Source organism: Monodon monoceros, unplaced genomic scaffold (assembly GCF_005190385.1).
Source record: "Monodon monoceros isolate NGI ecotype Baffin Bay Population unplaced genomic scaffold, NGI_Narwhal_1 Super_Scaffold_6, whole genome shotgun sequence".
Taxonomy (NCBI): domain Eukaryota; kingdom Metazoa; phylum Chordata; class Mammalia; order Artiodactyla; family Monodontidae; genus Monodon; species Monodon monoceros.
This window is the reverse complement of record NW_021703783.1, coordinates 72,837,439-73,089,768: the sequence shown is the minus strand read 5'-3', so window position 1 is coordinate 73,089,768 and position 252,330 is coordinate 72,837,439. Positions and strand designations below refer to the sequence as shown.

At 39.5% G+C, this 252,330-nt stretch overlaps 1 long non-coding RNA gene and 1 pseudogene across 1 annotated transcript; one reads left to right on the top strand and one right to left on the bottom strand.

Moving 5' to 3' along the window:
• Positions 1 to 8,847: 8,847 nt before the first annotated feature.
• Positions 8,848 to 220,103, top strand: LOC114885873. The gene is made up of 3 exons (XR_003791204.1): positions 8,848 to 8,910; positions 41,760 to 41,815; positions 219,976 to 220,103. It is a non-coding gene; the product is annotated as an uncharacterized LOC114885873 (long non-coding RNA).
• Positions 220,104 to 237,197: 17,094 nt separating this feature from the next.
• Positions 237,198 to 237,728, bottom strand: LOC114886188 (annotated as a pseudogene).
• Between the last annotated feature and the right edge of the window lie 14,602 nt (positions 237,729 to 252,330).

Genomic DNA, 252,330 nt, shown 5'->3' with positions numbered 1-252,330 from the left:
GGGGGGGGGGGGGGGGGGGGGGGGGGAGGGAGGGAGAGGGAGGGAGGGAGAGAGGGAGAGAGAGAGGGAGAGAGAGACAGATCAGAGAGAGGGAGAGAGAGAGGTAGGGAGAGGGAGAGAGAGAGAGAGATCGGAGATCTAAATTTACCATTTTAAATGGTCTGGGACTTTTGTCAGTTTGAAATGTGCTTATTCCCAGTGATTGTTTTCATCTGTGCCTTATCTTATTATTAATGGAATATTATAGTCAACCAGTCAGCTGATGAACTAGTCTGAGGATGAATTTTGTAGCTTGTGTTTCTTTTTGTCTCGTTTCCATCCTTCAAGAATTAAGGTACTTTATTTAACAAGCTGCTTTAAGGAATTAATGGTATTATAAAACACACTGTACTTTAAGATTATCAGGCATTTTTTCACTACAGGTGGGAACCAAGCCTTGGAAAGATATATGACACATGAAGGATGATTGGGGCAATGGAAAGATCTAGGTCCTGAAATAACTCCCCTGATTGGGTCCCCTCACCCCTCCTCCCAGCAATTACTTGGCCCTCAGGATTGAGGCTTAGCTAGCCAGAATCCAGAAGTGAGAAAATAAGGTTCTTCCCAGGCCTATTCAGACCCATCTAGATATTAATTTCCACTTTGGAGTTCTTTTGTAATGATGCGTGTGTGGTGTATGAATTCCTCAGGGTTTTGAGTTTTCTGTGAATAAGGAACCCTGAGATCATCTCTTACAAATAGGTGAGCTGTGGCACAGTAATCCAGCTGCTGCTTGTCTTTGGGGTGTAGTATGCTTAGCTAATCCTTTTGACTATAATTTTAACCGGGTGGCTCTTGTTAAATCTTTGAGCAAAAGATGTAATCTTTAGGCGAAGGGCACATGAAGAAAATACTCCAGCAATTCTTGACACTCCCCAGGTCTCAAAGCAAGAACTTTTTTTTTTTTTTAAACAAGATTTATAAGCTACCCAGACAGATCTCCACTTGAAGGCTGAGGTTGGAACCTAACCAGGATAGTAGAAACACTGCTTTTATTGAGCTGGGCATTGTTCAAGTTGTAATGCAGGATGAAGGAGAAGTAATGGATATCATGCCTTAAAGACACGTCTAATTGCTAGGAGATCATTCAGTCAGCGACCCAGTAGCTCTGCCCCAATGGTTTGTGGGAAGATGTTCTTAAATTCTGGAGAGAAGCAAGACTTATAAGGGGGAAGGATTGTGTTTAGCTGAGTCTCCTTAAATTCTTTTTAAAGCCCTAGGATGACTTGTTAGGGTGTGTACATGACAGAATAAATGCAAGTGTTTCTGAGACTCTAAGACTTTGTAAATAAGGGGATTTTAGGTAGATTTAAAAGAATTTGAGGAAGCAGAAATGGTAGGAGTTGGATAAAGAGTCTCACAGGGTGAAAGTAAGTTGAAGATTCTGTCTTCCCCTGTTTGAATAACATTCACTGGTTTGAAATTATAATTGTGAGAACTTTGGAGAAAACTTTAGACTCAAGAGCGAGGTGTCTTTTAATATTCAACATAGCAAGTTATGTCTATGAGGAGATGAGTAATTTTTGGATGATATTTTGAGTTTTAGAACACCGTATTTGGTAACCCTATTATAAACTTTTGGGTATGTACTGCACTCCATAAAATAGCTAAAACAGTTTGCATTTGTTTTTTAGTGGCCAGAGCCATTATATGCTGTAGCACTTGGATTTGATCCATGATGCTTCATAGTCTAACGGCAGTCTCTAGAGCCCAGAGCCCTGGGACTGATTCCAACCAAACAGTAGGTCAGCACTGGAAAAGAAAGAAGTTGTTGCCCAGATTGCCACAAATGGAAATGAGAGAAGAGAAATGCTTATCAGGGTAAATAAACTCAAAGCCTTATTATTAGGAAGGGGGTGACGAGTGAGCAGAAGGAGAAATAGGCACAGGGCTGACATTTACTGAGGACTCACTCAATGTCTCACACATTATTAGATGCTTTTATGTATCAGTTCACCTAGTCCTCACTAAATCCTAAAAGTTTTATTATGTTCATTATTACAGAGAAGGAAACTGAAGAGAGAGGTTAAGAAAATTGCCCAAGGTCACACAGCAAGCATAATGGTGATATTTGTTAACTCTTAATTATACCTACCTGCCATAGGTAGGTATAATTTAGGTGGGTTGTTATTAGTGTCTGCTGTAGATCTATAACTGTTTAGATCAATGTACAATGGCCAGGGGTGGTCAAATCATTCTGTTTTCTGAAGCTTCAAAAAGTCAAGGTAGAAAATTCATGGAACCTTGATAATCAGAATTAATCACACACCTTTGGCTTTATTCAGTCATTCAACAAATATTTGTTGAAATAGTATACACTGCAGCAGAAAAGAAGAGAGATGCAATTCTTATACTCTGGAAACAGTAGACAAGTAAAGAGGTAAACACATTCACATCCATGAAGGGACTAGTTCAGTGAGTGGAAACATAATGTTATCCTGATATGCCAGGTTGCCACTGGAATGAGATGAACAAGTAACCTGATATTCTGGTTATTTACACAGACTTTATCAGAAGTGGATCTGGCTTCATTGCATGGCAAATCCCCAGATGAGGATGCCCTCATCCATGGACTGTTTCATCCACGGATGAGCTGCTATAAGATTGTTCTCCTCATCCTACTTTGTATATACCACTCAGCCTGTTGCTCCTTTAATTTTTTTTCCTAGTCTTTTCCTCTGGGGGACTTGCTTGATTTCACTGATACTAAAAGGGGAGTAGTAGAGCACTTCAATAGGGTTGTACCATCTCCATTTGGAGTGGGAGTAGTTTTTCAAGATAGGGAATGGATTTTTCTTGTTTTAAAGGTCACACTGTTTTGATTTAGCATGCCCATGAAAATATATAGATTAATTAAACATTTGCAAATTAATATAATAAAATTTACTTAAAAATCTATCAAACAATACTGAATATTTTTAAAGGTATATACATATGCAGAAAAACATCTAGAAGGAGACACACCAGACCCTGGGGAGAAACTTGGGATTGCAGCTGGTGGCCAAAAGGGATTTTGTCTGATTCATGCTATTATAATATTTTACCTGGAGAATGTATTTGCATATTATTTTTATAATAAAAAGTAATAATGTGAAAAGAGTTAACTTGAATGGAGAGCAGCTAGGAAGCTGTTGTAATAGTCCAGAAAAGATATGATTATGATCTGAAATAAAAGATAGTATTGCCTAGTGATTGAGAATGAGAGCTCTGATTCTAGACTGCTTGGGCTTGAATATGCTCTCATACTTACCAGCTACATGCCCACTGGGTAGATTACCTAACCTATTTGTGTCATGGCAATTTCATCTGTAAATGAATATGCAAAAAATAGCACCTACTCATAGGGTTGTGATAATTAAGTGACTTAGTACTAGTACATGAAAAGTGCTTAGAACAATGGTTAGTAAGTCCTCTGTAAATACTAGCTATTATTTTAGGGGGGATAGACAGGATTGGGTTGGGAGAAATGGGAAGAGTGATGAATAGCTGAAGATGCTAGTACCTTGGATACCAAATTGATGCTGAATATCTTGTCAGGTCTTATGAATCATCATGCTTTCATGACCATCACTTCCCACTGGTTGCCTTGAGGTCACAGGGGTATAGAACATCATAATGACTCTCTACTAATTCTATGGCAGATACTGGAAGCTGCTTTTCTAATCATGAGTTGCAATCTGGAATAGGATGATTACATCACTTAGCCTCTTGTCTAGTTCTCTAATTAGTAAGTTGGTAACCATATCACTTATCTTTAATGCTTATTTTTTGAAGTAATAAGGTGATGGTACACATTTCAACAGATATACAATGCCTCTTCTCCACTTTTCCCTGCTTATCCTATTGCATTTTCAGTCTCTGATAAATCTGCTTCCCTGGATAATGTTGTGGGAAAACAGGACAGGTCAAAGGAAAAACATTACCTCTCAAGGTCCATTTGTGTGAAAACACAAAAGATAAATATCACTCAGGGGTTAGTGGGGGGCTACTGACACTCTGGCCCGCTGCCTGCCTCTCTGAATTATTTTAAGGATCCAGTGAAGAAAAGTATGCTTTGAGAAAATATAAAAGACTGTACACATTAGTATTTCATCTACTGACTTTCTATTTGTCATTTTTTTCTATTCCACTTGAAAACACTGTAGAGAGAATTCTAGATGGCTGCATTCTGAAAAACCAGCTTTCACTGAGTTAATATTTCTCTTTAGTTTTGTCTACCTGACTCACCTTTGAGTTTGCTAACAATTAATTGTTTAAACCTTGGCATTTTATTCCCTTCAGTTTTTAGGACTCTGGTAGGATAATTGCTGAATCTTTGGAAAAGGACCAATATTTAGTTTAGATGTTATTCTCCCTTCTCTACCCAATGTATATCTACATGTTTTTTCTCTCATTATGACCCTAAATGAAGCTTTGATGACATCAAGGCCTTTTCATCTGTGCTCAGGAAACTCTTTGAGCCTTTCTTGGAGGTCTTAATTTGGCTTGTAGTTGCCTTAATTTGGGTCATGATCTAGTCCATTTTCTAGTCTCTTAGATAGGTCTAAAATAACATAATTCCACTGCTTTTTCTATGCTGGCCCATATTCCAGGTCATAATGCTTTTCTGCTCCCTACCGTAAGAAAAAAAGTTCTTCTGTTAGCTATTGTTTTTTTTCTTACTATTATTTGTAAACCAGGAGTATTAGTTTACCTATTTCTGGTTTTTTCCTTATACTGGATTTTTCTCATTTCTATATCAGAAAATATCTTAATATGTTATTATGAATTTGAAATTTTATTCTCAAATGAGAAGATACTTACATTTTGTGAGCTTCTAAAATGTGCTTTTTAAAAATAACACTTTATGGAGGTATAATTGGTATACAATAAACTGTACACATTTCACATGCACAATTTGAAACCACCTGTTGAGTACTAAACTCAATTTATTTTCCACAGAAGCTCAGATTTAGGTACCAGCCTATCTTTCTCCCTGTCTTCAAAGCTAAGCTTGTAAAGGGCACTGTCTTGACTCGCTTTGCTGAATTACTCATCTTCCAGTAAAGGCCATTCTCAGCCCCTCTCAGTCAGGCTTCTTTTCTCGTTCCTCAGGTGAAATTGCTGTAGCAAGACTCACTGCCAAATCCAGAGGCCATTTTGTAGTCTTTTCTTACTTGGATTCTTTGTGACATTTGCCATCATTGACCATTCTCTACCATCTTGAGAGTGTCAACTTTCTTAGCATCCACAAGATGCACTGTTCTGGTCCCCCTCCTACCACTGACATGGGCCCTTCTCATCCTTCTTCCTCTGCCTGGCCCTGGTGGCAGAGCTGTGGCTCTGCCCTTTGTTGCTCATCTTCTCAATGTCTGCTCTCTCCCGGAGTGAGCGCATACACTCAACTCGTTAGTCATACTGAACAGCTGTTGACAAGTTACAAATGAATGATTTCAGCTTAGACTTCTTTTCCGACATCAGATCCATACACATAAACTGTCTATTGGACATTTCTACCTGCATATACCATAGGCATACAAGTTTAGTATTTTTAAAACTCACTTCATTATCATTTTTTCAAAACCCTTCTCTTCCTTCTCTGTTCCTTAGCCTAAGACATAGGCCTTCTCTGTGGGGAGCTTACAGTGTTGCTGGGGAAACAAAATAGGAGTGTGTGAAGTAATCACAAACGAGCTTGTGTTTATGCTAGTTTGGTGTCATGAAGCAGCAAAGGACTCAGTGGTACTGTACAGCTGTTAGGGAAGAGAACCCTAGAGACCAAATTCCTGGTGATGGGGAAGAGCGATGGATGCAAGAGTATTCAGAAAAGCAAGAATGTCAAAATGAGGCCAGAGATGTCAAGAAAGCCTTCACAGAGCCCTTGCAACTTCATTCCTTCATTTGTTCAACAGCTGCCTGTTGAGAATTTTCCATGTGTTGTAAACTCTTAGGTCCTGGAGAAGCATCAGTGGAGAAGAGGCAAGATTCTTGCTCTCATGGAGCTTATGTTCTACCAGGAAGAATCAGACAATGAATATGTAAAACATTAATAAAAATATAACTTTAGATAGAGATAAGGACTCCTAGGAAGTTAACAGAGTGTAATAAACTAGAAAATGATAGAAGGGTGGGGGGTATTCCATTCGAACTTATGATGAGGGAAGCCTTTCAGAGATGTGATGTTTGAGCTGTTTGTTGAATGAGTAAATGAATCTTACTTCCTTCCTCAGCTCTGACGAGAAAAAGGTTTAAAAACCAAATTGAATGATTAAAAGGAACCCACAGAGTGGGTTTCAGGTGCTGAGTTTTTTAGAATCTTTCCAACAAATCTGGAGCAAATGTTTCTCTGTTTCACTTTCTTTTCTTTGACATTTGAGATAAGATGCAGACTTACTGGACTTTTCTCTCTTACCCAAATACTGTGTTTGTGATGCTGAGAAAACAGAAAAATTCTGAGTGAGGAGACCCTTCTCTGTAGTGTCTGCAGTGGAAAATCCTTAGCAATGAACAAACCTTGGTATTGTTTATCTTTATCTTTATTTATCTTTATGGTATCCCTAGATTCTACAGTTTCTCCAACATATGAAGAAAAAATAGAACTGTTTTATTTATAAGTGGCGTCCTGAATGTTTATTCAGGGAATTGAATTCAGGAAGCTGGTTTCTGGGAAAACAGCAATAATTAAGACAAATTCACATAAAGGTCTTATCTTCTAGTAGAAGGAAACAGACAATAAATAAATAAACAAATAAAAATAAAATGCCAGATAGTGATAAATGCTATTAATAAAATAATGAGGAGGAGGAAAAGGGGTTAAAAAGTAATGGAGAAAGAGCAGTTTTAGGAGGTATCTCCTGGGAGGTGATATTTGAGTGGAGGCCTGAGAGGTGAGAAGGCACCAGCCATGTGAGGGAGAAGCAAACCAGGAGGGGCAGCAAATGAGGCAGCTAAGAGTCTGGTTTATTCAGCAGAGGCATAATTTTTCATGTCCATACTTTGCTCTTTATACCACACCACTTTCACAAACATGACATTTAGACCAGAAAGGGAAGTCCATTTGGCCTATAGACTTCTTACATTAAGGGAATTTTTTTTTTCTAAAGTTGTCTCATCATCTTGAATAAACTGATGTCCTCAAAAAGTGCATATTCAATTCTCTCGTTGGAGGCAAGATTCATAAAGACTTGATGTTCCACATATTTAGTTTTGCTATGGAAGCTGCAGGGGGATAAGACAACAAAATACAAAACTGGTCCTTTATGGTCTCATTGACTTTAAATTCGAAGTGAACAAAATGTAAGAGCATGACAGTGTACTTAGCGTTGGTAGAGGGGAGGAAGGAGAAGGTTGCATTTCCTAAGCTCATGTCTCTGCTCCACCATTAGAAAGCCCACAACACCCCTTGGGGGCTATAAGTTTTCACATGGAATAAGGAAAAAGAACTAAGACTCGCTACCACTGAAGAGAAGCCAGAGGCCATTGGTTTTTGTTTTTCATTGTTTTTGGTTTCTGTTTGAAGATGCTTGCTCTTGGAGCACACATAATGCTGACCTGAGAAATTTCTGCTTGAGGTTTTCAAATGACCCAGATGAGCTGGTTGATGAGACAGAAATCTTTTCTTTAAAAGGCATTTTAGGAGGAAGATAGGATTTGAAGCGAGAGCCTGGGGGTTGAGTCCTGTCACCATTATACTTGCTATGTGGCTTTCAGTGAGTCACAGAGCGCATCTTCCAGGACAGTGAGGACCAGACAATGAGTCTGGTGTTTGGTAATTGTAAAGCATGTTAAAAATATTGCTTATTGGCTATTATTGTTCTCATTATCATTGTTTTTATTCTCCTGGTAGATTTCTACTTCCAGTGACTCATTTTTCCCCAACACACTTAACAATTTGAGCTTTTTTTGTACCATCGTTGTTTTGAAGGAGTATGTCCTGATTAATTCAATACACAAATATTTAAATTTGGAAAAAAAAGAAGATTAAATATTAGAAGGAGTTAACAAGACAGGTGAAAAAGCCAGAAAGAGAGTGTAAGTCAAAAGTTAAAGGAATATAACAGAGGGTATGAATTCTGTCAGGGAGAACCAGGGAGAAGACTCCATGGAGAAGTGGTAGCATAGAGAAAACTCAGTTACTTGCACAGAGGTAAAACAGACGGAACAAGGCCCTGGCCTAGAAGTGGGCTGACAGCCTGTATAGGGGCAGGCAAGGGATAGGGTGGGCAGGACGTCCAGATCCGCACGTACAATCTGTGTCTGATAAGCGTGGCAGCAGCCAGCATGTGATTTCCCAGTACAGCCGTCAACATCACAGGGCCAAGAGCAGGAAGGAAGGGCAAGTCCCTACAGGCCCAGTGACAGGGGCACAGGAGTGGGTGATAATAACAGCTCCTGGCAGCCAGGCAGCAGCTGATCAGGGCCACAAAATCTGGCACGAGTAGCAGGGTCCCTGAAAGCTTTCCCAGCATCACTGCCTCACACCCACACCCACACCCATGCTCGCACACATATACATGCCCCACTCTTCCTTTTATTAAAAGTTATAACTATTTATCAAGCATAGCCCCTAGAGCCTGGTTTCAGTCATGGTTCCACCATCTATTGACTGTGTGACCTTGGGCAGATTTCTCAAACCCTCTTATAACATGGGTCTACTCACAGTAGGGCTCCCCAGCACTGGGGTGCTGGGAGGAGTCAGTGAGATCACGTGTAGATAGTGCCACAGAGCCTGGCACCTAATAAATGCTCAAAAAATAGGATGCATGAAAATGAAACCAGTGCTGGTGCCAAAACTGGGCCCACACATGAGATTCAAATAGTTCCCACAATAAAGATGTACTTGAACCTGGAGCAGTGACCAATCTTAGCTAATGCTGCATCTCAGAGCGTGAGGTAAGTTACCTTTATATCTGGTCTACCTGTCTCAGGATGGGTCTATGGACTGGCACAGGGTTGCACTCCAGGTGAGGGTCAGGGAGAGAGATGCAGGGTTTGCAAACCTGGCAGGTACATAGTACACTGCCAGGCAGAGGTGTGAGCATTCTAGAACAGAGGGAGGGTGCAGCAGGGGCAAAAGCACATAGGCAGGCCAGGAAGCCAGAAAACGAGGGCTGAGAGGTGAGTGCATCACAAGGAGGTGAAATCAGTGATCCAACCAAGAGGTCCGGGTGTAAAATTCCAGAGCGGTGGAGGTTGGCTGAAAAGATAAGCGAGCTTGAATGAGAACCCTTCAGGAGTGGGGAGACTTGAGTTAATTGTTGGTTTAGGAATAGATGGTGAAAGTGAGGGAGAAATTAAATGAGCGAGAGAGAGCATGATTGGTGGGTCAAGTGTCTGTAAGGAAGAGAGGGATCAGTGGTTCGGTGGAGTTACCTTTGGAATGGAGGAGGCTTTCCTCTCCAGAAAAGGAGAGGTAAAGATGTAGAGAAACAGCGAGATAGGGAAGAGAGAGGTTGAGGGAGACTTTATGTGGTGGCCTCGGTCTCAGAGAAGAATGAGACAAAGCCATCTGGTGGGGAGGGTTGGGGGCCGTGAGGCAGAGGCTTAAGGAAAAGGTGTCAAATAGTAGGGGAACTTGGTAGGAAGATGACTGGAGATGAATCACTCCACCGTTGATTTCGGCATATCTGGAATGCACCTACCCAGGCTCCCTCAAATGGAAACTGAAAGTCGCCTATACCCACGACCTCAAATAGCAAAACCAAGCTCATCCTCCCTAGCTCCATCAAGCGCCTGCACCTACTGCCCCCGCTTCCTACCACAAACTCTCCCCTCCACACCTACTTGCCTCTGCAGACCCTGCTCTCAAAGGCCACCCAGGCGACCCGGAGGCACTGGTGCCTTTTCTCAGTTCTCATTCTTACTGCCATCCCTAGAGAATAAATATCCTCTTTTCTTCTTCGTTTCCCTTCCCTTCCTCTCTCTCCCTTTTTCTGATGTCCTAGATGTTTTTGTTTAGACCAGTGTTTTTCAAATGTGCCTACAAATTGCCTGGGGAGTTTTGGTAAAATGCATATCATAATTGGAAGTCCTGAGAATCTACATTTGTAACAAACTCCCAGGTGATGTTGATGTTGAGGGTCCTTGTGCCGATTCCACACTGTTACGGAAGAATCCCTTGTACTCCTTCCCCATGGAATTCCCACCTCTGTTCCACCCATGCTTCTCCTGAGGGTTTGTGCTGCTTTCTGCTGCAGTTGCTGCTTTTGAGAATTGATGGACCTTGTAGTCAATGCATAGCCAGCTCTCCACCCATGCCTCCACATCAACCAATTCTGATACTGCTGGGAAGGAGGGAGAAATCAGTTCGTTTTACACAGGAGGTCACATATTTTAATTTTCTTTATCATCCGAACTGTGGCTTGCTGGAGGGACATTTCTGGCCCTCTGTGGGCCTCTTTCATCCAAGTGTCTCTCTGCCCACTCAGTCCTCCAGCCTGTGCTCCCCTCTGTGGTACATGCTTCCATGACAAAAAGGGCATAAAGGAACTGGGTTCTCATAATGGGATTCCAAGGCCTTTAACACTTAAGCAGTAGGGACATGTTTGAACAGAGGGGTCTTCCCAGGCCCTTGAACCCACTGCATGCAGCCAGTTATTCCCTACACCTGTCCCTAAATGGCACCCTGACCAGAGGAGGCCATCTCATTGAATGACTTATAACTTTGGGATCTACTTGTCATAGCAGCCTCACGTTAGCACGATAAAACTTCTGAATGTGGCTCTTTCTCAGACCACTTATAGCCTCCCACCATGAACCGCTGATCAGAGCTGAATGTGATGTATTCTGTAGGGCGGTTTACCAATAGACTATCATAGATTGAGACAGAGAGGCCTTCAGAATTCCCTTCTTTAAAGATTCCTTGCCAATCATCTCAGTCCTCCAATGTCCACCTTAGTTTTTATTCTGGCCACTTTAGTAACCTTTTGCCTTCATACAAAACACATGCATCTTTGTGCATCAATATCACGCCTTATGTGATGGGGGAGGCTGTCACTCAGCCATTTAAAAGGATGTGTCTTTAAAAAGGACATGTTCAGGGTGTGGCCAAAAGCTTGTGTGAAACTGTAAGTGGAGAGGATTTCACGGGGTGTTTGAGCAAGGCTGTCTGGGGGAATTATAAGAGTCCGGAGCAATAAGTATCATGTAGGCTGTTTCAGAAATTAACTGTATGTGAAAATAGACATCATCTGACTTGCTTAAGTGTAAGGACAGGGAGCATATGGGCCCAAATTTGGCTTCAGGTTCCCTGTGAAGTTAATGGGCGTGGCAAGTGCTAATCTAATTGTGGCAATTGGATCAGTATATTTCGCACAGTCAGGATTTTGTAATGAGATGCAGTGGTTATTTATGTTCTGTACTCTTCCCCACAGACTGCAAAAATACCCTTTGCTCAACTCTGTCTAATCATTGCACATGTCAGCAGTCAAAGCTAATGACAGGGGGCTTCCCTGGTGGCGCAGTGGTTGAGGGTCCGCCTGCCCATGCAGGGGACACAGGTTCGTGCCCCGGTCCGGGAGGATCCCACATGCCGTGGAGCGGCTGGGCCCGTGGGCCATGGCCGCTGAGCCTGCGCGTCCGGAGCCTGTGCTCCGCAACGGGAGAGGCCACAGCGGTGAGGGGCCCGCGTACCGCAAAAAAACCCCAAAAAAACAGCTTATGACAGAAGGTAAGTTTATGGGGCAGTAACCCTGCCAGTTGGTATAAAAGAGCTATTCCCCGAAAAAAGGTTTAAGCAATCCCGTGAACTTCAGTCTGACTAAGAGGGCCTCAGTGGCTTGGTGACCCCCAAATAATGATCTTTTGGTTAGGCTGGTAGTCAGTGTAGGAGTGGGTTAGGTGGGAAGGCTGCAGCTGATTGTTGTTTAATGTATAGAATGAGTCTCATGTTATCTCTTTCAAGGTCAAGTGTAAACCCCTAAGTCTGGTGTCTCTGTCCACCAAAACACTCACTGGTCACTTCCTAAATCAACGTCTATTTAATAAACGCTTAGCAAATACCTACTAAATTCTAGATGCTGGGTTAGACCTTGGAGAGTCAAAGATAAAAAGATGTGGGACCTCGCTTTAGGAGTTCTCTATCTAATTTTGAAACCTGGCTACTCAGTGGACTTATCACTGTAGCTTTTAAAACACTGATGCCTGAATCTCTCCCCAGATATGTTAAATGAGAATCTCTGGGACTGGGCTCCCAAAGCTGTGTATTTAACAAGTTCTCAAGACAATTTATTTTTTTTCAAGACAATTTCTTATGCAGCCATCTCTGCAAGAGTCTACAGATCTGAGTTTGGGGACCGCTTACCTATATTGCTTATTTGATATACAGCAATGTTCTTATATATGTTTTATTGTTTTGTATGTCAAGTTCATACAACCCGATTTAAAATTACTTGAAGAACTATGAGTTCTTACATTCTCAAAGTCAAGCATAGTATTGTGTTCAGGCCTTTAATAAATCAGCATTTTTTTTTTTTTTTAAAGAAGATGTTGGGGGTAGGAGTTTAGTAATTTATTTATTTATTTTTGCTGTGTTGGGTCTTCGTTTCTGTGCGAGGGCTTTCTCTAGTTGTGGCAAGCGGGGACCACTCTTCATCGCGGTGCGCGGGCCTCTGACTATCGCAGCCTCTCCTGTTGCGGAGCACAGGCTCCAGATGTGCAGGCTCAGTAGTTGTGGCTCACGGGCCTAGTTGCTCCGCGGCATATGGGATCCTCCCAGACCAGGGCTTGAACCGTGTCCCCTGCATTAGCAGGCAGATTCTCAACCTCCTGCGCCACCAGGGAAGCCCCTAAATCAGCATTTTTTAATCCTGAATGCATTCTAGAATTTTTTGGAGAGTTTTAAAAAAATACTGATACCAGGTCTTCACTCCATACCCATTAAGTTAGAAACTCTAGACATTGATTCCTGGGTATTGACATTTAAAAAATTTCCAGAGACGTAGAGAACAAATATATGGATACCAAGGGAGAAAGGGATAGGGTGGGAGGAATTGGGAGACTGGGATTGACACATAAGCATTATTGATACTATGTACAAAATAGACAACTGGTGGGAACATACTCTATAGCACAGGGAACCCTACCTAATGCACTGTGGTAACCTAAATGGGAGGGAAGTCCAAAAGGGAGGGGATATCTGTATGTGTATGGCTGATTCATTTTGTTGTGCAGTGGAGGCTAACACAACATTGTAAAACAACCATACTCCAATAAAACTTAATTTAAAAAAATTTCTCCAATTGATTCTAATACAAATCCAGAGTAGAGACCCATTGGAATAAATGTTTTCTGTTGATGACAATGAATATGCAGAATTGTTATCTTCCTGGAACCAGCATGTACCTTTTGATAATTCCTTCCATTTGTGTGTTTATCTTCAGTGTTCAAAGTGCTTTCATCTGTCCACATAAATCTTGTAAACACCTGGAAGAGGCCTCAGAGATGGTCAATGCCAGAGGTCAGCAGACGTTTCCTGTAAAGGACTAGATAGTAAATATTATACTTTAGGCTTTGTGAGCCTTGTGTCACAACTACTCTGCCCTAGAATGAAAGCAGCCATAGGCAATATGTAAATGAACAGGCGTGGGTGTGTTCCAATAAACTTCAGTTACAAAACAGGTTGGAGCTGGATTTGGCCCTCAGGCTGCTATTTGCTAGCCCCTGGTCTACACCAACACTCTAATTTTACGGATGAGGAAATTGAGGTCAAACGGTGATGTGATTTGACTCAGATCTTATGGCTAGAAAAAGGCAAAAATAAGCTTGAAGTTCAGGTATTTAGCCTTAAAAAACAAACAAACCCAAACGATGCCCCACAGTCCGTGAATAGTGTTTTTAAAAATTAAAGCATCGAAAAGAGAGTTTTCTCATCTTTACCTTCTGTGTATGACTGGATTTACTGTGTGACGGTGGCCATGTACATGTTTATTACTCTACCCCGACTGCGAGCTTGTAGAGACTAGAGCCTAAACTTGTTCAATGTTGTGTCCCCAGGGCCCTGGGGCAAAGTAGGGCCCAGTACCTGTTGGTGAATTGAATATATCAAAGCCGTGCATTTGGAGCTCAGTCTCATGTATTTATTTTCAAGACAACCTGATCCTGGCTGGCTCATTGACTTCCTTAACTAACTTTCATTAATATCTAGCTTATTCAGCTGTGCTTGTGCTCTTTGTAACTTCAAATAACATTTATATAATGACAGAAAAAGACTTGGGGTTGTCACAGTGGGTAAAGCAAAGGTCAGAAGTCTAATTACTTTAAAAAAGTTCACCTTCACGTTTTGCCAAAAAACAGTAAGGAATCAATGTGAGCGCTATTCTTCCTGATATAGGAAGAATAGTGCTTCACTATTCCTCCTCTTCACTTTTTTCCTCTGTCCAGGCATGCAGGACAGTATACATGTGATACATTTCTCTCATATGTTACATCCAGAACTGCCCTCCCACCCCCACTGCCCTCAACCACTGTGCAGACTCTCCGGTTTGACCTTGGGAGGTACTGTTTACAGTTGGATGAACCTGGGACTCCCCCTTCTTGATTCAAGCTCAGCAAATGGACAAGAAAAACCTGCAGAACCTGTTCAGCAATTTCAGACTATAAACAAGCAATCCAAAGGGAATGGGGGTAGATATTACTTTAGGACCGCAATTACTGTCTTCTCTCCCAAGGTTGTCAACACACGAGGCTGAGCAGTGGTCTGAGAAAGTTGCTCACTTCGCAGGCAGGTTTGCTGGTTGGCATGCAAGTAACGCCATCCTGGGTACTTGCTTAATGCAGGTGCAATGGGCTATTATCTTATGTCCTTTACTTTATCAAAACATATGTTTTTCATACACATATACACACACCTTCACACACACACACACACAGAGTTGCTAATGTCTCAGTATAGAAAAAGAGTAAGACCTAACGTTATGGTCTTACAAGGGCAAAAAAACTTTTAGAAGATAATTCATACTGGGGAAGAGTGGGTCAAATGCTTGGGAAATAAATGAGGACAATTTAGCCATCAAATACAAGGTGTGGCTCTAATGTCATATAATTTTCATAGCCACTGTACAGAACCACATTATTTGACTTTTAAATTTTGTACCATGATAATTTGAGAGATACAAAGAAAAATAGACGACATGGTTCCTGACATCTACTAGTTGACAGTCATTTGAGGAGAAAGGACAGTGTACGTACATGTCATTGAATGAGTGAATGAATGATGTACACATTTAAAAAAAATGATAAAGACTCCCGACACCTTTGAATGAAATAGATGACACATTTTACATGAATTCAGAAGGGAGGATTTTCTGTGTGTAATGGAATGGCTAGGAGATGGTGGTATTTGAGTTGTCTTGAAGGACGGATTTGCATAGTAAAGGGGAGGGTGAAGGCCATGCCAAGCTGGAGGCTAAATCAACTGAGGCATAAGTGCAGGGTGCCATCTGTTTGAGGTAGTGCATTTTCCCGAGGCGTGGTGGTGCCTTGGTTGTGGGGTAAGGTGGAAGTGGCTGTGGGAAACTGAATGATGTGGTGAAGTCTGTGGGCTTGGGTTCAAATCCCAGCTCTGCCATTCTTCATCTATAACTTGGGAAAAGTAGTTTAATCTTCCTGAACCTCAGGTTTTTCTTCTGTAAAATGACTAATAAAAGTGTCCATCTCATGGGTTATTTTGCAGATTAAATGAGATTATCCATGTTAAACTCTGTGCAATGCTTGGCACAAAATAAGCACCCAATCAATAATAGCTATTAAATTATGGCAGAACCTGAAGGTCAAAGGGAATAATAATTTCCCAGACAAGTTAGTACTCATCCTTTTTAGGCATCTGCTTGTGACCTAAAAATCTCTTCTCAGACTACCACTTCTTTCCATTCTTGCCTGTGATTCAAGCAAGGCTGTTCCCATTGTGGAGAGCTGCTCCAGGAACTCATGGTAGGACACTCTGAGACTAAACATTAGACTAAACATCGTGAGTCAGGACTTCGGAGCTCTAATGTGAGTGCTATGACTGACACATTCTCTGTGCCTTTGATTATCAAGACTTTACATCTATAAGATGGCCTTTGGTACTGATATAGGGAGTGAATCAACATTACCCCACTACCATCTTGCACTCCCTGAAAGGTATAAAATTCTAAGTGAGAATAGTATTTCCCTTTGTGCACTTTATTGCATGTGTGCTAAGCTGCAACTAAGAATTATAAAAGAAAAAAAAGTAATAAATTACGTTGGGAGTATTCAAAAGAACCCACAAGATATCCCCTTAAAAAGATGGTTTATAAATGAGGAAACTGAAGTCCAAATGGTGGATCTAACATACTCAAGGTCACACAGAGCAGGAGATCTCCTGATGCAAGTTGGAGGGCTCCTTGTCCCCACTTGCTAATTATACTAATCCTACTTGCTAATTTATAGAAGTATTGGCTCCTTTATTTTCCCAATAATTAGGACCTTCAGTTAGGACTGAGAGTAACTGTCATTATTGGGTCCAGAAAGAATTATGCCAAGTAAAGATTATGCATGGAACATTTGTTATGCAAAGTGCTGCCTTCATAAGTAGAGAGACCCCACGGACAGTGTTCCCTCCCTGAACTGCCAATGTGTCTAAATTGCCAGAGCATCTTCCACCAGCCTACATACACGGGCTGCTCCTTTGATGGGCCTGTCATGGCTGTTTGACGGCCATGAAATACCATTTAGGAGATGGGTTAATGTCTTTTTGTTGTTGATCCTTAACCTTCATGGAGTCTGAGCCTCTGAGGGGTTTCCTTTCATGCCATGTGCCCAGAAAAGTTTTCTCAGCCTGAGTCTGTCCATCGCTGGTTGCTAGGGCCAGGGTGTGCTGACTACCGCTGTGTTTCCCAGCAGTGCCAGCGGGATCTTTTTCTTCATCTCTGTGCCTCCAAAACAATTCTTCCGGAGTAGCTTTATGTGTGCTCCTGCATGGGGCTGAACAGTTAATGGCTTGGGGTTATATGCATCCTGCCCTTGCCCCTTGTGTCTGAGCCATTGGGATCTGACTTCCAGGGCAATTGCAGTTTGGCTGCACCCCAGGGCATCCTCTTGAGAGTTGGCTACTCTGTCCTGTGCTGTTTGGAGAGCCTAGAAAAGTCCCTTGGGAAGCTTATCGGATGGTCTGATGAGAATAGCGGGAGCTTGTTTCCCAGAGTCAAATTGCCGTTTTCAGTATCATCTTTCCTATTGGGTTTCTCTTATAAGAAAGAAATATAAGATAAATATACTCTTTTCCAAAGAAGTATGGACTTTGATCATGATGGTTCCAAGGAGCCTCACTGTGTAGATACCTCTCCTCCCACACTCATGTGGCAGCTTCTCTGTTTGCTTTGAACCTGGGTGAGACCAGGTGGTTTTATAACCCCCCACTATTCCCTCCCATCCTTTCCTTCTCACTCTCTGCTGTCCCTTGACGTTTCTGATTCTCAGAGGATGGCCAGGCAGTGCTCCCCAGAATGGGTTGAGCCAGGTAAGCTTCTGAAGGTTATCTGAACATCTAAAGACCCCCAGCAATCACAGTCACCACATCGTGGTAAACAATGTCCAAGAGAGACTGACCAGGCCTGAGGCCTGGGAAGACTTGATACAATAATAACCATTAGCAAGTGTTGAGCATTTGCTGTTTATCAGACCAGAGGTCAGCAGTTTACAAGAGTTGTATTATTTGATGTTCACAACATTCCAAGAAATTATATCTTCTATTATTCCCATTTTACAGATGAGAATATTGAGGCTCTAAAAGGCTAAATGAGTTGCCTGAAACCACATAGTTAGTGGCAGAGTCAAAATTGGCTTTCCAGGGCTGTTGGACCCCGGAGGCTATAACCTTAACCACTATGTTACATTGATTTAGTTCTGGTGTGTGGAGACTATTGCCAGTTTGAAGAATAAGCTATGTCTAGATATAAATAAAGCACAAATAGTCCTTTCAAACTCCAAAGGACAAGAGGTTATCCTCGTGACTTTGCTAGGAAACATAAGACAGGTTGTGGAGTGTTTTGGGTAATTCTAGGTATTTGAACACCTGTTCAGCTATTCCGGGATTCAGTGGTGGGGGTGAGGGGAACATGGGAAGAGTGAGGTCATTATTGTAAAAACCATTTCCTGAGAGTGCGACTTCAGGAAATGCTGGAGCATTAAAAATACCACTTGTGTGGGAGCAGTGGTAGAAGCATGACTCATATTCGGCAATTGTGTCCATAGGTCACAAAGGATTTGGGGAACACAGGGGATATTCATACAAGATTGTGTTTGTGGGTGGTTCATTATGAAATTTTTAGTAGGTTGAGTGGCATGGTCAAATTTCGAGAAGAGTGACATTTAAGATTCTCCATGAAAATAGTGTGACTTGACTCATCCATTTATACATTGATTCACAAACATCAGTTGTCCACCTACTCCATGCAAGGCCTTGTGCTGGATGCTTTGAGGGCAATGCAAGAGGAATCAGCACGGGCCTTGCTCTTTAGCGCAGTGCTTATGAATTGGTAGCAGTGAAGCAAGCTGCTTTCTTTAATTCTTTCTTTCTTTGCCCCTCGAAGCTTTGATGAAAGGAAGCTAGTCCTTAAAGGAAAGCATTTTGCATTATTTTCCAGCACAAATAGTTTCCAAAAACCAGGTCTGGTAACTCCCAGGCCTTTCAGTCAGGATGCTGTGATTATGAGGAGTGAAGAATCAGGAACTGGGTTGGCACGGTTTACATACCTTTGGTCACTATACAATGAGGCAGGGTAGAGAGGATAGGAATTGTTCATTGTTTATGCGAAGTGTGCCCAGAGGAGATTTCTTTGCTTTAATAGTTTAAAATTATATTTTATATAAAATTTGAGACATACTAGAGTACAGTAATGATGACCCATGAAACTACCTCCCAACCTAAGTATCAGAATAGTATCAATAACTTGCATCTCCCTGTGTGTTCCTCCTGTAGCCTAATGCCCTCCCTCTCTTCTCCCCTCCCAGAGGTAGCCAGTACCTTGAGCTTGCATTTACCTGACAGAGTATGGACATTTCAAATCTGTCAATCTGTATGTGATGCTGTATATGAAGGAACACTGGCAAATTCACAAAGAAATAGCTTAGTGACCAGGGCTTATTTTGCCACTGCTGGTAGATCTGCGACTGTATTTGCTTCCATACAGGGGCTCAACCTGCACACAGATGCAGTTCCTCCTGAAGGGGCTGCAGAGCACAGGACTGTAAGGATGGGCCAGAAGCCTGGTAGGTCTGGCTTCATCTCTCACCTCAGTTGGCATGAACCAGCTGTATGACCTCAGCCTAATAATGTAACCTCTTTGAGCCTCAGTTTCCTCATCTTAAAAATGGAGATGAAGTGAGAAGTACCTGCATTTCAGTGTGGTGATAAGAATTAAATGAATCAACGCACAGAAACTGCTTGTCACGTGGTTAGTACTCAATTACAGGTAGTCAGAGTTGCAATTCAGCTCAAAGGAAAAACTAAATAACTCCTTGAAATACTATACAGTGTCCTAGTTATTGTTAAGGAAATACACAGAATCGAAATTTGGTCATTTATATTATTTCTCCTTTTGCTTTTTATTTTTTCCCTTTCTATAGTCCTTCTCTCACTCTTTACCATTGGATCTTAACATGTTTGCCAATGTTTTATATAGATCATCAAGAGAAAAGTAACTCAAACAGTTAAGTATTTTAGTCAAGATGTGATATGATAGAATTCTAGTTTAAAAGTGTGATGCTTATAGTGAGCAAAACTAATGCAAACTAAATGTAACCATAAGAACTAATTTAATCATTTCTCTGGGTTGGTGGTATTGGATTAGCAAAATTTTGGTGGTTTAATGAATTCAATTAGTTTTTTCAATTATGTTAATCTTTAAAATTTATAGGTACCAGTACATAAAAGTAAAACAATTTTTTTGAAGTTTTTTTAATTTTTTCCCTAGTAAGCAAAGCCTTTCTTACTCTTAGAAAAACTTTGGCTTTGAATAACATATATGAAATATATCAATATAAACATATATGTGTGTGCATATATACATATGTATATATATGTGTGTATGTCTATGTGTATTCACTAAGTTTTCAAGTTCCTTTTGCTGGATTTGACAAAGAAAGTGGTGTTCAACTGTGAATTGTTACCTATGAATTAGCTGGGAAACAAATCTTAGGAATTTTTTGGAATTAACTGAGCTCATTCATTCAACAAAATATTCAGCAAATATTTATTGCATAGGTGTTATGAAACAAGTGTACTTTTAGGGACTAGAGATAAGTCATAAATGCCAGGAGATGTGAAACCAAAGATGCCATTTTTTTTCCTGTGTGGTAGTTTTCAAGTTGAATTTTAATCACAAAATCAGTGCATTTAAGAACTATCCATTTGAATACCCATTTATAATAGAAACAATAGAAATTTAGGAACAGAATGATAGAGCTCCTTAATAGATAAATATATGGAATGTAAAGAATAGATGGGATTGAAATGTATCCTGTCTACGTTAAGTGCCAGTGCACTTTACATACGATATCTCAGCTATTCCTATGACTATGAGAGATAAGTGTTCATATCCTCATCTTATTGATGAAGAAGCTGTGGTTCCAGGAGACTGTGGGATTCGTTCTGCATTCTCAGCTAGGAAGAGACACCATCAGTATAAAGCAACCTTCAAGTCTTATGCCAAAGTCTGCTTTCTCCTATTAGAAACTTTCCTTTTCAAATCGGTAAGAAGAACAAATATGACCATTCTCATATGTGTTAAATATTGTTTTGGAGTTCTAGCCAGTGCAAGAAGATACAAAAAATCAGTAGAATTAGTATTTGAAAACAAAATTAAAATGTCATTTTTGGATATTGTGATTGTATACTTTTAAAAACTAAAGTGAAAAGTCTAAAAAAAGACTATAGGGCTTCCCTGGTGGCGCAGTGGTTGAGAGTCCGCCTGCCGATGCAGGGGACACGGGTTCGTGCCCCGGTCTGGGAAGATCCCACATGCCGCGGAGCGGCTGGGCCCGTGAGCCATGGCCGCTGAGCCTGCGCGTCCAGAGCCTGTGCTCCACAACGGGAGAGGCCACAGCAGTGAGAGGCCCGCGAACCGCAAAAAAAAAAAAAAAAAAGACTATAGGCATCAATAAAGCAGAAAGATGAATGCAAAATAAATATATACGAATCACTGAGTCCTTTATCTCAGCTCATAGTAATGACATAACATCTAAATTATTTAAGAATAAGTATTTTTAAAAGAGAGTTACGTGTCTTATTTAATGTAGACAGAACTTTACTGAATAATATTAGCAAAGACCAATGGAAAGGTGTACAATTATCCTTAAAAGTAATGATAGAGAAAGACTTCTGTTTTATTCAGTCAGTTTATAGGTTGGACATAATCCAACTCAAAAATCTCAACAGAATTTTTGAACTTAACGATGACTATAATTTGTTTCTGCAAAAATAGATAGCATGTTTTGAGCACTTACTATATGGCAGACATTATTCTAAATGTTTTACATAGAATAAATACCTCACTTACACAAAACAGATAGGTGTATTTATTATCCCCATTTTACAAATAAGGAAACTGAGGCCAAGGGAAGTTAAGTAACTTGCCCAAGTTCACTTGATGGTTAGTAAATTGCTGAGCCAGGGTTCTAAATGTCCAGGGCCCACATACGAAACGCTGCCATGCTCAACTAAGAACATTAACTAGTATTTTACAAAGTGGAATGTTAAAGTGGAGCTAGTCTTCCCCAAATAAGCATGTAGATAAATGGAATAGTATAGTCCAGAAATATGTGTACTGTATAGAAGGATATAATAAATAATGAGACATCTCAAACGAACAGCAAAAGAATTATTTAATACACATTATTTAGGATTTGTAACTAGCATTTTTTTGAAAAAAAAATCAATTTAATATTCCCAATTTCATGCCTCATGATAAAAATGAACTTTGAATGGCTAACATGATTGGTAACAGAAAACATAGCAGAAAATATAAGTTATTGCCTGTCAGAGGTCTGGAGAAACTATTATTATTATTATTATTTTTATACTGTGAAGTAACAGAAGAAATCACAAAGGGAAAGATTGACAGACTTGGCTACATAAAGACTTGTAAACACATGTACAACAACAAGAACAAAATAACTTAGGTCACCAGACGGGAAAGGATCACATCAGACATGACAAACAGAGGCCACCATCTGTGGTAAAAATCCTCAAAGGAGAAGTGAAAGCAGTGGACCGGTTCTTCTCCACGTGCTGGGCTGCAGGAGCAGAGAAGACCCACGTCTAAGGTGGGAGCAGGGCTGGTGTCGTGGGGATGCACCTGGGGTGTCCTCATTGCACGTGGCCTGTGCACAGGGAGAAGGGGGCTGATCTGATGTCTGGCAAGGCTCTGGGAGCTGGAGAATCGGAGTGGTCCTCGGGTAGGGCAAGATGTGGTCACCTAGGAATTTTGACTCAAGGAGGGTCCTTTACTACAGAGGGAGAAAGAAAGGAAAAACTGAGAGAATATAACCTGGATGTGGAACGAATCTCTGTCTTGGGAGAGCCATCCTAGAAAATCTACCTCAGTGACAAGGAGAGAAATGGCTTCCATGGGCAGAGAAGATGGTGGAACAGTGTTTCCCATTGTTTTTCCATTGCAAAATGGAAGGTCTGCAAGCAGGAGAAACAGGACGCCATGGTAGGTGGATATGTCTTAGCTGTATGTAAATTCTTCGTTTATTTTTGGCTGCGTTGGGTTTTTGTTGCTGCACGCGGGCTTTCTCTAGTTGTGGCGAGTGGGGGCTACTCTTCGTTGTGGTGTGAGGACTTCTCATTGTGGTAGCTTCTCTTGTTGCAGAGTACGGGCTCTAGGCACGTGGGCTTCAGTAGTTGTGGCATGCGGGCTCAGTAGTTGTGGCTTGGGGGCTCTAGAGCGCAGGCTCAGTAGCTGTGGTGCACTGACTTAGTTGCTCCACGGCATGTGGGATCTTCCCAGACCAGGGCTCGAACCTGTGTCCCCTGCATTGGCAGGTGGATTCTTAACCACTGAGCCACCAGGAAAGCCCAGCTGTACATAAATTCTTTATGTGGTGATGAAAGGGCAGTGATTTCTAAGGACAATCCCGGGCCTTAGGAGGCCACGTGGGAACTTGGAGGGAAATAGAAGCTTCAAGGCATCTCATGAGCCTTCACATGAAGAACTCATGTAATACATTGGAAAAAAGACATGAATAAGCAATTCACACAGTGTCAATGACAACCAGCAAAGAAACAGAACGGTGATCACCTTCACGAGCATCCAAGCACATGAAGCTGAAACAACACTTCAAGAAAATGACTTTATGTCTAATAAACCAGCCTTCTTCCACTAAATCTAAGCTCAATGCTGGCAGGGAGTTTTGGGTTTCGTTCACTGCTCTCCTGTATCCAGAAGAGTGATTGGTCATAGTAGACACTCAACAAATATTTGTTAAATGTAAAAGACAACACTTAACTGTCCTGTTTGTGGCAAAAGCTTGATAATTCAATCATTGCCGATGGCATGCTAAATTGGTTCAGTATTTTGGGAAAACAAGAAAACAAGGCAGTGTATCACCATGCATATGCAAATGTTTAAATCTTTTTAATCCATCAGTGTACTCTTGGGAATTTATTCTAAGAAAATAATTGAACATCAAAAAAAAGCTATATGTATGAACTTCTATAATACTAGAAAAAGTCAAAAGCAGAAAACAAGGTTAATAAGCTACATATATCATATAAATAAAATATTATTTATCCATTTAAAATAATTAAGAAGACCATAGAGATGTAGAGAAGGATTCCATAATGGTAAGTGAATAAAGCAGAATACAGAGGGGCCTTCCTGCAGCTTCCAATGCCCTTTATTGAAACACATCTTCCTGCTCCTCTGAATCTTGCTGCTGTAGGTGCAGATTCTATACACACCCGATAAAGCTTCCGGTGTCACCACGATGCTGCCGTGCCCAGCGAGGGTGACTGCTGCTGTTGTGACACTAGATGTGCTTCCACCTTAATGTCACATCTCCTACAGTGGTCCCCAAATTGTACAACCTTGTCTTCTCAATGGGGTCAGAAAACATTGAATGGTAAGGATGTTAATGCTGACCTTTGTCCTTATGCTGTGTTCCAAATCATCACACTCCTCCCAACACTGTTTGACCAAAAGTATGTGTCCAATTCTAACTGTTTAAGTTAGATTTTCTTCGAAGGCCTTGCAGTTTCTCATACAAATCAACCCCAGTGGGTCTGACTCTACGCAAGCCCATGCTTGCCTGAATCCTACAGTGACAAGAACTACTTAGGCGTAAATTAGGACCACTGATGTGAAAGGAATTTTTTGTTAAGTGGTGAGATGTGATATGTGCTTTTATTTGAACAACGTTTTTATATTTTATACTTACAAATATTTTAATGTAAAATATAATGTAATATATAAAATATATTATAAAATATACAAAAATGAAAACTCAATTACTGATATCTGTAAATTTCTTGACAGTTCTTGAGTTACCACTTTGTGCATTATTCTTGTATTTTTTTACTTAAAAAATTACTAATATAAGGCATGTTTGAAACCACTGGAAGATTTATAAAGAAAAAGTTGATATTCTTCCCTTATTCCATGCAATCCATTTTTCCTCATCTGAAAAACAGATGTTAGTTGTTTGCTGTATGGGTCTCCTCACATTTCTCTTTTTCTTCCTGCTTATACAAATAAACCTAAATTCATGTCCTCATATATGGAGAGGCTGTGTTTGTGTTGATGGAATCACCCTATACACAAATTTGAAACTTGTTTTTTTCACTTACTCATCTGGACATCTCTTCTGGTCAACTAATATAGATCCCACCAATTATATTTATAGTAGCACAATATTCTGTAGTATAAATGACTCCTAGTTAATTCAATTATTTCCTTGTTTTTGGACAATCCACCTATTTTTTGTGATTACTGTATTTTATTTTATTTTATTTTTTTTTGCCATGCCACACAGCTTGTAGGATCTTAGTTCCCTGACCAGGGATTAAACCCCGGCCCTTGGCAGTGAAAGTGTGGAGTCCTAACCACTGGATCACCAGGGACTTCCCTACTGTATTTTAAAATGTTACAATAAATATACTTACATATACATACACATATTATAAATAAATATATGATTATGAATACATATACATTTCCATACACACAAATAAAATTTTGGCACTTTTATTTCTTCCAGATATGATATTGACGTTGCTCCATCATGTGTTTTACATTTTAATGTATGTTGCTATGTTTCCTGAAAGGAGATGGCAGTTTACAACCCCATCGACCATGTACTGAGTAGGCACATTCATTTCCCTACCTCTCCACTGAAGTTGAACATATGTTAATTTTTTGCCGATTTTATGGGTGAGAAGTGGAATCTCATCAATATTTTAATTAGAATTTCCCCAACAATTTGTTAGATTGTGTATATTTTCATAAGTTTATTGTCCTTTGAATTTCACTTTTTGGTAACACTGTTTATATACTTGCCCATTTTTCCATTGGGATGTTAAGCATTTTGCTTATCATCTGTAGGAGCTTTTTATCATATGCATTACAGTCTGTGACATAGGGGAGGAAAAGCTTTTTCCTCTATCCATCTTAGGTTCATTGGCTGAGGCCCTGTAAATTAAACTGACAAAAGACAGGTTAATAAGAGAAAAACAGCTGTTTGTTAACATGCTCATTGTGCATACACATAGGAGTACTCAGTGATGAGTGACTCAAAGGGGTGGTAAGAACTCGGTGTTATGCAGCATCTTAACAAAAGAACAATAAATTTTGACAGAAGTGACGAGACGAAGGAAAGGGACCTTGAGTTTCTAGGGTGGCAAATTGTGGGAAGGTAAATATGCGGGAGAACTAATGGAAGATAAGAGCTAGTTAGTAAAGTTTGTTATATAGGTTTCTCTGGTGTTGTCTCTGCGCTGGTAAATTTCTAGAGTGTCTCCAATTAATTTCTGTTGTTCCTGGTAGAGGGAGGTGGTGGGGGGAGGAGGGGGAACACCTTTACCAATATATGTCTTGCTTTTAGGCAAATAGGGGGAGGGCAGAGAGTTTTTCTTGTATTTGCTTTTTCTCAATTGTCTTTAGCTCCTAATAATCCTTATGCCAAAGAGGCATACTTTGGGTGGCATATTTTGCTACCCATCAATAGTTTAACTTTTAACTTTATCTAATGGTGTCTTTTGTCATAAAAAAAAGTTTACATGTATGTAGTTAAGGACATCTATCTTTTCCTTTATGATGTCTGGGTGTCCTATTTTGCTTTTAGGAAGACCTTCCTTCCCTAGATTATACAAATTTTTCAGTATTTTCTAAATTTTCTATTTTTTTGTTTTATTGTTTACTTTTAAACTGTTTTCTAGAGATCCAGCCTTAATTTTATTCTTACCTTTCTCACTGTTCTTAGATGATCTCATTTACTCCCGTGGTGTTAACCCCTGACAATACACTGATGTCTTCTAAATCCGTATTTTAATCAAATTCCATAACTCCTACCACATCTCCAGAGCAAGCCTCATATATTGAGCACCTCACACACACCGAACTGAACTTACGATTGTTCTCCCTGTTCTCCACAGACTTTCTTTATTCCTACCTCTCTAGTCATGGATGCACCACCATCACCAGTAGCCTAGGTCCAGAAACCTGAAAGGGATCCTGCAGTCCTCCTTTTCACTTAACCCAAATGTTCAACAAACCTTCATCTCTTATTATTTCTTTCATGTTAATTTCTCTTGAATCTGTCCACTTCTTTCTGCTCTCATTTCAACTTCCTGTACAATTGCAACAGCCTCCCAGCTGCTTTCCTTAATAAGTGTTTCCCCCATTCAATTTAACTTTAAAATTGTCTTTACAATTATCCTTCTGAAATGCAAATCAGACTAGACCTATATCTAAAATCCTTCAATCCCCTTCTAAGAAAAGTCTGAATTTCTAGGCATGGCCTTAAAAGCACTAATGAAAACAAACTTCTTGAGAGCAAGTCCACATCTTGTCTATTTTGATTTTTGGTATAATAAAATACATATGTATGAAAAAACAAATTTCTGGGACAAAATCTATCAGATGCATGTATTCTGTTAGTGTCAGAAGCTAGATTTAATTTTATATGTCTCCTTTGTAATTATTTGAGTAGTTTTCTAATGAATCATAAATAAGGACCAATATTATACTGGATGCCATAAAAAAGGAGGCTCAAATTGAGGAATGAGAATAAAATCTTTTGAACAGATACTCAGAAGTGAATTTGTCATGCTGATTTTATATCTTGAAGGCTTTGATACATCTTCCAAATTGCTTTTGAAATATATTGTTCATGTTTAAAACACCTCCAGCTGCTGGTTAAAATCTTTGAGTCTGAAGTATCATGGTGTCTGCAACTAACTTTCAAATGGTTCAGCAAAAAATTATACATATCATATATACATATATATACACACATATGTGTATGTACATAACTGCACAGATATACATATGCATATACAGAGAGAAAAAGCAAATTTGGCAAATGTTAACAATTAGTGAATATAGGTGAGGGGTACATGGGTATTCATTGTACTATACTTTTACATTTTCTGAAGGTTTGAAAATTAGCAAAAGAAAATATTAGGAAAAAGAGCTGCAACAGCAGTGTTTGAGAGCATGCATTTTAAAACAATCTCAACAGCCGTAATATTAAAATAATTTTGAAAAAAATCTTTCATTATTCAAAAAGTTGTATAAATTTTAGTTTTTTACTTCTTTAGTTATAAAGATGAATGTTTTTCATATGTGTATAAGAACTTTAATTTCTGCTTTTATGAATGTTTTTTGTCCATGTTTCTATAGGGGGTTTATTTCTTAAGAGCCTTTTATATATGATATTAAGTGTTTCAATACTTTTTAATATATAAACAGATAATTCTGAAACATATGTCATTATATGAGAATTTCATGTATTATAAAGAAAGTACCACAAACCAATGGAAAAGGGAAAAATTGGAAAAGTTGGCAAACTCTCACTCACATACACATATGTGAGATTTTTACCATATCTCACACTAGTATAAATACCAAAATTAATGCTATATGATTAACAAGTTGATTACAAAAAAGTGTGAAATGTTAAAAAAAAGTTAAAATGAATACAGATAATTATTGGTTGACCTTGGGATTGAAAAGAACTTTCCAGGCTTCCCTCATGGCACAGTGGTTAAGAATCTGCCTGCCAGTGCAGGGGACACAGCTTTGAGCCCTGGTCTGGGAAGATCTCACATGCCATGGAGCAACTAAGCCTGTGCGCCACAGCTAGTGAGCCTGTGCTCGAGTCCATGAGCCACAGCTACTGAGCCCACATGCCACAACCACTGAAGCCTGGGCACCTAGAGCCCGTGCTCCGCAACAAGAGAAGCCACTGCAATGAGAAGCCCATGCACCGCAACGAAGAGTAGCCCCTGCTCGCCGCAACGAGAAAAAGCGTACACGCAGCAACGAGGACCCAATGCGGACAAAAACAAATAAATTAAATTTAAAAGAAAAGAAGAACTTTCCATAAAAATGATGGAGGAAAGAACAAACAAAAAAACTGGCAATATATTTGATTACATACAAACCTAAAAAAAAAAAATACATAGACAAACCCCAAATAATTGAAATCCTTAATATAAAGAGAACTTGAAATCAATAAAAACAATAATGTCACAATACAGAAAAACAAAAAAAACACAAAACCTGAGTAAGAAAATTCAAGTCATGAAAGAAGAAATCTAAATGCCTTTAAAATATAGGAGCAGATATTTTAAAGCAGAGAATGCAAGGCACTGGTTCAGTTGGTTTATAGCAGTTTGTATGAGTGGGATTCAGCTTCAGCTGATGATGATCCAGAAAACTGGCAATAATGTTTTTGTAAATGTTAATGTAATACTTCTGTTAGCAAGAGCACAGCAGGCAAGAGGGCAGATCATCCAGCCATATTTGGCATTGGTCAGGCCCTCATTAGAGTAATGCAATCAATATGGGGTTCCACCCTTTAAAATGCATGTGGAGAAACTAGAGAGGGTCTTCTAAGAGGCACCACCGAAATGATTACAGAGAAAGTCAAGCCAGTGGGGGAAGATTAAGGGGATTGTATTTATTTAGTCTAGAGAGGAAAAAGCTAAATGGTGAATACATAGTTATTTTCAATTATATAAGTATGTGAAAAAAATGATTATCCTGAGGGAAAGCTAGATTATTCTATCTGTATGATAGACAATAAACTAAGAGGAATATGGTTAAATTGCACCAAGAGACTGTAATTAACTTTAGGCCTGGCAAAACTTCAGGGCAGACTAACAAACTAAGGAACCCCTGCTTTTGTATATCTTTCTGAGCAATTTAGACAACTGCCCATCTTGTGGCTTAGTTATAGAATAGCAGGTGGCTGGGTCCTTGATTAGAATTATAGGTTTATAGAATTTTAGAACTGAAAAATAGCTTCAGTAAAGTTTCTCATTTGTATGTTTTGTAGATTTCTGTTGCCACCCACTCACCAATAACATATACAAAGGAAAGCATAGGATATGGAGCCTTGAAAGTTAGAGTTTTATTGTGGTTGAATGACTGGAGCTTTTTAGAGAATCTACTGAGATAAAGTGAACAGATTTTAGTTATCAGTAGGAAAAAGCAAACTGTAAATTAGGGTGGGGTGGTACTGTGATTCTTAAGCTTTTTCCAGGTTACAGGTAAAAACTAGTATTTATCCCAAGAAAAATGCATGTAGTTACATGCACCCATCCCTGGCACCCAGTTCCCCAAATGTAGTGGCCAAGGTAGAGGTAGTGTGATATAGTGGTTAAGAGCACAGCAATTGGACTTCTTATATCTAGATTCACATCCTACCTTTTCCACTTACTAGCCTTACAATCTTAAGAATGTTAGTTAATTTCTCCATGTCTGTTTCCTCATTTCTAAAATAGGGATAACTTATGTCCTGGAATTTTTTGGTAAACATCAATTAAGTAACAAAAGTAAATTTAAAAATATTTTTTAAGTAAATGGCCTGACACAACAGATGCTATAGAGAAGTTGTGATTGGTAATAAAATTGATTCAATAGGTAATGATTGATGTTAAAAAGTGAAAAAGAATAAAAAGCATTCATTGCACTTAGTAATCATTAGTATTACTTTCAGTAATTTTTTTTCTGTTATATGTATGTGTGTGTAAGATTGTTGTGGAGCACTTGTGTACAGGTAGTGATAGATATATGATATTTATTATTGTAGGTCATGGTCAAAAAGCTTGTAGTCATTATAGGTTATTACTTTCATTGTTTTTAATTTTATCCCTTTTTAAAAATCTTTTAGTGTTTTCTATAGGACTGCAATAGGTATCCCCACCTCACCTCATGTTATTTTATTATTATTTTTTAAAAATTAATTTATTTATTTTTGGCTGTGTCGGGTCTTCGTTTCTGTGCGAGGGCTTTCTCCAGTTGCGGCGAGCGGGGGCCACTCTTCATCACGGTGTGCAGTTCTGTCACTGCCACGGCCTCTCCCATTGCGGAGCACAGGCTCCATACGCACAGGCTCAGTAGTTGTGGCTCACGGGCTTAGTTGCTCCGCGGCATGTGGGATCCTCCCAGACCAGGGCTTGAACCCGTGTCCCCTGCATTGGCAGGCAGATTCCCAACCACTGCACCACTAGGGAAGCCCACCTCATGTTATTTTGAAGTAACATGACACCACCTCATATATAAGGCAACAACCCTACAACAATATACTTCTATCCACCTTCTCCAGCCTTGGTGCCATGATCCTCATACATTTTACTTCTACACGTTACCAACCCTACAACATATTGCTATCTTTTTTGCTTTAAATGGTCAACTTTCCATCAAATAAGTTGAGAAAAAGAAAAAAAAGACTTCCACATTTATTATCTTTGGTGTGCTTACTATTTCCTGTAGAGCTGAGCCTCCATGCTCCACTGTCCTCCCTCAACCTAAAGAACCTCCTTTAGCATCCTCTATAGTGTGGACCTTCTGGCAATAATCTCTTCCAACCTTTACAATCTGAAAACATCTCCATCCTCATTCCCACGATTAAAGGACATCTTTGCTGGTTATAAAGCTGCAGACTGACAGTCCCCCTTCCTCAGCCCCTTAAAGATGTTGTTCCATTGCCATCTGGACTACTTTGCTTTTGCTGTAAAGCAAATAGCCCCATCTTTGTTTCTCTGTATGCATTGTCTCCTCTTAACCCATCACGTATGATTTTCGCTTTATCCTTGGTTTTCAGTAATTAGACCATAATATACCCCAGTGTTGTTTGGCTTGTGTTCTTTCTGCTTGAAATTCACTGAGTTTCTTGGATTCTGGAGTGGATACTGTATTTCTAATCAAATTTGAATGTTGTTCAGTCATTGGCCCTCCAAATATTTTTCTCTCTGTCCTCTCCTGAGACTTCAGTTGCATGTCTATTAGATGATTTGATTTGATCTCTTAGGTCACTGATGCACTCTGTTCTTTTTTCCTTTCAATCATTTTTTTTCTCTGAGATTCAGACTGGAAAATCTCTACTGACCTGTCTTTAATTCCACTGATGATTTTTTCTGAAATGTACAATCCTTTTGTGCTAGTTTGGATCCTCTGAGAAGCAAATGAATCATCGGATTAGATTTCCAAAAGATATGTTGGGAAAATATCTGTGAAGGATAAAAGAAAAAGATAAAAGAACCTTCAGATTGTAAGTAAAGTTTGATGCCTGTGAAGGAGATGAAAAGGTTAGGGAAGGAGGATTGTATAGGAAATTTAGACTTTTACACAGAAGTAAAAACGTTTTGCCAGGCTTATGGGAATTTCTTAATCCAAAGTAACCCACTGGAGAATTCCTACAACTCATAGGACTGGACCTTTATTAATAGCCCTGTGATGCTCAGCCATTGGCTGGGAGCAGCCCATAGGAGGCTTGGCTTTGATGTGACTGCCACTATAGAGCCAGTAGCTGGGCTATTAGCCAGTTTTACTCCATATGGCAGGAGATCTAAACAGTGCACGTTTATGATTAACCTACTGCTATTAGGCACATTTAATTATTTTTAATTTTAGATATTCTGTTTTAGTGCTATAATTTTCCTTTTGGCTCATTTTAGTGTTTCTGTTTCTTTCCTTAAAACCCCTATCCATTCATTGCATTTATCTTTTCTTTAGTAGATTTATAATAGTTAAAAATTAGTTTAAAAATCTTTGCTAATTCCAATAGTTAGGTCATTTGTTGGTCTGACTCTGGGCTATGTTTGTCTCTTAAATAGTGTCACATTTACCTGTTTTATTGCCTGTCTCATAATTTCTTACTGTTTTCTGGATATTGTGTATAAAAGAACAGTGGAGACTGAAGTACATTATTTTTTTTGTTGTTTTATTATCCAGAGAGTGTAAGTTCCTTCTTCTGTCTTTTGATTAGGGTGAGGGACTGGTAGTTCATCTCTCTCCTACAGGGGTGTTGAGGAGGAACTGGATCACAGCTTTAAGTATATTATAATTATATCGTATTCACCTGTGATTAATCACACTCCCAACTTCCTTCACAGACTTTCTGACCTTGTCAGTATCTGAGCCAGGAGGAGGTTAGGCTGTAGTTTCATCTTTGAATCAAAATCTGCAGGATCTGGGAGAGAGAGAGCAAGAGAGAGAGTGTGAGAGTTAGTTCAAGCCAAAATGGCTGACATAATCTCTGCTGGTTTCTGAATATTTAAAATACAAAAAAACAGACAAAAAGAAATCATTTTTTTGGACCTTTTTTCCTTTCCATTTCTACCTTGTATGCCTCAATTTGCTGGATTTAAGCACTGCTGCAGTTTATGAGAGAGAAGGAGCAAGAAAGGGAAGAACAGTTAATGGAAGACAAGAGAAGGAAAAAAGAGGATAGAAAGAAGCCACTCAGAAGATGGGTTTTATCAATTAAGTCTGTCTTTACATCGCCAAGCAAATAGAATAAGTAACTGCCTTGGCTTGGATACCTGACATCTTAATAACTTGAGCTTTTGTTTTTCCTCTTTTTGATTGGGGTTCTGTTTTACCTTGTTGATTCATTGTTGTGATTCTTTTATATTTTTATTTTTCCTAATAAATCTTTTATTTTTCTAATTTTATTTTATACTTTGCTATTCTCTTTCCTTTTGGCCCTTTTTTTTCTGTTGTGGTTTTCTTTTACCTTGTTGCAGTTGTTTCAATTATAGTTTTATTTTTACTAATATATTTATTATCTTTCTAATTTTATTTTGTTTTTTATTCTTTGATATTGTACTGCTCCTTTTTTTCTTTCTTTCTTCCTTTTTTTTTTTTTTTTCCCACACCACGGAGCTTGTGGGATCTTGGTTCCCAGGACAGAGGTCCAAGTCCAAACCACTGAACTAACAGACAACCTCAGACTCCAAGGAATATCAATGGGAGTGAGGCCTCCTGGAGGTCCTCATCTCAGCACCAAGACCCAGCTCTATCCAACAGCCTGCAAACTCCAGTGCTGGACGTCTCAGGCTAAACAACCGGTAAGACAGAAATACAGCACCACCCACCAAAAAAACCAAAAAAAAAAAAAAAAATGAAATGACAGAAAAATATGTTACAGATAAATGAGCAGTGTAAAAACCTACAAGAACAAATAAATGAAGATGAAATAGGCAACCTACCTGAAAAAGAATTCAGAGTAATAATAGTAAAGATGATCCAAAATCTCGGAAATAGAATGGAGAAAATACAAGAAACATTTAACAAGGATCTAGAAGAACTAAAGAGCAAGCAAACAGTGATGAACAACACAATTACTGAAATTAAAAACACTCTAGAAGTAATCAATAACAGAATAACTGAGGCAGAATAACGGATAAGTGAATTGGAAGATAAAATGGTGGAAATAACTGCCAGGGAGCAGAATAAAGAAAAAAGAATGGAAAGAATTGAGGACAGTCTGACAGACCTCTAGGACAACATTAAACACACAAATACTCAAATTATAGGGCTCCCAGAAGAAGAAAAGAAAAACAAGGGTCTGAGAAAATATTTGAAGAGATTATAGTCGAAAACTTCCCTAACATGGAAAAGGAAATAGTCACCCAAGTCCAGGAAGCATAGAGAGTCCCATACAGGAAAAACCCAAAGAGAAACAGGCCAAGACACATATTAATCAAACTATCAAAACTTAAATACAAAGAAAAAATATTAAAAGCAGCAAGGGAAAAGCAAAAAATAACATACAAGGGAATCCCCATAAGATAAACACCTGATTTTTCAGCAATAACTCTGCAAGCCAGAAGGGAGTGGAAGGACATATTTAAAGTGATGAAAGGGAAAAAACTACAACCAAGATTACTCTACCCAGCAAGGATCTTATTCAGATTTGATGGGGAAATTAAAACCTTTACACATATGCAAAAGTTAAGAGCATTCAGCACCACCAAACCAGCTTTACAACAAATGCTAAAGGAATTTCTCTAGGCAGGAAATGCAAGAGAAGGAAAAGACCTACAAACCCAAAACAAAAATTAAGAAAACAGTAATAGGAACATACATATTGATAACTACCTTAAATGTAAATGGATTAAATGCTCCAACCAAAAGACATAGACTGGCTGATTGGATCCAAAAACAAGACCCATACATATGCTGTCTACAATAGACCCACTGCAGACCTAGGGACACACACAGACTGAAAGTGCAGGTATGGAAAAAGATATTCCATGCAAATGGAAATGAAAAGAAAGGTGGAGTAGCAATTCTTATATCAGACAAAATAGACTTTAAAATAAAGACTATTGCAAGAGACAAAGAAGAGCACTACATAATGATCAAGGGATCAATCCAAGAAGAAGATATAAAAAGTGTAAATATTTATGCACCCAACATAGGAGCACCTCAGTACATAAGGAAAATGCTAACAGCCATAAAAGGGGAAATCGAAAGTAACACAATCATAGTAGGGGACTTTAACATCCCAATTTCACCAATGTACAGGTCATACAAAATGAAAATAAATAAGGAAACACAAGCTTTAAATGACACATTAAACAAGGTGGACTTAAATGATATTTATAGGACATTCCATCCAAAAACACTTCCTTCTCAAGTGCTCGTAGAATGTTCTCCAGGAGACCATATCTTGGGTCACAAATCCAGCCTTGGTAAATTTAAGAAAATTGAAATTGTATCAAGTATCTTTTTCAACCACAGTGCTATGAGACTAGATATCAATTACAGGAAAAAAAATGTAAAAAAATACAAACACATAGATACTAAACAATATGCTACTAAATAACCAAGAGAACACTGAAGAAATCAAAGAGGAAATCAAAAAATACCTAGAAACAAATGACAAAACACGACTACCCAAAACCTATGGGATACAGCAAAAGCAGTTTTAAGAGGGAACTTTATAGCAATACAATCCTACCTCAAGAAACAAGAAAAATCTCAAATAAACAACCTAACCTTACACCTAAAGCAATTAGAGAAAGAAGAACAAAAAAACACCACAGTTAGCAGAAGGAAAGAAATACTAAAGATCAGGTCAGAAATAAATGAAAAAGAAATGAAGGAAAAGATAACAAAGATCAATAAAAAAAGCTGGTTCTTAGAGAAGATAAACAAAATTGATAAACCATTAGCCAGACTCATCAAGAAAAAAAGGGAGAAGACTCAAATCAATAGAATTAGAAATGAAAAAGGAGAAGTAATACACAGGATCAGGAGAGGTTACTACAAGCAACTATATGTCAATAAAATGGACAACCTGGAAGAAATGGACACATTCTTAGAAAAGCACAATCTTCCGAGACCGAACCAGGAAGAAGTAGAAAATATAAACGCACTACTCACAAGCACTAAAGTTGAAACTGTGATTAGAAATGTTCCAACAAACAAAAGCCCAGGACCAGATGGCTTCACAGGTGAATTCTATCACACATTTAGAGAAGAGCTAACACCTATCCTTCTCCAACTCTTCCAAAATATAGCAGAGGGAGAAACACTCCCAAACTCATTCTACAAGGCCACCATCACCCTGACACCAAAAGTAGACAAAGATGTGACAATAAAAGGAAAACTACAGGCCAATATCTCTGATGAACATAGATGCAAAAATACTCAACAAAATACTAGCAAACAGAATCCAAGAACACATTAAAAGGATCATACCCTATGGTCAAGTGGGATTTATCCCAGGAATGCAAGGATTCTTCAATATATGCAAATCAATGTGGTACATCATATTAACAAACTGAAGGATAAAAACCATATGATCATCTCAGTAGATTCAGAAAAAGCTTTCAACAAAATTCAGCACCCATTTATGATAAAAACTCTGCAGAGAGTAGGCATAGAGGGAACCTACCTCAACATAATAAAGGCCATATATGACAAGCCCACAGTCAATATCATTCTCAGTGGTGAAAAACTGAAACCATTTTCTCTAAGATCAGGAACAAGACGGGGTTGCCCACTCTCACCACTGTTTTTCAACATAGTTTTGGAAGTTTTAGCAATCAGAGAAGAAAATGAAATAAAAGGAATCCAAATCAGAAAAGAAGTAAAACTGTGACTGTTTGCAGATGACATGATACTATACATAGAGAATCCTAAAGATGCTACCAGAAAACTACTAGAGCTCATCAATGAATTTGGTAAAGTAGCAGGATACAAAATTAATGCACAGAAATCTCTGGCATTCCTATACACTAATGATGAAAAATCTGAAAGTGAAATTAAGAAAACACTCCCATTTACCATCACAACAAAAAGAATAAAATACCTAGGAATAAACCTACCTAAGGAGACAAAAGACCTGTATGCAGAAAATTATAAGACACTGATGAAAGAAATTAAAGATTATACAGATAGATGGAGAGATATACCATGTTCTTGGATGGGAAGAATCAACATTGTGAAAATGACTCTACTACCCAAAGCAATCTACAGATTTAATGCAATCCCTATCAAACTACCACTGGCATTTTTCACAGAACTGGAACAAAAAATTTCACAATTTGTATGGAAACACAAAAGATCCCGAACAGCCAAAGCAATCTTGAGAAAGAAAAACGGAGCTGGAGGAATCAGGCTCCCAGACTTCAGACTATACTACAAAGCTACAGTAATCAAGACAGTATGACTGGCACAAAAACAGAAATATAGATCAATGGAACAAGATTGAAAGCCCAGGGATAAACCCACGCACATATGGTCACCTTATCTTTGATAAAGGAGGCAAGAATATACAGTGGAGAAAAGACACCCCTTTCAATAAGTGGTGCTGGGAAAACTGGACAGCTACATGTAAAAGAATGAAATTAGAACACTTCCTAACACCCTACACAAAAATAAACTCTAAATGGATTAAAGACCTAAATGTAAGGCCAGGCAGGCACTATAAAACACTTAGAGGAAAACATAGGCAGAACACTCTATGACATAAATCACAGCAAGATACTTTTTGACCCACCTTCTATAGAGATGGAAATAAAAGCAAAAGTAAACAAATGGGTCCTAATGAAATTAAAAGCTTTTGCACAGCAAAGGAAACCATAAACAAGACGAAAAGACAACCTTCAGAATGGGAGAAAATATTTGCATACGAAGAAACTGGCAAACGATTCATCTCCAAAATATACAAGCAGCTCATGAAGCTCAATACCAAAAAAACAAACAACCCAATCCAAAAATGGGCAGAAGACCTAAATAGACATTTCTCCAAAGAAGATATACAGATTGCCAACAAACACATGAAAAGATGCTCAACATCACTAATCATTAGAGAAATGCAAATCAAAACTAACATTAGGTATCACATCACACTGGTCAGAATGGCCATCATAAAAAAATCTATAAACAAAAATGCTGGAGGGGGTGTGGAGAAAAGGGAACCCCCTTGCACTATTGGCGGGAATGTAAACTGATACAGCCACTATGGAGAACAGTATGGAGGGTCCTTAAAAAACTAAAAATAGAACTACCATATGACCCAGCAATCCCACTACTTGGCATATACCCTGAGAAAACCATGATTCAAAAAGAGTCATGTACCACAATGTTCATTGCAGCTCTATTTACAATAGCCAGGACATGGAGGCAACCTAAGTGTCCATTGACAGATGAATGGATAGAGAAGATGTGGCACATATATACAGTGGAATATTACTCAGCTATAAAAAGAAATGAACTTGAGTTATTTGTAGTGAGGTGGATGGACCTACAGTCTGTCATACAGATTGAAGTAAGTCAGAAAAAACAAATACTGTATGCTAACACATATATATGGAATGTAAAAAAAAAATCGTTCTGATGAACATAGTTGCAGGGCAGGAATAAAGACGCAGATGTAGAGAATGGACTTGAGGACATGGGGAGGGGGAGGGGGAATGGTAAGCTGGGACGAAGTGAGAGAGTGGCATGGACATATATACACTACCAAGTGCAAAATAGATAGCTAGTGGGAAAGAGCCACATAGCACATAGAGATCAGTCGGTGCTCTGTGACCACCTAGAGGGGTGGGATAGGGAGGGTGGGAGAGAGGCTCAAGAGGGAGGGTATATGGGGATATACGGGTGCATATAGCTGATTCACTTTGATATACAGCAGACACGAACACAACACTGTAAAGCAATTATACTCCAATAAAGATGGTAAAGAAAAAAAATAATCTGGAGGATCACTAGAAATTGAGCATCATGGGAATGTGAGAGACTATGTAATTATGTGTTTTTCCCTCCCATTTCCTTCTCAGTATAATCTGGGGGTTATGTCAAGGAGATCTCTCAGGCTGAGCAATTCGTTTTTCATTTAGGGCTCTGTCAGGCTCTAGTCTTCCCTGCTATGCTTCACTGTTTAATAACATTTGTCTGATTTCTCTTTCACTCAAAACATCCCAAGCTACAACAAGCTGGCTCCTCCATCCTTCCATACGCAGAGCAGGTATTCACTCCCAGGTGTGGGAACTTACATACCCTCTGTTCATCTAAGAAGGGATGTGACATACTCTCTGTAATTCATTTCATTAAGGCTTCCTTGCACCTGCCACTCTTTGCAAATCTCACAGAAACGTATGATTTTATTTTGTCTAAATATTTCTTACTATTACCATAGGTGTAAAGGTCTCTTGTGTCTGTGTAAGATTACCTGGAAACAGAACTCTGTTACAGTTTATTGATAAGTGATGGATGAAGATTTACAGCTCACTTATCTGTAGTTGAGCTTGAAGCTATTTAGTGTTGATATTATTTATTAAAATTTTGTACTCAGGCAAAATGAAGAGGCTGAAGTCAAGAGGTTTGCTTGTTTCAAAACATTTCCCTTTGGTATGATGCTTCCTGTTGCTCCTTCCCACTAGTAACTGGTGATGAAGGGGAAGATCATTCTCTCAGTGCTGTCTGAGTAACCTTTAAACTTACATATTTTTTGCTTGGCTATTATTATCCCTCCCCAGAATGCACTCTTCCTCTTTTTCTACCACAGTGAACTCCTCCAAAACCCAATTCATGCATATTCTCCTTTGAGAATCCTTTCCAAAATGTTTAAAGCTTTTTCTTAAACTTTGTCTGCAAAGGACCAGAAAATACTAGATTTTTTAGGACAGTCTCTGTCATCACTATTCAACTCAGCTAGTGTAGCAAGAAAGCTGCAGGTTACAAGGCCTTATTGGTCATTCTTGCTTTCTTGGAGGTTCCAAGGTCACTACACTACAGATAAGATGTAAATGAATGAGCATGGCTATGTTCCCCTAAAATTTAATTTAACAAAACAGCCAGATTGTAGTTTGCTGACACTTCTCTTAAAGAATTAGTAGGCCTACATAATTGGGCTTGTCAAATCGTAAGGTGGTTGATTATTCATTTGGACTACTTTGAACACAGTTAACATAGGATGTACTTTGTTACCAGCATGTATGTTGGGCACACAATAATTATTTGCAGTATAAATGAAAGAAAAGAAGAAATGGAGGAAAATATGAGATGACCGTGGAAATGGAGAGACAGAAGCAAGTGAAAAAACAACTGTCTTTGATAAACAGTGCTAGTCGCTGTAACAGATAAGCCCCCAGTTCTAAACTTAGAACTTAAACCTCAGTTCTAAGTTTCTTACCACAACAAAGATTTATTTCTTCCTTACATCATAGGTCAGTGTGCAATGGCAGGGTCAGGTGGAGTAGGCCTTGTTCTACACAGTCATTCAGGGGCATGGGCGCAAGTCCTTCCATCTAAAGGCTCCACAACCTGCCCTAGGTCCTCAGAGTCCTCTCCATTCAGCCAGGAAAAGAGAGCAAGAGTCATGCGTAGAAGGTTCTAATGGCCCAGGACTGGAAATGGCACCCATCACTTTTGCACATGCTTTGTTATCAAGATCTCAGGCATAGGTTCCACCCTATGGTGAAAAAAAGAGGCTGAAAAATATATTCTAACTCTGCGCCTAGTGAGAAGAGGGGGTTATGGCACTAGCGGTAAGCAATCTAGTTTGGGTTACACTGAAAGAAGGCAGTGAGAGGATAAAACAGTTTAGATGAGAAAGCAATCAAAAGACACTTCCCAGAGGGAGGGAGCAGCATTTCCAACAATAGCATACAGGTTAATTTTCTCAATAGACACTTGCAGCCCTTGTAAGTGCTGTCATTTGCAAATATATAAACTGTCTGAGATAAATAAAATTGTGTGTCTGGGAAAAAACATACACAAAACTATGATTGGCCACACTTCAAGATACAGTGAAACAATGTGGCAGATGTGTGGGAAGGCACCTGCCCTCTGTCTGGGGGAGGTTACAGGCATTAAGTTTGGTTATTGTAAAGCCCAAGGTACAATTATCAATCTCTGAAAACAATTTTATACTAATTGAATCTTAATTACGTTGAGTCTCTTTCTCAGTAGCTGCAATTATGTCCTTTAGAGTAATCCCACGGGACATTTCTCAGAGTTATTCAGAGTGTTTTCTTATCAGAGTTGGGAAATAGTGATAGAAATGGGAAGGTAGAGATCTTGTATATAAAGAATGAAAGAAAGATATTGATCATGTATAGTGTGTGGTTATTATAAGATTATTCTCATTATTTTAGTTTATTTATTGCAGTTGAATTGCTTATGGAGTTGAAATACCAGTAATTATATCTGCCTAGGGGAGATTAATCCATGAGAACTTTTTTTAAATGAAGGGATTACAGGGACGCTGTTTTCCCTGTGATGCAAAAAAGAATTGTGGGTCCCTTCCAAAATTCTACTTCCTTTAAAAATCTGGTTTTAAAGTGGGCTTTCCAGGAGAGTAGATAATTTGGAGTTGCTGCAAATTACTTCCTGGGCCTGAATTTCTGTTGTCCATGTAGTGGTTTGCAGACAAATGAAAAATATCTGGAATTAGATTCAGGCTCTTGAGCTGAGGCAGCTTGGAGAAAGCCGCTAAGGGGGCTGGAAGGAAGCCTCTGCCCTTTCATTTACAAAAGGATGAGGCTTCTTCACTGAAGCCTTGGTTCCTTAAATAGGCCCTGCACTCCGTCCATGACAGCTCACGAAGTATCTAGCACTGGTCTCCCTCACAGTCTCCAGCAAGGTCGCCAGCTTTTCACAATTGCTGTCATAACTGTGGCTCCCTTGGCAGGATGTTCAATCCTTCTCACTGCCATAGAGCATGGATATATTTAGCTCAGTAACCATGCTTAGAAGTTGGGCAGAATGGGTTGCATTGACTTCTGATTTCTGTCCTGTCTTTTCTCTTAGGATATGAGTTGTCTTGGTTGACACTGAAGAATGAATAGAATGAAGGTGCAGTGGGGGTGAGTGAAGGCTATAAATTTGTTTTCATGATTGTTAAATTCTCATTTTATATATTCAAGGAATTGGCATGTGTGTTGAAAAATGTAAAATTTACTGTTACAAAAAATTAAAATGACATATTTCTGTGTACTATCAACCAATGATTGTGCTAACCAAAGAAAGGAAACATCACCATTAAATAGGTGGTTGAGATTTGATTTCACTTTGGAAAGTGGAAATCCATGAAAAGAATTCTAAGGGAAGTGTGAGCTATATTAATGGGGCACTTGGAAACACAGTAAGCTCTCAGTAGATGATAGTTATTAATAATAATTTTAGTTAATATCAACTGAGTGCTCATCAGGTTTCAAGAACTGTTCTAATAACTCTATAATATAGGCAGTATTATACCCATTTTATAGATGAGAAAACTGAGGCACAGATAATTTATAGATCTTGTCTAGGTTCACAAAGGAAGCTCAGAGTCAGAATTCAATCCCAGCTAGCTTAACTCCAGAGCGTCTTCTGATAACCTTTCCTACATTCTATTGCCCAGCAACCTGGCATATGGGTCTACTTTCCTATGCCCCTTTTCTTTTTTCTAGGTTTTCAGTGTGGAGTTCTAAGAGAAAGAGGGAACCGTCCTTTCTTAGGTGTTGCTCACAGCTTTTCCATTCCCATTCAGACAGCAGCCCTAGCTCCAGGTGGAAAGGGCAACCTACTCATTGAGGAGATTCTGATGTCTGTAACCCATGCTGAGCCAGGGTATCTGAAGGAGGTAAAGAGGATGTAGGCTAATGGAGAAAGGGGGAATTAAAGGCCTTCTCTCCTCTCCAAATGCCCCAAAAGTCTCTAGCGCAGATTAGTTGGAATTGCTGTCTTGGAGCAGGTTGAAGAAACTTTTTTACTAAGAATAATTAAACCACAAATAACCTTCCCCCATCCCCAGCCACACATATTCACGCACACATATATGCAGAGTACACATTTGAATTTTTATATTTCAAGCATTAATCAACTAAGATCTGTTGGCATTGTGGCTGCATTGAGCAGATGAAAATCATTACAGCTTAAATGTTTCTGCTCTTTCTACACAAAGAATAAAAGAAGTAATAGTCTAAGATGTGTAACAGAACATTTTTCAGCTTTGGCTTCAAACCACCTTATAGAAAAAACTTAGAGGTACATTTGTACAAGCATAAACTATATGACGTTGGTTATTCAAATGAAAAAGACTGATTTTTAAGAAGTGTGCCAGAGTGTGTTCATACTGATGAAAGCAATCTCTTCCTGTAGTAAAGATTGGAAGGCCATGTGCTTATCCCGATGTTCTTGCCATGGCTAATCAAATTTTCTTTAAATATTTTAAAGAACCTGATTAATATTCTTTCCAAATGATCTTGGTTGGTAACAGATGGTTGCCCTTTGAAGACAAATTTCATTTTTTTAATTTCATTTTTTTTAATAGTAGGAAATAATCAGGAGCTGAGTCTGTAGAAAAACATCAATGGTTAAAAAAAAGGCAATAGGCTTTTGGTGAAACACAGGGTATGACTATAATAATAAAATTAAATTTAATTGTGTAAATTCATTGCTATGAAGGCAGTTTCCAAAAAAGTAAGTACTACATCAAGAAAATTGCATAGATGTGAAGCAGTGTTGAGTTTGTGGTCTCTTGATCTAACAGGTGGCTACTTGATCTAACAGTAATTCTTTGTGTGTTTGAATTCTCTTGAGTGTTTATAAGACTCAGTTTCAAATTTTATAGTGACATGATATGTATATTTAAGCAGTAGCTCTTAATTTATATTCAGATTTAATAATAGGGAAAATTACATTTTAACATTGTCTGATAAGAAGAAAAGTCAAATTAGGTCAGCACTCCTGGTTTAGAGATAATTTTGCAATAAAACCACGTCTTTCTTTTGTGTACCTTACGATAATCCTTTAAGGAGTACACAGGATGGGTAAGAGTAATGCAAAGTTAGCCCAAGCAGAAAATAATTTATGGAGTTCTCTTGGTAGCTTGATATGTGAGTAGCAAGTTCTTTTTCCTATAGCACAGGGGGAAAAATGAGCATACTTTAAGCTTTTCTAATAAAACTTTGTTTTTGTTATTGCTACTAGATTTAAAATTTCCAAGAGATATCCTACAGTTTTGAATTTTAATTCTAGTTTAAAAATTCACATTTCGGGCTTCCCTGGTGGCACAGTTGTTGAGTCTACCTGCCGATGCAGGGGAGATGGGTTCGTGCCCTGGTCTGGGAAGATCCCACATGCCGCGGAGCGGGAAATGAGAATACACTGGGAAATGAGAATACACTTTGGCATACTTAAAGGAAAGTATCAAAACCCCTCAAATTTCAAGCGGTTTTTAGAGGGCTTTTCAAGCTTTAGAGGTTTAGGGTTAAGCAAGTTCTTTTATTAATGTTTTAGAATTATGAACTCTTAGAAATAAATGTATATTTAATCTTTTTCTTTCAATAGGGATATAGCTATCATTCTGTATGTCTATGCCTATTTATTTATTTATTTATTTTTATTTTATTGGAGTATAGCTGATTTACAAAATTGTGTTAGTTTCAGGTGTAAAGCAAAGTGATTCAGTTATATGTATACATATATTCATTCTTTTTAAGATTCTTTTCTCATATAGGTTATCACAGAATACTGAGTAGAGTTCCCTGTGCTATACTGTAGGTCCTTGTTGGTTGTCTATCTTACATATAGTAGTGTATGTATGTTCATCCCAAGCTCCTGATTTACCCACCTCCCCCCACATTTCCCCTTTGGTAACCATTAGTTTGTTTTCGATATCTGTAAGTCTCTTTCTGTTTTGTAAATACGTTCATTTGTATCATTTTTTAAAAATTATATTCCACATATAAGTGATATCATATGATATTTGTCTTTCTCTGTCTGACTTACTTCACTGAGTATGATACTAGGTCCATCCATGTTGCTGCAAATGGTAATATTTCATTCTTTTTTTTTTAACATCTTTATTGGAGTATAATTGCTTTACAATGGTGTGTTAGTTTCTGCCTTATAACAAAGTGAATCAGCTATATTCATTCTTTTTTATGGCTGAGTAATATTCCATTATATATATGTACCACATCTTCTTTATCCATTCCTGTGTTGATGGACATTTAGGTTGCTTCCATGTCCTGGCTATTGTAAATAGTGCTGCAATGAACATTAGGGTGCATGTGTCTTTTCAGATTATGGTTTTCTCTGGATATATGCCCAGGAGTGGAATTGCAGGATCATATGGTAGTTCTACTTCTAGTTTTTTAAGGAATCTCCATACTGTTTCCCATAGTGGTTGAACCAATTTACATTACCACCAACAGTGTCGGAGGGTTCCCTTTTCTCCAACTCTCTTCAGCATTTATTGTTTGTAGGCTTTTTGATGATGGCCATTCTGACCAGTGTGAGGTGATACCTCATTGTAGTTTTGATTTGCATTTCTCTAATAATTAGTGATGTTGAGCATCTTTTCATGTGCTTTTTGGCCATCTGTATATCTTCTTTGGATGTCTACATCTATTTATATCTATCATCTTTGCATCTTCCAAAGATGGCCATGAGTTGATTTGAGGAAAGGACAAGGAAGAAAGACAGAGAAGAGAAAAGGAGGAGGAATGGGAAGAAGAGGAGAGGAGGAGGAGGAAGGAACGTTAAGCAAGAACTTAGCCAATTTTTATAAACTAATTTTGTCTTGAAAACGTTTCTTTTTATTTCTCTATGAGATATTACTATTAAAAATGATATCATGATGAGCTCTGACTCCTATTTTTCTAGTGTAAATCAGCAGATTTATTTATTTGTTTCATCAATTTTCCTTCCCAAGAAAGGAAATCCTCATCTAGTTGTCATGAATCTATTGTTAGTGTTCCTCTCTATGTAAAGTGGAGTCCTCCTGGACTTTCAGTAGAAAGCTACAAGGCAAGCTGGCTTCCACAGCCTTCAAATCAGTGAATTCAGAAGTTAGTCCATTGGCTCCAATGGTTGAGAATTCCACTTTTTCTCTCACGACTGCATTTGTACCTTCCTAAAGCCGTGCATTTGGATAAAAATGGTAGATGATCCATCCAAATAAGAATGATCATTCTTTCATTAGGTGTAGAGCTCTAAATTTGAGTTGAATTATATATAGTTTTTGTGAAGGAAAGTGTATCAGTCATCTTTTACTGGGTAATACTGCAGTAACAAACAACCCTCAAATTTTAGTGTCTTACAGGAATAAAGCTAATGTGTTGGTCATGTTACATGTTGGCTGGAGGTCGGTCGTGGCTCTGTTCCTTATACTCACCACCTTGAAATCCAGGTTGATAGAGCCTCATTTGAGGACATGATGGGCTTTGTGTCAGAGGGAAAAAAGAGAGAGGTGGTGGAACCTCACAACAGCTCTCAAAGCTTCTGCATATGTCACTTCCACTGCTGTGTCATTTGTCAAAGGAAATCACATAACTGAGTCTTACAGGAATGTAAAATCCTCCCACATGGAGACACAGTGACTATTTTGAAAAACAATAAAATCTACCAGAGAGAGTATGAGACACAACTGTTTAAAGTCTTTTTCTCCATATGATCCAGCAATCCCACTCCTGGGCATATATCCAGAGAAAACTCTAATTTGAAAACATACATGCACCCCAGTGTTCATTGCAGCACTATTTACAATAGCCAGGACATGGAAACAACCTAAATGTCCATCAACAGATGAATGGATAAAGAAGATGTGGTGTAGATATACAGTGGAATATTACTCAGCCATAAAAAGAATAAAATAATGCCGTTTGCAGCAACATGTATGGACCTAGAGATTATATACTAAATGAAGTAAGTCAGAGAGAGAAAGACAAATATTATATATCACTTATATGGGGAATCTAAAAAATGATACAAATGAACTTATTTACAAAACAGAAACAGACTCACAGGCATAGAAAACAAACTTACGGTTATCAAAGGGGAAAGTGGGGTAGGGGCAGAGGGGAAGGTCCTACTGTCTAGCACAGGGAACTATTTTCAACATCTTGTAATAAACTATAATGGAAAGGAATCTGAAAAGAATATATATACATATACATACATATATATGTATATAACTGAATCACTTTTCTGTACACCAGAAACTAACACATTGTAAATCAACTATACTTCAATTAAAAAAATATATATATATATAGTAAAATAATGTCTTGTTCTCTGCTGGGGAACTAAAATGCCAGCCTAATCTTTGCCTTTCAGCCTTTCTCATAACTTATAGCTTTATCCTTGTGACAGCAACACAGAAAAGCTGGGGAGCAAGATTTGTGGGGAAAATCTTTCGTTGGCACTCAGGCAATCAAATATATTTCAATTAAAGAAGTGTCATAAAGAGGCCTTCAAACTATACCCAAAGGACCATCTCCCCCAGGAAGCCTTCCTGGATTAATCCAATAGTCTCTTACTTACCAGTTCCTTGTATGATAGTCCTCTTCCATGAGCCCTTCTCTTTGTGGTAAATATAAAATAATGATAGACACATGTTTTACTGCTTGTTTCTCCTATTGGATTAGACGTCATCTAAGAGAAGAGGTTGCTATGCCACACAGTAAAGTCATTGCCTAACTGTGAAGTTCCTTAAAATTATACTATTTACTGACTTGGTTATTCTATTCACTTCTCAGAATGAGAAAATAATTTGGTTTCAAGACCTTTATCACTTAGCTTTTTCTTTCTCAAGATATAGAGTAAAACATAGGCAACATTCTTCATTCATTCGTTCATCCATCCTCATTCATCTAATATTCAACAAATGTTGAATTCCCGTTACAGTCCGTGTGCTAAGCCAGGTGCTGAGTTGTGGCACCAGGTGCTCACAGTTTCTTCCCTCATGGACCTTACCTTTTAGTCGGAGTGACCCATACAAATCAAATAATCACACATAGTTATAAACCATGATGCTCACTAAGAGGAAAGCTTACAGGGTACCCTAAGAACATATAGGAGACCTGACTTACTTTATGTCTCTGTGAAGGCATCTCTGAAGAAATGACAGCTGAGCTGAGATCTGAAGGAAGAATAGCAGTTAACTATATAAAGAATGAAGCCTAGAGACTGTCATACAGAGTGAAGTGGGTCAGAGAGACAAAAGCAAATACTGTATGCTAACACATATATGTGGAATTAAAAAAAAAAAAGGTCATGAGGAATCTAGGGGCAGGACAGGAATAAAGATGCAGACCTACTAGAGAATGGTCTTGAGGATACGGGGAGGGGGAAGGGTAAGCTGGGACAAAGTGAGAGTGGCATGGACATATATATACTACCAAACGTAAAGTTGGAGGGAGTACAAAAAAACAAAGCAGCAAACAATGTGAGAATCAGGTAGGGAAGGTTTATTCAGGGCGTGTACGCCATGTTAAGGGGTTTAGGTCTTTATCCACTGAAAGGTCTTTAAGAGGGAGTGACGTGAAAAAATTAGAATTTTTAGATGTCACTATGGTTGTCATGTAGAATGGATTGGAGAGTGGCAAACGGATGGCAGGATATCACCATAAAGTCTTTTGCAGTAGTAGAGATAAGAATGTCTGCTCAGTGCAAAACTGGCATCTAAAAGTTGGATGACACACTGCTGATATTCTGAATCTCTTAGTTCTAGCATTGAAATTTAAAAACTCGATCTAGCAGGAAAAAAATCTAAGTTGGCTCATGGTTCATGATTTACATTACTATTCAAAATATAACTCAAGCCAAATAATCTCAACTACACCAAGAGTATAGATCTATGACCCTCTAATAATTTCAGTGATGGGCTTCAGGGAATCCATGAAGCTCCTGAAATTCCGTGAAAATTGTGTGTGTTTATTATGCTTATATGTTATTCTAGGGAGAGAGTCCATACATTTTATAAGATTCATGACCCCCCAAGCAGTTAAAAACCACTGTTTTACATTATCACTTGACCAACCCATAGTTACTCTATCACCAGAATGCAGGCCTGGGTCACATGTCTTGAATTAATGAAAAATGGTTAGCTGACTATGAAAGGTTTGAGCTCTTTTTTAGTGCAGAGTGGTTGCTTTGAAGTGGCTGCCCAGCTAGAGACTATTTCTTAGTTCCCTGGCATCATTGGAAGGGGTAGGGGGATGTGTCTACTTCTCACCAATAGAATGTATGTAGACATTTTGATTGTCATTTGTGCCTAAAGTTGAGTGTGTATCTGATAGGCCTTTTCCATAATTGTCTCACCTTCTCTGGTGACCTTGGAGACCACGTTTTGAAACTGGCAGCATAACAGGATGAAAGAATACTTGATAACTAAGTCACGGAGGCAGCCAGGAGAGCTGTCCAGCTATGAACACCTGCATTGGATTTTGGTGATTAAGAAGTAAATTTTATTATCTTAAGCAATTGAGATTTAGGGTTATTTGTTACAGCAGTTAATTTACCCTGGCATACAAAAACAACATCTCATGTAGGAAGATATGGAAAAATGGGTATGTTGGCTGGGAAAAAGTCCTTTTTGGATTTCTTCCTGGAACCAAGAAAGAATGCTGCCTTGCAGCCCGTAGTGTCATTTTGCAATGTGTAAGTTACTCTGAGCTCAAATTTCTTACAAATCCAATCCTTGATTGCATGAGAGGATGATTACCATAGATAGTTAATGTAGATGGCTTTTCACTACATGAGACGCAGAGACAACTGTTTTCGAAAAAAGATTTTTTTGCTTACAGTTCCCAAGAAGAAGAGACGTACCAAGACATGCAAGACCACATGTAGAAGCACCACTGTTGGTCAGGAGGCAGAAGGAGTGAGGGGAAGGCATGGCAACAACTTTTATTTTGGTTTTCTTGGGAAAGAATGGGCAAGCTGGGTAAGCAGCTGAGCAGGTTTAGGAGGGAATAGTTTGAATAATTTTGGCAGGCTCTGGGCTATGGGAGTGATCTCTAGTTGTCCAGTACCCGGCTTTGGGGTGACTGAGGGCAGCCAGATAGTGTCCCAGACTGCAGGTGTCTGATAAAAGGAGGTGGGTGGAAGTCCATAGGATGGACTTAGAGTGGGTTGTTTGCATATAAAAGGTATGTTTACAAGCATACTTTGTATGGTTTAGGATGGATTGGACTTAGGATGGGTTGGTTTGCATATAAAAGGTATGCTTACAAGCAAATTGTTTAATATCTCTAGGAATTAGCTAATCTTGGGATGGGCAGTTCCTCCTCAGTTCACAAGGCCCCCAGATGTCAAATTATCATGAAATATAGAAAATTAAAAAATCATGATTAATACATAATGTACCAGACATATTTTTTAAAATGTTACCAGGTCTATGTAAATCAAATTAACTTAATAATTACAGGGACACAGATTTACTAGCATTCGGTAGACATGGTTAGTATCTCATTATTCCACACCATGGAAGTCATTTTGACCACTGCACATTTCTACCAAAATTATTCACTTAAATATATAATCCAGTTGTTCAAAATTAAAATAAAGTCATAGGTATTTAAAATTATTCAAAGTTGGTTCTTACAGAATTGTCTAAGGACTTCAGAGTTCAAATTAGAGTTTATATTGAAACGTGAACTCAAAAAGTAGGTAGAGTCTACAATGGTTCTGGAAGGGAAATGCAGTCCCCCTTAACAGATACCTCTAGTTCCCAACCTACCCCTGCCCCTGCAAGAACAATGTTCTAGGATATAGTCCAATACCTAAAACTTTTCACGGGCTCCCCATTGCTTATTACCAACATTTTCAAACTTTAGTCATTTATAGGCCACCTTCTCAAGTTTTTGGTGTATCTGTATTAATACTATCTTTTGTATTTTCTTAATTTTTACTATAGATCAGCTCACTGTGGTACTATGTATGTTTACTTCATCTTAAGCAGTTTTTGTATCCATATAATTTTGGATTTGAGGTGCTAAGTACATATTTTTCTAATTTGTATAAAAATAAATACAAAACTACTAAAAATCTTAAAAAAAATTTTTTTGAAGTATAGTTAATTTACAAAGTTGTGTTAGTTTTCAGGTATACAGCAAAGTGATTCAGTTATACACACATACGTGTTTTTTTTCAGATTTTTTCCCTTATAGGTTATTACCAAAATATTGAGTATAATTTCCTGTGCTACATGGTTTGTCCTTGTTGGTTATCTATTTTGTATGTAGTAGTATGTATATGTTATTCTCAAACTCCTATTTTATCCCTCCCCCCTACCCCTTTCCCCTTTGGTTCCCATAAGTTTGTTTACTATGTCTGTGGGTCTATTTCTGTTTTGTATATAAGTTCATTTGTATCATTTTTTTTAGATTCCACATATAACTGATATCATATGATATTTGTTTTTGTCTGGCTTAGTTCACTTAGTATGATAATCTCTAGGTCCATTCATGTTGCTGCAAATGGCATTATTTCATTCTTTTTTATGGCTGAGTAATATTCATTGTATAAGTATACCACATATTCTTTATCCATTCATCTGTTGTTGGACATTTAGGTTGCTTCCAAGTCTTGGCTATTGTAAATAGTGCTGCAATGAACATTGGGGTGAATGTATCTTTTTGAATTATGGTTTTCTCCGGATATACGCCCAGGAGCGGGATTGCAGGATCATATGGTAGCTCTATTTTTAGTTTTTTTTAAGGAACTTCCTAAAAATCTTTAAAATATTGTTTGTAAACCATGAATCAACACATTGATAACTGCCAGTGGTGCCCATGCCACCCCGTGGGAAATCCTAGCTGGGAGGATGATGTTCAGTCTCCTGAGGGTACTTCCTCATCATGGAGGCCCTGACTGCCTCTTCTCTACCATCCTCTTCAATCATCTGGACATCAGTCATGATGACTGACCTTAACTCCCTCACAATGATACGCTTTGTCTTGCTTCCATACCTGCCTGAACAGGTTCTGTGCCTTTAACACTGCCCTCCCTCACTCCAGACATGCCCTTAGCCTGCCTCTAAAAATCCCCTATAGCTGTGTGCTTCTCTCCAGGCTCTCCCTCCTACCCCAGTCCCAAACCTGTGCTTCCTCCAGTTCCCACTTCGCTGTTGCTGGTTTTTGCCTTCCTACTTGGTCCCGTTAGGATTGTGTATGGGTTTTATTTTCCACTGGGTTTAATCATGCCTTTATTCCTGAATACTGCCTTTGGGGGCTCCTTGGTTTCAAACTCCATGGGCCAGTCCTATCCCATTTCACTCCGTTTTTCATCCTCAGTTCCTAGAACCCAAATCAGAGTACACTTTTGCAGACTTCCCACCTTACCCGTGGAGAAAACAAGGGTTTTCCATGGCTATTCCCTCTGTTTGGACTGCTCTTCCTCTCTTGGTCTTCTGGTATGCTCCTAGTTAGCTCAAAAAACTCAGTTCCAGTATCACTACTTCCTGGGTGCCCTCCTTGCCCTCTGTGTTCTAGAACTTACTGTAATTATTGGTCTGGATATCTTGTCTCTCCTGCTTATTTGAGGACATATAAGTCAGGGAATATATTTTAGTTATCTTTGTTTCCCCAGCAGTTAACACAAAGCACAGTACGTAGACAGTGCTTAAATGATGTTTATTGAGTGCATGAATAAATTAATAAGCTGGAAATATTAATTAATATGTACTTTGTAATAGAGTTTTGAGATTCCTGAATATGATACAAGAATGGGAAGAGAAGTATTCCTACAATAGAATCATGTGAGGAGTGATTGTCATTGAGCTCCCCCCATCCCCCATTCCCCACTCCTACCCTGGCTCCTGGACACAGGAGACCCACGGGATAGCGAGAAGTTTTACTTACAATATGGGGCAGGAAGTGGCCTGTGACCCAGGGGTGAAATGTCACGTTCACACCTAATCCCCAGAAATCCACGAAACTAAGTCCTGTGAAGAATTTTGTTAGGGCTAAATACTAGGAAAAACAATGGATATTTACTCAGTACATTTTCCCCTCATTTAAACTAAAGAAAAAAAAAAAGTGAAAAGAGGGGGAAAAGCCAATAAGCCAGCTGGTTTAACTTCTCTTTTTACGTATTTTCCATTGCAGTCCTCTCTTAGTCATAAAGTCTTTCTTAACCAGTTTACTGCTTTTCATTTGGCTGAAATTTTTCAATTTTTTCTGCATTAAAAAAATGTAGAATGAAAGGTTGAGTAGATTGTGACTTTGTTCTCTCTGTCTCTCTCTCCTCTATCCATCCCCCTACCACTCACACACATACACACACACACACACACACACACACACTATCCAACTGTGTTTGGTTAAAACCAGTTTCTGATAACAGAAACAGGATCTCTGCTCTTTTTGAGAAACAAAGCCCATCTTTCTTGAGGTGCAGAAAATATTAGATGTTACTCCCCACGCCCCCTGCCCGCCAGTGTCACACACTCCCTTCCCCTGTCTACTGCAAGCAGGGCTTCCTAAGGAGTAAGAACAGCTGCTGCGCCACAATAGTTCCTTACAGAGCCAGTAAATAGACAAGGCCTCATTTTCTTGACCTTCTCCACCTCTGCTCCATCCTCAGAATGAGTGTTTTGAGTCTGGGCTGTGAGGGGGAAGGGAAGGAGGATAAGGGAGGCTCCTTTTTCACTTTGCCTTTCTCTGTCCTTAAAAATAAAAGAGAGACGTGTTCATTGGGAAATTTTGCTTAGTAATTTTGTTCCCAGTCTTAAAAACAACCAAAAAACTACGTTGTATGATGTGTGTGTGTGTGTGAATGCGTGCGTGTGTGCGTGTGTGTATGTGTTTCACAATTTCATCTTAAGAGGAGTTGCTTCATAAAAGAGGCCACTTTCTTTCGGAGGCTGGGCGATTTGCTCAGTGGAGGAGAAGCTCGCTGGCATTGTTCTAGCAGGTCACTGCACTTGGACAAGCCAGCCAATGAGGGGGACTTTGAACACTGGTAGCAGTTCAGCATTTCCAAGTGGGTAAAAATAATGTTAGCTCCTTCAAAGAAGCAAGTAGGAATCCATATGCTCTGTTCAGCTCTCAGACAAGGACCACCCAATAACGCCTTTCACCATGTAATAAAGGAGCATTTCTTCCTACAGGGGCATTTCTTCTTACCAGGTTGGGAGCGTTTTATCTGCACAAAGCTCCAATGTGACCCTGGCTTGGTGGCTGCGAACTGCATTCTGGAAGCGCCAGTCACCCCAATCCACTGCCATACAAGCTTCCAACAGAGCAGCCCGATGCGATGGATCCTTTCTTTTTTGAAAAAGTCAGCGCGTGAGAAATAAATCAAAGCTTCGAGGCTTGCCTGCTAGGCTGCCCCTGTGTATGGAGCTCAAAGGCGATGCTGCTTGCCCTCGCCCCCTCACTAACAAAAGACCCACTAATCCTGATTCCCTTACACAAAAGCAAAGTGTAAAACCAGCCTGGGGACTGGAAATAAAATGAATGCTGCAGGAGCAGCTGGCACATTAATGCCCCCGAAAACACTAGCTGGCACCTCACCCTGAAACCCAATCACCCTGTCTCGGTGGGGACTGGGGAGGGATTTAGTTTTGCTACAACACAATGAACTATATTTTTAACAAATAAATACAGTTTTGGCAGAGTGTAGGCATCGTTAGCCAGCAAATGATTTACACATTCACTGTAACTCTCTGTACACCTTCCATCCTCAGCCCCACCTCCCCACCCTGGAGTAAAAGCTGGGGAAATAAGTGAACGCCCACAAGTGCATAAAAAGAATGGCTGTGTCCCAACTCTACAATCAAATATTATTTCCCCTTCTGATGAGCCACTGCCTGAACAACCCTCGGTAATTTTATTTGCATTTCCTGAAGTCTTGAATCTTGCCTTATAGCTGTGGCTTTGCCTTTTCTCAAAGTAAACCCAGACCAAACTTCTGGGAAATCTAGGTACCAAATCTTCAGGGCAGGTTAGGTAAAGAGTTGTGTTTAGAGAGCTATATAGTTTTCTTTGATTGCGTTAGTGTCAATGTCTGCTGATTCTTTGGGACCAAGGATGAACAAGGTTGAGGAACACAGCCAGCTTTTTCTAGTACCTCAGCCACATCCCATGCTGGGAATCCACAGCTGCTGTGTGGAGACTCAGGGGAGATTTATTGGGAAAGAATAAGTTTTAGTTAATTCCAACAGCTCAGTGAAGTCACATGCGACTCTCACCCAAGAGTCCAGATGCTCTCTCTAAGGGAGAGAGAACTGTGAGGGAAAAGTGAGAGGAATATGCTGAAAGCAGGAAAAAAGAGTGATGGAAGGGAAAGAACATTCACTTGGGATTCAGGCTGCAAACAGGGAAAATCCCAGAGAAAGAAACTCTTCTCTTTTTCTGAATGTTGCTCCCAGCTCCCCATGGCTCAAAGCCGCTCATAATTGAGGTCTGGATTGGAGAGCTTCCCGAGGCTGCTGAGTGTGATCACACTTAATTTCAAGTAGCAAAGTCCATTTCATCCCATATTTTCACACTGACAGGGCGAACCTGAATAATAGCTGTATTGAGGCTGGTTTTTGAATGACTTGCCTGGCCGATAGGAATGTTACTTTTTCAAAACATAATGTATTTAATAGTTCAGAAACATCCTTTTGCTGATCCCAGAATCATCTCAGGAATTCTGTCAAGTGTAGCTCTTTGAAGTGCTGGTCCCAAAAGGATGATTGTCTCCCAGTGTTCCCTCCCAGGTCTAGTTCACTGTGTCTCTTCTGGGATGTTTCACCCCGGCCCAGCCTAAGCCCTGTCAAAATCTGTCTTCTTTTCAATTCCCTGATACCTTGGTTTCAGAGCCTAACTTGATTTTCTTTGTCTTCCTAGAATCTGACCAATCTTTCTCTGTGTCTCATTGGTTTTGTTTCCTCTTTCAGATCTCTGAATCGGAGTAATTTCCCAAGGTTTGATTTCTGGTTGTATCACAGGGTGCTTGTGCCCAGTGAAGCCTGACTCTCCGGGGACCCAAGATGGCAGAGTAGTTCCAGGTTTCATGTCAAGACAGAGACAGAACAACTTCCAGAGGAAAACAAGAGGCCATCTCCTCTCAGTCACTTTAGGAGCTTCCCAATGGACTTGTCCAATCTCATTGCCTAGATTTGTATCCCATGCACATTCCTAACAGAGATGGGAATGACCATTATTAGCTTAGACTAATGAGGATCCACCTTCTGGATCTGGGTACAACTTGGAGTGAAGCTCATGGCTGAGAGGAGGTAGGGTGATAAGGGAACCAAATAAGAATTCAGTTAGGAAGGTCGAAGTGGGGGATAGTGGTTGGGAACCCACTGTGTCTACTACACTGCTTTTCTTCATCTTGCCTTGGAAACTCATGGACTCCAAAGATTTTAATCGCCTCAGTGCAGAGGAATCTCATCACTGCCTTTGGCCAAGACCCCTCTTAATTTCTAATTACACATTCACGTTCGATGTTGTTACTTCTAATACAACCATGTAGTTGAAATTCAACTTCCCTTTCTTCTTACGCACTTCTCTCAAATTCTGTCCTCTTGACCTCCCAATCTCTGTTTATGGTGGCACCATTCTCCTTATCATGTAGGCATCCACTTCATTGCCTCCCTTCCCCCAGTCTATGGTAAATTAGTCACCAAGTCCTGTTGATTCTTCTTTGGAGGGATTTCTCTCATTCATCTCTTTCTTTCCATTTGCTGAAACCAGGTGTCTCTTCTTTTAGTCTCCACGTTGTAAACAGACACCACATGTCTTCGAAGCCAACATTTCAGTCATATCATCCCTTTACTAAAAAAATATTTATTCCTATTATCTAATTTAGCACAAATTCCTTAGCCTCATATTCAGATTGGCCTTCCTCAATCTGATTCCAACCTATCATTTCAGATATTTCTCCTACTACTTATGAACCCTTCACCAACCATAAAGTTCCTCTCATGGTCTTTCTAAACACATCTTGTAATTAGAAAGAGATGAGGTAAATTTGGTTCTACAGCTTGCCACTTGGTAGCTGCAAATTACCTTGCTTTTGGGAGCCTCAGATTTTTAATCTATAATATGATGTTTAGGTGAGGCATAAATAAGAATAAGAATATTCTTAGGCTGTTTACTACTTTGGCATATTTAATAGGAATGATCATCTCTGTACTCATAAGTGTATTGGTCAATGCATTAATTATCTATGGCTGCATAACAAATTACCTCAAAAACCTAATGGCTGAAAACAATATTTATCTCACAGTTTCTATAGGTCATGAACCTAGACGTGGCTTAGCTCGTGATTTGGCTCAAGATTTTTTAATGAGGTTTCACTCAAGTTGTTGGCTGGGACTGAAGTTTCATCTGAAGTCTCAGCTGGGATGGGGGATCTACTTCCAAGCTCAGTCGTGTGGTGTTGGTAGGTCTGGGTCCCACACCACATGAGCCTCTACACAGGGCTGTCTCATAACATAACAATGACTTTCTCCAGGATGACTGATCCAAGAGAGAGCATGAGAAAGTACACCCAAGATGAAAGCCACATTTTTTTATAACCTAATTTCGGAAGGACATTCTGTCAGTTCTGCTACAATCTGTTCATTAAAAGTGAACCAATAAGTCCAGCCCATACTTAAAGGGAGGAGATGATACAAGGGCATGCATACCAATGGGCAGGAATCACTGCTGGCCATCTTAGAGGGTACCTACCATAGTTAGGGACTCTTGGTTGACAGAAGGTTAACTCAAGTTACTTTAAGAAAGTAGGAAATTTATTGGAAGAATATAGAAGCATCCTATAAAATTGAAGAAAGACATGTAGAAACAAGGGTCTCAGGAACTCCATATAGTGCATCAACCATCCCTTCTCTAACATTTTCTTTACATTAGTTCTAGAACATCACAGCCTGCTTGATTTTTCTCCTACTCATTGAGATGGTTATTCTCAGATTTCTTTACTAATTTTTTTCTTTTTCCTTCTTTTTAAATGTTGAAGTGCCTCAGGGATTAGGCTTCAAACCACTTCTCTGTTCTATCTAAACCCACTCCTTAGGAAATGTCATATAACCTCATGTTTTAAATGGCATTTATATATTAAATAATTTCTTTATTAGTTAAGATAATGCTAGCTGCTATAACAAATTCTAATTAAGCCTGGTAGACATCTATTTCTAACTGACAGAAAGTCCAGAGTGGGTGTTCTTTTTTTTTTTTGCGGCTCAGCGGCCATGGCTCACGGGCCCAGCCGCTCCACGGCATGTGGGATCTTCCCGGACCGGGGCACGAACCTGTGTCCCCTGCATCGGCAGGCAGACTCTCAACCACTGCGCCACTGGGGAAGCCCCAGAGTGGGTGTTCTTGATCAGTGGATAGCACTCCTCAGAGTGGAAATTTAGGCTCCTTCCATTTTGTGGTTCTGCTCTCTTTAACTTAACACAGCTTTTAAAGTTGTCATATTTGTTTGTAAGAAGCTAGAAAAAGATGAAAGAGTATGAAGGCTCAGTCACAATAGATTTTTATGGGCCAGGCCTGGAATTGTGTCTATCATTTTCATTCATATGTATGGCTAGAATTGTCATATGATTAGATTAAATTGCAAAGGTGGTTGGAAATTTTAATCCAGATCTGAACCCAGGAAGAAAAGCAGGTTTGGGGATGAGTCTCTAATCACACTCATAATTTTTTGTCTTTTTACCTGTTGCTGGAAACTTTCTTTCTTCTTTTAACTCCTGACTCACTTATCTACTTGCCTAGTTGGCATCAACCTGGGTAACATGCTACAAACTATGTGACTAGAAAGGAAAAATAATTTATCTTTTGGAATTTCAGTTTCAAATACCCTAGAGAAGACTCTTACTGGCCCTGCTGGGTCACCTGAGTGCTGTTTCCTGTGGCCAGGAAAATGGGTTGTACTGATTGGTCTTGCCCACTCTGACTAAGAAGATGGAAAGTGAATGAATTGGAGGTAGCCATTGGAACAGTTTCTGTGAGCTGGGCAGATGCCACAATTTGTGCCTTCCTCTCAAAGTAACTGATGCTGATACAAGGCGTAGAAGTTGAGGTAAATATTGCTAAAGCATAGACTTTAACTCATCAAGTTCATCGGGCTTGTGTGACATCATATAGCAAACACTGTGACATTAATTAAATCAAATTAATTAACGAATTAATTCAGTGTTTATTAAGGCCCTGCTACATACAAGGCCCTGTGTGCGATGCATAGAGTACTCTTAGAGGCAGGGAATACAGCAGGCACTCAGAAACTACACCTAAATCACTGTCATATTCTTGTGACTCGGAGATTCTTTTCCTCTGCACAGGAAACTGTCCTGCTTGACTTCACCTTAGCACCAGGACTCAATCAGTGCCATCACTGGAATCTTTGAGGGGGTTCTGCCGGTGATTCTTAGATTCTACTACTGGGAAGAGCAACAAAACTAAGATTTCTGTCAGTGTGGGAGGTGAAACGTCATGCAGTGTTTCCTGGCTCTTTATCTGTGAAGATTGCTGAGGAGAATCTTATTTCAAACCTATTTCCTCCAAAAGAGTGATGAATAAGCTGCACTTATTTATAGTTGTTTGAAACAGTATCTCCCGTATCTCAACTTGGCCACCCCCCCCCGCCCCCGATACGGTGATCTGGGAGGTGGATGGGTTAGGGTTCTGGATCTCAAGCTGATTGCAAATTGATCCTCCCTCCCCCAGAAGCATTTCAGCTGCAGGCATTGAACTGATCAGGTGAAGCACATTCTCCTTTCCAATGATACCTTAAGGATGTGGTTCTCAAAGTGGGGTTCTCCAGAACAATAGGATCAGCGTCACCTATAAACGTGTTACAAATGCAAACTCTTGGGTCCCCCCTCAGACTTGCTGAATCAGAAGCTCTGGGATTAAGGCTCAGCCGATGGTGTTCTAACAAGTCTCTCCCTTTCCCTCCACCCCCACCAGATGACAGGATGTCAGCTGAAGTTTTAGAACCAATGATTTTAGGTGTTCTGTTCCACAGAAGTGATTTTTCTGATGATGGATAAAATGGAAACTTGACCTTTTCTTGGCTCTACATTTCTGATGATATTTTCTCCAAAAATTGCAGTGCTGGTAGTCCAGTCAATATCTTATTTATAATAGTGACTCTCTTCCTATATGAGAACGAGGAAATACATTTGAGCATTGGATGTGTGTGGTTTACATTTTGCTTGGCTTGTTCAGCCTGAGATAGATATATATATATATACACATACACCAAAGCCAAAAACAAAACTACCCTTTCTGAATAAAGGAGAGTGAGACCATTATAATCCTAGATCCTCCAGTGACCACTTAAATTTTCCAAATTACATTTGCATAGATATTCGTATGGAGAAAAAAGAAAGAAAAGGATATCATCTCAGATAATTGGAAGCTGCTAAAATCATGGAGTATGATGGGAATCACATTACTCCCAGGACTGCAGCTTTAAAACTGATCAGGGATCTGGATGAAGAATTTGTTTTTCACTGTTATTTCAGTGCATTTGTTTCCACAAGACTGATGCTGCCAGCAGAGTCCCTAAGTGATAGGACTCTAGCACTTGTTCTATTTATGACTACTTTATAACCAATAATAGAAAGCTGGTGTGTTGGCTTCTTGTACTAAAGGGCTTTAAAAAATGTCAGGTGCAAAGCTTTAACTTCACTATTCAAGCCCTGGTTAATAAACTGTGGTGTTTCAGTGATTGCCTTCAAACAATCTCCTATCTCTAGCAGCCAAGTATCAGTGGTGAGACTGATCCGTGGGTTGCTGAATTACAATGTAGGCCGAATTCAAAACTTCATCAAATCCCTCAAGTAAAAGTACTCATAAAATTTATTGAGATAGTTTACATTTTTTGTACTAAGTTTTCAAGCTATGATGTGTATTTCACACCCCTATCACAGCTCAGTTCAGATAAGCCACGTTCAAATGCTCAGGAGCCATATGTGGCTAGTGACTGCCATATTGGACAGCACAGGTGTGGGCTATAAAGCCAAGCAGGCCAATTAGCATTCCAGCAGCAAGTTGATTTGATAATTCATGTAAGGAGAGTGCAAAGGCGTCCTTACTTGAGTAAGTGAATGAGTAGGAGACTCACACTCCTAAGGTTCCTACTCTTCCTTTCCCACCAGCTCTACCTTAACCTACTCCTAAGGATTCTTCAGGTACTCTCCATGACAAGTTGGCTGGTGGAGAAGAAAATATTGAGTCTGGTTTCCAGATAACTGTACACACTATGGGTTGGTGGCAGCTGGAAGGGGACTGCAGTGGTTGCAGGGGTAGCCCTGGAGGAAAATGGCAAAGAGAAACTCACTGGGCAGACCTGCAAGTGACACATCTGATTTCCAACTTTCCCTGAAAGGAAACATGTCACTTGAGGACTGATAATTGGCAACCAGTGTTGCCAGTATACCAGTATGTGTTGCCTGCTGTATCAGCAAGAGATGACCTCAGCCTGGAGTTGACCAATCTGCAGAAGAGTTAAAGAGAAATGATGCATCATTCAGGTAGCTCTTCTCTACCTGAAGTCTGCAATTTAGGTCCTTTAGAGTCCAGTAATTCGAAGTTTTGTTGGGATGGAAGCCAACTACTTCTACATCCCAGGCTAAAGCAGTTTAGCTAGTAGCATCCTGAGCAGGAGATTGCCACACTCACGTGGTGGCCCCCAGCAAGGTGGGATTTAGGTTGCTGTCTTCTGACTTGAGACCTTTGTTTCAAATGGATTCAAGGTACCTGCCCTCCTTTTGAGGATTTGGGGATGACAGAGCACAGAGGCTAGGTGAAAGAACGTCTCTGGACTTAAAAACTATGTCTAGATACAATATTTGACTGTGGCTACCTGCACAGAAACTTAGCAACAGCAAATGGATAGGAAGTCTACTAAGCTTTTAAGAGAACTGTACAGCCAAAGAAACCCTGAGCCTATCTGACATAGCTTGTGCCAGTAAAACTCCTTAAGTAAACTTCCAGACCCCTAAACCCAGGCCACCTGGAAGTGGGCTGCTGAAGCTAGGTAACCTCAAGTGTTATAGGCTGAATGTTCATGCCCCCTCAAAGCTAATATGTTGAAGCCCTAACATCCAGTATGATGTTATTTGGAGGTGGGGCCTTTGGGAGGTGACTAGGTTTTTTTTAATTTAAAAAAAATTTTTTTTAATGATTTATTTTGGTCACACCATGCGGCATGCGGCATCCTAGTTCCCCGACCAGGGATCAAACCTGTGCCCCCTGCAGTGGAAGAGTGGAGTCCAAACCGCTGGACCATCAGGGAAGTCTGGGAGATGACTGGGTTTAGATGAGGGTAAGGTCCCCATAACAGGATAGTGTCCTTATAAGAAGAGGAAGCTCCCCCTTGTCCCCTAGCCCTCTTGCCCCCCACCACCACCCTGTGAGAACACAGCTGGAAGGGAGCCATCTGTAAGCCAGGAAGAGCCCTCACCAGAAACTGACCATGCTGGCATCTTGATCTTGGACTTCCCAGCCTCCAGAAATGTGAGAAGTAAATGTTGTTTAAACTACCCAGTCTATGATATTTTGTAATGGCACCCCAAGCTAAGACACCAAGGAAAGAAATAGCCTACAATGTCTACCTCAGCTGTAGTTGCGATAGATAATGGACAAAGAAAAACTTTCTGGAGTAACCAGTGTTGGAGTCTTAGGGGACAATGCATAAAAGGAACACCCTCAGGGATTAGAACCATGGGCTGTCAGCTGGGTCAACACTCAACCTCCCATTGCCACGGTCCTGTCACGGGTGTGCTGTTTCTGCCCTGCAGAATTTGCTCATTGCTGGGGAACTGTAACAGCTCTGTATCCCCTTTTTGTTCTTCCCCCAGAGTTCTTTATTGCAGTTTCCCTATTCCCTCCACTACCATTTTATATTTGGTTTAATGGGAGTAATAACTTATCTTTTAGTTTTGTAGCAGCCACATCTGAACCCAACAGAGAGGAAAGTACACAGAGATTCTAGGCTTTGAGCAAGGTGTAGTAAACAGATGAAACTTGTTCCATGCATGGGAATGAGTACCTAGATATGTTTGGGTAGCTTAGAGGTTGGAGTCCACTGCTTGCTTCCCAATAGCCATTCCTCTCTTCCTCCTTAGTATTGAAACCCTGGGCCATGGCCAAGCTCAGTGGTATAGGATAGGAATAAACCCTGTAGAAACTAAAGTGTTCGTAATAGTTATTCACGTATTATTGAGATCATAATTAATTCATTTTCCTTTTCAGTGAAGTAATAGCTATGAAATTGTTCAAGGGAAAATTGTGGTAGTTGTAGAATGGGCTTTTTAATTAATCAGCTGTCACCAAATTTAGTGGAAAACCCAGTGAGGTTTCTAAATGTCCAGTAGCGTCTGACCAATTGTTTGTCACATCTGTAAATGCTATTTATAACAAATATTCTTCAATTGTAAGATGTTTGGTTCCACTGAATCTCCCAGGTGGAATCTGGGTATAAATTGGGTTACTCCAGTTATCAGGATTCCAAAATGAGTCTGTTTCAGTGTTGAGATCAGAACTCAATAATTTTTTTTCGATTCTGTCATGGATCCTCAAATCATACACATTGATATATTTAGGGAACTTAGTGACTATTCTTGTCCCCATAATATTCATGTAATATTGGCATAATTCAGTAGAAAAAATATCTCTTTGTCACCCTTTAATCTCAAAAACAAAGAGATATTGAGACAGAGCAGATTGTCTTAAAGAGCTACTGTCTCCTTAGTGCAAGAATCCACTAATAGCCTTGGTTAAGCAGACTGTTGTCATGAAAATGGAGTGTGAAAACATCCACATAGTTGGCCTGCTTTCCATTTTCTTAACTTTAAACATTAGATTTTCAACATATGGACTTAAAATACCAACTTCAGCCTAAAAGTAGAATTTCTCTTTTGTTTCTTACATAGATACCCATTTAAGAAGGATGTTTTTCCAAGGAATCCCTGCCCTGAGTATAGGGCTCAGTTTTACACACATACTTTCCCACATGTGATCCTGAATAGGCTGCTGAATGATAAGGTGATAAGATGAACAAAAGCAATACCAGAAGGTTGCTTTTCTTTCTTTCTCTTTTTTAAAAAAAAGGAACAAAAGGTTTATTGTGCAGGCCTCCAAATGACAAAATAGCTTACTAAAAATGCAAGTTCGAAGCTAGTTGATGTTTCACTGCTGTTTAAAAGCTCTTTCCAAGCTTAGATTAACGCATTGATAATTGAAAACTATCTGGACATGTTATATGTTCTAGATATTAATCTGAGGCTTTCAGGAGCCCCTATACCTTCAGACCTTCACGCTAGCTAAGCTGCCTTAAATCCTTTCTGGAAGAAGGAGGGGTATAAATAAACCTATTGGTTGAATTAAATTAAATAAATACAGTTGTTCCACATTCGTTGAGACAGCTTTCAATCTAGAGAGTATTTGTTCCTGTTATCTAATCAGCCTCATTAAAGATGCAGCTGCCCAGAGCAGCTTTATGGGAGTGATATATCCTGAAATAATCCAAATGAAATGATTTCTTAGGGCAGTGGTAAAGAACTTCCAGATAACTTTACAATGTCATAAACCAAGAGCATAAGGTTCATTTTGCTGTTGCCTTTTTCTGTGTAAAAAGATGGAATTTGTTTTTTCTGGAGAGATGTTTACCATAAGATGGTTTGCTTACATTTTCATGTGAACATAAACATCTCCCAACTGCAGAATTTCAAACAGATATGAAAGGAAGGCTATGCCATTAAAACTAATGTTTGTCATCACATAAACTACCAGAATCGATGGCCATTGTGATTGGCAGCGGATTTTCTGGGACTTGTACCATTTTAGTGACTACGGAGGGTTGAGTTTGGGTACTTTGAATGCATGGCTAAACTGGGGATGTACAACTGTCCTGAACACTTAATTGTATAAGGTGTTTCTCCAGGTAGTTTGTTTAAAATGAGTTTCCAAGGCTCGTAACCACTGGGCTCAGATCTCAAATGCTTATGAGGCCTGTTGTGTTTCAGGAGTAGATGTAATCAAACTCTGGCTTGTCCTTTTTCCTACCCTGCTTTTGAAAAAAAAATTCCTTGTGCTGCTTCTTTTAGTTTGTTCCCTTGCTTTAGAATTTATATTAACCATCATCCTAGAGTATAATTTTAAATTTCAAAGAAGGATTTGGATTTGAAAGCAGTTTTTTGATTTCCCCCACATTTGGTCTGGGTGGTGATTGTATTAAATCAGGTTTTTATGGAAACGCTATCGTTAAAAACTTCTCATAGTCTCTAGGGACAGGATTTGGAAACCCGACACAGGCCTTTCTGATTAGGGATATGAGAACTCCCACTTGTTAGGAATGGTTTTGTTTTGTTTTTGATTTCTAATAACTCCCAGCTAATGGTCCTGCTTTACAGCTATTTAAAGAAATTCTAAACTAAAATTGTAAAAGAACTAGATGAAAAACATTAACAAAAAACATTAACACAACCAATACATTTGTGTCCCCACCCCCAGCAGTGCACAATCCTTCAAACCTTTCTCCTTGTGCTTCCACCCTTTGATTTGCCCTCCCTCTTCACCCTCAGGGGGCCTGGCCATTTCTCTGGGCTCTAGAATCTTGCATCTGCTTCCTTTCATTCTTTCTCCCATGATCCTCCAAGCCCTCAGTTCTGTTCTGTCCTCCCACTAATTTTTCTTGAGTTTTCCATTGCCTGATCCTCCTCTGGGCTTCTCTGCCATCCTTCTCTTCATTTCCCTTTGGCCTAAATCTCAGAGGCCTGTTTTCCTTGCCTTCCTGTTCATTCTGCTATTAGTCAGAAGGCACCTCTTAACCTTGGAGGGATTTTTGTTTTTTGGGGTTTTTTTTCCTGAAATTAGTTCAAATTTGGGCAAATCTTTTTCTGGAACTTTCAGAGCAGGAATTTCTTAGCAGAGCAAACACCAGAGCATAAGATGCTGTGTTTCAGAAGGAATTGTTTTGGGTTAAGGGTGATAACTAAACATGCCCTTCCCCACTATAAGCTATGAAAACTAGGTAAATAGATACAGGAGGTAGATGGGAGATCAAAATATTAGCTATTGCTAATAAAGCTGGACTGGAGCCCCTGACTTGCCCTGAGGTCAGAACCAAGTTCCACCTTAAATTGTCCCTTCTGGTCACTGGAAGAGCAGCCAGACAATGGAGAATGTGGAGAACTTTCACCAGGTGCCTCTTAGCAAGGAGGAGGCACAAATGAGGGTCTGCTGAGAACTCTTGTTCTGCAACCTTGGCGATGCCCCTCTAATCTTGTTCCCTCCTGGAACATTATGGCGAATGCAAGTGCACAGTGAATGCTGATGCTCGGTTCCTAATTTTATCCATTAGATCAAATCATGTGTAAGAATTAATTTAAATTAATCCATCCCTTTACCTAACAATTTTTAGAAAATACATCTTTATACAATTCAAAACATTTTTATAAAATTATGACTGAACACCTGATAACTTTTTGAGCACCAAGGACACAAAATGAATTGGACATGGACGACTTTGGCCAACAAGGTACAGGTACAGGAAAATTAATTATACATAATTATATGAAAAAAATATTGTTATCTAGGAGTCTTGTATGAAAAGTCCTCCTGGGGGAGGACTTTGTTTCATAAGTGCTTTCATAAATCACTTTTGGCAAAATAGATAGGTTTTGTAAAGCTTGAAGCTGATGGAATTTGGAGGGCCCTTTTTGAGAGAATATAAAATTATTAATTCAAAATCAGATTCAAAAGTGACGAACTAGAATGAGAATAGAAGCCACAGAAAAATTACTAAAAATTACTGCTTCATTTTGCCACCTGGTTTCCTGATCTACCTAGAATACTCTATAATTCCTAGTGACTCCCAGAACTCTTGGGGAGTGTAGAAGTGGGGCCTGAAGCTTAACTGTCACTGGGGCAAATTTCCAGAGCTTGAGAGTTGGTTGGATCATGACTTCAAATAATAGAGGAGTAACTTTGCAAAAATGGGAGGGGCACGGTAGAGCTCTGTGCACTGTGACTGCTCTCCACACCCCCACAAATCTTCAGGAAAAATTGTAAAAATCACATTAGGCCTATTGTGTTTGTGTTTCTTATGAAAATGGGTGAAAAATTACTTCTGTGTCTTGGTTGGTGTGGAATCAAAAAAGAGTTGAGAAGTGAATTGACATATCAGTTATCTACATTGCAGTATCTTAAATGCCGTGATCTTTTTCTGAACTATGTCAGCTTATAATGTATAACAGTATATAGCCCAAACCTTGCCAAAATATATTGTAAGGATGTTTGCATTTGTATCTGGTATTGGATTAATTTATGCCATATTATCTCTCAAACTGAAAATATCTAAAATCATATATTTTTTTCTGAAGCCTTCTCATGCATTTCTGGCCTCAGTTAATGGCACTTATATCCATGCCATCTATCCAAACCAAAGTTACCAAGTCTTGTCCATTGCACTAATGATATTTCACGTTTAAGTCTTATTCTCCTTTTCCCTTTCTTAACCAGTGAGTACCCTTTTAAAGAGCCCTACTGTCTGCTAAGATGATGTCATTCATTCCTAAGATGATGAAGGGTGCCTACAGTAGACAGAATAATGCACCTCCACCAAGGCATCTATATCTTAGTCCCTGCAACCTGTGAATAGGTTACCTTACATGGCAAAAGGGACTTTGTAGATGTGATTAAGGATACAGACCTTGAGATGGAGAGACTATCTTGATTTTCTGGGTGGGTCCAATGTAATCACAAGGGTCCTGATGAGAGGGAGGCATGAGGCTCATATTAAAAAGAGAAGGAAATGCGACTCTGGAAACAGAGAAAGAAGGAGAGAAGTAGGGATGAGGAAAAGGGAGATTTTGAAGATGCTACACTGCTGGCTTTGAAGATTGGAGGAAGAGGCCACCAGGCAAGGAATGTAGACAGCTTCCAAAATCTGAAAAAGGCAACAAAACAGATTTTCCCCTAGAGCCTCTAGAAGCAACACAACTTCAACAAACTTTAATTTTAGCCCAGTAAGATCCGTTTTGGACTTCTGACTTCCAGAACTATAGAATGATGAATTTGTATTGTTTTAAGCCACTGTGTTTGTGTTAATTTGTTATGGTAGTAATGAGAAACTGTTACAGTGACAATAATTCATTCTTTGCCACTGTGGTCAAAATGGTCCATTCATCAGCCTGGAGTATTGAAAAAAGCAACACTGTAAAAAAGAAAAAAAACTTAATCACTATAACCTTCACTTTTCTTTCCCTTGAGGCTTTTCTCTTTGTGTAACCCAGAATCTCAGGAATCAATCTAGAACAAAAAGCCCAGTGCTTCTTGGAAACCCCAGGTGGCAAGAGAGAGGGGGACTCTGATCTACCAGAGATGGGCTGTGGGTTTCACAATATCTCAGTGAAAACCTGTGAAGTTTGGTACACAAGTACCTATTGCTGTGATTATGGCCTTACTGGGCCAGGGCCTTGATGATTCAGGTGAGGATGATCTCAGTCTCTCCAAGGGGCAAGCTATTTACCAAACTCGGTCATATTTACATCAGGAGATGCCTCTAGCCTTAGCCACTCTGTGCCAGAACCCCAAGCCCTAACTTTGAGGTTTTATCACTAGTCTAGACATCCTTTCCCTAAGAGGGAGCCCTTTTTTGGTTCCTTTTACTGCCAAGAGACCTTAACTGAGGTTAAGGTCCGTAACCATTAATGATCCCAATCCATTAATGATATCAAAAATCCATTTAATATTCAAGGAAAATGGTTGGGATCACACCCTCTTTCCTTCTAAGGAGGTAATATGGTCCAGTGCAAAATTTCCCCTTGTGACCAGCTCTGTACATTGGGGATATTGGGAAGAGACAAGAGACATTTCCACCTTCCCTAGAGAAATAGGTGCACGTTCCCCTTATCTTACATAATTGTCCAGAAGTAGCAACAGCAAGTTACCAGGAAACCAATTTTCAATATTATGGAAGAAACAACTAGTCTGCTTCAGACTAGTCACTGAAAGAACAAAACATTATAAGAGTTTAAAAAGCTGAGTAGCATCCTCAGGAAGAGACGTATGCCACACGAAGTTCCAGTCACTTCCATAACTTGAAGTCTGGTCATCGCCACAGTCCCAAGGAGCTGTCGCCGTGCATGTGTCCTCGGGGTTTTTCTGCCTTTAGAAATAGTGAACTGGCAGAATCACCACCCCACAAATACTCCAGTTTCTTTATAGACGATGACTATCAAGAGCTGTATTTGAAATGGTCTTTTGGCAATTTGAAAACTGACTTTTAAACTGTTAGTTCATTTACTGTTACCTTCTGCTTTTTTAGAAGCATATCCAGCTGTCTGGGGTGCCTTGATTCTGTTAAACATTCCCTGTTATTCTGGTTTATTTTTATTTTACAGATATTTTAAATTTGGGCTCTAATGACGAGAGAACAAATCTATTTTTATATTTTCACCAAAATCTATCCTTTATCATAAATTTCTATCCCAGGCTTTCATCTAGGCAAAAGTAAACAAAGATACAAATAAAATCCTTAACAATTTTAAAGAAATTTATTGAAAACATTCTGTCTTCCAGGCACCAGGCCAGGTGCCAAAAATAGAAAAATGACTTAAACTTAGTTCCTTTTCTAGAGAAGCTCTCATTTTAATGGTAGAGAAAAGCATGTCACCACCATAAAGTACAGAACCATTCAATTGATATTGGAGTTCCTACTTTGTGTAAGCCTCTGTAGTTTCAAAAATAAACACAACAGACATGAAGGCTGCCCACATGTAGCTTAGAGTCTGGCGAGGAGAGCAGCCTATGAACTAATTTTCACAAGTATAACCAATGTCTCGATGGAAAACCAAAGCACTGTATGGAAATGCTTAACAGGGCCACCACTTCAAATTTGAAGGGCAGGACCAGTATTAGTTTGGAGAGAGTGGTGACAGTTGGGCGTGGGGTGCGTGAAGTGGGCAGAGGGAAGATTCCGACGTAGCAGGTAGCAAAAGGCCTTGAGGTTAGAAAGAGTATGACGTGCCTGGAAAACTAAAGGCATGTTAGGGCTGGAATAAAAAGGAGCAGGGGAGGAAGGTCGCATGGGTTATGTTTTAAAGTCTTAAGAGTAGACGAAATCTCAAGGATAAACATATGTCAACATTAACTTTTTTTTAAAACAATACAACAGTTGTGCACTTTCATATGCATTGTTTTAGGTACTTGTTAATTCAGTAAACATTAAATGCTCATTATGTGCCATCTCTCTGCTAGGCACTGAGAATGGAAAAGATGTATAGGCAGGGTCTCTCTCTATATTAAGTGGTTTGTATCATGATGGAGGCAGATACAAGATATGATAAAAACCAGAGATGAGGAAACGATCCTATGTTCATACTACGTTAAGAAGAGGTACAATTCTTACGCAGCTATTCTGAGATTTCTGGCCCAAATCACGCCTAAAAATAATAAGGGAGTGCTGAATGGCAGTAGAACTCCAATCTGGTTACACATCTGGACCTGGGCAGGTTTTACTATTGCAGGTGCCTGAGTTACTTCCTAGATCTAGTGGATTTCAACCTGTGGAGCTGAGACCCAAGAATCTAGAATCTTAAAAAGCACCCCAGTGATTGTGTGTATATTCTGCAAATAGCATCCTGGAACGACTGAGGCAGAGCATGACCTATGAGGTCACAGTAACATTTACAAAAATGTGTGCTGCAGGCTGTTATTAGACGACATTTGAAAAAAGGATTGAATGGTGTAATGGGTCAAATTGTGTCCCCACCCCTCCCAAATTCATAGGTAAGTCCTAATTCTCAGTGCCTCAGAATGTGACCTTATTTGGAGATGGTTTTATGAAGTTATAAGGTTTAAATGCAGTCATTAGTGTAGACCCTATTCCAATATCAAAAGGGGATGTTTGGGCACAGACAGATATACAGGGAGAACACGATGTGAACGTGAAGATGGCATCTATAAGCCAAGGAGGGAGGTCTGGAATATCCTTCCCTCACAGCCCTCAGAAGGAACCAACTCTGCCCACGCCTTCATCTTGGCCTCCTAGCCTCCAGAACTGTGAGACAAAAAATTTCTGTTGTTTAAACCACACAGTTTTTGGTATTTTCTTACGGCAGCTCTAGCAAACTAATATAAGCGGTTAAATAAATTTTGGAAATTCCGAGTTAAAGAAAGTTAAATCGGTCTTTCTCCTGCAGGGCCCTCAGAAGCTCAGATGCTAATCTCACATGCTAATGTGACCCAGGGCCTTCTGAGAGAGGACTGAGTCTGCATCTCATTTCAAATTTGATAACAGAGTGCTTTTCATTTGTTGCAGAGTATTTCAGGAGACTGGTGTTATGTGGTTCCGACTCAGGGAAATGTTGGGCTCTTTTCTCTTGAGGAAGTAGTCATGCTGTGGGTCTCACAACTGCAGAAAGGTCAGCCTCATGGAGCTTTGCTGCTTTCAGTAAATAAGGGTGGGGGTGAAAATTTTTGAATGCCTTCATTCAAATCCATCACACTGCCTGGAAAAAGCCAGCTCCCAGGGAAGGGATTACTGGAAATTATCAGAAACGATCTCTCTTGATCCATGAATCTTTTGATTCCTGTTATTTTACATCAGCGATGCTGGAAGCAGCCTGTGGAAAGGAAAAAAGCCAAGTACTAAGTTGTTTGCCTTCGTGGGAACAGTTCAGGGAGTGCAGCAGAAAAGTGGGCAAGGGTGACTCTATCAAATTGAACACACCACTTCACATTTGTCTTCCAAGCCCTCCATTTATTCCTATTGTTGTTCACTCATACCTTGCCAACACTGTGATCCCATCTTTGTTGAAAGGGAACATTGGGAGAGAAATGGACCATTGTTATTGTGAATGGATAAAAAAAACAAGACTGCAAAAATTTAACTTGCATTATTTTAGTTATTAAACACAGAGCAAGGGAAATGTGAACTAGGTGAGTCCAGTCTTTTTAAATTTTTGCAAAATTGAGGTACTTCAATTTCTTATTTCTCCCATGTGTTTTACATTATTTAAGGCCAGACTTACACATATGAAAGTTTTAGGCTTGATATTTGCTCTACGATCATGACAAAGGTTTGTGACTATACCCCGTGAAAAGTTGAGATCATGCAAACAAAACATTCATAAATCTTCGTTTCATATTTGTAAGCCACTATTTACAAACACTACCCACCCATCACAGTTCATTTCAGCTCCCTTTTAACACCCCCGCAGGCTGGTGATCTAAACATTCAATGTTTGCCTCCAATCTCAACACTTCCCCATAACCAGTGCTCATCAAACAAAAGCAGTACCCACTTCACACAAAAGTGCAGTTTCTTTGGCTCAGCTTCCAGAGTTGCTGACTTATTAGGGCTGGCTAAGTTGGAAAAATCTATATTTTTAATAGGCATTCCAGGTGGAGCTAATGATCAGCTCGATTTGAGAATTAAAACTACTCCCTTGGCATTTACCACATACTGCCTCATGCTGTTAGGGAGCCTTCTTCATCTGGGATCATACCTTCCTTAACTGAATTAAATTTTTAAAATTTAAAGAGTATATTTTATTGCTGGAAAATTATTTTAATACTACTTTTTCATCTCTGGAAGTGTGCTTTTTATTCTTTGTTAGAGTGGTTTTCTGTCTCCTCCAGAAGTTTTATTTTAGCAGAAGAATATTCACTTTGGTGTGTGGATTATTATTCCTCCATCTAAGTCCCCTTGGGGTGTTCATTATCTTCACTGCTGACCCCTGGTTCTAATTGCCTGGGTTAGCATGGAGGAACCTTGAGTTGCAGGAATGGAGGGAGATACATCACTACTACCTCAGCTGTCATGAGGCAGTCACTTTTACACAAAGCTGCAAGGTGGTCGATCAGCCTCAAAGTCAGAGAGTACCTGAGCCCATCTGTCCAGCTCTGTCCAAACTTCTCCAAAGCAAAGAAGACCAGCAGGTGCACTTAAGGTCATCCCTCAAGCTACCACACTGCACTTTAAGGGTTCACAGATCCCCCAGGGCCACATTCTATCCAGGAAGCTTGGTGCTCTGACTCTTGTTGCCGGTTCATCATTGCTGTTGCATGGAAATCAGCTCAGCACTAGCTCTCTCCAGCTGGACTCCCACAAATGAGAGGTCTTGCATGCATCCTCCAGACCCCCTCTATCACCCTGCCCCAAAGATGCTCTGCTTAAGATAGGTAGCTGAAAGTTGATTAGAATTAGAATGCGATGGGGAGAGGTAAGAGAGAGGATAGCACGGTGGGTGCTCGGGCCACCATTTTCCCAGAATTATTGAACTTTCCATCTGTATTATATCTTATTTCTCCAGCTAAGGGGTTTTGAATATATATTATGAAAGCTGAGATGATAATAACCTCCACATAAAACTGGCATTGAAATCACAGATACCACCATTGCACTCTTTCTGTCCCAGGTACCTGGCTGAGTGCTTTATATTGTTAATGCCAAATGAGATAATACAACTTAGCACGTTACCAGGCACAGGTGGGTGTCCATACATGCCAGTTGTTCTCCTCTGTTCTTGCTCTTAGCTGCTGACCTCAATGAGGGCAGATGCTGTCTTGCACATTTTTACAGTCCCTCCTCCCCTCCATACTTTACATCCTACCTTGCATAGAGGCACTCAACTTATTTGTTGGTTGACTAGCTGAATAGATGATATGCTTCCAAATGGCAGTTTCCTATTTTCTCTGCACTTGGTCAAATCCATTAATTTTACATGTTTCTAAAAGCCCTAGCTAAAATTCACTTCTTTTGAAGAACTGCATGTAGTCGCTCTCCTCTGATAGACTCTCACTACACATTTTATAGGTATTTATCCCCAGTTCTACCTCATATTCAAGTTATTTATGCATATGAACGTAGATCCCTTACTAGAATCCATACAGTTTTTTTGCTGCAAATCAAGAACTGTTCTGTATCTGAAATTCCTTCTTTTGAAACCCTGCCCCTAAAACCTGAGAGAATTGTCACAGGAAACCAGAGTTAGAGGAATCCTTTCTTAATTTCTTTGAGAGAAAAAGCTGTCAAATTGGGAATGGATCATGTGAAGCATGTCTACTGAGGGTGGATGTGCAGGGAAAATATGGTAGAACATCCTGGTTAAAATGTTGTGGTGACCTACCTTAGGCATCTTGTTCTGTCGCGAGTACTATTTTATTTTTTATATTTCTTGGCATTAAAATAGTAATGTAAATTTTATTTATTTTTTAAATTTATTTTTCTTAACACCTTTATTGGAGTATAATTGTTTTACAATGGTGTGTTAGTTTCCGCTTTATAACAAAGAGAATCAGCCATACATATATATATATCCCCATATCTCCTCCCCCTTGTGTCTGCCTCCCACCCTCCCTATCCCACAACTCTAGGTGGTCACAAAGCACCAAACTGATCTCCCTGTGCTATGGGGCTGCTTCCCACTAGCTATCTGTTTACATCTGGTAGTGTATATATGTCCATGCCACTCTCTCACTTGGTCCAGCTTACACTTCCCCCAACACGTGTCCACAACTACATTCTGTATGTCTGCGTCTTTATTCCTGTGCTGCCCCTAAGGTTCTCTGTGCGTACGGAGCCTGTGCTCTGCAGTGGGGGAGGCCGCAGCAGTGAGAGGCCCGCATGCCGCAAAGAAAAATAGATAAATAAAGGTGACCACATGTGTGTGGGTTTATCGCTGGGCTTTCTATCCTGTTCCACTGATCTATATTTCTATTTTTGTGCCAGTACCATACTGTCTTGATTACTGTAGCTTTGTAGTATAGTCTGAAGTCTGCAAGACTGATTCCTCCAGCTCCGTTTTTCTTTCTCAAGATTGCTTTGGCTATTTGGAGTCTTTTGTGTTTCCATTCAAATTGTGAAAATTTTTGTTCTAGTTCTGTGAAAAATGCCATTGGTAGTTTGATAGGGATTGCATTGAATCTGTAGATTGCTTTGGGTAGTATAGTCATTTTCACAATGTTGAGTCCTCCAATCCAGGAACATAGTATATCTCTCCATCTGTTTGTATCATCTTTAATTTCTTTCATCAGTGTCTTAGAGGTTTCTGCATAAGGTCTTTTGTCTCCTTAGGTACGTTTATTCCTAGGTATTTTATGCTTTTTGTTGCAGTGGTAAATGGGAGTGTTTTCTTAATTTCTCTTTCAGATTTTTCATCATTCATGTATAGGAATGCAAGAGACTTCTGTGGATTAATTTTTGTATCCTGCTACTTTACAAAATTCATTGATTAGCTCCAGTAGTTTTTTGGTAGCATCTTTAGGATTCTCTATGTATAGTATGGTGTCATCTGCAAAGAGTGACAGTTTTACTTCTTTTCCGATTTGGATTCCTTTTATTTCTTTTCCTTCTCTGATTGCTGTGGCTAAAACTTCCAAAACTATGTTGAACAATAGTGATGAGAGTGGGCAACCTTGTCTTGTTCCTGATTTTAGGGGAAATGCTTTCAGTTTTTCACCATTGAGAACAATGTTGGCTGTGGGCTTGTCATATACGGCCTTTATTATGTTGAGGTAAGTTCTCTCTATGCCTACTTTCTGGAGGGTTTTTATCATAAATGGGTGTTGAATTTTTCGAAAGCTTTCTCTGCACCTATTTAGATGATCATATGGTTTTTCTCCTTCAATTTGTTAATATGGTGTGTCACATTGATCGATTTGCATATACTGAAGAATCTTTGCATTCCTTTGATAAACCCTACTTGATCATGGTGTATGAGCCTTTTAATATGCTGTTTGCTAGTATTTTGTTGTAGATTTTTGCATCTATGTTCATCAGTGATATTGGCCTGTAGTTTTCTTTCTTTGTGACATCTTTGTCTGGTTTTGGTATAAGGGTGATGGTGGCTTCGTAATGTCAGTTGGGGAGTGTTCCTCCCTCTGCTATATTATGGAAGAGTTTGAGAAGGATAGATGTTAGCTCTTCTCTAAATGTTTGATAGAATTCCCCTGTGAAGCCATCTGGTCCTGGGCTTTTGTTTGTTGGAAGATTTTTAATTACAGTCTCAATTTCAGTGCTTGTGATTGGTCTGTTTAAATTTTCTATTTCTTCCTGGTTCAGTCTCGGAAGGTTGTGCTTTTCTAAGATTTTGTCCATTTCTTCCAGGTTGTCCATTTTATTGACATATAGTTGCTTGTAGTAATGTCTCATGATTCTTTGTATTTCTGAGGTGTCAGTTGTCACTTCTCCTTTTTCCTTTATAATTCTATTGATTTGAGTCTTCTCCCTTTTTTCTTGGTGAGCCTGGCTAATGGTTTATCAATTTTGTTTATCTTCCCAAAGAAGCAGCTTTTAGTTTTATTGATCTTTGTTATTGTTTCCTTCATTTCTTTTTCATTTAATTCTGATCTGATCTTTATGATTTCTTTCCTTCTGGTAACTTTGGGGTTTTTTGTTCTTCTTTCTCTAATTGCTTTAGGTGTAAGTTTAGGTTGTTTATTTGAGATGTTTCTTGTTTCTTGAGGTAGGCTTGTATTGCTATAAACTTCCCACTTAGAACTGCTTTTGCTGCATCACATAGGTTTTGGGTTGTCGTGTTTTCATTGTCATTTGTTTCTAGGTAGTTTTTGATTTCCTCTTTGATTTCTTCAGTGATCTCTTGATTATTTAGTAGTGTATTGTTTAGCCTCCATGTGTTTGTACTTTTTACAGATTTTTTCCTGTAATTGATATCTAGTCTCATAACGTTGTTGTTGGAAAAGATACTTGATACGATTTCAATTTTCTTAAATTTACCAAGGCTTGATTTGTGACCCAAGGTATGATCTATCCTGGAGATTGTTCCATGAGTACTTGAGAAAAATGTGTATTCTGTTGTTTTTGGATGGAATGTCCGATAAATATCAGTTAAGTCCATCTTGTTTAATGTGTCTCTTAAAGCTTGTGTTTCCTTATTTATTTTCATTTTGGATGATATGTCCATTGGTGAAAGTGGGGTGTTGAAGTCCCCTACTATTATTGTGTTACTGTCGATTTCCCCTTTTATAGCTGTTAGCATTTGCCTTATGTATTGAGGTGCTCCTATGTTGGGTACATAAATATTTACAATTGTTATATCTTCTTCCTGAAATGATCCCTTGATCATTATGTACTGTCCTTCTTTGTCTCTTGTAATATTCTTTATTTTAAAGTTTTTTTGTCTGATATGAGAATTGCTACTCCAGCTTTCTTTTGATTTCCATTTGAATGGAATATCTTTTTCCATCCCCTCACTTTCAGTCTAGGTCTGAAGTGGGTCTTTTATAGACAGCATATATACAGGTCTTGTTTCTGTATCCATTCAGCCAGTCTATGTCTTTTGGTTGGAGCATGTAATCCATTTACATTTAAGGTAGTTACCGATATGTATGTTCCCATTACCATTTTTTAAATTGTTTTGGGGTTGTTGTTGTAGGTCTTTTCCTTCTCTTGTTTTCCCTGCCTGAAGAAGTTTCTTTAGCATTTGTTGTAAAGCTGGTTTGGTGGTGCTGAATTCTCTTAGCTTTTGCTTGTCTATAAAGGTTTTAATTTCTCTGTTGAATCTGAATGAGATCCTTGCTGGGTAGAGTAATCTTGGTTGTAGGTTTTTCCCTTTCATCACTTTAAATATGTCCTGACACTGCCTTCTGGCTTGCAGTGATTCTGCTGAAGGGTAAGCTTTTAACCTTATGAGGATTCCCTTGTATGTTATTTGTTGTTTTTCCCTTGCTGCTTTTAATATTTTTTCTTTGTATTTAATTTTTGATAGATTGATTAAAATGTGCCTTGGTGTGTTTCTCCTTGGATTTATCCTAATGGGACTCTCTGTGCTTTCTGGACTTGATTGACTATTTCCTTTCCCATATTAGGGAAGTTTTCAACTATAATCTCTTCAAATATCTTCTCAGTACCTTTCTTTTTCTCTTCTTCTTCTGTGACCCGTAAATTCAAATGCTGGTGCATTTAATATTGTCCCAGAGGTCTCTGAGACTGTCCTCATTTCTTTTCATTTTTTTTTTTCTATATTCTACTGTGTGATAGTTATTTCCACTATTTTATCTTCTAGGTCACTTATCTGTTCTTTTGCCTTAGTTATTCTGCTATTGATACCTTCTAGAGAATTTTTAATTTAATTTGTTGTGTTGTTCATCATTCTTTGTTTGCTCTTTATGTCTTCTACATCCTTGTTAAACATTTCTTATATTTTCTTCATTCTGTTTCCACAATTTTGGATCATCTTCACTATCATTACTCTGAATTCTTTTTCAGGTAGACTGCCTATTTCCTCTTCATTTGTTTGGTCTGGTGGGTTTTTACCTTGCTCCTCATCTGCTGTGTGTTTCTCTGTCTTCTCATTTTGCTTAACTTACTGTGTTTGGGGTCTCCTTTTTGCAGGCTGCAGGTTCGTAGTTCCTGTTGTTTCTGGTGTCTGTTCCCAGTGGGTAAGGTTGTTACAGTGGGTGTTGTAGGCTTCCTGTTGGAGGGGACTGGTGCCTGTGTTCTGGTGGATGAGGCTGGTTCTTGTCTTTCTGGTGGGCAGGACCACGTCCAGTGGTGTGTTTTGGGGTGTCTGTGACCTTATTATGATTTTAGGCAGCCACTCTGCTAAGGGGTGGGGTTGTGTTCCTGTCTTGCTAGTTGTTTGGCATAGGTTGTCCAGCACTGTAGCTTGCTGGTCGTTGAGTGGAGCTGGCTCTTAGTGTTGAGATGGAGATCTCTGGGAGAGTTTTCACCATTTGATAATAAGTGGAGCTGGGAGATCTTTGGTGGACCACTGTCTCTGAACTCGACTCTCCCACCTCAGAGGCACAGGCCTGACACCCAGCCAGAGCACCAAGACCCTGTCAGACACATGGCTCAGAAGAAAAGGGAGAAGGAAAGAAAGAAAGAAACAAACAAACAAAATAAAATAAATTTTTTTAAATAAAAAATAAAAAACAATTTTTTTAAAAAAAAGATTAGAAAGTGATTAAAAAGGAAGGAAAGAAAGAAAGAAGAGAGCAACCAAACCAAAAACAAATCCACCAATGATAACAAGTGCTAAACACTATACTAAAAGAAAAAACCAACAAACAAAAGACAGAACCGTAGGACAAATGGTAAAAGCAAAGCTATACAGACAAAATCACACAAAGTCCACCCCCTCAATTTTGGGATGATTCGTTGTCTATTCAGGTATTCCACAGATGCAGGGTACATCAGGTTGATTGTGGAGATTTAATCCACTGCTCCTGAGGCTGCTGGGAGAGATTTCCCTTTCTCTTTTTTGTTTGCACAGCTCCTGGGGTTCAGCTTTGGATTTGGCCCCCGCTCTGTGTGTAGGTCGCCTGAGGGCGTCTGTTCTTCGCTCTTTTGGGGAGTCCAAGGTCTTCTGCCAGCGTTCAGTAGGTGTTTTGTAGGAGTTGTTCCATACGTAGATGTATTTCTGATGTATTTGTGGGGAGGAAGGTGATCTCCACGTCTTACTTCTCTGCCTTCTTGAAGGTCTCTTCTCAAGTACTTTTTTAAATAAGGTTTTTCCCATTAATACGCATATTGCTTTTCTACTCAAGTGAATTAGCATATGCATCTCAATTGACTCAGCCTTTCTTTCTAAATGATTAATGGGTATTTTAGTATAGGCACCCCACATTTTACAAAAACTTTCTTTTATAGGTTATTGTGTTTTGAAGTACGGCTTTTTATGAGTTGGAGTTAGGCCCTAATATATGACCAATAGCTACCTAGCAGTAGCTGCCAGGGCTCTGTTTAGTATAATTTAACACATTCATTCATTGTCTGGTGTGGACTCTGCCTTGTGATGGGAACTGTTAGGAGAACCAGACTTGAGTCCTGCCTCAAGTGATTAGAAAACTACAGAGATCAGGTGGTAAAAACATGGATATGGACATTTACACATCAGGGTTTGAGTCCTGAAATACCACCTATACACTCTCTGGATCTATAATGAGCTTGATGTACAGCAAGCTTTTAATACGTATTAACCATTATTATTGATAAGGAAATAGGATACTTGGAAAAATTTGCTAAAGTGCATGCTACTGGAATACAAGATCCCAGTTTGATTTATTTTTGAAAATTCCACAATGCCCAGCACAGTATCCTATCATAGGTATTGTGGGTAAACTTTACCAGAGTATGAAGTTGTCACTGGATGGTGGCTGCCCCATTGGGAAACACATTTCTCATCCATCTTGTATCTAGGCATGGCTCTGTGATTTGTTCATTCCAAAAATGTGTGAGCAGAAGGTGTTACAAACAGGGGAGCCTTCACGAGCATCTTTTTCTCTTATCTTGGATAAATGTACAGGACTCTGAGGCTTTAGAAGATGCTGGAGACATGGGATGAAGGGATTCTGGCTCTCTGAATCTAAGTCACTCTCGTTGCACTGTATCTGTCAATGATAATTAAACCTTTATTGTATTAAAATCTGGCCATTGAAATGTGAGAGTTTATTTACTACATGAGTTTGCATTGCCTTAACTAATACTGCTGTTCAACAAATTTGTTGAAGGAGTAAGTGGGCTCTATAATTAAATCATTCCTAGTACAATGCCATAAATATGGGTATATGATGAACCCATTGATCTTATTTCATCAGTCTGTCTGTGGTCTCAAATAAAAACAGTAAATAGTCAATCAGAATTTGAAGTGGGGCAATGAGATAGAGTAGCTTTGAGGCAATATAGTGGCTTTTCTTTTTTATTTAAAAAAAAAGGCATTAGACCCATGTAAAAAAAAAGAAGAAAGCAAAAGAGCCACTGAGTGAAGTGGGGGTGGGGAAGCTCTGTTCTTCTTTTCCCCAGGTATTTTATTCTTTTTGTTACAATGGTGAATGGGGTTCTTTCCTGAATTTCTCTTTCTGATCTTTCGTTGTTAGTATATAGGAATGCAAGAGATTTCTCTGCATTAATTTTGTATCCTGCAACTTTACCAAATTCATTGATTAGCTCTAGTAGTTTTCTGCTGGCGTCTTTAGGATTCTCTATGTATAGTATCATGTCATCTGCAAACAGTGACAGTTTTACTTCTTTTCCAGTTGGGATTCCTTTTAGTTCTTTTTCTTCTCTGATTGCTGTGGCTAGGACTTCCAAAACTATGTTGAATAATAGTGGTGAGAGTGGACATCCTTGTCTTGTTCCTGATCTTACAGGAAATGCGTTCAGTTTTTCACCATTGAGAATGATGTTTGCTGTGGTTTTCTCGTATATGGCCTTTATTATGTTGAGGTAAGTTCCCTCTATGCCCACTTCCTGGAGAGTTTTTATCATAAATGGGTGTTTAATTTTGTAAAAAGCTTTTTCTGCATCTACTGAGATGATCATATGGTTTTTATCCTTCAGTTTGTTAATATGGTGTATCACATTGATTGATTTGTGTATCTTGCAGAATCCTTGCATTCTTGGGATAAACCCCACTTAATCATGGAGTATGATCCTTTTAATGTGCTGTTGGATTCTGGTTGCTAGTATTTTGTTGAGGATTTTTGCATCTATATTCATCAGTGATACTGGCCTGTAATTTTCTTTTTTTGTAGTATCTTTGTCTGGTTTTGGTGTCAAGCTGATGGTGGCCTCATAGAAGGAATCTGGGAGTGTTCCTTCCTCTGCAATTTTTTGGAAGAGTTTGAGAAGGATGGGTGTTAGCTCTTCCCTAAATGTTTGATAGAATTCCCCTGTGAAGCCATCTGGTCCTGGGCTTTTGTTTGTTGGAAGATTTTTAATCACAGTTTCAATTACATTACTTGTGATTGGTCTGTTCATATTTGCTATTTCTTCCTGGTTCAGTCTTAGAAGGTTATATATTTCTAAGAATTTGTCCATTTCTTCCAGGTTTTCCATTTTATTGGCATAGAGTTGCTTGTACTAGTCTCTTAGGATGCTTTGTATTTCTGCTGTGTCCGTTGTAACTTCTCCTTTTTCATTTCTAATTTTATTGATTTGAGTCCTCTCCCTCTTTTACTTGATGAGGTTGTCTAGAGGTTTATCATTTTTGTTTTTCTTCTCAAAGAACCAGCTTTTAGTTTTATTGATCTTTGCTATTGTTTTCTTTGTTTCTATTTCATTTATTTCTGCTCTGATCTTTATGAATTCTTTCCTTCTACTAACTTTGGGTTTTGTTTGTTCTTTCTCTAGTTTCTTTAGGTGTAAGGTTATATTGTTTATTTGAGTTTTTCTTCTTTCTTGAAGTAGGTTTGCATTGCTATAAACTTCCCTCTTAGAACTGCTTTTGCTACATCCATAGGTTTTGGATCATCGTGTTTTCATTGTAATTTGTCTCTAGGTATTTTTTGATTTCCTTTTCGATTTCTTCAGTGATCTCTTGGTTATTAAGTAACGTATTGTTTAGCCTCCATGTGTTTGTGTTTTTTTACATTTATTTCTCTGTAACTGATTTCTAATCTCATAGCATTGTGGTTGGAAAAGTTGCTTGATATGATTTCAGTTTTCTTAAATTTACTGAGGCTTGATTTGTGACCCAAGATGTGATCTATCCTGGAGAATGTTCACTTGAGAAGAAAGTGTAATCTGCTGTTTTTGGATGGAATGTCCTGTATATATCAATTAACTCTGTCTGATCTATTTTGTCATTTAAAGCTTGTGTTTCCTTATTAATTTTCTGTCTGGATGATCTGTCCATTGGTGTAAGTGAGGTGTTAAAGTCCCCCACTATTATTGTGTTACTGTCGATTTCCTCTTTTAGAGCTGTTAGTAGTTGCCTTATGTATTGAGGTGTTCCTATGTTGGGTGCATATGTATTTATAATTGTTATATCGTCTTCTTTGATTGATCCCTTGACCATTATGTAGTGTCCTTCCTTGTCTCTTGTAACATTCTTTATTTTAAAGTCTATTTTATCTGATATGACTATTGCTACTCCATCGTTCTTTTGATTTCCATTTGCATGGAGTATCTTTTTCCATCCCCTCACTTTCAGTCTCTGTGTGTCCCTAGGTCTGAAGTGGGTCTCTTGTAAACAGCATATATATGGGTCTTGTTTTTGTATCCAGTCAGCGAGCCTGTGTCTTTTGGTTGGAGCATTTAATCCATTCACGTTTAAGGTAATTATTGATATTTATGTTCCTATTACCATTTTCTTAATTATTATGCGTTTGTTTTTTTAGATCCTTTTCTTCTCTTGTGTTTCCCACTTAGAGAAGTTCCTTTAACATTTGTTGTAGAGCTGGTTTGGTGGTGCTGAATTCTCTTAGCTTTTGCTTGTCTATAAAACCTTTGATTTCTCCATTGAATATGAATGAGATTCTTGCCAGGTAGAGTAATCTTGGTTGTAGGTTCTTCCCTTTCATCATTTTAAGTATATCATGCCACTCCCTCTGTATTGTAGAGTTTCTGCTGAGAAATCAGCTGTTGACCTTATGGGAGATCCCTTGTATGTCATTTGTCATTTTTCCTTTGCTGCTTTCAGTAATTTTTCTGTGTCTTTAATTTTTGTCAGTGTGATTACTATGTATCTTGGCGTGTTCCTCCTTGGGTTTATCCTGCCTGGGACTCTCTGCACTTCCTAGACTTGGGTGGCTATGTCCTTTCCCATATTAGGGAAGTTTTCAACTATAATCTCTTCAAATATTTTCTCAGGTCCTTTCTCTCTCTCTTCACCTTCTGGGACCCCTATAATGCGAATGTTGTTACATTTAATGTTGTCCCAGAGGTCTCTTAAGCTGCCTTCATTTCTTTTCATTCTTTTTTCTTTATTCTGTTCCACAGCAGTGAATTCCACCATTCTGTCCTCCAGGTCACTTATGCATTCTTCTGCCTCAGTTATTCTGCTATTGATTCCTTCTAGTGTATTTTTCATTTCAGTTATTGTATTGTTCATGTCTGTTTGTTTGTTCTTTAATTCTTCTAGGTCTTCGTTAAACATTTCTTCGATCTTTTCAATCTTTGCCTCCATTCTTTTTCCAAGGCCCTGGATCATCTTCACTATCATTATTCTGAATTCTTTTTTTGGAAAGTTGCCTGTCTCCACTTATTTAGTTATTTTTCTGGGGTTTTATCTTGTTCGTTCATCTGGTACAAAGTCCTCTGCCTTTTCATTTTGTCTGTCTTTCTGTGAATGTGGTTTTCCTTCCAAATGCTGCAGAATTGTAGTTCTTCTTGCTTCTCTGGGGAAGCTCTTACACATACATTGAGACAGTGTTTCATCTTAGTAGTCAACTAATGAATGAAATAGAGAGCATTTGTCTGTATGTTTTCTCTTCAATGTATTGCATATGTTTGTCCTTTTTTATAGAAAATATAGTCAGTAATTCCCTTTCTGAACTGAAAGAGAATTAGTACAGGCTGCTAATAGCTTTTGTGTTTAGAAGTGTAACGTCTTCCTGGGAGTTATTTTGTGGGAATTGCTTATGAATGCTGGGTTATAGATTTTTTCTTTCCTTTTCCTTTTCTTTCTTTTTTGTTTTAACTTAGAGCACTTAAACATGATATTAAAAAAAACATTTTATCTTGTCATAGAAATGTCAGCCACGTTTCAATTCACTCTAAGGCTTCCCGTAAAAGGAATGACTTTTACACATAACAATAGTGTTGTTTTTATAAGTGGTTGGTAATATCTGCAAATGTGTAAGGCATTAATTTTCCAGGAGCTCTTTTCTCCCTGGTAACACACCGAGAAATACAGCGTGTTGTTATTTGAATTCTTTCTTATGCTCTGACTCCCAGATGAATTAAAATTCAACTTTACAGTCAGTGAGTAGCCATTTATAGCTCAGGTGTGTATTTCCTAAGACTCTCTCAAAGGATATACAACTGCTATGTCTTTCTGAAAGACAATGAGCTGAATTTTAATTGGACCTTGCCCCTCCCAAGAGATCATTTTATCTCTACTCCAAGGCCGTATATTATAAAGCTTTAGTATGAATTAGAACATGGAGCCCATGTTTGGGTTTAATATTTAAAGTTGAAGTTATGGCAGCTGACACCTGCATCATTTCGGAAACTCCCAACCAAAATTTTATTTAATTTGAGTCCCTCAAAAAGTTAACACACACACACACCCATAACTTGCATGTCAAAATTCCATAAATTTTCAGATTATGAAAAAGTTTGTTTTCTCAGGAAATAAGTCTCAAATGGGACTAGTTCCAAATTTTTCTTGTCTCAACCTCATTTTGACCTTGTCAGATAGATTTTAAAAAATGAAACAGTGGAAAAGTTTATATATATACTAAAGACGTGCTGAGTCAAAACCCAGCCTGGGGGAACCTCATGTGGCACAGAATGAGTCTTTTCATTAGAGGGGTAGAGATGGAACCAAAGACCATCTGAGGCATGAGCACATCTACAGCTAGTCTCCCTCTGATCTAAGAAATAAATAAGACATCTGAAAGGAAAGCCAAAGAGTTGTGTGGCTAATCCGCCAACACTAAATTACACAACCATATGCTTCTCTGTTCTTTATAGCTTAAGAATCCATGTAATTTTCCTGAGGTAAATCAGACTGTGAAGACCAGGGTTAAAAATACTGTGAAAACATCCCAGAGCATACTGTTGAGTGGAATTCACACTATAAACTCTTGGAGAAGGGCTCTGGGTGGGGACAGTGGACATCAGTCTTCTCAATTTTTTCCTCCTGGCATGGAATCTGCACACTGGAAGTGAGCTTGGGTGGAAGCATTTAAGGCTCAGTATTCTCCACCTACTGCCCCTGGACTACAGCTTCCTCTCTGTGAGCGGGGAAAGACTTGAGGAAAGAAGACAGGTTTTCTTGTCCAAGCCTGCCTGGAATAGTGCTTCTGCAAGATAGAACTGGGGGCTGGAGATGAGAAGGGCTGGTGGCCAGTCCCTCCCCGGGTGAAACCATATCCCTGGATGGGGAGCAAGGTGGAAAGGGACCCCTGCCTTCTTGGTGGCACATGCCTGGAGAAGACCTTCCTTCACACTGAGCTGGGGAGAGGCGGTCTTTAAGAATTTGGCTTTTGGAGGTGTCAGCGCAGCCATTTCTTACTGGGTACTCTGATCTGAACTGCCAGGTCCGAGGCCTCTGCATGAAGCGCCCTGTGAACAAGTGAAACTAGATGAAGCATAAAGGAAAAGAAAAAAAAATCAAGTTGCAAACCCTCTGATAAAAACTGCCTCTGCACTTCTAGCTCCTCAGAGGTTGGTGTCTTCAGTGGAGTCTCCTATTGCAGGGGAACCTTCAAGATGGAAGAGGAGTAAGACGTAGAGATCACCTTCCTCCCCACAAATACAACAAAAATACATCTAAATGTGGAACAACTCCTACAGAACACCTACTGAATGCTGGCAGAAGACCTCAGATTTCCCAAAAGGCAAGAAAATCCCCAAGTACCTGGCTGTGTGGCTGACAGCGTCTTGGTGCTCTGGCCTGGTGTCAGTCCTGAGCCTCCAAGGTGGGAGAGCCAAGTCCAGGATGTTAGACCACCAGAAACCTCCCAGCCCCCTGTAATATCAATTGGCGAGAGCTCTCCCAGAGATCTGTGTCTTAACTCTAAGAGCCAGACCCACCCAACGGCCATCAAGCTCCAGTGCTGGATGTCCCATGCCAAACAACTAGCAAGACAGGAACACAACCCCACCCATTAGCAGAGAGGCTAACTAAAATCATAATAAGGTCACAGACACCCCAAAAAACACCACCGGACATGTTCCTGCCCACAAGAAAGACAAGATCCAGCCTCATCGACCAGAACACAGGCACTAGTCCCCTCCACCAGGAAGCCTACACAAGCCACTGAACCAACCTGACTCACAGGGGGCAGGCACCAAAAACAATGGGACTACGAACCTGCAGCCTGCAAAAAGGAGACCTGAAACAAAGTAAGTTAAACAAAATGAGAAGACAGAGAAATGTGCAGCAGATGAAGAAGCAATATAAACACCCAGCAAACCAAACAAATGAAGAGGAAATAGGCAGTCTACCTGCAAAAGAATTCAGAGTAATGATAGTAAAGATGATCCCAAATCTTGGAAACAGAATGGAGAAAATACAAGAAATGTTTAACAAGTACCTAGAAGAACTAAAGAACAAACAAACAATGATAAACAAAATTAATTTAAAATACTCTAGAAGGAATCAATAACAGAATAACTGAGGCAGAAGAACGGATAAGTGATCTGGAAGATGAAATAGTGAAAATGACTACTGCAGAGCAGAATAAAGAAAAAGAATGAAAAGAATTGAGGACAGCCTCAAGACCTCTGGGACAAAATTAAATGCACCAACATTTGAAGTATAGGGGTCCCAGAAGAAGAAGAGAAAAAGAAAGGGTCTGAGAAGATATTTGAAGAGATTATAGTTGAAAACTTACCTAACGTGGGAAAGGAAATAGTCAGTGAAGTCCAGGAAGCACAGAGAGTCCCATACAGGATAAATCCGAGGAGAAACACTCCAAGATACATATTAATCAAACTATCAAAAATTAAATACAAAGAAAAAATATTAAAAGCAGCAGAGGAGGGCTTCCCTGGTGGCGCAGTGGTTGAGAGTCCGCCTGCCGATGCAGGGGACATGGGCTCGTGCCCCGGTCTGGGAAGATCCCACATGCCGCGGAGCGGCTGGGCCCGTGAGCCATGGACGCTGAGCCTGCGCATCCGGAGCCTGTGCTCCGCAATGGGAGAGGCCACAACAGGGAGAGGCCCGCGTACCGCCAAAAAAAAAAAAAAAAAAAAAAGCAGCAGGGGAAAAGCAAAAAATAACATACAAGGCAATTCTCATAAGATTAACAGCTGATCTTTCAGCAGAAACTCTGCAAGCCAGAAGGCAGTGGCAGGATATATTTAAAGCGCTAAAAGGGAAAAATGTACAACCAAGATTACTCTACCCAGCAATGATCTCATTCAGTTTCGACAGAGAAATTAAAATCTTTATAGACAAGTGAAAGCTAAGAGAATTCAGCACCATCAAACCAACTTTACAGCAAATGCTAAAGGAACTTCTCTAGGCAGGAAACAAAAGAGAAGGAAAAGACCTACAAAAACAAACCCAAAACAATATAAGAAAGTGGTAATAGGAAAATACATATGATAATTACCTTAAATGTAAATGGATTAAATGTTCCAACCAAAAGACATAGACTGGCCGAATAGATACAAAAACAAGACCCATATATATGCTGTCTACAACAGACCCACTTCAGACCTAGGGACACATACAGACTGAAAGTGAGGGGGTGGAAAAAGATATTCCATGCAAATGGAAATCAAAAGAAAGCTGGAGTAGCAATTCTCATATCAGAATAAACAGACTTTAAAATAAAGACTATTACAAGAAACGAAGAAGGACACTACATAATGATCAAGGGATCAATCCAGGAAGAAGATATAACAATTGTAAATATGCACGCTATATAGGAACACCTCAATATGTAAGGCAAATGCTAACAGCCATAAAAGGGGGAATCGACAGTAACACAATCATAGTAGGGGACTTTAACACTCCACTTTCACCTAACACCCCACTTTTACCAAAGTGGACTTTCACCCCACAGATCAACCAAAATGAAAATAAATAAGGAAACACAAGCTTTAAATGATACACTAAACAAGATGGACTTATTGATATTAATAAGACATTCCATCCAAAAACAACAGAATACACTTTCTTCTCAAGTGCTCATGCAACATTCTCCAGGATAGATCATACCTTGGATCACAAATCAAGGGTTGGTAAATTTAAGAAAATTGAAATCGTATCAAGTATCTTTTCCAACCACAGCGCTATGATACTAGATATCAATTACAGGAAGAAATCTGTAAAAAATACAAACACACGGAGGCTAAACAATACAATACGAAATAACCAAGAGATCACTGAAGAAATCAAAGAGGAAATCAAAAAATACCTAGAAACAAATGGCAATGAAAACACAACCATCCAAAACCTATCGGATGCAGCAAAACCAGTTCTAAGAAGGACGTTTATAGCAATACAATCCTACCTCAAGAAACAAGAAAAATCTCAAAGAAACAACCTAACCTTACATCTAAAGCAATTGAGGAAAGAAGAACAAAAAAGCCAAGGGTTAGCAGAAGGAAAGAAATCATAATGATCAGATCAGAAATAAATGAACAAGAAATGAAGGAAACAATATCAAAGATCAATAAACCTAAAAGTTTGTTCTTTTAGAATATAAACAAAATTGATAAACCACTAGCCAGACTCATCAAGAAAAAAAAAGAAGAGACCCAAGTCAACAGAATTAGAAATGAAAAAGGATAAGTAACAACTGACACTGCATAAATACAAAGGATCATGAGAGATACTACAAGCAACTATACACGAATAAAATGGACAACTTGGAAGAAATGGACAAATTCTTAGAAAAGCACAACCTTCCAAGACTGCATCAGGAAGAAATGGAAAATTTAAACAGACCAATCACAAGCACTGACATTGAAACTGTGATTAAAAATCTTCCAACAAACAAAAGCCCAGGACCAAATGACTTCACAGGCAAACTCTATCAAACATTTAGAGAAGAGCTAACACCTATCCTTCTCAAACTCTTACAAAATATAGCACAGGTAGGAACACTCCCAAATTCATTCTACGAGGCCACCATCACCCTGATATCAAAACCAGACAAAGATGTCACAAAGAAAGAAAACTACAAGCCAATATCACTGATGAACACAGATGCAAAGATGCTCAACAAAATACTAGAAGACAGATCCAACAGCACATTAAAAGGGTCGTATACCATGATGAAGTGTGGTTTTTCCCAGGAATGCAAGGATTCTTCAATATATGCAAATCATTCAATGTGATACACCATATAACAAATTGAAGGATAAAAACCATATAATCATCTCAATAGATGCAGAAAAAGATTTCGACAAAATTCAACACCCATTTACGATAAAAACCCTCCATAAAGTAGGCATAGAGGGAACCTACCTCAACATAATAAAGGCCATATATGACAAATCCACAGCCAATATTGTTCTTAATGGTGAAAAACTGAAACCATTTCCTCTAAGATCATGAAGAAGACAAGGTTGCCCACTCTCACCACTATCATTCAACATAGTTTTGGAATTTTTAGCAATGGCAATCAGAGAAGAAAAAGAAATAAAAGGAATCCTAATTGGAAAAGAAGAAGTAAAACGGTCCGTGTTTGCAGATGACGTGATACTATACATAGAGAATCCTATAAATGCTACCAGAAAACTACTAAAGCTAATCAATAAATTTGGTAAAGTAGCAGGATACAAAATTAATGCACAGAAATCTCTTGCATTCCTATACTCTAATGATGACAAATCTGAAAGAGAAATTAAGGAAATACTCCCACTTACCATTGCAACAAAAAGAATAAATACCTAGGAATAGGGCTTCCCTGGTGGCACAGTGGTTGAGAGTCCGCCTGCTGATGCAGGGGACACGGGTTCGTGCCCCGGTTCAGGAAGATTCCACATGGTGCGGAGCAGCTGGGCCCGTGAACCATGGCCGCTGAGCCTGTGCGTCCGGAGCCTGTGCTCTGTAATGGGAGAGGCCACAACAGTGAGAGGCCTGTGTACTGCCAAAAAAAAAAAATACCTAGGAATAAACCTACCTAAGGAGACAAAAGACTTGTATGCAGAAAATTATGAGACACTGATGAAAGAAATTAAAGATGATACAAACAGATGGAGAGATATACCATGTTCTTGGATTGGAAGAATCAACATTTTGAAAATGACTTTACTACCCAAAGCAATCTACAGATTCAGTGCAATCCCTATCAGACTACCAGTGGCATTTGTCACAGAGGTAGAACAAAAAATTTCACAATTTGTATGGAAATACAAAAGATCCTGCATAGCCAAAGTCATCTTGAGAAAGACAAAAGGAGCTGGAGGAATCAGGCTCCCTGACTTCAGGACTATACTACAAAGCTACAGTAATCAAGACAGTATGGTACTGGCACAAAAACAGAAATATAGATCAATGGAACAGGATAGAAAGCCCAGAGATAAACCACGCACATATGGTCACCTTATCTTTGATAAAGGAGGCAAGAATATACAATGGAGAAAAGACAGCCAGTTCAGTAAGTGGTGCTGGGAAAACTGGACAGCTACATGTCAAAGAATGAAATTAGAACACTTCCTAACACTATACACAAAAATAAACTCAAAATGGTTTAAAGATGTAAATGTAAGGCCAGACACTATAAAACTCTTAGAGGAAAACATGGGCAGAACACTCTATGACATAAATCAAAGCAAGATCCTTTTTGACTCACCTCCTAGACAAATGGAAATAAAAACAAAAATAAACAAATGGGACCTAATGAAACTTAGAAGCTTTTGCACAGCAAAGGAAACCATAAACAAGATGAAAAGACAACCCTCAGAATGGGAGAAAATATTTGCAAATGAAGCAGCTGACAGAGGATTAGTCTCCAAAATACACAAGCAGCACATGCAGCTCAATATCACAAAAACAAAGAGCCCAATCCAAAAATGGGCAGAAGACCTAAGTAGACATTTCTCCAAAGAAGATATACAGATTGCCAACAAACACATGAAAGGATGCTCAACATCACTAATTATCGGAGAAATGCAAATCAAAAGTACAATGAGGTATCACCTCACACCAGTCCGAATGGCCATCATCAAGAAATCTGCAAACAGTAAATGCTGGAGAGGGTGTGGAGAAAAGAGAACCCTCTTGCACTGTTGGTGGGAATGTAAAGTGATACATCCACTATGGAGAACAGTATGGAGGTTCCTAAAAAAACTAAAAATAGAACTACCATATGACCCAGCAATCATGCTACTGCTCATATACCTGAGAAAACCATAATTCAAAAATAGACATGTATCACAATGTTCATTGCAGCACTATTTACAGTAGCCTGGACATGGAAGCAACCTCAGTGTCCACTGACAGATGAATGGATAAAGATGTGGCACATGTATATACAATGGAATATTACTCAGCCATAAAAAGGAATGTAATTGTTTGTAATGAGATGGATGGATATAGAGTCTGTTATACACAGTGAAGTAAGTCAGAAAGAGAGAAACAAATACTGTATGCTACCACATATATATGGAATCTAAAAAGAAAAAAAAAAGATTCTGATGGACTTAGGGGCAGGAGAAGAAAAAAGATGCAGATGTAGAGAATGAACTTGAGCAAACAGGGAGGGGAAGGCTAAGCTGGGATGGAGTGAGAGAGTAGTATTGCCATATATACACTGCCAAATGTAAAATAGATAGCTAGTGGGAAGCAGCCGCATAGCACAGGGAGATCAGCTCTGTGCTTTGTGACCTTCTATAGGGGTGGGATAGGGAGGATGGGAGGGAGGCACAAGAGGGAGGGGATATGGGGATATATGTATACATGTAGCTGTTTCACTTTGTTATAAAGCAGAAACTAACACACCATTTTAAAGCAATTGTACTCCAATAAAGATGTGTGATAAAAAAAACGCTTAAGGGGCAGTGTTACTGTCTGGCCTTATAACATAATAAAATGGACATTTGTGTATTACTTATAGTTAAGGTTAACTTTTTTTGTCCTGGAAATTTTAAGTGGTATATTTATTGCAGATTTGAATGTTTTAGAAATACAGATTTTTTTCCCCCTTAAATTTGTAGACATAGACTTGGTTTGGCAACCAGGTACCAATGATAAAGAGTATGTCTCTTAGTTTTCTGAGATGTGGTTTCTTTAATTATAATATTAGGAGATTGAAGTAAGTGATTTCTAGACCAGTTAGAGTTACAACATTTAATGGTTCTAAATTTCTAGTAGCTTTTTCTCTATTTATACATCTCTAGATTTCAGCATTTTTCTGCCATGAAGTAAAGGACTATTTGGATTACACACTCAGTGCTGGAATCTTAGACAGGCTTCAGTTTGTCCATTTATTTCTACTTAATTATCTTCCTCTGATTAGGACTTATTGCTTCACCTTCCTTTTCTTTATCTCTCAGTGGTATCAAATCTTCTCAGTTACTAGGCTCAAAGCCTTGAAGTTTTCCTGAATATATTCATTCTCCTTTGTCCCTAACATTAAATCAATCACACAATTCTGTTGGGTGCACCTGTGACGGATAAGACTAGTTTTACAGAACAGAATAATAGGATTGCAGAATTGGAGTGGACTCCATTTTTTGGTTCACAGATTTTACGGTATTGCTTTGATGATCTGAAGAAATACATTCACCATCTCCCCAGGAGGGGTGTGGGGAACACTATATATATATATATATATATATATATATATATATAAATAAATTTTGCATATAATTTCTAGGGATTCAACTTCATGAAGTTCACCTATGGATCTCAAATTAAGAATCCCTCAACTAGGCCAAATGTCTCCAAAAGTGGTATTTCACTCAGGAACAACCCTAGTGGATAGCTCTCCATATCTGCTTGAGTACTTCTAGTGATCAATGTGCTCAATACTTTCGGAGCTTTCTCTGCCCTTGTTTGTTATTTTATTGTTGGAAACTTCGTTTAAGGTTAAAATTTCTTTGCCTATAGCTTCCAGTTCACCCTAGGTCTTCAGTTTTTGAAGATATCTTCCATATCCATCCAGATCTTCTATTTTTCATGTTAAATATTTACCATCTCTTCAACCATGCCTTTTATTACATGACTTCCAGACTCTTCATTCTCCTGGTCATCTTTCTCTAGACACTCGTCAGTGTTTTTATTTAATTTTGTTTCCTTAAGATGAATAACATTCTTCATAGGTGATATGAATAACCAATGCAAAGTTCTTAGAAAATTTTTTTTCATTAATGGCATCCAGCTTTGACTGAGGTCTTGGCTCTGCTGTTTGCTAGCCATTTTGACCTAGTGCTGGTTACTTAATCTCCTCCATTTTCTCATCTGTAAAATGGGAATAGTTACACCATCATTATAGGTTTGTTACCTTAGCACATACGAGGTACTCAATAAATGACAGATGTTACTTTTATTGTTAATTCAGTTTAAGATTACTTGGTTAAAAAAAAAAAAGCAGAAACTAACACACCATTGTAAAGCAATTAAACCCCAATAAAGATGTTAAAAAAAAAAAAGAGAAAAAAAAAAGGGTAAAGCAAATAATAGCAATATTAGCTACCTCTTTACTGAGCATTTACTACCTACCAAGTTTTTGCCAGATGATTACATCATTTCTAATTTTCCTAATGAGTCGGTAAAACAGTTATTATCCTCGCTTTATAGTTAAATTCAGAGAGGTTAAGTAGCTAGTCTGAGATCACAGAGCTACTAATCTGATTACAAACAGTGTTTAAATTTAAGGCTGCCTAACTTTAAACTCATGGTCTTTTCACTATACCTTTGCAACTCAAAGATATCATTTGGCAGTTCTCCTTTGTTTATTTTGTATTTTTTTAAATAAATATTATTGAGCAATTAAAAAAAAAAAGATTACTTGGGATATTTTGGAGGTTACATCACATCTGATGATGGACAATAGAAATCTCCAAAATATTTTTAACAAGTACTAAGCTTGGCCTCTCTTACCCCAAAGCTATATTAATTTTTAAAACTTAAATGCAGAATTTCATAAGTAATTAGTATTGCTAAATTTTATCATATTGGGTTTAGTCCACATGCTGGGCTCCTAAGATACTACTGAATCCTGATCCTGTTATTCAATATGTTACCTGCCCTTCCCGGTTTGTGATCTCCAGTCAGGTATAGGGCCAGGGACTAAGCTCAGCAGCACACATTAGCCACTTCTCCCCAAGTGGACTTTAATTCACTGAACAACTCTATCAGGACCTTCAAGACCAGAGTTTGTCATACACCTTGCTGACAATATGATATACTATGCATTTGGGATTCCCCTGATCTAACTACAAAAAGAAGAAAAAGCAAAGAAAGAAAATGATGTTAGTGTGATATGAGGTGCACTGCGTGAACTCACCATGACTCAATTGTTTAACTGAGTTTTTTTCCAAGTCCCCTAAGTCAAAACAAAACTGTGTAAAGAAGGCAGGGAATGTACCTTATTTCTACAGAGCCTAACAGATTTTGTGGTACTTCCCTAAGCGTATGACAGATTGCTTCTTTGACTCTCAGATTGGAGTGAAGACAATTTCAAGGGCAAGTAGAGGAAGAAAGCCTGGGTCTTCAACACATGGTCTAGTTCTCTTGCAAATACGGTATCTCTCGGTTCTTCCAAAGAACCTCCAGGGACCATGGCATGGAGATCATCAGAATCTCCAAGGAAAAGTGTGGATAGCCAGCTGTGAGTCTTCTCTCCTTGCCCGACTCTCTGATCCTCCCCAAGCTCAGGAACAGGAGAAGGAAAAATAATAAACTTGGCATTCATACCTTCCAAAAGATCTGCTAAACTGAAACTCTGAGAAATCCTTCAACAATCTTTATGAATGAAAAAATTTTTTAAAGTTCCTTAGATGAATTTTCCAAACATCTTTCAGTGCTGGAAAAAAAAAAAAAAAAGGACTCAATGCTAATACCCTTCACATGAGCTCAGTCTATTTTGCTCTTGCCTCCAGCTGTTGCATGAGTTAGGGTCATATTTGGAAGGACAGCTCATTTGGCTGGGAAGGTTGTGGAAGGGAGTGTGGAAGAGGAGAGGTGCAGAGATGCCAGACAGGCGGGCGAGCCAGCAGATGCATGTGGACAGACTCAGCGAGCTCCTCTTACTGTTGGAGTGTGGCTGCCTGAAATGGAATCTAAGGATCTGGTCTCGGGAGTGCAGGAGGACCGTGGCCTCTCTGTGAACCTGACAGTGGACTCTCCTAGAAAGCACTTTTTCTCAAGGTCCCTGACTCTTAGGGGGTCCTTCACGTCAAATTTAAATTAATTGAGAGCTCTGTTAATTGAGTGCACCTTCCCATCCCTGCCATCTACAAAGAAAAGGACATTCAAAAAGTTTTCCTCTTATTAGAGCCTGTCCTGAAGTTTTAAGGTATGATAAAATGTAAGATAGGAAAAGTTTCACTTTCTCCAGAGGAAGATGCAATAGCCAATCAATATATCTCTCTTATCTTAACCTAGACTTTTACTTAAAGCAAATAACAAATGTCCAAAAACATCTGGCTCTCATTTCCTGGGTAAAATGCAGGAATGAATTAGATTCCCCCAATACATAAACTTCTCTCCACAAATTAGCACATGGAATAAGGCAATGATCCTTTCAAGTAAGTATTTAGTATATAAAAATGAATGACCCTCAGAAGAGCACATAAGCATCCTAGGACATAGCAAGGAATTAATTTAGCTCTCCCAAATTCCTCCTTTTCAGGAATACATTAAACTGTGGATGAAATTGGCACTCTGAGTCTTTATGACACATTTGAAAAGGTGGTTTTTAAGTGGTATTTATCAAATTGTATGGCCTAGGGCCACGTTCTTATGACTCAAGTTCCTAATCTGAAAAAAAAAAAAAAAATCACCGAGTTCCTATCTGGCATACTTGTGAGTAGTAAAGATACCACATATAAGCACAGTTCCAAAGGGTGCCCTTAACAAATGACAGCTGACCATTCTTCTAATTAAGAGACAGTGAGAAGCCATGACCTGGGCACTGGCCTTGTAGATGCCTGCAGTTCTGTTGCAGAGACCTACTGGGGTTCCCCATTGGCTAAACTGTCTTATAGTAAATACTGTTGGTACTTTAGTCAGAAATTCCTCTTGAGTTGATCCCATGCTGAACCTGTTATATGCTTATTTCCATTAATTTTAAGAAATATTGTTTATTTGAATTTTGGAGATCATGGAAAGCATCTATTCAAAGTGGTTTTCCTCCCAGTCCATCTGGGATTGTAAGGACTTCAGCCATTCCTGAACATCACAAAATGGTAGTGAGTGATTTTAGCTTTGGCTCAGGAAAGGCTACCAGAGTCCAGGAGACGGTTGGAAAGATGGACCCATAGGAGAATGTGTTTGTTTTCTTCAGCTGTGAATGCTTTTGGACCTTGGGGCAGTGAGTCATTACTGACCGAACCCAATTAAGAGATAGGAGCTGAATTTAAAACTGAGATATTTGAGGAAGGCCGTCTCATGTTCCTTCAGGTCACACACAGCAGCAGCAATAAAAGGTGATGATAATATAGGGAGGTAGAATAAGAGACCTAGAAAACAATATTCCTTAACTTGGGTTTTCACTTATAGACATGAGAAAAAAAAATGAAGGAAATATTTCAAATTTTATCTTCTTCCTTCAACTTCTGTATCTCCCTGTTTGAGATTATAAAAATCAGCAGATTCCATTGGGGGAATAAGTGTTTTGAAGAAGTAATCCACTGATCATTTCTTCTGACTTGACATGTTTAGCTAAACAAAATCAATACTTCTTAGAGTGGCAATGGCTTTGTAAAAAACTAACACAACTGGGTGACATGAAGCATAAGGGGATAAAAGAATCCTGTAGACAAAGTCCCTCTTTATTCCTTACCCTATCTTTGTTTAAAAATCATATGTGTATGGATATATTGGATATATTAAGTTACCAAATTTATGGAGGTCAGGGCAAAAAAGAATTCTTTTTTTTTTTTCCAATATATTTACTTGCCAACCAAGCTGCCTTAAGTGGCACACACGAAAACAAACAATCTTAGTTTTAAACCAAGCAGAAGAGATTGAAAATATAACTCTGTTAAACATCAAAAGTCCCATCCATGTTTTAAAGAAGTTGCTTATTTTAGCGTATTTAGGAAACAGTGCCCCTGCTTAACACATTTACATTACATCAGCTCACAGGCTTTATTCCCTGCTATTCAAAGAGTACAGTATTTCAACTGGAGAACTCGAAACAAACACAAACAAAGGCTTTCAAAAATGTTTAATCCCTTCAGAGAAAACATTAAGGGACAATCACTTCTTCATTTTGATTGTCACCTGGATTCAAAACTGTGCAACCAGAGATGGTTTCAGATGGACAGATGGCCCTGGCAGTTAAGAGGGACGGGGGTGGGAAAAGGAATAAATGAATACTCTGTTTTCTGTATAAGCAAATAAAAGAGAAGAGGAAACGAAAGAAATGAGCCAGCCACAGTTGAATCAGAGAGTCCCTCTAAACATACCTTGACTTTCCTATAAGAGATCTACTGTCCCGTGAGCCAGTTCAGCATCAGCCCAGATGCAGATACTCCTGCCGCTGAACCTAAGAATGCTTGCCTCTCAGAGATTAACACTGCCTGTTTGCCTGATTCACACAGGGGTTGCTGAAACTTGAAAATGCTGTGTGCAATAACCAGTAATGGAATGCTGACCCAGTCAGGGGACTTGAATCTCCCTCCTTTTATTGGAGTGAATTGCAGCATTTGGTCAAGTGAACAAGGCGTGCAAAGACCCCGCTTCCCCGCGTGCTGTGGGGAACTGAGCCTGGGGGGGGGGGGTTGAGATGACGTCGACATTGGTGGTGGGGAAAATACTTTTGAATGCTGGCTGCTGAATGCTGCTGGGCACCATAGCTTTTGTTTACTTCATCTTCCATGTGAAGATCGCAGCTGTTTTCTTTCAGTAAAAAAAGGAGTAGAAGAATGGAGCAACCTACCTCACATTTTCCCCTCCTCCAAATGTTCCTGGAGCCCAACAGCTGTCTTTGCAAAATCCTGCCACTCAGGATTGGAATGGCTGTACATAATCAAGAATGGAGTGGTGAAGCTGAGATTGTTGGCTGGCTCCAGGCGGCAGGTGGGAAGGAACTGTTCTCTTAATGGGCTCACATGGTCGGCTCCTGTGGGGATTGACTCAAAAAAAGGAAAAAAAGTATCTAAAGGAGGCGATGAAGGAAAGTTGAATACACTCATCTTGTATTTCATACTTAAAGATCTGAATGGCTGAGAAGCATGAATTTACTGGTTGTTAGAGCTGGAAGGGATTTGAAAGGTCCTCTTGTCTAGGAGTTTTCAAATTATTTTTAGCAGCAGATTTTTTTTTCCCCAAACACATCTTGGGCCAGGAGCATCATGTCATAAATGAAAATACCTACATAGAACAAGCAGGAGCATCAGTGGTGGAAAAGTGGTGAAGTATAAGGAAAGCAGCTCCAGTAACAAATGATGTCAGCGCTGGGAACACAGTAGGAGTGGTGGGGACTGTGGCAAACTGGATGCCTGGAGGAGGCAACTGCTGTTCCCTTCAAGTATATTGTCGTCTTTGCCAGGTGGGGATTCATTCATCCTTTCATTCGTTGAACAAATACTTATTACGTGCTTACTACATGCCAGGCACAGTTTTAAGCACATATAAGAAGCAGACAGCAGACAAAAAAGGGAATACATAAAAACATACATATTTGTAAGTAGTGATAAATGCCAAGAAAAGTGAAACAGGGTAGGAGATAGGGAGTAACTGGAAAAGGAGGTATTAGAGAGAACTGTCCAGGAGGGACTATTTTTGTGCTACTTGGTTTATTTTATTTTATTTGTGCTACTTGTTTTTTATTTTATTAGAGTAAGGTTGATTTACAATGTTGTGTTAGTTTCTACCGTACAGCAAAGTGAATCAGTTTTACATATACATATATTTACATATACATATATTTCGCTCTTTTTAAGATTCTTTTCCCATATAGGCCATTACAGAGTACTGAGTAGAGTTCCCTGTGCTGTACAGTAGCAGGAGGCACTATTAAGGGAGTACATGATAGCAGAGAATTAAATGATGGGAAGGAATGAACTGTGCGCAGATCTGGAGGTGGGGTGGGAGTGGGGGTGAAGTTGGGGTGATGAACATTCTAGGGAGTGGAAAAGAGAGTGTGAACATCCTGAGGCAGGCTTTGCTGTTCTCTACCACACCCACTAACTGAGCACAGTTTGGAATTCTATGCCAGTTCAATCTTTTCTGTTTACCCTGGATAGACCAGAGAGGTGGAGATGCTTGTCCAAGGCCACACAGGAATGTGCTGGGACTGGAACTGAGGTCTTGCAACTTCCACCCAGTCCAGTGCCCTTTTTCTTAAAAAATGTGTTCACTCAACATTTTCTCCCATGCCCTAAGCGTGGGGTAGTCTTAATAGACTCTACATGACCAACGATGGAATGACTAATGAACAGCAACATATAGTAGCAATTTCCAATTAGAAATTCAAGGAAAACATTTAAATTTTCAGAGTCCTGTCCCAATTCGCCTAGCCAATTTCTACCTCGGGGTATAATTCTGTGTTGTTTACAGCCTTATCATCTTTTCTGTGCTTTTTGTGAATATGATGACAGTTTAAGTCATTTACTCTTATCCAATGCATTAAATCCTACAGCAAGAGAGGAGTCTGGAATATAGAAAAAAAATCCAAGTTGCTAGTAAAGAGAACAAAAAATATCAGCTAAGTCTGACCAATTTCATTGAGGCATACTGGCTCAAATGAACCAGTTATCTCACATTTTTAGTTCATTTTCCACTCAAACGTTAGGTTAGCCAGGAGATGAAATAACAGTCTTTGATTATCTCTGGGTTCAAAGAACAGAATACAACAGATTGCTTCTGCTCAGTCAACCAAGTTCTTGCTTTCCAGTCACCCTGACATCAACTTCAGGTGGAAAAAGAATATTACATATCAGAATGGATAAAACTTGATGCCCGGGGTAGACCCCTCTTCCTCACCCTTTCCTTTCCACATGGGCTATACCCAGAACCAAGGCTAGACTTTGCCTGTTTTACATATATATATATATATATATATATATATATTTTTTTTTTAATTTTGTTGTTGTTGTTGTATGTGGGCCTCTCACTGTTGTGGCCTCTCCCGTTGCGGAGCACAGGCTCCGGACACGCAGGCTCAGCGGCCATGGCTCACGGGCCCAGCCGCTCCGTGGCATGTGGGATATTCCCGGACCGGGGCACGAACCCGTGTCCCCTGCATTGGCTGACGGACTCTCAACCACTGCGCCACCAGGGAAGCCCAATATATATATTTTTAATTCAGGTATAGTTGCTTTACAATGTTGTGCTAGCTTCTGCTGCACAGCAAAGTGAACCAGCTATATAGACTTTGCCTGTTTTGAAGGAACTTGACTTACAGACTGGCTCCAAGACAAAAATGCATATTCATCTTCTGGAACAGGGCAAAATATTCTCTGATAGTAACAACCTACAGGTCCTCTCTTCTCATTTCTTAAATACAATAAAATTTGTCTTTCGTTCACACTGTAGTTTAAAAAAAAAAACACATAAGGGTTGAAGAATCACAGAGGGAAATTTACTTAAAATAATCTTTTTCTGTGTTTAGTTTTTCTCTCTATTCGGGGGATATGAAAGGTAGAATTATGCCCCCACTCAGTGAAATCTTTTGAAATGTGATTAGACTTTCCCGAATCCTTCTAGATAACACTAAAGGAAATCGGTAGAGATCTTCCCAGGCGAAAGGAGTTTGACTAGCTAATGTATCATTCATTTTGTTTAACCAATTAGAAGGTAGTCGGTTGTTAAATATTTGCTATAATTCATCCTTGGGTGTTTCTAGACACTTCAGTGGCATATTTTATTTATGAATATCAATAACAATGGCAATGCCCAAGGAGGAAGAACAAACTATAAATTATAATTTAGGTTTCTCTTTTATTAAAAGTATAGTGGAAAATTTTCTTGAGATAGACATGGACTATGGGTTGGACATATCTCAGAAACCTGTTTGATTTTGTATCTGTGCTTTGGGCTTATTTCAATTTAATTAAATCTATGAATTATTTAATTAAGAATTTACTCTAATTTAGTGGATATTACAGTGGGGGAGGTAGGGAAATGTGGGTGCAATTCTTATGGTTGCCAATAGTCTCCACAGGTATTGGACTAACCCATAAAATAATACAAGTATCATCAACTACTACAAAATTTGTACTACAAATATTCAAAAGGCTAAAATTACTGGAAAAGAAAGAATTCATGGAAAATTAAGGTTGGACTGGGTCTGAAATCATGGGTAGGATTTAGATCTGTGGAGAGAATTGAAACAGCAGACAGACAAGCAATGACCAAGACACAAAGCAGAAGTGGGCATGCCCTCTATATGAAGGGCTATGGAGAGGATGCATGATAGATACTAATAAGGCATGTTACATCACGGAGAAACTTGAATCTCAGGGAGAGAATCTTGCCTTGTTTTGAGAGGCACTGGAGAAACGTTGCTGGAGGCTTTGAGATTACGCTGACAGTGATATACAGAAAAAATTGGAGGGAGGTAGGATCAAAATTTCAAAAATCACTTGGAAACTTATTACAACATTCCTACGTAAGTGGCCCAAAAATAGTGGTCACAAAAAGAAAAGAGATCTAAAGAAAAAGAAGATCGTAGAGTGGTGCTTGACTCCATTATACATTTATTCACATGTATGATTTGGATACGTCTCTGCTGTAGCTATAAATATCCAATACTGCCCCTGCCTTCACAGGGCATAAACTCTAGGAGACCATAACCAGGACTGAGTTTGAGACCTATGTGTGGATTTTTAGCAAAGCATTATGTCAAATGACTCTTGCAGAAAGTGAGACAGAGTCCAGAAAAATGATGAAAGCACATTAGAAGTGTTTAGGCTTCCCTTAGAGAGCTTGGTCAGCATGTAGGAAAAAGACCAAGGAATAAGATGTGCTTGGTGAGCCTTCACCTCCACCAGCCTCAGCGATGGGTTGAAGGTTTACCACTGAACCTCCAAAGCTCCATTCCGAAATCCCAGTCATCTTTTTGGTATCAAACTGGTGGGGAAAGCCCTGGAGCAGTAGTCATAAGTCTCCTGATTTGAGTTTTAACCCTGCTACTTGCTTAGTAGTATGATCTTGGGAAGTCAGTCTCATTCAACTTCTTCATGTATAAAATGAGACTAATATCACCTGCCCGGCAAACTCAGAGGGTTGTCAGGAAGATCGAAGGAGAAAATATATATTAATGCCGCTAGGGCATAATGATGATGATGAGGGAGTAGAGGAGAATGAAGAACTCTCCTTGGTAACTGTTTGCCTTGTCCTAATTATCAGGGTGTGATATTTTTATTTTATTTAAAAATTTTTTTTGTGGTACGTGGGCCTCTCACTGTTGTGGCCTCTCCCGTTGCAGAGCACAGGCTCCGGACGTGCAGGCCCAGAGGCCATGGCTCACGGGCCTAGCCGCTCCGTGGCATGTGGGATCTTCCCGGACCGGGGCATGTGGCCTGCATCGGCAGGCGGACTCTCAACCACTGCGCCACCAGGGAAGCCCAGGGTGTGATAATTTTAAAAGATACATAAGAATCTTTCTCATGCTAGGAATTTCAAGCCTTGGTCTAAAAAAAAAAGCATTAATTTAAAGAAGCAAACTGGTCTTTAGTTAAATGTTTTTGTTGGAGAATGCCTTTTTTTTTAGCTTCAAAGGAAAACTTACATGAAACTTCAATATATAATACAGAGGGGCTTCCCTGGTGGCACAGTGGTTGAGAGTCCGCCTGCCGATGCAGGGGACACGAGTTCGTGCCCCGGTCCGGGAAGATCCCACACGCCGCGGAGCGGCTGGGCCTGTGAGCCATGGCCGCTGAGCCTGCGCGTCCGGAGCCTGTGCTCCGCGACAGGAGAGACCACAACAGTGAGAGGCCCGCGTACCACAAAAAAAAAAACAAACAGAAAAAAACAATGAGACATTTTTAGTATAAAGGTTTTTAAAGTAATTTGTAATATGTACTTATTATAAAGTCAGTTATTGAGAATAATGAAACTTTTCTGATTAACACAAAATTAGAAATGAGAATTTTATACCCATGTCAACCTCTAATTTTATATTTGTTTGGTTGCACGATGTCAAGACAATTCTGATTCACATAGAGAAGTAGTTAAAAATGGTCGTAATTATATTTATCAGCTTACCTTGAATTCACTGCAGAATCTTTAAATAAACAGGAAGAACAGGAAAAGCTTTGCTCTAATATCTGAGCACAAAAAAAGCTAACTGACAGCACAAGTTAAGCATAGAGGAGGAAAACAGATTAAATTTGGTATGCATTGCATGAGTATAAGTTTCTTTTTATTGAAGTGTTTTAAATAGTGAAAAACAGCAGTGTTTGGGTCAAATATTCATGGAAACTTTGAAAGAACTCTCTGGAGCCTTAGGTGTCTACAGAACTGTGTTTGTAGCTGGTCACATGCATTGAGCACAGGGTAGTGTTCCAAACCCTATTTGTGGTTTATTTGTTAATCCTTACGACCACTGCCCGAAGCAGGTGAAGACCCTGAGACACACAAAGGTCGAGTAATTTTTCATAAAGCACACAGTTGAAAAATAGCTGAGGTAAGATTCAAATCCAGGTTGTTTAACTCCATGGTCTTAAGTCCTGGAGGAGAATGAATTCATGGTCTCACTATACAACTTAGTAGCCAGGTAATTTCAGTTTCGCATCTACCAAATACGGATCAGTTGTGAGGTTTAGTTATGACACTATCTGAAAACCTTGGCATTTAGTAGGTATTTAATAGATGTTTGCTGATGTGGAATTTACCCTATGGCTGACTCCCCTTGGCAAAGCCATCTATGTAGTGATCATTTCATACAGATACTGGCAAACTACAGCTGCAGGCAAAATCCAGCCCATAGCCTGTTCATGTAAATAAAGTTTTATTATAACACTCCTACTCATATTCTTTTATGTGTAGTCCATGTATTTGTGACAGAGACTGTATGACTCACAAAGTCTAAAATACTATCTGGTACTTTACTGGGAAAGTTTGTCACGCCTGGATCTAATATAATGACTGTATTTTTGTCAACTCCCCATAACGCAGAACCATCTAAGATAGCAATTCAGGTGTGTGTAGTTGAAGGAGAAGACAAGGATGAGGCCTCACAAATGAGCTTGCGTGAAACCAGAATTTATGAAGTTGTTTGGGGTACAGTAAGTGTTCTCCCTGCTACCACCCTAAACCTGCTCAGTCTACTGATACATTTTGCTTTGTATTAAAAAAGTTTTAGCTTGTCTTATACATCATAAAACATGGCCATGTTTATCAGGATTTTTTTTTTAAGTTGGGATTAATAAACTCAAGCTACTGATGACTCAGAAATGATTTAATACTTTAATGTTTCCAAAATTAAAGAATGATTTTTTTTTTTTAAAGGGCTTCAAATGCTTGGCTTTTTATTTATTTATTTATTTATTTATTTATTTATGGCTGTGTTGGGTCTTCATTTCTGTGCGAGGGCTTTCTCTAGTTGTGGCAAGCGGGGGCCACTCTTAATCGCGGTGTGCGGGCCTCTCACTATCGCGGCCTCTCTTGTTGCGGAGCACAGGCTCCAGACGCGCAGGCTCAGTAGTTGTGGCTCACGGGCCTAGTTGCTCCGCGGCATGTGGGATCTTCCCAGACCAGGGCTCAAACCCGTGTTCCCTGCATTAGCAGGCAGATTCTCAACCACTGCGCCACCAGGGAAGCCCTAAGAATGATTTTTTTAAAGAAAAATTTTGGACTGTTCTCCATCATGAATGAAAACCAAACAAAAGAAATAGTATTAAATTGGATGTTACTAAGTTAAATCAAGTAACTATTTCCTTTGAGTTTAAATTGTAGTGTATGGAATCTCTTTTCTGTAACTTAAGGAATAAATAATTTGAGGGAGGTAGGGAAATGATACAGGTAGTACATTTCATTCTACCAAGTTGACAGGGCCCTGTTAGTCAAAAAATTTCATCATTATATTTGTTAATAATATCACATTGATAGTTTGAAGCCTCATCCTCCATTTTGGTAACATATTTGAAAGGTATTAGTAAGTGAACATTAACAGAATGGATGCTAAGTTTTATAATTCCAGTACTTACATCCTTGGTGAACTGTTTCTGTGGGTGATACTTCTCCTACCTATAGAAATATGTGTGCATTTAGAATATAGGGTATGCTATTAAGTTGTAAGCATACAAGGCAACAACTGAAAATTTGAGTAGAAATTCCTGTCATTCATCCATTCAACAAATATATATTGAGTACCAGTGATGTACAGTACTAACCACTGGTTGTAGATGACATGGTAGCAGCCCTGGAACTAGAGAAGACAGATAAGAAGTAACACCTAATATATATATATATATATATATATATATATATATATATATTGCAAATTTTATAAGCACTACAAGAAAAATGAACAGGGTGAAGTGACAGAGGATAAAAAATGATAGGAGCCATTTCAAATGGACCGAGGTGGTTGTGGAGGGTGGACAGGAAGAATTATCGGATGTGCAAAGGCCCTGAAGCACAATGAATAAACTTGAGGGGTTCAGTGAGCTGAAAAGATGACAGCATGGTTGGAGAGAGTGGAAGGAGGTGAGGCTGGAGAATGAACAAAGGGCCTCCTGGGCCACGTCAAAAAAGAGGAACAAGTTAAGGTTTTACATTTTTTTAAATGAAAATATATAGCTTCATTTACCAAAAGAGAGACCAGTTCAAGGAAGCTTGTCTGGATGAATTTTTGATGTCTCTTTTGAACGACATCATTTCTCATGTATTTATCTTTGAAATCTCCAGCTAAGGGAAGGGTAGTGATTGTGTAATATGACACACCCTTTTGTGGATAATTATATAATGCCACTAGGGTAAAAGCATTTAGAGAGAGGAGGTAATTTTACTCTTTTCAGCCTGGAATTTTTAGTAGATAAAGATAAAACATTTCACGCTGTCTCCAATACATTGCCATCTCTGCAGAGAATCAAATTACTCTCCTTTCTCTCTTTTACAAAAGATTCACGTCTTAATTTATCACATGAAATAAAAACATTTATGTTAGACCCTGCAAATTGCATCCCTGAGAAACCACAAAAATCAAAAGAAAGTAATTAAAGCAGGATTAATCAGACATATGTTATATTTTTAACTTTCTAAAAAGCCGCACAGTTTGGCAATTTATGATGCTACAGTTGTGAACTTAATAGGGAATTACAACTTCTGAGATATTAGTGTTTAGCAGATGGTAATTATGACACTAGCACTTAGTACATAGAAGAATATGATCTCAGTAGGTATTCCAGACCACATTAAAATTTAGGGGATTCTTGATAAACTGATAGAATAATGATGATGATAATTATTAGGATGAAAGCCAGTTGTTTTGAGCAGCTGGACAGAAAAGAGAGGTCAAGAATAATGACCCTGTAGAGCCAAGAAGGGAATTTAGCACCTTCTGTGTTGTGGATTACTCTGCCTTGAAGGGCTTGGTTGTGAAACACTAGATGTAAGATGTATCCCCTTAATATCACTAACCATCAAATAGGATCAATACAGAAATGTGAAAGGTAGAGAGTTTCAAGTTCTATAGTTTCCACCCACAATTTCACTGCTAAGTGGAAAGCCTGGGTTGATTACTTAGATTAAATTGCTTTTACTGTTAAACTGGTATGGGGAGCAGATTATATGTCCTTTGTAAGTGTGCTCTGCTGGGGGAAGCTGTGTGATATCTTGGAAAGAGCAGAATTAAGAGTCACAAGACTTAATCTCGTTCACAGTAGATTAAATATGACCTTGGACAAGTCACTTAATGTCTTTAGTTGTCAGATTCCTCATCAGTAAAATGAAAACCAGAAAATATTGTCTCTTTTACCTACTTCACTAAATTTTTGAGGTAAAAAACAACAACGACAAAACACTTGGTTATCTGTGAAGCAATGTACTTTTGCATTGATCACTATATCTTGTTTTACAGTAGAGATCAGGAGGTTACTATGTAGTCACTATAGTGTGGTTAATGTTTATGCCGTGTCACACTGAGTCACCCACCAAATTTTTGGGATCCAAGGGGCAGATGCACCTTAAGAGATGCTGCACTGTGGGAGAGGTGTTGTGGATGTACTGTCTTTTTGGTTTCATATAAAAGCAACTCTAGCATTCTTCCTTTTGCTTAAGATTCTATGGTGTGATTAGAAGAATAGAATTCTTACAAGGAGAACAAGGCAGCTAGGTAGGCCTCTACCAACTGAGACTTTGTTGTACCCAACTACACACTCTCACTGGTGGTTACAAAAAACTGTAAGTACGACTAACTGCCTACTGGAAGTCTTTTTTCATGTCTCACTCAACATGACTGCAACTGAATTTGTTTATCTTCCTTCTCATAATGAATAATAACATCATCATCTCTTTCACTGCCAAACCCAGAAACCTGGGAATTGTCCTAGGTTTTCCTTCTTATTCAACTCCCACGTCTACACCCAACACCAATCCTGTAGATTCATTTTCCTTAATTTATTGTACAGCTATCCATTCCATTCTATTTGTGTTACCTCTGACTCGATTCTGGTTCTTAACGTTTTCACAGCAGAATTACTATAGTAACTTCCTAACTGGACTCCTCTGTCTAGAACCAGCTCTTATAAATCATGCTCTTCAGTGATGGCTGACTAATTTCCTAACTTAGAGATCTGACCAAATTATTCCCTTGTTAAGAATTTGTTGATGCTCCCTAGAGCTTTTAAGTAACAGTATCTTAGCACGTATGATTTTTATTCTCTAGCCCCAACTCAGTCAAGCCTGATTATCTCACCCCTCTCATTACTCTGTCTATATCATGCTTTTTCATGCTTCTGTACTTTCACACATGTTGCTAACACAGCCAAGAAAATTATCTTCCCCATTATATGCCTGCTAACTGTTATTTTTCAAACTTCAGCTCTATTGCCATCTCTTTCCAGAAGCTGTCCTGATGTCTATTCATTTAAATGTTCCTTCTCTGTGTTCTGAAAGTGCCCTGTGTATATACTGCTACAATATTCATTAGTCCTCAGCAATCCCAATCTTAAGGTTTTCCTGAGTATCCCTAGACGCTAACAGTGACTGGATCATGACCTGGTATTCAGTGCGCTCCTTTTGAATGGATAAATCAGCACAATCTATATATGGTAGCCATGCCAGAGTGAAGATGAAAGCTCTACACCTGACTAGATTGAATGAAACAAGGGAAGTCAAACTGTAAAGACATTACCTGTGAAGGCATTAGAGTGAAGACTTAAGGAAGCAAAAGGGAACAAACTGAGAAAGAGTGAGAAGCAAGGAGGCAAAAAGAAGCTTAGGATAAATCTTACAGTGTTCTAGCCAAGGGTTGACGTGTCCGTTAGGTTACAGCCACATCCTTAAAGTTACAAGATTGCAGCAGACATTATTATGTTTTGCAGTGTTTGAGAGGCAAGGAATAGACAGTCCAAAGGCAAGTAGCATGTTTGAATAACATGCAGGAAGCCAGTTTGGCTGGGACAGAGTGAGTGACGGTGCCGTGGGATGAATTGTGTCCCCTCAAATTTCATATGTTGAAGCCTTAACCTCCAGTACATGAGAATAGGACTGTGTTTGGAGATAGGACCTTTTAAGAGATGATTGGACATTAAAGTGGGCCCTAATCCTATCTGACTGGTGTCCTTGTTAAAAGAGGAAAGACCATGTGAGGACACAGTGAGAAAGTAGCCATTTTAAAGCCAAGGAGAGAGACCGCAGAAGAAACCAAACTTGTTGAAACTTTGATCTTGGACTACCAGCCTCCAGAGCTGTGAGAAAACAAACTTCTGTTGTTTAAGTCACCCATTCTGTGGTATTTTATTATGGCAGCCCTAGCAAACTAGTACCAAGGAGAAGAGTAATTGGTAAAGTCAGCAAAATAATAGGAGTTTGGGCCGAGGGAAAGGGGGAGAATTATGTTGTGGGACTTTACAGGTCATTGTAAAGACTTAAGGTTTTATTCTAGTGAAATGGAAAACCAGCAGAGGATTTGGAGCAGGTGAATATTAAGATCTGACTTTTACTTTCATGGAGATTGTGTAGGAGAGAAGGGGTAGAAAACAATCAACAGGGAGAGGACATTTGGAGATGCTTCCTCCCTTCCATTAAACAACTTAAAAAACTAAAGATACAAAGTGAGAAAACAGAAGATCCCAAAGCAACTTGCCCAAGTTGAGAGAGTAATTGTATAGTGGTCCCAGGAATAAGAATCAGGCATCCAGTGCTCTTTACTACTGTGTGCTTGAAGAGAGATACATTTGGCTTCTCGTGTAAAGAACACAAGTTTGATTGCCTAATATTTGGGGGAGGCTGGATGTATCCCTGTGAGCAGCTATTAACACTTGAATAAATTATGGTGGCCATGGAACACGCTGTGATACTTTCAGCTGCCCATCCACGTCTCTCTGACTCAAGGACACGTAACTTAAAAGACTGGCAGGAGCAAGTGGAAATTATTCATGGGCTGTAGTCACAGACTGTGTTTCCACAGATGTCCTTCATGGTAGATCATTTCATTGATAGAACAATTTTCAGGGATGATAATAGCAATGGCTGATCTCTAAACTGTTCTCTGACATGCTAGGAGGCTTGCATGCTAGGAATGGGACCTTTTGATTCTAGGTTGATAAAGAATTTGTGAGTGTGTGTTTATACTTATACATGTATACATACATACACATTATGTATACACATATATGTTGTATAAATTATATATTGTATATGCATATATACAATATATACATATGTATATACATGTAAATATACATATGTATACTATATTGTATATGTGTACCATATCATATATGTATATATAATAGAAATATCAAACTTGAAGATAATAAAATATGCTTAATAGTATAAATATGCTCAGTTAAATCTGTAGGATGTTGCATAGAGATCTGAGTTTAAATCACAATTCTGACTCTTTACTGACTATATGAACTTGGGAAAGTTATTGAACCTCAGCAAGGTTCAATTTCCTCATCTGAAAAATATAATAATCATGACTAAGTCATAGATTGTGACCAGGTTAGAAAAGATACTGGGGCATAAAGCACTTAAGACAATGCCTGAGTCTCAGTATGTGTTCAACTAGGGTAGCTTTCACTATTATTTTTCCTTTTGCTAACTTTGGCTTTAATTTCCTCTACTTTTTCTAGTTTCCTAAGGTAGAAGCTAAGACAACTGATTTATTTTTCTTCTTTTCTAATGGAAACATTTCATGCTATAAACTTCTGTTTAAGCACTGCTTTCATTGCATTCCACAGATTTTGGTATATTGTGTTGTTATTTTCATTCAGATCAAAACGTTTTTAAGATACCTTTTGTTATTTCCTCTTTGATGCATGGGTTAATTTCCAAATATTTGGAGAGTTTTTTAGATATATTTCTGTTATTGAGTTCTAGTTTAATCATCTTACGATCAGAGAACATACTTTATGATCAGAGAACATAATATTACTCCCCTTAAATTTATTGAGAGTTGTTTTATAGCTCATAATAATGTCTGTTTTATCTAACTGAATGCATCTGGGCATCTTACTTCACCTGCAAGGAGAATAGAACCTTGGAGTTTGCCCTATTTTAAGGGAAGGTATGTGTGTATGTGTGTGTGTGTGTGTGTATGCATGTGCACACTTACGTGTGTACATGCCTGTGTGTACATGAGTGTTAGGCTGATTTGGAAGAAAGTTAAGTGCCGAAAACTATCCAGCAATAGTCACCAACATATAAACAAAACCTTTGTGGAAATGCCTCACAGGAAGCCCAAACAAATTCAGAGTGTTGATGTCAGATCTTTTCTCAGTGAGCAGAGGAAGAAACATGTGGGAATATGATGTCTGATACAGAGGAAGCAGTCAGGCCCAATGGAGAAAAAGAGAAGAGAGGTGGACAGCTTTGTGAATTTATCATTAGCTAAAACTGGCCAAAGATAGAAAAGGAAACAGAAACATTTGTGTCATGCTTGATTGTGAATGCTTGTTTTATTCCCTTTTATAAAAACACATCTCTTGGTCTTCCCTGGTGGCACAGTGGTTGAGAGTCTGCCAGCCGATACAGGGGACACAGGTTCGTACCCCGGTCCGGGAGGACCCCACATGCCGCGGAGTGGCTGGGCCCGTGAGCTATGGCCACTGAGCCTGCGTGTTCGGAGCCTGTGCTCCGCAACGGGAGAGGCCACAACAGTGAGAGGCCTGCGTACCGCAAAAAAAAAAAAACACATCTCTCTTTTTTTTTTTTTTTACATATACATGTATCTATTCTTTTTCAAATTCTTTCCCCATTTAGATTGTCACTTAATACTGAGCACAGTTCCCTGTGATATACAGTAGGTCCTTGATGGTTATCCATTGTAAATATAGCAGTGTGTACATATCAATCCCAAACTCCCTGAACTCCCTAACTACCCCTCCCCTCCACCCTTCCCCCTGATAGCCATAAGTTCATTCTCTAAGTCTGTGAGTCTGTTTCTGTTTGTAAATAAGTTCATTTGTATCATTTTTTAAAAGATTCTGCATATAAGTGATATCATATGATATTTCCCTTTCTCTGTTTAAAAAAAATCACATCTCTCTTACAAGGCAACTTCGTGCTTAGGTGATCTGTATATTTGTGTTAACAAATAGCTTTTCAGTGGCAGAAATCTGAAAACATGGCATAGAGCAGATCTCTTCTAAGAGAATTCTACAGAACAAGGGACTAAGCTAAGCAACCCACTAGAATATAAGGTCTTTTAGGGAAGGGACCATGTCTGATGTATTCAATTAATCCTCAACTCCCATCACTCATGCCTGCATATGGTAGGTGTTCAGCAAATAATTATTGAATGAAAGCCTGAAGTTTGGAGGGTTAAAACGTTCAATGGACAAATGAGTGTGAAACTGCAATATCCAACACCCCTTTTTAGATTCACAATATGTATCAAACTATTAATACATTAAACAAGAAGGACTTAATTGATATTTATAGGACATTCCATCCCAAAACAGCGCACTACACTTTCTTGTAAAGTGCTCATGGACCATTCTCCAGGTTAGATCATATCTGGGGTCACAAATCAAGCATCATGTATCTTTTCCAACCACAATGCTATGAGACTAGATATCAATTACAGGAAAAAACATGTAAAAAATACAAACACATGGGGGCTAAACAATACAATATGAAATAACCAAGAGATCACTGAAGAAATAAAGAAGGAAATCAAAAAATAACTAGAGACAAATGACAATGAAAACACAATAATCCGCAACCTACGGGATGCAGCAAAAGCAGTTTTACGAGGGAAGTTTACAGCAATACAATCCTACCTCAAGAAACAAGAAACATCTCAAATAAACAACCTAACCATACACCTAAAGCAATTAGAGAAAGAAGAACAAAAAAACCCCAAAGTTAGCAGAAGGAAAGAAATCATAAAGATCAGATCAGAAATAAATGAAAAAGAAAGAAAGGAAATGATAGCAAAGATCAATAAAACTAAAAGCTGGTTCTTTGAGAAGATAAACAAAATTGATAAACCACTAGCCAGACTCATCAAGAAAAAAAGGGAGAAGACTCAAATCAATAGAATTAGAAATGAAAAAGGAGAAGTAACAACTGACACTACAGAAATACAAAGGATCATGAGAGACTACTATAAGCAACCTATGCCAATAAAATGGGCAACCTGGAAGAAATGGACAAATTCTTAGAAAAGCACAACCTTCCGAGACTGAACCAGGGAGAAGTAGAAAAAATAAACAGACCAATCACAAGCACTGACATTGAAACTGTGATTAAAAATCTTCCAACAAACAAAAGCCCAGGACCAGATGGCTTCACAGGCAAGCTCTATCAAACATTTAGAGAAGAGCTAACACTTATCCTTCTCAAACTCTTCCAAAATATAGCACAGGTAGCAATACTCCCAAACTCATTCTACGAGGCCACCATCACCCTGATACCAAAACCAGACAAAGATGCCGCAAAGAAAGAAAACTACAGGCCAATACCACTGATAAACATAGATGCAAAAATCCTCAACAAAATACTAGCAACCAGAATCCAACAGCACATTAAAAGGATCATACACCATGATGAAGTGGGGTTTATCCCAGGAATGCAAGGATTCTTCAATATACACAAATCAATCAATGTGATACACCATATTAACAAATTGAAGGATAAAAACCATATGGTCATCTCAATAGATGCAGAAAAAGCTTTTGACAAAATTCAACAAGCATTTATGATAAAAACCCTCCAGAAAGTAGGCATAGAGGGAACTTACCTCAACATAATAAAGGCCATATATGACAAACCCACAGCCAACATCGTTCTTAATGGTGCAAAACTGAAAGCACTTACTCTGAGATCAGGAACAAGACAAGGTTGCCACTCTCACCACTATTAGTCAACATAATTTTGGAAGTTTTAGCCACAGCAATAAAAGACAAAAAAGAAATGAAAGGAATCCAAATTGGAAAAGAAGTAAAACTGTCACTGTTTGCAGATGACATGATACTACTATACATAGAGAATCCTAAAGATGGTACCAGAAAACTACTAGAGCTAATCAATGAATTTGGTAAAGTAGCAGGATACAAAATTAATGCACAGAAATCTCTAGCATTCCTATACACTAATGATGAAAAATCTGAAAGAGAAATTAAGGAAACACTCCCATTTACCACTGCAACAAAAAGAATAAAATACCTAAGAATAAACCTACCTAAGGAGACAAAAGACATGTATGCAGAAAACTATAAGACACTGATGAGAGAAATCAAAGATGATACAAACAGATGGAGAGATATACCATGTTCTTGGATTGGAAGAATCAACATTGTGAAAATGACCATACTACCCAAAGCAATCTACAGATTCAATGCCATCCCTATCACACTACCAATGGCATTTTTCACAGAACTAGAACAAAAAATTTCACAATTTGTATGGAAACACAAAAGACCCTGAATAGCCAAAGCAATCTTGAGAAACAAAAACAGAGCTGGAGGAATCAGGTTCCCTGACTTCAGACTATACTACAAAACTACAGTAATCAAGACAGTATGGTGCTGGCACAAAAACAGAAATACAGATCAATGGAACAGGATAGAAAGCCCAGAGATAGACCCACACACATATGGTCACCTTATCTTTGATAAAGGAGGCAAGAATATACAATGGTGAAAAGACAGCCATTTCAATAAGTGGTGCTGGGCAAACTGGATAACTACATGTAAAGGAATGAAATTAGAACACTCCGAAACACCATACACAAAAATAAACTCAAAGTGGATTAAAGACCTAAATGTAAAGCCAGACACTATAAACTCTTAGAGGAAAACATAGGCAGAACACTCTATGTCATAAATCACAGCAAGATCCTTTTTAACCCACCTCCTAGAGAAATGGAAATAAAAACAAAAATAAAGACATGGGACCTAATGAAACTTAAAAGCTTTTGCACAGCAAAGAAACCATAAACAAGAAGAAAATACAGCCCTCAGAATGGGAGAAAATATTTGCAAACGAAGCAACTGACAAAGGATTAATCTCTGAAATATACAAGCAGCTCATGAAGCTCAGTATGGCAAAAACAAACAACCCAATCCAAAAATGGGCAGAGACCTAAATAGACATTTCTCCAAAGAAGATATACAGATTGCCGACAAATACATGAAATGATGCTCAACACCACTAATCATTAGAGAAATGCAAATCAAAATTACAATGAGGTATCACCTCACACCAGTCAGAATGGCCATCATCAAGAAATCTGCAAACAGTAAATGCTGGAGAGGGTGTGGAGAAAAGGGAACTCTCTTGCACTGTTGGTGGGAATGTAAATTGATACATCCACTATGGAGTACAGTATGGAGGTTCCTCAAAAAACTAAAAATAGAACTACCATATGACCCAGCAATCCCACTACTGGGCATATACCCAGAGAAAACCATAATTCAAAAAGACACATGCACCACAATGTTCATTGCAGTTCTATTTACAATAGCCAGGACATGGGAGCATCCAGATGAATGGATAAAGAAGATGTGGCACGTAGATACAATGGGATATTACTCAGCCGTAAAAAGCAACAAATGAAAAAGAAACGAAATTGAGTTATTTGTAGTGAGGTGGACGGACCTAGAGTCTGTCATACAGAGTGAAGTAAGTCAGAAAGAGAAAAACAAATATTGTATGCTAACACATATATGGAATCTATAAAAAAAAAATGGTTCTGAAGAACCTAGGGGCAGGACAGGAATAAAGACGCAGACATTAATAATGGACTTGAGGACACAGAGAGGGGGAAGGGTAAGCTGGGACGAAGTGAGAGAGTGTCATGGACATATATACGCTACCAAATGTAAAATAGATAGCTATTGGGAAGCCACATAGCACAGGGAGATCAGCTAGGTGCTTTGTGTCCACCTAGAGGAGTGAGATAGGGAAGGTGGGAGGGAGATGCAAGAGGGAGGAGATATGGGGATATATGTATAGCTGATTCACTTTGTTATAAAGCAGAAACTAACATACGATTGTAAAGCAATTGTACTCCAATAAAGATGTTAAAAAAACAAATAAAAACATAACAATGTGAGAACTGTCAAAATTAAATAAATAATATTGGAATGATACTGTTAAGTAACTATAAAAAAAACTATTAAAGACTATTAGAATACCTACAGCAAGATAACTTACTTATTTTTTGAGTAAACTAGCTTTTTGCCAGTATCTTTGACCATGGAACTCTTTTTTAGGGACTATCTATTAGCATTCTGCAGAAATGCTGTCACAACCCAGTATATCTTTGAGGTAGCAAAGCTGATATTAAAGATGAGAATTTGAAAAGATGACTGTGACATCACATCTCACCCTTGTTAAATTGAATCTACACCACAAAAATATTTTAAGTGTTCAAGTTAAACTGGTTTTTTGTATGAGCTGGGCTTGGTAGGTTACACATAGAAAGCAATTTTAATTTTGCTTCTGCCCCTTCAAACCTGCTATTTTCACTATTCACCCCTAACCCCCAGGTTCCACTAACCAGTACAACTCTGGGCAGTTCTCCATCAGCTTTTCTGATTACCGACAGGTAATAAATGAAAAATCTTTTTTTTCAAGGTGGTAAAAAGTCTAATGCAGTAGAAAGTGCAATCCATGTAAATGTTATCTCTGTCTTCTCTCACAGCTATCACTCAGACTGAAAATCCACAAATAGCGGGAGGGTCCAGGTGGGCTTCCTCACTTTCCCCAATCAGTATCTTCTCCCCCTTTTCTAGCTGTGATTTCTGGCCTCTCCAGCAATAGGGAGGTGGGGGAAAGCAAGGCTAAGGTGGAAAGTTGGAATAAGCTTGACCGGTGCCATTACAATCTGCCATTGCGATCCTCTGAGTGTAGTGGAATCCCAATTGACTTTTCTCTCAAGGGGCATTTTGGTGAGTTGTTTTTGAAGACATCTCCCTTTGCCTACATCACAGGGTGCCTTTCAGTAACTGTTCTGCTGGCTCTAGTTATGCCTTCTCAGGCCAGCCACTGATGACTTCTTCATTCTCTTGGCTTCTAGTGGTACATCGTCAGTAATGTGGTCATGTCACCCTTCCAGGCAGTCTCTTCCAAGATGACCCAATCTGCCTTTCTTGAGCAGATCCTTATTCGCCCCACCAAATTCTGGAAGTGCTGCTTATTCCCAATATAGCTCAGTCCTAGACACCGGAAAAGTGTAGCTCAGGCCATAGTCCCCTGTATTTTCAAGCATGAGTCAGACATCAGTCCCTATGTCTCTTAAAGACTGGAAGACATGTAGTAAGCTCTCTGAGTGGTTCCATTGATGTGCCTCTCTTTTGGTTTGTGTTAAAGAAACACTTGTATCTGGGGTGGAGGGTAGGGATGGGGACACTTACTAAATTGATGACATCCTCCAAAGAATCCTCAGTGCCAACTTCTTTGAAGTTACCCTTGGTAGGCTGGAGGTTGCCAATGTGATTACATGGGTAGAACCACTTCCGTAACCTGTTGTGGGGTCTTTTAAGCTACCACCTAGCTTTAGAATGTGGGCTCCTTGGCACCAACTCTACTGGGCCTCTTCTGAGACCTCTAGAAAAGAGGAACTTCCCATTGCACATGACTTAGTATACTCAATCCACGCTGATATCTTTTATGAGAAATATAGCAAGAGAAACCGTAGCTGAAATAAGAACTAGCCAGAGATATAACCACTGAGACTTAATTATGTTTTTTATAATGCATAAGGCCTACAAAATAAGGAAGAAAAAAATGGAAAATATTAGTTTTATGTACCAATTATTAGCTTCATATGGTGAGTTTTACAGCCATTAGAATGTGGACAGAGATTGAATTTCACTTATAAAAGGCTCACTTTTCTCTACCCCCTAGTTCATGGCCATCAGACAACAAATTAATTTCCCCTATAAATACTTATCTATGCTTAGGCTTGCACTTGTCCTTCGGTTTTTGTTGTGTTTGACCTTTACAACAATACCCTTGTTTGCCCAGAAATCTCGAGTTGTCAGCGCTGGTTCCTAATGAGCTCAAAGATATTAAGGCCACCAGCAATGATGCTAGAGTTAAGAGTCCCAGCTAAAAAAAGAAAAAGAAGTTCATAGTGAATGTCAATTCTCTGACTGATGTTCGGGGATTAACTGTGTATTTTATCAAGTTAAAATTCACACAACTTTCTGAAATTCTTCCACTTTTTTTTATAATACCCTAACACAGTGCCTCTCAATCAGGATTGCATATTAGAATCACTTGTGGAGTATTCAAAAATTCTGATACTCAGACTGCAGCCCACTCTAATTAAATCAGAATTTTTGTGTTGGGGCCCAGGTATGAGTGCAACCAAGTTTGAGAGCCACTGCTAACACCTTTTGCCTGATGTGTAGCTTCTGTCCATTCATAGCAGAGCACATAATTAAAATCCCTATGGAACTCTATCCCATCTTTAGGTAGAAGAGATGGAGAGTACATTGCCTAGGCTATGAGAAGTTTGGTTTGCCTGCTCAGTGCCTCTTTAAATGTTGATTAGGCTCCATCGTTTAAAGTCTAGTTCTTTGTAGTTACAAAACAGAAATGGACTCAGACTTAGAGAATGAACTTCTGGTTATGGGGGATGGTGGAGGGTGGAAGGGTGGAGGGAAGGGATAGTTAGGGAGTTTGGGACTGACATGTACACACTACTGTATTTAAAAAGGATAACCAACAAGGGCCTACTGTATAGCACAAATAAAGAAAAGAAAGAAAAACAAAAAAACTCCAGTTCTAATGACAAATTCTTTTTTTTACTTTATTTTTGTTAATGTCTTTATTGGAGTATAATTGCTTTATAATGGTGTGTTAGTTTCTGCTGTATAACAAAGTGAATCAGCTATATGTGTACATATATCTTCATATCCCCTCCCTCTTGCGTCTCCCTCCCACCCTCCCTATCCCACCCCTCTAGGTGGCCACAAAGCACCTAGCTGATCTCCCTGTGCTATGCGGCTGCTTCCCACTGGCTATCTGTTTTACATTTGGTAGTGTATATATGTCCATGCCACTGTCTCACTTCATCCCAGCTTACCCTTCCCACTCCCTGTGTCCTCAAGTCCGTTCTCTATGTCTGCATCTTTATTCCTGTGCTGCCCTTAAGGTTCTTCAGAATCTTTTTTTTAGATTCCATATATATGTGTTAGCATATGGTATTTGTTTTTCTCTTTCTGACTGACTTCACTCTGTACGACAGACTCTAGGTCCATCCACCTCACTAAAAATAGCTCAATTTCGTTTCTTTTTATGGCTGAGTAATATTCCATTGTATGTATGTGCCACATCTTCTTTATCCATTTGTCTGTCGATGGACACTTAGGTTGCTTCCATGTCCTGGCTATTGTAAATAGAGCTGCAGTGAACATTGTGGCACATGACTCTTTTTGAATTATGGTTTTCTCAGGGTATATGCCCAGTAGTGGGATTGCTGGGTCATATGGTAGTTCTATTTTTAGTTTTTTAAGGAAACTCCATACTGTTCTCCATAACGGCTGTAACAATTTACATTCCCATCAACAGTGCAAGAGGGTTCCCTTTTCTCTACACCCTCTCCAGCATTTCTTGTTTGTAGACTTTTTGATGATGGCCATTCTGACTGGTGTGAGGTGATAGGTCATTGTGGTTTTGATTTGCCTTTCTCTAATGATTAGTGATGTTGAGCATCCTTTCATGTGTTTGTCGGCAATCTGTATATCTTCTTTGTAGAAATGTCTATTTTAATTGTTTAGTTTCTCTTGAAAACTCAGCTATTCAAGCAACAGTGGCCTGTTTCTCCCCATGACGAGCAGCTTGTGCTGGGTCGAAGCAGATGGCTTTAGAAGGGGCCTATGCTTCCCCGTTTGCCCATAAGCCTCACTCACTGGCATTCCCTTCCTGGCCCCTATAGGCACCTATAGGAAGAGTTCTGGATGCCTGCTATTGTCCAAGTTTGGAGAAGTCTTTCAAACCTTAGCCCCTTCTGTGTTGAAACACAGGCAATTCCAACATACTCCACAGAGCCTTCTTTGCTCTAAATGGCTCACATAGTCCCTTAACCCCTGGATTGTTTAAAAGTTTATTCGGTTTCTCTTTTGCATTCTCTGCCAGCTCATTTTGCACCACCCCTCCCCCCTCCAAGAGAGTTTGTTCTGTTCTTTTGCTTTAAAAAAGGAAAACAAAGTGTGACTACACATCTATTCTCCAAAGACCATAGCTTCTCAAGGCTGAGAGCCAGATGCCTGATTTGTTTTCCATCCAGAGCTGTACATACAGAGAAAGTCAGCAGCGCAAGGCCATTCTGCTTTTGACTTTCCTAGGTCTGAATGCACAGCTAGTCAACAGTGGAGCTGAAAATAGAACCCAGGACTTTCAAATCATTGTTCTGTTTACTGGGCCGTGCTTCCTCCCATAAGTACTAGGTTAAACAACGTCCTGTTTTGCAAAAGTAGAAGTCATAATATACGTATGAGAAATTGGATGCAGAAGCAATACAGGCCTCACCCTCAGGAGAGATGACACTGTAGTATAAAGAAACATGAATTCATTTCTAGCACTGTAGCATATAGGTTGGACACACTCATAAATGTGTGTTGAATCATCATCTTTCTAATGTGTGACATTTTGAACAAGGGGCTCTCACTGAGGGCCAAGGATGTATTTGCCTGGCAACCCACAGAAAGGAAATTTAGAATCTTAGAAAGGTTATCATGAAAATGACAGGACCTGTATATAGAGATGGTCAGGGACCTGGAATCTGGGTGTAGCCTTTCAGGATAGTGTAGCAAGTGTCGTAGGGAGGGACCAGAGGTTTGGTAGCACTGATTCTCAGCTCAGGGTTTGTGCATGGCCCACAGAGAGCGGAGAAAGCAGATCTGAACAGTAGGAGGACTGCCAGTAACTGACACTTTCCCAAGCTCCAGGGAAGGGTTCAGAACTCTCTTTTGTGTCACCATTTTGCAGAGAGCTTACCTCTCTTTTAGGGAGACTGCACTGGTTTTCAGTGAGCTCTCAGAGGGCAGGAACCATGTGGTTCTCTGTGCTATTCCCCTCCCCGCCCCCCATGCCTAGCACATATAGGGAGATAGCAGAGTAGAGCCTAGAACCACTTTCTGAGTTTGAGTCCCAGCTCTACAACCTCCCACCTGCGAGACTTTGGACAAGTGAGTTTACCTTTGTGTCTCAATTTTCTCATTTGCAAAACAGACATAGTAATAATAGTTCTCACCTCAAGCAGTCATTGTGAAAACTGTCTTACTATTTGTCAGGTTCTTAGAATGGTACTTGGTACCTAATAAACATTCATTAAGTGTTAGTTATTAGAGGCCATCAATACATAATTTATGATGGATAAATAGTCTAGCTAACAATATAGTATAGTTAGAATATGCCAGGTGACTCGATAAGCACTTTGCATGGATTACCTTATTTAATTCCAAAAGCAAGCGCACAAGACAGCTACTCCTATTGCTCCATATTACAGGTGAAGCACAGAGGGATTAAGTAATTTACTCAAGGCCACACAGCTGGTGACAGGAGAAGGGTTTGAAACTATATGGTCTGATACCACATCTTTCACCACTATTCTGCCAATTAAGTATTTCCTAGGAGAAATACTAAGGTAATAGCTGCTTTATGATGTTCTTCTGGGGCTCAAATATAATTTACTAACACTTTGAAAGTAGTAAAAATATATATACATATGTGAGATGATGGTGATGACTAATAAACACACAAGAGATCTGCTCTTATTAGCCTCACTTAGCATGTCAAAAGGTGTTAAAAATAATAATTAGCTTTAGGAACCAAAGAACAAGTAAAAGCATTCATTTCAACATACTAAAATGCAATTTGATATGCGGGTGTCACATACTCCAGATAACAGCCATTGAATAAATTAACAGTCCTTGTTAAGAACTGAAGTGCCATGATCTTTCCCTTGTTTCTTTGGTAAAATATACTTAGTTATGATACATTTTACTTATTTATATGCTTTATCTCTGAATAGTTTCCCCAGCCATAAATATGAGGGTGAGTGGAAATGATGAGTGTTTTTTTGTCACAGAAATTTTTTGGAGTGTTCTGGTGTTATGGAAAGCAAACCAAACTTGAGGTTGGGAGATGAGGTTTCTGGCTCTGGGCTCATTATCAAATAATTTCCTTTAGAACCTGAAGCAAATCTCTTAGCCTTCCTGGGCCTCAGATTTCTCTGTCTGAAAACAGAGCTTTGGATGCCACTGATTATAACATTCCTAGTACCTTTAGAAATCTTTGATTTCACTCCTGGAAATTTTTATGATAGAGCATACCTTTTCCTATATCCACCCCCATATATATATATATATATATATATATATATATTTCAACATTTTTGAAATCAGATTATTTCACAATTAAAACAAACATTAAATTTAATCTTTTCCTCCTCCTTCTTCTTCCCCCAAAACATTGTCATTAAATTGACAGTGTATCTTAGAATTAAGGCAAAGAAGTAAATCCAAATATAAACAAAGAACATAACACCCACCATCACAAACAATAGCTAAAGCTGTTCTAAAGTCTTAGTTGATGTGCGAATGGACTTGTGTACTGATAATTAGAGAAAGAGCACTTAGTACATCACTACTACTTAATTTCTTTAGAGTTCAGGCCCTCTTCCAAGGAATGAATTATATTTTCTCTGTAGCAGCTACGATTCCAGGGTTCCCCCTGCCAATGTTGACAGCATCCTATCAGAGACAAATACTTGTAAAAACTAAAATGTCCCAATACGTTGACTCTGTGACCATCTGTATGTACCTGTGACTAATCTTAAGAAGTCAAGTCAGTCTCTTTGCAGCCAGCTAAGAATACTAGGGGCCTTTCTTTTCTCCAGGCATATCCAAGTGGGAGAACAGCTGTTCTTTGTTTCAGGAAAGGACAGGGCGAAGGTTAGTTCATGGGTAGAGTTTCCTGTTTGTAATGTCTGGAACCAAGGAAGGTGCCAACATTTTTGAAGCTTTTGAAGGTTTTATTAGAGGTAAGGTAGTTCGTGTTGGGGTAGAGTTGCAATGAAAATACAATTTCCTCCCCAGTTGATGTCCTTTCAGATGTGTCTAAGACTAATCGTACAATTGTCCTGCTAATGGTCCTTTGATGGCTCTCCTTTGCCTGCCAGACAAAGTCCAAACACTAGCACTCTCTAAACTCTACCCAGAATTATTTGCAATTCTATGAACTCTTTTTGCTCCATCTTGTAGAATCACTGAATTCTAAGCGTTCTAGTCTATCTTTCCTCCTCCGTGAAAGGGCATGTACTTTCACAAATACATTCACTATGATTCCAGAAGTGGAGAGTATTGTGTTCTCACTGTCCTAGGCAGTGGTGCTGGGAATGCACAAACAGGAGCTTTTTAAAATCAAAATGCCTGAGGCAGCCATCAATTAAAGGTTCCTTCACCTGCTGTCTCCTAGTCCACTGGCAGGACTTGAGGGGTAAAGGCCCTCTCCTTGGACTGAGACGCTGGAACTCTAGCCCATCCCTCCATCTTCTCCAGGATGTCCCCTGCATGGGGAGTCATCGGGTCAGTAATGCTCACCGGCCTTTTAAAAGATGATATCATTTGCAGTATAGGTGGTTTGGGTGTCTTAACTCTCCTAAACTTCAGTGTCCTCATCTATAAAATTTGTTATGATAAAGCCTCCTTCCTAAGCCTAATCCTGCATATTAAGTGGGATAACATATAAAGCACTGAGCACATACTATGACCTATGAGTTCATTATTTTTGTAATATGGGATTTGGTTTTATTTTGTATAATGTGTCATCAAAATTTTAGTTTTGAAATATTTGGTTTCCCGTGTTAAGGGGAATTCCCTCTCCCTGAATCTCCTTCTTGACTGTTGGCAGTCTGTGTTCCAGCAAGCTTCTTCTCTCTGGTATCTTATAAACATTTAGGTTCCAAAACAAAGTCTGTACTTAACTATTAGTCTAACCAATTAGTTTAGTCTGTCTGCATAATGGTGTGATGAAGATGCCTGCAGATATTGGTTCACTAAAGTCGATTTCCCTTACCAATAATCTGTGATGACTAGTTCGTCTGCAGTAGTTCCTGCAGTTCCAGCCTTCATGCCAAGCAGTGGAGCTGCTGGCCTTTCCCCCAGCCCTGTACACAATTCCCATCTGTGGAAACTAAAATCACCTGCTGGAAGAGATGCTTGCTTGTCCACATGCCAGGAGGAGCATGGAGTTGGGACATTTCTTTGGCTTGTTGGGAAATAACCTGGGCTTTAAGCTTAGCTGAACCTGGGTTCAAGTCCTGACCTTGCCATTTGCAAGCACTTCCAGGGCCAAGGAAAGCTCAACAAATGTTGGTTTCCTCCCTTGTCTCCCTTTGAGAAACAGTGCACCCTTCTTTCCAGTGGTTCATTTCTGTGATCTAGTCATATGGACATTCAGTCCAACACATCCATACCAAGAAGCACATAGTTACGAATTTTACTTTCTGTTGCCTTTGTTTCTTTTTCACAAAGCCAGGATTTCAAAAACAGCTCGTGAACAGTCTGTATTTCACGGCGATTTATTATCACACCTTTCTCCAGATGTAGATGTTCTATTACCCCTGGCTTCCTGACATGTGAAAAAATATATTCCTTCTCTCTCAGTCTGTGTCTCCTGATAACAAGTTCAGACAAGCATTTTCTAAATAATTAAAGAGAAGGTGGCTGCCACGGGCATCTATAACTGACCTATTTCAGAATTCAATTGGGCAACTCTTACCTCACTTTCCAGGGAGAGGCAGTGTGTTGTCATGAGAATATCTCTTCAGAGGTAGTCAAAACAAATGGCAGTTCCTGACCTTGGGCGTATTCCCTGGCCCTCTGTGGTCCTGCATTTGTTCCTCTTTCTGAAAGGCAGACCATGCCACATGGCATCTAAGGTCCATTCCTCCCCTAAAACACCTGAGTCTACTTCTTGCTGATTTATAAGAAAACACATTGACTTGCCTGAAGATATTAAATGGCAAATATTTAAGAAGAGAACTGGTCCTTCTCCACTTCTCTTTTATGTCTAGGTTATAAAATTATTATAATGATTACTCTTTCATTACTCACCTAATCCCATAAGACACCTCTCACTATATAAATGCACATAGCCTGTTTTCCGACAGCAATCACTCATTTTGTTGATGGGAATCAGGTCCTTTCTAAAGGCCAGTAAGAAAGGGTGCCAGCTTTCTGCTAGCAGACTTTACTTTCTTCAATGGGCAAAAGGTTTGCTGTGGCTGAGACCAATGCAGCATCACCCAGTTGTCTTCTCCTAAGGGAGAATTACCAACTACTCTTTAGGTACTCCAAAGGCTTGCAACATATGCCATGAGGTTAGAGGAGAAGAAAAGGGATATTTATTAGTAGGAAAAAATGAGATACAGTAGGTTCTCCTTGTTTTGTCTCTCTATACTGCTTGGTGTTACACTAAAGCATTTTACATAGAGATCTCATTTCTCCTCTTTTACACTCAGGACCACTCTTCAAAGCAAGTCTTATACTTCTTTTACAGCTGAAAACATGGAGCCTCAGCGTTGTTAATTAATTTCCCAAGGTCACCCAGGTCTCTGGCTATAAAACCTGTGTTTATTTCATGTCATTAGCATGGCCCCTACCAGGAACTCCTACATGTGTCTAAAATGGGTAAAGAAAAAATTGTTCTGGGATGTGGAGAAACCCTGAAATGACTCACTCCGCTCAGGCAAGCCTGCCAAAATGTTGTATTCCACATCTGCAAAGCTTCAAGCAGGGATCCTATGAACATGGAAGCAAATACTTAGGTATTTCACACCCCTATACCGAGAGAGTTTTGAATTCTTTTTCCCAATAGATTCACAAAAGTCAGACATTATTTGAGATGCAATAGTAATGGATACCATTGACTGAACTCATTATGCTCCCAGCTCTGTGCTAAACACTTTTTAAGCATCATCTCATTTACCCAGACATTGTTCCATGAGATGGTTACCACTCTCTTATATAGACACGGGCACTGAGACTTATTAAGAAGTGTCACTTACCCAAGTGACATGGACTCGGAGACTGCGAAAACAGGTACGTCGGAATCTAAAGCAGATCGCTCCTGTTGATTACTCAGCAATGCGTCAGCACTGCAGGGCAGAACAGGACTCAGGGAGCCCTGTTCTCTCTCTCCATTGGGTCTGCACTTCCATATGGTAACTTGAAAACTTGTAGGAATCACTACTGTGAATAGAGAATGTCCACAACCAGCAATAACAATTATAGGGACAATCAACACTGTAAGTTGTCACTGTACTTGCATTCATTAAAGATAGAAATTAATGGGGAAGAAGGCAGAGGGGAAAATCCCTGTCTCAAATGAGGTCATCGGAACAATAGAGCAATCTCAGTAATTATTTAGAGGGAACAGAACTGATTATTTATCAGAAATAGAACAATAAAGAGGCCATGTCCAGAAGCCGCCTCCCTTGCAGCATTTCCCGGAAAGATCACACATTGTTTAGTTTAATAGTTTCAAAAATATTAAGGAATAACAAGATCCGCTAAGCTAGATTTGACTAGAAGATAAAAGATTGCCAATAACAGAATGTATTTCAGTTGATTTCAGCATAGTGAAGCCAAAGCTAGAAAGGAATCATTAAGGAAAAGTATGTAAATTCTTTTTTTTTTAACATTTTTATTGGAGTATAATTGCTTTATAATGGTGTGTTAGTTTCTGCTGTGTGACAAAGTGAATCAGCTATATGTATACATATATTCCTATATCTCCTCCCTCTTGCGCCTCCCTCCCACCCTCCCTATCCCACCCCTCTAGGTGGTCACAAAGCACAGAGCTGATCTCCCTGTGCTATGCGGCTGCTTCCCACTAGCTATCTATTTTACGTTTGGTAGTGTATATATGTCCATGCCACTCTCTCACTTTGTCTCAGCTTACCCTTCCCCCTCCCCATATCCTCAAGTCCATTCTCTACATCTGCGTCTTTATTCCAGTCCTGGCCCTAGGTTCGTCAGAGGCACTTTTTTGTTGTTGTTAGATTCCATATATATGTGTTAGCATACGGTATTTGTTTTTCTCTTTCTGACTTACTTCACTCTGTATGACAGACTCTAGGTCCATCCACCTCACTACAAATAACTCAATTTCATTTCTTTTTATGGCTGAGTAATAGTATGTAAATTCTGACCTTGCATTTTGCAGTGACAACACTTAAGCAATCGTAGTCTAATCCAAGTTTGTCACAGGATGCTAGACTTTCATACAATGGCTTTCAGTCCTCAGCTGATAGCTGATTATGACAGCAGATCTTTTCCTGGAAACTGAATGAGTTTAAAATATATAGTGACCTGATATTAGTGGATTAGAGAGACGAGGTCAGAGATGGGAAATGAATCAGGGTTGGTAAACAACTGTGGCCACTTATGTTGCAAATGTGCAACATAAGGATGAAAGGTGGCCAGTGCACTCACGTGATTCTCTCAAAATGGCAGAAACAAGAGCTTATGTGCTTGTATCCAGTTTAGAAACATCATCATCCCCAACTTATAACTCAGGTCTGATGTTTATAGGCATTTTGGAAAGTGATGGGAAAACAAATTCATTCCTTTTTCAAACATTTATTGAGTGCCTACAAATACACCAGGCGTTGTGGAGCATGTGGCGTAGACGCAGGAGAGGGACAAAGGCACTGAAAAATAAACAGCCATGCAAAATGGTCCACATTCAGTACAAAAGGAGGCCTAGGCCAAAAGTGCAAACACATGAAACAGCCGCTGATGGCAGATGCTTGCTCCTCTCAAAGAATTATAGACCAGATACTTACACTCAGAGAAACGAAAACTTCCTAAAAATATGAATGTGCCAGCCAGCATTGTTTTTCTGACATTAATCTAGATTTAATAATGGTTTAGGCATTAAAAAAAACTCAGACTTCTTGAAAGAAAGAAATTCATCCACCTGATTCCACAATGGTAGCACTATGAGAGGACTTAAAAGAAATGTTAGTGCAAAGATATTTTCTGTTTTTAATTCACTTCTTAATCCAAGACACATACAGCATTGTTTATAGGTGTCAATTCTAGTAGAAGGCAACATCCACTAGCTCTTCTACTCACAAGAAGAAAGCAAGGCTCAGAGACATCAAATCCGGTGGCCCAAATGCAGATGTCTCAACTCTGTATTGCCTCCCTAATCTTTATTATGACTCTGAACTTAGCTACTCCTTCCTGTACCAAAGGTATGGGATTCTCAAAGAAAAGATAAATAAATGTTAAATTATAATAATAACAACTGAATCCCCGGTTGGCTGCTATCAAGGAAGGAAAGAAAGAGGACAGGAAAAAATACGCCCTGTAACTTTCTGAAAGGCAACAAGAATTTAGAGCAAGATTCCTATTTGCATTTGCAGGACAGGGCGTGAAAATATTGATTACTGTGCAGCAGGGGATTTCCTGTCTGCCTCCAATAAAGTGCATTCCACAAGCCTGATATTCTTGGAACATAGTGTTACACCTTGGAATTTCCCTAAATCTGAAAAGAGAGAGTGACTTTCAACCTTCCCTGTTCTAAATAACATATTCTAACTTCCTTAAAAAGATGGATCTATGTGGGTGTTAAGAATTTGATATCTTTACTTCCTCTAGATCCCAATTTTCTCTCCAAATTCATATCATCACCTACTTCAAAAAAAAAAAAAAAAAAAAAGACCACCACCTCTCTCTCCTGACCATCCACACAGATCAGCTGCCTCATACATGAGGTGTTTCCAACATCATTGGCAGAAACCAGTTGCATCATTAGAAGTTTGGATTGCCTTTCCTGCTAAAGTTACCAGTCCTTCAGACATATCTGAGGTAGTGTTAATATATGTCTATAAATTTTTTATCAGAAGGAGAAATCAAGAAGGAGAGTCCATGTCCCACCCCCTCCTTAAATCCAGCAGGTCTTTGTGACTGCCTTGACAGTTGAATGCCAGGGAGGAGATCTGGGTGACTTCTGAGTCGAGGATGGAGAAGTCCATGTGGCCTCTTCCAGTGTTTCCTGGGACAGTCACTCTGGGAGCTTTTCCCCCATGTAAGAAGTTCATTTACTGTGTCCATCACTTAGAAAGATCATGTGGAGATACCAAATCGAGAAAGTGGTACCCAAAAGGCTTCCCAGTCTAGATGTCAGTTGTGAGTGATGAAGCCTTGGTGATAATTCCAGTCCCGGGCACTATTACAACCTCATAAGATCCTGAGTGAGAACCACTTACCCAAGCCCAGTCAAACCCAGGATTTGTGAGCAAAATAAGTGTTACTGTTGTTTTAAGCCACTGTTTGAGATGTTTTATGCACGATAGTAGACAATTGGAACAGATTCTGAGAACTGGAAGTTGGGTGCTGCTGTAACAAAACCTAAAACGTGGGACATTGACTCTGGGACAGAGTGGTGGGCAGAAGTTGGAGGGATTTTGAAGAGACTGTGCACAGAAGCCTGATGGCCCTTGAAGAGGCTACTAGAATGTTAGCAAGGTGTCACCTGCAGTGACACGATAAATACAAAAGGTATCGAGTGGACTGGTAGATTTGGCTAAAAAGAATTTCAGCCAGAATGTTGAAAATGCCAAATGGCTTCTTTTAGTCACATATAAATATGTAGAGAGATGAGTTCAAAGTGGGAACTGTTTCGTTTTCAAGAAAACTTAAAGAAAGTATATAAAAGATCCAGTGCTTGCTACATTCAAATATAAAAGTATTTCTCATTCCCAGTTTCTCCATACAGCAGAAGATTCTCAGATTAAGAAAGGGTGTCAGACCAAAGATCAAATCCAAAAGCCAAAGAGCCTTTGTGGGTAATGTCTCATAGACCCCTTGAAACAGACAAAGTTTCTCTAAGCATCTTAAGGGCATGCCAGGCAGACTCTCTTAGTTAAACAGTGGGGCTTCTAATAATCTTAAAGTAATGGTCCCATTGCAGCTTTACAGGAATCCCAAGGTAGAGAAGGACTTACATCAAAAAGATTTGTGGGGAAGTTTTTGTCTAATGGAGTATACTCTAATAAAAATGAGGAGAAGCCCACAGAGGTTTTTGCTGTTTTTTTTTTTTTTTTTGGTTTGTTGTTTTTTTTTTTATTGAGATATAATTGACATATAACATTATTTTTATTTCAGGTATACGACATGATTCAATATTTGTGTATATTGTAAAATGATCACCTCAATAAGTCTAGTTAACATCCATCACCACACATAGTTACAATTTTAAAAAATACAGTGACAAGATTTTATTGATTAACATTTTGTCAGCATGGACTAAAAGGGGCAAAAACAGTTAGAAACAAAAAGAGATCTTTAGATTCCAGAATTTCCATGGGCAGGAGACAGGCTGATAAAACTATTCAGCTTCCAATACAGGGCACATTTTGTATAAAAGGAAAGATAATTTAAAGGGAACCAAGATAATTTAAGAGGAACCAAGACTGAAAGGGGAGACCCAGGAGAAGTGGGAAAATCCTTCCTAGGCAGTAGGACTGAGACCTGAAGAAGGAACAGGGAATGTTTGCCTGGCTAGATTTCAAAATTGCATTGAACCAATGACGATTGTGTACTTCCATTTTCCTCTGTTTTCAGCAAGAATGTCTACAGTGATTTTCCAAGGCATAGCACACCATTGTTTGTTGGGTATATAGGTGTTTGTTCACAAGTGTTCAGACTGAGAGAAACAATATACAAGAAACCTCACCCGGGCTTCCCTGGTGGCGCAGTGGTTGAGAGTCCGCCTGCCGATGCAGGGGATGCGGGTTCGTGCCCCGGTCCGGGAGGATCCCACATACCGCGGAGCGGCTGGGCCCATGAGCCATGGCTGCTGTGCCTGCGCGTCTGGAGCCTGTGCTCCGCGACGGGAGAGGCCACGGCAGTGAGAGGCCCGCATACCGCAAAAAAAAAAAAAAAGAAAGAAACCTCACCCAAGGGGTTTCATTTGTACCTAGATTTGATTTAGATGATAAGATTCTGAACCTTAATCCTAAGCCTGATGAAACACTGGAAGGGGTGAATTTATGGATTTTTTTGAATGTGGAAGCAATATAAATAATTTGTGGCCAGTAGATATACTTTGGAATTTTAAAACATGTTCACAGTTTTTTGACTTCCCATCAAGAGGTGGAGTCTAATTCCTGTCCCCTTAAATATGGACTGGACTTACTAACTCATTTCTAAAAAATAGAGTGCGATGGAACTGATGCTACATTAATTCCAAGCCTAAGGCTTCAAAGATAATACAGCTTCTTCCTGGCCCGCTCTTGGAACACTCATTCTTACAATCACCCCCCGCCCAAAACTTGTGAGAAAGCCCAGGCCAAATGGAGAGTCCTGGAAATGAACCAAGGCCCCAGGCCCTCAGCCCCAGCTGAGCTCCCAACTTGTCAGCCATATGAGTGAGCCACTTTGGAAGGAAATGCTCCAGTCCTCCATCAAGCTGAGGCCACATGGAGCAGAGACAAGTCTTCCCAGATAAGCCCTGTCCAAACTGCAGATTTACTTGCAAAATAAATGACTGTTGTTTCTTTTGAGCCGTTACGTTTACACTGGTTTGATACATATCAATAGAAATAGGAATAATTTCTCATCAGGTATATATACAGTTGAGTTAGGGGTGCCGACCCTCAGTGCAGTTGAAAATTCACATACAACTTTACAGTTGGTAAATCCTGAGTCAACCAACCACGGATTGTGTAGTACTGTAGTATTTGCTATTGAAAAAAGTCCACCTATAAGTGGACATGCACAGTTAAAACCTGTGTTGTTCAAGGAGGGTCAACTGTGTATATATATCTGGCATTTATTGAGGAACAAATATTGTCTAGACCATATTCTATATGCATTACATATGTTAATTCATTCCATTCTCATAACAACTCTATGAGGAAAATGCTTTAATATCCCCATTTAATAGATAAGGAACAGTAGATAAAGCATGAAGAAGTTGACCAAGTAGCTCGACCAAGACCATACAGCCAGAGGGCCCAAACCGTTGACCCAACTGATCCATAGTCCATAACCATTATGCTTCTCTGCTTCTTATAATAGCATTTTCTGCTTTAATTTTTCCACTTACTGTTAACACCAGGTAGCCTCTTCTCCATGACTCTAGGCTTTACCTTTAGTTGAGGGAACTTCTTGCTCCTAATAGGCAGACCACAGTTTAGATTTTGTCCCTAAATTCCAGATTTACTGAGATCAGCCAACTATGGCCCATGGGCCAGATCTGGTCCACTACCTGCTTTTGTAAATAAACATTTTATTTTTTAACACAGCCATGCTCATTCATTCATGTTTTGTCACGGTTGCTTTTGCACTACACTGCAAAGTTGAGCGGTTGTGACAGAGACTATATGGCCCACAAAGCCTAAAATTTTGCTATCTGATCCTTTACAGAAACAGTTTGCTGACTCCTAACTTAAATCTCTGAAGTTCCCTTTCTCACTGAATTCATAATATGTCATAAACAGAATACATGAGAATTTTAGACCAGTCTAGACTGAAACCCACCTCTGTTACCTATGTATGCTCTTGGGAGAGTCTCTTAACTTCTCTGAATCTTAGTTTTACAAAAATTGGAGAGAATAGTAAGACCTCTGTCTTAATTCATAAATGCTAAGATATTGATACATAAAATATTATTAATACGTTAAAAGTTTTACCAATCTTTTATTATTAGAGACAAATTTAGGGGATCGTATAATTAGAGGCAAAGGAAATAAAAGATGCTTAATATTTTATTTTCATGTTTATTCATGTTGTTTATAACTGTTAGGGCACACAAAGAAAAAAGGGTGGCAACAGCTTCTGTTAGGTATAAGACACAGGTGGAGATCAATGGTCTGTGGAAGTCCAGGTTGTAAATTTTTTTCTATAGTCCAGATTTTTTAAGAAAAATCCTATAGGAAGAGATGGCTTCACAGGAAACAGTTTTCTGACACCAATTTCTGATTAATTAAATGTCAAAATTTGAAGAAAGAACTCTGGGTTGCTTAATGAGCTAAAAATACCATATTTTTCACACTATAACTGAATATTTTTCTTCGATAATATGAGTAAATTTAGAATCCCAATGGCAGAGTGACTTGACCTGATTAAAAGTATTTTTTTTCCACATTTGCAGATAGTCCAAGCAACTGTCAGCAAGTTAGTTATTTCATCGTTCCTGCCAAAATGATGTAATATCGCGGGGGATGGGAGTTTAAAAGTTGATCTAAGTGGCTGAATTAACTGTTTCCGTTCTGAGAGGTGACAGTCACATCCTGATTTCTCAGGAGAACTATGAGAACCAGATTCTAGGAGAGCGAAGTCAGGGGCATCTACTTTGTTTGCTATTGTTGCCAGGAGACCTTTTTCTGTCCTTGGTGTGAGAGCTGCGGAGTCAGAGCTTATCTCTGCTCCCAGGTGACGCAGGTCAGCTTCGCAGGTATTGATGGTGTATCTGTCTAGGTGGGGGTGACAGCCAGGGTGTGGGAGAGGCTCTGCTCTGAGAGAGGAGTTGGGGCCTCTCACACATGAGGGGTGTAAGATGAACAGAGATGCTGCAGGGAGCCTGATGAAGCAGGTTGAGTTGGAGCTGACTGAACACCACCTTCAAACTGCTGTGCAGATTCTGGTTTTCTTCATTCAAGTTCCTTTTCTTTCCCTCTTTTCACTTGTCACACACATAAAGGGCAGTGAAATGCCAACCTGGCCCAACTGAAAAGCTTGGAGATCTGAAACTGTAAAAGAAGATAATGATTAGACACATGTGGAGATGAGTAGAGACCCTTGATAGCGTACTTTATGTTCTTGGTTAACCTTTTAACTATAAGAAAGCACTCATTTGGGGCTTCCCTGGTGGCGCAGTGGTTGAGAGTCCGCCTGCGGATGCAGGGGACACGGGTTCGTGTCCCGGTCCGGGAAGATCCCACATGCCGCGGAGCGGCTGGGCCCGTGGGCCATGGCCGCTGAGCCTGCGCGTCCGGAGCCTTTGCTCCGCAACGGGAGAGGCCACAACAGTGAGAGGCCCGCGTACCGCAAAAAAAAAAAAAAAAAAAAAAAAAGAAAGCACTCATTTAATAGACATGGGCTCCTTGAAAGAAAGGAAGAAAGAAAGGGAGGGAGAGGGAAAGAAAGAGAAAAAAATAGACATAATTTTGTCTCAGACCATTACATTTTTAGTATTGTACTGTTCCAATGCATTAGTTCATTAAAGAAATCATAGAGGGCTTCCCTGGTGGCGCAGTGGTTGAGAATCTGCCTGCTAATGCCAGGGACATGGGTTCGAGCCCTGGTCTGGGAGGATCCCACATGCCGCGGAGCAACTAGGCCCGTGAGCCACAACTACTGAGCCCGCGCGTCTGGAGCCTGTGCTCCGCAACAAGAGAGGCCACGATAGTGACAGGCCCGTGCATCACGATGAAGAGTGGCCCCCGCTTGCCACAACTAGAGAAAGCCCTTGCACAGAAACGAAGACCCAACACAGCAAAAATAAACAAACTCCTACCCCCAACATAAAACAAAAGAAAAGAAAAGAAATCATAGAACCTAAAGGTAGAAAATTCCGTAGAGGTCACTTTGTCCAAATTTGGATGCCTGCAGAACTCTTCTGTGTAACTACCGTGGTGGGTGCATTAATTCATTCCATGATGTTTTCTGAGCCTGGTCTATACCAGGCATTGATCTAGGCAGAGGCCCGAACAAAAGAGACAAACATTTTTGCCTTCATGGAGTTGGCTTACATTCCAGGACCTGTGCTCGAACATTTCTAGTGACCAAGAGCTGTCAGTTTAGAAGGGAATAAATAAGTACTTGAGATTTTTATTTATTAGTAAAATCTTATGAGCAGAGTTTTCAGAACGTTACAAATATTAACTCATTTCATGCTCTTAATAAGGCAGATGCTATTATCATCATCATCCCTCTTCTACAGATGAGCAAATTGAGGCACAAAGAGTTTAAGGAATGTCCCAAGACCATGCAGCTGGTAAGCCACAGGGCCAGGATTTGAACCCAGCTGTCTGGGTATAGAATCTGGGTTCTAAACTACTAGGCTATGCTGCCAACATTTGACTAGTTTATATTTATGACTTGCTTCTGTTTGTCCTGATGTTGGTATCCCTTACTCTAAAATGTTTAGCCCATTTATATCTTAAGACCCTTGGGACCTTCTAATGTATACTCTCATCCACTGGATACAAACAAAGACCATGCCTGACTCTTGAATTATGTGATTATATAGGATGAGACAGCACTTCCTTAAAAGGTATGGGCCCCGCTTGTCCCACCACTCTTCCTGCCACATGAAAGGGCAGTACTTGTATGTAGTAGGTGCTCAATTAATAATAACTCTTGCTGTTAATTCATAAGTTTCTGGCTCACTGATGACTAAAAGTCCCCAGTTTAGCTTCCTGCTTCTAGCGCAAGACTGTTCTCTAGGAGAGGATGCCAATTAGGCTTTATTGGACATTTTTTCAAAATTTTCCCTGAAAGCAGGTTTTAATAATGGGAGAGGGCCTCATAGGGCTGAGAGGAGAGACACTGTCATCACCAAGGATGGAAAAGGGAGAGGATGAGGAAGTTGGGAACATGGAAAAACTCATATATGTGGGGCCATCTTGAAGGCTGCCCTTCCACAAGAGCACAAGCAATTAACCAATCCTTCTCCACAACATGTAGAAATAAAAACAGCTCTACCAAGCCAGGTTTATTGCTTTGGGTCTGAAAAAACAATCATCTATGCTGTTGCATCATGGAATAGGAGGTAAGAAGGAGCTAGACAGAAGTTTGAACAGGGCTATAATACTTTTGAAATTTTTCTGAGTCAACTCATTGGTTGGTTTAATCCTTTGTTTGAAAGGAATAAAAAGAATGTCAGATGCCTTCTCCTTTCAAATGGAATAGTCTCAAAATACTTTCTAACATCAAATCCCAGTGATTTCCAGATTATCACTCATGACTCCTCTTCCTATCATTGGTGAGATTAATCTAGTGAACTTTCTTTACTAGTTTATTGGTCTCAGAGTTCTCTGCCAATGAGACTCAGCCAAGACAACTTCCTTTCTCTTACTCAGTCCTCCCACCTGCAAATTTGGTCTACAGAAAGTATAATTCCTCTTGCATCCCTTCTTCTGCTCTGTCATTCCAAACAAGAGGCTCTGCCGTATGTAGAATTACCCACCTCTTCTGCTCATGTAAATCCTACCTTAAAGTTTGTCTTCTTTTGCAGATACTTCCTGGATGCTGTTCTGAACACAAATTGTTCCCGTTCTGTTGCTCCCCACTTCAGTCCTGCATGTAGAACCATTACTTAAACTAGTAAACCAGTGCACTCAGTGAATGTTTCCATGCAGAGTTGTGGTCATAGATGTTTTAAAACCAATCTAGTTATCATAGCCAATGTGTAGGTTTCTAGAAAGCAAAACCAACAGCTACTTGAAGTGGACATTCCAAAGACTATTTGTGTGAGTTTGTGAAAGACAATGTCCTTAAAAATTTTTTCACACTACGTGGTACTTAATTTTTATTCAACAAAACCTTGAGAAAGCCATCCACATCTGCAAGAAAGGTTTTTGAAATTAATAAATTTTAGATTCCTTGACACCCATCCATGAAGCATTACCTTTTCTAAGTAAAAGTAGTTGGCAAAAATCATTTGAGACGTTTCCCATAATCTCTCAAAGAATCTGGCTCAGAATCTGAGTCCTGGGACCAAACACAGATACTGACAACCCAGGTGGGTTCCTATTTCATCCAAACAAGTTTGTTTTTCTTTTTCCTGAATGGATATTTTTAAGTGCCTGCTGGTTATTAGTCAAGGAAGAAGGGTGTTATAGGCCATTAACTTTAAAAAAAAGGACATTTCTTCTCTTGAATTTTCCCCAAATGCTTTGGAAGGATTTCTATTGCATTATTGGTTGCGTATATTCTTACCGTGATAATCCACTTTTAGTAGCTTCATTTACATTAGCTATCACCCCAGAGAGCCATAGTAACAGGCTGCTGAATTACCAGAGAGAAATTGCTCTTGAAAGTAATCATTGTGAATGAATTTTCATCACTCGGTCTCATCATTTCATGCTGTTTTGTCTCTTTCTTTTTTGCCCCTGCCGAAAGTTAAGCACAAAGAGGCCTTTTGTTATTATCTCATTTTCTTTAGAAAACTTAGTCTTATTAATCATAGCAGTTGGTTTATATAGACAACCAAAGAGTATCACGCATGCTCACAAACACACCCCCGCCGAGTTTTTGAAATGAGTTTCGTCTTCTTGTGGTGAACATTGTTTTATTTTACTTTACAGTATCTCATGTAAATTTGGTTTTCATGTAACCTAATTGGTGCAAGTTTCTGTTTTAAGTACAGGGGCTTGTTTTAAGCAGGAGAATTGTGTTGGATTTACTTCAACAAAAACGTTGAAATGTTAAACTCTTGGGGGGAAAACCTAGAATAATTAAAGAAATAATATTAATAAAAAATATTTAGCAAGTACTTAATGTCAAGCCCTACGTTAAAAGATTCTTAAAGGGTATTTTTGTTGTTGTTGTTTGCTAGTTTAATATTCTTTCATTTGCCCCCAATTTGGTGCTACAACTTTTGTTATTTTCCTCATTTTTCAGGTGAGGAAACAGGATTTCAGAGGATAAGTAACTTGCCCAAACTCACACAGTTATCAAACAGTGGATCCAGAATTATAACCCCAAAAGTCTGATTTCTTAATCTTTCTACTACATTCCCTTATATTATATGGTATCTGCTAAGGAATACTGAAGTGAATGGAAAAAGGAATTAAAATTCTAATTAGTTACTATTTATATGAGCTTATAAAGCAACAGATAATGATTGACCTAGCTGCTGAACGGCTGAAAAGATTTCTCCCAAAATATAATTTGCTGTTTAATCAAAATGAAATTAAGTTTTCACATGGTGCCTAAAAGCTGGAAGGTTTGGATTTTTTGTTTTTTGTTTTTCTTTTAAAGTATCTAAAGAATGGGCCAATAATGAGATAACCATTGGGGAAAACAGACACCAACAGCTGTTTTCTTCACCAAAATACACTTGTGTTCAGAGTCATATTCAGCTGCATGAAATCGGAGTTTTGTAGGTTGAGAAGCTGCTAGAAATTTCAGCCAGACTCTATTTTTTAAAGATAAACTTAAGTAATAAAAGTGATTACAGAGGTTACTGTTTTTAATTGGTTATCAGTACTGTTTCCAGATGTCCTTTCTACATTTAATCCTTTCAGCAGATGGCTGTTGACACCTGCTCCGTGCCCAGCTCGGTTGAGGCCCCAGGAATATAGGGGTAAACAGAACAGACAAGTGGCTTTTAGAGATTCTCCTCCACTGAGGGAAACACTAATTGAAAAACTAAAAAGAACATGTAATATAACATCAGAAAGTGGTAAATTCAGTGAAGAAAAAAATAAAACTGGATGAAGTGAGAGACCCGGTAATCGGTGAAAGCTTCTCAGATACAGTGACATTTGAAGACCTTCTCTGAGGAGGTCACAGAATCTATGCAAAAGGGTGATGGGACACTTAACAAGGTGAGGTGTGGGAGAGGCCTTTCTGCATGTTTTTAAGATTTGAATGTGAATGCATTGCATTTTTAACTCTCTGCCACTACCAGCCCCGCCCTCTAACTGTTGTTCTTTTAAAACTCCATTCAGAGTGTAAGTTAATAGTTGCTTTGCAAAGAGTTGGCCCTTTTATTCTTTTTAATGTTTGTTTTATTTTCCACATCTGGAAAAAGAAATACAATTTAACCAAATATTTGTGAATTCTTTTTCATTTTACAAATACTGTTAAAATTCCAGTGAGCTTTGATGCAACATTTGATATTTTCGCTTTCCCAAGCATTTGCTAATAATCCATTCTCTGAGAGGAGATGAGGTTTTTCTTCATGGTTTTCAGGAATAGGGTGTTTTGACAAATGTCTTGCTATTCAATACAAATAAACTTAGTTTGACTTCAGAATTAATGATAAAAATATTCTCTGGCTTGTATTTATAAACACCCACCTTAAAAACTAGTGATTTGTAAAAACAAGTAAGAGTCCCAAACTTTATCTTCACCCAGGCCTCCTTTCTCAAGCCCTCATTGAATCAGCTGCCCTTGTTTCCTTGGATTCCTGACCCTGCATTCAGTACTCTTCCCTCTAACTACATTGGGACCACGTTCTATAACATCACCTGGTTCTTGGATCCAGCTAGTTCTTAGGCCGGTTTTACTCATGGACTTCTCGATTTTCTGAGCTCATAATTTTTTGCAGTTTGATCTGGGTTTATGTCACTTACGGCTGAAGGACTCCTGATAAGACACTAAGGGAAGACCATAGGACTGGTAGGCAAGAAATCTGTCAGAGCAGAATGAAACAAAAAGATCTAGGTAGCCAATGACTTGGGACTCACATGGCTGCATATTTTGAGATAATCATAGCAGGCAACAAAAATGCCAGCTGAATCCTGGTCCTGGGGTAGGGGCTACTTGCCCTCTGGCCTCTTCTTTTTTGCATGGTGGCTCTACGGTTACAGATATCCAGGACTAAACTGTAGCGAGAGAGAATCTGCAGATGTACACATGATCTAGCCTTGGCTGGAGCAAGATAAGAGCAATTAGAATTATTAGGTTTCTTCTCATCCCAAGCAGTAAAAAGATTTCAGGACAAGCCTGGAGTTTCTTCTACTTACTACATGTGATCATCAATAAAGCATTTCATGTTTTCTGAGCTTATTTTCTTCCTTGATGAAATGGAGGAAAGTTCTACTACTTAACCCTCACAGCAGTTCTAGTGTTATCCAAACTGGGACACTTCTGAGAGTAAAAGGAATATTCATCATGATGAAGGGCTAGCCAGCCTCAATTAGGACTGTCCCAGGCAGATCAGGACCTATGGGCACCCCTTTTCTGAATCATTCCTCCTGGTTCTTTCCTGACTGGGTTTTTCACATCTACCTTCTGCCTTCAATCATCTTTTTAGAAAAAGAGATCATTCTAGATGGTTTCTCTCTTTTTTGCTGTGTATACAGCTGGCTACATCATGGTGCTATTATGAGCCAGACCCTGTTTTATATTCACCTTGTCTCATTGCATTTTCCCAGCATTCCTGTGAGGTAAGAATGATTTAGGGACGAGGAACAGTCCTAGAGCAGTTGAATACTGCCGTTTGCACTGCCAGGCAGCAGTGGGCCTGCCATACGGAGCAGGCGACCAGAAGCTAGAACCTTTGCTCCGCTCACGGTGCTTGGCTGCCTCTTTGTCTTTCAGATGTGCAGATGAGAATAGCCTGCCTCATTTTCCTTTGCATCATTTAAAATCTGGGGGTTTAATAAAAAGAAATGAAATCTTGCCATTGGCAGCAACATGAATGGACCTAGGGCGTGTTACGCTAAGTAAAACAAATCAGACAGAGAAAGAAAAATGCTGTATGATTTCACATACATGTGGAATCTAAAAAGCAAAACATACGAATATAACTAAACAGAAACAGTCATCAATACAGAGAACAAACAGGTGGTTTCCAGAGGGAAGGGGGTTGCGGGGAGGGGAGAAATAGGTGAGGGAGATGAAGAGGTATGCACTTCCACTTGCAAAATAAATGAGTCACAGGTGTGAAGTTTATAATGTGGGCGATACAGTCAATAGTTGTGTAATATCTTTGGTGAAGTATGGTAACTAGACTTATCATGGTGATCATTTTCAAATGTATAGAAATATCAAATCACTATGTCGTGTAACAGGAACTAGTGTAGTGATGTAAGTCAATTATACTTCAAAAACAAGCAAATAAAATCATAGGAAAATAGATTAGATTGGCAGTTACCAGAGGTGGGAGGTCAGGGGAGAGGGAATCGGATGAAGGTGGTCGAAATGTACAGACTTTTCAGTTATAAGTAAGTTCTAGGGAAGTAATGCACAACATGATTAATATAATTAGCACTGCTGTCTGTTATACTTGAAAATTGTTAGAGAGTAAATCCTAAGAGTTCTCATCACAAGGAAAGCATTTTTCCTATTTCTTTAATTATGTATCTGTATGAGGTGATGGATGTTTACTAAACTTATTTTGCTAATCATTTCATGATGTATGTAAGTGAAATCACTATGCTGTACGCCTTAAACTTATACAGTGCTGTATGTCAATTATATCTCAATAAAACTGGAAGAAAAATGTCTGGGAGCTTATAACTTTCAAAGATAGAGGTAATATTTTTTAAAATCAGAGATCTGCTTCAAAGTCTTTCCACTGTGGCTTCTGAAGGCTGTGCTAATAAAAAAAAAAAAAGGGAGTTCCCCTTGAAGTGTCAGTGGAGACTGGTTCTCTGGGCTCCAAATAGAAATCTTCTTCCAGGTCTCTTGAGGCCTGAGCTCTGCTGTCTGTCACAGAGCCTCCTATGAAGGTGACAATGAGAGTGAGCTCCTAGTTCCATCCTAAGCGTTCCCTGGAGGCAGTGGCATGCTAGTGTGTTTGACACCCAGACAGAAGCATTTTCTACACCCTCCTCCTCTATTCCACAGATTTATTTTCAGTAATAATCCTGTAATAATCAGTAAACATTATTCTTTTCTTGATTTGTTCTTTAGTTGCAAATGCCAATTTTAAAAAGAATGATACTTTTAATGATACTTTTAATGATACTATTGAAGCTTGGAAAAATATTTCAGGTATTAAAAATTTGTTCTTGAAAAACGAAAATATTACAACTTGCACTTCATGTTGCTTCACCGCTTGAAATTTTAAACACAAATAAAAATTCCAAGCCATCCCACAGAATGATACAACTGAAGCAACTCTAGTTCCTTGTCTTTGTCTTTACAGTTACTTTATTATTCTCATTGATTTTTTTCTTTAATTGGAGTATAGTTGCTTTACAATGTTGTGTTAGTTTCTGCTGTACAATGAAGTAAGTAAGCTATATGTATACATATATCCCCTCCCTCTTGGACCTCCCTCTCACCCCCCCCAACCCACTCATCTATGTCATTACAGAGCACCGAGCTGAACTCTCTGCTCTATACAGCAGGTTCCCATCAGTTATCTGTTTTACTGATATATGTATGTGTATATATGTCAATCCTAATCTCCCAGTTTGTCCCACCCTCCCCTTCCCTCCCTGTGTCCACATGTATGTTCTGTACATCTGTGTCTCTATTCCTGCCCTGCAAATAGGTTCATCTGTACCATTTTTCTAGATTCCACATATATGTGTTAATATACGATATTGGTTTTTCTCTTTCTGACTTACTTCACTCTGTATGACAGTCTCTAGGTCCATCCACGTCTCCACAAATGACCCAATTTCGTTCCTTTTTATGGCTGAGTAATATTCCATTGTATATATGTACCACATCTTCTTTATCCATTTTTCTGTCGCTGGACATTTAGGTTGCTTCCATGTCCTGGCTATTGTAAATAGTGCTGCAGTGAACATTGTGGTGCACGTGTCTTTTTGAATTATGGTTTTCTCAGGGTATGTGCCCAGTATTGGGATTGCTGGGTCACATGGTAGTTCTATTTTTAGTTTTTTAAGGAATCTCCATTCTGTTCTTCATAGTGGCTGTATCAGTTTACATTCCCACCAACAGTGCAAGAGAGTTCCGTTTTCTCCACACCCTCTCCAGCATTTATTGTTTGTAGATTATTTTGATGATGGCCATTCTGACTGGTGTGAGGTGATACTTCATTGTAGTTTTTTTTTTTTTTTTTTTTTTTTTTTTTTTTGTGGTACGCGGGCCTCTCACTGTTGTCGCCTCTCCAGTTGCAGAGCACAGGCTCCGGACGTGCAGGTTCAGCGGCCATGGCTCACGGGCCCAGTCGCTCCATGGCATGTGGGATCCTTCTGGACTGGGGCACGAACCCATGTCCCCTGCATCGGCCGGCAGACTCTCAACCACTGTGCCACCAGGGAAGCCCTTCATTGTAGTTTTGATTTACATTTCTCTAATAACTAGTGATGTTGAGCATCTTTTCATGTGCCTCTTGGCCATGTGTATATCTTCTTTGGAAAAACGTCTATTTAGGTCTTCTGCCCATTTTTTGATTGGGTTGTTTGTTTTTTTGATATTGAACTGAATGAGCTGTTTGTATATTTTGGAGATTAAGCCTCTGTCAGTTGCTTCATTTGCAGATATTTTCTCCCATATGAGGGTTGTCTTTTTGTCTTGTTTATGGTTTCCTTTGCTGTGCAAAAGCTTTTAAATTTAATTAGGTCCCATTTGTTTATTTTTGTTTTCATTACTCTAGGAGATGGGTCAAAAAATGTCTTGCTGTGATTTATGTCAAAGAGTGTTTTTCCTTTGTTTTCCTCTTAGAGTTTTATAGTGTCCAGTCTTACATTTAGGTCTTTAATCCATTTTGAGTTTATTTTTGTGTATGGTTTTAGGTAGTGTTCTAATTTCATTCTTTTACATGTAGTTATCCAGTTTTCCCAGCACCACTTATTGAAGAGACTGTCTTTTCTCCATTGTATATTCTTGCCTCCTTTGTAATAGATTAGGTGACCATAGGTGCATGGATTTACCTCTGGGCTTTCTATCCTGTATCATTGATCTATATTTCTGTTTTTGTGCCAGTCCCATACTGTCTCGATTACTGTAGCTTTGTAGTATAGTCTGAAGTCAGGAAGCCTGATTCCTCCAGCTCTGTTTTTCTTTCTTGAGATTGCTTTGAGGGACTTCCCTGGTGGCCCAGTGATTAAGAATCAGCCTGCCAATGCAGGGGACATGGGTTTGAGCCTTGGTCCAGGAAGATCCCACATGCCATGGAGCAACTAAGCCTGTGCGCCACAACTACTGAGCCTGCGCTCTAGAGCCTGCAAGCCACAACTACTGAAGCCCACATGCCTAGAGCCTGTGCTCTGCAACAACAGAAGCCACCACAATGAGAAGCCCACTCACAGCAACAAAGAGTAGCCCCCTGCTCGCTGCAACTAGAGAAAGCCCACATGCAGCAACCAAGAACCAACACAGCCTAGAATAAATAAAATTAAAACAAATTTTTTTAAAAAAGATTGCTTTGGCTATTCGGGGTCTTTTGTGTTTCCATACAAATCGTAAAATATTTTTGTTCTAATTCTGTGAAGAATGCCACTGGTAATTTGATAGGGATTGCATTGAATCTGTAGATTGCTTTGGGTAATATAGTCATTTTCACAATATTTATTCTTCCAAGAACATGGTACATCTCTCCATTTGTTTGTGTCATCTTTGATTTCTTTCATCAGTGTTTTACAGTTTTCTGAGTACAGGCCTCCTTAGGTAGGTTTATTCCTAGGTATTTTATTCTTTTTGTTACGATGGTAAATTGGATTGTTTCCTTAATTTCTCTTTCTCATCTTTCATTGTTAGTGTATAGGAATGCAAGAGATTTCTGTGCATCAATTTTGTATCCTGCGACTTTACCAAATTCATTGTTTAGCTCTAGTAGTTTTCTGGTGGCATCTTTAGGATTTTCGATGTTTAGTATCATGTGATCTGCAAACAGTGACAGTTTTACATCTTCTTTTCCAATTGGTATTCCTCTTATTTCTTTTTCTTCTCTGATTGCCGTGGCTAGGACTTCCAAAACTATGTTGAATAATAGTGGTGAGAGTGGACATGCTTGTCTTGCTCCTGATCTTAGGGGAAATGCTTTCAGTTTTTCACCATTGAGAATGATGTTTGCTGTGGGCTTGTCATATATGGCCTTTATTATGTTAAGGTAGGTTCCCTGTATGCCCACTTTCTGGAGAGTTTTTATCATAAACGGGTGTTGAATTTTGTCAAAAGCTTTTTCTGCACCTATTGGGATGATCATATGGTTTTTATTCTTTAATTTGTTAATATGGTAGCAGGAATACTTGGTACCACAGTACCACACAGATTAGGTTATGAAATTGCCCGAAAGATTTAACTGAGTCCATGTGAGTTGGGGGAAGACTGTATACCTGGATGTTTTCCACAATAATTTTTATGTCAGATTTTATTTTATTAAAGGATAAATTATGAAAATGTGCTAATTTGAAGCTTATCCATCTATTATACAACTCAGTGGTAATCACAACAATTACTTAAAATATAGACCAAGAAAAGATTTTTTCAGGGAGGAGTATTTCACCATTGACATTGTTTGGAATTGTGATGCATGGCAGTGATGATAGACCGGGTTATTTTTGCTTTCAGATTCTCTACAGACAGATTCTCTCTATGTGATATTGCCTAGACCAGAGCTTCCCATGGCCTTGAACTTCGATCCTTACTGCCTAGAACAAATGAAGTTCAGTGTCCAAAAGTACTTAAATAATCCCGCTCATTCCAGTTTTATGCATTAAATGTCATGTGTCATAAAGAAAGGGGTACTGGAAAAAATTTTCACAACTTTTGAGGGATCTTGAGAGCGCTTTGTTATAAAGTACTCTTGAGCCCTTGACATTCATAAACTGATGGTTATTATTATTATTCTCCCAAATAATAACCTACCCCCCATCAGCAGGAAAATTTTCCCTATTCACATGCCTCCCCCATCTTCACATTTTGATATTTAATCAAAACCCTGAATTTTGAACTAGAGTCAGTATGAATATATAACATATACAGTAACCGATTAGTAACTCCTTAATTCTTTATGTAACTGGCAGTGAAGACTTATAGATGGTCTGTCTGCTTGATGCTATAGCTACCTAAAGGTTTTGTTTTTTTTTTTTTTGCGGTACGCGGGCCCCTCACTGCTGTGGCCTCTCCCGTTGCGGAGCACAGGCTCCGGACGCGCAGGCTCAGTGGCCATGGCTCACGGGCCCAGCTGCGCCGTGGCACGTGGGATCTTCCCGGGCCGGGGCATGAACCCGTGTCCCCTGCATCGGCAGGCAGACTCTCAACCACTGTGCCACCAGGGAAGCCCTACCTAAAGGTTTTAATCAGCACTCAGAATTTGATTTTGATCACCTCATCTCAGCCTGAACTTGAACTTCAGTTAAAAGTGTTGAGGCAATAGCAACATGGATGGACTTGGAGGGCATTATGCCTAGTGAAATAAGTCAGACGGAGAAAGATAAATACTATATGGTATCGCTTATATGTGGTATCTAAAAAATACAACAAACTAGTGAATATAACATAAAAGAAGCAGACTCATGGTTATAGAGAACAAGCTAGTGGTTACCACTGGGGGGGCAACATAGGGGTGGGGAGGTGCGAGGTACAAACTATTGGGTGCAAGATAAGCTGAAGGATGTATTGTACAACATAGGCAATATAGCCAATATTTTGTAGTAACTGTAAATGGAAAGTAAACTTTAAAAATTGTACAAAAATAAAATTTATTTTTAAAAAACCTAGGAGGAAAAAAAAGTGATGAGGCAATCAGTTCTTGGATCTTGTTTCTGGGAACTAGGAAATGAGAGAGGTAGTGGGTTTTTCTTAGGAGGGAATTCTCTTCTCAGTGGCCTTGCTAACAAGTTTGCCCCCCATACAATGAGATTTCAGGGGGAACACAAAGAGCCATCTCTGTGTACATCAGAGCAGGCAAAGGAACCATGCAGAAAGAGATGATGCTCTCAGGCAGTGTTTCCAGGATGATGGCAGCACAGGAGAAAAAGTGAAATGTGCAGGTAAGAGTAGGAGAAAAATGTGCTATGTGGGAAAACAGCCATAATAATAACTATAATACTAATTTGGAAACTAGAACCAGGGTACAAAGTATACAGGTAAAGCCAACGAAGCTCCAAGAATGAGAACCATTCAACAAGAGAAAGCAGAGTCACAGGAGATGTTTCACATGACAACTCAGAACAGGATGACTGACCAAGACAGCTGAACAAGTGCGAGGTGGAGAAACAGCCCAGACCTGGGCCTTTTGGCTCCTGACTTGAGTCCACGCCTTGTGTCAGAAGAATTAGTGACCAAAGGAAACTATCTTTGGTTTAAGCATAGAAGTAGGAATATACCTTATTTTATATTTAGCTGCATATGTTTAAGATCTTAATATGTCTATAGTCAAAATCATAATGTATTAGGTTCAATCCCTTGAAATTGCCAATATGTACTCATTTTTTACCTATAAAAACTACAGTTCCACATGATTCAAGCTAATTGATATGAAGATATTCTCAAGCAAACATTTTGGTTTTGTTTTAAAGTCCATGTTGAAGACCCAAGGAGAACTTTGGCCTTTACTAAGATTCCTACCTTCTCCTGGAGTTGGGGACTTATGAATTTAGTGCCAACTGGGGAAGTGACAATTCCTCTGCCCTGGATGTGAGATGAAGTTGGAGAGAAAGAAAAGTTGCAGAATTGCACAGGCTGAGGGAGGTGGTTGTAGCTTTTGTGCATGTTTGTTCCTTTTTATTGCTTTGCTTTTTATTTCCAACTCATTTGACTTTGGGTTCAAGAATTGTTTTCCTGTTCATAAACTAGATTTTGAAATTATTATCTGGCCCATCAGTTTGCTTCTCTTAAATGAAACGTAAATTGGCTTGTTTTAAATTTCAGGTACTTTAGTTTTGATTCTACTGTTCATCTCCGTTTGACCACAGCAGTAAATTTTTTGCTGCCAAGAACAAAGAAGCCTTGCTATTTAAAATCTTTTTCTTTAAATCAATGTGCCTTTGAGTATTAAAAAGAATTCTCAGTTTTTAATAGGTTTGATTTGCTTGCTTCTGATCTTATGTTTTCTTTCTTTATTCTCTCATTCTTTCCTGTCCTGTGACCCCACATTTATGCTACCTTCATATTTCTTTTCATATTCCCTACTTCCACAAGGAACCCAAGATAAGCCACTATCTGTTCCTTTCTCAAAGGGGGGAAAGAAAAAAGGTGGCTCTGGGATCAGGCTGATTCCTGTGGGCCCCTGGCATAAATGATCATGATGCATTAGATAGTTACCCTTCATTGGCCAATCAATAATTATTGAGTGCCTAGTTTGTGCAGAATCCTGTACATACAGTAGTGTGGGTAATGATGGGAACATATTTCATGGGAGACATTGAAATATTCATAGACATGGACTTTCTTGCCATAATTGCTTTTGAAATCCATTCATAATGAACTCACATTTGGAATGAAGGAAGCCTGAGACTCTTCCAGAAGTTTGATGCAATGCGTTTTTATGAATCTAACCATTATGAAGCTTGGCATTTATCTGTATATCCATCCACTGTGTACCACTGGCAGTGCCGTGCTGTAAGGTATGCAGGTAACAGGTAGACAGTTGTTCTGGGTGTGGGGAAAGTTCCGCCTTACAGAATATTCTCTCCTCCCCTGACCTCTGTCATACTACTAAAATGCTTTCTTCCCGAGGATTACCTCAAAGGTACCTTTTTCTACGTAGTATTTTATTACCTAGGAGAGATGCTTCTTACCTACCCTCACATTAGACAGAGCAGCTGACCTGCTTCACATGGCAGGAAACAAGGCCATGAGCAGCTATGACCCAGGACTATTTGACATAATAGGAGTTGCTTGGGAAAGAGCTAAAAGAAAGGTCACCTTGAACAGCTCTAAGGAAGGAAAAAAACATCAGGTCTCTCAACAACCAAGGGTTCCGAGAAGGAGGAACAAATGCCAAAGAAGGGAACTGAAGAAACACCACCGAAGCATCTACTCTTGCTGCAATTTAGCTTTGGGCCAGCCTGAGCAGGGAAGTTGCAGCGATCAGTGGAGTAACTTGGTGGAGAGCTCGGGAAAGCTTTTATCAGCCATCTAGGTAGGGAGGTGCACATGGGGACACCAACTCATCCAGGTTTGCCTGGGACTTTCCTGGTTTTAACACTAAGCGACCCACATCCCCAGAATCCCCTCAGTCCCGACGTGCCCCTACTTCATACCCCATATACTGAGAATACCTTCATCTTTCTCACAAATGATTTTTCTAGGAATTCTGCATGAACGTCATTGTTATATGAGCTATGTCAAATAATGTGATTCAAACTCAAATCTTTTATTTCTTCCTGTATTTCTCTGAGTTTCTAGACCATCCTTGTAGGTTATACTGTCTTTTGTTTTTGTATAGCGTTAGCCTTTCCTTCTGGGAGAACATACCTCACCCTTCCCCACTCCCCATAATTGTTTTCCTTTTTAATTTTAGAAACTGATTCATTCTAGGAATATCACCTCTTAAAAGATATTGTCTGTTGCTATGTGAGCAGATTCTCTGAGGGCTCTAATAGGGGTTGTGAAGCTGAGAGATTTCAGAGGTGTCATTCTCATTAGAATCCAACAGTGGCCACCTACTTCTGTGTGGAGATAAGTGTGAAGTGTGTTGTGACTTCATAAACATCAGGTCCTTGGTCCTAGGAGATAAGCAGTTAGTGATTTTCTCACAAGAAGCCTAGAATATTCCAAGATACACGGCACTTATAAAACATGTGCTTGCCTTTGTCCTGGCAAGTCTTTGTTTAAACTGTAGTTTACAGAAAGATATTAAACCATGGTTATAATCCTATATGTTTACATGAATCTGTGGCAATATCATAAAATTTTTATAAACTTTATAACTGGAGAATATTTTTAAAAATTTTAAACCAGATTAAATAATTCACTAAAAAAACCCACCTGGGTGAAACCTAATACATTCTACTACCTGAAAATATTTGTAATAAAATTTCATCCCATGCTAATTTTTTGCTACAAGATAGTAAAGTACTAATGTCCTTAGCAAGGAAAACAATGAAAACATTCATAAATTAGGATTTTGTTCATAAAATCAGCTTTCATTAACTGGATTAACAGTGGAGAGAAAATGCATTGTTTTGTTTTAAGCTGAATTATAGTTAACACAAAAGTTGACAAAAAGTGATACAAAACTCAGTCGGTTAAAAATGCACCCAATATTTAGAAACACAATTACTACTGAATAGAGGTCATCCAAAAGTAGAAAATTAGTATAAGACATTAGTTTAGGAACATTAGACATTACATAAGCTCTTGGTAATGGACATTAGTTTAGGAACATTAGACATTATATAAACTCTTGGTAATGGGTACGTATGGCAGGGGGGTGAAAGGACTAGCCATAAGGTTTTGATTTGTCAGAATAGTCTACTGTTGTTGGTGTTTCTTAGCTGAGCACATTTTTATTCAAATATTTGAATAGTGAGGATCCTAATAACTAAAGTTTATTGATTTCTGTATGAAACAGGTAAAGTTTACTTTTTATTTTTTTAACATGTAAAATCTCATTTAAATCACCCAACAATCATATGGGGTCAGTACAGCTATAATTCCCTCACATCACATTGACATCTTGAAGTCTAGATGGCACATGCAAAGGTACATATTGTGTGGCTCACACCTTCTGAATTAGTGTCTCTGGAGGTAGGCCCAGGAAACCTTATTTTTAACAAGTTCTTAGATAATTTGTATGCCCTGAGATGAAATACACATCTAATAATTAAAGGTTTGTTATCACCGTTAATGGTATTATTCCTCTCTAGTGACTTCCCAGAATTAGGCAGTACCTTGTTCTCATTTTTAGCCAGAGCAGATACACTCATTTCCCATAATAGAACTCATATAAAACTGGAACATATGAAGTAAGCAAGTTAAACCCCTCTGTACTAATACAAGTACCTCGTAAACTTTAGTGACCATTAAGGAAACAAAGTGTTTTTGTTCATGGTCTTCTCACATTTTATATAGTTAGAGTGGCCACAATCAGAACACAGTAGGGGAGAGAGAGAGAGGGAGGGATCATTTTTGATTCACGATCTCCTCCTAGAAATGCCATTCCTGGTAACGTTTATGAAGAAGTAGACACTGAATTGCATGAGTATCTTTGTAAGAATATCATCTAGGAAGTTTATTTAAAGACAAGAAACACATGGTGCTAAAGAGAGCTCAAGAGCAGACGCAGTGGAGAGACTGGTAAATGTAAGGTCAGAGAGTTTGGGCAGAAAAACATGTTCCTTTATGTGGGTTGGAGAAGTGGAGCAAGCATTTTGAAACCAGGGTTTTGAGAAATATTTCATAGCGTGGAATAAATTTATTTTTTAAAAAACTGAAGTAAATATTTAGTGGACATTTTTTCTCCCAAACATAAATTTACTGTCCTATAAGCCTGAACTTCCAAACTTGAATTTCTGGACATACCAATGAGGGTGAAAGTACATTTTGTTCAACATGGCCTGTTAGGAATTGCCGCCTCTCCTTATATCGCCTTCTGTAGAGCAAAATCCACTGCTTACCTGCCTCTCTCCTAACTCATTCCTCCTGCCAACCTGTTTTTCCTCATTTCTTTTCTTTCTTGTTCTTTCTCCCCTCTCCCCTCCCCTCTCTCCCCCACATTTTTTTGTTTGGTTCATCTCTCTGAATCTCACCCTTTCTCCAGTCATGTGGCAATCCCCCGTCTCATCTTCCCAGCCACTCCAGCCAGCAGTAATTTCTCCTTACCAAATGTCTATGCCGAAGACTTTGGCTCATGGATATTCTAACTTGTAGTGTTGTCCAATTGTATTTTATGTCTAAGTCCAGTTCCCTCAACTAGATCCTAAATGTTTGAGACCTACAAAGAGAATGTATTTTACTTTTACATTTCCAACGGGGTACATGACCAATGTTCAATAAATATACAGCATTTTGAATCACATTGAATTTTTTCCCACTTTCCCAGTCAAACGTATTTCCTTCCTGTGCTTACCCAGCCATGCTAATTTTCACCTGTAACTCCTTTGATAGGCTGAGGGAGAAAAACGGAGTTAACAATCACAAGTTATTCATTTGGGGAAAGCAAAGTGTTAAAGAATATTATTATCTCCCACCAAAGAATAAAAAATAACTGAGAAATTGAATTTAGACTGAAAATCTGTTCACAGTTCATACAAGAAAAATGAAGACAGTTATATTTCAACTAATGTTGACAAGTTGGATGGTAATAGACATTAGTCAGCAGATAGATCCCAAATACTACCTAGAGAAGCTACAGGATAAGCAATATAAATTTCACCTCTAAGAAAGAGCCATGTGAAATGAAGAAATAACTTTAAGTTATAAAAATCCCTTTCCTAGTTAATTTGATCATTGCTTATGTTTGATATGAAGACTTTTTACATAATTGTTAGACGTTGTATACTGACTTTAGCCATATTGTGGAACATGATCTGTAGGACTTTTCCACTGATAGTCAAATAGTTCATTTTAATGACAATAAAGCGTTCCCAAAGGAGAGTAGAGTCCCACAGACAGTGATGACAGCCAAAGGGCAAGTAGTCAGCAGGCTTCAGGTGACATTACTGAGTGAGTATAAGATCTTAGTAGAAAACAGGGATTCAATAAACATTAGAAACATATGAGATGAGATTTGTTCATGATTCATTTCCCAGTGTTATGAGAAGAGGATGACCTGGGGTATAGGGAAGCTTTAATTCAAGTCCCATTTCTTTGCTTTCTGGCTGTGAGACCTTGGACACAATACTTAATGCATTTGAATGTTAATTTCCTCATCTGCAAAATATACATAAAATGTTTCAATGGGGTTTTGAAAGTTACGTGAGAAAAATCTGTAAGTGCTTGACAAAAAATTTGCAGGTGCTTTTTGAATGATGTCATTTGTACCTCAGTTTCCCCATATTACACAGGATAGGCCTGCATAGATGCTATAAAACAAAGATAATTAAAATTTACAGTGTGAGACTCAGAGATCAAGAGAGATGACTTGAGCATTAAGAATTAATCTATGAATTGAATCTGAAAAATTTTGCTTTCTATGTTTGTCTGTATCTGAAAAATTGTGCTTTCTATGTATGCTTTCAAGGCAACTAACATTAGCTATTTACTCTGTGAATAATGGCCACAATTAACACGTAGGTCTACAACACAGACCCACAATAAGGCAGGCTGAGGGCCACTAATAGCCCAGTGTGCTCATATGTGGGAAGCTTGGTGGAAAGCACAGTGGGCAGCTACCCACAGTGGGCAGCAGTGGTACAGAGTCCTCCCCAAACCAGCTACAGCAGGGCACATGCTGCTCTGGAGTCAGGATTGTCCTAGAGTTGTGGACTGGCCAGATGACACCTAGCCACAGTTCACCTTTTCTTTAGCATTTACTGCATGTAGGCATTGTGCTTTACATCTATTTTCTCATTAATCTGCTCAAGAATAGTATCTTCAACTTACAGATGAGTAAACTGAGGCACAGAGAGGTTATGTAGCTGGTGCTAAGGCACACACCTAGGAAACCACTGGTAAGAGTCCAGCTCAGGCCATCTGCATCCACAGGCTGCTCTCTTAAATCCTTCTGAAAGGAAAACACATTAGATACCTTTACATGAACACCAGGAGAGGTGTGTCCAGGATCTGGGACAGGTTGATAGATGTAGGAAAGGAAGGGCCATTTGGTCATATGGCCCTGTGTGATTTCGTCAGTCTGGTATGCTGCCTAAATGGCATGGAATCTGCTTCCAGACAGATGCTGGGTGAGAAGTCTGGCGATAAGAACGGCTGTACATGCTGTGTGTCCCAGCGACGGGGTGGGTTGTCTATTTCCAGGGCCTGGGAGCTGCTCTCCCCAGCTTGACCCAGATAAGTGCCAGATATGGGAGCACAGGTGCAAGATCAACGGGTCTGCTTCTTGGGTGGAATTTTCCTGCTTAAAAAAAAAAAAGTGCAGGAAAACAACAGCTTCCTATGACCTCATTCTGCTTAAAATTCCTGGATATGTCTCTGTTTCCCTTCTGGTTCCAGACTTTTTCTTACTTACTTTTATACTAAATTCAGCTTCTTTAAAAGGAAACAAATATCAGCTTCTTAAAGAAGTGGCATTGATTTTTTTTTCCAGAACATTTTGAACTACAGAGCCAAAGAATCTTATTTAATTGATCCCTAATTAAGTTTTTTTCCCTAGATGGTCAGTCTTTCCTGAGAAAGTGGTTCATACACTTTCTGCATTAGAATCACTGGGCATGTTCATTAAATTGGGGTTTCATTTATCAAAGCTATTTACTGAGTATGTACTCTGTGACAGGCGTTATGTTACATGCTGATTTGTGGTCCTCTCCCCACACCTTCTGAATTAGTATCTCTGGAGGTGAGTCCAGGTATCCTCATTTTTAACAAGTTTCCAGATAAAGTTTATGCCCTCAAAACTTTGAATACCACTATCCTATATTATAAACTCTTCAAATATAAGGCTTGGGGTTTTATGTAACTTTGTTTCTAGCCCCTAACAGATTGCCTGGCATGATGGTGTTGATGTGTGATTCGTTACAATTCAATGAAGAAATGAATTTCCAAATTCACTGCCTAGAGTGACATAGGAAGATCAAACCTATCATTTACTCTTGTTCATATGTTTATGATTTTTAATTTGCTGGTGCTGAACCTAGCTACCCTGACACCTGTAAGTCAAGAATCTGTTTATTTCAGAGTTCTGATTTTTATTTTGTCCTGGAGGGTGTTAATCATTGGATTGTGTGTTTCTTTACTGGGATATTCACAAAATCCCCTTTGCTTTATTATTCAAAAATCAAAGAATGTCAAATCTGAGTAGACTTTAAAAGTATGCCAACCTCTCATCAAGTACTTAAATTCTCCCCGTAGTATACTCTCTGTATTAGGCAGAACAGGGTCACTGCTTTAACAAATAACCTCAAAATTTCACTGGCTTCATCACAATGAAGTTTATTTCTCACTCATGATTTATTCCAATGCAGATATCAGAAGGAGGCTGTGTCATTCAGGGACCCAGGCTCCTTCCATCTTGTGGCTCTGTTCTCAGAAAACCAAGGTCTTCCTCCTGTTAGCCAGCAGATGGGGTAAGGGTATGAGGATCCCGTGGGGGTTGAAAGGGCAGCCCAATATGGCATGTACCACTTTCACTCACATTTCATCAGCCAGAGCTCAGCCACTGGCCCACACCTAACTGCAGAGGAGTCTGGCACATGCAGTCAAAGTGGGTGATCAGGTGCCCTCTGCCTTAGCCTCCAAGTAGTTATATGGCCTCCCTACAATTCTTCCAGTGACAGAGAACTCACTACTCTTTGAGTAGTGAGTAAAACATATCATCTTTAAACATCCCAGACAGAGTTGTTTCATTGAGTTACCATATATTTTGCTGCATTGACAAGATTACATAGTACTCAAGAGCGTGGTCTGTGGAATCAGACTGCTTGAGTTTGTATCCAGACCCCATCAACCTTGGCCAGTTATTCATTTCTCAGAGTCAGTTTTCTCGTAAATTAATTCATGTATTTCCTGGCTCGTGCCTACTATGTAACAAATTCTCAATAAATGTTAGTTGTTAATACTTGGTATATTGTTCCTTGTTCCACCTCTGTCCTCACAGGTATACATCCTTGTCCTTGGATATTTAAAGGTATCCCTGCCCCTATTCTGAGTATCTTCCAGAATCTTCAGCTGTTCCTCACATGACCTCATTTAACATTCCTTCTCCATCGTGGTCACTCTAGATTCTAATATGCTCTGATTAGGGAAGACAGCAGCAAGACTATAACCTTCTCATTTTTAGCTGCTATACATCTATTTATGTAGCCTAAGATCACGTTAGTTTTTTTAGCCACCACTTCACCCAGCTGATACATATTGATCTTATTTTCTACTAAAATTTTTAAAATTTACATAAACGTAATTGCTGAGCCAAGTCTCCTTCATTGTTGTAGCCTTTTTTGGTTTCAAGAGAAGATTCTTATATTAATAGCTATAAACTCCTAGTATATTCTATTTGATCTTTTGTTTTCAATCTAAAAGGAAGACTTACTGCAACCTTGGGGCTCTTCTGCTACCTAACAGTGGTTAATACAGTTTATTCAACACATAAGGAGAGTGAGTAAGACTCACCTGTTAGTGTACATTTCTTTTGGCCCAGAGTATCAAGAAAAGTCCACTAACACCAGGGATATTTACTAAGCTGGTGTTTAGGTCTTCCCCCCCTACTATTTTTGAAAAGTTAAAAGAAAAAAAGAAGACAAAACACCAGCTCATCTTTTCTTGGCATGGAGACTCACACCACTGTATTAATCCAAATTTCTTTGGCCTTTTCTTCTTTGTGGGCAAGAGTTTCTCTGTGTGTTGTCACGTCATGTGGGTCTGGGGAAGGATAAGAAGGAAGCAAAAGATGGGGTGGGATAAGCAGGCAGATATAGCAGATGCCACTTCAGGTAAGCTGGACCCAGCAGGCCCCTTGGTGGCCCTGATGGCTTCTTGCCAACCTGTGATTCTAAGACTCTGTGTCATAAATAAGTGGATTCCAGCTCCAGAAGTCTCAGTGTACCAACCTGGAAAATGGGAACATTCTGGTTTTTGAAATTCTTGTTCTAAGTACTTTCTCTTTGGATCAAGAATGATCTTTCTTCTTAATAGCTCCTCTGTGATCACTACTCCTGCAGTCACCCTGTTCATTACTGTGAAAGCTTGACCTTGGAGCTTAATCCATCAAGCTCCCTGGTCTTCTTTACTAAAGTCAATCTTTGGTAATGACTTATTTGAGACTGGTACCCTGGCCTTTAGCAGCAACAATAATAGTAATACAATAGCTAACATTGATTGAGCACATACTCTGTGTGAGGAACATACTATGGGGTAGGTATTATATTATTAACCACATGTTATAGAAGAGGAAATTGATACATAGACAATTTAAGTTGCCCAGGGTTACATAGCGGGAGAGCCACCAACTGTAGAATGCAAACTACCACTCACAAATGAACAAAGGCCCTGCCATTCACTCCCAGATGGCTCAGCTGCCAGACGGCCACAGTCAAGTCTCAGACCACACATAACCATGCCCTTTTGTGGACACTGTTCACTAATTTACCTGACTTTTGCTATATCATGCTTCAAAATAGTGTCTATTAACCCAGTGTTAGGTAAGAAGCTAAAATGGTACTTTGGTGTAATTTCAAAATGATCAGCATCAAGTGCTGGGCAACACTTGAATTAGTGGCACTTCAAGGAACACAAGGAGAGATTCTGTAGCATATTAATGTGATGACTTAAAAAAAAATCCTTACAGGACGGAGGCTACTACTCCCTTTTGTTCACCTGAGCTGGGGGTGGGGAAACCCCAAGAAACAGAACAATCCAGTCACCTTCTCCTGCAGCCCACATGCACAGCTGACTTCTGAGAAATGAATTTAACTTTTCAAGCCTTCAGAATCAGCTGCTAGACAACATCCGGCACCAACCTAACCGCTAATCTCAGATCTCATAGCAACAAGATCATCTGGAACCCAAAATAGTCCTGCCTAGAGCTCTTTTCACTTCTTATCACTTGCGCAAGAGCATGTGTAAGAAAGGTGTCTGTTAGCCAACAGCTGCTGATTCTCAGAGAAACAAGTGAATGTGTGGCTGCTTCCATTTAATCAGTCACCATCTATCCTGGCAGTACTAAGGCTTCTATTTTACCAGACACCTCTGTCTATGCGTATTTCTTTTTATCTAAGAGTCCACTGGACTTTTTCAGATTCACTCACACATGATATTTTCATAGGGCTTAATATTGAATGAAATCCCCTTTAATCCCAACCCTTCTCCACTTAATTTTGTTTCTTAACATTTTCCTTTTGTAGAAACACATTGGAGGCTAATCCCCAAGACCTTGAGAGAGATACACACAAGAAAGTCTGACTTTGCTAGGGGATCTTTAACCTGCCTGGAGCTTTGATATCTTCTGGTTACAGCTCCTCCTGTCTTCATCCTTTGGCCTCATTTAGAGACATTGCTGCCATAAAGTGGATTACTTCTGAATAAAGGCATAGTGTCCACCATGATAACGTTGCTTCCATGCATGACAGCTATGGGACTTGCAGCCTGAGAACACTTTGCTTGATAGTAGGTACAATGTAGTTTTGACTAAAATGCTACCTAAACAAAACTCTCTGGGCTTACCCAAGGACAATTTACGTCAGCAGGAGAAATCAATAAAGAAATACTAATGGAGAATATTGTGGGAATTTGTGGCAAGGGTGTATTGTTTTATGATGAAAAACCAGTAAAGGTTTTTTAATTGCATATTTCTTGATCACCTAAATGATTGGCTCCTGCACTAAATTTAATATAAGGAAACAACATGAAAAATCCTATTCTTCCCTAACTTCTGCCACGCCCCTCTTGAGTGGTTACATGCAGTCTCCATGTACCTTGTCATTGAAAGCAGTTGGGTAGTTATATTTATTCTCTACAATTCCCATACGTTCTTCTTTAAGGTAAAACCAACCAAGGATACATTCTCCTTTGCTCTGTAGGAGCCAAGGACTCAGAGTTGAATTTAAATTAAACCAAAAGAGATCATCAAACTCTGAAGAAAGCCTAGTATATAAGAACCTGTTTATAAAGATCAAGAAGAACTGCTATATTGCAGAGATACCAAGGGTTTGGTAGAATTCAGTTCAATTTATAGGCAGTCATTAATTATTTACTACGAATAAGCCATTTGTTTCAGTTAAGAATGATCTATCCTGCCTTTAAAGCAAATCTGGAGAAGAAGGGGAAGGAGAAGGGGAGGAGGAAGAGAAAAAGGAGGAGGGAAATGGAGAAGACGGTGGTGATGATGATGGCACCACCTGTTAAGGAATCAAAAAGTGGACTGTTTGTCCTCTCCCACCCCCAGCCCCCCAATCTCAGGTGCGGTCCCACTTTGATATTCACTAAGGCAGAGGCACATAGGACAGCAAGACCCTCCTAAGTGCCTGCTGCAGCAATATTACCAAGTGCCATCCCTCCCTGAGGTATTAGATGGGAACTAACATTTACTGGGCTCTTTGGCACTTTATGTGCCTTAGATGCATGGTTTTGTTTAATTCTCAAACAAGTTTATGAGAGGGTAATGTTATTCCCATTTGTACAGATTAAGTGCAAGAGGTTGAGAAACTTGCCCCAAATCACATAGCTAACACCAGGAGCTGGCTTTCAAATCTGCATCTTGATTGCTATGCCTAGGCTCGTCCTATCGTCTCATATGCCCTTCACCTCTGCTCTACCAAGAGATCGATCTAGTATCTCCTTTCCAACATGGTGGGCCTGGCTATCTGGCATAGCCTGCCCCAAACAAAGTTTCCTGTACTGTGTTATGTCCCCATACCTCACTGGCAAGACCCTGCCCCAGCATGTGCATTTTGCTTTTGCAGGTCACTTTTCCCAATGTGGTTATACATTTATGGTTCTTACCACCTAACATAAGACAGACCATCCCTCAGACATAAACGCTCACAGCGCACTGGATATACTGACAATCACCACACAGGTCAAACAACTCTCACTGAAAATGCAAATGCAGGGGAAAATGTGGGAAATGGTTAAAGACAGATTTCATGTGATTTAATAATATTGGCTTAAAATACATCTTTTTCATTTCTGATCATATCAGAAAATGCTATCATGAATCTTGCTATTTTGAGCTCTGAGTTTAGGGATCCTTTTTTTATGCAGTACGGGACTCTCTTCCTGGGTATGCACGGGCTCTTTGACTGAGGTAGAAGAAAACCTACCAAGTTTGTGAATTTGACATGGTATTTTTCAAAGGATAAGTGTCTGGGAGAGGGCATACCATCATAATCCATATAAAGAGAGGGAAAAAGGGTTGCATGTGAGAGGACTTAAATTTATCAAACCCTGACTCTGTGCCTTGGCTTGACATGTGGCTAACTTTATTTTCTTAATTCCTCTCAACAATGCTGGGAGGTATAAATATTCTATACACGCCACCACCACTGCCACCACCAAGACTGAAGAAACAGCACTTGGTCCAGGCTCCTACAGCTGTTGAGTGGTAGAGCTGAGATTTGAACCCATGTCTCCCTGGGCTGATTTCACTACACTGTGCAATTTCCTAATGAGCAGGGCTCTATTTGGGGTCTGTGAGAAAGTGACAAAAAGTGACAAAACATACACCCTGTACTCAAGATACTTACAATGTAGGAGACAAACAGATTTAAAAGGTCAATAACCAAATATGCTTGCAAAAAAAAAAAAAATGGCTAGGTAGGACCTCAAGAAAGGTACAGGACCTCAATGGAGCCATTGATTACAGAGACCTTGAGTGGTGAAAGAGTCCTGGTGAAGGACAGAGATTTGAATGAGGCTTAGAAAGAAAACTGAGAACTTAGAAATGGAGAGGAGGCTAGCAGCTGTCCAAAAAAGGGGATCATCCTGAGCTAAGAATATACATGCTGGATTCACGGAATAAGGTGGAAAGTGGCGGTAGTTTTTGTTGTCTCCAGAAGTGAGCATAGAGGAGGAGCTGAGAAATGGCTCTTTGGAAGGTATGTTAGTGCTTTGCTCCTAAAATGCATCTGGGAACATGTTGGAGATGTTAACAAGATTTTAACAAGATTCCGTATGTGATTCAGAGGCATATTAAAGTTTGAAAAGGGCTACCTTAGAGAAGTAGGTCTACTCTTCTTATTTTCCTTCTCGTGGATCCCAAAACAAGAGTGAAGGGGACAAAAAATTCTCTTTTCTGCCCTCTGTCCCCTTCTTTTCTTTCTCTTTCTGTAGAAGCCCAGGTGTCTGTTGGTGAACTCAAGGACTTGAATGATGCTTCCTTTCTGCTGCTTTGCCTAAAACTTAACGTCCTCTTTCTGTAACTTCTGTGCATCACTCTCTTCCTTTTCACTGGCATTCACTGATCTGTGAATGCCACACTGAAGAATGTGGAGCAAATGCATTTTGTACACAAATGTCTACAAAATGCAACAACTCAATTGCCTTCCCAGGAGGCAGCCCCGAATAACTGGCCTATCTGTAAAAGTGGTTGATCTACACATAATAGAATGTTCTGTGTTAGTGTCGCCCATTTTAAACAGTGGGTTTGAAATGGCAGTGCTTCCCTCAGCAGGACTGTTTGGAAACAGACCACAAGAAGAGAGAGGCAGTTTCAAAATGTGGGCCCTGCCTTGTGATTCACCCAATTTGTTTAATTCGGGCTTTTTATTCCTATTAACTTTTTTGATCCTCTCACTTGGGACCACAACTACCATTTGGAAAGAGTCCAGATTTAGGAGAAGCTTGGAAAAAAAGGAACATCGTGTACGTAAATTGGGGGCACTTCTAGTTTCTGGGATGACATGTAAAGAACTTGGAAGTCTTCGGTTCCATCTACACAACAAGAACAAAACTGAACAAACTGGAAGCCAACAACTCTTCTTAGATCCTTCAGAGCACTGAGGTCACAGGGCAAACCACTGTCCCCGAAACTGGACAGACAGATGGATACAGAGAATTTCAGCTTACCAGGATCAGAAGACTTTTCAGAAACCAATACCAGAGAAGGAAAACCTAAACTATAATTGACAAATTACCAGAGGCTCTGTGTAGACAAGTTTGAGAATTAAAACCTCCTGGGAGGACCACAGTTCTATGAGTTTACTTCCAGAAGCTCCATCAGGTTCCCACTGTGAGGATGAAGGTTGGCTGGGGGTGGGGGGGGGCGGGGAGGGAAATCCTCTCCTGCTTCCTGCAGGGGGAGGGCAAAAGTAGCCACCTTGAAGTACTCCCAGAGCCCTCCACTCTCCTTGAGAAAACCTGCCCTCAAGGAAAATTATTTTATCAGAGCCTGACCCACTGGAGTTTCACCAAGGGCCTAACTGACTTGGAGAAGGGAAACGTCCAACACAGAGTCAATGAAAGACTGAGACCTAATCATAGGACTTTAGAATGCTTCCCCTGCCCCCATACCTTACCATCCCATCCATAATACTGCTGAATAATAACAAGAGATTACAGTTAAAAGAACTGCAAGCCTCTGACTCTAATTAAGGACTCTGTAAGAAAACTCAAAGACAACCAGGATGACTGAAACAAAGACATGAGAGGAAATTTTAGCCTCTGACACCACAGTTAGAGCATAGAGTAAACACAGCCTAACTTCCAGCCAGATAAACATAAAACCTTACACCAAATACTTATCTACAATAAACTGGGGAAAATCTGTAACGAAGGTATTAACATAACCAGATGTAGTCTCTGCTCATGTAGCGGAATGTTCTAGATTCTCTGCTTAGAAAGGAAACAAAGGCCAGAGAGAGGCAGTCATATGGATTTGGAATTTAGGGAGGAGAGCAAATCACCTTCCTGCCTGCAGGCTCTACCCTCTTTGAACTTGACAGCTGTCATCTAGCCACAGGCGATTATTTACCTGCAGTTCTTGCCGTCAGTGAAATAACTTCAGCTGATATTTTAGAGATTACAGAACCCAGTGGGTTTATTTGTTGCAAGTCATCAAGATTTCTATGAAAGTTTTATAGTTGATTATAGTAATGAGTTAGGTAATGCTGAATATTTGTAGTGATACCATTATCTTGACAAATCTTACATGTTCCAGTGTTTCTCCAGCCTCTTTGTCCAACCTGCTTGGCAACATGTGGGTGTCATGGGAAAAAAACAAGGTCCTGAGAACTAAGGACATCTAGCTTCTTGTTCTGATTTTGCCAGACATTTGTTGTATAATCAAGGGGAAGTCACATGTCCTTTCTGGGGCACAGTTTTCCTATCTGTAAAAGAGGATAATAGTAGCTGGACTATTTCAGCCCTGAGGTCAGAATCCAATAAAGTATTAAGATGTCATATCAATGCACAGTTATTAATGTCTGTAAGCTTGTTAAGTATATATGTACATAACATAGTGGGACCAAAAAAAAATCACTAAGATTAAACATAATTCAGATGCAACTTAAAAGTCAATCCTCAGAAAGTATGGATATTTTTGTAGAAATCATGAGGTTAAGTTTCTCTTTATTTTTCTGCTTTCTGCACCTTCTCCTCACACAGTTCTCCATTCCATCTCCTTTTATAACTCTCTCCAGAGCTCTACTTACGTTTTGAAGGTGTTTGGGGAGAAACAGAGTTTTGAAATTTGCAACCATCTTTGGGGCATGCTAGTCAGCTTAAATTTGGCTGTATGTGGATTTTCTCTAACAGAAAACCAAATAAAACGCTCTTGACATGGCAAACAAACAGCCATCCTGAGGGCAATATTTTTAGGAGCTAAGTGTAAATGAATAAAAAAATCCATGGTGATTTTTTTTCCCCTGAAACATAAAAGAATCTAAAAAATAAACATCTCATCCCAAATGCAATTTGGATCTTATTGAATTGAAAACAATTGTGCAAAGTATTGGGGTCATTTGAAGACCACATCAGGCAGTTGGATCCCACATCTGCCTAAAAATATTACCGCTTATATGTAACACACAATTACTGGTTCACTGAGCAAGAATAATCATTCCAGCGATCCAGGAGAGGACAAAATTGGAAAAACACAGCATTAGTCACCTCTCCCCAGGCCTGCTCATGAAGGGAGACCTGTGAGAGGGAAGAGGATTGGTCCCAGCTGTTCATGTGTTTATGGGAGGTGGTAGATGTATCTAGGCCTGAGAGCCCCACATGAGGGCTGGGATCTGGAACTTGAGGTGGGTTCCATATGCAACTGACTGACTTGATTAAAATGAAGGAAGTGGATCAGTGCCAGGACTATTCATATCTTCAAAATAATGTAGGCTGAAATACAAGTTCAAACAGGGCTATGAACAATGAATCAAGTGTTAAAGTAATCAGTGTGCCAATGGGTTTGTCCACTACACTGACTCTTTGGGAGTCATGTTAAGAAAGTGGGTTCTGGAGTCAGATGGTAAATTCCTAAGCCTCCCCGCCTCCATGTTCTTGTCTATAAAAGAGTGATCATGATAATGATAGTACCCAACTCACTGGGTTCTTGTAAACACTAAAAGAGAAAAATCTAAGCAAAGTGAAGCACCTGGACTTGTGTCCTACCCATGGTAGTTATTGTTGCACATTCCCCTCTCTTCCTCTGTTATGTCCAACACTTCCCAGGTTCCCTTCTTCCCTCCTTGCAACCTAATCTGGCCTTAGGATGCTATCTAATAGCCTATGTTCTCAGCATATCCCAACTAAGGCCCCTTCATACCCTCCTCCAGTTCAACTTTATGAAGACTTTGTTGGACCAGCATTTTTCAACTCTAATGTGCATATGGATTCTTGGGGAATCTAGATAAAATGAAGATCCTTATTCAGTAGATTTGAGTGTATCCCTGGGACAGTCTGCCTTTCTAACAGGCTCAGTTGCTTTGGGTCTATGGGCCACACTTCGAGTAGCAAGTCACTAGGTATCCAAATTAACCAGCATTTTCTTTTTCTGGGCCACTTGAATGACTGAATTCTTCAGTCAGATACTAATTGTCTATAATCTACAAGCACTCTGATCCCCATTCAGTTATGGAATCCAGTTGTCAGATTCCTCACATGACTGCATTTCTCTGTATGCAAAATTTAAAATTAATTACATTAATTCAAACTAAGGTATTTGTGAGGAATGACACCTTAATGTGTGGCCTAGCCAGTGAGTAATTTTACATCTAAAGAAGCTTTGTCCAAGGATAAAATGTGGGACTAGTAATTTTAGATGGATATATGTAGGGGAAAAGATACTTTGTTAGCAGTCCTGAAATTACTAGACAGGTATTTACAATGTAGTGGTTGAGAAAAATGAATGGTGAACACAGGCAAATATTTTTTTCCTGTAACTATTTCCACTATTTGAGGGGAATAGTGTCCCCCCAAATTCGTGTCCACCCAGGACCTTGTTTAGAAATAGGGTCTATGCAGATGTACGTAATTAAAATGAGTCCATACTGGATTAAGGTGGGCCCTAATCCAATCATTGGATTGTGTCACTTTATAAGAAGTGACACAGAGGGGCAGACACAGAGAAGAGTCGATGATGATAAGACACACAGGGAGAACGCCATGTGACAATGGAGGCAGAGATTGGAGTTGAGCTGCCATAAGCCAAAGAATGCCAACAGTTACCAGAAGCTGAGAAAGAAGCAGGGAACAGATTCTTCCCCTGAGACCACAAGAAGGAACCAACCCTCAAACACCTGCATTTTGGACTTCTGGCCTTTTGAGTTGTGAGAGAATAAACTTCTGTCATTTAAGCCATCCCATTTGCGGTAATTTGTTACGTCAGCAGTAGGGAACAATGAATCAAGTGTTAAAGTAATCAGTGTGCCAATACAATCTATGAAGGGACAAGTTCACCCCAGGTGCCAGCTGAACCCTTGGTGTTCAGTGTTCAAAAGCCCTCTGCCCTTCTTTGTCTCTGGCAGCTGAGCTGGCAATGTAGAATTAGGTGCATATATAGGGATACTCCCAAGGTGGATGTCCTAGTCTTCTTTGCTCTCTTAGGTCACTAGTAACAGGGGCAGAAGGGGCAACCTATTTCTCTTTGGTTTGAGCACTAATACTTTTAAAGTAAAGACAATTGAGTGCTCCTAAAAGAGAATTCAACTAATCACTCAGTTTTCACATCTGGCCAAATTGTCTGAACACAAACCCCTCCATGTGGCTAAGTATATGGTGAGGCAGGTAACAAAGGAGAGCCGATGGTGGAGGAGGCACTGAGTGAAGCCTCCTGGGGATGATACCCTTGGACGCGAGCTAACGAAGGGTGATGAGAGATGTCCAGGAGGCGAGGGAGGATGCAGTGAATGAACAGGATGGACATGGTCCAATTCGTCACCTATGTAGGCACTTTAGCTTTGTGCTTCTTGTCTCTGCCTGAATACCAGCGCTTGGCTCCTAGGCTTTCACAACCTCAGACAACTTGGAAACTTTTCTTTGACCAGTAAGGAGCCTGAGATCCACATTTATCTCAAAGAAAACATACTCAATTAAGGAAAACATACTCCCTACCCATGATAATTCTATATTCAGTAACACTGGTTAAACATAGGCCTCCTGCCAAAAAGAATCTTCAGACTGTTTAAACAGAATGAGGAAAATGCCTAAAATTATTCTTTTCCCATTTCCAGCCCAGTGTATTCATATCTTCTTTATTCTACTGCATGGTTTAATGCAGAACAATGCATTCAGAAAGCACCTTTTATCTACAGACATTAAAATATCCTACTGAGGTGCTCTAAACACACTTCTAATCCACTGAGGTTGGATGAAAATTACATCACCAGGTGCGTGAGGGGTTTCCAAGGTGAATATGTGCATCTGAGGAAATTCAAGTCCCATCCTCTGTCTAGAGTGGATAGTAGCACCAGATTTCGAGTTGAAAGGACTTTCTGAGTTCAAGATCTGCCAGTTACTAGGAACCTGAGAACATTTCTTCATAGTCTCTGAGGCTCAGTTTATTATACATAAAGAATTGACTACTAAGTTTGCAGAGAAGACTTTATAGCATATTTATGTCATAATAGATCGCCTAACGAATAAATCACTCACACTCATCGCCTGAGTGCACAGATGATGAAGAAAGAGCTTCACTTTGAGCAGCTTCATCGTTTTCATCATTTATGAAACCATCCTCCTTTCTGCTGGAAGTTCCTCTTTCTCTGATTTTTTTATGTGGCCTGAACTGTATTTACAATGGCACCAGCCCACCTCACTTTTTTTTACTGAATATGGGCTGACTCACAATATACTCTATCTTTAGTCTTGATTTAGTGCTGTATCTCTAGAGTTCTCTGCCCACCTTTTCCTCTAACCATTTAGACGATCAGGAAACTTAATGAGTATTAGTTCTAGAAGCTTCTGGTGTTGCTGGGGTGTGGAGTGCAGCCTCAGCCTTCCTTGGTAATTCAGATTCACCTGCCTCAACGATCATCATGTAGAACAACGAAAAACAACAGAATATTTTGATTGTTATACACACAAAATGAGATATTATATTTAAATATCCATTTTAAAAGTCTGAAGCTCTCTAGAAATGTATTAAAAATTAAATGCTTTTTTTCATTCAGTAAGAAATTTTGGGGACTTCCCTGGTGGTGCAGTGGTTAAGAATCCACCTGTCAATGCAGGAGACACGGGTTCGAGCCCTGGTCCAGGAAGATCCCACATGCCACGGAGCAACTAAGCCCATGTGCCACAGTTACTGAGCCTGTGCTCTAGAGTCTGCGAGCCACAACTACTGAGCCCGTGCGCCTAGAGCCTGTGCTCTGCAACAAGGGAAGCCACCCCAATGAGAAGCCCGCATACCACAACAAAGAGTAGCCCTCGCTCGCTCTAACTAGAGAAAGCCCGCCCACATCAATGAAGACTCAACGCAGGCAAAATAAATAAATAAATTTTTAAAAATTAAAAAAGAAAGAAATTTTTGAGCAAGGGAACCTCGCTGGGTTCTCCTGTGTCATACTTTTCAACCGTCTAGGCTCATCTCTGGCCTTTCAGATATATAGAAGGCTGTTTCTTGAGGGTACTGAGGATGTGTATATTTATTCCTTTAACAAATATTTTCTGGGCACCTATTAAATAATCAGTACTTTCCTAAGCACTGGGTGTGGCATAGAGAGAAACAAATAAGTCAGAATCCCTGCCCTCATGAAACCTATATTCTAGCAGTGGAGACCAATGATAAGTAAACAAACTAACATAATCATTCCAAATAGATTTCATATGATGAAGAAGATGAACAAAAACAACAAGGAAAGAGCAACTTTAGATGGTCCATCAGAGATGGCGTCTCTGAAGAGGGATATTTAAGCTAATGTCAGAGGACAAGAAAGAGACCTGTATGAGTGAGTCCCAAGGCAAGAATGTTCTAGAAAGAGAGATTTGCCTGTGGCGTGAAATAACAGCTGAACAGAGAGATGTGCAGCTGCAATGAGGTGAGCTGGGGAAAGAAGCTCTTGCGGAGGTTAGAGCAGAGCCAAGGGTCAGACCCTACAGGACCCTGCAGGGGCCATGTGTCTGGGTTTCATTTCAAAGCTGATAGCAAGCCATTAAAGAAAATTAAGCACAAGTGTGATATAATTTGGTTTATATGTGAGTAAGATCACTCAGAGTTCTGTGAAGAAAATGAGCTGGAGGGGGACAAGAATAAAAACAGGGAAATGGTTAAGGAACTGTTGCAGTGCTCCAGGCAAAAGGTGCTGTTGGCCTGTGTTTTTTTTTAATATGCAAAGATTTTTATTGGGGGAGCCTCCTATGAAAGGTAATTGGGAGGGAGCCGGGAAAGGCTGAAAGAGCTATCAGAGCACCATGCAAGTCTGACCTGAGTAATGGGTAGAGGGAAGAAGGTTGGTACCATGTTGGCCTGTATTGACCTGGCAGCAGAAGAAAATGGAGAAAAACAGATACAATTGAAAAATTTTGGAGTTGAGCTGAACAGGACTCACTGAAGGATTAGATGGTGGTGGAAGTGGGGATGAAAAGAGGGAAGAATTAGGACTTGTCTATTTCTGTGTCCCAGCCCTTAGCAAAATGCCTAGCACATAGTAGATGCTCAATAAACATATTCAGGATTTGATTTTCCCCCCAGAAAAGCAAGATCTCTCAAACTGATGATAAGGGAAAGAACAGAGGAGTATAGAAAAATCAAACAATCAATCAATCAATAAAGTGAGAATCTAGAGGATGAATAAAGGAGGAAAACAGAGACAAAGATTTCCTTTCGGTGAAGCTGGATAATGACATTACTGTCAGTGAGTGGATCAAGGTTAAAATCTTCTTCTATGTCTCTTCCTCCAGGCAGCTTTCCAGTAGATGTCTAGAGACATCCCAGGGCAGCAGAGGCAGAATTGAATATTGCATGGTGAATAAAGGATGAGGCTGTATATAGAAAAGACATTTTTTAAGTTATCTTGTGATTTAGGAAATAATTTTTCATTGTTTCCTTGGTTGACTTTGAAGAGAGAGCTTAAGAATAAAGAAACGACTATGAAGCATATAGTCTGAGAATGATTGAACCAAGCAATTCTGTCTTGCTACATCGATTTGGATATCACAGAGGCATTTGTTAGCACTCTGTTTTAGCATTAATATCGGATACATGCACAGACACGTTTCTTTTCAACAAGACCACTAAAAAAACCCTAAGATAGACAACATAATCCTTGCAAAGATTTTAAATAGGAAGCACAAATATTCCCACACTTCAAATGGGCAAGGTTAGAAAAAAATAGATGAGGGTCATACATATTAAATACCAATGTAAGTGATTGCAGACATGCATACTTTAATTGGCACCCATGGTTTAATTCAGGACATTTTAGAAATTCTAACAATCTTAGAAAGGAGCTTCAGACATCTATATTTGTCCTCAGTCTTTCTTCCAAGATTCAGTTTATGGACCATTTTAAAAAATCCTGCTGTTTCCTCATATAGTGCCTTCTAAATTCCCTCTAAGTGAACTTAAAAATAAGTGCACTTGCCTTTATGCTAATGCCATTTGGAGTCTAAAATAGTGTTCACGACTTTAGCCCTGCTCTTCCTACTCTGACTGTGGTGCCTAGTCTCCTGGTTGTGACTGATGCTCTGGGAATGGGCCACATCACACACATCTCAATTCTACTCGAACAGTTATGCTCAAGGGTTCTGTTTATTCTCTGTCTCTAACTATAGCTCCTTCACCATCCTTTCAGCCAAATGTTATCTGAAATATTGATAGCTTTGAGAAAAATTATGTTTATTAAGGGGTGGCCCAGCCATTGCAGGGATAAAAGGAAATAATAATGGCTTTTAAGGGGAAAGAAAGAATACTTCTTCAGTACTGGGAAGTAGCATCAATAAACACTGACTTAGAGGCTAAAAGGTCTTTGGAAGGGTCCCTCACATTAGGTGTCTAACTTCCTGTTCTCTTTATGCTGTGGTCAGCTCTGAAACTAGGATCTTCTCCAGAGGTGCATTGAGCTCATAGATAGGCAGTGTGGGAACAGTTTTCCTCGGTGGGATACATAAAAGGCCACCCACGTTGACTTGTGGCAAGAGTTCTAAAAATGCACTGGGCATTCTTACTTCACTTGGCAACTGCCTTCTCTTCCCCAGCCTGGAGTGATAGGACCGAAGATTTTATAAAATCAGTATAATTGATGAGCAGTCAATAGCAGATATTTCATTTCTTTGTAAAGTCTTTTCTGACCCCCTCCTTCCTCCTCAGGTGGAATTGATGACTCCTTCCTTTGGATCATTTGGTACCTGTGCTTATTCCTCCACCCTCCTACACACAATACCTTATTGCACTTAATCATGTACTGTGTTGTCTCTTTTCCCCACTAGTCTCCTTGGCAGAAGGGACTGAGCTTTATTTGTATTTTTATCCCCAAAAGCAAGATGTAGGTGCTATATCTGTGTCCGACCCAGATGAGAGGATCAAGAATGATTCTCCACTGTATTACACCCTGTGAAATGCTGCTCCCTCGGGGCCCTGTAAAGTAAGGATTCACAAAGTAGAAAGAGACAAACACATCCATCTTCCCTGTTCCAGATCATCAAGAGTGTGGAAGGTTTTATGGGGCCACATATAACATACAACACTTTTATTTATCCCTCGCTGTCCTAGTGGTGAAGCAAAAAGGAGAAATGTGGGTGGTCCCAACCCCTCCATGCTGAGTTTGGGGAAATCTGCTTCTGGCTTGAGAGAACCACTGTTGAAATTCCATAAGGTCAGCCCACCTCAAGGCCCTGTGGAAGTGACTGCTCGTCTCCTAATTGCTATTATCAGCTAACACCTTATCTTAGCAGAGGTGGATGCTCTGCAGCTACAGAGGAGCTCGTGACTTTCATTTATCTTAAACGAACTTTCTTGAGTTCAGCCAGTGCCGTTGATGAATTTTAAGCAGCAAACTCAGAAACCCAGAAGTCAGTGCCGTCATTTCAAAAGAACAACCTCAGTCAATTTAACTCATTACCCCTGAATAGCCAATCCCTGAAAATACAGCATTTAAACCTTCACTTCAGAATAACTTATTGGATTACCAGGGCTACTAATATAATCATCCGATCTAATCAGCATTACAGTCTCTGGTCAGAAGCAAAGTAACCTTTTAAAAATGAATTTTCTGGTATCACTGGAGATGATGCCCAATACATGTTTGGTGAATGAATGAATGAACCAATGAGTGACATCTAAGTTCATTTTTCCCTCTTTCATTCAGTACTCGGCATAATCACTTCTCTTGACATCATGTGCTATGTACTCAGCATCACAATCTGATTTTAGGTCCAGAAGACACTAAGTGTAAAGAAGAAACTTGGCTGCTGGTATCATAAAACGTGCGTTCTAAAAGTTTTAGATGACTCCCAAAAGGCGACTTTTTGAAGTTACTATTTTTTTTTATCAACAGAAGAGTTGAAGTTTTTCAGCCCTTCAAAAGAGTAAGGGGTTGATAGGTTTATAGTACGTGTCCCATAGGAATATCAAAGTATTATACATTTGAAGAAAGTTGCAACACCAACTAATTTTTTAAATACTGTATATCTTTCTCCATAATTTCAGAAGATGACATTATGAGAAACCTCTGAATGATTCCTAAACAGATCACTTCACTCATGGTACCATCTGCATCTTTTGTCACTCATGTAATTAATTCCTCCCTCCCTCCCTCCCTCCCTCCTTTCCTTCCTTCCTTCCTCTCTTTCTCTTCCTTCCTTTTCCCCCCCTCCTTTCCTTCCTTCTTCCTTCCTTCTTATTAGTCACTAGACTTAGATGTATTCATAAACATTATCTTAATACAGTCCTCACAACAATGAAATATAAGTATTATTGTAACTATTTTTACAATTTGGGAAACTGAATCTCATAGACATTAAATAACTTGTCCTGGGTCACACAGTACAACCAGAATTCAAACCCAAGAGTGAAAGTCTCCAAGGTCCATGATCTGTCCGTTTTATCAGTTTGTTTCTGATGTCTTTTTTTAAAAGCGACTGTTGAAAAACAGTAATGTGTTTTGGGGGTTATTCAAAGTTAATTTAAAAGCTAATGAAAAAGAAGAAAAAACTTGAAAAATATAAGATAAGTCAGGAACACAGCATATTTTTATATCCCTAAGCAAGAGACAGAGAAAAACAGAATTAAACAAGGATTAAATGTTATTTCCTTCAAGACTCTTCTTGATGTATTATAAAACTTGATCATGTGTCCTTAAAAGCCATAATATAATGATCTGGATGCAATCATTTGACAACGAAATGCAATTCTTTGAGTCTATTTTGATATTCAAAGACAGCAACGATGGCCTCCAGGGACAGAGAATAAAAATGCAGGTAGAGACACATGTGAAAGGATGTCATTTACAGAGAAGTCCAAAATGTTTTACTGCTGGTTTGTCTGCTGACTCCTTATCAATTAGCCTAGGTTCCTCTAAAGATAAGAAATAGAATGTTCACGTTTCTGTTTAGGTATTTCCAGTTGAATGGATGATTGGTCAAATGATTGCATGCTCTTAGGATGGATTCCAGAATCCTTAATTAACTGGCCTACATGTGCTACGGGATCTGGTTCTTTGACCTCCCAACCGCATCTCAACCACTCCCATCTGGCTTTCCATGCTCTTCCACCACTAGCCTTCTTTATTTTTTCCACAGTACCATGTTCATGCTCCTTCTGTTTCAAGATCTTCACCTGTTCATTACATTTCCATTGCCCATCCCCTCTCTCCATTCCCTTTCTCCTCTATCTTCTAACCTCCATGTCTCAGCTTCCTCTTTTCTTAGAGAGTCCTGCCAGACAGCACTGGCCAAGTGTGTCCCCCCCACCCCATAGTGAGCCCTTGCTAGTTCCCGACACTGTTCTAAATGTTTCCCATCTGCTGTCCCTTTATCCCCACAAACCCTTGGAGGCAGGTATTGCTATAGCCCCGGGGCATAGCTGGGGAAACTGAGGCACAGAGCATTGAGACAACTAGCCCACTGTCTCAGGGCTGGTATGAGGGAGAACAAGACTGGAGCCTCCTTGTTGGATTGTCATGGAGCCTCCTTGTTGGATTCTAGAGCCCATCATTCTCTCAGCCACTTGGCTAAACTTCCTCTCTTAGGAAGCTCTGTCTGCTCACTCCTAGCATCCTTCTCCTTGAGGCACTCATCCTCATAATTGTTTTTGTGAAATTGTTTGTCTTTTGTCCATCTTTCCTAAGATAGCCTTTATGAGAGCCAGGTCTAATTCTTAGCTGCCTAGCATTTGTGCCTGGAGCATAAGAGGTAGCTAATAAATGTTTGAAGAGTAAATAAATAAATAGATGGTCAAATGGAGGAACAGATGGTTTGGCAGATGAATGACGTTATTGGCTTATGTCTTTTAAAAATGGTGCCAGTGAATCTTGGATTTTAAGCTTTACACACAAACAAAAACCCTGTCCCTGGGGTAGCAATATTATCATCTTATACAAAAAGCAGGGTATTTTGGACAGGCTACGTCTTGGTTCATCTTGATTTTATTTTTCAATGGGAAGCAGTGATGTAGGATGCCCCAGATCCAGCCAAACTTTGAAGAGGTCAACGATAAAACTGGGAGGAGGTAGAGAAGGGGTAGGATAAAATGGTGTAGTATTTCTTAGCTAAAAGAGACCATAAAGATCACCAAATTCAATTTCTTCATGTTACAGTAGCTGATGTAGTAAAGATTCTTAGGCACTAGGACCAGATTTCTTCAACCGTATCTTTACCTGTCTTCAGTGTGGGCAGCAGAATTCAGAAGTGTTCTGCCAGTGCCTTGCTGTCTGGTATGCTCTGCTGCTGTCAGATAAAGATAAGACATGGGGCATTTTAGACAAGCTATATGACTCTGATATGACCCTTTCATCCAGCTAAGGATGACACAGTGACTGATAATGACTTCACAAACATCACCTGCTTACCAAGTGTCTGAACTCAAACACAAATCAACAATCTGAAGGCATAAAGCAATTATTTCATAGAAGTGTGAGGTTTGAACACAGGTTTCTGAAGAAAAAGCATTTTCTTCAGAAAGGTAAAGATATTCCATTTGAAAATAGTAAAGGTATTCCATTCAAAAACAGTATGGCAATTTTTACTAAGGTCAAAGGCCAATTTCAAAGAAAAGACCTCTCAATATTTTTCCTCATTCGGGTGTCTGACCTGCATAGAAATACAACTCCAAACCCAAAGTTTGCCTAGAAAAATACTGCATGGAACACAGTACTTGGAGCCAGAAAACTGTCCTATTTTTAGCTGTGTCCTTGGGAAAGCCACTTGACCTCTCTGAGTCTCAGTGTTCTCATCTGCAAAGTGGGGCTAGTCCATCAACAAACACCTCTATGGTGTTTTCTTTGAGGTTTATGAATGATGGGGAGAGCTACCATTTCTCAAGTGCATACCAGTTTTGGGTACTTTACCTATATTATCTCGTTCTGTTCACAACAAAACCCTGTGACGGAGACATTGGAAATTGCAGCTTAGAAAGTTCAGCAACACGGTGAGTGGAAAAGCCAGGATTCAAACCCAAATCCACTGACCCCAAAACCTTTGCTCCTTCCACTTAGCTTCACATCCAGCCTCATGTATGGGAAAGGGCTTGGAAAATTGTGAAGGGCTAGGTATGTGATTACTATTGTTTTTGTATGTGGCCTTAACTGGATTTATGCTCTCCTCCTACATCCTTTTTTTGCCCATTGTTAGCTGGAAGAGAAATCTTTAGGGAAACTTTCTTTACCCTCTGGAGCTCCTTGGAAGAGAACTGGAGTGGAACTTGCAGGAGCTTTGCCTGCCTGCCTGTCTTGTGGCTCTGCCCAACTTCCACATTTCCTAGGGGAGCAGCGTAGTTGTAATTGGTTCTGCAGACCCCACAGGCTGGGACAGGGAGCCAAGCCCTCCGTCTCTTTCTGTCTTTCCAAGTGTTGGAATATGTTCAGGCAAAATCCCCTCATTTCTCAGCAAAATCCTACATTTTGGGGAACACTTATTCTCTTGAAGATAATCTACCTTTAAAGGTCATGAATGTTTAAAGTGTTATTTTATTTTATTTTTTCCCAGCTTTATTGAGGTATAATTGACAAAACTGTATATATTTAAAGTGCACAATGGGATGATTTAAGTATACAATGTGAAATGATTGTCACAATCAAGTTAATTAACATATCCATCACCTCATATAGGTACTTTTTCTTTCTTATTCCTTTTTATTTTTTTGGTGAGAATGCTTAAAATCTACTCTCGTAACAAATTTCAAGTATACACTACAGTATTATTAACTGTGATCACCATGCTGTACCTTAGATACTCAGAACAGAGTCATCTTACAACTGGAAGTTTGTATCCTTTGACCAACATCTTCCCATTTCCCCCACCTGCCAACTCCTAGCAACCATCATTCTACTATGTATCTATGAGTTTGACTTTTTTTTTTTTTTTTTAGATTTCACATATGAGTGATACCATATAGTATTTGTCTTCCTCTATCTGGCTTATTTCACTTAGCATAATATGCTCTAGGTTCATTCATGGTGTTGTAAATGACAGGATTTCCTTGCTTTTTATGGTTGAATAATATTCCATTGTACATATATACCACATTTTGTTTATCAATTCATCTATCAACAGACACTTAGGTTGTTTCCATGAAGTGTTGATAATTTTAAGTTCTGTTGTCTCACACTCCTTTTTCACTCCTGTGGTTGCTGGTTGGTTTGACGGTGGGGTTAGTACTCCCAGTAGCAATGGCCAGCATCATGGGGATGCTGCCAGGAGGGTCTCTGGGCTACTTTTTGCACTGCGTTGTAGTGAATTGTGACCGGAATGTCTCCAAAGCACTGACACCAAGGCTGGGCACGTACAACATCCAGAACCACTGAGGACAAAACAAAATGATGGAAAACAAGGAACATGCATTCTTTAGTGAATGTAAATTGAATTCAGAGCTGAAGACAGATAAAGAAAAAGGCTGAACAACTGAATAGCATTTTTTTCCCTCTCAAGATGGTCTTTTCCTCCTTAGATGGACACAACTTGCCATAGTATTATGTGATACTGTTACTTGGGGTGACTATAGAATTTATGGACCAAGCCAAGATACTTTTGAAAGTAACAGGAGGTGTTAAACCTATTCCCAGGGCAACAGGCATACCCCTACTACCTTGGGCAAGCCAGGATATATATGATCTGCCCAGTATTGCCCAACATATCCACTCTGGTCTTTAGGATCTGTCTTCTAGATGTGCTTCTAGATGAGATACGCTGTGTCCTGGCTCGCACATGTGGCCGAACGCATAATCACTCCCTGTTCATTGAGTGGGTAGTTTCCATTTTACCCTTCCTCAACTCTGCTCCCAGTTAGGCTTCGTTTTCTCAAAGGTAGGGATGGGAATCAAGACTCGGATTGTTCAATCAAACAGACTTGAGTTTTAATTCTAGCCTGGCAACTACCAGCTATGGCAGTATTTAGGCAAATTGCTTAAACATCCCCAATTCTCTGATTTCTCACCTGTGAGGTGGGGATAGTAATAGTGTCAATACCTACCTCAAACAGCCATTGTGAGGATGAAATAAAGTAAAGCAGGTAAAGCAATTGACAGTGCCTGGCACGTAGCAAGTGTTTAATACATATTTGCTATATTTACTAGCTATTATTCAGTGCTGATGAAAAGGCAGAGATTATATAACCCCTCATATTTTACCCCCTAAGGCCAATAAATATCTAGAACAACATCCCGCTGCCCTCCCGGTAAAATTAATCCCTTTTCCCATTTGGCTTATACGCTCACACTCCTAGTATAATGTTTATAGTGTGTTATGCCCAACTAGACTTGTATCTCTTTCCTCTCATTCTTTTCTTCTTCCTATCACCTGGTACCTAGCACTGCCTCGCCCACAGGACACACTCAGTAACTACTGGTGGAATTCAAATTCCACAAAGGGTGGTTTGGAAAAGACTGTCCAAATTCTTTTCAACTCAGTAAATAAATGCATCACTTTGCATCATGTCTTTGAAACCACCCCCATTCGCTCCTTTGGACTGGTTAAGTGGACACCTGAAATTCAAGGTCCCCAGAATAGAGGTCCAAGCTTGGGCTGAGTTTGGGAGCTGGGTCAGCAGACCCATGGTCTGTTGTGCTTGGCCTGGGTGGGCAGCAGCCAGGTGAACTGGAGTGGAAAGATGGGAGCATGGAAGACAAATCTGGAGTGTTTCCTGGTGCTGCCACCAGCTTTGAGGCTTTGGCTAACTTTATATTACTCGTTGAGCCTCGCCTTCCTCAGCTGAGAAGTTGAAATGATACCTTAATCTAGGATAAGAAATTATATAAAGTGTGTGGCATGTTAGTGGGAGTTCAGTAAATGGTGACTATTGGTCTCCTGGACATAAGTGAGGAGGTAAGAATTCCCAGCAGGGCTAAGATCAATTTAGAAGGTCAGTCACAAAACAACTTACCAGGAGTCATCAACAAGCTGGAGTCAGAAAACTGGAGAAAGCTTGTGTTGAAAGTTGACCAGGCTCAGAGTAAGGGACAGGTTTCTGCTGTAAAATAAACCCAAATCCCCAGCCCAACATGGGAGCCCAAATCAAGTTAATCAAGGCATTTTGCTTGTACATCAGTCCTAGGATAAGTGCTGCCTTTTAAACTCTAGCCTTGCTACGCAAAGTGTGGTCCAAGGACTAGCAGCTTCAGTAACACCTGGAAGCTAGTTAGAAATGCAGGTTCCTCAGGCTCCACCTCAAACCCCTAAGTTAGAATCTGAATTGTACAGTGATTCCCCTGGTGATTCACATGGACATGATAGTTTGAGGAGGAGTGACCTAGCAGAAACCAGGACACAGCAGATTGACTTTTCTTCAAAATAAGATCTGCTTGGGCTTCCCTGGTGGCGCAGTGGTCGAGAGTCTGCCTGCCGATGCAGGGGACGCAGGTTCGTGCCCCGGTCCGGGAAGATCCCACATGCCGCGGAGCGGCTGGGCCCGTGAGCCATGGCCGCTGAGCCTGCGCGTCCGGAGCCTGTGCTCTGCAACGTGAGAGGCCACAACAGTGAGAGACCCGCGTACCACAAAAAAAAATAAATAAAAAAATAAGATCTGCTTAAGTCTGACAGGCCAGGACTTGGAACTCCCACCTGACTTACTAGGATCTGAGAGATGGCAGTCCTCTGCTCCCGGTCCTCAAATCTCAAGGCTGCTGACTGGGTGGGGCCACATCAGCCCTCATGGTGAATAAGGGCCTTCTATTGGGACCCTGAAACGCTCTTTCTCTGGAAACCTCGATTCCTTGGAGCCAGGGCCAGGTTCTCAAGGAAGAACCTCTTATTTACTTGCCACTAGCAGGTCCCCTCACTCTCCCCCAAGAGTCCACTCCTCATTTGCTTATGCGTTCCTCTTGCTTGGCTACCTTCCCACACTGCCCCAATTATCCAAATTTGTCACAACCTTCATCTTCCTTTAAGCCAATAGTTCTTAACCTTGGCTATATTTTAGAGCCATCTAGTTCCAATCTGCTGATAAAATAAAATAAAACAAAAACAAATACAAAGCAATATTCAGGCCTCACCTTTGACCAAATCCAAATCTTTAGGGAGTAGCACTCGGTCCTTAATATTTTTTAAAGCTTCGAGGGTTATTCCAATATGCAGTCAAGAGTGGGAACCACTGCTTTTAGCCTTTGTTATTTTTTTCACTTCTAGGTTACCTACAGTTTTTCAATACACAAGAGGACTTAACTTCATGTTATCTTGTGCTGTTCTCTAATTTGTCAATCACCTCCCCAAATAAATTGTAAGCTCTTACCTAGCGGCACTGGAACAGGCTCATCTGGGCTTGTGAAAGGCAGTTGTCATGGTGGAAACAGGGTCTATAATGGTGGGCTACTGGGTGTGCATCTCTTTCCAGATCCACCCATTGGGAGCTTGCAGTCGGCCATCATGCGAGTATTTATAGCACAGAAAATTAGCATACAAATCAGAGTGTTATACATTTATTTTTTCCAGAGAGCTACTTGTTAAATATTTACCAGCATACCACTGTTCTTTACAATGGCCCACATTTGGCTCCCAGTACTGGGAGTAGGGTAGACATTTAGTAGGTTGTTACTGGGGCAGCAGTTTTCAGGGCAAGATTTATTGAGCTTGAAATAAAAGAGGATAGAGATAGGGGATGGTTAGGGAAGGAAAGCAAGCCTAGGTGAAGGGTTTGGCTGTATGAGAAAGACCGACTAAGGCTCAAGGAGCAGCTTATACAGATCTGCTTTGACAAGCTGTGATTTTAGGAAAATATCTGTCAGTGGAGATTCCAGGTGGCAATGGTGAAGAACTTGAACAGACACTTCACAGAAGATATATGAATGGCTAGTAATAATGCTCAACATCCTTACTCATCAAGAGATACACATAGTAGCCCACTGTCATAGACCCTGTTTTCACCATGACAGTTGCCAATTAAACCCACGGAGATAACATTTTGTTCCCAGTAAATGGCAAAATCAAAAAGACTGACAATACCAAGTATTGGAAAGGATGTAAAGTAACTGGAACTTTCATACATTGCTGGTTGGGGGAATAAAATGAAAAAAATCTTTGGAGAACTCTTTGTCAGTTTCTTATAAAGTGAACGTACATCTGTATTATTAACAAGCATTTCCATTCCTAGGCATTTACCTAAGTGAATGGAGAACTTAAGTCCACCAAAAGATTTGTACAAGGATAGCAACCTATTCATAACAGCTAAAAAACAAGAAAGAACCCAAATGTCCATCAACAGGCATATGGACAAACTAATGGTGATATATTTATAAATTGGGATCCTACTTAGCAATAAAATAAAAAGGAGTAAACTACTGATCCATGCAACGATATGGGTGAATTTCAAAAACATTGTAAGCAGCACGCAAAATGGTATGTATCATATGACTCCACTCATGTGAAGTTCAAAAATAGGCTAAATTAATCTATGATGACAGAAAACAAAATGGTGGTTTTATTTATTGGAAAAAGGCACAAGGGAACTTTCCAGGGTGATGGAAATGTTGTAGATCTTGTTTGAATGGTGGTTGTGATTGTATGCAATAGTCAAAGCTCATTGAGCTGAATGCTTCATTTCTATGCATTTTGTCTTCCATGACTTATTACCTCAAAAATGATAAATAATATATACATACATGCTGTATCAGTTGTCTATTGCTGCATAGCAGATCACTCCAAAACTCAGAGCTTACACCAACGTTTATCATCTCACACAGTTTCTGGGAGTCAGGAATCTGGGAATAGCTTAGCTGGGTGGTTCTGACCCATGAAGTTGCAATCAAGCTACCAGGCAGGACTACAGCCTCAGAGGACTTGCTAGGAGCCGAAGGATTTGCTTCCAAGCTCACTCACTCAGCTGTTGGCAGGAGGCTTCATCTCCTCACCACCTGGGCCCTTCCATAGGGTCACTCACAACATGAGTGCGTGTGACCGGGTGAATGACCCTAGAGAGAGAACACTCATGACGGAAGCCACCATCTTTTATAGCTAACCTCAGAAGAGGCATACCATCACTTCTGCAGTGTTCCATTGGTCACGCAGATCATCCCCAGTACAGTTTGGGAAGGGAGCACACAAGGGTGTGGATGCCCTTGTGGAAGGTGGAGCTAGTTGAAGGCCACCTTCCAGTCTGGGTCCCACACGTGTGTACCTTATGAAGCACTTATGCAGTGCCCCCCACATACCAGAAGTTCAGCCAATATCATGGCTATTATTTGGTATCCCAGGCATATTGGGAAAAGTTCATTCACATTTTGTGAGTACATCTTCAGCGTCAGGATGTCTCAGTGAAATCAGTTTAAGCTGAGAGGGGAGGAGAAGGCAGGGAGAAGAAATATACCCTTCCATAAACCAAAAGGGGGTAAAAGGACTCAGTCTTCCAAGAACAGAACAAGGCAGTGAGAGCTCTGGTCACGCAGGGAAGGGGAGAATTTGACAAATGGTTGAAGGAAGTAGGGTCAAGGGATGCCATGCTTAGGGGCAGCGGTATTTGAATACACTTAACTGGCTATAACGACACCACCCTCTCTTGGTTCTCTTCGTCCTTCTCTGACTGAAATGTTTTGAACAGCTCTGCTGGCTCATTCCTCTTTCATCCTGGAATGACCTTCTTCCCTTCTTCCAAGACTGACAACACTCTCGCCTCTCAGCGGTGGATCCTCTCTCTGCTCTCACAGTGTATCCTTTGTACCTGTGACCTGACTCTCATTTTATTCTGTTTTATTTGATTGCTATTTGTTTACCTCTATTTCTAACACTGTATTTGAACTTCCTGAGCCCGAGGACTGTGTCTTATCCGTTTTCAGACTTTCTGAAGTGCCTGGCACACAGTAGATGCTCTATATATGTTGGTTGAAATGAAATGACGTGTAACTGAGATTTAAATTCTGTGTTCTCTAATCTAAAATGTACTAAGCCTCATAGTCTTTTTATTGACCACTGAATTAGTCAATTTCCAATAGAAAAGAATGATTCCCCCTCCTCACACACATGTTTTATTCCCTTTTTGGAGCCCACGACTGTGCAGACCTAAGTCAGGGAGTATTCATGACTTTAGCTATGACGGCAACAATTGATGTTGAAATTACAAAGAGCACAGAGGGACAGATTACCTGTATAGACAAAGAGGAATCCTGATCTAAAAAGAGAATATCTCAGACATCTGTGGGCCATTCAGGAATTGAATCAAACATTTCATCGATTTTTGCTTATAGGTGCCAGTTCCTGTGCTTTTTCTATTTACGTATCCAAAGCCATGTGCTTTTAATACTCCTTAAGCACCCTTTTTATGACTGCTCCTGGTAATTCCCTAATTAAAAAGCCATCATAATCCCCAACTTTTTTGTTTACTTGAAGGAAGTTTTTATTTACAGTAGATGGTTTTATTATACCCTTGCAGTTGTGGCTATATGATATCCTTTTCTTCTCCGAGGAGCTTGAGTCCCAAGTACTTTGTAAGGTCTGATGGTGGACAGTTACCTGGGGTGTAGCTTCAAGGGCTTCAAGGGCTTTTCAGGTTGGAAGAAAAAAATCACGATGATCTCAGTCTTGGAATCACAAATAGGCTAAGTGTCCCAGGACGGCCCGGTCAACAAGACAGAATTCAGTATGTGTGTCCTTGATCTGCCCCATCATTGAATTCCTTGTCCTGAGACTCAAACGCAGCCCAATTTGTGAGTCAGTCTTGACTAGGTTGAAAGTACAGAGCTGTGAGCCCCACCCATGGGTGGACTCGAGAATTAATTAGTCCTGGTTGCCAGTCCTGCCATCCACACATGCCTTTTCCTGTAACCTGCAGGGCATTTTACAGGCATCAGTTAACATGAGTAAGGGGCTAAGTATGAGGATGGGACTTTGTGCTTCTGTTTTCCTACTTAGTCCTTTAGTTGGGTCCAGGGGAGCCAGAGGCAATGTGATATATTAAATAGAAAACCCCCCATATCTAGAGTCAAGCTAATCTAGAATCTTCCTCTCACTTCCATCTCTTATTAGCTCTTTAGTCTTGGACACATTATAAGCTCTTTTCTCACTTGGAAAATGGGAGTAATAATACTTGCAGTATTATTTGTTACAGTAATTAAATGACCAGAGAGACGTGCAGGCCCTAGCACATAGCATGCGCCCAATAATATTATTTTTGTTTCTGACTTCGCTTAGACTGGAGTTCTGTCCTTCCAACCCCATGGGTCCAGTGAGAGTATCACCCCACATTCTATACTCTGCTACCATGTCCACCCGCCAGCTCCCTCCATGATAACTTGACTTCCATGACTCCTTGGAAGTGACACCAGCCCAAACAAACACAAGATCATTGTGTCCTTTGGATTTGTTATTCTGGATTGGTGGTTGCTTTCCTTGGGGCAGAATTTGGCTGTTGACTCAGTTTTCCCTCTCTTGGCCTTAGTCCTAGACCCTCCCATCCCTCTGCTCAATGCCAGTAAGACACAGGCTAGCAGAGTGGAATAGTGTTCAAGTTTACAGGCTTTGGAGTTGCACAGCTTGAGTTTAAATCCCATTGCCACTACTTCCTACTGTGAGACCTTAGGCAAGCCCCTTAACTCCTCTGAAGCCTCAGTCCCTCCATTAAAGAGAGTGTCATAGTATTACCTAGCTCCAAGACAGTGGGGAGAATCACATGAGAAAATACATATAAAGCTCTTCGTAAAGTACCTGGTACATAATGGATGCTCAGTTACTATTGGCTGTTATTTTATGCTTTGCTGCTGAGCCCAGCTACGTACTGATAATAAGCACCAATCATGAAGCAATATTTCTGTCTTGAATACTGCTTACCTGTCAGTAGTTGGAATCAGGCCACTATTGTTTTCTGTCAAGTTAGGCAGTTTCAGTTTTGTATGATGAATTTTGGGTGAAGGCATGAGTGATTCATTGACCACACATACACTGGAGTACATTTTTATTTATTTGCTTTATCTCCTCTATTCACAAGTGACCTCAGAACTCAGGTGTGAGGTAAGGAAAGAGTAATCAGTCAGGATTCTTAGCTCATCTATGTTATTATTTTCGCATGGCAAAAGGAACAATTTGAATCTAGAAGAAAGGTGATCTCTAAGCATTCTATTGTAATAATCTCGGTGAGAATCTCTAAAAGGCCTCAACCAAGCAGAGGGATATGAAATAAAAGTCCCCATGAATTCTGGGCTTTAGAGTGCCCTGCATATCAAAAAATACATTGATGAGAGAATACATGGGAGCCTCTGTGGCTTGGAATCCTGCACTCAGGGCCAGCACAGCATGACTGAAACCCTAAGACACCATTCCCATGGCCGACACCATTGGAGCCCTAGCGAAATACTTCTCCAAATCGGTTGACTTACGTCCTCAGAAGAGAAGACAGTTGCACCCATGTGCCAGGAAGGTTTGTGGGTTGTACCGCTGCTCACGTGGAAGTCAGAAACTGTTTAGAAAGACAGGGAGCATATTTGGCTGGCAGGAGGGTTTAGATTAAAAAAATAAAAACAAATTATTTAACTCATCAAATTCTTCCTGTACGAAGCGTGTGTGAAGCAAGATATTGGTTCTTTACATTGGCAGCTAAATGTAGACTTGTGTTTGTTTTATAAAAGCATTTAATAATATTGCCTAACTTTTTTAGAAAACAAATAGAAGCTTTATTTAATAATTTTGATTTATATTTTGATACTTCTTAATTATAACTTGTATTTGTCTTTCAATTTCAATAAATAATTTGAATGTTTGAGAGGAAAAATAACTTCTGAAAGCACATGAAAAATACTTTTTCACATTTAGGTTTGCTTTATCTTGTATTTTTGATTAAAATATATTCACATTTGGTATGCTTTGGACATAATTACATTTTCATTTTTAATACCTTAGATCATTGTAATCAATAGAATCAAACTCTATGAAAGTCTTGATAAGAATAATAGTAATGTTGCTGAAAGGAAGGCAAAATATGAATTTTGTGAAACAAATACATAATAATTGTTGAATTATGTATGCTTTTACCTAATTACTCACCCACACTTTGGCAACCCATCAACTGACTATTTAGACATGTACAATATTAATTAAATTCAGCCATCCTTGATAGTTTATAGACTTTCAAGTGTATAAAAACAACAGCTTTACATATTAAAAGAATTTGTCATTGGGAAGATATATACTTATTAAGGAAGGGGATAGAATGTATTCTATCAAGCAGTCTATATGCTTGAATTATAACTTTTACTCCATTTGTTCTCCTGAAGTGAGAGCAAGGTTGGGATCTGGTGGTACCTAGTCCTCTCATCCAAGATTGATGAGATAGAAACAGGAAAAATGAAGGCAGTGATGCCAGTTTGAAAACCAACCAACCAACAAACCAAAGACAGAACAGATAACAAGAGAAAGCAGTCACTGAATCTGTTTCCACCTGCCCACACAATGGACTTTACATCCTAAACATTATCACTCTGAACTCTGAATGCATGGCCCATAAATTTCAGGCAAATTTGTCCTTTTTTAAAGTTTATTTTTTTGAAAAAAAAAGGCAGGCACAACCTACAGAACCTTTCCTTCCTGATTTGATTGTGTTCATCCACTTGCTAATGTTGAAGTGGAATTCAGTTGTAATACGCTTAATTCAGAAAGCCTATATCCAGGTATTTTGACATTCTTAGAATAAAGACGCAGTCCATAGATAATGATTAGAAGTGACCAGGGACACAGAACTCCAATTAAGAGAGATTAACCAGAAACTCAGAAGGGTCCCTCACTGACTCATTTCAACATTTTTCAAATGTTACCTGGATACTATTCAGAAGTCAAATGGCATTACCTTCTGCGAGCAAATTTATTCTTCCTGAAAGTAGGTATTTAAGAAGTTAGCAAGGATTAGAAAAGCATTTTATAAACATCTCTTCGGACTTACTTTACAAGGTTCTACGAAACAATGAAATCATTGTTCTGCGTCAGAGTCTAATCTCCTTGGGAATAACATTTTACCATCTGGTTCCATGGCTTTGTAGTTGGGTGTGTATTAAGTCTGAGATCTATGTATAAGGCACAGGGACAAATGGGTTCCTCTCATAAGTCCTCACTGCCACAGTCTATATTTGTAATCAGACAATCAATACGGCTAACTTGTGCCAACTTCACTGGAGGGGAGTGAGTGATCCCATTTGAGATCTATGATACTAAAGGAATAATGTGAAGAAGCTGTGTGAATGGGGCTCATTGTTTGCCTGTATTTTAAATGTTCTAATTTTTCACAACATTTTATGGAGAGCTCTTAAAAGGCCTTTATTAAGTGTCCGTTTTAAAAGAGGTGTTGTTGATTTAAGGTAATATAATCTGCTTTTGCATAAGGCTTTTTATCCCAGTGTTTGAGGAGTACTTTGCCAACCCAATCCTATCACCAAAATCCCAGATGTAATTCACAGAAGCTAAGAAAACTGCCTTCTAGATCTAAATTCAGATGCATGGGATATTTGTTAGATTCAATACCCAAAAATCATTTGCATAAATTTGGCGCATGACTTTCTAGCTCTGTGATAACTAGACGTTCAATATTTACTCATTCAGTAACCATTTATTGAGCATCTACCATATACCAGGTACAATGCTGGGCAGAGATGAAAAAAGCTATTGTTTTTGCCTTCTAATGACAGGAATAGATGTGTGGATACACTGATAACAATGCAGTGTGACAACTGAAATTAAGTGCAACTTAGGTAATATAAGTGCAATGTAGGAACCTATGCAAGTTAGAGAGCTTAAATAGAGCACTGATTCTCAAAACATGGTCCCAGACCTAGCAGAATCAGCATCATCTGGAAACTTATTAGAAATGCAAATTCTCAGACCTCAGGACTACTGAATTCTAAATTCAGAGGGTGAACCCTGCAATCTGTGCTTTAACAAACCCTCCAGCAGATCCTGATCCTTGCTCAAGTTTGAAAACCACTGGCCTAGAGCAGTGATTCTCAGACTCTGGTGCATATTTATATCACCTGGGGAGCACTTAAAACTCCCAAGGATCAGACCACAACCCAAGCCAATTAAATCAGAATCACTGGGGGTAGATGAAGCGATGTCGGTGCCAGGTTTTAAAAGTCAAATAAGATATTTCCAGGAAGACAGCGAGAAGGCATTTCATGCAGAGGGGAGATTCCACAAAGCCTCGGAAGCATGAAACAGCTCTGGATATTGGAGGTAAAGTCAACACTGTTGCTGAAGTATAAAGTTTGAAGGGAAAAGTAAAGGAAGAATGAACTGAAACAGTAGATGGGGTCAGTTCACGAAGAGCTACGACTTGGAGGATGAATTGAATCTTGGCTCTATGTTTTTTCTATTCTTTACCGGGAAATTGGTTTGGGTTCCATGTTACTACCTCCACCCATCATGCTTCCTGGGCTTGGTTTTCCTAGTAAAATCATTTCTCTCAGCTGAGGCTGTTTATAATTAAGATCAGTGATTATTTAGTGTTCAGTAGAACTCAGCCATATGCTACCGTGAGTGCAAGGAGAGAGAGGATTGGAAGTGGACAGCAGAAAAGAGGATCTGAGACAAAGTGAAGGAGCTTCAGAAAAGGAAAGTGTTGCTTTAGACTTTTGGTTGTAGTTGCCGTTTCCGGCTGAATCAGGGAGAGACGCTGGAATAAGTGCATCTGCCCTCTAAGAAATCAAAGCCAGACACAGGAAGTGGGTGGAAAGAGCCTTCCAAAGAGCCTCAGCTGCCGCATGCCTTCTGTCTGCTGTGGGCACAGCAGCTGCACAGACCCGCCTTGTTGGGAGTCAAGACAGGACCCCTTCAGTCCAGTGACCTCAACCTCCCCTCCAAGGGTAGAGAAGAGGGAAACTGAAATTCTTCCCTGTGACTGAGTACATGAGAATGTGACAGTTATTTAGGGTAACAGGTTTCTTGTGGGCCCTGGCCGCCGACAAGGGCTGTTGTGTGGCGCACGCACCCCCGTCTTGTGCCAGGGGAGGGTACAAGGAGGAGGAGGCCGGCGCAGTTCATTCCCTGATCTGTATAATACGAATACTTCCGAGAGACAGGGATGGGGATTTTCAGGGTGTCAGATGCTCTAACAGAACCTACCCTTTGAATTGGATTCAGGGTCAACTCTAACTAGGTGTTCACATTCACAGCCCGCTGATGAGATCAGAGCAACTATGAATCAGCTACAATGATAAAGGCTAACACCCAAGCCCGCACTAACTTTATTAGATCCAGATCACTACCTTTGAAATAGATATGGAAGGAAAGGAAATATATGAAATGGAAGGAAGTGGGGATGCATATGCTTCGGACAGGCTGTATCAGCTAATTGAGCCTGAGATTGTGATGAACAGTTTAGGCTCATATGGGATGGGAAGAAGCTCATCATTTGATGCTGAATTGGGCTCTGTCAGCTATTTCAGCATCATGTTCATCTCCATACATAATATCACACGACATATTTGGAATACGGTGCCAAGTCAGTTTCCTCCTGGAGGGTTATTTGGTTTTCTTCCTCAGTTAATTTTGAATGGATCTCTTTTGGTTGACTCTTTATTATATATTGAAGCCTTACTCTGTGCCAAGCTATGATAAGCACTTTCTATGGCAATATGATAGCATAGTTCTCAAACCACAGGCTTTAGAATCATTCTCCCAGGTTCAGATCTCAGCTTTATCCCTTTGGGCAACTTGCCTAATCTAGTCTAGCCTCAGTTTTCTCATATGTTAAACAGGAAGACGATAAATAGCACTTGCCTCATTGGATTAATATGAGAGTTAATCAACTTATTCATGTAATATTCTTACTAGAGTGCCTGACACATAGTAAGTGCTCCGTGAATGTTACTATTATCACGAACCATTGTTTTCACCAAGTATGTACTATTTGCAAAGTGGAGAGAGGAAGGAGACTGAGAGAGCTGAAGTTCCGGTTCAAAGTCACACAATTTGTAAGTGGGAGGGAGATTCAGGATTCAAACTCAGCTCTGGAGGTGGAGTCCATGCTGTTCAACACTGCACTGGACAGTCTCTACCAGTCACTTTTTACTATTTGGCTATTTAAATCCACCTCTCCTCTCCTTCTCAAAATGATTACCAGTTTTTCCTATGCATAATTTATTCAATTCTTACACTTTTCTGCCCTGATTTGATTCCTCTTCTCAGTTTGCAGTTTTACTGTTGTGTTTCTGCCTTGTACTCACAACAGCTTCTAATGCCGCCTGTTAGAAACTAGTCATTTTGCTTCCACACATTCCTAAAGATAAGACTATTTCTTAAGAAAAAATAGAATAAAGCAGGAACAGATTCTCAGATGTAATGATCATGATGTGCAATGAATATCTGAGTGCTTGCAGGATCATTACACTTTCAAATATTCCTCTTTTTGTCTGCATGGCAAAGACTCAGTAACACTCTTCTAAAGACAGCTGGCTATTGTAGTCTGAGTGAACAGCCTCACCAATGGATCTGTGCTCACTTTAACAATGAGAGAACAAACATGGTGTGAGTTTTAGATATATGGGTACACTTATGTATATAAATTATAAATATATATATCTATGCATTCATGTATGTGTATGTATTTGGACTATTAGAGAAGATATATTTGGGCACTTATAGGCTATGTCCAAAAACCACCACCATAAACTGAAAAACAATTCAGTCATCTACCAACCTATTAAATTGAAACTATTGGAATTGGACAGTTTCTCTGGGACTCTTAAGGTATAAATGATTTGAGAAGTCAGTTATTGGAAATCAGTTGTTGTTACATGTATATGATATCAAACAGGTTCATTTTGGACCTATGGTATCAAATAGGTTCTTCACAATTATGGCAAAACATGGTTTATAATGCCCAGCACTAATGACTACAATATATTTGTAGAAATGTTATCCTTTACATCTTCTTTTGTTTGAGCTTCCAGTTAGCCATATAGCTGTGTTTTCTCGGCGACAGGAGCTGTACCTTGCGTATACATTTTACACTCCCTCCAGGGGTGTAGTACTTGTCATATGATTTTCACTCAGTAAAGTACAATTAACTGAAACTCATTCTCTTTCTCTCTTTTTTTTAAACCTATTTAACTGGTTAAGAGCCATGTTTAAAAAATGTTTTTCTCTTAGCCCTTTAAAACTAGTTAACTATTCAACATTTATTGAGTATTCATTGTGTCCAGATGTGCCTTAGAGGAATGGAAAGTGTTAGAAAACAGGTAAGCCCATCTCTGCCTTTTGTTAGCTCCCAGACTAATGGCATTATAGGCCTGATGTAAGTAATTATCAAGCTACAGATCTTGTCTCTGTGCTGTGAACCTCTAACCATATTCTAGAAACAGGCATAGCATTATTTCCTGTGTCAGGCTTCGCAAAAAGAAGAAATCATGTGCGCTGTATTCTTCACTTTTCCTTAAGTTATAGCTCTTTTAGGTTGAAAAGAGCAGAAGAACTTAGGAAAACCACATAAGAGGAAGCCCAACTTTTTTCTGGTTTTCAATGTGTGAATATACTTGATAACATGAATTATTAAGAAACAGCTCCCTGTTGACACAGGCTCTGAGCCACCTGCTCACCCTGGGCCCCATACTCACCTTTTCTCTAGTGACCTTGCAGAACCCCATGCTTTACACGCTGGGATAATGGTCACAAAGTTAGGAGATACCAGGAAGGGCATGTCCACTTACAGCTGCGCCGTAACCACTCAGTAATCACAGCTGTAACACAGTGGCCACTTCTGGAGGATAAATGGGAGGAAAATGGAGGTTCCATGTAGGTTGGGGCTCTAAAATACTTCAAAACGGTCATTTTCTGGGCATTGCACCTCTGGAATATTTCATCAGAGCTCTGCCTCTTCTGTTATTTATTCTACACACAGTTACTTCGTTGTGCCAGGTTTTGTTTACATGTCAGGGACCCATACATGAAAAGATGTAGATCCTGTTCATAAGGAATGTATATGCCTGGCTAGACTATTTGAAGGCCCCAGATGTGTGGCACCTACTCCTAACCATTGAAGGAACAACTGTTAGGTTCTGAAACTATATACAGTATTTGCGTTAAGAGACTACAGCACAGGAAGTCCTGAAATATACCAGAGAGTATGAATAGCTTGTGAATGATATTATGCCGTGGCTTAATGCATACTGTGTAGCCAAGGGCAAGATATCTCATAACTAATTATATTCATTTTGCACTTAACAGAGACATTCAAAATACCGATCTTAAAATGTGTAAGTTGAACTTCTGTTAAAATTACACTCTCCCTAAGGAAAACAGTTCTTTTCCCTTGCTATACTTTAGGCTGCATTTATAGGCTGCCAAAACACTTCATTTAATTTGGGGGAAAAGTCCGTCCAACTGTTGTCAGGTATCATGTAACAAATAGTTGTTTTGCTGGGTTTTTTTTTTTTTTTAAACCTTGTAACTGTACGTTTGTATTCCGGTGGCTCAGCCTTAGGCTACTTGAGAGAGACAGAATTGAAAGAATCGATTCAAATAGGCAATGAAAAAGCAAATGTGTATCCTTAGAGTGTTTTGGAGCTTATAACACTGCCACATACATTATCTCATTTAATTATCCCAAAGGCTCTGCAGACAGAGGTACTATTATTATTGTCCCTGATTTTCAGATGAGATATTATTTGAAGAGAAGGGACAGAATTAAGATAAATATAGGTGGCTTGCCTCAAAATCCTATTTTTTTTCCCCACGTTGTATTTCTAAAATCCAGCATGTGTTGGGATAAATCTTTGCTAGAACCACGTTTTCAATATGATTGTTAATACCATAATGCCAGTGTTGTTTAGTTTTCTCAATCTATCATGTGTATAAGTCAGAATTCTATGTCTGGGGTTCTCTTAAAGGAACCTCATGTTGTTTCAGATGTCAGTAGGGGACTATTTAAATCTTTGGAATCAGGGAAACAGTATGGCATTTATTGGTAGCCTTGGGTTTCTTTCTGTTAAGGCTTCAAGTAAGAAATGCCTTTAGTTCTGGACTTGACCTGGAATTTATCTTACAACAGGCCATTAAGGACAAGCAGTTGTCGAAGACAAAGCAATGGAATTGGGGCTTTACGTTAAGCTCAAAATACTTCCAGTTGGAAGCAACTTAAGTTCACAACAACCAATATTCACACAGTCCCTAAAGTGTACAGGACACTGTGTAGGTATTAAGTGGGAGGGGGGAGGGACACATATTCTGTTTTGTGCAGAGGAGTCCTGGTTTATGCCAGTTGCCCTATGTCCTGTCTGCTTAGAGCCACTGAACCCTTCACTCTCAAAAATTACCCGGTCAGCCTAGTTAGAGTAGATACAAAATCAGGAAGAACTCAAACTCTGTTCTCAAGGAGATTTTATAATCTGATGGAGGCCAGGAGGGGGGATGTAAGAAAAGTGTAAAGCAGAATGTTTTAAACGTTGTTTTAAAATGATGTAAAGCAAATGCTTTGGGAGTTCAGAAATACATATTTAGTTGGGGTTAATTAAGGAGGAAAATATCGGTTCATGTCACTTTCAACAGCAGCAGTGAGAGTTATCCAAAATGTTGGGATGTATGTAAAATATGCCCTAGGATAGAGAGCCTGTGGTTCAGATGTCGTTCTCCATTGAGGAAGATCTGTTTTGTTCTCGTCCTCAACTGGGCCACACCAGACAATTTGAAACTTTCTATCAGTAGAGGGAACTGCAGAGAATTCATAGTGTCTTGGCTGAGGGTCTGTGTTTCTCTCTAATTCTGTCCTTATTTCCTCCTGCTTAGACTGATGCGGGTGTTCATGTGACGATTAGGAAGTGTGATGCTTCTGAAACAAGAACACACTCTACAAAAAATGCCCCTTAAAAACACTTTCCCTTCTCTATTCTTGCCGTGAGGGTGCCTTTTGGTGGTAAAAATATAAATTCTAGGCTGGTTTCTACTGTGAACAGTCTTTATCTGATTATTTAAAGCCTTCTACTTTGTGGTTACTTCCTATATTGGACTATTAAATCTCCCACCCATAGGGTCCTGTCCTATCTTTCATCCATTTCACAGCTGTTTTACGAGAAATTGTTTGCTGCCTCGCTAAGGTATTTATTTTTAAGACTTTAATGTCTGCTTGCACAAGAATTACACGAGGTCCTGTGGGTGATAAGAAAGAGAAAGAGCAAATAATGGCCTTGGACCTTAAAAGAATGGCCACACATTACAATTTGCTTAGACAGTTCAGGTTCGTGCCAGGGGCCCTGATGTAATTATTAATAACATCTCTTTTTACTCTCAAAAGTGTCCCAACTTGGACAATACATTATATGGTCCCCTAGACCTTAGAGGCCTTAAATTCAGTTAGGGAGACGGGAGACACAAATAGGAAAAGACAACTAACACAGCAAAGCAATGTGTGATGCATGCCGAATACATGATCTGTACCGCCAGTGAATGGAACCACGTTTTAGAAGCAGGAGAGATTGTGAGGACTTGAGCGATCTGGTAAACTGCTCGAAGATGAGACTGACGCTGGCCCTTGAAGAACGTGTAGAATTCAAACAGGCAGTGAAGAAAGAAGATCCTGCAATAAACCCTTTTCTTGAGACTGTTAAAATCAAAGCAAAACATAACTTTTACAATCTGAATAAGTGCTTGTAAAAATGATTCCCTCCCCTCTTCAAAGCAAGCTGATGTCACAGGCAAACCAGCTTGGTGTCCTGAGCAGAAAACCCATTTTAGTTTATTTAAATATGTGTGTGTTTTCCAAATATTCATTCTGGTTCCCAACCACATGAATGAGCCATTTCCTTTGCTAACATAATCACTACCCCGCGATTATGGAAGGACCAGAGCATGGGCCCAGGAATCCCCAGAAGGCAGCCTGGGCTTCAGTGGCAGTTCCAAGATGTGGAATTGCACACATCATGCATTTCCTATTTGACTGCATTTTCAGTCATCTCTTGGTCCCAGTGGGTACAGGGACACCCTGAGAAGGCAATGATGAATGGGAACACATGCATGAAGCTACAAACTCAATTTTCAAAGGCCTCTGAAGGAAGTGGTAAAAAGTGACCATCAGTATTACTAATTATTCAAAATGTCCATAACGAACAGGGTTGAGTGTAACGCTTTTGAACCTAAGGTGTGAATGTCACAGTCATCCTGCCTTTTTTGAGTATCATTCTATTAAATTAAACACACATGGCTGTTCTTTTCTTAGGGTTTGATTACATCAGTGGTTTTCAGATTTTTTTTCTTTAAGGTTTAAAACCTTTTATTCAAACAAGACCTTAGAGATACTGATAATTTGTATGTGAGAGAGCCTGCTAGTTACTAGCTCAGTAGCTATGCTCTCCTTTTTCTTATTAATGAAGCTCCAGTTTTTATTGGGGGCAGCAATATGCCTAGCTTAAATCAATAAAAACTAAATTACCTAACTTTCATTTTACCTAACATAACAGATCTAGCCAAAAGAAGACACAATATGACGTGTCCAAGAAAGCTCTGCAAAGAGGACTAAATCCTCTGGCAGGTACCCTTTTGCTCTTTCCCTTTCCCTCCAGCCTTTATGAATAGTGGATATGATGGCTGGAGCTCTGACAGCCTTCTTGAGAACATGAAGATGGGGCCATATTCTAAAGATGTGGGAACAGAAAGCTGTAAGAAACTTGGGCATCTAATGATACCATGGAACTATCATACCAACCTCTGAACTTCCTACTTCTGGACTTATTTGAGAGAGAAAAATTTCTCTGTGTTACTTATTTCTTTGTTATAATTTGAAAGTTTCTTCATTAGCAGAAAAAGGACAATTTTAATGTTAAACTGTTAAATTGATAAATGTTAATCTGTTGAATGTTAAACTACAAATAGGACCATTCTCTGGTAGAAGTAAAGGTGAATGGAGACCAGAGTTCTACCTATCATAATATTTGAATTATAGGGTATTTACCAAGCAATTTTGAGCTAATATGGCATTTCTGGAGGCACTAATAATAACACAAAGGACCATCTGTAACTTATTTAATCTTACTGGAGTCATAACCCTCTGTATTGACTGAAGATTGCTCTTTGAGGTACAAATATTGGAGGAAACTATAATTTCTTTCTCTGTTATTTCAGAGCAAGTGCTAGTAAATCTGGAGGGGTTTAATCCAGACCTTAATCACTACTGATGTCTTTTCTCAGTTTAAGCGGGGAAAGAGAGGTGCAAAAAAATAAAAAAAGAAGACTTTTTGAGTATCTATTAATTGCCGGTCATTTAATTTATATTGTACCATTTAATCATTACTACAAACCTATAAGGGAGAGAGATCCTACACGTTGCCCAAATCTAAGAGGCACCATTCACACAGAGTACAATGAAGAGAGTGCCTGCTGCAGCTGTGTAATGTTGCACCCTAAATTAGAGGACATAACCAGTTTTGTCTGTCTAGTGTTCCTTCTTTTGGAGAACCAGCCTCCATTCTGTAGCAATCCTGCACCATCCATATTGTTCGGCGGGCTTGTTTTCCTCACCATAGGCCTCAGTTTGGTCATTTGACCCAGGCCTGGCCTGACTCTCCATCTGTTAGCCACAGGTGATTCAAAAATGTTCCTAACGAAAGACAGACCAATGAGAGTACCTCCTGAGACATTTTCTGAGCTTTTCTTCCTCTTGGATCCTGAGTTGTAAAGAACATGTGATCTTTTCAGCTTCCAGTGGTCATCTCACTACTCGGTAGCAAGAGCCTCCCTCAAATGAAGCTATGACATTATTTGAGAACACAGGTCCAGTGATGTTGAAAACACTGGGCTTTTTTAGTTACATGAGTCCATTAATATCTTTTTCTGAAAAAGCTAGTTTGATTTCTTTTTCTGCCATTTGCTATCAAAGAGTTTCAACTAATGCAGGTAGCTATTACCATCTCCACGAGGCTGAGAAATTAAGTAACTTGGCTAAGCTGAGTCAGTAATTGATGGAAACAGGGTTCTGATATAGGGCAATCTGGAACTCACATCCATCTTCTTTTCATTATGCTATGTTGCCTCCCCAAGCCGATGAAAATCAATCACAATTTATGGAAATCATGTTGATTTATCATTAGGCTTTCTAAAATAGGATATCATTTAAATATAGTTTCCATGTCTCAAATTTTATGCTAATTCTCACTGGTAAGTTTGTGAAGCAGAGTTATTACTCTTTGTTATGGAAATATTTCCATTTTTACAAAGCTTTAGAGAATGTTTCAGTGAGACCTGTCAACAAATCCTTTTTGAATATCTACTATGTACGTGGCACTGGATTAGTTGTTAACAAGGAAACAAAAGAATGAACAAATAGAAATAACAGTCTAGAGCATAACATGTATTTAAGTCACTATATTTCTAGATGGAAAGTGGTAAGTGCCATAACACCAACACAGAAAAAATGCTATTACAAAAAGCAGTGGGTCAACAGAGGAGGTGTTATTTGAGCTAGGCAATAAAGATCATATAGGATTAAATGTGAGGCAATGTGAGCAGTGTATTTTAGGCCAGCGCCTCAACAGAACTTTCTGCAATGATGAAAATATTCTATATCTTCCTTGTATAACATGGTAGATACTGTATAACATATGGCTACTGAGCATGTGAAATGTTAACTCAGCAACTGCATGGCTAATGCCTACCATGTTGGCTGCTGCAGTACTAGACAAATCAGCATATAGCACAAGCAAATGTACAGGATGGGAAGAATGGAAAGCACAGGGTTTTCATGAAAGGTAAAGCAAGTTGTCTACTTTAGCTGAGATTGAGCTCATAAGAGAATGAAGTGAGAAATGATATTTGGTAAAGTTGAGTACGTCCAGATCATGAAAGATTTGGGTTTGAGGCTTTGTTCTTAGTTAAAAAGGAACTGATGATGGCTCCCAAGCTAGGAAGCAGTAGGGTCAGCCCTATGCTACGGGAAGATTAAGCTGGCAGCTGTGGATATGTAGAACTAGAAAGGATACAGCATAGAAGTAGAGGTGCCACATATGAGACCACAGTGAGAATCCAGACAAATTAATGAAAACCTAAAGACAAGTTAATGAAAGATGGTGACAAAGGAAATGTAGTAAAAAAAAAAAAAAAAAAAAAAAGACAGATGTGAAATATATCATGAAAGTAGAAACAAGAGAACTAAGAATTGATTGGAAGAGCTTGAGGGTGAGAAAGGGGAATGCATTTTGGAGAACAAAGAATGAAAGAAAAATGAGAGAAATAGATGTGGTGGTACAGCCATATGGTTGGTATGGACATTCTGAGCCTTGTTTTTGATCTTTTTGAGTTTAAGGTGCTAGTGTTAGAAATATAATTAAAGAGAAACATTTTAAAATGCAGTCGAAATTTGGATTGGAAATTATATGCATATAGATCAGAGATCAGCAAACTATAGCCTTACAAACTATAAGACTATTCTGGCCAGAGCTAGCCTTATCGTTTATCTGACCTTCCACCTGTTTTTTAAGTAAAGTTTTATTGGAATGCTGCTACTCTCATTTGTTTACATATTATCTGCAGCTGCTTTGCAGTATAAATGTTGAGTAATTTCAACAAACTGTTATGCCCACAAAGCCAACATTATTTACTATCTAGCCCTTTACATAATACATTTTCTGACCCTGAGATAGATGATAGAAATCACCAGAATGCACGAGATTGTAATAATTTTACTATAGGGAATTCTATTATTCATTAGAATACAATAAAACACTTTATTGACTATTACTATTATAGTGACACACCTATAATATAATAGTATTTAGAATGAAAATACACAGGTCCTCCATGGTTCTAAAATGTCTCTTGGATAACCAAGAAAATAGTTAATGATTCTCTGTATAAAAATACTGTTCAATGTGTTGTATTTTTGTCTAGATATTTGGAAATTGGTACTCCTTTCATGATTTATATTTGATTACTTGTTAATCATAGTATTTTATTAAGCAGAACACTTCATTCTCTGTCTATGCCACACAATATATATTTTAAGCCATATGAAATTCTTACTTCATTAAAGTTTCCTCAATTCCTGGAAACTAAATAGGATCTGAAGTATAAGTTTTAGGATCAAACTTGCGTGGTCAAAGATGTATGGGCAGCTGTTTATATCTTACAGGGAGAATATATTTAAGTATTAGTATAATAAAAGAACTAAAGAAAGAAGGGAAGGAAAGAGGGAGAAATACAGGAATAAAAAAGAAAAGGCAGATTAATCTACTATAAAGTTGACCAGTTAAAAGACTATCACACACAGAGTATATCTGGGTAGCTATTCAGTGCCTCAGATTCAAAGAGATAACAAATACCTCCAGAGTATGAGAAAAAAACATAAGGAACAAAGCCAAACAACAACAAAAAGGAAAATAATAGGGTATTGAAATAGTACAGAAAGTAGAAAGAAACTTCAAAATATTACAATTACTATCCCCAGAGACATAAAATGTTTAATAAAATGAAACAATCATAAGAGGAATGAATAATGGAAATTTAAAATATGCCACTGAATTAAGACATCTAATTAAAAGTTTAGGGAATAATATTAGGAAACTCTCCCTGAGAGTAAAGAAACAAGACAAGAATATGGAAACAATACGAGATAAAAGACAAGAAAGTCTAAGGATCAATCCAAGAGATGTGTCCTTTCTCTGTTCTAAAAGGCAGAACAAAGAAAACAGAGGGAAGGAATTTATCAAAAAAATAATATAAGAAAATGAAGGTCATGAATGAGTTTCCAGATAGAAGAACAAACCAAAAAAAAAACCCAAACAAAACAAAAAGGCACACACCAAGATATAGTATCACAACAATATAGAACAGCAGGGCCAAAGATAAGATCCTAAAGGCTTCCAGAGAGAATAAACAGGTCACATGTCAATAGGGTGACCAAATATCCTAGTTTGCCTGAAATAGGCCCAGTTTACACGTTGTCCTGGCATCCCCTTTGTTCTGCAATTTGTTTAGAATTTGTCATTTCTTAACAAATTATTATCATTAGTTGAGGCACTGAAATCAGCCATAGTGGTTTTATAGGTCTCCACTTTGTATTTCCGCCTTCTGCTAAAAGTTTTGTCTGCAGTGTATGAGATGCATGTGTAATAAACAGGATACTCACTTTAACTCATAGTTAAACCTGAAAGGTAATCAACAATTACCCATCTTTCTCTTACTCACTTTTCACCTGCAGCTTTATTGAGATATAATTGATCTATAACATTGTGTAAGTTTAAGGTGTATAACGTGATGATTTGATACACATGTATACTGAGAAATGATTGCCACAATAAGGTTAGTTAACACATCCATCCCCTCACATAACTACTATTTTTTTTCCGTAGCGAGAACATCTAAGATCTACTCTCTAAGCACTTTTCAAGTATATAAAACAGTATTGTTAACTATAGTTACCATGCTGTAGATTAGCTCCTCAGAACTTATTCATCTTCTAACTGTAAGTTTGTGACCTTTGACCAACATCTCATTTCCCCCACTCCCAGACCCTGACGGCCACCATCTACTCTGTTTCCATGAGTTCAGCGTTTTTTTAGATTCTACATATAAGTGAGATTATACAGTATTTGTCTTTTTTTGTCTGACATTCACTAGCATAATACCCTCAAAGTCCATCCATGTTGTCATAAGTAGCAGGATTTTCTTTTTATGGCTGAATAATATTGCACTTGTACATATACTAGTAGTTTTATATATATATATAATATATATACATACTACTTTTTGTACCATTATAAATATTCTACCATGGCATTAAACTTCTGTTTTGAAAATAACTCTAAATTTTGTTCAGAGATAGTTAGAAAACTTTTATTAAAATGTTAAAAAATAAAGGAGCTTCAAACTGGCTTTTGAAGCTTTTGGTAACTGCAATTCTTAAAAACAAACTTTGCATATGAAAAGACATTATAATTTATTTCTTTAAAATCAAGGAAGGAATTGAGCAAATTAAATGATGGTAGCTCACATGGTGAACAGAATTTAATTTTGAAATTCTATAGTTGTATTTTGAAATATTTCAACTTGTAAGAAAAATTTTTTTAAGGACTCCTTCTTTAGAGTGGAATGCAGTAAAATTAAGAAGACATGATGCTGCAGCATCTAAATGTGGTAAAACATTAAAATAACTGCAAAAATAGAGAAAGCCTATTTGATGTGTCTTGTTTCCTAAAAATATTTGAAAAAGGAAGCACTCTGAATGAGGGGTATAAGGCAGTATGTTTAAAATAGTTAGAATAAAATATTTATCCAATTCAATAAACTCCCTTAAGACTATCCTTCATTGAGCAGAATTTACTCTGCAATTACAAAATACCTCAGTAGCTTTAGAGAGAGTATTTTCTCAGTAAAAAATTTATGGTCAACAGAGAAAAGTCAGTTAAGGTTGTCAAGATGTCAAATTTATTAACCACTAAAAAATGCAACCTTAAGGAAGACTGTAGGCAATTTTGTGGAAAAAATGAAAATAATAGGACCATTAAAAATTACACTCGTCATAAATTTTCCAGTGTCTTGATATTAGATCTAGGTATAACTTTAAATGATTAAATTACAGAAATAGGTACCAAGAATAATTGTTCTATATTATTTTTAATATTTATATAATCATAAAAGGAATTTTTAAAACTTCACTGTGTATGAATACATATTATTTTGAATTTTTAGACAAAATTTTAGAAATATTTTCTGAATAGAATTATTTTATAGACCAACCAATTATAATAATTGTGTAGGCCTGGAGTGCTGACATAGCCTCAGTGCCCACCACCATCACCAAAGGCAAGCTCAATAGCTATGACCTCCCGGTCCAGCTTCGTCTGACCTACAGGAGTCCGGACAATGTGTGGACTGCTGAAACCTTGAACTCAGTCTGTACCTCAGAGAGAAACAAAGAAAGGCACAGAAGACCAGTTGTCCATATAATTGTAGCTTGATGCTTGGGTGTATATTTTGCATTGCTAATTTGCTGCTTTGACAGTAATTTCAAGTAAAAACAAGTAGTCAAGTAAAAAAAAATCATCATTCCCTTCAATTTTTCAACCTGGATCAGCCTTTGTGGGCTGTCCTAACTTTACTGATTTAACTAGAAATTTGGATAGAATCATATCAGGTCTGTGGGGAAAGGGGTTGAGATAAGAGAGATATTCCTCATTTTCCCTACAGGAAATCATTATTCGGTAGGCAATGTCTAAAACTTTTTAAAATAATCAAAAAGCATCATGAATGTATTGCGTAACATATGGAAGTAAGTAGCAAAAGATACTGCTAAAATGGTTGAAAGTGGGAATGGGTTTGGGATTGAGGGGGAGAGAAGTTGGTTGTAAAAGTTTTGTTATTGTATTTGAATTTTAAAATTTTGAACATGTATTGTTTTGATTTTTAAAAGTAAACAAGGTTAATTTTTAAATGAAGTGCCTAATACACATAGTAAGAAATCAAGTTTTCCTTTTCCTGTCATTCCCAATTTTCACAAATCTCTACTTATGCATCTGATTTCCTCCTGTTTTCTGGCAATTTCTGCCTAGGAAATTGCTAATTCACTATGATCTTGAGGCCATGCAGTCTGACCTAGGTAATCTTGGAATTGGCCAAACCACTATGAAAGGTTTTCTATTAGGTAAATTTCAATCCCTTTTCCATTCAAAATTTTTCTAACTCAGAGCATTTTTACAAATACAGAGTTGATTGGAATCTGGAAAAGTAGTACTGAGCTTTTTTGTTGTTCTTATATGGCATTCCCAATTTCACACACTATAATTAATTAATTTGAAAGATTACCTACTGCCCCCAGATATTCTTCTCACCATGTTAAAAGAAAACAGGGAGCGCCCTCTTCTAGTTTCCCGTGCTGGAGGTGAGACTTATGGATGCATTATTATAAATCAAGATCAGTGGGGCTTCCCTGATGGCGCAGTGGTTGAGAGTCTGCCTGCCGATGCAGGGGACACGGGTTCGTGCCCCAGTCCGGGAAGATCCCACATGCCGCGGAGCGGCTGGGCCCGTGAGCCATGGCTGCTGAGCCTGCGCGTCCGCAGCCTGTGCTCCGCAATGGGAGAGGCCACAGCAGTGAGAGGCCCGCGTACCGCAAAAAAAAGAAATCAAGATCAGTGGTGGGTGGAAATTCTGGGATTCAGTAAAGGAAATTGCACCCAAGAGTAAGCTTGTTCATGAACCATTTTCTTACTAATCACTGACTTCTCCTTCCTTTAGTTTCTGGGTAAACAAGTTAAGAATGCTGAGTGTTTCGGGCTGGTTCCTGGTTTCCCAGTGATACATTGTGTGGACTCTATTACTGAAATGCGTGTCATTGTCTATACCTTAGTCCCCGAGGCCTGCAGGAGCTGTTGTGACTTGCTCGTTCCCGGTATTCAAATCCTCCAGCTCTTGTGTCAGCACTTTAAGGTCAAGTCTCTGATCATGTCTGGCCAGTCTCACTGTTTATTATTGGCAGTAGATTCTCTTTCACTGTGATCAGAGCTCAGATCAGCCTCTGCCCCAAACAGACTTGATCAGCAGTGAAAGGTAGAACATTTCATGTTGAAATTGCCAGCAGAGTAGATACAGGGTCACATTAGGGTCTGGATAGAGTTTCACAGCAGGTTGAAAATGGTATCAAGTAAAAAATGTGAGTTAATATTGAGGGCGATTATCCATTACCAGCCTGCTCCAGCCTCCCCTTTAAGAGTAAGGAAGTAACTGATCATAATCATGGCTACATTCACCAAGGATTATAGGGAATCCAGACAGGCATGGTTTTAAGTGCTTTTTCTGTCTTATCTCATTTAGTCCTCATCACATCCGTAGGTGGTATTTCCTTTTCATGAGATTAAACAAAAGAAGGCCCTAAACACTTAACACAATGTCTGACAATGCATAAAGAAATTTTAGCTTACTCTCATCGCTAGTCATCAATAAAGACTCATCAATGTGTTGTGATTATAAAGTTGAGTCTTTTCAGAATCCTACCATTCAAGGTAGACATTTTCCGTTGGGGAAAGAATGCAAATGGTGGAATAGTAAACTCTTAGGCAAGTTTACATTTCTGTATTTTAGTGGCCAATAATCTAAACAAGTGAGAGCAAGATAAAAGAAATTTCTCAACACCAATCCTAATGACTGAAGTACATCCTGTGTACAGGTATTGATTACATGTGACTTCCCTGGGCCAACACCTTTCAGTCTAACACCAACATTATTGCTCAGAGACCAGAGATTCAGTCTCAAAGCCTCAAATGTCCAAGGAGGGAATTGGGATGCCTGGGCAGACAGTGGGAACGCTTTGTTCAGAAATGAAGCTTGACACCAAAGATGCTATAGAGGAAATGCAGGCATCAGTTAAATTCCCTTTAATATTGTGTCTTACTCTGAGAAGTTATGATGTTAAGAACACATATTGATAAAATTTTTAAAGGATTAAAGTGAAGACTCCATCACTGTATCGTTAAGTGTACACTTTGGAAGCAAATCTTAATGAAACCCTGTATTTAACTAAAACCTTTAACTCTGAAAAAAATTTGCCTTAAAAATAGACACTAAAAAGTTCAACATTACAGTCCTGAGTGGCTACAGTTGGGGTGGACAAGGGGCATGAAGGAGGAGTGTAATTAAATCATGGCTTTGGCAAAGGGCAGATGGGACTAGGATTAAAACATGACCTTGAGTCCAACTAGCTGTGTGACCTTGGGAAAGAGGTGAAATCACCTCCTTACACGTGTGTTTTCGCATCTGTCAAATAACATACTTTAAAGAGTCTTTATGGGGATTACATGAGATGACACATATAAAACACTCAGCACATATTAGATACTCAATAAATGACAGTTATAATGAAAATAATGATGAGGAGGATGAGGAGACCCAGGATGTACCTTCGACTTCATAAATTCTGAACAGCAGTGGGGTAATTTTCAAGTCACTCACCATAAACGATTTTCTCACCTTACCAAAACTTCAGGCATGTCTGACCCCTCCTATCCTCACAAAACAGCTCAGAAAAATGCAGTCCTGTACAGGAAAGGATAGAGAGGTAGATTAAGTGTTCCTCACAGGTAATACCTCACAGGTGTTGCATGTTTGCATCCAGTGGGCTCCAAACAATCTTAAACATTCAGTAGACATTCAATAAATAGAACCAAACAGAACAGGAAGCACACGTAGCATTAACAACATTCCCTATAGGAAATAACCAGTGTTTCCAAGTTTCCCAGAGGACAGCAGGGATGTGGAACTCACCGGATGCAAATTCCATGGAACCTGGAAATTAGCTCTAGTTAAAGTGCAAACAGCCAGATATAGGAAACTAACCATTCCAATGAGTCCGCATAATTACAGGAAACACAAATGACAAACATTAGGAGATACGAAATCTGGAGATGGACAGATAACGGATTCCAGACCACATAAGGCAGAGAAATGATTGAATTCCCAATAGGGAGGAACTGGATGTTAACACAAGGCCCACCCTTTTATCATCTGTTTCATCATTAACTTACGGTGAATTGTTTCTCATTCTCATTCTGTAGTATATTCAATCATTCTCAGTTATTCCTTGCATTAAAAAGCCCCTCTGTTGCTGTTAATGACACCTGGAATAGCTGAACCCCCAACTGACAATTTTAATATCAGTCTTAGGATGGAGAGTACAAGCTCAGTAGACTCCACATGTTAGTAAAGTGTTGTTTTTATGGGGTTTAATCCAATTTGGGTGTCCTAAGCATTATATTTCACATGAATTTGTTTCTTTGATCTCAATACTGCCTTTGTAAGTAGGTGGGGAAAGTATTATCAAACCCATTTTACAGATGACAGAATTGAGCTCCTTGACATTTTAGTTAATTTCCCGAGTTTACGTTAGAACTGAGAGTAAAACCCATGCCAGGTGCAGTAAGACCAAATCCCAGAACCTCTCCTCTTTACCACATAGCCTTCTCAGAAATACTTTTGCGAATACTATGGTGCTTTTATTTGCTTCTGGCTTCAAAATGTTACATTTTAAAATCCAATTTAGATTTAAGTCTACTACGTGTTGAATATGTAACCTCTGAACTGTGAAAAACCTTGTGATATTATGAAGGATCCAAGAGCTATATAGTCTAAGAGGAAAATCAGTTATAAAGGAAATGATGAATGCTTTGAATGAGTCAGATCTTTAAAATATTCATTTCACACAAGGAAATGTTTTAGAATTAGATTCCATGCTAATACACTACAGAAAATATTAGTATCAGTAACTCTTCAGGAAGGAATTAAGGCTGGAATTTAAACCCAGCCTAGCCCTAAAATTTCTATGGTTAACATTTATTGCAGCAGCCATACTCAGTCACATTCTGAAACTTGTGACTTAAATTTGTGTGTGTGTGTATATATATATAATACACATTATATATATATATACACACACATATATATATGTATACATACATATATATATATATATATATATACACACACACATAACTCCAGACAGGCTAAGAAATGTAAGTGTAATATAGTTTTCACATGTTGTGTGTGAAAATGTTCTCCTTTTGGTTGGTTGGTTGGTTGGTTGGTTGGGTAGGGAGATTTTGAATTCACAGACCCTGACACCTGCAGATATATGCACATTTGCAGATGGTAATTCGAGCCTCACTCCTCCACCTCCCCCAGTATCTTCTACTTATCTTGTTTATCTTTTGTTTATCTTTGTAAGACTCACAGGGAGGAAGAAGAGGCTCCTATACTGGCACATTCCCAGGTCTGAATCTATCATCTCTGATGTTTTGAACCTGCTGCCTTTGAGTTGTTGTATAATTGATTCAGAAAGGTTAGAGTGGGTCTCATCTCCCCTCCTGAAAGATGTTGTGAAGACATCAGCCCTGAATGAGTAAGCTGGGTGGTCGGGGATGAGTCAGTCATTTCATATAAGGAACAGTCGGTGCATGTCAGTAGGCCAAGGTCTTTGACACCCTTCATCAATCCTGTCTTTTCTGAGTTGCCTTTTAACGATGCTGGTAGAACAACTGCTTTAAATGACGTATTGAATTTTCCAGCCAGAAAAGATGTTAGGCATTATCAAATGTCATTCCTATCATTTTATAGAAATGGAGGCCCAGAGAAGTGACATGTTTTTCCCAAGGTCACATAACTAGTAGTGACAACTGGAACTGGAAACCAAGTTTACTGCCACCCTTTTGCTTTAAACGCTGCCTTCCATGCCCAGTCAAATAAATGACTGAGCTGAGATGGTCACTGAATTAAGTAGTTGTTTTGATTGAACTGGTGTAATCAATTAAAATTCCTGCATCTAGGATTTATTTTTCCGTTGAACTGCAATGCTGATGAACAGACTTGAAGCTGATTCAGCATTTTAGATTCAATTCTTTCTGGATTCCTTGGGCCGTGCTCTCATCTGGCTCAATCACAAAATAAAGAACCCCAGAACATTTTATTCCTTAAAAAATGCAATTAGGCGTGCCATGTAAAACGTATAGTCTTGTGTGATTATAGGAATTTTGCCATTATATCCTCTCAGCCAAAGATGATTTTATTATGTAGAATTGAATTGAAGTCATATAAATGGAAAACAGTATTTTTAGAACACCAGCAAAGAACAGCCACTGCATAGAATGTGGTAACATCTACATCACATAAATGTTGGGTTTTGACTAATACTTAATGTTCTTTGGAACTCAGAATAATGGAATTCATGAAGGAAATAACTAGCACTACCTTAAAATTGAAGCATATCTCAGGGGGAAATGCACAGTTAACAAGCATACTGGTGATCATCATAAAATAATAGCTTTCTTTCAGTTTTAAGACAAAGAAATTTGTGTCAATAAAGATGGGAAATTAGATATAAAGATTAATATTTTTTTTCTGTACCTCCTGGCCTGGTGTTTTAAAAGTCAAGAAATACATTTTTCATTCACAGCCATAGCAAGGTATAGTGGAATCAATCATAAAATTGGTTAAACAAAGGCATTTGTTAAAGCATGTAAAACTGACACAGAGAGAAAGTTAGATCATCAGTGTGTCTACCATAAAAGTCTACTGCATCTACGTACATATGTTTCAGTTATAGCCACACTGATTGAGTTTTTGTTTAATCTGCTATTTTCAGCTACAAGTTCATTCTTTGTTTCATGCCAAGTTCCTTTTAGGATTTCCACGTGACTTGCGTTAGCATTTTTGGCTTCAAAACTACCTCTAATGAACCATTTACAATTTTTTTAAGAGTGCTTAAAAAGTTAGGCTGTGACAGTTATCCAAAACATAATTTGATATGCTGTTTAATTATTTAATACGCTATTTAAAAATTGAAGTGTGGCCTCTGGTTCATTGGTTGATGTAGTACCATTAAGGTGGATTTGAAGCCCCTTCAAGACTATAATTGTTAGCTGAGTCCTTCATGGTCCGGATTTAGAAATTAGATTGTGTTCTAATAAAATGCTAATTCAAAAATGTCAACTTCAATGTTTTTAAAAATATGTCTTTAAAATATTACTAAACACCTACATCTTTTAAAAAATAATTACTAAGCTAAGGAAATTGAGTAAAATATTCTGTTAAAGTGAAAGTGGTCTAATCCATCTAGTTCTTCTTATTATGTTTATGTGCATTCACATTTACAGCCCATTTCCATATTCTCAAGAAAAATACATGATTCTTTTCTACAAAAATATTTATTGACCTAACATGGTTCAGATTTTTTTTTTTTAAACATGGTTCAGATCTTTGCAATAACGGTGGGTCTTGAAGCAAACCTTATGATAGCTCTCGGTCTCTTCTATGATGATCGAACATCATGACAAAACCTCACAACTCTCTTTACAGGAGGAAAATGAAAGTGGCAAATGGCTCTCTCTGCAGTGTATTATCAAAGTGTGCATCTTTTTGTGAAAAAAAATACCACTGCATTTTTTTCCAGGAGTAATACAAATGGAAACGAAAATGGAAATATAAAGTGGCTTAGTTAAATACCTTTTGAAGAGTACTCTGAAAACCTCTACATTAGACTTATCTGATGTTTAAAATGCAAATTATTGGCTAGTCTCAGACCTACGGAATCAGAAGGTTCTCTAAAATTTGAAAACCAATGATTGAGATGCTTAACTATATCTTGTTTCAGAAAGTTTTCCCTAAAAAAGAATAGCTATATATATATATATATATATATATATATACACACATATATATGTATGTATAACTGAAACACTGTGCTGTACACCTGAAACTAACATGACATTGTAAATCAACTATACTTCAATTTAAAAAAATCGAAAAAAAAGTCTTCCCTAATCCTCAAAACCAGATTATTATTAGCCTTAACCATACTCTTCTTTCATTTCATATCCCTTCCATTGTAATTACTGCAGAGATGGCAGGGGCTGTGCCTTCTCTGCTGTATTCTCAAAGTTTAGCACAGTAACTGACACACGGTAAAACCCTTAAGAAACTCTTTGTTGAATAAATAAATGACTAATTAGTATAAATAGAACTATGGCCACGATGAAGCAGAATTCTTGATGATAATCCAGTTTCCCAAGTCACAGACAAAAGTGATTTTAAGTAAATAGTAACTCCTTCCCTCTCCCGTGACTCATGTCACCACCAGTCTGGAGAAGAGTGTTCTTTTAACTATAATTTTCCAATCCACCACCTTTAAAACTGAACTGTCATGTCAGAAGTGGTATTAAAGTATGTCTACAGCTCTACAACCATTCAAGCCAAATCTTTTGCTAATTCAAATTGAGAACAGGAAGTCCTCTGCACCCTTGGCATTGAAATCAAGAATGCTTTTAAAGAGAAGGAGTTAAAAATGCAACCAAGAGAAGTTCCATACAGTGAAGTGGTTGATTAAGAGTTAAGGGAAATGGAAGAAGCCACAGACACTAGAAACCTTGTATAATTCTTTGAGGTTAAGTCTGGAAATCAGTTAGAAAACCGTACTTAGAGAGTTTTGAAAATTTTGGCCAAGCATTCAAGATTAAGGGGTGTACTTTATTTACTTGAATATAGGGTGTAGTTTGTATTAAGAGCATCACCCCTTAAAGAAAGGGCATGGAGAGCTGATCTAGGAAAATGACCCCAGTGCACCTGCCCTTAAATTTATCTCATAAACCACGCTTCTGGGATAGAAAGGAGCCAAGAGAAGGAGAGGCCTGGAACATTTCTTAATTTAAATGATACATTTAGTAACAACATTCAAGGCCCACAAGGCTAGAGCATGACTGTCTGGAAGTCAGTGACCACAGTATCTTTACCTTTGCCCCCTCCCAGTCCTACAAAGAGCTCTTGCTCATGGCAGGAGCTACTTGGTCAATACTTGTTGAATGTTGAATAAAAACAAAAGGAAAACTCACTTAAAGCTAAGAATAGAGAATTTTAAATAATTGTGCTTTCTATCATTGAAGCTTTGCTCTTGAGTATTATAGTAAATTATAGACTAACCCTAAAAGTACTTATACTAAGATATAGACTCAGATGGGGTATGAAAGATAAATACGGACAAGACCAGTTAGGGCCTAAAGCCGGAGTGTGGGGTGGGAGCTCGGCCACTGGGAAGACAAGTACAGTTACTAAGATCAGAAACAAGCTGAGTTGACTCTGAACATCTGAGATAATGGCCTGAGGCTTCTCTTCCTCACCTTAAGGACTGGGTGAGTTGAAGATTTTTGAGTGGCATTTGAACACTTGGCCAAAGAAGGTTGATAAGTGGTTAAAGGTACTAAGACATAGGAGAAAGTTTACACAGTTTGGCTTGTGGAAACTTCTCCCTTTGGCACACTGATTAATAACTCCCAGGCAGGGTCAGATTCATGGGCATACAACCATGTACAGCTAGAGGGGCTCCACACTTGCTTTAATGCTCTGCTGTCGCCATCTTGAAATTCTCAAGAATTTTATTTTAGAACTTGTATTTTATAAACGAGGCTCCATGGGGCAATGGAGCGTGCACATGAGCAGAGAGGATATACACAAAACATATGTCTGCCATTCCTTGCCACCCCATTTGCATATAGTGTTCGTGATGCCCCATAAGCACAGATTTCTGGTGGACCCATGACGTGGGCAAGTTCAGCAAGACTGAAAGCGAGTACAAGTAACATTTAAAACTGAAAGCCCAAGAGTCTGCACTTACAGCCTGAACAAGAACATGCTTTGAACAGAGATAAAAGGCAATGGGATTCTAAGAAACATAATCAATTTAAGAATCCCATCATGTTTTACTCCTGTTATTCCCCTGCATTAGCCAGACACTTTCACTGAAAATGATGACATAGAAGGAAAGGGAGAGATAGGGCAACCCATAGTTCCTTGTCCTTTCAGTTCCTCTTTAATCATCAGTAAGCTGAATGTAGAGAGTGTTGGTACAATGTGTATATATCAAGAAGTAATGTAAACACAGGGCAGCATTTCCACTCTTCTGGTAAGAACAGAATACATATGAACGTATGAGCTACAAAATATGAATTGTGTTATTTCAACGATTCTGCATATGCTCTTACATTTGCGTTCAAAACTGACATTGCACAATATAAAAATGAACAGTAAAGTTCATGCAAATACTTTAAAATTTTAATATATTTCTGCTTAGAATGACATTAAATAAAAAATAAAAAACACCATGATAAGTCAAGAGAGAGGCCATGGAAGAAAAAAAAAGTTTACCTTTTAATACCTTTGATAGCATTCCCCCCACCACTGCTTTTTCTTTGTCAATTGAAGTATAGTTGATTTACAGTGTTCTGTTAGTTTCACATGTAGAGCAAAGTGATTCAGTTACATATACATATATATATATATTCTTTTTCAGATTCTTTTCTCTTATAGGTTATTACAAAATATTGAGTATAGTTTCTCCTCCCTGCTTTTTCAGCAAGAAGTTGTGCATTTTTATCTTGCACTGGACCCTGCAAAGTAAATACTTGCTTTCAGGCAAATATTCTAAGGAGCATTACCTTGGAAAATTCTGGAAAGAAGGAATGCCCGTAGGGAACTGAAGCCTGAAAGATTATCTAACCTCCTTCCCAGTTACAGGACAATTAAAGGGTATTGTCAGAGACTCTGATGAAGTAGGCAGATATGGACTCTGCTCCTTAGCTATGTGGCCTTGTGAAAGTTGCCTAACCTTTCTGAGCCTCAGTTTCCCCATCTGTGAAAGTGGATAGTAAACGCACATGAGTGTTGTGAGGGAGAGACACAACTCATACAAAGTGTCTACTACTAGTAAGCTCTTAATGATAGCTATTACTGCTGTACTTAAAAGTTCTGTTAGTTCTGGGACCCATAGGACAGCCCTTATGTATGGTAGATTAAGGATTGCTTTTGCAAAAGGATTTGAAGACATACTGATTTCCTCCTGATGCCTAAAATCCTACTACCAATCCACTCCTGATTATTCTAACTTTCCTTTCCACATGCCTTCCCAGAAAAGGTATGATACAAATCCTGAGCATCTCAATGTGAATGTAACAACAGATAGAGGCCATATCTGGAAAAGCAGTGGACACCTGGAGGGTGAGGTGGAGGGCGTTTCTGAAAGGGAAAACTGCCCCAGAATGAACGCATGAGGGAAGAGTAGAAGAAAGGACAAAAACAAATTCCACCTTCTTGGAAACTACAAGTTAGACTTGTGATCATTAAAGTGGACAAGCTTGAGCAAGTCAAACATCTTACAACTCATTGGTCTCAATTTCACATAAAATAACAGGTTGATTATTGTAAAAATACCTTCACAATCTAAGATTTAAAATTCAGCAAGCATTCATCAGAGGCTTGTCCTATATATGACACAGTGCTAGGCACTTTGGGAGATACAAAAAGGAATAAGGAAAAGATCCCTGCCCTCAGGGAGGTCACCATTTGGAAGAAAGGATGAGATAAACACACCTGCCATCTGTAATACAGGAAAGAAAAAGTACTACCGGGAGAATTGAGACTGAGATACAGAGAAAAGAGCAGGCATCTTTGTTTGTTTTTGTTTTGTTTTTTTTTAGGTATCTTTGTATTTTGAGCTGATGCATATCTTTCTCTTTACTCTTCCTAGCCCATGCTCACCTACATGAACTTTTTTGTTTTGCTACATACCAAGAAGCACATTTTTTTTTTTTTTGCACATACACTATATCAAACATGCTGGAAACTTTCACCAATGTCACATCAGTTAATTCACGTAAATACTGCTAGGGTGAGAAAATGGGGCTAATAGAAGCTAAAGACTTACTCAAAGTCATGAAGCTAATGACTATCAGAGTCAAGTTTCGAACACAGGTTAATATGACTCCATAGTCCAATCTCTTTCCATTTCATTTCCGTAAGAGCCTACCTGAGGTTCCCCAAAGAGACCATGTGGTTATGTTCCTCCACACTTTTGTGTCTGCTGTTATTCTATCTGGAATGACTTTAATCCCTTGTCTCTAGGATAAACTCCTGTACATAATTTCAAACCCAACTCAGCTATTAAACTCTTTTCTCCCACCTCTTCACCCCTCCAAAAGATCAATAACTCCCTATTCTCTGCTTCTAGGTATCTCCTATATGTGATGTTATTTTACTTATCATGTTGTAGAGGAATTAATTTATAGATTTTTCATAACTTTTAGACAGTAAGTTCTTTGAGTGATGGTCCATTTCTTTTCCGTGTTTGTATATTTAGCACATGGTAGGAGCTCAACAAATTTTTGCTGAAACACATTAAATTGGGTATTCAGTTAAGGGGATTAGTATTGGGAATTAGAACTTGTATTTTTTGTAAAGGACCAGAAAGTAAATATGTTAGGCTTTGCAGGCCATAGGGTCTCTGTTGCAATTACTTCCCACTGCTGTTTCAGTGCAAAAACAGTCATAGAAAATAAAAGAATGAGTGTCACTGTGTTCCAATAAGACTTTGTCGACTAAAACAGTCTGGTAGGCCAGATTTGGCACTCACACTGTAGTTTGCTAACCCCTCATGCATTGTATGCCAGTAGCTTATATTATGAGTGGGAATAGAGGCCTTCCCAAGCAGAAGAAACAGCATGTGCAAACGACCTGCGACAGTATCCGTTCAAGGAAAAACACAAACCAGTAGGGCTGGTTTATGGTGTACAAAGAAGGGAGTCATAATAGATACATCTGGTAAAGTGGGGCAAGGGTATGGACCTCAACAGCTAGAGTAAAGGTCTATTCTAAATCCAGTAGGTATGGGAATGCCATTGAAGCTTTTTAACAAATTGATGACCTGCAGCGACTATACATTAGAAATTAAACTGCCCACACATATACTTGAAGCACATGGATCAAGAGGTTTGTAAAATAACCTAAGCAAAGGAATAGCAGCAGTAAAAATGGAAAAACATGGGCAAATATGGGAGTGACAGAGGCAAAGTCAGCAGGAACTGGTAACCTATTGCACATCAGCATGAACACAATAAAAATGATACTGACTTTTCTAGCCTTGTGTCTGGGAACACAGCAGACCCAATAATAAAATCAGGAAGGGCAAGAGGAGGAACTGACTTCAGAAAAAAAAAAATGATAAATTTGTTTCAGACATGTTAAGTCTGATTTTAATACTTGTTTTGCCTGGTCAAAGCCCAAGTTTAAATACTGTGAATTATGACAACATTCCTTTCCAAAACTGGATTAAAATATTTCTGACATTTGGCAGGGAAAAGACTTTTAAGTTCTTTTCCAAAATATACCTTTCTATGATGTTTGATCTCTGTTTAATTTTTATTTTAAGCTCCACTTGTCCTAACAACTAAAGAATACTTAGGAAGTTTTCTCTCCTTCCCTGTGTCTTTTAATTTTTCCAGTTGTGTGCTATGTAATTCAGACCATTCACTTTAAGTTCACATTTTCTCTGTAAAAATGGGATAAATTAATGGTCAGCACATGGGGATTTGGGTCTTCCCTTATGAAATGTGATTACTGAGTAAGCAGACTCAGGGTACAGTCCAACAATAAGAACACAAAAACCTAAATATCAAGCTAGAGAGACAATTGAAATTGAACTCCAATCATAAGATATGTCCTGAAGGAAAGTTGATGTGGCACATAGAAATTGAGGTCAGGCCCCAAATAGCCAAAGCAATCTTGAGAAAGAAAAACGGAGCTGGAGGAATCAGGCTCCCGGACTTCAGACTATACTACACAGCTACAGTAATCAAGACAGTATGGTACTGGCACAAAAACAGAAATATAGATCAATGGAGCAGGATAGAAAGCCCAAAGATAAACCCATGCACCTATGGTCATCTTATCTTTGATAAAGGAGACAAGAATATACAATGAAGAAAAGACAGCCACTTCAATAAGTGGTGCTGGGAAAACTGGACAGCCACATGTAAAAGAATGAAATTAGAACACTCCCTAACACCGTATACAAAAATAAGCTCAAAATGGATTAAAGACCTAAATGTAAGGCCAGACACTATAAAACTCTTAGGGGAAAACATAGGCAGAACACTCTGACATAAATCACAGCAAGATCCTTTTTGACCCACCTTCTAGAGAAATGGAAATAAAAACAAAAATAAACAAATGGGACCTAATGAAACTTAAAAGCTTTTGCACAGCAAAGGAAACCATAAACAAGATGAAAAGGCAACCCTTGGAATGCGAGAAAATATTTGCAAATGAAGCAACTGACAAAGGATTAATCTCCAAAGTATACAAGCAGCTCATGCAGCTCAGTATCAAAAAAATAAACAACTCAATCCAAAAATGGGCAGAAGACCTAAATAGATATTTCGCCAAAGAAGATATATAGATTGCCAACAAATACATGAAAGGATGCTCAACATCACTAATCATTAGAGAAATGCAAATCAAAACTACAATGAGGTATCACCTCACACCAGTCAGAATGGCCATCATCAAAAAATGTACAAACAATAAATGCTGGAGAGGGTATGGAGAAAAGGGAACCCTCTTGCACTGTTGGTGGGAATGTAAACTGATACAGCCACTATGGAGAACAGTATGGAGGTTCCTCAAAACACTAAAAATAGAACTACCATATGACCCAGCAATCCCACTACTGGGCATATACCCTGAGAAAACCATAATTCAAAAAGACACATGCACCACAACATTCATTGCAGCTCTATTTACAATAGCCAGGACACAGAAGCAACCTAAGTATCCATCAACAGATGAATGGATAGAGAAGATGTGGCACATATATACAATGGAATATTACTCAGCCATAAAAAGAAACGAAATTGAGTTATTTTTAGTGAGGTTGATGGACCTAGAGTCTGTCATACAGAGTGAAGTAAGTCAGAAAGAGAAAAACAGATACTGTATGCTAACACATATTCATGGAATCTAAAAAAACAACAACAAAAAATGGTTCTGAAGAACCTAGGGGCAGGACAGGAATAAAGATGCAGACATAGAGAATGGACTTGAGGACACGGGGAGGAGGAAGGGTAAGCTGGGACAAAATGAGAGAGTGGCATGGACATATATACACTACCAAATGTAAAATAGATAGCTAGTGGGAAGCAGCCGCATAGCACAGGGAGGTCAGCCCTGTGCTTTGTGACCACCTAGAGTGGTGGGATAGGGAGGGTGGGAGGGAGATGCAAGAGGGAGGGGATATGAGGATATATGTATATGTATAGCTCATTCACTTTGTTATAGAACAGAAACTAACACACCATTGTAGAGCAATTATACTCCAATAAAGATGTTTACAAAAAGAAAAAGAGGGCTTCCCTGGTGGCGCAGTGGTTGAGAGTCCGCCTGCTGATGCAGGGGACACGGGTTCGTGCCCTGGTCCGGGAGGATCCCACATGCCATGGAGCGGCTGAGCCCGTGAGCCATGGCCGCTGAGCCTGCGTGTCCGGAGCCTGTGCTCCACAACGGGAGAGGCCACAACAGTGAGAGGCCCGCGTACCGCAAAAAAAAAAAAAAAGACATGGAAGAACTTTAAATACATATTTAGTTTTCTTAAAAGTGAAAGAAGCCAATCTGAAAAGGCTACCTATTACATGATTCCAACCACATGACATTCTGGAAAAGGCAAAACTATGGAGACAGTAAAAAATATCCGTGGTTGCCAGGGGTTGGCAGGGAGGGGATGAATAGGTGGAGCACAGAGGAATTTTAAGGCAGTGTAACTATTCTGTATGATAATATAATGAAGGATACATGATGTTACACATTTGTCCATACCCATAGAATATACAACAAGAGTGAAGCCTAATATAAACTAGGGACTTTGGGTGATGATGACATGTCAAAGTAGGTTCATCAATTGTAGTAAATGTACCATTGTGGTAAGGAATGTTGATAATAGGGAAGGCTGTTCATGTGTGGCAACAGAGGGTATATGGGAAATCTCTCAATTCTTCCTCTCAATACCTTCCTCTCAATTCTTCTGTGAAGCTAAAACTGCTCTAAAAGACCAGTCTTAATAAATTAAGAAAAAATTAAGTTTACTAAAAGAAAAAAAAAAACATAGATCCTAAAAAGGGTGATCAAATCAAAAGTCACAAGAAAAACTTGCAAATAAAAATTGTACCACAATCTGAACAATCTGTCTGTAGTTTAGTTATTAGTATTGTACCAAAGATAATTTCTTAGTTCTGACAAATGTAGCATGGTTATTTAAGGTGTTCACATTAGAAGAAGCTGAATAAAGGTAGCCAGGAGCACTCTATTGCTATCTTTGCAACTTCTCTGTAAAATCTAAAATAATTCCAAAGTAAAATAGGAAAAAAAAAATCTCCACATAGCTTTCTGGTACGAAAATTTACGTGCTTGTAAGATTAGTCATTGCTTAGGATGGCTTTTCTTCCAAAAACCCTTACTGCAATGAGTCAAGTAAGTCAGTTGCTCAGGGCACATATGTAGAAACTGACGGACCTTTTTTCCAAGCCTCGCTCTATTATTTACTAGCTGTGTGACTTGGAGCAGGTTTACTTAACTTCCGTAAGTCTCTACTTCTTTCACCTATAAAGTGAGTACACTAATACTTGCCTATTACAAAATAATCCAGAGTGCGTTGCACATTGCCTGACACATTGATAGTGCTCAATAAATGTGACAGTTAGTAGTACTGATTGATATCTGTATATCATCTGTGTGTGTGTGTCAAAATTTAACCTCTCCACAGGCAGAGCTGCCTATGCAGCACTCAGTGTGTCTCATCACTGCCCCAAATGAAACGCTAGACTTGTTTTGCTGTGCTTTGGGTTCACAAACAGAAGTTTCGTTCCAGCCTTCTCTCAGAAATATGATTTTCAACTCAGCCCCTCTTTTATATTAAAGTAAGCACCATGACCAGATGGTCCCTGTTCTGGAGTTCCAGAATGACATTAGAAATGAGTGGGCAGAGGGATTTTATTAGTCATTTGTTGGCTTCATAGCAGCCACTTCCATGAAATTATAGGACAATGACAAAATTAAAGCAGCTTATGCTGGGCTTTGGAAAGCTGGTCTCTGTGTCTGCAAGTACTCACAGGTCAGGAATGTAGAACAGGGGCAATAAATTAAAGAGTTACTGCTTGGCAATCCCAGGTCCTTTTGGCTGAGAAGCCAAGACCTCTCTGGAGCTAGGCCCTGAGGAAAATAGTCTAATGACTGGAAATACTGCCATGCTGAAGAAGGCCTGCAACACCTCAGCCTTCTGGTTAGCATTACCCCACCAGTGGAAGGGAGATAGCTCTTAAAGGGCTGTGGGAAACTGCCCATGAACTGGATCTAATAGGTGAAAGAGAAAATGGAATCAAACCTGGGACTTTAAGCCAACCCATCAAGGCAGAGGCTCCTGTTCAAGTATTCCCTGGCCAGCCAGTCCCCTGATTACATTTCCCTACCTTGGCCGCCCTCGTCTCTGCCCTACCCGTTCCTCTCTGAAGCTGCCTTCCCACTACCTGCACCCACCTCCTCCAGCCTACCCTGCAGCTCCATCTCATAAGCTAATGACAGATACTGTGGAACAAATAAGCATGGAGCTTAGAGACTCAAGACCTGAGTTCTGGTCCTAACTCCACCACTCGCTATGTGAAAAAGAGAATGAACGTCTCTCACAGTTCCAGCTTTCTCACACTGAATAACTTCCTTTGCATTAAAAACAACAAATTCCTCATTTGGTCTATAATTTCCATATGGGATTGTTGGGAGGTTTAAATGAAACATTTTAAAAGTGTCTAGTACCTTGCAGGCACTCAATTGACATTAATTACCTCCGCCTTATTATCCATCAGAGAACTTTAGGAAAATACCCAGGGTTTAGTAGTATAATTTCCACTGTCATTGGCCTCAATTTTGGCCTTGCTCATAGCACAGTGAAAAGTAGAATGTCTTAGCATTCCAAGAAATATTGCCTTTTGAGTTTTTAAAAGCCAAGTGAATATCAAACTTGAATTGTCTGCTCTCTGAGCTCAGATTCCTCTGACAAAAATCGATTTTGATTGTTACACCAATATGTAGGAAGTAACTAGTGAATTGAATGGCCTTCTTTCTAAACACCCATATGATATTTGCTTGAATAATTTTGCTGACTCTTTCCACGTATATTTTTACTCTAAATCCATTGAGAAGAGAATAGTTAATGTGTCCTGGTCTAGATATTGTGTCTCCTTAGAAGCTTTTTATAAATATCTTCAAGATATGCACCCTCTTTTCCCAAAGAAAAGACACAGAAGAGATTGGAATCCACTTCTAAATATTATCCATTTCTTTAGCAGCTCCTAGAATTTCTAAAGGTGACAGAAAGTCTGCTTTTGTATTTTTTTGAGAATGATAGGGAAATAGAAGCCATTTACAACTGACTAAAAGGTTGTATTAACTTTTCAGATTGCCTTTCCTTTAAAATCTCAGGTTGGATTCTTAAGTGCCTTTGTTTCCAAAGCAGACAAGGGTCAGTCAGCTGCTGTGCTTCATCTGGACAGCGTGTTGGTGTCAGAGTAACTGTCATTTTTTGTGCAATGATTTCAGCAGGGAGCTCTTATCTGTCTGCACACCTCAAATTTCTGAACTCAGTAACAATTGATCAAGTGTTAACTAGACTTATTGTGGTGACCATTTTGCAGTTTTTACACGTATCGAATCATTGTGTTTTACGCCTGAAAGTCATATAATGGTATATGTCAATTATACTTCAATAAAAAAATTATGTATTTTTTCCCTTACCCTATATTGTACCTGGTCTCCAACTTATAGAATAAATTATATTTTAATGTGATTACTTAAAAAACTTTAGTTAGAATGATGATTAGATTTTGAATGAAGAATAAACATATGAAATTTTTTTTTAAAAATTGAGAAGGCTGGTAATGAAATGTAGCAGGTAAGAGTTAAATTCAGTGTATGGTAAAAGGAAAATTGTTTTAAGATGAAGAAGAGGAAGAGAAGAAAGCCATAAAAGCAAAGTAGAATAAATAATTATAACACCAGGGAAGCAGGGTGTATAGTGATTAGGAGCACAGATGCCCTATGTTCTCAATGCAGATCTACCCATGTTAGTTGTGTGATTTTAAGGAAATTACTTAACCTGTCTATGTCTTAATTTTGTCACCTATACCAGAGATGACGTGCTAATGGTATCTGTCTAATAAGGTTGCTGAAAGGAGTAAATGAGTTAGCATCTATCACATAGTAAGCACCATATAAACTTTGTTAAACAAATAAAAATCATAATGGCGTAGTAGATACATGACACTGCATTTGTCAAAACCCATGGAAATTTATAGCACAAAGAGTAAAATTCATGAAGCCCTCATCATGTGATAGGCACTTTCTATGCCTTAACTTTATAACCCCAAAATAACTGGTACCAGAAAAGATGCCACTTATAATGAATCAACCAAAACTAGGGTCTTAACTTTCATAGTAAGTAGTAAAAAAATAGGTTTGATTGGACATCCATTTCAAAAAGAAAACTAAAATTATGAAACTAACTTTATTAAAATATACATTTTTTAAAGTTTATATTATGCATGTATATTTATTTATTTATTTATTTATATTTATATAATTGGTTGCACTGGGTCTTAGTTGCAGCACGTGGGCTCCTTAGTTGCGGCAGGCAGGCTCCTTAGTTGTGGCTCAAGGGCTCTTTAGTTATGCATGTATACTTACATGGGAATTCTCAGAATTAACAAGTAACAAATCAACTTGTGTTTGTTTTAGTATAATTTTTGCAACCAAAATGTATGATGTCATGAAATGGCATCTTTTTCTTTGAAACATGATCTTAAATAGGATATTTTTACGAAAGATATTTTACGACTTGCTTAATTTTCCCAATATTTCTTTTAATCCCCTGATGTTCAAATCATTCTCCTCTGAAGAAGCTATCCTATTACCATCTTTGTCCCCCATGAAGTCCAGCCAGATCACACCACTTAGAGTTATTCTTTCCTGCCTTTGACTTCCAGAATCTTTTTTTCCCTTTCTTCTCTGGTAACCTCATTTCATTCTGTTGGGTATTATAATTAGTCATTTAAATGCCTTTCCTTTGCCAGAAAATGATACTAAGAACTGCAACAATGTCTAAGTAAGTTTTATGTCCTCTGTAGCACCTAAAATGGTGCCTTGTGTTCAGTCAGCTGCAGTTTCCCCATTTATAAACTAGAGGAGAGTAACAAAACCTGAAATTCCTAATTCACAGGATTACTGTGAGAACTCATGAGACTGACCTTCCGCCCCCAGACAGGGCCATGAGGCCACTGGCGCTTTCTTAATCTTCCCTGAGAATGCCAATCCCTCTGCTTCATAAGCCACAGCAGGGAGAGTTTAGAACTTTATATCTTCCCAATAGCCCAGGTTTGTCAATACACTTCGACCTGCATGGTAACTCCAGTCTATTAACCTCTGACCTCTGAGGTACAGCCTTGAGAACAATTCTGAGACCACGTACTGGACCAATGGGAGAGACTGCCATGATGGGATAGAAATGTCTGCCATGACTTTAGGATTGGGAACTGGTGATGTGTGATCTATAATCTCAAAGCATGGCCACCAGCAGTTACTCAGCCCCTGATTGTGCATGCTGCTTTTCACATCAAGGAGTAGAACTGATTTCCCCCCACTGAATCTGGGCTGGCCTTGTAACTTGCTTTGACAAATAGAATTTGGAAGTAGTGATGTGGGACTTCTAAGGCTAAGACTTGAATGAGACTAACAGTTTTTCCTTCTTCTCTTTTAGAATCCAGATGCCATCTAAGAAGTCTGACTTACCTGAGGCCACCATGCTCCAAGGAAGCCCAAGATAGCCATGTGGAGAGAGAGGGGCCGTGCAGAAGATCACCAAGGTGTCTGTCATGTGAGTGAAGCCTTATTGGACCTTCTGGTCCACTGAATGCAGTTGAATGACTCTAGGTGACATTATGTGGAACTGAAGAGCCAGCGAGATGTGCCCCACAGAATCATCAAAAATAGCAACTTGTTTTAAGCCATTAGGTATTGGGATGGTTTGTTACACAGCAATAGATAACTGAAACATGGTAGTTTGGACCAGAGTTTTGCCATTTCTAAATTAAAGGGTACTGGTTAGCTCCCAGGCCCCTATTCCAGGTAATCTAACTCAATTGCTTAGAGATTAGTATATTTTAAAACTGTCCATCAGACTCTCCTGTAGAATTAGGGTTGAGAACCACAGGTCCAGGTAGAATCATAAGTGGATGCACCAATTTAGAAAGTCAAACTGAGCTGAAACAGAGGAATAAGACTTTATCTGGCTAATCCCAGATAAACAAAATAAAACAAAAAGTCCTTAGTCATCAACAACAAGCCTCATTACGTCAGGCAAGATGCAGAGGAGCAAATAGAGAAGAACACAGCAATTAGAGATAAATGAGTAAACCGGAAGATAAAAGAACACTCCTCTTTGTTTTTTTTCCCCCTGAGCAAATATAATTTTTCTATGTTTTTTCTATCTCAGTCTTTTCCGTGTGTCTGTACAAAATGAAACTTGCCTGGAGTTGGGTGATAAAAGTCTACATTTCATTCCTGTTAATGTCATCTTGAACTAAGTTTGCAGTGTGTTTATGGGTCCATTAGGTCCTTATCCCCAAATTCAGGCCCAGTATTACCTGAGTTGCAGCATAATTAACCGTACAAACAAGATAGATAAATAGATAGATAGATAGATATACATATTTTTCTGCCAAGATTTTCAGGATGTTACATTGTGCCTCATATCCCATTTTCAACTGAAATTTGGATTAAAAATGTTTGACAGTTTTTGGTGAAAACACAAGAGGAAGGAGTTTAAGCCCCTCAGATGTGTGGAGTGCTATTATATATGTTCACATTATACTGGAAAGTCATTAAGGAAATACATATGCCAAACCACATCATCAATTTTGAGATATTGACTCTAAAAGAGATGTCAGTATTCTAGTCACATCAGCAGAGTTTAATTTCAACTAATGTCTACTGACATGTGACACTTTGCCTGCCCTTTAAACCATTTATATATTTGCTTTAGGCAAAATGCATTCTGTCTCTTTTGATATATAATTAGCAAGTACTTGAATCTAAAAAAACTGTAGACATGAAAGAAAGAAAGAAAGAAAGAAAGAAAGAAAGAAAGAAAGAAAGAAAGAGAAAGGAAGGGAGGGAGGAAGGAAGAAAGGAAGGAAGGAAGGAAGGAAGAAAGGAGGGAGGGAGGGAAGGAAGGAAGAAAGGAAAGAAAGAGAAAGAAAGTGCTGGTTTTCACTGGAGGTATGTCTGCTTTTGAAGCCTCATATTTCAGAAACTGAAATAAGAGTCTCCAGTGGTTTTGATTATAATCGTTGCTATGTGGTCCTTGCGCTTTCCAGGGCACCTCACATAAGACCACATGTGAGATTGGCTGAATAGTGCTGATTAGTGAATGAATATTACAGAGAAAAGCCTAGAGGTCTTTCAGCCCCCAGCCACTTTCCAGGAGGGGGAAGAACATCCTCTGGGCCAGGCACATTCCGTCTTTGGATGTGTTACTATGAAATACTTTCATCGCTCCAGTTTCTACTCATGTGGATTTTTCCTGGCTCCAGCTCAGCGACCTGATTCTCTAATTTTCCCCCCTCTGAGAACATACTTTTTTCTTAAGTTATTTTTTCTCTGAACTCCACACTGCCTCCCCTCCCTTCCCTTTTGATTTCTTATTCAGCTTGGAGACTACCTCACCAGTTGTGATTAGCCTGAATACTTGAGGGAGGGAGGAGGGCTCTCCTTAGGGAGCAGCAGAATAAAGCAAGATCCCTTCTTCTAAGAGTAAGGAAGAGAAACCCAGGCCCATGTAAGCTGATTAGGGCTCTCTCTGCTTTTTCATCTATTGTAAAGCACCAAACTCTGATGAGGGCCTCTTCTCTCTGTTATTTCATAAACTTAATTGACCCATACCACACACTCTCAGCTTGTTAGGCTAGATATACTTTCTAATATACTTTCCTGGACCAAGTAAAGAGCAGAAATATACAACGTTTAAGTGCAAGTTAGCAGCTTTCTCAGTTTTTCTATCTCAGTCTTTTCCGTGTGTCTGTTGTAAATGAAACTTGCCTGGAGTTGGGTGACAGAGGTCTGCATTTCATTCCCATTAATGTCATCTGGAGCTAATTTTGCAGTGTGTTAGTGGGTCCATTAGAACCTTACAAATACTATTTCTGTGAAAAAATTATGTTTCCTATGTTTTTCACAAGTCAATTTGTCATTTTTTTCAATCATAATAGCTATGATTCATGCATGCTGTGCTCTGTTCAGCTTTTTAACTACATTATCTCTAATAGTCCCCAAAATAACCCTGAAAGTAGTTATCAATATCCCCATTTTATAGATGAAGAGTCTGAAGCTTAGAGTTAAGTGTATAATAATTTGCCCAAAGGGGCACAGTTAGTAAGTGTCAGACCTGAGATTCAAACCCAGGACTCTTTAGCTCCAAACCTTTATATTAACCACTACGTTCAACTGCCTTTCAAAAACATGCATGGCCAGCTTGAAAATTATTGAAGAGGGAGAGAACGAGGAATTTTTTTTTTAAGAACAGGAAAGAAAGGAAAAGAAATGAAAAAGTTCCCTATTTGAGCATAGCATGGGGTGGGGATGAGAGTGGGGAGAACGAAGGAGTGGCTGTTCAGAGCTGTTTAAACTGAGGGCAGGGCAGTGCAGAAACACCCTGTTTTATGGAAAGCTAATTTAATACAAGAAAGCATGTTATCTAGGTGCCCAGTTTCCAAGAATGGTTACAGGCAATGCCATGTTTAAAAACCAGTTGTTGAATTTGATGCAAACTCTACCTAATAACAAGAAGTCGCTGAGCTGCCAGACAATCCCCTTTATCAATTGATGGCCGTTATCGATTTGGAGAAGAGATTGACTTCTCCCTTTTAATACAGAAAGCATAAAATTCTAGTCTGCTACCATAAAATTTCATAAACTTTCTCTTGACCCTTTAATAAGTATAAAAACAAGAAGAAATATGAAGACAGAAACCTACTTCATCATGTATGCACATCCCCCCTTGCATGCGAAGACCATAATATTTTATTCCCTTTTATGTATTTTTCAAATTTCAAAAAAAATCTATATAATTAGAATTATTAGGTACTGATTTAAAAATCTCTGTTGATTTGTATTAATTTATCAAAATTGATGTTGATAATGGGCACTTGCCATATGATTGCTTTATTGATAGACACTCTCTTTAGATCAAAGGCTCCTGACTGAAGAGCCTGTTATACTGACACCAAGCATACCAGGAACCTGCTCCCTGACCTATATAAGATAACTATTTTGTGTTTGGCTTTATCGTGGATGAAGCTCCTGGTATTTTCCAGAGCTGAGTTTCCAGAGCAACTATAGCTGAGAGTTGGCTGTCTGGCTGGAACTGAATCTCTAAGAGCTGCATAGATGAAATCATGGGAGACCATGGTGGCTGGTCAACAGATACTTGGAAACCTATGGGAAATGTAATTTCATTTTACCTTTGAGGTTTGTGTCAAGAAGATCATTCACTTTTGCAACCATGGCACTGAGACATTTTTGTAATTTCCCATAGTTTAAGAGCTTTTCATGCTGCATTAAGTATCTATGGTGTTTAAACAGCATTACAGCCTATTAAATCCACGACCCACAAAATAAGGAGCTCTATAGACACAAAAGAGTAATGCACAAGAACAGTTTTCTATAAGGTTATTTCTCTATAAAATAGAAAAAAGAAAGCCTTTATGTAAAATAGGAATTTGGGTCCTTGGGTCATTGATAAATGGAATATAAAGGGGAAAAAATTTCAACTGCTTCTACCTAATTTCCTCTGTCACATGATTTGACTTCTTACAGCAAATGTGTCTGTGGCATTACACATTCAAGGCATTAGTAGTCATTGCCTTAGAATTCATGACTTCTTACTTTCCATGCCGAAGTTTGACCACACCTGTGTACCCAATACGCAGCAAGGAACCTTCTCATTGCAATAAAAATAGCTTCAACCAGGGACTGCTCTAATTTTGCTTGGCTTTGGTCTTATGAAATGACTCACCTAACGCTTTTTAAAACTTCTCTGCATATTGAATAAATAAAATGTAACTGAATCACTAATTTGCAGTAACTAACTGCACTAACTAACCCTCACTTGAAGATAGAAGGATTGCAAAATTTTATGCCCTGAAATGAAGCTACTTTTTTTTTTTTTTAATGGATGCTTTGGAAAATCACCGTTTGACTTCTGGACACAGTGTTTCAGACTCCAGTGTTAATTTTATTAAGCAGTATAATCAGAAAGTCACTTGAATCATCATGTAATAATTTGTGTTTCTGGACCTTAATAGATATGGCTGTAAGAACTCAATGCTCAAGTAATTATTCCAATAAAGAGAGACATAATCAACCCAATGTTATTCAGACCCCAAAGTAACTCACTGTAGTGATTCTTTTTTTTTTTTAATGTAATCTTAAAAAAAAAAGAATAGAGAACTAGGAATTTTGGGAGGCTTCCTACAACGATGGTGAGTTGATAACTTTGGAAACTCGAAAGGAGGTAGAGAGACACATTTTATTGAATCTTACACCAAGTACACACAGTCTAAGGGAATGAGGGTAAATTTCCTAATTTCGATAGAATTTCACTCTACTCTTTAGCAAAATTGAACTAGTTGTACTGAGGGATCTCACCATACGCTATGGAGAATAATTTATGTATAATTTAAATACAAAAATAGTAAAATATTCAGGGAATACACCCAAATATCTGCAGTGTCACAACACTGTACAATAATATATAGTACCCATCACCCTCCCTTTTAAAATCCTGCTTATTAATGTTACTTTTTCTAGTCTAAATGGTACTCACATTCATTTATATGAAGGCTTTCTTAGATTACAATTTCACATTCATTTGACAAACATTTAATGAGTACTTAGTGCTGTGTTGTATAGAGGATGATGAATATGGTTCAGCATTCAGATTGCTCACAGAGTAGTTGCAGAGATAGAAATACAGGCCAATAATTGTCATTGTGAAAATGTTATGAGAGTATCAAGTATTATGGGGTCCCAGGGGAGGGGACCCATTCTCTGGTATCCATACTCCTTACAGGCTTTCATCCTCACCATGCCACACTGTTCTTATCCAGGTCAACAATGGCTCCCATGTTGCTAAATCTGGGTCATGTCTTAGTCCTCATCTCACTCAATATGTCAACAATATTTCACACAGTTGTTCATTTCCTCCTTCTTGAAAGACTTCCTTCACTTGGCTCCTGGGAGGTCACTCTTGCTTCACTTCATGTCTCACGGTCACTCCTTTTAAGTCTTCTGTGTTGGCTCTTCTACAGCTTTCCAAGCTCTGAACATCAAGTACTTCAGAACTCAGTCCCTGAACTCTACTCTCTTCTCCCTTCTCTCTAAGTGATCCTACCCCATTTCAGGGCTTTAAATATCATCTATTTCAGATAACTCCCCAATACCTACCCCCACCCACGATATTCCCACTGAACTCCAAAGCATTTATGCAACGGCCTACCTGACATTTCCACGTATAGGTCCAACAGGCATCTCACACATAACATGATTTTTTAAAAATCTTGATTTTTCCCACCCAATCTGTTCCTCCTACAGTCTTCGCCATCTTAATAGAGGGAAACTTCATCCTTCCAGTTCCTCGGGTCAGAATTCTGGGCATTGTCCATGACTATTTCCTTCACATTCTACCTTTCAGCTTTGCCTTCAAAACATATTCAGAATCTGACAACTCTTAATACCTCCCCTCTTGTCACCCTGGACAACAGTTGTCACCTGGATTATTACAATAGCCTCTTAGCAGGTCTTTCTGCTTTTGTTCTTGCCTCCCTATAGTCTATCCTACACATGGCTATCGTCGTGATCCTATTAAAATCTAAGGCAGATTATTTCACTCTTCTGCTTCCTACCCTTCAATGGTTTCCAGTCTTACTCCAAATAAAAATTAAAGTCCTTTCCACGGCCCACAAGGCCCTACAAAATCTCGCCCATAGCTACCTCTCTGATCTCATCCCTCACTTATTCACCTCACTCTAATCACACTGGCCTCCTATCATTTCCTCCAGTACACCAAGAATGCTCTGCTTTGGGCACTTTGCACTTGCTGTTCCCTCTGCCTGAAATGCTTTTCCTACTACCACTCCCCACTTTCTATATCCACATAGACTGAACTCATGCTTTATTTTCATCTCTGCTCTCATATTACTTCATCCTAGTGGCCTTCCTCAACCACTATTTAAAATAACATCCTCACCCACCTACCCTGCCTTATTTTTCTTCATCCTAGTTCCACCTGGCATGCACGCTGTTGCTTGCTACTTGTTTATTGTCCACCTGTTTCCACTAGAATCTAAATTCTATCACAGTTGAAAATGTCTGTTTTCTCACCGTTGCCTCTCTAGATCTTAGGGCAGTATCTGGCATATAATAATCTTCCAATAAATAATGAATTTTAATGAATTAATATATTTGAGTTGAGAAAAAAGGACAAAGGATCCCAGGCAGAAAAAATCAGCACCAGCAAAGGAATAAATTTGGTCTGTTTAAAACAGAAGTGATGGGGCTTCCCTGGTGGCGCAGTGGTTGAGAATCCGCCTGCCGATGCAGGGGACACGGGTTCGCGCCCCAGTCCGGGAAGATCCCACATGCCGCGGAGCGGCTGGGCCCATGAGCCATGGCCACTGAGCCTGCGCATCTGGAGCCTGTTGCTCCGCAATGGGAGAGGCCACAACAGTGAGAGGCCCGCGTACTGCAAAAAAAAAAAACCAAAACAGAAGTGAGCAAACTTACAACCTGGGGACCAAATCTAGCCTGCTACTTGTTTTGGTTAAAGTTTTATTGAAATATAGCCAGGCTCATTCATTTATATTACTATTTATGAATGCTTTTGTTCTGCAACAGCAGAGTTGAATAGTTATGAAAGAGACCATATGGCCTGCAAACCTGAAATATTTACTATATGGCTCTTTGCAGAAAAAGTTTGCCAACGCTTGGTCTGAAGGGTAGAATGCATTTTGGACATGGTGGGAAGATGGAAGAGTCAGTATGGACAAGGTGGAAAGGGTTTAGATGAGTCTGGACGTCACATGTAAGTCAAGAGAGAGTGAGACAATGGGTGCTTTTAGGCAAGGGAGTCCCTGAAAGGCAGGAACTATGTCTAATGTAATTTGTGCATTAAAGAGTACTTGCTATTTAAACCAGTTATCCCAGTGGCAGCTGCTGCCAGGACTCCTGCCTTTATGTCATCGCCACATCTGGGATTAGCTCTTGCTGTAGGAACCAGAAAGTGGTGAGAATCCCTTTGCTTCCTCCAGCCTCCTATATGAGGTGTTGGTTTGGAAATGATCTATCTCTTGTGGTGAGTCTGGCACAGATGGCCCCAACAGAATCCATTATCGCCTCTAGATAACTGGCCTGGGCTGATCTCAAGAGTCCCAGAAACACGAGGGTGGTTCTAGGGTAACCAAGAGACTTGTGTCTCCTCAGACTTGTTGGTCCTGCCTTAGGAAGCTTCTGGAATTTGAGAAACTTTGGAATCATTTCTATAGAGGGTGACAAGAAAAACCCTAAATTTTCAGTGGTTTGACAGCTCATCAGACCTTTTCCAAGTTCTCTAAACCATGTGAATCAGTGAGACTTTGCCACTGGGTAAGGTCAAAAGATTGCTGATCCGTTTTGCTTTTACTCAGATTGGATTTCACAGTAAAGCGGCCTTTCCCCCCCGCTGTCTTTGGCTGTTACGATTTTAGCTTCAGCCAGACCCTAAGTTAGGGCAGGAGTAAATTTGGAAGAAAACAAAAAAGGAGAATAAATGTGTTCTGAATTTCACAGAACAAAGTGGAGCTCTGGCTTGTGGTGGAGCTTGGGAGCAGACGCCCCCCGCCCCACTTCCCTTTGAGAACGCAGTGGTGAAATCAGGTCTGCTCCAGTGAAGCTGTGGCATTCGGGTTTAATTTGATAGATCCCAACGTGCCCACTTTGCTTTGAGACTCGGTTCTGGCCTGACATTTTCTGCCCATCCCTCAAAGTGTGTATAAGCAGGGGAGGCCAAGTTTCCACTTGTATATACTGAATCATTCAACTAGAAGTCCATAGCCCTTACAGAAGCTCATGTTGTCTATTGGCTTGCCTTTAAAAATCCAAAGTACGGGTTATCTGAAAACTGATAGGTTATCATTTGAAGGAGGAAGTAGAAAGTGCCAAATAGTCAACAGTCTAGGCCTAAGAAAACGATACAGAACTTTGATTTCTCCTGTAGCCTTGGGGACCCCCCTTTCTTTAGGCTTTACAGTATACCAGAACATTTTTTTTTTTTGGTTTAATTTAATACTTCAATTTTCAGGAAGAAGCCAGATCAAGTTTTTTAGGTTTTATCCTCTTGGGACGTGCTGAATTAACTGCAGGCTTCATTTTGTAGGAGTTGGTATCAGTGGATGGGGTGCTACCTCAGCCCTTTTGAAAGTAGCAGACGGAGGTGGCTCCAATAATTCCATTAAGACCGTGGATACACACTTGCCTTGGGGATTTGAAGTTGGGCTTAATCAAATCTGGATTTGACATTTCACAGCCCACATCAAGGGTTTCTACAAAGGAACATCAGAGCAGTGCCAGCTATGCTATTGCTCTGACTTAGTGCCTTCTCCTGGGGAACTGAACAGGCCTTGTGCTAATCTTGTTGATGCTTTCACTGCACCTCTGCCCTGCTGTACAGCACTCAGAGCTTCTGCAGGCCACAGTTTCTTGCCATCCGTGAAAAAGTATTTATTTAGTGCCTATCATGCCCCACGGCGCTGGGCTAGGGTCTGGGATGGGTGCAATGGTAAACAAGACTAACTGTACTCTGAGCTGCACTTGTAAACATTACACATAGTAGGAGCTACAGATGCTCAACCCATGGCTGAAAAGCAATTAACTATTTTTATTCATTCATTACCAACCATGTCCTAATAGGTTATGCCCACCCTTGAGGAGTTTAAAGTCCAGTCCAGTGGTTCTCAGCTTTAGTCACCTAAGAAGCCCCAGGAAGGCCTATTTCACATGGGAATATGAGGCATCTGCACTTCTCAGAGGCAGATGTTTTTGAGGCACTTGTTCTTTGGACCACACTTTGAGAAATATTGATACATGTAGAAGTGATGTAAACAAACCACTGTGAAAATAGCATAATAAATTCTGCACCTGTCACAGTGGAGGCTCAAAGGTGAGAGAGCACAGTCCTATTCCGGAGGCCAGAGAAGGCTTCCAAGATGAAGTTCTAGATCTTGAGGGATGATGGAGGGTCATTTTTTTTTTTTTTTTAAACAGGCTTTAAGACTTCACTAGCTCTTTTTTTTTTTAATTTATTTATTTTTGGCTGTGTTGGGTCTTTGCTGCTGTGTGCGGGCTTTCTCTAGTTGCAGCAAGCGTGGGCTACTCTTCGTTGCAGTGCGTGGGCTTCTCATTGCGGTGACTTCTCTTGTTGCGCAGCACGGACTCTAGGTGCATGGGCCTCAGTATCTGTGGCATGTGGGCTCAATAGTTGTGACTCGCGGGCTCTAGAGCCCAGGCTCAGTAGCTGTGGCGCACGGGCTTAGTTGCTCCGTGGCATGTGGGATCTTCCCGGACCAGGGCTTGAACTCGTGTCCCCTGCATTGGCAGGTGGATTCTCAACCACTGCGCCACCAGGGAAGCCAGTCAGACAGTGCCACAGGTGGGAACAGCTGGGAGTGGGAGAGAATTCCAGGCAACAAGGAGAGCAGGAAAAGGACACCAGAGTGGAGAGGGTAGACCTGTTTAGGTGCCCTGTGAGCATAGAGCTGGGAGGGTCAGTGAGGGAATACGGTGCTGGGAAGTAGTCTGGAGGCAGGTCATGGAAGATCTTGAAAGCCAATGTCGGATTGAGAAACCGTTAGCGAGAAACCATTTTGTAGCAGAGAAATAATGTGATCAAATTTGCATATCAGACGGAGTAGTCAGGGGGCAGTGTGGTGTTGGATGAGAAACAATGTAGGACACAAGGAGCACTTAGTAGGTTCTCCATGAGTGTCATTAAGTGTAAAAATAATAGGGTTGTTGTCAGGATATACATGCAAAGCATTCTTTGGCTGTAAAGATATATATGTAAGAAAGCTGACCCACCAGCCACAGGAAGAGCGGGAATCACAGAGGAGCAGGCTGCCAGAACCTTCCCTTGGGAGCTCCGCCGTTAGCATTAGGCGGGTACTATGCCTGCACCTGCTCTCACCTTTCTTTCCATTCACTGGCTTCCTCTATGTGTTGTATCTTCCTCACACCTTCTTCCAACTCCAAATTTCTACTTGCTTAGGAATAAAGGAAAAAGATGCAGATGGAACACATGTGACATATGGGCTGAGTGTAGGAGGACCCCCAGAATCTCCTCAATGCTGCCCCTTCACTTTGCAGGTGGCCTTGAACAAAGCCTTTTGCACATTAGTGATCCATTTGTTAGTGGACCCTGAATTTATTTATACAATGACAGTCATTGGCTGTTGTTGTTTTTTTTTAATTATCTTTTTTCCTAATGGAAAAACCTACAAGTTTGAATTAATGCCAAGTAATTGATTTTGTGAGCCACAGCTGCAAAGGAGTATGAGATGCATAAATGTAGGTATTTTATTTCTCTAGCAAGACTTTGTTAATTCAGAATAGGAGAAAACAATTACTAGCATAAATATATGAATATTCTGAACTATGGACCATTATAAAGCCTTCAGTCTTATTTTCAAGTGTAAGAATTTAAACTTAGTTCCTGTTACAATTACGTCTTTGAGGGCCTCCTTAAATAAATTATTTAGAGTGATTCGTAACAGACATGTCAGTTCCTTTTTATGTAAACAGTCCTCCCACATTTTTTTAAATGGTATATTATTTTGCACAACTTTAATATTCTCCTTGCTAAAGGTGAATGCATCATTCATTTCTTTAGAAAACCCATTGCCCCATGAAGTGAAAGATAAATTTCAAGCTCTGCCCTAGCACCAACTGTTACAGATTAAAAATATGTCTCACTATCTAAGATTGAGAGGAGCGTATTTTGGCAACCAAACTTCGTAAACGTCAGAACAAGTAAGGTTTTTCTGTGTCAGCCACAGCTTCTTCCCAGAGGTCATTATCCAGGTTTTCAAGACTCTAGGTCAGCCTTGGATTCAGGTTTCAAAAGCCTTTAGTTCTACAAACATCCAAAAGTCATGAAAATTTCTCATTAGCCCATTGGCAGTGTTCCCCGTAAATAGCGACTTCCACTTCTTCCCACAAGGCTGGGCTAAGAGAACTTGCTGTCTGAAGCAAATACATACCCAAAGTCCTCACCACACACAAGTTGCCATGAAAAACAAGCAGAAACAGGACCAGCAGGAGAGGCAGACACAGAGATACCTATCCATTCCCTGTGCTTCTTTGGCCCATACCTGCTTTCTTTGAGGCTAGTGCTGATTTGCAAGCCTTGGAAGGAACTGGTTATGAAGGTTTTTGTCAATTAAAGGGAAGCCAAGCCTCCCCCTCTTGGCTGCTCCAATGGAGCTGATTGCCCTGTGGTCTGGATATTCTCTCTACATGGTGGCTTCTGGGGCAGTGAGCTTAGTCTCTGTGCAGCTGACATGGAGGCAGAGGGGACGCATCTAATCATCTACAAGCGGCATGCATTTCAGTTCTCCTAAACCATCTCTGACAAGCTTCAGGTGAGGCCCCATCCCTGGGGTGTGTATCAGTTTGGGGGAATCACTCCATGTCCTTCAGGATTTTATAAACTTTGATCTTAGCCCCTCTTAATGGGAATCTCTCAAGGCCTAAGTCTTGACTATTCTGTTCTGTCCTCACAGGATATCTCTTAATCCACTCCATCGATTTAGCAGCCCTTTCTTCGACTTTGGAGTTCTGTCCTGTTTCTTTGAGAATTCAATTTAGGGAACAGCCTAGTATAACGGGTAACTTCATGATCCTTGGCATTTGCAAGTCCAGAGATCAAGCCCAGGCTCTGCCATGGAATTGCACTGAGATCGGGGACGAGGTGCTTAACTTTCCTGAGTTTATTTCCTCGTTAGTAAACTCAGAAGAGCAACAGCACACTCTTTATCAAGTTTTTATAAGGATCAAATAAATTAACACATATACCTATTAGAATACCTGGTCCCTACAAAAGTAAGTGTGATAATCTGGAAACACAAACATAACTAGATGACTGAGTTCTCTTCTTTACATGAATGTTTGACCAACTACAATCTACGTATTTGGTAGCAATACAATCCCAGAATTTTTCTGACCCGAAATAAAGTGCAGTTGATCCCATCTAGCCTTAAAGTGGCAGCTGTTCTAAAGGTGTTGACTTTGTACATTCCATACACAGGACCACACTGTGCATCTTACTGAAAGCCACATTCATTATTTGTCACTTGTTCAATGCCTCCTCTTGTCTAGGCACTGTGTTAGGCAGTGAGATCTCAAAGGAGAATAAAACAAGGCCTTTACCCTTAGAACCCTTGTAGTGCTGTTCAGTGTATGTACATAGTCACTGCGCGCAGTGCCCTGCTGATTAGTCAGTGTTTAGCTACCATAACAAACAGTCCCAGTGTCTCAGTGGCTCAATGAAAGCTGATTTCTTATTCACATTGTATTAGTTATCTATTGCATGGCAGCAAATGACTCCAAAACTTAACAGTTTAAAACAACAAACACGTCGAGTATACTTCAATTTAAAAAAAAAAAAAAAGGAATTTTCTCACACAGTTTCTAAGATTCGAGAATCCAGGAGCAGCTTCGCTGGGTGACTCTAGCCCAGTGTCTCTCACAATGTTGTATTCGAACTATCTGCTGGAGTTGCAGTCGTTTGAAGGACCAGCTGGGATTAGAATTCTTTTCCCACCTCACTCCCCTGATTATTGTCAGGCCTCAACTCCTTGATGGCTGTTGGAAGGAGATCTCCATTCCTTACCATGTGGGTGTCTCCACAGGCATGGCAGCTGGCATCCCCAAAAAGTAATGAGAAAGAGAGGATGAGAATGAGCGAAAGACCACCAACGGCAGAGGCAGAGGTTACAGGCTTTTATAACCTAATCTCAGAAGTGGCATACCATCACTTCTGCCATATGCTATTGGAGATGAATGCACAAGGGTACGAATACCAGGAGATGTGACCATTGGAGGGCGGCTACCACACAGTGAACATGAGTCATAGTCTATTGTGAGTTGTTGGTCGGGGGAGATGGATGGGGGCAGAGAGTCTGCTCCACACAGTTTCGTTTTAGGACCCCCGTCTCCTTCCATCCTGAGACTCCTCCTTGTGCCCTTGGAGTTTTCCACCTGATCCTCTGCATCTTGCCAGGAGGTCAAGAGTAAGGAAAAGGCACTAGGGCTGCCCAGCAGATCTTAGTGACCAGACTCGCACATTGTGTACATTACTTTGGCCCACATTCCTCCAGCCAGAAATCACCTAATTGCAGGGGAGGCTGGGAAATGTGTTCTATCTGTGACCCTGGATTAAAAGGAAATGGGATTTGGCAAATGTATAGCAGGCAGTCTGCCACACCCTCTATTTGAAAAGAGATTGTACATTTAAACAGCTTAAATTTTTAAAAAACCAGTCTGTTCAGTTTTAACACAACAACAAAAAAATATGATCGCCTGCCACTATGTGACAAAGCAACTGATTGAGTGCATATTTTCACCTTTTCAATGCATTGTAAATGCAGCCCCTATTTAAGGGGCCTGAAAGCAGGTGGTGGAGAGCAGTTCCTGAACCATTAAGTTTGCCGCCTTTTCAGGAATACTATTAGGATGCTGACAGAAACAAGTCTTGCCTTGTTTCCCAAGTGGAGAAAGAAGAAAGTCTTTATTCCCAAGCAAACGAAAATACAAATCACAAGGCTAAAATTATGGATGCAAAACAATATATTAAAATGTGGCTTGTGTGTAGTATTTGCATGCAATTTAATATGTATCTGTCATTCCCTTTGCTAAATTCAGTAGGCACTGAAAATATTAAGCAACTGAGTACAGCTAATAATTAGAGGAATTATTTTGAAATATATTTTAACCCATTTATGTTCCTATTGCCAAACCTCTTGGTCTTAAAGGGCTCTGAGATGTCATATCAGATCATTTAATTGGTCAGATCTCAGATCTCTGTGGCCTAGGAACAACTCACCAAAGTATTTTTCATAAACTGACGTGGTAACACTCAAATGATTGGAAAAACTAAAATCATTCCTAGGATATAAAAATTTCATATCAGATTTGAAAGCTGGAAAAGTCTGTAGATATTAGATATTAGTCTGTAGATATCGGTATTAGATATTTCCATCTCTCCTACTTATTCTGAAGTCTGGCCATATTTAAGATTTCATGAGACATTTAAGACCACTTTTTGCAAAACCCAAATTTGCTGAGCCTTCTGCTCCAGTTATCTTTGCAGCTAAAGTTTTCAGAATCGGTTTTGCCCTTTACTGGGGTTTGTTTGCCTGGCTTTCTAAGTTGAGCAAACCCCAGTAAGAGAAATCACTTTTAGGGCCGTAGCAAAAATGAGCCAAATTTCAACCACACGTAGAATCTTTGCTCTCTGCACATCGAGGCTTCTGGGCCAGAGAAGAAGAATATATTTCATGAGAATGCAGCTCTAAGTCATAAACTTGAAATACATCAAGCTCTGTGTTGTTAATTGGCACTTACCTCACCTGAAGGCTTTTGCCAAGAAGAGCAGAGGGTTTTAATGGGGAAGGAAGTAAGGAAAGAGCCTGGAGCTCTGGAAAACAGGCCCAGCCACATGTGATTTTTAGCTGAGGGGCTTCCCACCCCCCAGGACGCTAGAGCAACAAAGTGGCCTATGTGCTTTCTCAAACCTCGGCTGTTTGTTTGGGGGGTAATGCTCAGACTGGGGCATGAGTGATAACTGCTTCACGTAATTACGAAGACAGCTTGAAAACTATGCCCCTCTTTGTTTCGGCCTCCAGATGACGGCCGTCTAACCGCTGTTTGTGCCAGTTTTATTTCAAAGCGCTTTTCTTTCCATATTTCAAAGGTCAGTGTGTTTACTGGTGGCCAAAAAGAGCCTGTGTGTGAGAGAAAGAAACACATGTGGTTGAGTGGCAGAGCTGGATGAGGAGTCAGAACTGAATCCCAATCCTAGATTGGCTTCTAGATCTGTGAAAGAACTGAATTTATTTGACCTCCCCTTCTTCATTACCATAGAAAGGAGAGGAAGTAAATGGTATCAGTGGTCTCTTCTAGGTGAAAAGAAAAAAAAAAAAAAAAAATTCTAGAAGTCTGATTCAGGAAGAAGAAATGGAGGTGTTCCCAGTAAAGAAACATCATCAAATACGTATCCAAGAAAATGTCCATTTCATCTTCTCAAAATGGAAATGTTTCTTCCTTCAAAGAAAGCAGGCTGTATAGTCTGGTCACCCTTGGAAACCTTGAGATTGTTTTCAGTCAAGGAATATTAGCACAGGGAAATAAAGCAAGCACCAAACACTTTCTCAGGAGTCTCCGTTGGCTTTCTGACATCATTGCTTCATCAAAGCTGATCAGACTGAGTTACCTGCCCTTTTATTAAAACATTAGAGTTTCTATTATGAATATTTGAAAACAGCATCAAATTTCAATTACATAAGCTCAATACCTATTTCAAATGTCCTTCATGATTCATTTTCTTCTAACCTGTGTTTTCCACATCCATCTTCCCTCCGTTTTCTGTATATTGAGCTGCTGGGGAAAGGAGGTGAGTAAGCTGCAGAAGTGGTAAAGAGCATGTATTCTGAAAGTGGGTTTACCTGGGTTCAAATTTAGTCTTCCCAATTATTAGTTGTGTGACCTTGCATGATTAATCTCTCTGTGCCTCAGTTTGCTTGTCTACTAATGCAAGTACTCACTTCCTGGTGTTGTGAGGATTAAGTGGATTGATATGTAGAGTAGTGCCTGGCTCTCAGCAAGCATTCAATTAGCTAATCATGAAAAACACTCCCCTTTTTGAAATGAATTCTGTATTTGGAAAAAAAAACTTCTCTTTCGTGCCACCGTTTCTCTTCTTGAATCAATCCACCTACACCTGTAGAAGTGAAAAAGTAAATTTGCAAATGCCAAGGGAACAGTGCCTGTGTTGTAAAAGGGAGAAAAAAGTAAAAGAGAAAAAGAGAACAAATGAAATGTCTAAAACTTAATCTTCCAGTGACTGTGAATTTCCAGCCTCCTTTGAAGTAAGGGTACTCTTTACCTTGAGTTCGTACAAGACAAACAGAATTCTCACTACTTGACCAGGAAAAGGCATGGCAACTCTTGGCTGTGATTCAAGAAGGAATGAAGGGGGAAGGGAGGGAGCACAAAAAAGGGGAACTACAGTGTATTGAAGACCTTGGCTAGGCCTTGCACTTCCATTCCATTTAATCCGTTAGTTGAATATTATTAGCTCCATTTTACAATCAAAGAAAGCAGGGTTCAGGAAAATTAAGTGACTTTTCAAAGTCTATTCAGCCAGTTATTGGTGTTGCTGGGATTTAAACCCACTTCTACTGGATGCCAAGACCCCTGCCTTTGTCTCCTTTCTATATCGCCTTCCTAGGAAGGATTCAGCTGGGATGGGGTTCTGAGGGGCCATCAGCAGTATAGACTGAACCAAGACTCCAGCTTATCCACTACCATGTGCACAATATTAGCAAGAGGCTAATATTTCTAAGCCATTTCTGCCCTACTTCAAATGAAGTAGACTCATGTGAGTCTTTGTTGTGAACCACGTAATTTTAGGCATCAAGGAGAGGGGAAACTTTTGAAATTAATTCCCTTTCACTGCTGAAGTCAGAACTTCCTCCTGGATCACAGCCTTTCCAACAGTAGTCCATGCTAGCTTTTCAACATCTTCAGCATCTCTGCAGAGTAGACAGCAGGATGACCTCACCCAGATGCTCACGGCAGCTGGTGCCACACATGCGCAGGACGCCAACCCCATCCTCAACCCCCGGCCCACATCCACCACCGCAGACCCACTGCGGGAGCTCCCCTGTTGTTGCTGGGGATGGCGATGTCCACACAGCGCAGAGAAGAGTCACTGTGACACAGTGACGGCAGGCGGGTTAACATAAGACGGCTCTGAGATCAGACCTGGATCAGTAACCGCCGGAAGTCGCGGCTCCAGGAAGGTGGCCTGGATAGAGTTAGGGAAGTTCCCAGAAGAGAGGCGGCCAGCAGTAGAAGTGGCAGCAGCAAACTTCGGCACAGCTCACTGGCCAGTATCCCTGGAGGATATGACACTGAAGTCAGCCTGGTTACCAATGGCAACAACAGCGCCAGCCGCCAGGGGAGACTTCTCCCAGGTTCTCTGTAGGTGTATGAGGTGATACCATCATTTTTCCTTTCACAGATGTACTGTTCCATTTGGTAGTCAAGGTTGGTGACACCTAAGTGGGTTCCTGCTGCAAGGAATTTGAGGACATCCTCCTTTTTCATTTGCAGGTCATCAAGGGCTCCCGACACTATGAACATTTCCCTTTAAGTCATGAAGGGAACCCAGAGCAGTGCCTTATGGACCCCTCTCTAAGTAGCCCGGGAAAGTGCAAAACTTTTTCATGAAGATGAAGAGAGTTTGGGCACATGAATTCCTTCCTGGTCATGACCTTGACCCCCACCTCCTTTATTGCCTTAGAGCAAGTATGGTCCATGTTGATAAGAATCTGGCAAAGAAGCCCAGGTTATTTTTTTCATACCTAATTATTTCATTTCAGTTCAACCAGGTTTTCTAAACCTGCTTGTGTGTGTTTAGACATACAGCGTAAGTAATTTGTGAGTATGTACTGAGAAGCCTTATCCAAATTCCTTTTAAGAAAGATGCCAGGACCTCATTCTCAATTCTGTTACTGAAGCTGTGATTTTTCCATTTTAGAGTTGAGATGCTAAAGCTAAACACGAATATGCATTTCACTTTCAATAAAATCAGCGGCTGGTAAAACCCAGATTAAAACAGAGCATTGGAAATCAAGCTGCCTTTTTCTATTAGAACTAACAAAAGCTGTTTCATTTTCCAAATCCAGAGTTCTAGATGCTGAAACCCTATTTGTAGGAAATGCTAGGCATTATTAAAAATGCAGATAGTAATCACAAGCTGACATGTTTTCTTGTGGTTGCCAGGATGTTTTAACGACAAAGCTAAGGACAGGTGCTTTAATCAAAGAACAAAGAACAGGGAGAAGACATGAAATGCTCCAAAGCATTTAGGAAAAATAATGCTTTCTCTGGACACTTGGCAGTGACCTCATTGTTAGGAAAAATCTGTCTAAAACACATCTCTTTCCTTATTATTTCTTTTTCTCTGCTTATATTTCTCCTCGGTCTGTAGTTCTTCATCTTAAAATAACAACTATAATAGTAATAATAACAAAACCAAAAACTTTGTTTGGCTGAGTGAGCCCTTTAGTCCCTATCTAAAAAAGAGATTCTTAAACTGGGCTCCATGTATTTTTCTAATGGTATTTTTTTTTTCTGGGAATTAGGTTCACAGCTTTTGTAAACATGCAAAGTACTTATATCCCTCCCAAAGAAGTTAAGCCAAAAAAAAAAAAAAGACAAACAAATGCTGAAGAAATATAAGGTACCCTTCTCTTAGTGCATCACTCTTGTACTGCCACCTTGTTTCAGCCGGGCTTTTGATAATAGCTAGAGTAGTCAATTCGAAGTTAAATTTTCTTGTCAGAAAAGATACGGTGCTGCTCATTACTTTGAATATTGTAGGAAGATGGAATCACTCAGATATCCTGCTATCCACTTCAGCTCAAACTCATCTTCCCTCCCAAACCGTTTCCACTTTACCAAGGTACCATGACCTCTTCCTTCTCTTAAGCACCCTTGTTTGAGATCTAAGTTGTTTGGGGGTCTTTCCAGATGTTTATCTCTCCATCTAATCAGTTGTCAATCCTCTCAGGTCACCTTCAGAAGTCTCTTACATACAACTCTTCCTTTTGGTTCTTAAAAACCAGCATAGTCTACCCTTGGTGGTTTTTACCACTGACTGAACATGAGGATTACACAGGGAGCTTTTTACCTTATACTGAAGCTTAGACCCTAGACCCAGAAAGTTCCATATAACTACTCAGGGTTAGAGCCTGGGCATCTGAATTTATTAAAAGCTCCTTAGGGTGCAGCCAGTGCTGAGATTCATTTGCCTACCCTATCTTATTTGACTGTATTTTTTACTATTCTAGTCATTTTACCATCTAGCTGGTGATCCCGTCCAATCTTGCTACCCTCTGCCTTATTCTATATTACTTTCCTTTCCCCCAGATTAATCTTCTCAGCATCTTAAGTTCCTTACGGTTATTATTTTTTTTTTTAATCAGGAAACCCTGTTGCGTTCCACTGCCTGTCTGTAGAGGCATTTAAGTTGCTCTGCAGGGCTGTAGGGGTTCCCCGGAACCCCCTGGGGCCTCTGACTCGGAAGAACGAAGGGATACTGCTACTTAGCCTCTCTCTCCCCTAGTTTTGCAAATACGACCCTCCAAAATAAAGTGACTCAACTTGCTTAAAGACACAATCAGTTAATGGCAGAGATGGATCTAGAACTCAAATCCCCTTACCCTTGGCCCCCTTGTTGAATTCAGAATGCTGCCTATCCCAGGGCTATAATAATGGGTGATAGAAGCCAACGCTGGGCTTTTGCCATTTTCCTCCATCGGCTCACTCTGTTCTGCAATCTCGGTTTTTCTCTGTCTGGAACATCTTCAGCAGGTGTATCTGCATCTTCAGGAAAATCAGACGTGACTGAAAATTTTGGCTGGTCCACTTTGTCGTGCCTTGCTGACAGCAGCCCTGGGAGCTGTGGGACCAGTAACACTGCAGCCTCCATGCCATGCCTGTCAACCTAATAACGCTGTGTTTAAACACAGTGTGTTCTGCTTTCGCCTAGGAGTCTGTCTATGATGCTTTATATTAAACAGTTAACTTTAGGACAAGCTCTATGGGTTATGGAAGTAGCAGCTTATCTGTGAGTCAAAGAAAACCAATGGTCAACCTGCCCAGAATTATTACCCTTACCTGCCTTGCACATTAACTGAAGTTCTCAGTTTTGGTCACTCTTCCTGGTAATAAGGCAATCTTCATTTTGTAAAATGCAAATATGACATCCAGAAAGCATAACATTAACTTACCAGCATTCATTACTATCTTAAACCAGAGTTGATCTTTTACTTTTTTTTTTACGGTACGCGGGCCTCTCACTGCTGTGGCCTCTCCCGTTGCGGAGCACAGGCTCCGGACGCGCAGGCCCAGCGGCTACGGCTCACGGGCCCAGCCGCTCCGCGGCATGCAGGATCTTCCCGGACCGGGGCACGAACCCGTGTCCCCTGCATCGGCAGGCGGACTCTCACCCACTGCGCCACCAGGGAAGCCCTGAATTTTTACTTTTTATATTATCACCTAGTTCAGAGCGAAGTCCTAAAGGAATAGAGCTAGTGTGGGTAAAAGTTGATTGGTGAAGGGTGGGTATGGAGGAGAGCAGAAAAAAAAATCTAGAGCTTGGGTACAGTGTTATATAAGGAGCCTGGACATTAACAGGAGAGAGAAAAATGGAGAGAGTGCCAAAGATTAAGTTCTGCCTGATTCCCAGTTTTGCCAAATTCAACATTTTCCCCAGAGTTCTCCTTGGTTAGCTCCCTTTCTTTGTTGATTTTGCCCAGCATTGGATGAAATGCTGAAAATTTGGAAAGAATAATAGCAATCATGATAGCTAACATTTATTGATACTGTTTGCCAGACATTGCTTGAAGCATCTACATGCATCAACTTATTTCATTCTTCCCCCAACATTTGGAGATGCCATTAACAGCCCCATTTCACAAATGATGACACTGAGGCCCAGAGGTTTGAAGAACTTCCTTAAGATCATCCAGCAAGTAAATGGTGGAATTAAGGTTCCAACCCAAGCAGTCTGGCTCCAAAGCCTATATTCTTAACCCCTGTGACCTGCTGTCTCCAAAATCACATCATTTTTATTTATTTATTTTTATTTTATTTATTTTTATTTTATTTTATTTATTTTTGGCTGCATTACGTGGCTTGTGGGATGTTAATTCCCTGACCAGGGATTGAACCCGGGGCCTGGGCAGGGAAAGTGCCAAGTCCTAACCACTGGACAGCTAGGGAATTCCTGAAGATCACAGCATTTGTAAGCAAATGGTAGGGTAAATCTTCAAATATGGACAGTCTGATTCCTGATCATCCTACTATAACCTCCTGGGATGAAGTGGATTTTTTTGAAACACACCAGACCTTTACAGTCATGGAGACTCTAGTGGTCCAGAGAAAGTTTCTTGGTTTAGCATCTTCCTAAAGTTGTAGCAGTATGGTGTCTTAATAACAGTGCTCTATTGTTTTAATATAAAATGCCAATCTGACAAAGGCAGTTGAGTGTAAACCTCACAAAGTGTTGGGCAAAATCCCTGCCCAGCTGTTACTGTGCTAGACTGAAATGGAGAATTCAAGCAAAATTACTTCCTGTCTCTGTAAAAGGTCAGCTGGAATAAAAATTGGTTAATATTTCTCCTTCCTCTATATAGCCAAACACTGCTAGTATCCAGGGAACATCAAAAGTAAACCTGAAATCTTGGGTTTAGGAAATCACTGCACCATCTTTGGTTGTATTTAGCAAGGCCCTCTGGAGGGCTTTTTGGATATTATCTAATGAATTCTCATAGACATTCAGCCAAGTTTTAATCCCTTGGAGTGCCACCTTCCTGCTAAGAAGAACTTCCTGGAAATAAAGCAGATGACAGGTGTCAGATTAATGTAAAAATGTGGCTATAGTTTGGAGAAAGACTTGCTCAACTCGTCTTCTCCCCTCTAATGATGGGAAGAGTTCTGGGAAGATGGACCATTTGGGGGCTGGAGAAAAGAATCAAATGTGTATTAGGCTAGTGCTACTGGAACTCAGCTTCTTGGTGATTCTCTGGGAGCTGAGAGAATGGAAACAGGATTGCTGAAGGGAGATGGGAAAGGCTGAGGGATGGAGCAGCAAGTTTACATGGTGTATAAACTACCGGGGGCTCCATGTTTGAAATTATTCCCTCTTCTTCTAATAACTAGCTATTTTCATATTCAAATTATTTCTCCCTACTGTTCAATAAATAAATGTGAAACAAAATCAAACAAACAAAAATACTCATTTTGTCAGAAAAGGTTCTTTTCTGTTCTTCCACAGTTTTCAGGAGGGAGATGCCTCGCCCGCTCTGTTAATAGATTTGACCTATCTTTGCTTGAGAACATCTTTCATTTCCATGGTAGCCTTAAAGAAACAGTAAGACATGGCAACAGGGATTCCCAATCTTTTTGTCAAGAGAAGCTGCTTTTCCTTTTCTCTAGAGCTTTAAGGTCAAGGGATGGAGATGGGGAGTTTCCAGCAGATGTTTCATTCTTCCCTGGGGAGACTATCAACCCCCAGGCCACTGACTTCTGCTCTATGAGATCAGGCTTTGAGATTTACCAGCAGATTTTCATTGACTGGTTGAGAACTCAGGTACAAGGATTCTTCCACCTGACGAGAAATGGTAAAACTCAAAAAAAAAAAAAAAAGAAAAAAGCAATCACTTGCTGTTTCACTTCCCCAGAACATGTTCCGAGCACCAGCTAAACTCATATCCCACCAGGTTTAGAGTGAAGTTGACATAGTTTGGCCTCTGGAATTTCTTCGTAGCTTTGCACCATCTTTGTATATATCCCGAACTGAGTTTCAAGTTTCATTCTCTTGTTGCCCTAGGTTGAGTTCCAGGCTTACCATATTGATCGAATGGACCTTCAGCCAGGTTTTCACCCCTTGGAGTGCCATCTTTCATCTAAGGTAAAAACTTCCCTGGAAATAAATCTCTGACTATAGGTGCTCACAATCCCCACTGTTTACTCTTAAACCGTTCGTATTTCTTGAGTTTTCAGGGTAAAAACTGAGATGTTGAGTTGAGGGTACAAACTGTGCTTCTGTTCTGAGTTGGAGGATGTGTAATATGGAGATGGAGAAACTGTTTGAATTGTCCAGGTAGCCATGCTAGGATGATTCCCTAGGAATACCTTATGGAGGAGTGTATGGGCATCAGAATTTAACCCATAGAATTGCAGATTTTAGAGTTAGAAGGAATTTCAGTAGATCATTTGGTCCAGTCCAAACGTCTTGGGTAGAATGACCTCATTTTACAGATGACACAGAGGCCTGGAGAGACTAAAGCCATATCTGAAGTTATCTGGTTATCTTCTAAGAGTGCCTAGGGCCCTTATCTTCTGCCTCCTACTTTATGCTACTTTACAAATATTTAAAGGAACCTATGATGCCAACATGTAATGACTTATGTACACGTGGTGTTTGCAAGGGAGAGAAAGAGAATGGAATCTTTATGAGATCAGTCCTTCTGATTCCTAGCCTAATTTGACTCCTTTAAGAATCTGGCCCAAACTCAATCAAAGTAATGCCCTGTCACATAGTCAGAGTTTATGGATTAATGGTTTAGATGCCTGACTTTATGGTATAACATGTTTCCTATTCCATCTTTGTTAACTTTATTCCATACTGATCCTCTGTTGAAGTCTCCTCCTATCCTTCCCCTGTTTGCCTCGTGACCTGCCACCTCTGCTTGGTTTTTTTGCTTTTTCTTGGGTCATTCCCCAATAAAAGAGTGAGTCCTCAAAAGGTCAGATAGGCAACACTATTCCTGGGTCAACCAGTTTCCCAGGTCTTACCTCCTATATGCTGCTTGTAGACGGCCCACATCCAGTCTATAAGAGACATTGGTGAGTGGCGAAGACCTTTTCTGGTGATAGCTATTGTAATTACGAACTCCAGAGCTATATAAAAATTGCTTTCATCATCACTGGAATAAAGATAGAATTTAAGAAGAGTGAGAGAGAGAAGAAAACAGATAGTGGGGGTTAGTTTGTGGAGTTCCCAGTTAGTGTGTGTCTTTGCAGTAACCAAGTAGTATCTGGAGTGCTAGATTTAGAGTTGAAATACAGATTCTGCACTTGAACTATGCATTTTGAATTACTGCAGACAGAGGCCAAGAATGCAGTTGATATAAAAATACCCATTCCCACACAGACAAATGTGGGAGAGGGAACCATATGGAACCTGAGAAGGAATGGCATCAGGACATAGACATTTTTCTTAACCTCAGTAGCTAGCATGCCCCCAATTGCTTTGTAGAAAGAAGCAGAAGCTTGTTTTAGATGATTATTATCATCTAATATTATTGTGAATTTATCTCATTCAATATTGTTGTAAATTTGTGCATATATAGTTATACTGTATTCAATATCTATTGCTGTGTAACAAATTACCCCAAGATTTTGTGGCTTAAAACAACCACCATTTATTATCTGACAGTTTCTGAGAGTCAGAAATCCCAGAGTGACTTAGCTGGGTGGTTCTAGCTCAGGGTCTCCTTTGAGGTTATGGTCAAGATATCAGCTAGGGCTGCATCATCTGTAGACTTGGATGGGCCTGGGGGACGTCTCCAAGAAGGCTTGCTCACTGGAGTCGCCAATTTCTCGCTAGCGTTGTCCAGAAATTTTAGTTGTTTGCCATGTGGGCATCTCCATAGCACTGCCTTGGTATCCTCAAGACATAGTAGCTGGCTTCTCCCAGAGTGAGTGGTCCAAGAGACAGAAAGAGAGAGAGGCAGAACACTCAACACAGAAGATGCAGTCTTTTGGGGGGTCCTTTATATTTTGGTAAAAAATATATAACGTAGGTTTATCATTTTAACCATTTTTAAGTATATAATTCAGTGACATTAAGTACATTCAGTTGTTGTGCAGCCATCACCACTATCCATTTCCAGACCTTTTCGTTGTCCCAAACAGAAGCCCCATATACCCATTAAACAATCGTTCTTCATCCGCCTAACTCCCAACCTCTGGTCATCTCAGTTCTACTTTCTGCTTTATGAATTTGCCTATCCTAGGTACCTCATCTAAGTGGAATCATATAATATTTGTCCCTTTGTGTCTGGCTTATTCACTTAGCACAATGTTTTCAAGATTCGTTCATGTTGTAGCATGTATCAGAATTTCATTCCTCTTTATGGCTGAATAATATTCCACTGCATGTATATACACATCTTGTTTATCCATTCACGTGTGAAGGGACATTTGGGTTGTTTTCACCTTTGCTGCATCTTTTTATAACCTAATATGGAAGTGACACACCATCACTTCTGCTGTAATCTAGTCCCTGGAAGCAAGTCACTATATCGAGCCCACACTCACTATATTCACACTTAAGGGAAAGAGAGGAATATCAAAGAATTTGTAGATGTATTCCTAAAAGAATAAAAAATACCTAAGTTAACTTTACTAATTGAACGTGATTCTTTTCATGGGGCTTGGTCATTGTTCTTAATTCTCTTAACGGTTTTGTAAAATCCTGAGCTTAAGAATCTTTCCAAGGACTGTACCCAGAGTAGCCCCAACCAGAGCAAAGCACTGAAAATGGGCAAACCAGGAAATTGTCATGCCTTACACACGTTGCCCTAACAAGGTTCATTTTGGTACATGAGATACCAGAAAAATGCAGACCTAATTTCTATGCTGCTCTTAGGCCTGGGTTTATCAGCAGGAAGAATGAAAGTAGGCCTGCCTCATGTTTCATTTTACTGCATGTGAGCGGGAACCTTTTAAGTGGCAGTAGTGGCCACAGCATATGTGTTTAGAACACATTCAGAGTTATTCCTGTTGGAGCCTGTCTTTGTATGTGGTTGAAAGAAGGCTTGGTCTCTAATGACAAAAATAACAACAAAGGAATGATCCCCCCCACCCTCCTCCTATTATCCTTTTTATTAATCCTGTAAATGTTCTTATTTCCTTCTTTTAAGACTGGTACCACAAAGCTGAGCTCCTTTGCCTTTTTAATTTATTACACTACTTTCAATTGTCTATTTTGTGATGAATGTAAGGAATTTGGAAGTAGTTTGCAGAGGTGAAGCCAGGGAGGATAAAAAAGCAATTACCTCATGCCAATTACACCAGGAAATAGTGGAGGTGCCATTCCTGCGGCGTTTCTGTCCACTTTTCTTCATTGCTGTAATGGTGGCCGCTCTCCTCATTAGCCGACACATTTCTCTTCATTACCAGCTGTGGTGATGGGGGTGATGATGAGCGCTATTTACAGCTGGAATTCTGTGACAGGCCCAGCAGATGAATAATAATTATTCAAACAGATAAATGGAGGCCAAAAAAGGCGAGTGGTTAAAGTCAGGCTATTGTGTCCCAGAAAGGCAGGGAGACAATTTCTTTTGAACGGGGTTTGGTTCATATTCCTCATTCAGGGACTCCTGCAGTGCTGGGCTGGAATGGCTTATCTGAGGTACGCAGTGTGTTCTTACAAGAACTGAAGGGAAAACAATGAATCCATAAACCAAAAAACCATAAAACAAATGTTTATAAAACAAATGTTTATTCCCATTGAACCCTAGCTTCATCTACAGGGAGGAAGCAGAGCTTTCCTTGAGTCTACACTCAAAAGATAACTTATCCCAAAACCTTCCATCCCATCCCTCCACCCATGTGTCCTGCTATCTATGTGTCTGTCTGGGGGAATCGTGTTATGGCAATACTTATAAAGTGTATTAACTATCGTCTATCTATCTGTGTATGTATGTATGTGTGTATCTGTCTATCTATCTATGTAGTCAGCGTTCTCCAGAGAAACCCAAAAAGCAGGATGTGTACAAAGAAAGAGGAAAAGAGGTATATCTTAGTGAATTGGCTCATGTGATTATGGAAGCTTGGAGAGTTCAAAATCTGATGGGGTAAGCCAGCAGGCTGGGAACTCAGGGAAAAGTTGCAGTTCTAGTTCAAAGGCAGTCTGCTGGCTGCTTGTTCAGGGTACATCAGTTTTTCTTCAATTAAGACCTTCAACTGATTGGATGAGGACTTCCCACATTGTGGAGGGCAGTCTGCTTTACTTGAAGGCCACTGATTTAAAGGCTAATCTCATACAAAAAATACCTTCACAGAAACATCCAGAATAATGTTTGACCAAATATCTGGGCACCATGAGCCAGCCAAGTTGACACTCAAAAGTTACCATTACTCTGTCTGTCCATCTATCTATCTATCTATCTATCTGTAAATCTAGACCAACAAGGTACAAAGAATTTCTGCCTCACAAATAAAGGTGCTAAATTGGGTTTTTACCTAATGACAAGTCTTTAAATTGGGCTATTAAGATTCTTTTGGAGGTGAGGTCAGTAGTTGAAGAATCCAGCAGCTCTAGTCAGGAATCGAGCCTTGCTTTCTATCCAGCCTCCTTCCAGACACTTGAATTGAGGAGAATAATTGCTTGAAGGGCAGGAGAGGATCTGTAAGTGAATTTGGAAAAGAGGCAGAGTGTAAATATCTTTGGGAACTGTGGTGAATTGTTTAGTAAAGAACATCTTTCAATTTAATCATCTAATTGTTCCTCTTGCTTTGACTTTCTCCCTAGCAATGACCCTCACAGTTATTCCATGAACCTTGCTCAACTAAAAAAGGTGTTGTTGAAACAGGCTGCAGAAGTTCCAAGCCAGACAAGTAGGAACAAGTCAGCTTCCCAGAGACAGGCTCACAGGCAAGACTCTAGTTAACCCCTGCTGGCCTGGAACATTTGGGAAGGAGGCCTTAGGAAAAGATTTCCACTAGCAGGGCATTGCCATTTGCAAACTCTGATGGTGTGTGCAACCTGTTAAGAATGATAGAGGCAGTATTCCAGCACAGCAGGCTTTCAGTATGAGACAGAGGGATGAAAGGAGTACAATATGAAAACAGCAGGTGAGAATGGATGTATCACACAGGGAAAAGATGTTAGAGGAATACTGAGGTATATTAATTCTCCCCAGGTCCCCTCAAATTCAGTAGCTTCAGTGAAAGCAAATGTAGGCTCTTGAATTAGGCCCAGGCTCCTAACAAGTGCCACAGCACCATCTGCTTAGTAGCAAAAGGCATAGGAGGTGAGAAAGACAGACCTGCATGCCCACCAGTGATATTTTCTTCAATAACCTTGATTTCCTTAGGGGCCCTCACAAGCTGTCATGTGTGGACAAGCTCAGAGAATTTGATGTCTCCTAAGTGATGCTTCTCCAGAGTTAGGCTACTTCTGCAGGCAAGATGGCATTTGCCCAGTGGCTTTTGGGATAATTTGCACTTTTCTAAGGGCTTGAAACAAGCAACAGAAGCAGCAACTGCTTGGCACTTGGAAAGTCCTTCCTAATGATCTGGGTCTGGAGAGGCTTCTCAGTTTACCGTCTATGGGCAAGTTGTCAGACTCTGTCCACGACAAATCGTTCACCATTGAGAAAGGGCATGTACCTTCCCACCTATCTCATTATAATTTAATGAAACAAGGACCAATGAAAAGTAAATAAAGGCATGAATCTATATCTCTGAGAGATAGAGCTCAGGGATTTCCTGAAATAACTGGCTCAAGTCTTTTGGACTAGGTATTTTATTTATTTTCCTTAGTGTTTGAGCAACTTGCTGTTTCCCTAAACCAATTTCTTGAGCCCCTGAGCAGGGAGCATGTTATGACAATCTCCCCTATGTAGACCCAACCAGCTTGAGTCCATCATGACTTTGCCCTAACTTGGCATCTGACATACATTTGGAAGGTGTGGGTGCACTAATTTCACCAGGCCTCTCCCCACTGCCCCTGAGTAACCTTCTCCAGTCTCATGGATTCAACTACCACCTATAGTTGATGACCTCCAATCCATATCCCTCTTCTGAGCCCCATACTCTCTTCTGAGCTTCAGCCTGGACCTCTCAACCTGCATGTAGAATAGACACCTCAAACAACATGTCCAAAACTGAATTCACCCCAAATTTTCTGTTCTGTTTTCTTTCTTGGCTCTGTTAGGGGCACCACACTACACCAGTCACTGGAATTAGTTACCCTTAACTTCTCCATCTCCACCCACCCTCATGCATGCACATTTAATTTATCACCAAATTATGCTGATTTCATATCCTGAAAAGTGTTTTTTCCAATGCATCTCTTTCTTTTCATTCCTACCACTATTACTGTAAACCAAGCTCTTAGAGTCATCCTGATTTGCTTGTAAGTAGTCCCTCTGCCTCTTGTCTTAACTCATTTAAGACTACATAGCTGCTGAATAATCTCTAAAATACTTAAAATCTTTAAAATCTCCCCATCTTTACAGAACTAAACTACTTATTCAGACCCTCTTTGACATCCTTCTCCAGTGTTTTCTCCCAATAACTGCCCCTTTCCCTTTCTCCTCTTGTAATACCCTTTTAATTCCTTACATGTGCCCTGCTGCTTCCAGCCCCATGCCTCTGTGGGAGTTATTTCTTCAATCTGGAACACTCATCCCACCCTTCTTCACAGGCTAATTATGTCTGACTCATCTTTAATACTCAGCTAAAGCATTATCTCTTCCAGGAAATCTCTTGTGAACTCCCAGATGGAACAAGGAGTGTGCCTCTCTACTATTCCCTATAAGACTGTGGATATCTCTGTTATCAACCCCCATGTCCATCTCTCTCACTGGATTTTTAGAACATTAAAAAAAAAAAAATCTTTACCCTCAGGGTTCCACAATGGGCACTGAAAATTTTTATTTTGCACTGAATTCCTATGTCTTTGTATTTTTAGACCCTCAACCATGCAGTATTACTAATTGTACCAACAAATTTATTTGATTCACTAAGACATCATAATATCAGTTTATTGTGCATGGAACATCCCTATCTAAAAATCTCCAAGGGTTTTGAATATCTCCACTCTTGAAAGCCGTACATCTTCTCTGTAACCCGCGACACCTACTTCTCCAATACCACTGATCTCCTTGAGACATGACTGTTGGATCTGTGCTGTATGTTTCCAGTATGACAGACATTGTGGACTTACTCTCCTGGCTGCAGTTTTGGGGCACCACAAACTATCATCAGAACATTACACAAGCCACAGCAACCTAGCACACTTGTGTGTTTGTGCCTGTGCTTCATTTCTCAAGTGATTCTGATACTTACTCAAATTTAAGAATCATTACCTAAGTCTTTCCATGCAACCTAAAACTCCATTAGGATTTTGAAAACCAGTATATGCTGTCTCAAATTGGCCAAAAAGTTAAGTAAAATTTACCTTTTCCCTGCAAACTCAGCTAAACCAGGTCTCTCTCAACCCTTACTGAACCTATGGGACTTTCTTTTTTAAGCTAAGTTCAGAACTTTGTGGTTCTAGTATTTTACATTTTATCTGCTAATTTTGGAAGCTACTTCAAGACTGCTCATTTCATTGCGAATCCATGACCTACCACAGGAGACCTTAGCTAAGCTGTATGTACAAATTTAGCCATGAAATCTTATATCCTTGCAGAGTTTTCATCTAAATTTCCAATAAAGATGGTGAGACCTGAATCAAGAACAAGAGTCCCCCTTTTCCCCCATTGTAATCTACTTCCCCATATGGCAGTCTTTGATCTTTTAGAATCATAAATCAGATCACATCATGCTCCAAATTAAAATGCTCCAGTGAATTCCCTTACACTTACTATGGTCTTCAAGGCTGCACTGACCTGGCCTTGCAGACTTTATCTGCCTTATTCTTTCAATATGCCAAGCTCATGGCCAGTCCCAGGCCTTCATATATTGCTAGTCCTTTGGTCTAGAATGCTCTTACATCAGATCCCCTCGTGGCTGCTTCCCCTTTAATAGTCAGGTCTTGGGTCAAATGTCAACACCTAAGAAATATTCCTCTTCTCACTCTAGCTAATGTGTATGCTTTATTTTTATTTAACATCTGTAATTATCTTTATTTGTTTAGTTGTTGTTTTATGAGAGCAGAATGTTGTCTTGTTCATCAGTGTATCCTCAGCACCTAGAAGATGCTCAGTAAACATTTTTTGAATGAATAAAAGGATAATACCTTTTTGCTTATTTACAATGATCTGTTAATCAACCTGCTTTGGATATAGTTATTCAATTAGCTACTGATTATGCTTATGTTATCAACAGGCATAACAAGAAAGACTTACCAAAACTCATTCTTGATACTGACGTTTGTGTGTAATATAATTGTGGTATTTTCCTGATATCTATATGTCCATCCAAAAAGGAAATCAGGTTCATTTGACAGAACATTTTCTTAGTGAACCCACATTGGTTCCTTGAGATCATCTTTTAGCTCTCTAATTTAGAATTTGCCAAGAATTTCTATCAGTTACACTGGATTTTACTCTGTTGATCCCCCCCTCCCTCATACATTCTTTCTGAAAACCATGGGGTTTGTTCATCACCTCTCTCCTTCTACCCCTCTCATACTTTGTGATTTCTAAAAGGTCATTTACAGTGTCCTGCATTCACATTTATTCGGTCTTTAGTGTGATGGAGATAGCAAAGTATATGATTGAGCAGCAGAATATGGTCTCTAGCGCAGTGCTTCTCAAAATGCAGTGTGTGTAAGAATTACCTGGAGATCTTATTAAAATGCAGATTTTGATTCCATAGGTCTGAGATTCCACATTTCTAACACACATCCAGGTGATAAAAATGCTGCTGATCTGTGAACCATATGCTGACCAGAAGACTCTAGAGTCAGACTGTCTGGGCTCAAATCCTAGCCCTGCCATGGGCAAGCTGTTTAGCTTCCCCAGGCCTCAGTTTTTCCATCTGAAAAATGGAGAAAACAATAGCATCTACTTTCCAGGTTTTTGTGAGGATTAAGTTAGGGTGTATATATCAAGCACTTAGAGCAGAACCCTGAATCTGATAATAAACATTTTCCATGATTATCACTACCTTAGAATGTAATTCATCCAGACTTGAGTTCATATAATTGTGACATGCTTTCTTATTATCTGCTCATTTATCTTGGGCTTTGATTCTCCTGTAAACTGAATTTCTATTTCCCACATTTTCCAGTCTATTGCTTTTTGAGGTAAAGATGAAAACATATAGGAGTGGAGAACTTTAACTTGTTTTTGTCATGCATTAATCATGTACCCTCTACCCCAAGTCAGCTTATCCTTTTCATGTTTTTATTCTTGTTCCAAGTGCACTTTGAAATATTCCATTTAATGTTCTTGGCATTTTGGTAAACTTTAATTCATTCTGACACGGT